This window comes from Pelodiscus sinensis, chromosome 2, assembly GCF_049634645.1.
Source record: "Pelodiscus sinensis isolate JC-2024 chromosome 2, ASM4963464v1, whole genome shotgun sequence".
In the NCBI taxonomy this organism is placed as follows: Eukaryota; Metazoa; Chordata; order Testudines; family Trionychidae; genus Pelodiscus; species Pelodiscus sinensis.
This window is the reverse complement of record NC_134712.1, coordinates 198,267,391-198,555,748: the sequence shown is the minus strand read 5'-3', so window position 1 is coordinate 198,555,748 and position 288,358 is coordinate 198,267,391. Positions and strand designations below refer to the sequence as shown.

General features: G+C 43.5%; 2 protein-coding genes and 1 long non-coding RNA gene across 12 annotated transcripts; 2 read left to right on the top strand and 1 right to left on the bottom strand.

The window, feature by feature from the left end:
* Nucleotides 1–83,552: 83,552 nt before the first annotated feature.
* On the top strand, nt 83,553–127,474 carry LOC142827318 (uncharacterized). Of its 2 annotated transcripts, XR_012901994.1 has the most exons (3): nt 83,553–83,601; nt 121,328–121,386; nt 127,088–127,474. It is a non-coding gene; the product is annotated as an uncharacterized LOC142827318 (long non-coding RNA). The 2 variants fall into 2 exon arrangements; XR_012901993.1 differs by lacking the exons at nt 83,553–83,601; nt 121,328–121,386 and adding an exon at nt 125,643–126,270.
* Nucleotides 127,475–138,785: 11,311 nt separating this feature from the next.
* PALS2 (protein associated with LIN7 2, MAGUK p55 family member) lies at nt 138,786–243,372 on the top strand. Of its 5 annotated transcripts, XM_075922191.1 has the most exons (13): nt 138,788–138,989; nt 145,625–145,784; nt 182,555–182,673; nt 187,403–187,555; nt 193,120–193,272; nt 193,878–194,105; nt 210,408–210,539; nt 224,214–224,313; nt 224,884–224,952; nt 225,553–225,714; nt 228,079–228,281; nt 228,719–228,847; nt 231,030–243,372. In XM_075922191.1, exons 3-13 carry the CDS (start codon nt 182,557–182,559, stop codon nt 231,204–231,206), a joined length of 1,623 nt encoding a protein of 540 aa, XP_075778306.1. In that variant the 5' UTR covers nt 138,788–138,989; nt 145,625–145,784; nt 182,555–182,556; the 3' UTR covers nt 231,207–243,372. The 5 variants fall into 5 exon arrangements, with proteins under 5 accessions (XP_075778308.1, XP_075778306.1, XP_075778305.1 ...); XM_075922190.1 differs by lacking the exon at nt 145,625–145,784 and having other exon boundaries at nt 182,552–182,673; XM_075922189.1 differs by lacking the exon at nt 145,625–145,784 and having other exon boundaries at nt 138,789–138,989.
* A 5,380-nt stretch (nt 243,373–248,752) lies between these two features.
* GSDME (gasdermin E) lies at nt 248,753–287,421 on the bottom strand. Of its 5 annotated transcripts, XM_075922184.1 has the most exons (12): nt 287,241–287,373; nt 284,191–284,329; nt 282,763–282,905; nt 281,197–281,427; nt 279,093–279,285; nt 261,031–261,202; nt 259,503–259,623; nt 255,145–255,333; nt 253,232–253,359; nt 252,841–253,036; nt 250,827–250,900; nt 248,753–249,538 (listed from the first exon to the last, which is right to left on the bottom strand). In XM_075922184.1, exons 3-12 carry the CDS (start codon nt 282,842–282,844, stop codon nt 249,308–249,310), a joined length of 1,617 nt encoding a protein of 538 aa, XP_075778299.1. In that variant the 5' UTR covers nt 282,845–282,905; nt 284,191–284,329; nt 287,241–287,373; the 3' UTR covers nt 248,753–249,307. The 5 variants fall into 5 exon arrangements, with proteins under 5 accessions (XP_075778299.1, XP_075778300.1, XP_075778303.1 ...); XM_075922185.1 differs by lacking the exon at nt 284,191–284,329 and having other exon boundaries at nt 287,241–287,372; XM_075922188.1 differs by lacking the exons at nt 282,763–282,905; nt 284,191–284,329; nt 287,241–287,373 and adding an exon at nt 287,013–287,174.
* Nucleotides 287,422–288,358: the final 937 nt, after the last annotated feature.

Genomic DNA, 288,358 nt, shown 5'->3' with positions numbered 1-288,358 from the left:
TAGTTTGAGCTCATTCTGTGCCTTTGCCTTTCTAATCTTGCCCCTGCATTCCTGTGCTGTTTGCCTATATTCATCCTTTGTAATTTGTCCTACTTTCCATTTCTTATATGACTCCTTTTTTATTTTTAGATCATGCAAGATCTCGTGGTTAAGCCAATGTGGTCTTTTGCAGTATTTTCTATCTTTCCGACACATCGGAATAGCTTGCTTTTGGGCCCTTTACAATGTCCCTTTGAAAAACTGCCAACTCTCTTCAGTTGTTTTTCCCCTCAGTCTCGATTCCCATGGGACCTTACCTATCAGCTCTATGAGCTTACCAAAATCCACCTTCCTGAAATCCATTGTCTCTGTTTTGCTGTTCTCCCTTTTACTCTTCCCTAGAATAGTGAACTCTATGATTTCATGATCACTTTCACCCAAGCTGCCTTCCACTTTCAAATTCTCAACCAATTCCTCCCTATTTGTTAGGATCAAATCTAGAACAGCTTCCCCCCAGTAGCTTTTTCAACCTTCTGAAATAAAAAGTTGTCTCCAATGCAGTCCAAGAACTTATGGGATAGTCTGTGCCCTGCAGTGTTATTTTCCCAAAATATATGTGGATAGTTGAAGTCCCCCATCACCACCAAATCTTGGGCTTTGGATGATTTTGTTAGTTGTTTAAAAAAAGCCTCATCCACTTCTACTACCTGGGTAGGTGGCCTGTAGTAGACTCCTAGCATGACATCACCTTTGTTTTTAATCCCTTTTAGCCTAACCCAGAGACTCTCAGCACTTCTGTCTCCTATGTCCATCTCCACCTCACTCCAAGTGTGTTCATTTTTAATGTCCATCTCCACCTCACTCCAAGTGTGTTCATTTTTAATGTAACAACATCTCCTCCCTTTTCCCCCTGTCTATTGTTCCTGAGCAAGCTGTACCCTTCTATACAAACATTCCAATCATGTGTATTATCCCACCAAGTTTCTGTGATGCCAACAATGTCATAATTATACTAATTTATTAGCACTTACAGTTCTTCCTGCTTATTTCCCATACTCCTCGCATTTGTATACAGGCATCTAAGATCCTGATTTGACCTTGCCTCCCAGTTTTGCCCTGACCCTCCTTTCTCTCTGCCATTGTAGCCCATGCTCCCTCCCATTTCTGACCCATCTCCCAGGTCTCCATGTTCTCCTCTTACTTGTGGGTTTTGCTCACCTGTCTCCGTCGAACCTAGTTTAAAGCCCTCCTCACTAGGTTAGCCATTCTGTGTCCAAATAGGGTCTTCCCCCACCTTGAAAGGTAAACACCATCCCTGCTTAGCAGTCCTTCCTGGAATAGCATCCCATGGTCGAGGAAGTGGCATAAAGGGTTGCTAACAGCGCCCTCTATCCAGCAGGAAAATAATTTCCCTGGTGCCTGCACTGTCAAAGATAGGCATAAGGTTGCTGTTCCAAGATCCTCATAACCCCTGTTGTAAGGGACATGATGGTGGCAGAAGAATTGTGTTATGGTCAGGGTTGCAGCACACATTCTACAGAGACTCTGGGCCTGGCGTTGGCCCATAAGACATCTCTGGGAGACAGCTGTAACTCAGACAGGTTGCCAGGGTTCTCAGAATTATGCTGGGGGCCTCTCCAGTCCCTGAAACAGCCAGAATCAGCAGGGCACAAAGGTATCTTAAAAGTTACACCATTGCTCAGGGCTGCAAGATCTGTGCCTTGCCTGCACTTTGAGCTGTGTTTGTGATTCCCAGCTTCTGTGATTCCCAGAAATATCCAACTCTGACAGAATCAGTATGCTGAAAATAGTGGGTAGGCAAGGTGGGGTAAGTGGCAGGAAAGGCAAACAGCCCGAGCATATGCCTAGTGTCTTGTACAGGTATGTATTCAAGGATGCTAGTGCTGGAAATATAGAGCTAAAATGAGCATGTCACCTTGGCTTGGGTTCACCCCCCCCCCCCACCTGAACTGTAGATATACCTTGAGAGGCACAGCTAGGAACCTGCCCATTGAGTTACTTGAGATGACAGGAAGAGTAGGTGGGGACTCTGACCCTTAGTCAGTGATTTATCTGTGGGTTTTCACCTGTTTAGAATTATTGCATTTGTCTGTTTCGGTGACTTGGCTCTTGTCACTTTCAATAGAGCTTCCATTTTAAAGATGCTTCCCAGCTGCAGAGCTAGCCTGATGATACAGAGCAGGCCTTTGGCATTTGTACGTATCAGAGTGTCAAATTTGTAAGATGAGTTTTTGAAAGAGGCTTCGAGGTAGCATCCTGAATGGTGCTGGCATAGTGTAAGGTGAAAAATGCTGCAGGAAGGGTTTGAGGTGCAGAAAGTAGTGACTTGTTTGTAAGGGACCAGTGCTGGGTATTGTGGTAAAGAGCCCTTTGGAAAGCAAATAGTTTGGTAATTCTAGTTCCCAGATTTAGCATAGGCTACAGCCCTCTTTTTGTCAGAATTTCAGAGCAGCATAAAACCACAGAGAGCCTTCCCTAGTGTCTGCAAGTTCAGCTCCATTAGGCTTAATCTCCTCTGTGAGAATTACAGATCTCCTACATTTGGAGTTCAAGAGTAAGTGAGCAGGCTGTTATCTGGGAGATGCAAGTAGCTAGCTACACTACAGCTCGGAGCAAACACTCTAGAGAGGGGACTGGAAAACCACTCAGCTTTAACATAACACAACAGGCTAATGCTGCAGGGGAAGCAGCATACTAAGGCAGAGGTAAGGAAAAACGACACTAACAAAAAGCCAGAGAGAGAGCATCACTATGTGTGCTTGTAAAATATTATCACAGGGAAATATGACATGTGACATCCTCTTATCTTCTGGGAACTCATGTGCTCTAACTTGTGTAAATAGAGGGGTATGGGAAATTCCATGGAAACAAAAGAGGTAAGCACTGGAGGTGTGAGAAGAAATGCAAGCTAGAGATTCATTTAGCATGCCAGTGAACTGTCTTTATCAGAAATAGAGCAATAAGCCACACCAGGGTGACAGGTGCACACCTCATAGGCCTCAAAGAAGTGCATCAGTAACCTGCCTACGCATGCCCTGCAGTGGCCTATTGTAATCAAGATCCTTAATATTGCACTTAATTTGAAAAAAGCTTTTTGAAAGTCCATTTGTGGGAGAGTCTACCCAGTAATAACTTTCACTATGCGGAATAGCTCTTAGCAGAAAGCTATGAGCAAAGGTCTCCCTCTTTCTCACACAGTAATCAGGAAGGCCAAAGCACAGTTGGAATTGTAGCTAGCAAGGGATATGAAGGGGAATAAGAAAGGTTTCTACAAGAATGTTAGCAATAAGAGGGTGGTCAGGGAAGGTTCCTTACTGGATGAGGGAGGTAACTTAGTGACAGATGCGGGAAAAGCAAAAGTACTCAATGCTTTTTTTGCCTCTGTCTTTACAGATAAGTTCAGCTCCCAGACTACTGCACTAAGCAACACAATATGGGAAAGAGGCAGGCAGCCCTGGGTGAAGAAAGAAGAGGGTAAGAAATATTTAGAAAAATTGGACATACACAAATCCATGGGGCCAGATCTAATGCATCTGAGGGTGCTGAGGGAGTTAACGGATGTGACTGCAGAACTATTGCATTATATTTGAAAACTCCTAGGCTACGTCTAGACTGGCCCCATAAGCCGGAATAGTCATGCAAAGCAGGCAAGTCAGAATAGGGAAATCCGCAGGGGATTTAAATATCCCCCGCGGGATTTAAATAAACATGTCCGCTGCTTTTTTTCCGGCTTGGGGAAAAGCCGGAAAAAAGCGTCTAGACTGGCGCGATCCTCCGGAATAAAGCCCTTTTCTGGAGGATCTCTTATTCCTACCTGAAGATTTCCTGAAGGTAGGAATAAGAGATCCTCCAGAAAAGGGCTTTATTCCGGAGGATCGCGCCAGTCTAGATGCTTTTTTCCGGCTTTTCCCCAAGCCGGAAAAAAAGCGGCGGACATAGTATCATAGAATCATAGAATAATAGGACTGGAAGGGACCTCGAGAGGTCATCGAGTCCAGCTCCCCGCCCTCAAGGCAGGATCAAGCTCCGTCTACACCATCCCTGACAGATGTCTATCTTACCTGTTCTTAAATATCTCCAGAGAGGGAGATTCCACCACCTCCCTTGGCAACTTATTCCAATATTTGACCACCCTGACAGTTAGGAATTTTTTCCTAATGTCCAATCTAAACCTCCCCTGCTGCACTTTAAGCCCATTACTCCTTGTCCTGTCCTCAGAAACCAAGAGGAACAAATTTTCGCCTTCCTCCTTGTGACACCCTTTTAGATATTTGAAAACCGCTATCATGTCCCCCCTTAATCTTCTTTTTTCCAAACTAAACAAGCCCAGTTCATGAAGCCTGGCTTCATAGGTCATGTTCTCTAAACGTTTAATCATTCTTGTCGCTCTTCTCTGTACCCTTTCCAATTTCTCCACATCTTTCTTGAAATGTGGCGCCCAGAACTGGACACAGTACTCCAGCTGAGGCCTAACTAGTGCAGAGTAGAGCGGCAGAATGACTTCACGAGTTTTGCTTACAACACACCTGTTGATACAACCTAGAATCATATTTGCTTTTTTTGCAACAGCATCACACTGTTGGCTCATATTCAACTTGTGGTCCACTATGACCCCTAGATCCCTTTCCGCCATGCTCCTTCCTAGACAGTCGCTTCCCATCTTGTATGTATGGAACTGATTGTTCCTTCCTAAGTGGAGCACTTTGCATTTCTCTTTATTAAACCTCATCCTGTTTACCTCTGACCATTTCTCTAACTTGCTAAGGTCATTTTGAATTATGTCCCTATCCTCCAAAGAAGTTGCAACCCCACCCAGTTTGGTATCATCTGCAAACTTAATAAGCGTACTCTCTATCCCAATATCTACATCATTGATGAAGATATTGAACAGTACGGGTCCCAAAACAGACCCTTGAGGAACTCCACTTGTTATCCCTTTCCAGCAGGATTTAGAACCATTAACAACAACTCTCTGACTACGGTTATCCAGCCAATTATGCACCCACCTTATCGTGGCCCTATCGAAGTTATATTTGCCTAGTTTATCAATAAGAATATCATGCGAGACCGTATCAAATGCCTTACTAAAGTCTAGGTATATGACATCCACCGCTTCTCCCTTATCCACAAGGCTCGTTATCTTATCAAAGAAAGCTATCAGATTAGTTTGGCATGACTTGTTCTTCACAAACCCATGCTGGCTATTCCCTATCACTTTATTACCTTCCAAGTGTTTGCATATGATTTCCTTAATTACCTGCTCCATTATCTTCCCTGGGACAGACGTTAAACTGACCGGTCTGTAGTTTCCTGGGTTGTTCTTATTCCCCTTTTTATAGCTGGGCACAATATTTGCCCTTTTCCAGTCTTCTGGAATCTCCCCTGTCTGCCATGATTTTTCAAAGATCATAGCTAAAGGCTCAGATACCTCCTCTATCAGCTCCTTGAGTATCCTGGGATGCATTTCATCAGGACCTGGTGACTTGCTGACATCTAACTTTCCTAAGTGATTTTTAACTTGTTCTTTGTGTATCCTATCTTCTAAACTTACCCTCTCTCTGCTTGTATTCACTACGTTAGGCACACCTCCAGACTTCTCGGTGAAGACCGAAACAAAGAAGTCAGTGAGCATCTCCGCCATTTCCAAGTTTCCTGTTACTGCTTCTCCCTCCTCACTAAGCAGTGGGCCTACCCTGTCCTTGGTCTTCCTCTTGCTTTTAATGTATTTATAAAAGGTCTTCTTGTTTCCCTTTATGCCTGTAGCTAGTTTGATCTCATTTTGTGCCTTTGCCTTTCTAATCTTGCCCCTGCATTCCCGTGTTGCTTGCCTATATTCATCCTTTGTTAGTTGTCCTAGTTTCCATTTTTTATATGACTCCTTTTTTATTTTTAGATCATGCAAGATCTCCTTGTTAAGCCAAGCTGGTCTTTTGCCATATTTTCTATCTTTCCTACACAGCAGAATTGTTTGCTTTTGGGCCCTTAACAACGTCCCTTTGAAATACTTCCAACTCTCCTCAGTTGTTTTTCCCTTCAGTCTTGCTTCCCATGGGACCTTACCTACAAGTTCTCTGAGCTTATCAAAATCTGCCTTCCTGAAATCCATTACCTCAATTGTGCTGGTCTCCCTTCTACCTTTCCTTAAGATCATGAACTCTATTATTTCGTGATCACTGTCCCCTATACTGTCTTCCACTTTCAAGTTCTCAACTAGTTCCTCCCTATTTGTTAAAACCAAATCCAGAACAGCTTCTCCTCTGGTAGCTTTTTCAACCTTCTGAAACAGAAAGTTGTCTCCAATGCAGTCCAGAAACTTATTGGATAGCCTGTGCCTCGCTGTGTTAGTTTCCCAACATATGTCTGGATAGTTGAAGTCCCCCATCACCACCAAATCTTGGGCTTTGGATAGTTTTGTTAATTGTTTAAAAAAGGCCTCATCCACCTCTTCCACCTGGCTAGGTGGCCTGTAGTAGACTCCTAGCATGATATCACCCTCGTTTTTTACCCCTTTTAGCTTAACCCAGAGACTCTCTACACAGCTATCTCCTACGTTCATCTCCATGTTTATTTAAATCCCGCGGGGGATATTTAAATCCCCCACGGATTTCCCTATTCTGACTTGCCTGCTTTGCATGACTATTCCAGCTTATGGGGACAGTCTAGACGTAGCCCTGGTGATTGGGGGAGGTCCTGGATGACTGGAAAAAGGCAAATGTAGTGCCCATCTTTAAAAAAGGGAAGAAGGATAATCCAGGGGACTACAGACTGCATAACTTCCCCTAAGTCCCTGGAAAAATCATGGAGGGGATCCTCAAGGAATCCATTTTGGAGCACTTGGAAGAGAGGAAAGTGATCAGAAACAGTCAACATGTATTCACCAAAGGCAAGTCATGCCTGACCAACCTGATTGCTGGCTATGACAAGGTAACTGGCTCTATGGATATGGGGAAGGCAGTGGATGTGATATATCTTGACATTTAGCAAAGCTTTTGATTGTCTCCCACAGTATTCTTGCCAGCAAGTTAAGGAAGTATGTATTGGATACATGGACTGTAAGGTGGATAGAAAGCTGGCTATATTGTCGGGCTCACTGAGTAGTGATCAATGGCTCGATGGCTGGTTGTGTCAAGCTGGTTGTGTCAAGTAAGTGTCAAGCCAAGTACCCCAGGGGTCAGTTCCGGGACCGGTATTGTTCAATATCTTTATTAATGATCTGGATGAGGAGATGGATTGCACCATCAGCAAGTTTTCAGATGATACTAAACTAGGGGGAGAAGTAGATATGTTGGAAGGTAGGAATAGGGTCCAGAGTGACTTAGACATATTAGAGGATTGGGCCAAAAGAAATCTGATAAGGTTCAACAAGAACGAGTGCAGGGGACTGGAGCACATGACTTATGAAGAGAGACTGAGGGATTTGATCTTATTTAGTCTACAGAAGAGAAGATTAAGGGGGGATTTGATAGCAGCCTTTAGCTACCTGAAGGGGGGTTTCAAAGAGGATGGAGAGAGGCTGTTCTCAGTAGTGACAGATGGCAGAATAAGAAGCAATGGTCTCAAGTTGCAGTAGGGGAGGTCTAGGTTAGATATTAGGAAAAAACTACTTTACTAAGAGGTGGTGAAGTACTGGAATGGGTTACCTAGGGAGGTGGTGGAATCTCCATCCCTAGAGGTTTTTAAGTCCCAGCTTGACAAAGCCCTGGCTGGGGTGATATAGTTGGGGTTGGTCCTACTTTGGGAAGGGGGTTGGATTCGATGACCTTCTGAGATCTCTTCCAACCCTATGATTCTATGAAAAGAATCCAAGTTGAGGAAAATCTCTCAATTAGAGCTATCTATAGGCCAAATTGAGAATTTTATGACAAGAGGCAAATCATATGTGCAGAAGGCTATCAATTTTTTTTAAGAGTTAGATTCCAACAACAAACAAAGGCCTCGATTGCAGCATAAGTATTAGTATTTCTGTCTTTTAACAAAGTTTATAAATCTACATTACTATCTGTATTTGTGGCCATTTCTAAAAGAAGAGGTGACATTAATGATCTCTGGCCAACTTTGTGAAAAGTGGCTTGTTGAGTGTATTCACTAATTTCATCACCATTTCATCACAAAATCCATTTTTTATACAAGTCCCCAGACAACTTATTGCACAGGACAGTCTGGTGAATAATGTAGGGAAGTGTATTTAATGAAGCATGAGTCACACTGCCAAATGTGAAGTAAAGCTCTTTTCTTTCCCTGCCTTGAAGGGACCTCCATCTGATTCTAACAAGCAAGTTTACTTTCTGCAGAACTGAACCAATTCTTTCAAACAAGTCTTTTACATTTTCAAAAAATGATCTCCCCTGTGGTGAAGATTTCTAATGATATTAAGCATAAACATTTTTCCTGGAAAAATGTCACCATCGTAAAATGCAACAAACAGCGAAAGCTGTGCAGTGTCACTTAGACTGCAAAAGGTGTGTAGTTGATGTGTTTTAAACCAGAAAGCAGTGCTGACAAACAATCCTTGTAAATTGCCTCCAATCTTCGCACTGTCATGGAATCAAACAGGCAAACTTGCTTCACGTGGTTCACAATTCCACCTTTGTTTTTATCTCTGGTAAAAGGCTCCACCAGCATGTCCGGCTTGGCATCCAGGAACAGCTTTTTCTTATTAGCTAGTACCAACATTACAGGAAGAGAAGCAACTGTGGGTTTTCTCCAGTACAGTCACTGATGTTGTGAGACTGACATCTGAAGTGTGACACAAAGACTTCAGATTTTCAATTTTGTCACATCTCGCAACACTTCCAGAAGGATAGCCAGCATTGAAATATCTCTGATTTGATTCAAAGTACCTCACACTGATGAGCTTATAGATGGATACATTGGTTTGGCTTATAAAACACAAAGGCTTTGCATTTAAATAAGATGTCATAATAAAAAGAAAATTCTTTGTTCAGTTTGGGTTAAAAACTTGGTTTTTGCTATCAATCTTCCAGTATTTACTTCTACCCTCTTCCTTTTGTGGCTCTATTTCCATCACTTTGAAAAAATGGGTAGCGTCCTAAGCTCAATCATAATTGATACTTTCATGAGAACTTGAGATCCGGTAAGCAGCACTTAATTTGTGCTAAGATCTGGCACTTTATGCTTAACCATTTCATAGACCTGACACCTCCTGGCCAGCAGCCACCATTCTCTGGCCACCCAACTCTGAAGGCATAACTGCCACTTGCAACAGCACAGAGGTAAGAGAGGCAATACACCATCCCATATCACACTTACTTCTGTGACAGGGCCTTACATTTGGCCCACAGGCTGCCTGCTGAGTACCACTGCCTTCAGGGGATTATACTGTCCTCTGAAGTCATCTAGTGCACTGTTAGGAATATCATAGTGAACAAGACGGACAATTTATCTGTCACATTTTTACCATTCCTACTTTCCTACGGCTCACCACGCAGCAGCATTAATATTAAGCACGATCTGTGTAAGAGAGACTGTTTTCGTTCTATCTTCGCCAATGAAATATTATAAAATGAAAAAGAACAGCCACTGTCGTGATCTGTCTTGAAGGGTATTGTAAACAATAACATAAAGAACAAGATCCAACAGAGACAAGATTTAAAATACAGCAGCAAAGCCATAAGCAAAATTAATTCTTTTTTACAGTATGTTTGTGGTCATTATTTAGCTGATCATTTTCTGTCTACAACATGGTGTAAATATAAAGTCAATTTGGATATTTTCTTACACACACACAGGCGCGCGCTGCCATATGTGGTGTTTTACAGTGCCAGATCTGGTAGGAAATCACAGTCTGTACAAGAGAATATGTTGCAGCATATGCCATCACTACAAAACTGAATATTTTAATAATATGCAGGGGTATATCAGTGGCATATTACCCCCCAGGACCCAACCACACTGTCCAGCAGGAGCACCAGACAGGCAGGATGGGGAAGAGGAAGTCCCCATCTCCCAACCCTGCTTTTTGGCAGGAAGCGTAGGAAACCCCAGTGTCCAGATCCCAGCTGTGTCCCCAGGACTGGAGGAGTCCTTGCTCCCTGCTGCAGCCTCAGGGCTGAAGGAAAAGTGAACGGGGGGGGGGGGGGGCCTGCAGAAACGAGCAGGTTGCAGAGCTGCAATGCACCCATTGTATGGGGTGGGACCAGGAGTTTTAGTGCCCTAGGTAGCCAAAGCACCTGAACCAGGTGGGTGGCAGTGGCTGGAGCCTCGGGCCCCTTTGAATTGCCACCAGAGTGCTGCTCTGTGCGGCTCTGAGGGCTGGGGACAGGGGCGCACTGTGCTCCAGATGGCACTACGGGCTGACTGCCTTGGCCCTACCCCTTCCGCGAGTACAGAGCTGCCCCTCTCCAAACCTTGCCCCGGGACCTGCAGTGGCTGTCAACTCCACTGATCTGAAACTTCCCCCACAGAGGCTGCAGGGGCAGCAGCTGGAGGGGCAGGCTCAGAGCTGAGGGGAGAGGGGGGGGGGAGCAGGGCAAGGAGGCAAGCTGCGGGGATCAGGCCTGCCCTCACATTCATTGGTGGTGGCAGGAAGCAGAGCATCTTGGCCCCAGCCCACTGTGCTGCCCTGGCTCCCAGCCATGTCGCTTAGGGGAGGGGGCTGAAAGGAAGGGCTGGAACTGCCCCTTGCACTCACCAGCGGCAGGAAACAGAGCAGAAGCTAGGAGCTGAGGGAAAGGAGCGGAGTGGGCTGGGCCAGGTCACTCAACTTCCCGCTGCTGATGGTGAGTGTGGGAGCAGGCCTGACCCTACTCTGGTGCCAGGCTCCCTGCTAATCCCCCAGGCCGTGTTGTTCCGGGGAAAGGAGTTGCGGGAAGGTGTGGAATGCAGGCAGCAAGGGGGAAGAACAGGGGCCAGGAGGGGGTGGGAAGAGGCGGGGCAGGGGCAAAGTGTGGGGGTGGGGGTTGTCCCAGGTCCTGTATCCTTCCAAGTGATGGTCCTATTGGGCACCTCTCATGGGGGGTGGACTGCCAGGGAATAGGGCTGGCTGCTGGAGCCAACACTGCCCCATACACAGCATGCTGCTTCCTAGGGCACCATAAAATTTGGAGCAATTTGGTGCCCCAAATTTCGTGGTACTCTATGCAACTGCGTAGGCTGTGTATCAGTAGGGAGAGCCCTCAGTGGGACTGTGGGTGGAATGGGGTGAGCCTGAGGAGGAAAACGGCAGAATGAGGTGGAGCTGTGGGCGGTACTGCAGGTGGAAGGGGTAGAACAGGGGTTGGACTTCAGACAGAAGGAGTAGGGAGGAGAATCTATTTACTCTGGCCCAGGATCCCACCAAGCCTTAATCTGCCACTGGATACAATAATACTAAAAAAAACTTTATTTTTTTTCTTTATTGCAGTCATGTTTTTGTGTGAAAGAATCCGGTAACACAGCTGACTTAAGGAATTGCAAGCCTGAATTTAATTTACATACAGGGTTTTGTGCTGACATTATGGCCTGTGATATTTTTAACAGCAAAGGTAACACCTGACTTGTGTTCATAGACACTGACACTATTAGGCCAAATGAATAAAGAGTCTGCATAGTTTCAGCCTGATGATGCTTCAAAACCCCAAGCTTAGGGGTACGTCTATACTACATGCCTCTGGCGATAGAGGCATGTAGAGTAGGCTACCCGGCATAGGAAAATGAAGCGGTGATTTAAATAATTTAAATTATTTAAATAATCGCCGCTTAATTTAAATTTAAATGGCTGCCGCGCTGAGTCGATCAGCTGTTTGTCGGCTCAGCGCGGTAGTCTGGGTGCTCCGCGGTCGACATCAAAGGCATTTGTCGACCTCCCAGGTATGTCTCCTGGGATGAGGTTTACCTGGGAGGTCGACAAATGCCTTTGATTTCGACTGCGGAGTGTCCAGACTACCGCGCTGAGCCGACAAACAGCTGATCGGCTCAGCGTGGCAGCCATTTAAATTTAAATGAAGCGGCGATTATTTAAATCGCTGCTTCATTTTCCTATGCCAGGTAGCCTAATCTACATGCCTCTGTTGTCAGAGGCATGTAGTCTAGACGTACCCTTAGAGTCCTCATCAAGGTTCAGCTTGTAGTGAGCAGAATGCACGGTACCCAAGCCATCACACACTGAAGGGAAGGAGTGGTGTTTTTAGAGTAACATGGCTAGACATAAGTGGTAGCGCTTGGGAGATGCACCATCCTCTGTGTTCCTGCTAAAGTTTTAATTGCTAAACGGAGTGCTCTCTCATGCTCCTTCCCTGTTTCTCTGGGTGGCCCTCCCTGCATTTCCTTCCCCCACAGACACCAGTAACCTATGTTTAAAGCCCAGGAGAAGGAAAATATTATAAGAGTGAGAGAGTCTGCAGGCTCATCAGCTGAGCACTGATTGCTGGATTGCCAGTGGAAGTGCTATAGGATAAAGGGGATATCAGAGGTGTCATGGGAGCTCATGGCTATGGGTATATCTCTAGGAAGAAAGTAGAGTGGGAAGTTTGAAGGGGACCTGGCAGGGAGAGAAAATCTCACCCAGTGATCTAGAGGGGCTCTACAGAGAGGAGTTGGCAAAGATGACAGCCTCTACCTAAACACTGAAATGCAGCCCCTGTGCACCGCAAAAGTAAACCTTATACTAGTTCGTGGGTGGAGACCGTGGGTGCGTGCAGTTGCTTGTGCAGTACAACCCATCAAAGCATCAATAGGTAAGCACTCAAATGTAAGCAATGCTTGTGTGCTCTTCAGGGTAGGAACTGTCTTTATTTTTGTGTATGTATGTGGCATCTATCTGCACTGAACAAGTAATCATTAATCGTTCACTATTATCTACCTAGAGCAGATTGCTTTCTTCACAAATCTCACTTACATGCTGAAAGTTTGGAAGAAAAAAAAACCCTCTAACCAATAAGAATACACATAAACTTGAACCAGAACCAAAAGTTTTATGTGGTAACTACATGTAATATTTAAATATTGTCCCTTAGGTCATAGGTGAACTATAGAATCATAGAATACTAGAACTGGAAGGGACCTCTAGAGGTCATCAAATCTAGTCCCCTGCCCTCATAGCAGGGCCAAAAACCATCTAGATCATCTCTGACAGGTGTCACCTACCCTGCTCTTAAATAATACCTATGATGGAGATTCCACAATCTCTCTAGGCAATTTATACCAGGGTTTAACCACCCTGACAGGAGGTTTTTCCTAATGTCCAACCTAAACCTCCCTTGTTGCAATGTAAGTCCACTGTTTCTGTCCTATTCTCAGAGGTCAAGGAAAATAATTTTGCTCTCTCCTCCTTGTAACAGCCTTTTAGGTACTTGAAAGCTGCTATCATGTCTTCTCTCAGTCTTCTCTTTTCTAAACTAAACAAACCCAGTTCTTTCAGTCTTCCCTCATACTCATGTTTTCTAGACCTTTAACCATTTTGTTGCTTTTTTCTGAACCTTCTCCAATTTCTCCACATCTTTCCTGAAATGTGGTGCCCAGAACAGTGCAGAGGGGAAGAATTATTTCTCGTGTCTTGCTTACAACACACCTATTAATGCATCCCAGACTCACGTTTTCTTTTTTTGCAACAACGTCACACTGTTGACTCATATTTAGCTTGTGGTCCACTAAGACCACTAGATCCATTTCTGCAGTATTTCTTCCTTCTCATTTTGTATGTGTGAAACGGATTGTTCCTCGCTAAGTGGAGTACCTTGCATTTGTCCTTATTGAATTACATCCTATTTGCCTCAGATTCATTTCTTCAGTTTGTCCAGATCATTTTGAACTATGACCCTATCCTCCAAAGCAGTTGCAACCCCTCCCAGCTTAGTATCATCTACAAACTTTATAAGCGTACTCTCTACGCCATTATCTAAATCATTGATGAAGATATTGAACAGAACTGTTCTCAGAACTGATCCCTGCAGAACTCTACTTGTTATGTCCTTCCAGCATCACAGTGAACTCTTGATAACTACTCTCTGGGAATGGTTATCCAATCAGTTATATACCCACCTTATCGTGGCCCCATCTGCATTGTATTTCCTTCGTTTATTGATAAGAAGGTCATATGAGACTGTGTCAAATGCTTTACTAAAGGTCTAGGTATAGCACACCAATTGCTTCCCCCCTTATCTACAAGGCTTGTTATCCTATCAAAGAAAGCCATCAGGTTGGTTTGACATGATTTGTTCTTGACAAATGCTGACTATTACTTATTACCTTATTATCTTCCAGATGTTTGCAGATGGACTCCTTAATTATTTGTACCATTAGCTTTCGTAGCAGAAAAGTTAAGCTGAACGGTCTGTAGTTTCCTGGGTTGTCCTTATTTCCTTTTTTATGGATGAGCGCTATATTTGTCCTTTTCCAGTCTTCTGGAATTTCTCCCATCTTCTATGACTTTTCAAAGATGATGGCTAATGGCTCAAATACCTCCTCTATCAGCTCATTGGATATTCTAGGGTGCATTTCATCAGGCCCTGGTGACGTGAAGACATCTAATTTTTCTAAGTAATTTTTAACTTGTTAATTTCCTATTTTAACTTCTGAACCTACCCAATTTTCAGTGGCATTCACTATGTTAGGCATGCAATCGCCACCAACCTTTTTGGTGAAAATCAACACAAAGAAGTCATTAAGCACCTCTGCCATTTCCACATTTTCTGTTATTATTTTCCCCTCTTCATTGAGCAATGGGCCTACTCTGTCCTTAGTTTTCCTCTTGCTTTTAATATATTTATAGGATGTTTTCTTGTTACTGTTTATATCTCTAGCTAGATGGAACTTGTTTTGTGTCTTGGCCTTTCTAATTTTGACCTTACATACTTGTATTATTTGTTTATATTCATCCTTTGTACTTTGACCTAGTTTCCGCTTTTTATAGGACTCTTTTTATTTATTTATTTATTTATTTATTTTATTTATTTATCCTGGTTAAGCCAAGATGATCTCTTGCCATACTTTCTATCTTTCCTATACAGTGGAATGGTGGTGTGCTCTTGCATCCTTAATAATGTTCCTTTGAAAAACTGCCAACTGTATTCAATTGTTTTTTCTCTTGGTCTTGCTTCCCATGGGAACCTATCTAAGGGTATGTTTACACTACAAAGTTAATTCGAACTAACGGACGTTAGTTCGAATTAACTTTCATAGGCGCTACACTAGCGCTCCGCTAGTTCGAACTTAATTCGAACTAGAGGAGCGCTTAGTTCGAACTAGGAAAACCTCATTTTACGAGGATTAAGCCTAGTTCGAACTAGTTAGTTCGAATTAAGGGGTGTGTAGCTCCTTAATTCGAACTAGTGGGAGGCTAACCCTCCCCAGGTTTCCCTGGTGGCCACTCTGGCCAACACCAGGGAAACTCGTCTGCCCCCTTCCCGGCACCGGACCCCTTAAAGGGGCATGGGCTGGCTATGGTGCCCGTGCCAGGTGCAAGCCTGCCAGCACCCAGCCAGCAGACCCTGCACCTGGCACGGCTCGAGCCACCCACCCGATGCCCCCCAGCTCTCCCTCTCTTCCCGGGATCAGGCTGGCGGCTCCCGGGAGCTTGCCTGGGACCGCAAGAGGCAGGCACCCGCCTGGGCTAGTGCAGACATCGTGGACCTCGTCCACGATCTCCGCACTAGGCACAGGAAAGTGGCCGGCTAGGGCAGGAGAGCTGCCAGCCTGGCCACCCAGGAGCAGGTGTGCAAGAGAATCAAAGGGGTCCACTGAGACCCCCAACCCTGAGCCCTGAGCTTACAATGGCCGTCCTGGGTCAGACCAAAGGTCCATCTAGCCCAGTAGCCTGTCTGCCGACAGCGGCCAACCCTAGGGACCCTGGAGGGGATGGACCGAAGACAGTGACCAAGCCATTTGTCTCGTGCCATCCCTCTCCAGCCTTCCACAAACCTTGGGCAGGGACACCACTTCTACCCCCTGGCTAATAGCACTCCATGGACCCAACCTCCATGACTTGATCTCACTTCCCTTTAAACTCTGTTCCAGTTCTAGCCTTCACAGCCTCCTGCAGCAAGGAGTTCCACAGGTTGACTCTTTGCTTTGTGAAGAACAACTTTCTGTTACTAGTTTGAAGCCTGCTACCCATTCCTTTCCTTTGGTGTCCTCTAGTCCTTCTTTATGGGAACTAATGAAGAACTTTTATGTGTGCACCCTCTTCACCCAACTCCTGCTTTTAGAGACCTCTATCCTGTCCCCCCTCCGTCTCCTCTTTTCTAAGCTGAAAAGTCCCAGTCTCTTTAGCCTCTCTTCATATGGGACCTGTTCCCAAGCCCTGATCATTTTAGTTGCCCTCCCCTCTCCCACCCTCTCTCTTCCCCTCTCCCACCTCCTTTTCCCAGTCTCCCCCAGTTTTGTTCAATAAAGACAGATTCCATTTTGGAAGACACATTATCTTTATTTTGTACATCAAGAAGAGGGGCTAGGGAAGGGTAAGTGGAAGGAGGTGAGGGAGGAATGGGGTACGAGCCCCTGATGGGGAGGACTGGGCTGGCTCTGCGGGCTTCTGGGTGTGGAAGCTCTCCTGCAGCCCCCCAATTGCCCCCTCTCCCCAGATGGCAGCCTGCGGCAAGTGCAGCCGGGCTGATGGCCGAGTGGTGTGATGTGCCCAGTGTGGGTATTCCGGGCACTCCAAGCCAGGACTGCTTTGCAAGCGGGGCACCCCTGAGAACAGTCTGTCCGGGGTGGGGTTCGGGACCCTTTAAGCACAGCCCTCGGCTAGCCTGAGACAGCATCTCCACGCTCTAAGTCCTCCTCTGATGCCCTGCCGGCACTGCTTCCAGCCATCCTTAACCCCAGTTCAGGGTCCACTTAATGTGGACATGCTAGTTCGAATTAGCAAAACGCTAATTCGAACTAGTTTTTTAGTCTGGATCCGTTAGTCTTAGTCTGGAACTAAGTTAGTTCGAATTAACGTAGTGTAGACATACCCTAACAGCTCTGTGAATTTACAAAAGTCTGCCTTCTTGAAATACATTGACTTTATTCTGCTGTTCTCCTCTCTACCATTCCTTAGAATCATGAACTCTGTCATTTCATGATCACTTTCCTCAACCAGCCTTCTACTTTGAAATTCTTAATCAGTTCCTCCCAGTTTATTAAAACAAATCTAAAACAGCTTCCCCCCTAGTAGCTTTCTCCATCTTCTGAAGAAAAAAATAGTCTCCAATACATTCCAAGAACTTGTTGAATAAGTTGTGCCCTGTGGTGTTTTTTTCCCCCATCAGATGTCTGGATAGTTGAAGTCCTCCACCAAGTCCTGTGCTTTGGATGATTTTGTTAGTTTGTTTTAAAAAAAGCCCCATGCGCCTCTTCCCCGTGGTTAGGTGGTCTGCAGTTGACCCCTATCATGACATCACTCTTGTTTTTTACAGTTTAGTTTTAGCCTTATCCAGAGACTTTCCACAAGTCTTTCTCCTATTTCCATCTCAACCTCAGTTCAAGTGTCTACATTTTTAATATATGAAGAAACACCTCCTCCCTTTTTTCCTGCCTATCCTTCCTGAGCAAGCTGTGCTCAGGATCACAAAGAAAAAACAGTTTCTTGCCATTTCAACCAGAAAGGACACTGTCTCAACAACTTAATTACCTGCATCCTGCTTCAGAAGCCTTTTAAATCTGCACTTGAAAGAGAATCCTCTGAACTGTCATTCATGCTAACATTCGACACTCTACGAGGGGGTCTCAACAAAGACTCTAGCTATCTTACCCAATCATGGGTGTTATCCCACCAAGTCTCTGTGATTATAGCTATTACATCGTTGTCTTTATTTACTAGCATTTCAAATTCTTCCTGCTTGTTTCCTATACTCCTTGAATTTGTATACAGACAACAAAGCTACTGATTTGATTTTGTCCTCCCTCCGGTTCTGCCTTGTCTCCCCTTTTGATCTGCTCATAGTCATACCTGGCACTCTGTTTCCTCCTCGCAGTGATAGCAGCAGATCTCCCAGCCTTGGGAGTACAGAACTTCTCCTCCTTAGGGGGTGATTCCTTATTTCTTATGTCCCACGCAGCCTAATGGTTCTTAGAACCATGATGAGTGGGTTGAGAGTAGGGGTGGAGCACTTCCTGCTGCCAGATGTAACCAGCTGCCAGTGTCCTTCTGAGATACTCGCCTCCCCCCCCCCCCCAGTGGTGTGCCAGCAGTCCTTTGTAGCTGGATAGTTTCCTCAGCCTTAGATGTCTCCACATGAATACTCTCAAGGAATGTCTCAGGGGTACAGATGCTCCTTAGTCTACCCATCTCCTCCTGTAGCTTTCCTACCTGCTTCCTGAAAAATTACACCAGCTGGCACTTTTCACATTGGGTGGACACCACCTCCCACTCCCCAGACTGGGATTTCTGTAAGTGGAAAATGCAAAACCACACCAGGATCTGGGTAGAGGCATCCATGGTCAGGTAGTCTGTCTGGCTACAGGTACAGATAGAGGAGACAGCAGCAATGTTGGTACAGGAGATGAAGCCCTTCCTAACCATACTGGCTGTACTAGGATTCCCTCTTACAAACTCCCTTTCAGACTCCCCTGTAAGCGGTCCCCTTTTCGTGAGCTCCCCATGTCCCTTAGCCTCTGGCTTTTAAGGCCTTCTCTTCTAGGTCAGCCCTACTACTCCTTCATTAAATACACAGTCCATTCCAGTTTGTTTATTCACTTTTTTCAATGTCCCTTATAAAAATAATCTGAGACACAAGATAGATGAGGTAATATCTTTTGGCCCACACCTACTGTGTCTCTTTCTCATCCAGCCACAACAATGCAAACTAATAACCCAGTCAGACATTTCTTGTATACCAGTCAGTAAAAACCTCAAAGGGAAATACTCGGCGAATATATTGATCCATTAAGTCACCTGATTTGTGGCCATAGCTGTTTTCTTTGTCTGAGAAAAGCTACAAGTGATAAATCAAATATAGGCAAAGATTTTTTTGCATTCTGTTTGCTTCTTGGGCTTCTCTTGGTAAGCCTTTTACAATACTGGGCTCATCAAATGGTTCTGGGGCACTCAACCAATGCAGCTCAATGACTGCTGTTATAAAAGGCATAATCACACTCCAACCTCAGAAGTGTTATTACAGGGCGCTAAGAAACTACTAAGTGCTGTGCAAACTGTTATGAGGAGCTTGGTTTCTACTAAGTCAAGCACCTGAGACATACATTTTTGAATAGTTTAAGTCAAGTATCTATGTTTTCTGACATACATCTAGAGATCTACTTCTGGAGAGACATGGGAACACTAGGTGCTGAGTTCTAAGTGCTGAAACATGTGTACAACTCCTACTGAAGTCCTGTATCTGAGTTCCTATATAATCTGGGTCTGTTGGTATGGAAATGGATGATGCAGCTTTTTGCCAACATCTGGAGACTGGTGAAATCCCCTGTATGTGCAGAGAAGCCAAGGTCATTGCACTCCTAAAGCCTGGAAAACCTGCAGAGGATCTTTCTAGTAATAGGCCAAGCTTCCTCTTGGGCACCACCTACAACGTGATGGAACTGATTCTGAACTGAGCGTGAGGCCCAGGCCCAGGCCCAGGCTCTCCTCTGCCTTTTCCTGCCCCTGCTCCTCTCCTGCTGCCCCATTCAGCATCTTCCCCTGAGTGTCACAGCCCGGAGGACTAATGCGGGGCTTGGCCCCAGCTAGGATAACCATTGAGGTGCCTCTAGAATAGAGGACAGTTTCATTTAGTGCATAGTGATTTTTTAAAATTAAATTTAGTGCTAATTCATAATAACCACATCTAAAGAGCACCAAAAAGTGAAATTTTTATTCACAATTTTAGGAGCGACTAGTGTTGATATTTCTGTCCTTTCCTGGAATCATTCAGAAGATTTTTGTTCCCCAGGCAATGTAAGTACACGTCTTTGCATTCTTCTGAAAAACGAATACAGAGCTAGAGCTCTGCTTTCACACTGTTCACCCCCAGTCTGTTCTTCTCAAGCGGTGGTGATCACTGGAAAAACCCATTTTGTGTGAGCATTGCTGCATGGTACTGTAGTGAGAATATGTAGGAGCTGATTATCTTCATGTTCCTGACGGGTGCCCAGAGGTGAAAGTAAGGCAGTGTGCCCTGGTGCAGCGCTCCAGCAAGAAACTGGCTGGCTGGGGCACTTAGCTGCAGTGGGAGGGGTGGGGCACTTGGCTCCCTGGGCTTTCTGTAGGGTGCCACGCTAGAAGCAGGCAACCTGGCAGATAAGAGGGACTGGCTGGAGGGGCATCTGGCACTGCCCCAGCCTAGAGCCCTCGCCCTTCTCTCAACACCATTTCAGGAGGTGGGGGCTGCAGCTACACTTATCCCATGGCTGAGTGTAGGGTTTGTTGTTGTTGTTGTTGTTGACTAGGGAGTGAAGGCAAAGTGCACAGCCTGCTGTGCTACTGGCTGCCCAGGGGAGGGCAGAGGAGGAAGACACACACAGGTTGTGAACTTTGCCTCGCTCCCTAGTCAGCAAAAAAACAAAAACAAACCCCCCCCCCCCCCCCGCAACTATTCAGCAACTGGGGTAAGAACAGTTGCAGCTCCCCCCATGTCACCCTTGTTCTGCCTGAACTAACCAGCCCTCTGCCCTGAGCCCCTTCCTCATACACCCCAACCTTCACTCCTGCATCCCTCAGCCCTAACTCCTGCGCCCCACAAAAACCAACCCCCTGCCTTGAGCCTCCTCCTCACATCCCTCTGCATTGAGCCCCCTCCTCATACACCCCAACCTTGACCTCTGCATCCCTGTCCCCAGCCCTAACTCCTGAATCCCCCACACACTGAAAACTTCCGCCCTGAGTCTCCCCCTCCCCTCCAATCCACCCCACACTTAAATTTGTTACAGGTTCTGTTGCATGGCCAAAACCCCCAACCCTACCCTTAACTCTCCACAAAGGGGGGGCAGGTTGTGATAAGATAGCACCTGTAAGAAATGTAAGTTACCCGCAGGGGTGAAAGTATCTGGGCTTTGCTGAAAAGTTTCAGATACCTCTCCTCACTCCTCTGACAGTTTTCCATTTTAAGAGAGATTATAACAATTTCCACAATACCAAAATCTTCTTATAGCATATCTCTGTCAATCTCTTTGAGATTGCAAGCCTGGACTGAATCATGAAATTCTTCAAAAGGCACAGCACTTGCGAGGGTTAATTTAGACACTCTGTTGTGAAAGTAGTTTTCAGAGAACTTCTAGCTGTCACGTAAGTATTTTTGGCTCTTTGATAAAAATTTAGAAGGTCCGTCTCACATTTCTTTGACACCAACTTGTTTTAATTGCTTCAGTCTGGTATTCGCAGAGAACCCAAAAAACTTGTTTCGAATCCTTCTTCCAAGGTTCTCATAGATTTCAGTCATTACACCGAGATGACGCTGAATGACTTGGCCTTTAAAGCTTCAATACAGTCCGTGAATAATTTCAGAGCTTGGCTTAGAAAGAGAAAGTAAAGCTCAGACAATTCATTGGTATTTCCCTCATTGTTGAAATATTTCCATAGTATTTTGGGGCACTCACCCTCACATAAACTCTGAAAGTAGTTTGTCAAAGGTTTCCAGCATTTCAACAACTGGTCAATAGATGGAAGCAGAGAAAGCCACCTGGTCACAACTTGCTGCAATAGATTGCAGTCCTCCATTTCAATGAAGTCACAAAACTCCTTCATCTAAGTGGTTCTTTTTGCAGAAATGCTGAAATGAGCATATACCTTGAGAATTACATTTTTTGCATCAATATCAAAGTTTACCACAGCATGCCTTGTTGCAGTGTGCAAAACATGAGCCAGATAATTGGCCACAGCAATGTCCTTTTGAGCATTTTTCAGTTTTTGGTAAACACTTTGTGCTTTCCATAATTAATCCTTCCATTATCAGCTAAATGTTTAGCCAGGCCAAGATCCAAAAAAATTCAACTTTGGAAAATAATTGTGTTGCGATTGCTTCTGAGGTTTCCTGATTATCAATGTAAAAATCCAGAAGTACATGCTGGACTCCCTTCTCAAAATTAAAATATCTCAAAACTAAGGGGAAACACTTTGTTGCACCCTTGTTTGAGGCGTCGGTTGCCAAAGAAAAATAAAGGTTGTTTGCTTTGAGGTAATTCAAATGCTTTGAACAGAATATGGCACTAGCTAGAGTGTTCTCACACACTGCTTTCCTTTGTTTTCCCCTTGTCAAATTTTTCGCAATGATGGAGTCATTGAGGGTTTCTTTATTAACTTTGCACTACGGTCCAAACTTGTATACAAATGGTGATGCTTCATGGCATGATAGCTTTGCAAAGTTCAGCTGCAGTAACTTCATCGTCTTGAGGTGACAGAAGATTTGAAAAAAGAGGTCAAAGAAGACAACGTACGTGCACTCTGAGTGTTCAGTTTGTGCTTTTCTGACAAAATGTGCTGATGTAGAGCTCCCTTTCCTTGGCTGCTGACATTGATATCATAGCAGCACAGGGTCCAGAATGCATGATGTTCACCCTTTCTGCTTTTTGCTATGAAATAGTGTTCTTTCCATCATTCTGAGTTGAAGGATGGGCATTTTAAATTAAGGGTGATATCAAACTGATTTTGAAGACAAAAGTTTAAGAGAAGAAAGCAACAGCCTAAAGACATGACAGTTAGGTAACAAAGATCCTAGCACTCCTGTTATAGTCCTGGATTTTCATTTACATTACACTACTTTTTAGTTTGGTGTTTGGTGCTCTGTAAAGTACACTCAACAAGTACATGGCTACCCCTCCCATTGTAAAGTAGTCTGTTGCTTTAAATTGTTCAGACTTTTACACAAGAAAGTTACAATGTTTTGCTAATGTTTGTCTTGCCCTTTTTAAAAAATGGATAAATAATATAGATCCTGAGCTGTAATCTAACCCCACTGTGTCTCTCTGGCACAGAGGAAAAAGCCAGAAAGCACAGACCTTCCTAGCTGAGGATCCTGTTACTTGTCATTTACAAGAATGCTTGTTTATACCACTCTGGAAGGTAAAGGAGACTTAATTGACTATGAATGGGAACATTAGCAGCCTGCCTTTTTAGTTGTCACATTTCTGCTCTGCCTCAGGGTCAGAGCCTTCTTCACAAAGCCATAAGCCTCCAAGCCCAGGATGTAGCAACAGCAAGGAAAGAGACAGAGGCTAAAGCCAGCCAGCTAAAATACATAGCTGGAATTGGCTTACCTAAAGCAGAGCTTGGCGCTGTCTTCCCAGAGGGAGGCCGATGGGAGCAAACACTCCCATCTGCTTTCCTTACTTCTTGCAACTGCCAGGAGTACTGATGCTGCCCGGAGCTGCCCTCAGCATTCAGTGTAGGGAGTCTTAACTAGACGCAATTGCCAGAAGACTGATCTTGTTGGAGTGAAGATGTGGCCTAAGTCTATTGGCACTTTACAGCATTGTAACTTTCTGGCTCAGCCCTCTCTTCAACCTCCCTCCCACGACTGCAGCAAATTAAGCTCTGTTAAGCACCAGTGCGAACCAGGCCACAGCATTGGGAGCCACGCTCCCAGCACTGTTAGCCACTCTGTTTGTGGAGGCAGTTTGCATGGAGCGCTGGGAGATCTCTCTCCCAGTGCTCCTGCCATGGTCATGCTTTCAGTTTAAAGTGCTGCCGCAGCTGCACTTTAAGCTGTTAAGTGAAGACAAAGCCTCTGGGAGTTTTTCTCACTTATTCGCATGCTGGCAGGTGCTCAGTCCCACCCCCTTTATGTCTCTCCATGGACTCATGTGTGTATGCCCAGCCTTCTTCCTCCCTCTCCCAGATCTGCTTTCTGCTGCCAGCTGCTCCTAGCAGACACGCCTGCACTGCTGTGGAAGAGGCATGTGTTCCCCACAGATTTTTTTTTGGCTCCCTCATTTTCCTGTGGGGGAGCCAAGACATCTGTAGAAGGGCTGAATTCCCCCAGAAGTAACTGTAGGGCACAATTCTGTGCTGGATAGGGAAAGACTAGGTAACCTAAAAGAACTTTTCTAGATCAAATGTCCTGATTCTGAGGGACACTCGTGATAGCATCTTGTTAACGCCTTTGAATCTTTGAGCCTGTTTATTTAACGGCCATTAATACAGGACCAGTATTTACAATGGCACAAGAGCATCTTTTGATCTTTTCTGGAACATAAATGAAAAACTGCTGAAGTACTGAATGCAAATTATAACACCCACCTCACCCTTTAATGCACCCTTATGCTGTGCTCTTCAACAGTCAGACGTGGGTGGAGATGACATAAACAGAAAATTAATGGTTCCCTTTACTTGTCAGCTAAGACAAAGATTGAATAATACGGTCATTTCATTGTCGTCTTCTACTACATTTTTAGTGGATATACATTTTGCCAAGAAGTGGCCTTTAGTCATTATCATGGAATTGTGCTACAAATGAATAATGGGAATCTCTGTCCTTGGATAAATAAATGATTAAGATTTATTAATAACAGACATGTGCATTGACAATAAAATAACATGTTTAGTGTCTGAAGAAGCACTTTTTGCTGAACCTGCAGGAGATCAGAGTTTCTGAACCGTGCAAAACGGCTAGAAAGCAACTGGCTTTTGGCCAGCTGAGAATTCGTCCAGGACAGGAGAGATCCCAGCTGGTGTAAAGCCAGCAGACCTAACTGCTATACTAACTGTACCCCTGCCTACCATGATGTCAAAGGAAGAAAGGTGAAGTAATATATTTTATTGGAACAACTTCTGGTGAAAGAGACACACTTTCAAGCTCAGACAGAGATCTTCTTTAGACCTGTGTAACTCAAAAGCTTCTCTCACCAAAAATAGTTGGTCCTCTAAAAGATATTACTTCACCTGCCTTCTGTCTCTAACATCATGAGACCAACATGGCTACGATGTGTCTGCAAAGGAAGTTGGTGTATGGCCCGATGGGGCTGGCACCAGTGTTTCCTATTACCAGGAGTGGGCAATAATTTTTGATAGGGGTCCACTCCAAGAATTTGGTAAGTGGTCAAGGGCGGCACTCTTCTGTGATATTAATGGAAGAGATACCAAGTTTAGGATGGAGTTAGGGTACAGAAGGGAGGTTGGGGTAAGGGATTAGGGTGCAGGATGTGGTGTGGGATCTGGGAGGAAGTTTGGGTGAAGGAGGGTGTTGTGACCTGGGGAAGGGGACTAGGGAACAGGAAGAGGTGCAGGGTTTGGGAGGGGTTATGGTTGCAGGAGCAGGGGTTTGGTTATATGGGGAGGGGATGTGGGTGCAGGAGAGGATTCTGATCTGTAGGAGGGGAGTCAGGGTCTGGGAGTGGGGTGTGAACTGGGGCAGGAGATTACGGTGTAAGGTCTGGGAGGGGGTATGGGTGCAGGAGTGGGAGTGCAAAGAATTTGGGTTAAATGGAGTAGGGCGCTGGAGGGGGACAGAGAGGGGCTGAGATGCCAGATGCAGAGACAGGCCAGGAGGTGTTTACCTAGGCAGCTCCCAGCCAGCAGCCCAGCAGGTTCCTCAGCCAGGTTCCCGGTCTGCACTGCAGAGTAGCCAGCTGTAGGGGCTGTGTGCTTCTCTGAATGCTGCGAGACTGGAAGAGGAGAGAAGGGTAATTTACTTACTGTCTGTTCTTCAAACAGGCAGCTCCCATTGGCTGGTTTCCATATTATTTATTTAATTTAATGGTTTGTTATTAATTTTCCATCTTTTCTTTAAAAAAAAAAACCCCAAAAGCAAAACCCCAAAATCCTCCATACAGTGGTAAATTATTTAAGTGTGCACTGTCTCCAATTCACTACTATTGTAGCTTATACAACTAATAATGAGTAATCTCATCAGCCAGCTATTTTTATATTTGAAGCAAAACAAACACTTTAGAATAGATCGCAGCTCCATGACTGTAGTCTGCAGTGTCAGCAATGACTTCATGGGTACTGACAAATAGAGTTGGAGATGTATTGTATTACACGAGGTGGGCTGGGAGATTTTTTTTTTCTATCTTACAGATATATTTGGATAATTGCGTTCACTGAAATAATTTCCATGTCCTTTCCTACTTCTTTCTGAAGAAGACAGCATTAACAAAGGATGTCTGATGCTTTTATTGACATTAAGTTAACCAGATTTTAGATGTTTCTATTCTATTAGGATTTTGGAAATGCAGTACATATGGGTTCAAATACATGTTCTTGCTTTAGGTGGCTACTGAATTATCTAAATGAAACAAGTTTTGATGAGTCATAAAATTCACCCTTGCTAGAACCCCCACATGGGGAGGAAAAGGGTATGTATGTGGAAGGGGGCCTATGATACAAAAATATTATGCTTGGGCCTTTCCCTCGCAAGTTGCACTAAGTGATAACCTTGTTGGCTAAGACCTTGATAGAAATAGAAACTCTTCAAACACATAAACCATATCATTAGATACATTTGACTTTTATAAAAGATTCTAGAAATTATTATTCAGTCTTAATATCGAGTGCATTTAAGCATGAGCATGATCTAAAGTCCCATGGATTCGGTGGCAAGACGTTCAATGGTTTCAATGGATTTTGGATCACATCTTTAGAGAGCAGTGTGGTTTTTTTTTGGCACTGCTTAATACCAATAAAAAATATTGATAGAGATGTAGCCGTGTTAGTCTGGTGTAGCTGAAACAAAATACAGGACTATGTAGCACTTTAAAGACTAACAAGATGGTTTATTAGATGATGAGCTTTCGTGGGCCAGACCCACTTCCTCAGATCAAATAATGGAAGAAAATAGTCACAACCATATATACCAAAGGATACAATTTAAAAAAAATGAACACACATGAAAAGGACAAATCACATTACAGAACAGAAGGGGGATGTGGGGGGGGGGGGGAAGGAAGGTGAATGCCAGTGAGTTAATGATATTAGAGGTGGGGAAGGGGAAATGTCTGTGAGTTAATAGTATTAGAGGTGATAATTGGGGAAGCTATCTTTGTAATGTGTAAGATAGCTGGGGTCTTTGTTAAGTCCCGTGCGGAGAGTGTTGAATTTTAACATGAATGCCAGTTCAGAGGATTCCCTTTCAAGTGCAGATTTGAATGTCTTCTGAAGTAGGATGCAGGTTAGCAGGTCATTGAGACTGTGTCCTTTCTGGTTGAAATGACAAGCAACTGTTTTTTCTTTGTGATCCTGTCTAATGTCTGTTTTGTGGGCATTGATTCTTTGGCGAAGTGTCTGAGACGTTTGTCCAATGTACATAGCAGACGGACACTTTCGGCACATGATAGCATAGATTATATTTCTGGAGGCGCAGGAATATGTATTCTTGATCTTGTAACTCACTTGGTTAGGTCCAATAATGGTGTCAGCAGAGTGAATATGTGGACAAAGCTGGCAGCGGGGTTTGTTGCAAGGGAAAGTACCAGGGTTGGTATTAGTGTGGTATGTCCTGTGGTTGTTGGTAAGGATCATCTTGAGGTTAGGTGGTTGTCTATAGGAGACTATGGGTCTGTCTCCCAGAGCTTCTTGGAGTTTAGTGTCCTGTTCCAGTATAGGCTGTAATCTATTGATAATGTGTTGGACAGGTATAAGTTGGGAGCTGTAGGTGATAAGTGGTGTTCTATTGTTGGTTTTCTTGGGTCTGTCTTGTAGTAGATGGTTTCTAGGTATTCGTTTGGCTCTTTCAATAAATAAAAAATATGTGTGCATTGCAGAAGTGATGCAGAACTTCTAATGGTTTCTCTTGAAAAGGGGGTAGGTACATCTGTGCAGAAACTTGCATTGTCACTGCCCGTGGGTCTTCACATTTGTAGAAAGATAGTGGACTTCACTGTCTGACAAAGCCTCTCTGGCATATTTTCCGATTTAAAATATAGTCTTGTAAAAGCAAAATTAAAATAAAACCCAAGCAATATCAAAAACTACACTAGCATATATGGTCAAGGCTATACATTGTCTTGTCTGAAATTAATTCTTTTGACATTAAAAATAATAGTGTGCCCCAGACTACATTTACCCCAGCTGTGCATTTTCTGGTTTTCTTCTAACATTTGTGTTTTGTGTGGCTGAGAGGTTTTTGGTTTTATCTGTTAACTGCACATTCTGGAAGGGTATGAGGCTCTGCTAAGCATCCCTAATTATCTTTTAACCAAGTGTTTTTGTTAGAGATTAAAACTGTGCCACAGCATGGAGGAATTCTTGGCTTCCAGTCATGCTACAGTTGCTTGCAGTGAGGAGAGGAGAGAAGGAGATGGAGAGGAACTAATCTTGCTACAGCTGCTCCCTGCTGGTAGTGAAGTCACAGCCCTGTTTGTTCAGAACTATTTGTACCAGCAGAAGGAACAGAGCAGCCTTGTCAGTTCCCTCCCTGAGAAGCTGTAATGCTGAAGCTTTCCTTAGCATGAAGACTTTTGTGAAGAAAAATCCTCTTATGATCCCCACCATTAAACAGCCCCCATCTGAAATCCTGAGGAAAGCTTGTACATGTGTTTAGGGTAATGAATAAGTGGTGAGTTGAGTTCAACAGTGTGGCTTGCAGCCACTCTCATTCATTCAATTCAGAGAATGATCATGACAAAATATATTTATTTTATTTGGACTGAAGTTCTGAAATAAGTGGAGGTGAAAATATGTACAGCAGCTCACCCATTATCAGCTCACTGAAGTATATCCAAGGGTCCATTTTAAAGCAGGAACAAACATTTAAGGTGCTATCTTTTTTATCTGACTTGACAAATAACATTGTTTTAAGGTCATGGCACTAAAAATAAAATAAGATTTTGTGCCTTGAGTATTTTCTTTGAGAAATACAGAGCAGATCTTCCATAAACAATGATTTGTAGGAAAGTACATGAAAAATAATAGACAGGAGAACTGAGCTGAGCAGAAAATGATTTTTTGGTTTGTTGGCAATTTCAAAAATTCAAGGGAAAAATTGTAGCTTTTCTGGCCAAAATGAAAAATTTCAGTATTTCCAGAAAAAAAGTTAAAAAGCATTCTGTTTTGGGTTAACAAAATATTTTATTAAACAATAAATGATCCATAGCATCTTAGAGACTAGTAGTATCACAAGTTTTTGTGGGCACAACCCACTTCAGATGAATGAGTTCAGTTTAATCTAAGAAGTGGGTTTTGCCCACAAAAGCTCATGATACTATCTATATATTTTTTGTTAGTCTCTAAGGTGCTGCAGGACCATTCGTCGTTTAAGTTTTTTTAGTTACAGACCAATACGGCTACCCCTCTGAAATATTTGGTTTTAATTTCAACCATTTGTACACATTTTTATTAAAATATTTGAAAGAACATTTTAAATGACATTCATTTAAACTAAAACAATTTAAAATGTTTATTTTTAAAAATGTTAAAATGGAACGCTGATTTTTTTTCATGTTTTTTAATGGACAACTTGTAGAAACAGACCCCAATTCATACATTATTTTGTTGCCACTAAATTTGCATTTTGTTGAAAAAAAAGTTTGACAGAAAATTTTCCTCTAACTCTACTCAGCTCTATTCTTCTATAATTGCACAAAGTAATTTCCACTGATATTAATAGACCAGTGCAGTATTAGTAATATAGAACTACATCCTGTCTGTGTCATTTATATCTAAGAAAACATTATAATAAAAGAAAGCATGAAAGAATGGGAAGGGTTGTTGTTGGGGTTTTTTTAAATGACAGAAATAACAATGAACAGGGAATTGGGCTCTGGACTCCTGGGGCCTGTTCATAAATGTAACTAATTCATATAGACTTAAAAAGTCATTTAATCTTGTGGGACTCCATTTCCCCTGTCTAAATTTGGGGTAATGGATGGCTCTACTTAATAGTGTCGTGAGACTTGATATTTGCAAAGTGTTTTTGAGATCTTATAGGTTAATGCTAGAGACTACATGCATTTGCCCTTCCCTCTCCCACCAGTAAATTTTTTAACAGGCTGGCCAGCAGCCCAGCTCAGTCCTGACTTGCATAGGGTCCTAGACTTACCCCTGCTGCAGCTCTGCATTTAAAGTATATTAGGAGACAGGCGGGCAGGCAGCCCAGCTCAGTTCTGGCTCGTGCCAGGTCTGGGAGCTCAGACTCCTCCTCCCCCTGGAAAGGGGCTGTCCAGGGATAAAAGAATAGTCAATTAACTGATAAGAATTCATGAGGTTAATTGACTATTCAATTAACCGATATTTAACATCCCTAGTGCAAATAAGAGCCAGAGGGGAGTGGCACTTCCCACGCTGCCTGTTTTTCAGACAGGCAGCTCCCATTGTCCAGAAACCAGCCAATGGGATTGTGCCATGAGACATCACTCCCACTTCTCCCTGTTCACAGTTTGTGGGGCACAAACAACCCTGCAGCTGCTTTACTGAGTGGCGTGTGAGGTGAGGCAAGCAGGAGAGTCTTCCTGAGGCTCCCTGCTGCCTCTGCAGGCCGGATCCAGTGGCTTGGTGGGCTAGATTTGGCCCACGGAGGGTGTTTTGCCCAGGCCTGATCTAGACACTCCTCCTGTCTTTCCCAGGTTTGCAGAGAAAAGTTTGAAAGTGTGAACCTGAAAGGGTTTGGAGAAACCATAAGACAAAAGAAGTCCGCAAACCCCATTTTCTGTTATCCATTTCCAGGGGAGCGGAGTATGAATCCTTCCTTGAGGTTTTGGAACACTTAGCCTTGGCAACACTGCAGTCTGACTCTGCAATTGGCATGTTCTCCATAGGACAGCTCTGTTGAGAAGCAGGATTGTGTCACTAGCATATCTGTGTGAAGTGGCAAAAATGTATTTCCAAACATGAGTACCAATTTTTAAATGCATTTTCTTTTAACATGTTTGTTCTCCTCCTCCTAAGTTTGTCAACTTTTAATGTTCTACAGGTTGGTCCTCTCTGTTCCGGCACCCTTGGGACCTGACTGATCCTGGATGAGGGATTTTCTGGACTAGAGGAGGTAATTTCTGCCTCCCTTGCTGCTGGCCCTACACTGCCTTGCTCCCCGCCCCTCCCTGCCCCGTTGGCCAGGCTTCCTGGCTCCCACTGAAGCTCAGCTGAGCCATGCCCCAGCGCCTGCCCCCTCCTCACCTTGCAGCCCAGCTGGGCCACATATCTTCTCCCCTGGCATAGTGCAGGACTCCCAGTCCTCTCACCTCCACAGCGTGCCAGGACTTTGATCCTGGAACATCCGTGGTCAGGACCATGGATATTGCCGGACTGGAGAGCTCTGGTTTATAGAGGTGCAGCCTGTCGTTAATTTCATTGACAAGAATGTTCATTCAAATGTCGAGTTTTAAACAAACAAATAGTGCAAAATATTTATAGAAAGTAAATCTGAATTTGTATTTATACAAGAATTGAGTTCTCATGCAGAGAACAGAAACATAACATGTGATCTATGTGTCCAAGCAAAACAGTTAAATTATGAATTGTGTCTGTTACACGTAATGCCAACAGCTAACAGTTTGAAAGCAATGTATAGGTTAAAAGGTGTCAGCATAAAATGTTAAACAGTTTCAACAGCGCAAAAACTGAAGAGACTGTTGATTGTTCAAGGACAGTTTCAAAAAATAATAAAAGGGCTAACACTGACTAAGAAAGTACTTACTATCTACAGTTTGTACAGATCTAATTACTGGTTATCTTTTATAAAATAGAAACAAATGTTTGTATTAATAAATAAGAACTCCTGTCAAGACACAGTAGTGTAGGGAAATAGTTTCACTTTTTAATGCTAAATTCTATAAATCTGACATCTTGAATACTGCCACAAGGAAGAACTTGGAGGAACTAAAGTGATTTAAAAATAACACCAATAGTTGTAGTTACAATGCTTCTGATATTTCCTCAGCCACTCGATAGATTTCAAAGTAAGCAATCTTGTTTAAATTCCCCATTGTTGTCATTGAAGCCTGTATTTCAAGAAGCTGTCTAAAACTAATTGCTTTTGGTGGTGTTACTTTATTTCTGGGTGACTAGAGATATTACTCCGTGAACTGTGTGGCCAGGATATTAATCTTGCCCAGTTATCCACCATCGCAAAATCAAGTACTATAGCTGTTGATTACTTTTCCCAAACTGGAATCGCTATAGTCTTGGGAACACATCAGGGTTTTTCTCTTTGGCAGAAATATGCCTTACACAGTATTGTAAGTTCTAATTGATGCTTTTTTTGTACCTAGGAGTCCAAATGAAATTATATTGTGAGATATTGCTGGAAAGGGTAAAGTCCTTTATGGAAAAAGACACAATTTCCATTTTTGTGTGTGGACAGCTGCAAAGTCCATTTGGCATTTTTATTATGGTACTTTTTTTTAATGATGTAAGCATTCTAAAAAATGTCACCGGATCCTGCAGGAACATGTTCTTATTATACAAATGATGAATTAACATCAGCAGTAGGGATGTTAGATATTGGGAAATTGAATAGCCAAGTAACCTCATGAATTTTTATCAGTTACTCAACTATTCTGTAGTCCCCAGGGATGGGGCCGGCAGCTGGTGCTCTCCGGTCCCACTCCCAGGGAGCCCCCTGCTGCTCCGCACTGCTGTATCAGAGGCTGTATCCAGTTTAAAAACCAGCTCCCTGTGCAGACCAGCTCCTGCCACCCCATGTTGTTGCCCCTGAGACAGAGGCAGCAGTGTGGGGTGGCAGCAGGCCCTGTCCACAGAGAGTCGGAGCTCCCCATGGATAGAGGCTCCTGCAGAGGATGGGGGAAGGGAGCAAAGGAGGCTGCCACGCAGTCCACGGCGGGGGGGGGGGGGGGAACTGAGCTCCACACAGGTTGCTCTGGCAGCAGCTCCTGCCCACGGGGACCTTGGACCCCCCCCCTCCCATGGAAAGGGCAGGGGCTGATGCTGGGGACCAGCTTCTGCCCATGGGGAGCTGAGGCCTGCCATTCATAGACAGGGGTAGCAGTGCGTGGGGGTGGGGGAGATGGATAGGTGGCACCGTGAAGCCGGACGGGGGGAGGGAAAGCTGACTCCCAGTGGCCCCGCTGCCCCCCAAGGAGCAGGAGTTAGAGCAGGGAGTGGGAGGGGCAGGAGTCAGGGCAGGGGGCTGGGAGGTTGGAGAGAGTTATCGGGGCCACCTGTGGCAGCGAGGGTGGTGCTGCTCCTGCAGCAGCTCCTCCTAGGGACTCTGGACAGCACAGGGAGCACTGCTGACTGGGGACAGCAACCCTGGCTCCTCTCCAGAAAGAGCCACCAGCCGAGGCTGCCCCCCACACCCTCCAGGAGAAGCCACTGGCTGTGGCTGAAGCCACCATAGCAGCACCACCCTTGCCACCACAGAAGGCCCAGGTAAGCCACCCAACTTTCCAACCCTATGCCCTGAGTCTCCCACACCTCCATACTCCCTGCCCTGAGCCACTCCTCCCCACTGTACCCTCATTCTAGCCACTCACACCAGCCTCCTTCCTGACCTCCTCCTCCTCCTCACCCTCAGACCCTCACTCCTGCACCTCCACACCCTCTGCCCCCATCCTAAGCCACTCCTCACCCCTCATTCCATTCACAAGCCACCCACCCCTTCCCTGAGCCCCTCCTCGCCTCTGATCCCTCACTCCTGAACCCCCACACCTCCACCCTGAGCCTCCCAACCCCTGCCATGACTCCTGCATCCATACACCCTGACTCCTGCACCCTCCACGCCGTGCCCTGACTCCTGCATCCCTTCTCCTTCCCCACCCCCCAAAAAAGAGTTAAGGACCTCAGCAATGCCAGGTACATCTGCTAGTTAATAATAAATAACAATATTACTGGTATTTTTATGTTGCCTCTGGTATTGGGAAGTGTACCTCTAAAAGGGTTGCCTTCCCAAATAGGACATTTGTGTGAGGTGCTGCTGAAGCCTAAATTCTGTTACATACAGAGGCAGCTGAAACTGTGACTTAGCTCTCTCAAACACCTTGGTCCCAGAATGATTACAGAAGACCACATGGTGGCAGAAATGTGACCAGAAGCTCCACCCAAGTAAAAACTCTGGGAACATGGAAGACAACTGGAAGATGCTGGCCCTTCACTCTCCAAACAATCCAAAGGTAGCCTTATTTCTGACAATAGCTGGTTCTGATGCCCTTGGTATTATGAGTTGAGTTGAAGCGCTATGAAACAGATGAGTTTCTAGGTGCCCTTCATTTAAAATAGCTATAAGTTGAGTCAAGGAACCTTATAAAAAAGCAGGCTTCATGGGATCTGAGCTGCTGGTAGAATGGTTTTGCAGAGTATTGTGTGCGTAAGAATGCGTGTTTGTGTGTCTGGGACAAGGAAGGACACAAAGAGAAAGCAGAGGGAAAGCCAGCCAGACACAGCCTGGAAGCACAGTATTGGGACTCTGGGAAAAAGCTTTTGGGGATATCGTGGGCTGGTAAGACATTGCTAGGAATAATCAGCAAATGATCTAACATGCTATTTGATTCTTACTCTGTTTGGAGAAAGAGGACGTTGCATATTCTCTCTCATACCGTTTGAACTTGCCAAGGGCTTAAAGCTTAGCTGTGCTAGTGCTACATGTGGAACCACAAGTCCACAGGGATCTGCAGGAAATACATTGTCTGCTACAATGAGAAGAATCAAGCTCCCAAGTTCCTTCCTCCTTATCCATATTCAGCTGTAGGAGTGGTGAGGAAGCAGCAGAGGAAGCAGGGAGCAGAGGATCAGCAGGAGTGCTGAAACGTTGGGTTACCACTGGAGAGTGGCAGTTGGCTCCTAGGAAGCCAGCTGCGTGAGCAATACTAGGCCATTGAAGAGGAGGGAGGAGGAAAGGGGACAGTTGACCCAGGGCCCAGCGATTTAAAGGGGCCCAGGATTCTGGCCACTGCCACAGTAGCAGCAGCGGTGGCTGGAGCTCTGGGCCCTTTGAATTGTTGTGGAAGCACTGGAGCACCACTCTCTGTGGCTCTGAGGACTTGGAGAGGGGCAGTGCCGTGGCCCCAGCTGAGGGTTAGCTGCCCTGCCCCTGCCCCCTTACAATGCTGTGCATCCACAATAGAGGTTTGGTGGGAACTAAGGAGGTTAAATATTGACTAGCTGACTAATTGAATAGTCGATGCATTCTGCATCGACTATTCAATTAGTCAATAGGCGATTCCGCCTTTGAAGGGCTGTTGCTACACTTCAAAGGCGAAACCACTGCATCCCCACTGACCCTAGGATCAGTGCAGTGCTGCCACTTGGAAATGCTGAGTGCAGCTTGACGCCGGGCTCCCGATGGCGTTTCAAAGTGGCAGTGCCACACAGAGCCCAGGGTCATTGGGGGAATCCCCCACTGATCCCAGGCTCCATGCAGCACTGCCACTTTGAAATGCTGGGAGGAGCCTGATGCTGGGCCCCCCATGGCATTTCAAAGCAGCAGTGCGGCATGCAGCCCAGGGTCAGCAGGGAACTTCCCAGCTGATCACAGGCTCCACACGGCGCTGCCTCTTTGAAATACCGAGTGTAGTCTGGGGACTTTGTGTAGCCTGCATGTAGCACTGCCACTTTAAAGTACACCCTCCTTTCCCCCATCCCTCTTGCTGCCTCTTTCTGGGGGTACATCTACACTACAGCGCTAATTCGAACTAAGTTAGTTCGAATTAGTTAATTCGAACTAAGCTAATTCGAACTAAAGCATCTAGAACTAAAAACTAGTTTGAATTAGCGTTTTGCTAATTCGAACTAGCGCGTCCACACTGATTGGACGCAGGGGGGCATTTAAGGGCGGCTGAAACCGGTTCTGGCAGGGCATCAGGTCAGTAGTTGCTTTGTGTGGCTGCTGTCTGAGGCTATCTGAGGCTCGTGCTTAAAGGGACCCCCCCGGACAGCCGGTTCTCAGCTTTTCCTGCTTGCTTGCCAACCTCGCCGAGGGACAGCAAAGCGTTGGTCTCTGTGCCCGTCTGTGTCGGTGCTTCCCTTCGGGGACGCCGCCGCAGGTGGCAACATGGAGCCACAGCTCGCCCTGCACCTTCTGGTGCACTTTCTGGACTTGCTGCTGCAAGCCTGCCAGCAATGGCTCAAGGCTGCCTGGCACCACCTGGTGCACGTCAGCCCCCTGCCTCTCCGCCTGGCTGCCCTGGGGGCCGTGGAGGAGACGCGGCGGCGCCCCGGCACCGGCGTGCCCCACCGCATCTGGCGTCTGGACACCAGCAGTGACTGGTGGGACCGCATCGTCCTGGAGCGCTGGGAAGACCGACAGTGGACCCAGAATTTCAGGATGAGGAGGGACACCTTCCTGGAGCTCTGCGAGTGGCTCGCCCCTGCTCTGCGCAGAAGGGACACTCGCATGAGGCCCGCCATCCCCCTCCAGAAGCGGGTGGCCATCGCCCTCTGGAAGCTCTCCACGCTGGACAGCTACCGATCCGTCGGGAACCAGTTCGGCGTGGGGAGATCCACCGTCGGGGCGGTGCTCATGCAGGTACGGCACTCGTCGGCCACTGCGCCAGGGGGGGAGGGAGGCTGCAAGGAGGGGATGGGCTGCCCCAGGGACAAAGGGGGGGTGGGAGGAGGCGAAAGCTCCCCGCACCGGAGGGGTCGGTCTTTCCCGGCCGTACTACACGCCGCCAGTGGGGTTGCTTCCGGGAGTGGAGCGCGGGGCACTGCCAGGACACGAACGCTCCCAACCACCCGGGCGCCCCACTGATTGGTGCTGTGCTGTGTCTCTCTGCAGGTGGTCAAGGCCATCAACCGGGTGCTGCTCCGCAGGGTGGTCCGCCTTGCCGACCCGGACGCCGTCATCCGGGGATTCGGCGCCCTCGGCTTCCCCAACTGCAGGGGGGCCATCGACGGGACGCACATCCCCATCCGTGCCCCGGAACACCAGGCGTCCCGTTACGTGAACCGCAAGGGGTACTTCTCCATCCTCCTGCAGGCCGTGTGTGACCACCGGGGACAGTTCACAGACATTAATGTGGGCTGGTCCGGCAAAGCACACGACGCCCGGGTGTACCGCAACTCCTCCGTGTGCCAGCGGCTGCAGGCCGGGACCTTCTTCCCCGACCGCCACATCAGGGTCGGGGACATGGACATGCCCGTCTGCCTGGTGGGGGATGCCGCCTACCCACTGCAGCCGTGGCTCATGAAGCCCTACACGGGGCACCTCAATCCCTCCCGCCAGGCCTTCAATGCCAGGCTGACCAGGGCCCGCATCATGGTGGAGGGGGCCTTCGGGCGACTGAAAGCCCGCTTTCGATGCCTCCTCACCCGTCTGGACCTGGCCGAGCACAACATCCCTACCGTGGTGGCAGCATGTTGTGTGCTCCACAATTTATGTGAGCGAAAGGGGGAGGCTTTCCTGCCAGCCTGGATGGCTGAGGCTGACCGCATGGCTGGACACTACGGTCAGCCCCGCACCGCCGCCGTCCGGGAAGCCCAGCGGGGGGCCATCCGGATCTGGGAAGCCCTGCGGGAGAGCTTCCTGGTGGAGGAGGAGGACTGACCTCTGCCTTGCATGCCCCACTGGGGCCTTCTTCCACCCTACTCCCTTCCCCTTTCCCCTCCCTACCTACTGTCAAATAAAGACACCTGTTTTTCAAACAAAAATGTCTTTTTATTTAACATAACTGGGGTGGGGGTGGGAGGAAGAAGGGTGGGAGAGGGGAGGGGGAAACCTGGGACGAGGGAGCAGGAAGGGGAGGGAAGGGAGGAAGGGAAAGGAAAGCTCAGGGGTGGGAGTCCGGCTGCCTCTCCCGTCTCGCCACACTGCGGGTCCGGGGGCGTTGGTGGGGAATGGTTGTGGAGGGTGGGGCAGGAGGGACGGGGTGTGGAGGAAACAGGAGCGGGAGCAGGAGGGGAAGCTGGGGGAGCAGGGGGAGCAGGAGGGGGAGCAGGGGGAGCAGGAGCAGGAGCAGGAGGAATTGGGAAGTGGTCCAGCAGGCTCCGGAGGTGGCCTCGCAGGGCACGGCCCTGCTCCTCCAGGGCCTCCAAACTCCTCCGGCACAGCCTCAGGTCCTCCTGGATCCAGTGGTCCTGGAGACGGAGCTGTTGCTCCAGGAACTGGAGGTGCCGCCTCTGGTACTCCTCTTGGTTCCTGGCTCTCCTGCTGGCCCGGGCGCGGGCGGCTGCTGCAGGCGGGGTGGTGCGCCCTGCAGTCCCAGGTGCTGCGGCTGTGGTGAAACAAGACCAGCGGTCAATTACCCCAGGGGCCCAGGTGTGTGAAACCCAGCTCCCCTCTGCAAGGCCAGGGCCCCTGCAGGATCCCCAGCTGCTGCTCCGTGGTGGGCAAGGTCCAGGCGCACGGTCCCAGGGCTACCTCTCGCCCCAGCCCTCCGTACACATAAGGGGAGCACGATGGTACTCACAGGTGGACGCCTCCCCGGCCTCGGACGACACAGGCGAGCGGCTCTGTGGGGTGCCTTGGGGGTCCCGGGTCTTGGGCAGGCTGCCGGCAGGCTCCTGGCTCTCGGAGCCCTCCTCCTCCTCCTCCACCTCTTCCTCCTCGGTCTCTTGCAGTGGTCCCTCTGCCCCGGGGTCTATCACGTCCCGGGGGGCAGGGACGGCATGAGCCCCCAGGAGGCAGTCCAGGGCGTGAAAGTGGGGGCAGGCCTCTGGGTCGGCCCCTGGCAGGCAGGCCCGGGAGTAGGACTGCCGCAGGTCCTTGATTTTGCAGTGCACCTGCTCCCGGCTGTGCTGGTGGCCCCTGGCGGCCAGGCTGGCAGCCATGCGGCCGTAGACTGCCGCGTTCCTGTGGCTAGTGAAGAGATCGTGGACATTGGAGGCTTCCCCCCAAACCTCGATGAGGTCCATGATCTCCGCACTAGACCACGCGGGCGCCCGCCTCTTGCGGCCCCGGGCAGGCTCCTGGGAGCTGCCAGGCTGGTCCCGGGAAGAGGGGGAGGGCTGGGTGTCTTCGGGTGTCTGGCTCATGGGTGTCAGGTGCAGGGTGTGCTGGCACGGGTGTTGGCAGCTTTGCAACTGGCACAAACTGTGTAGCCAGCCCGTGGCCCTTTAAAGGCTCCGGGGCCGGGAGCGGGGCAGACAAGTTTGCCTGGTGTTGGCCAGAGTGGCCATCAGGGCAAGCTGGGAAGGGCTAGCCTCCCACTAGTTCGAATTAAGGGTCTACACAGCCCTTAATTCAAACTAGCTAGTTCGAACTAGGCTTAATCCTCGTAAAATGAGGTTTTCCTAGTTCGAACTAAGCGCTCCGTTAGTTCGAATTAAGTTCGAACTAACAGCGCGCTAGTGTAGCGCCTATGAAAGTTAGTTCGAACTAACATCCGTTAGTTCGAACTAACTTTGTAGTGTAGACATACCCTGATAGAGGGAGCAAGGTGGGGGGAAGTGACTAGTCGACTAGCATAAGCATTTGCTTAGAAGATAGTCAACCAGTCCTTCACATCCCTAGTAGAGACCCTTTAAAAATGTACTAGACTGTACTAGAACTGAAAACAATGCTCAGAAAGCTGCCTACAAAGGCCCTCAAAAAGCAAAGTGCCAAAGTGTAGGCTTAATGTTAAACATGTGATTAAGGAGAATAATCCAAAGCCTGTTGAATTCAACAGGAGTCATTCCATTCACTTCAACAGACATTGGATCAGGCTGCAGGAGCCAGATTTGTAAAGGTACTTGCTTGTTTTGTTGCTCCACATTGCCAGGCCTGGGCGACATAAATGGCTGAAAGGTGACTAAGGCCCAGTCCACACCACAGAGTGAGGTTGACCCAGCTCTGTCGCTCAGGCATGTGAAAAGCCCACGCCCCAACCAATGTAATTAAATCAACCTATCCCTTTGTGTAGATAGTGCTAGGTTGATTGATTCTCTCTGGGAGGTGCATTTAGGGTTACCAGGTAGGTTTAGAAAAAATACCAGACACACTTGATGCGGGGGGGCTGGCCGGAGGATATGGAGGGGACCGGGGGTGGAGCTGGCGGGCGGTGGGTCGGAGCAACGTGGCTGGCCCGGGAAGATGAGGGAGGGGGAGGTGGCAGCGCGGCTGGCTGTAGGAGATGCGGGGGGGAGGGGGAAGGGGCAGCGGGGCTGGCCAGGGGAGATCGGGAGGAGAAGAACCAGCTGGCAGGAAGCAGGGGTGGTTGGGAGGGAGTCAGGGGCAACGGAGCTAGCTGGGAAGGGTCGGGGGTAGGGGGGGGTGGGGGTGGGACTGATCTGGGCATGTGAAGATCCCAGGGTGCTGTCAGTCCCACGCACAGTCCGGAGAAGTGTGAGTGAGTCCGGCTGCGGCTCCACCACGCACTCAGGAGCAGGGACAGGGCTTCTCCTCCTCCCCAAGGCATCAGACGCCCAGGGTTCCCAGCGTCAGGCTTCCGTCTCCCAGCCACTCCCCCAGCCCCCGCCAGGCTTCCGTCCGGTGTCCAGCCAGAAATCCAGAAATACCAGACATTGCACATGTCTGGTATTTTCTGGATTTTTTTTTACCTGAGAGAGGCCCCAAAAACCAGACTGTCCGGTAGAATACCGGACACCTGGCAACCCTAGTAACTACAGTAAGCGAACAACCTCTCTGGTCACTGCTGTGGGGATTTATACAGAAGCGTTGTAATGAGGATATAGCTTATGTCACTTGGGCCTTGCAGCACTGAATGGAGCAATGCCTCTATTTTAAAAAATGGGCCCCTGTGCTTTGTTGGTTTGGGGCCCAATCAGAAGGCCTGATCCTGCATCCCTTGCTCGGGCAAACCTTTAGCTGACATCAAAGGAAATTTTGCCCAAGTAAAAGAGTGCAAGGTCAGACCCAGGAGCCACATTTTAGTTTTTCAATGTGCTGTGTTTGTAATTGCTACGAGAATTGTGCAGCATCTGTATCAGTGGGATGCTGATGGCTGAGTGCTGGCCACAACAATAGCTGTAGCATGTGAAGACTGCCTAACACATCCTCACCAGCCATAATATTCCATTACAGAAAAAAGAGGGTGAATCTGGTGAGTACTAGAAAATATCTTAAGACTATCCCAATAGCAGAAGTGTCAGCACTTACATACATTCTTTACATAAGCAATTTAGATACAGCTACTCTCATAAAAGTCCATTTGGAGATAATAATGTTTCCCATCATTTGTATTGCAGTGTTGTTACATTAGATTGACCTGCAACTGCTTTTTAATCTCATACACCCGATTTGCACAGCTTGCATAGGGAGTTTAATTTTACAGCTTTTAGTTCCCTGGCAAAACCCTCACCCCACCAATTTATGGAACAAAATTAAGAGTGTATTAGAAATATCAGTCACTGTGAAAATCCTAAGGGGTAATTCACAACTCTGTTAAAGGTCATGTTATAAATAATTGCTTGGTGAGTATGGACTATGCCTGTTTGTCATTAAGCACCAGCAGAAAGCTAATATACTTTAATACATCTGCTAAATGTTGTCTGACTGATGTAGAATCACAATCAAGTAAGACAATTATGCTAAAGAATTGCTTCTTGGTGCCAAATATATTTTTTCTGAATGCAAAAAGTAAAATAAGACATACAGTGTATGTTTACACTATAGTAATTATCACAGCTTTCACTTGATTTATATACCTGAAGAAATGAGTGGGCTGTGCCCATGAAAACTCATGATATCATCTACATGTTTTGTTAGTCTTTAAAGTGCTACCAGACCATTTGTTGTTTTTTAAGTTTATCTATCTAATCTAATTACGCATAAACTTAAATGTTAAATTGTTATTTTGTAGTGTTATTCTGGCATTTATCAGAGAATATTTTGCATTAATTCCTGCCCTCAAAATGTTATGGTTGTAGGCAGCACCAAATAGCATATCTGTTTAATTGGGCTTTCTTCCCAGGAACTTTATCCAATGTCCCTCAGACAATTAATTTGACACATTGGGTGCATTATTGTCCCCATTCTACAAGTTTCTCTGCACAGGCAGATCCCTGTGTCCACATAGATTCTGCATGATTCTCTGTGGTATCAGGATCTACAGATTAAAAAGTATAATAGTAGCAATAAACATGGTGATTTCTATTGCTATTCCAGTGTGGTTTCCCTGACCAATATACACAGTATTTTGGTTGGGTTTGTTTGGCTTGGTTTGGTATTTTTTAAAAACATTTGCTGAATTCAGTTGTGGCTGTATTTAAAAATAATGTGTCTGGTCAGGTCTGTAAGAATGGAATGTTTGCTATTGCTAGAAAAGGATGAAGAGCTGATAAAGCATCTAGTGTTCCAAATGGATTACCTTGATAAAGGGGGTCTTTGAATCCACCTTGGATTCAGATTAGGGTTCGCCTTTGTGTCAGTTTTACAAAAACATGTGATGCCCTTTCATGTGAATTTTTCTCACACTGGGCCAATAGGTATAGGTGGATTGAATGGGAATCAAAGGCTAATAGGCGCATGGGAGCCAATGTGCAGAGGCAGGGAGGGAACAAGAGATGAGCTGGGATGGGGCAATAAGGAGACAAAGACAGGCTATTGCTGTCAGAAAAGTGACTAGCACTTCCAGCCGTCACCTTTCTTTATAGCGCAAACACTCTGGCTGTGTCTAGACTGGCATGATTTTCCGGAAATACTTTTAACGGAAACGTTTTTCCGTTAAAAGTATTTCTGCAAAAGCGCATCTAGATTGGTCCCGGAGTTATCGTTAGAACGATGTGCTTTTGCGGAAAAGCGCATCTAGATTGGCGGCACGCTTTTGCGCAAAAGCAGAAGCCTGGAACCATTTTGAAGAGGGAAAAAGGGCACCAGCCTTTTCCGGGGGCGGGGCTGGAGCACCTTTCAGACACGTGCTTAAAGGGGTCTCGACGGACAGCCGTTTGTCTCCTGCTCTGTGGTTTAGGACCTCTTGCAGGTGCTGACAGCCCCTAGCAGTTTTGCTGGTTGCCCTGTGCCTTTTGGACACCACCCTTTTGCCACCTAGTGCTTTTTCCTGGTTTTGGTTTCTTATGCCTTGCTTTGTCTGCCATGGAGCCATGGGTGGCCATGTGCCTGCTCTGGCCCGTTGGCCATTTTGGAGTGCCTGCAGCTGGTGCTCCAGGCTGGTGCCCTGGTGTTCCAGGACCAGCAGGTGCAGACCGCTTTTGGACACCCTCACCAGGGAGGCCATGGCATCCCCATCCCACCGTGGAGAGGCCACTATGGAGACTGGACACCAGTATGGACTGGTGGGACCGGCTGGTCCTTGGGCAATGGGGCGACCAGCAATGGCTCCAGAACTTCCGCACGCAAAAGCGGACGTTCCTGGAGCTGTGCGCCTGGCTCACCCCTGCACTCCAGAGAGTCATCACTCAGCTGTGTGCACCCATCCCCGTCAACAAGAGGGTCGCCATCACGCTATGGAAGCTGGCCACCCTGGACAGCTACCGATCAGTGGCACACCAGTTCGGGGTGGGAAGATCCACCGTCGGTGTGATCATCATGGAGGTAAGTCCCAGGGCAGTGGTAAGAAGGCGGGGAGAGTGCTGCACTCCATGCCCAGGGGTAGCAAAGACTCCAGGCTGGGTCACCCAGGGGTTTGGGCCGTCCCTCCCTTGCACAGGCCTGCTGGTGGGAGAGGAGGGGGCCCTGGTGTGTGTGCGTGCGTGTGTGTGTGTGTGAGGGCAGAGGGAATCACGGGGGGGCCCCCAAGGGAGCGAACACTCACCCTGCCGTATGTGATGTGTTCCCTTGTGTTTCTCTGCACACTTCTGCAGGTCGTCCACGCCATCAACAACGTCCTGCTCCCAAGAGTGATCCACCTGTGCGACATGGACGCTATGCTGGCCAGCTTCGCTGCCCTCGGGTTTCCCAACTGCGGGGGAGCTCTGGATGCAACCCACATCCTGGTCTGGGCCCCGGAGCATCGAGCAGCCCATTTCACGAACAGGAAGGGGTACTGCTCGATTGTTCTCCAGGTCCTCGTGGACCACCGGGGCCGCTTCCTGGACATCTACGCGGGCTGGTCCGGCAGGGCACACCACGCCCGCATCCTCCACAACTCCGGACTGTTTCGCAGGCTGGAGGCGGGCATCTGCTTCCCCCAGCGGGAGTTGACTGTTGGGGGATGTGCCTATGCCCATCTGCATCATCGGGGATGCGGCCTGCCCCCTGCTGCCCTGGCTAATGCGGCCCTACACGGGACGGCCAGACCAGAACCAGGCCCGGTTCAACAACCGCCTGAACCGGGCCCGAAATCAAGTGGAGTGCGCCTTCGGCCGCTTAAAAGCCCACTTCCGTTGTTTGCTCACCCGTCTCGAGATGGGTGAACAGAATGCAACGGAGGTAGTGGCCGCGTGCTGCGTTCTCCACAACATTGTGGAGCGGAGTGGGGAGGCCTTTCTCCCTGCATGGATGGCAGCCGAGGCACAGACGTTTGAACAGCCCCACACAACTGCCATCCGCCAGGCGCACCAGGATGGGGTGTGCATCCAAGAGGCCCTGACAGACATGTTCTCACAAGCCCCATAGTACGGTCACCTCGGTCTCCCCATACAACTCCCTCCCATCCCCTACCCTTCCCCCACCCCTCCCCATACCTCCCCCCAATTGTAAATGTACTGCATAGAAGAAACCTGACTCTTCATCAGGCAGCGTCGGTTCCAAGCATATCAGCCGTCATCGTGCATGTTCATCGGGTGCGTTGGATGTAGTTAGGGTTTTTCTTTTAGTTTAGGCCACCATCACCTGTCCGAGCTGTCCTGAAGAACAGGAAGAGGATTCGTGGTTCGTGCGGAAGGCTCGAGTCAGCGTACCCGATTCCAGTCGTCTTCGAGGGATCTCCTGGCTGTTCCTCTCCCGAGGCCCAGAAGGACCAAAGGATTGAGGATGCCAGCAACACTACAATCATCCCTGCGTCTATACTACGTACATATTCTTTTGTGTGCATCTTTTAACCTTTCTTGATTGTTATCTATGTTAATATAGTTGTGGTTTAAATTTTACTTAAGTGTCAGTATTTATTTATGCGCCACAAACCAATGACCAATTAAAGGAACGACCGGTGATAGATACAGAATTTGGTGTCCGCATTTTGTAATCCTCTTAAATTTAGTTGGCTAATTGGCATCTCAAATCATTTATCACAGTTACCTTGTGTAACACAATAACCAACACAGTTTTGTTTTCAACTGAAAAACTTGTATGTTTTTATTTACAAGAGGGAAAGGGGGAGGAGACCTTTAAATGGGAGGGGGAGGGGACCTTTAACTAGGAGGGGGAGAGGACCTTGAACCGGGAGGGGGAGGAGCTACTCCTGGGAGGGGTGGCCCCTGCGACCGCTCCTGTGGGGGCGGACCTGGACATGGGGGGCAGGCCGCATCGGGGCAGGCTGCACAGGAAGGTGGGCAGGAGGGGCTATTGCAGGAGCGACAGAAGGGGGCATTGCAGGAGGGGGCATGGGCAGTGCTAGGGAAGGGATGGTGGGGGCATGGGGTAAGGCCATGCCATAATGGATGGCATGGGCTATCTGGGCGGTGAGGGTGGCGATGAAGTCAGCCATCCTCGTGCACTGGGCCTGGAAGGTGGCCCAGGCCTCCTGGCACCACTGCAGGTCCCCCTCGACGCATTGCGTAATCGCAGCCTCGATGCGCTCGATGGCCTGCACGTGGCGCCAAAGGAGCTGGTCCTGGTGGCGGAGCCTGTGCCTGTGTGGTTGGGAAGCTGGGGGTGCCGCTGCTGCCGGACTGGAGGGTCCCCGGCTTGTGCTTGGTCCCGCTGTAGGGAAGAGAAGAAAGGATGGGTCAGTCAGGCAGCCCGGCCACTGTCCCCACACCTCATGCCCTCCACCCCTGAGCCCAGGTGACACCACAATAGTGTGGTTTAGGCCCACTCAGTTCCTTGTATGTTTGCAAGGAGGACTGCCCCTGGAGTAGAGTCCTCCTCCATGTATTGTAACCACCGGTCTGTGTCCTGGCCCCGTGGAGGGCGGGACGGCGCTTGTGTTGCATTATCCTGTGGAACTCCCTGCCGGTGGAGGCTGTGAGGCTTTGGGCTAATCACTGGTGTTTGACAGGGAATGAGATGAATCCCCACACAGTGCCTGGGAGCACATCTGGCAGAGGTGGTCTGGGCTCTCAGATCCCCATCGCGTGGGATTCTCCTGGACGGAACCAGGAGAGTGACTGGGGAGTGTCCCATCCTTGAAGCAAAACTCAGGTGGCCCTAGGGGCGGCCCAAGCGCTTCCCCCCCTTCTCCCTCCCACTATCCCTCACACACGTAGCCCAGGCACATGTGTGGCCACAGTGGGGACTTCCCTCGGGGAGCCAGCCAAGGCACCGGGAGCAGGTGAGGGGCTCAGTGGGGGCCACGCTGACAGGGCTGTGATGCTGCAGTTTTCCCAGGAGCAGCCGGCTGTGCCTCAGAGCCAGGCATGGGACAGTGAGCTGTTTTCTGTGCTGCACTCTTGTGGAGGTGCGGGCTCTGGTCTGAGTCCCTGGGGCCCTGCCTGGTTCCATCTGGAATCCACCCTTCCCCGTGGTCCCGCCGGATGTGTGTTAGCAGCACGGTCCCAGGCATGCCCTGGAGCTGCCTGCCACGGCCATATGCCGCTTGGTCACCAGGCTGCACGTGGTTGCACATGCTGCTTGCTGCCTAATGCTACACAGCATGCAGCTCACGTGGCTTGAGTGACATGCTCTCCCCCTCCCACCTCCGGGCGCCTGGCTCCCCCCCGCCCTTGTGAGTGCAAAGTGCAACACTCACCAGTGGATCCTTCCCCAGCCTCCGAGGATGCGCGGGAGATGTCGGGGCTGCTGGAGGGGGCCTGCTGGGTGGCAGTGCCAGCCTCATCCTCCGATGCACTGCTGTCATCTCCTTCCCTTGCCTCGGTGGTCCTGGTGACGGGGTGGGGGAAGGACAGGCGCACACTGCTGTCGACGGGCACGTCCAGGGCTTGTGGGGCTGGCTGGCCCAGGATGGCTTGGAGCCGGTCGTAGTGGGGGCAAGTGTCTGCTCCTGCCCCCGGGCCCTCGCTGGCCCGCACCTAGCCCAGGCGCAGCTCCTTGACTTTCGCCCGAACTTGTTGGAGGGTCCGGGCTGGATGGCCTTGCTGGGCGAGCGCCTGGGCCACGCGGGTGAAGATGTTCGCATGGCGGCGCTGGGACCGGGTCTCGTGGAGGGCCTCCTCCTCCTGCCACAGGTCAAGCAGGCTGTACAGCTCCCCTGATGATCAGGATGGGGCCCTTCGTTTGTGGCCCCTGGGGGCCTCCTGCGCTCGGGGTGCGGGTGGCTAGTGCCCCCCTGAAGCTGCCATCCTGATGCGGGGTGGCTGCTGAGGACGCAGGGGCCACGTGGCAGACCTCAGCCCTGAGGTCCGAATAAGGGTCCTGCCTGGTGCCCTCAGCAGCCTGCGTCTGCTTTAAGGAGGCTCACGTTACCAGGAAGTCCGAGAGCTGAGCCTGGCTATGGAGCCTCAGAGCGCCCATAGGGCTTTTTTCCGTTTAGCCTGCTTCTGTGCAAAACATCTTAGCTGCCTGTCTACACTGGCCCTTTTGTGCAAAAGCATTTCTGGAAAAGGGCTTTTGCCCGAACGGGAACGTCAAAGCATTTCCGCAAGAAGCACTGATTTCGGACAGTAGATCGTCGGTGCTTTTGCGGAAATTCAAAGTGGCCAGTGTAGACAGCTGGCAAGTTTTTCCGCAAAAGCAGCTGTTTTTGCGGAAAAACTTGCCAGTCTAGATGCAGCCTCAAGATTTATCACAGGCCAACAAGGAAAATGCATGTGGGGGCACTTGTTAAAATACTGGCCCCACCAGATCTGGCTTAAACTCAGATTAGTTAAGAAAACCACCTTTCCCCTTTCTTCCCATCACAGTTGTAATTCAGGGCTACATTCCTTTACCAACTCACTCTAAACACAAGTAACATCTCCGGGTTTTCTCAGTATAGCTAGAGTTAAAATCTCAGCCATTTTGACTGGAAAAATCAGAGCTCTCTGCTGACCTGACCCAAAGCCCATTGAAGTCAATGAGACTCTTTCCATTAGTTTCACTCAGCCTCCGATCAGGTGTGAAGAGAGCAAAAGGGGATTTCCCCTAACATCTTTCGTCAGGAGTCCCATTTAAAAAACAACAAAAAACATTTCCCTTAACAAGTTTCAAGCTCAATTCCTTCTCCTAGTTCATAATAATTGTTCACGTGGGAATGCCCATGCACAGCAAACTCCACTGCATCTCAGCTGGCGGCAGAGCTCCTAATCAAGGTAAAGTGTTCTGCTGTGCAGTTAAAATGGTGGTTGCTGAGAAAGGCAGGCTCTGGGTTTGGCCACAAACTTGCTGCCTCATTTTACTGATAGGGAGCTTGGCCTGCTTATGTACCCACCGCAGCCTCTCAAAATTAATGGTCGAATGTAACATCCACAAGTTCACCTCTCGCTTGGAGTCAAACACTGGAAGCTGTCTGCTTTGATTTCTGAATCGACCCCCATGATTGCTGTATCCCCAAAGTCTGCCACAGAGCAAAGGTACTGTAATGACTGTTCTCAAGCCAAAGACACTCCTGGCAGACTCAAAGACCTACTGACCAATTCCTCTGCTGCGTAGCACTGACCAGATGAAACCAATCCTGATGCCAATGAACAGGGCTGCTGCCAATGTGGGGCAAAAAGGGCAGCTGCTCCACGGCCTGGCAATTCAAAAGGGCCTAGGGTTTCTGGCTGCTGCTCCTGCCATTACCTCAGTCACAGCAGTGTCTGGAGCCTTTGGCCCTTTAAATCACCACCTGAGCCCCCAGAAGCGTATGCCCTGCAACCCTGGCAGCTCTGAAGAGCTGGCTGGGAGAGGCTACTCCCCAGCTTTGCCCCCTTTCACCCAAGGTCCTGCCCCTTCCAGGGAGCCAAGAGCCACTTCCCCCTAGGGCCCAGCAAAGTCTCTTGCCAGCCCTGCAAATGAATGAGGTAGTCAAACCTCAGCTGCCTTGTGTTCAGGAGGGGAAGAGGCCCCCAAGCCAGGTACTTAGTCTGACTCAGTTCTGACACAGAAAACACATTTGAGTCAGGAAAAAAGGGTGAGTGCTGTCCTTATGGATTATCTGGCAGCCTAGAGCCCTGTGTGGCACAGCACACTGACTGTCAAGCTGCTGCCAATTATGCCTTGAAGGCCAATGGTGCAGTACATCCAAGTAATTATTAGTAACTAAAGGTTCATCCTATAAATTGCAGAGAAGGAGCAGTTGTCTTAAATATCTTTGCAGTGGCCTTCCCCAAGGGTCAGTGTTGGCTCCGCTTTTGTTCAGCATATGGATACATCTGGTCTTTCTGACATGCAAACTAAAAGGCATGTGGATGCTGAGGAGATCTGTGTTACTGCCCCTGAAAAGGCTTGCCATAAAATTGAAGGGAATCTCCGTTAAGACATGGACATTTTTGACCACTGGCTTCCATAATGGGAGTATTTCTTAATGAAACCAGAAGAATAGCAACTCCTTTCCCTCTAAACGATCCTTTTGCTCATCAACCCATTTCAATCCATGTACAAGAATGGCTATTGCCATTTCCAACCAGTTGTCACATATCTGAGAGTAATACCAACTGCAGCCTGTCAACCGACCTCACCTGGTCTGCGTCTCCTGTCTGATAGCACGCAAGCTACTTTTACACACTAGTGTGACCAGGGACAGATGCTGGTGAGCCTGGTGTCTACTCCAGTGAGCAAGGCTGGGAGAGATACAGCCAAGCTGGATGACAGGCTCAGGCAGGATGTGACCCAACATGCTGTTGCTGTAGTTCCTGGTAGAGGACTGCAGTTCCACGGATATCTGCTTTATATCCATGGATATCTGCATCTGTGGAGATAAATTTTGTGGTTGTGTGTCTGCAGTAGAGCTTCTTAAACAAAACAAATAAATCCAACCAATTCATTAACATGAGCAAAACAACACATTTCCCCCTAGTCTTATTCTTCAAAACAGATGAACCTGCTAGCTAAAAAATTCCAACAAAATTCAGACTGAGACATGATACCAACCTGGGAAATGTAAAGTTTGGCTAAGTTGTAAGCAACTGAAAATAGAATGTTACAATGAGAAGTGTCTGGCTACCTTAACAACAGGTGCCACTACCTATACTATCTATTTGCGTGTATTTTTACCATCACTGTATTTAAAAATTGCTTTCAATAGATTCAGGTGGCTCTGTAGTGAAAATGCCAGCAGCTGCCCAGAGCTCTGCTTTCATCAAGTGCTTGCTATATCTCCTGCAGAGTTGCACCAGTATTAGCAGAAATAGAAAATCTTTCAAGAAAAAATAAACACAATTTAGACACAGCAGGAGAGAAAATATTTGTGTCTTTGAAATGAATTTAGAGCCCATTTATTCCTATAATATTTTATTAGATGTTTAAAATACATACACACACAATAAAGCATAATAAACTATACATAAACCTTCCATATCTATAGTTACTTCTCATTATGTGTTAACCATTTGCTGCCTAACCTCCACTATGTTTGAAAAAGTACATTATAATATGAATGCTTAAAATATAAATCAATTACTTGTATTACACAGTTTACAAGCAAACCAAATTGGTTTATAAAAATCCAATTAGTTCTAAATCTTATTCTGTTCAGAGCCCATTTGTGCTCTCCTAGATTTAACTAAACGTCTGAGTGAGTAGACCCTCCTAGGATTACCTAGAGTATAGATGAACCTGAGGACTGTAAGTCAGCCCCATGCACTAGGTATTAAGGGAATAAAGAAAAGGCGAGGTTAGTTTTGAGAAGCTTATTTTGTTTAACTATTTTGTAGATAAAAAGTACTTTTGGTTGGACTCTAGACTAAATTGCAACGAGGGAGATTTTATATTAGACATTGGCTGTGTCTAGACTGGCATGATTTTGCAGAAATACTTTTAACGGAAAAGTTTTTCCGTTAAAAGTATTTCCGCAAAAGCATGTCTAGATTGGCACGGATGCTTTTGCGCAAAAGCATCCGTGGCCACTCTAGACGCGATTTTGCACAAGAAAGTCCAGATCACCATTTTAGCCATCAGGGCTTTTTTGCGCAAAACAGTTCTTCCCTGTCTACACTGGCCCTCTTGTGCAAGTATTCTTGCGCAAGAGGGCTTTTTCCTGAGCAGGAGCGTGAAAGTATTTACGCAAGAAGCACTGATTTTGTACATTACAAAGTCAGTGCTCTTGCGCAAATTCAAGCGGCCAGTGTAGACAGCTGGCAAGTTTTTGCGCAAAAGTGACTGCTTTTGTGCAAAATCTTGGCAGTCTAGATGCACCCATTAAGTAAAACTTCCTAACTGTAAGGGAGTTAAGCACTGGAACAAATTATCTAGGAAGTAATGAAATCTGTTCCTGGAGGTTTTGAAGAACAGGTTAGACAAATACCTGACAGAGATGGGGTCAGATCAGCGGCCATGAAATGGAGTGTACCGGAATGTTCAGGAGGGTGCAGGGGGACCTGTGCTAGCCCCCATAGGATGCAGGGCAGAAGTGACAGATAGCCCCATTGCAGCTCTGGCTCTTTCTTGATCCCAGCTTTGGCCCCTGGTCCCACCTCCACTCATGGCCCCAGTCCCGATTCTAGCTTTGGCCCCTGGCCCCAGCTCCCTTTCTGGCCCAGGCCCTCACCCAGCTTTGGTCTCAGTCTCAGTCCCCACTCCAGAGCCATGCCCTCATTGCACATAAGGGTAAGAAGTGGCATAACCATGAAACATTTGGGGACCACAGAACTAGATGAATGTCCTTCCTCACAGCTGGAGCCTAGATTAGAAGAACCTATCGAGGTCCCTCCCTATCCTGTTTCTGATTTCAGTGTCTTCTACTGTCATCATGTGACAACACTGGCAGAACAGTGGGACTCTGTTATTGACGCTTTACTTATGCTACTAAATGACAGATTTGTAGCTTGCTGTAAAATTGCCTCCAGTTTTATTTCTTTGCTGCCTGTGTATTTCAGCAGCTACTATACACTAAATCTGAACAGTCACTACTTGCCATATTTATCAGATGATAAATGTCAAGTCTCTACTGAGTACCAGGAACGAAAGCGAGAGAGCCTCTTTTCCTTGTCATTATCTGACACCATGACTAAACCTGGCTCAGGTATATTCTTTCATCATATGAATGTATCACTGAGAAGATCTGCTATTTTGTCCGGGCTATGACTACAGCTGTAAGGGATTTTTGCCTCCCACTTTGGCTTACCCAGGATCATGTACCCCAAGTCGATAAGCCACATGCCCAAATCAAGAGATTTTTTTTTAAAGGAAGAAAGTTTCAGTTTTTATTTGGTTTCTGAATTTTAAGCATTCGGAGTAATATTTTCAAACTTTTCTCTGCAAATATGAGGGTGAAATCCTAACCCTTGGATGAGGATAGGAATTTTGTCATTGATTTCAGCTTATACTTTTTTCCAATGAACACTTGAAGCCTCAGGCAGTCACCTGACTTCAGAAGCTGGAGCTTTAAGAAAAACACCCAATATCTTGAAATTCAAATTAAAATGACTGGCAACACTGCAAAACTATTAACACAACAGTTAGTGAGATAGTTTGAACTGACTAACTCTGATGTTTATCCACTGAGAGATCACTGAAGATACTAGCAAACTGAGATAAAATATGATGTTGTTTTTGCAAGACAAGCAGGATCTTTGGGGTTAGTGCTTAAGTAAAGCATTAGATATTATGAAATTTCTGTCTTTCATAAAGCTGCCACTAACGTGCACATTAATAATTTGCATTACAGGCAGTCCCCGGGTTACATGGATCCGACTTACATCGAATCCCTACTTACAAACGTGGTGAGGCAATCCCGCACTAGCTGTTTCCCCCCCAGCAGACCAGGGAGACGCGAAGTTAGCGCTCCTCCCAGCAGACCAGGGAGATGCGGAATGGCTTTTCTCAGCAGACACCTCAGCTTGAGAATAAAGGACTGAAGGAAGTGAGGTGTGGGAGAATAAAACTGAGCTCTGGAGAAATGTTTGGCTAGAGTTTCCCCTACAATATTTACCAGTTCCGACTTACATACAAATTCAACTTAAGAACAAACCTACAGTCCCTATCTTGTATGTAACCCGGGGACTGCCTGTATATTTATTTTCGTGCTGATCTCTCTCACACACACATGAAATTCAAAATCTTAGTTCCACTCTTGTAATGTTTTTTCATGGCATCTTAAAAGAATTGTGCATTATTCAATGTGTTAATTTAATCTATATACTGATGACTCTATATGGAATGTAAAATCAAGTATTTAAGATATATTTTGCTAAAGCACCCTCTAGTGGGATGAGAACAGAAGAACTGTTTTTAACAGCTAGTGATATCTACTCTATGGCTATGTCTACACTGCAGGCTTCTTGTGCAAGAACTGTTTTGCTCAAGATTTCTTGTGCAAAAATTTTGTGCAAGAACTCGTCCACACTGCCATGTGCTTTTGTGCAAGAGATGTGATTTGCGCAAGAGCATCCATGGCAGTGTGGACACTCTTCTTGTGCAAAAAAGCTCTAATGGACATTTTAGTCATAGGGTTTTCTTGTGCAAGAAACCCCTGTTGCCCGTCCATACTGCCTTCTTGCGCAAAAGCTCTTGTGCAAGAAGGCTTATTCCTCGTGGGAGAGGAATAACTCTTTCGCAAGAAGCCCTCTGTTCTGATGCTTTACTGTAAATTTACTTGCGCAAGAATGCACATGCAGTGTAGACGTTCCGCAAGTTTTTGCACACGAAGGACTGTTATTGCGCAAGAAGCCTACAGTGTAGAAGTAGCCTAAGTGTTAGGCAAGAACTGAGTAGAGAAAATGAATACCAGTAAATATCAATAAAAACACCTGCAATAATCCTAGCACAGAAACACACTGTTGCTTTTACCATAGCTGTTCAGGTGCCTTGACAACAAATATGCCCTTAGCTTGAAGAATCCAAAAGGGTGATCACAATCACTGGCTAAAAAAACCTGTCCATAACATCCTTCTCAAGCAGCTGATGTCATTGTTGATGAGGCATGAGGATGTTTGATACAATACTTCTGCCACCATAACACATCTTTCCTGCTGTTTCCATTCCAAGGCCACAATTGTGCAAGCAGTTCACACTGCAAATACACCATTAACCACAGTGGGAATACTCATGGTGATAAAGTGAAGCACATGGAATAACAGATTTAAGCATGCAAAATTGTTTGCAAGAGCAGGCCCTAATAATCATCATCGCAATACTTGTAATATGATACTGAGTACCTGGCCCTCTCCAGCATAACCTAACATTTTCTTACAGGATAGGAGTTGTAGGAGTAGCTGCCAGGCAATGAGTACCAATGGCTGTCAGATGTGAGTGAAGAATTCTAATTTTAAAATAACATTCATAGCAGGCATCCAGTTGGAGCAGTCTAACTTTGAAAAGGGAAGAGTTCTTCTGTTTCCAGTACATAGCAAAGGAGTCCCCTTAGCAGGAGAAACATGTATTTTAAAATAAATGATGGAGGGAGTTAACATGATCAGGTTATAAAAAGTTTCACAAGCTCAAACAAGTTTTTTGAAGTCAAGAAATAGATCAAGAAGTTTTCACAGCCTCCAGAAAGTTTCTGTCCCTGTGGGTTATGTGTTATACACAATCTGATTACAGTGCCATTAAAAAAATGAGGGAAAAGGGTAATCTCACCGTAGAAATACTCTAGCAGGATTGACTTTAGCAATGTTTTGCCAGGACTACCTGCAAAACTTATCTTCACTAACAAGCACACCCTGTTTTGGTGCCGTAAAAATGTCTGACTCTTCTACTTTCCACTTTGAAAAAAAATTAATTGAATGCACACGACTTCGTACTATGTGAACAGCTCAGCTAGGTGTTTATAAAGAAATAAAGTGACTAAGGGTATGTCTACACATCAGAGTTATTTTGGGATACCAGAGGTATCCTGAAATAGCTACCCTGCATCTTCACAAGCCACACCTTATTTCAAAATATTTTTCAAGATAATGGATGCACTATTTCAGCATCCTGGTAGCCCTCGTTCCACGAGGCTTAAGGAATGTCTCAAAATAGTACCAAATTTCGAAATAGCCTATTTCAAAATAAACTTGAAATAAGCTCCACAATTTTTATAGTGCAAATTGCATAGCTTATTTCGAGTTTAGAGTGCAGTGTAGACATAGCCTAAGTATCCCTGAAAACCAAGAAAATTCCTGTTTTTAGGGCATGTTTCTGTCCATTTTAGAGACAGCAGAGTTTTGTTTGGAGGAGTAATGTTAGTTTGAACCTAGGGTTTGATTTGAACTAATGCATCCCGGAGCTCCCTTCCTGGTTCGAATCAGCTGGCGAACGGAATAGCGCACAGGTGAGATTATGCTAATGACGCGTGGGATATTTAAATCCCCGCTTCATTAGCAATTTCAGTCGGCTACATTTGCATCCCTAGTTCGAACTAGGGAGCAAGTGGAGATGTACCCTTAGGCTATGTCTACACTGACGTTACTCTGAAATAACATAGTCCATGTCTACACAGCAAGCAGGTATTTTGACATAATGTCGAAATAATGTCAAGCTGGAGGACTTCTTACTCCAACTCCTGTAACCCTCATTTTAGGAGGAGTAAGGGAAGTTGGAGGAAGAGTGCTCTAACTCAAACTTTCTGCTGTGTAGTCAATGCCAAAAGCCAAAATAAGCTATTTCAACTTCAGCTACGCAATTGATGGAGCCCAAGTGGCGTAGCTTAATTCGGCTTTAGCCCTGCTGTGTAGACGTACCCTTACTGTGCCTTGCCCCTTCCTACTGTGCAACTGGTGCTAGCTTTGAACCACTGCTCCTTTGTACACTCCTATAGCGGCTGTCATTCTTCCGTATGCTCCGTTACACATATAACACCCTCCCTGGGCTGCTTGAGAAGGCTAATTCCCTCTCTTCCTTCAACTCTTCCCACCCTGCTTCTAACACGGAGCCTACCAGCAGCTGTCTAACTCACAAGGCCTAGCTCAAAGGCCAGTGGGGGGTACCTGTGTCTTTTTCCTATACAAATCAGCAGATGTTAATTTGGGAGGGAGGGGGTTGGTCTCTTCCCTTCACCAGCTTTGTTGCCTGTCTTCTTAGATTATGAGCTCTTCATAATGGGGACTTGACTGTGCCTTTGTTTGTTAGGCCAGTGTCTGATTTACAATATAAATTGATGTAAGGGGAGTGTGTGTGAGCTTCTTTAGGCCCGACTCACCCCTAGCTTCACACCAGAGGATGACAGGAGTTGCCCTTCTTGACCCAGATCTGTGCATACTTGTTAACGTTTGGAAAAGTTTTGTAAAGGATAAAATTGTCTAAAAAGCTGGAGCTGAGTGATGCAGGCATGCCCTTAGCCTCTGATGGGTTTTGCATGAATGTGGCCAACATTGGGGGTTTTATTTAGCAGTTTGCACGCATTAACTATGTCATTGTCACAACCCAGTTTGTAACATAAGTGAATAGTTTTGCCCCATTAAAGATGTGGAAATTGAAGCAGAGAGAGGTTAATGCCAAATCTTTCAAGTAAGGCATCTTTAATCACCAGTTAGACTGCTTTTATTCAGGTGCCTGATTTTCCATAAGTGCTGAATAATTCCAGCTCTCACTGAACCCCATCAAAGGTGAGACTGCCTAGAACCTATGAATTCAGGTATCTCACTTCAGGTACCCACATTTGGAAATTTTGGCATATGTAACTTGACCAACACTCTATAGAGAATCATCATCAGAGCTGGAATTTGTCCCTTGCTTTCCACTAGCTCTTGCTCCTCCTCACACGAGAGGGCTACCTCTCCCTGTTGCTTAGCAGAGGAGCTAGCTCATTTACAGGTTGCTCATTGGCTGAAAACTTGGCCCTTGTGCCATGAGTAGTAACTTGGATGGTGTTTACATTGCACCATACACAGACCAGAGGCACTGTGGCTGCCATGGGAACAAAAGACTAGAGAGAACAACCAGCATCCCCAGTATCCTGTCCCTGAATACAGGTTTACTCCACACAGTAGAACCCACCTTCACAGGGAACCTTGTGGAAAATCCTAGCGTTAGTGTAGAGAAGTGATTCCCAACCTTTTTCCCATGGAGGAACCCCTAAAATAATTTTTCATATCTTCAGGAACCCCTACCTATGAAAATGTTTGCTTGGCCAGAAAAAGTTGACAGCGGGGAGCGCAATTCAATTACTGCTAAATTATTGTCAAGAAAATGTATTTGTAAAGAGCTGTTACATATATATATATATATATATATATATATGTCAGTTTATGTTGTAAGAATTTTTTAAATATCAATCACTTCTCTTCCTGTTTCACTCATACTTAGCTCTGTTAATTTTGATTTGTTTTCACTGTCCTCTCCTTCACTGACCCACCTTCTTTTCATACACTTCCACATTTTTTTTATTTTTTTGACGGCCGTATGAAAATACTGTTATGTAAGTGAGATTTTAGATACACGAAAACAACCAGGCTGTGTCTACACTGGGCCACTTATTCCGGAAAATCAGCCGCTTTTCCGGAATAAGCTGCGAGCTGTCTACACTGGCCCTTGAATTTCCGGAAAAGCAACGATGCTCTACTGTACGAAATCAGCCGCTATTCCGGAAAAACTATTCTGCTCCCGCTTGGGCATAAGTCCTTATTCCGGAACACTGTTCCAGAAAAGGGCCAGTGTAGACAGCACAGTAGTCTTTTTCGGAAAAAAGCCCCGATCGCGAAAATGACGCTCAGGGCTCTTTTCCGGAAAATCGCGTCTACATTGGCCACGGACACTTTTCCGGAAAAAGGGCTTTTCCGGAAAAGCAGCCTGCCAATGTAGACGCTCCTTTTCCGGAAAAAAATAGTATTCCGTTTTAAGCATTTCCGGAAATTCATGCCAGTGTAGACACAGCCCCACAGTTTTGGTAAAAACATTAATTAAAAACTACACAAAGACTACAAATCTACAAAATAGCGAATGACCATAATGTGCACTAGAAAAGACTAGACATGCAGAGAATTCTGGGAAGCAGAAGGACAGGCACAATACAACTAAATATAACCTTAGATATGAACTGACCAAATCAAAACAAAAAGGCCGTTGGTAGCATACAAAGATTACTCCAGTATTGCCAATTGCCGGACAAAAATTCCCATGATATTTCACAGGATATTTGGAATTGTTCGCAGTATTTCAAAATGTGTATTTATTTATTCCACGATTTCTCGTGGAACCCCTGACAATGGTCTGAGGAACCCTGGTTGGGAACCACTAGTGTGGAGGCATATCTTCCCTGCCCTGATAGCACTGTATTTCTATTAGCTCCTCTAAGTCATAAGATTGGTGGGGGAGGAAAGAATCCACAGGTTCTTGCAGGCTCTGCTTTTTCTCTGGGGTATGATTAAAAGAAATTAGTTTCTTCCACATGAGCTCTTTTGACAGATTTTATTGTGGGATGTGTCCCTGTATTTGTTTTCCTCTTGAGTAGTAGCTTAGAATAGGAATGATAAGTAATGGGGAATAGTTTTTATGCTAATCGGGTCATTGGCTTTATAAGTAAGAGAAGCTCTTATTTAATTGTACAGGTCAATACTAGATTTCTTTTCTACTGCTTCAGTACTGTGGATGTAAGGCAGTGCCATGCAGGTCTGATATTAATTTTATATATTACTGTAACTTATTAACCTTGAAATGTGGAATGATGAAACCAAACCTTAGTCTAGCATTCACAGCAATACTTGATCAGAACTTGGATTAAGCTCATATACTATTTCTGACACTAGAGGGAGTGCAAATGTATTTTATGAAGAGAGAAAATAAGCCCTATTTTAAATGGAAAATAAATCAAAGGGACAATATAAAATATTAGGCAAAGGATTTTATTCCCTGTCTTCAAAACAACAATAAAAAGCCAAGAATGTATTTTAGCCTTTATCTTTAATATAGTTAATAATGTGGTACTAGCAGACAGATATTTGAGCACGTACAGGGACACTGGGGGCCAGGTTTTCAATCAGCATGTATCGTTTATATGCACCGTTACCATGACTGAACACACAAATTGGACAATCAGCTACAAGTTACCAGACTTGGCTCTCTGTGCATGCAGTTACATATCTAGAGGCCTTATATGGCTGTAGTGTCTAAGCACCTCACAATCTTTTCAATGTATTTATCCTCAATAATCCTGTGAGGTGGGGAAGTGCTATTTTCCAGATGGGAGACCAGATACGAAGGTCTAGACCCACAAAGGGGACTAAGGCTTTGTTTTGCTATGCCTGACTTTTGGCACCCCGTTACCTAGTGAAATCCTCTGCCCTGAGGTAGTTGCCCAGATTACATATACTGTGTATGGGGAGAGGCAGGCACCTGAGAATAGAATGAACAGAGACCAGCCTGCTGAGCAGGGTGCCACATTACCAAGCCAGTCAGAAATGTCCAGCAGAGAGATACAGCCTAAGCTTTACCCACTTCTCATTTGGGGAATGCAGACGTTAACATAGGTTAGTTTACAGCTTATGCCTACCCCACTGCCTATGCCCCACCCTGCAAAGGGTGCAGAGGGGGCTCGTCCATATAGGTGAACTAGGCGGTCGCCTAGGGTGCCAAGTTAAATGGGGCACCAAACGGTGGAGCAATATCATTGAGGGGTTTGGAGGTGGGGGCACCGATTGCATGGTTCGCCTAGGGCGCTAGTTGCTGGCAGCTAGTCTAGGGCCGCCCCTGGGTGGAAGGTGCTTAGCTCTGGGCCAGAGTCCCACCACTCCGGATTCTCCTGGAGATGGATGACTAAATCAAGTCAGTGATTTAGCACAGAAAACTGCACCTTATGTCCTATTGCCCAGCGTTTAGGGCACTTACTCAGGTGGTGGGAAACCAGACTTCAAATCCCCATTCTGCCTAATGTGAAGCAGGGATTTGAATTCACTTGTCCCCTGTGAGTCTTTATTGGCCGAGCTATTCTGGAGTGAGATTCTTTCAGTCTTTCCTATTAATGCTATTCCACTTTGTATGACATTTGTAAATATTTACTGGAGGTGGGACTATGAACCTGACTCTCCTACACCCTTAGGAAATGTCCTAATCACTGGGCTCTAGAGTCGTTTTCATGCTTTCTTTGGCCCAATGAATATTAAGCATTTTATACTAAGTGGAACAGTTTCAGCAGGAGAGATTGAGAACAAAGAGCTTGGTGGCATTAGGATGTAGGCAGCAGTGTGCACACCCAGTGGCAGAAATTTAGGCCTATGTGACTTTATGGGTGACAACTTAGATGCTTACTTAGTTAGGCTGTTGCTAAGCAGGGATTTTGAGAATTTATATTTTGGACTTGGCCTAAAGTGGCAGGTAGATACCTAAATCCCTTTGTGGATCTATCCCTAACTGACTTGCCTAAAGGTCTCACAGGAAGACTGTGACAGATCAGTAAATTGAACCATGGCCTCTTGGATCCAAGGCTGGTGCTCTCACCATTGGACCATTCTTTCTCCCTGCATAGTAACAGTAATTATTCATACAATGTAGGCTCCCAGCTCACCTCACCCTGCACAAAAGGTTGCTTCTGTAGCCTGTGAGTAGGGAGAGTGGCCATAGTACTCCACACCCCAGGCACTGGGGTATTGGTTAACCAGATCTGTGTAATCATGAACTCATCACCCTTGCCCTGACCCACCTAAGGTTCCCAGGTGTCTTGTTTTCGACCAGAACCCCCAGTTGAAAAGGGGCCCTGGGGGCTCCAGTCAGCACCACTGACCAGGCCTTTAAAAGTCTGGTTGGTAGTGCAGCAGAGACCTAGGGCTAAGGCAGGTTCCTTACTTGTCTGGCTTTGTGAGGATCCCAGAAGTGGCAAGCAGGTCTCTCCAGCCCCTGGGAACAAACAGTCCCCATGCATTATCCCCACCCCAAGTCCCAGCATGGCAGCTCCCATTAGCTGGGAACTATGGGGGAAGCACTTGCAGACACGAGGGCAACATGCAGAGCTTTTCTGGCCACAGATGCACCTAAAGGCTAGAGGGACCTACAAGCTACTTCCCTGGAACAGTGGTAAGTGCTGCCAGGACCTTAACCACCACCCCTCCCCTGAAACCTCTGCCCCAGACTTGTACCCCAAACCCTTCAACTCCACTCCAGAGCCCTAATCACCCCACACCTCCTCCCCAGCCCAGAGCCCCCTTCTGTACCCCAAAGCCCTCATCCCTGGCCTCACCAGAGCCTGTCCCCGCACTGGGGCCCTCACTCCCCTCCTACACGCTACCACTTTGCCTGAGCTGAGTGAAAGTGAGCGAGGGTGGGGGAGAGCAAGCAATGGACGGAGAAGGAATGAAGCTAGCATAGGGCGAGGCTTCAGAGAAAGTATGAGGAAGGGGTGGGGCAGTGTGTTCAGTTTTGTGGGATTAGAAAGTTGGTAATCCTAGGCCCAGCTCAAGCTCCTTTGGTGTGAAGATCTCGCCTCCTTGGCTGACACCTTGCAAGATTTTTGTTCCACCAGACAAGAAATCTACTATACACACTTCTATTCCCTACAACAAAGAAAAGACAATAAATTTTCTAACCTGCTCCATACCACTGGCTACAACAGCAACTGCCTCAACCCACCGGATAATATTGTTAACCTCTCCAGCTACAAACTCAATCCAGCAGAAGAGTCTGTCTTGTCCCGGGGTCTCTCTTTCTGCCCCACGTCCCCCACAAACTGGATACAATTTTGTGGTGACCTTGAGGCTTTTTTTCGCCGCCTCCGTCTCCGAGAATATTTCCAAACCACCACTGAACATCAATCTGACCTACCAGATCCCCCCTACCAACACCAAAGGAAAAATAATTCTATATGGACTCCCCCTGACGGTCGGAATTACAATCTGGATTTCTATATACACCGCTTCCGCAACAACGCACAGACTGACATTATTCGCAAACGACAACAAGCGACACACAATCTTAGCCGCGCTGAACACCATGCCATCCAGAGTCTCAAAAACAACCTGGACATTGTAATCAAACCAGCTGACAAAGGGGGTGCTGTGGTCATTATGAATAAGGCCGACTATAACCAGGAGGCAACCAGACAACTCTCGAACACCACATTTTACAAACCTCTCCCCTCTGACCCCACCTTGGACTACCAAAAGAAACTACACTGTCTCCTTAAAAGCCTCCCCACAGCTACTCGGGAACAAATCCTCACAGAATCACCTTCTGACCCCCGACCAGGATTGTTCTATCTACTTCCCAAGATCCATAAACCTGGGCACCCCGGACGTCCCATCATCTCTGGTATTGGCACGCTCACTACTGGTCTATCCAGCTATGTAGACACTCTTCTCAAACCCTTCGTAACCAATACCCCCAGCTATCTCCGAGACACTACTGACTTCCTAAGGAAACTACAAAACATCGATAACCTCCCCAATAATACCATCCTTGCCACCATGGATGTAGAAGCTCTATATACCAACATCCCACATGAAGACGGATTACAAGCAATTAGAAACACTATCCCAGAGGACACTACTGCCAACCTGATAGCAGACCTATGTAACTTTGTTCTCACCCACAATTATTTCCAGTTTGAGAACAACTTATACCTCCAGATCAGCGGCACAGCCATGGGTACACGCATGGCCCCACAGTATGCTAACATCTTTATGGCTGACCTAGAACAACGTTTCCTCAACTCCCGTCCCCTTTCTCCCCTCCTCTACCTACGGTACATCGATGACATCTTTATGATCTGGACACATGGCCAAGAAACACTGGAGATATTCCACAGAGATTTCAACAACCTACACCCCACCATCAACCTCAGCCTGGACCATTCTACACGAGAGATCCACTTCCTGGACACCACCGTACAAATCAACAATGGAAAATTAGACACCACTCTCTACAGAAAACCCACCGACTCATACAGTTACCTACATGCATCCAGCTCCCATCCAGAACACACCACACGATCCATCGTCTATAGCCAAGCCCTTCGATACAACCGCATCTGCTCTAACCCCACTGACAGAGACCAGAAGCTTCAGGATCTCTACCAAGCATTTATAAATCTCAACTACCCACCCAGAGAAATAAAAAAGCAAATTGAAAGAGCCAGACGAATACCTAGAAACCATCTACTTCAAGACAGACCCAAGAAAACCAACAATAGAACACCACTTGTCATCACCTACAACCCCCAACTTAAACCTGTCCAACACATTATCAATAAACTACAGCCTATATTGGAACAGGATACCATACTCAAAGAGGCTCTGGGAGACAGACCCATAGTCTCCTATAGACAACCACCTAACCTCAAGATGATTCTTACCAACCACCACAGGACATACCACACTAATACCAACCCTGGTACCTTCCCTTGCAACAAACCCCGTTGCCAGCTTTGTCCACATATTCATTCTGCTGATACCATTATTGGACCTAACCAAGTGAGTTATAAGATCAAGAACACATATTCCTGCGCATCCAGAAATATAATCTATGCTATCATGTGCCGAAAGTGTCCGTCTGCTATGTACATTGGACAAACATCTCAGACACTTCGCCAAAGGATTAATGCCCACAAAACAGATATCAGACAAGATCACAAAGAGAAAACAGTTTCTTGCCACTTTAACCAGAAAGGACACTCTCTAAATGACTTAGCCACCTGCATTCTGCTACAAAGACCTTTTACATCTGCACTTGAAAGGGAATCCTCTGAACTGTCATTCATGTTAAAATTCGACACTTGTCAACAAGGACTTAACAAGACTTTGAACTTTCTCACCCATTACCAAGACAGTTTCCCCAATTATCACCTGTAATACCATTAACTCACAAACATCCCACTCTCCCTACCTTTAATATCAGCAATTCACAGACACTTACCTTCCTTCCTCCCCCTTCCCACCCCCCCGCATCCCCCTTCTGTTCTGCAATGTGATTTGTCCTTTTCATATTTGTTCATTTTTTTTAATTGTATCCTTTGGTATATATGGTTGTGACTACTTTCTTCCACTATTTGATCTGAGGAAGTGGGTCTGGCCCACGAAAGCTCATCATCTAATAAATCATCTTGTTAGTCTTTAAAGTGCTACATTGTCCTGCATTTTGCTTCAACTACCCCAGACTAACACGGCTACATTTCTATCACTTTCCTCCTTGGTGTGAGTGGTTGTAAATAATACCTGCATGGCTTCTTCTGCTTGTGCCATCCCAGGGACGAGAAGACAGCTATAGTGATGCAGCAAAGGCTTTCCGCTTCACCTGTGACTATCGTCCTTAACGAATTGGATGATTTTACTCTCATATGAAAATATCAATGAAGTTGCAATAAAAATCCAATTGTGGCCATTCAGAATGAACCCACCACTCTGTGATAAGTGTCAAAGTTTTCCATCCTCTTCTTTTTTTAACTTATTCTACCATGTCATTATCTAAATGTAATCTTAATTACCATGTAATTATCTGGTAGAAAGATTGCCTGTAAATCATTGTGTTACTGGTGGGACCTCTTTTTAAAAAATTTAAGAAGTGGAATTACTTCTGAAAATGTAATTTCATCACCATCACACATGCCTACAACACTGTCTCTGTAGTGCTCATGCACAAGAGCAGACTGTAGAGCTGTGTCCAAAGGCCAGCCTCTATTTAAGCCTTATTTTGCCCATCCATAGTACTCTAACTGCAACTCGAGGGCGACGTCTACACTGCACGCTTCAAGAGAGCGTCTATACTCGTCACAACACATCGTAAAAGCCATGCGCTTTTGAGCAAGAGAGCGTCCACACTGGTGGGACGCTCTTGCGCAAAAACCTCACCCTGGAACTACTTTGGAGAGGGCAAAAGGGCATCAGGACTTTCCGGGGGCGGGGGCTGGAGCTCCTTTGAGACGTGTGCTTAAAGGGATCTCCCTGGACAACCGTTTCTCTCCTGCTAAGTGCTTTGGGACCTCTTATAGGGACTGAAAGCTGTAGCAGTTCTAGTTGTGGTTGCCCTCTGCCTTATTGGACACCACAGCTTGTGCCTTTTGTGAATTTGTCCTTCTCACTCTTGTGCCATGGAGCCAGGGGGGCCCTGTGCCTGCTCTGGCCCCACACGGCCATCTTGGAGTGCCTGCAGCTGCTGCTCCATGCTGCTGCGCTACTCCTGCAGGAGCTCAATGCCAAGCTCGCTCTGGACTCCCTCTCCCCAGATGCAGTGGCGTCCCTGTGGTATCCCCACCCGACTGTGGCGAGGCGATATTGGAGACTGGACACCAGTACCAACTGGTGGGACCGGCTAGTCCTGGGGCAATGGGATGACCAGCAATGGCTCCAGAACTTCAGAATGGGAAAGCAGACATTCCTGAAGCTATGTGCCTGGCTCACCCCTGCACTCTGGAGACGTACCACCGAGCTGTGGTTCGCCATCCCAGTCAACAAGAGGGTCACCATCGCCCTCTGGAAGCTGGCCACCCTGGACAGCTACTGCTCGGTGTGATACCAGTTCGCCGTGGGCAGGTCCACAGCTGTTGTGATGCAGGTAAGTCCGGGGGGGTGCTTCACTCCCTGCCCGGGGGAAAGGAAGACTCCAGGCTGGCGGGTGGGGGGGTGGGGAGAGTGGAGGAAGCCCCATCACCCAGGGACTTGTGCCATCCCTCCCTCTCACAGGCCTGCTGGTATGGGGGGGAGCTGTGGGGTGTGGGGGCCCTGGTGTGTTTGGGAGCAGAGGGCATCACAGGGACGTGGGCACCCCCCAAGGGCTCATGCACTTACTCTGCCTCATTCGGTGCGTTCCCTGTGTTTCTGTGTCCGTGCAATCAACGACATCCTGCTCCAGAGAGTCATCCACCTGTGGGACATGGATGCAACAGTGGCGGGCTTCACTGCCCAAAGTAGGAATAAGAGATCCTCCGGAATAGGGCTTTATTCCGGAGGATCGGGCCAGTCTAGACGCTTTTTTCCGGCTTTTCCCCAAGCTGGAAAAAAGCAGCGGATATCTTTATTTAAATCCCGCGGGGGATATTTAAATTCCCTGCGGATTTCCCTATTCTGAAGTTGAAAATTAGCATGCCCCTTTCGGAAAAGGGGCCAGTGTAGACGTAGCCTATATGTATAGTTGGGGTTATTTTTTCCAACGTGCATTACTTTACACTTACCTACATTAAACTTCATTTGCCATTTTCTTGCCCAATCACTCGGTTTTATGAGATCTTTTTGAAATTCTTCACAGTCTGCTTCTGTCTTGACTATCTTAAACAGTTCAGTATCATCCGCAAACTTTGGTGAGGGCTTTCTGAAAATCTAAGGATCCCCCTTGTCCACATGTTTGTTAACTCCTTCAAAGAACTCTAAGGGTATGTCTACACTAGCCCCCTAGTTCGAGCTAGGGAGGCAAATGTAGGCATTCAAAGTTGCAAATGAAGCCCGGGATTTAAATATCCCGGGCTTTATTTGCATCTTCCCATCCGGGAGCCATTTTTAAATCCCCTTAGTCCAAACTAACTGCCCGCGGCTACATGCAGAAGTCAAACGTTAACTCGAACTAAGTCCTTAGTTCGAGTTAACTGTTACACCTCGTGGAATGAGGCGCCCGGATGGGAAGATGCAAATAAAGCCCGGGATATTTAAATCCTAGGCTTCATTTGCAACTTCGAATGCCTACATTAGCCTCCCTAGTTCGAACTAGAGGGCTAGTGTAGACATACCCTAATAGATTAGTAGGACATGATTTCCCTTTACAGAAACCATGTTGACTTTTGCCCAACAAATTATGTTCTTCTACGTGCCTAACAATTTTATTCTTAACTATTGTTTCGACTAATTTGCCTGGTACCGACATTAGACTTACCGATCTGTAATTGCTGGGAACACCTCTAGAGCCCTTTTTAAATATTGGTGTCACGTTAGCTATCTTCCAGTCAGTAGGTATGGAAGCCGATTTAAAAAATAGATTACAAACTACAGTTAACAGTTCTGCAATTTCCCATTTGAGTTCTTTTAGAACCCTTGGGTGAATGCCATCCGGTCCCGGTGATTTGTTAACGTTAAGTTTTTCTATTTGTTCCAAAACCTCCTCTAATGACACTTCAATCCAGGACAGTTCCTCAGATTCATCTCCCACAAAGGATGGTGCAGGTTTGGGAATCTCTCCAACATCCTCAGCCATGAAGACTGATGCAAAGAAATCATTTAGCTTTTCCGCAATGGCTTTATCATCCTTGATTGCTCCTTTTGTATCTCGATTGTCTAGGGGACCCACTGATTTTTTAGCAGGCTTCCTGCTTCTAATGTACTTAAAAAACATTTTGCTATTGTTTTTTGAGTTTTTGGCTAGCTGTTCCTCAAAATCTTTTTTTGCTTTTCTTATTACAGTTTTATACTTAATTTGACAGTGTTTATGTTCCTTTCTATTTATCTCACTGGGATTGGACTTCCATTTCTTGAAAGATGCCTTTTTGTCCCTCGCTGCTTCTTTTACATGGTGGTTAAGCCACAGTGACTCTTTTTTAGGTCTTTTACTATGTTTTTAAATTTTATGTAGATATGTTTCTATATAATTTAGTCCAGTTTGTGAATAAGTTTTTCCCATTTGCATGATTTCCATTTGTTTTTCCCAAATCTGCAATCAAAGGCTCTATTCCCCACATACAAAAGAAGACATAGATTTGATATGTTCTGATAGTCTCTCTCCTCACGTATGGTGATATGTTCCTGTTGTGTCCCAAAAGAATATGAAAGCAAAAAGGAACCCAAGTCACTTAAAAAAATCATTCTTCAGTATGTTAATCTAATTTTCTTTTTCATTCAGTTCAATTCTCTATAGGTTCTTATGTCACCCTTCTCAACATCGTGCCCTCCAATAGAGCATTCAGCCTTTGTCCCAGGAGGCTTGGTTTTTCTGTAGCCTGCTCCCCAGTGTGTGCTGTGTAGTGTCCTTTTTTGGTAGGGTTTTGTTTGGAGACCTTTCTCAAACATAATTCTGGCACAAAAGACTTATTACCCGCAGGGAGAAAAAGAGGCTGTTTTACCTTTCTCCCTTCTAATAGTACATGAACTAAAGATGATTTGAAAAGAGGAGAAAAAAATTATGCCCTGTTTTGTTTCTTTATAATTGACAGAGGCTGGAAATATTTTTTTCTTTTTTTAATAATAGGAGCATGGAGGGAAGTGGAGGGGGAGAGAAAATAGAGGAAACACAGGAGAGGCAAGATGGTTTAGTAGGTATGGTGCTAGCCTGTTACTTGGGAGACCTAGGTTTAGTTCCTTATTCAACTGCAGCTTTCCTGAGTAACTTAGTCCTTTGCATGCAAATTGGGGAAAATCACACTCCAGTATTGTAAGGGCCAGATACAAGAGACAAGTGAGAGATTGGATATTATCAGGGAAGGGGTCATAGGAATAATGATGGTATGTCTACACAGAAAAAAACAAAACAAAACAAAACACCAAGGCAGCAAGTCTCTGAGTCTGTCAGCTGACTCAGGGTACATCTATACTGTGGGGATTTTCTGGGATACCAGAGGTGTCCTGGAAAAACTCTGCCGCATCCAGGGAACGCGTTTGCACTTCCGCTATTTTTTGTGGAAGTGCAAAAGCGCTCTTTTGGAAGCCCTGTCTTCCTCATTCCATGAGGCAGAAGGGATCACCCGAAAGAGAGGGATTTTCCAAAATTTGGCCCAGTGTAAATTAGCCAAATTTTGGAATAGCCTCTTCCAAAAAAAAAAAAAAAATCAGAAAAAGCTGTAGTGTAGACCTAGCTTCAGACTTGTACTACAGCCTGTATAATAGCAGGGTAGATATTTAGTCTTGGTCTGGAGAGTTGGCTCTAAGACCTTCCCTTCTAGCTGGGTTTCAGAGTCCGAAGAGCCCAAAATCAGTTGACTCAGGCTTGGAGACTTATTGCCCAGACCTTTTTTGCAGTGTTGATGTAGCCTAAAAGATGGGATTGGGAGTTAATTAAAATTAGCACTGGCAATAAACATGTAGGCATGGAAAGAAATAGTGGCATGAATTAAGGAAAAGAGAATGTAAATATGTGTGTTGGATGGGAACATTTGCAAGTTTGACACCTGGAGGCTTTGGCCACTGTTTGCTATGTTTTTTTGTTTTTAATCAAGCCTAACTTACCACTGGAAAATCACAATAAAAAAACAGATCCTTTTACATTTTGTTTGTAATTCATAACATCTCTCTCCTGAAATGTCTTAAAATCATTTAAAATTCAACACACTGCACCAGGCACTACAGTTTTTCCAGAAGAGAATTTCTGGGCCCTTCCCTTTTATTCAATTACATCAGTACCATTTCTCCACCCTGGGAAAGTCTAAACAAGGGCATTTTAAAGATAGCGGTTGAGATCCTCAGGGATTTGCCTCTGCCCAGCTCACCCCACTTCACACAAGCATGTGCTTGGCTGGGTATGGGCCTGCTGAGGGAAATGATTTCTTTTTGGATACATTTCTGCTCTTGCTGCAACCTGTTGCCACAAGATAATGCTAAAGCAAGACATGTCACCTGTAATGACAGTCAACTCCCTCTCTGATTCTGATTTATCTTCATTAGCGAAATGCTAAAAGACTTACGTCATTCTTTCTGTATAAACATGGACTAAAACATGGTCCTTGATTTGTACTTTAGTTGATAATCTGTCACCTATTAGTTTCACCGAGTTTTATTTGTTTATGTCCTGTTCTGTTGAAACAGATAGCATGCATGAAATATACATCCAATAAAACTTATTCTTGAAAATAAGTAACAACTACTAAAAAAAAAATCCAACCAAACAAGGCAGGCAAGTGTGAGGGGATGTAAACAAGTTCTTGTGTTCAGCTGTAATAACAGCTGCCAGGTCTGATTGTTGGCCTATCTGCTCTGACTGGAACTTTTTATGTCTTGGCTGACATAACTTCTGTTGGGAAGGTGTTTTAAAGGGAAAAAGTACTATAATTGTGGAGGATTGTTCTGTCTACAACATGTGACTTTTCTGTTACTTGCGTATGGTGCGGACATGAATATTTATTTAGATGCGTGAGCAAATGTAGCCTTCATTAAAGGAAGGGATAGAAAGCACTGTATTGAGTTAAGCATAAGGTGAGAGAGCTGCCTCTTCCCCAGTGCACTACAAATGCATTTCAATGGAAAGTTGCAACACCCACGCTATTCCAGTCCTTGACAACTAGTCTTTAGGGCACTTAGCATGTAAAAGCAAGAAAACAATTTCACATTGCCATGCACACACTATACTACAATATCACATGATAGAATTACATTGACCTTGAGCCTGCATTCTTTGTGTGATCAAAATTATGTAATGTCCGTGGGAATTTTAGGCACACTATAAATGCGTAATCATACACAATACAGACAAAATGAAATTCTTGATGAAGAAAAAAGGGATTTATTCTGACTAAATTGAGTTTTTGCAAAGCAGATTTAACAGTCAAAACTGGCATCTTTCCTACCTGAATGTCAGGCAGGACAGTCTGAGATGAGGAAAATCATCATGCCAGTCAGAGGTTCCTTTTATTAGAATTCCCAGATCAGCATCCTTGGAATAAACAACATAAAACAGATTCACTCTATTGTATCTGATCCAAAACCAAAGGCAAAATAAGCAAACAAAATCAATACACATGGAGGTTTTTCAGTCTGATTCATGGGTCTGATTTATATCATCGACTACTAGCACTGGAAAGGATCTTGAGAAATCATCAAGTTAAGTCCCCTGCCCTCACGGCAAGACTAAGTACCATCATTCCTGGTAGATGTCTGTCCAACCTGCACTGATGGAGATTCCATAGCCTCCCTAGGCAATTTATTCCAGTGTTTAACCACCTTGACATTTAGGAAGTTTTTCCTAATGTCCAGCCTAAATCTCTCTTGCTGCAACTTAAGCTCATTGCTTCTTGTCCTATCATCAGAGGCCAAGGAGAACAATTTTCCCCTCCATTTTGTAACACCCTTTTGGACTCTCAAACTGCTATCGTGGCTTCTTATGCCAGAAATATGCAAATGAGGCTAAGCGTGGAATATTGCTGAGCCTCATTTGCATACCTAATGAGCTGCCATTTTTGTAGAAGAGGCTTTTGCACCAGAAGGAGCTATCTACACTGCCCCTTCTTGCACAAGAAAACCCCTCTTGCGCAATGCTGTTATTCCTGAAAATAATTGGCATAACGGCATTGCACAAGAGGGGTTTTCTTGTGCAAAAAGGGGCAGTGTAGACCGCTCCTTCTGGTGCAAGAGCCTCTTCTGCAAAAATGGCGGCTTGTTAGGCATGCAAATGAGGCTCGGCAATATTCCACGCTTAGCCTCGTTTGCATATTTCTGGCGTAAGAAGCCGTGAGTGTAGACATAGCCACTGCCTTCTCTTTTCTAAACTAAATAAGCCCAATTCTTTCAGTCTTTGCTCATAGTCACATTTTCTAGACCTTTAATAATTTTTGTTGCTCTTCCCTGGACTTTCTCCAATTTTTCCACATAGTTTCTTGAAATGTGGTGCCCAGAATAGGACACAATACTCCAATTGAGGCTTAATCAGTACAGAGTAGAGTGGAAGAGTTACTTTTTGTGTCACAACACTCCTGTTAATGCATCCCAGAATCATGTTTTCTTTTCTTCTCCCCCCCCCCCAACAGTGTCATGCTGTTTGACTCACCTTTATGCATTTGTCCTTATTAAACTTCATCCTTTTTACCTCAGGCCATTTCTCTAGTTTGTCCAGATTATTTTTAATTTTGACCCTATCCTCCAAAGCACTTACAACCCCTCTCAGGTTGGTATAATCTGAAAACTTAATAAACACACTCTATATGTCATCATTTTAGTTGTTGATGAAGATATTGAACAGAAACGGTCCCAAAACAGATCTGTGCAGAACTCCACTTGTTATGCCCTTCCAGTATGATTGAACCATTAATAACTGTTCTCAGAGAGCAGTTATTATCAGCTAGTTATGCACCCACCTTAGAGTAGTCCCATCTAGGTTGTATTTCCCTAATTTATTGATAAGAAGGTCATAGGAGACCGTATCAAATGCTTTACTAAACTCTAGGTATACCACATCCACCACTTCTCTCCACAAGAACTGTTATCCTGTCAAAGAAAGCTATCAGATTGGTTAAGCCAAGGTGGACTCTTGCCATACTTTCTATCTTTCCTACGCAGTGGAATAGTTTGCTTTTGGGCCATTAATAATGTCCCTTTGAAAAACTGCCAACGGTCTTGAGTTGTTTTTCTTCTTAGTCTTGCTTTCCATTACCTACCAGCTCTCCGAATTTACTAAAATCTGCCTTCCTAAAATCCATTGTCTCTATTTTGGTGTTCTCCCTTCTACCATTCCTTAGAATCATGAACTCTATGATTTCATGATCACTTTCACCCATGCTGCCTTCCACTTTCAAATTTTCAACCAGGTCTTCTCTATTTGTTAAAATTAAGCCTAGAATAGCTTCCCCAAGTATCTTTCTCAACCTTCTGAAATAAAAAATTGTTTCTAATGCAGTTCAAGAACTTATTGGATAATCTGTGCCCTATTGTGTTAGTTTCCCAACATATATCTGGATGGCTGAAGTCCCCCATCACCAAATCCTGCGCTTTTGATGGTTTTGTTGTTTAAAAAAAAGCCTCACCCACCTCTTCTGCCTGGGTAAGTGGTCTGTAGTAGACGCTTACTATGACATTACCGTTGTTTTTTTACCCCTTTTAGCCTAACACAGACTCCCAACAAGTCTGTCTCCAGGTATGTCTACACTGCAAAGTTTTTCCGGAAAAATGGACATTTTTCTGAAAAAACTTAAGTCCACACTAGAATTGCATTTTTTCGAAAAAAATGGAAAGAACAGAGGGGTTTTTCTGACATTGGTAAACCTCTTTCTACAAGGAAGAAGCCTTTTCCTGAAAGAGCTAGCTTTCTTTCTTTCTTTCTTTCTTTCTTTCTTTCTTTCTTTCTTTCTTTCTTTCTTTCTTTCTTTCTTTCTTTCTTTCTTTCTTTCTTTCTTTCTTTCTTAGAAAAATCAGACAGGCAGGGAACAGGGTGGGCTGGAGTTTCAGTGCAGGCTCCCCAATTCTGGGGGAGGACAGCACTTTGAGCCCCCGGGGACTACATCTGGCCCCTAGACCTTAGGTTCCCAACCCCGTCTTTAAAGCAAGTGCTTCATCTAGCCCTGGTGCGCCTTTCAAGATGTCCCATCGTCTAATAACTAGAGAAGCAGTGGGTAAGTGTCTAAATTGGCCAGAGCAGATTTTCAGCGGAAGGGTCTTTAAGTCAGAGAGATTAAAGGCAATCATACAAAACAGTGGATTTTGTATGTGATTAGATATGAGAGCTAGTCAGACAATGGGTTGATTGTTTTTTCTAGAGGAAATATTAGTGAAAATGAAAACTTTTTTTCCTTAATTTTTCACAGATAATTTTGACTTTTTGGCAACAAGTCAAGTCCTTCCTCAAATTCCTCTGAAAACTGATGCTTTGATCTAAAAATGTTGCCAGCATGCCTCATGGGCCTTGTAGGTCAGGGGCTTATTCCCCCCTTGCCCTCAATGGACTGGCGCTGTGGCTGGGCTAGGTCTCATATGATGCATCCTGATGTCTCGGGTGTTTAGAGTATCAAACCATCACTCTAACCACCTTTGTCCCCTGTCTTGTTCAGATAAAGTGTGACAATCTAATATCTATCATAGCATCTCCCTAACAGAAGGAAAACCAGGACAAAATCTGAAAGGTAAAAGCATGAATCACAAGATCATCCTAGGACAAAGAAGAAGATTACTTGAAAAGTGCAGCTCAGTTCCAAACACACTTGTGCTAGGAGAATGTTTCCGAGTGCGAGGAACAATTAAACCCCAAGACTTTAGGGAAGACAGCATAACTTTCAGAGGATGGTTTTAGGAATATAACATTTCTTCCATGCTTCCCCATCATTTCTCACACCATGATGGGAAATTCAAGGAGTATCTTATGGAGAAAACAGGGAAATATTATTTGGCAGTCAGACTATAAAACTGTAAAACTTGTGTGAGATAGAAAGCTTAGCTTTTCCCTGTTCTTCGAAAGAAACAGTAATTTGATACAGGAAGCGTGAGCAGGGAAAGAATTAGACAATTGATGTTTCTGGACTGTCGCTAGTCAGAAATTGACCTCTCCTCCCCAACTGGTGGATACTTTTTTAGCAAAAATATCAAGCCAAAATCTTTTGTGTTTGAGCATTCTGTTTTAGATTTTAAAAAAATAAAAAATTAATGAAGAAAATATGCACTTTTTGAAGAGAAATTCATTTAGTCAAAACCCAAGTTTTCTTTTGGAAAAAAATAAACCCTGTTTCAAAGGAAAACTTACAATAAACCCTAGATTTGTCAGGGGAATGAGCAAAAAACCTACTCTGAAGACTGTCTTCCAGTAACACAGAAATTATAAGGGGTGATGTTCTGCCAATTTTCCAAGAAAAAGCTGTTGAATTACCTGGTCTAAAACTTAGGTTGACCTAATTAAGTTGCTCTAGATATTAACCAAAAAGCTTAAATTACCAGTTTAGCAAAGAGAGGCAGTATTTATAATGTGGAATTTGTGAATTCCCCTGTTGTGTGACTAAATGGCTAGCATGTTGGATACCATGGACTTATACAGAAGCAATAAGACAGCAAATATTTTATTGCCGCTGTATAAATCCATGGTACACCCACATCTTTAATACTTTATACAGATGTATTCACCTCATCTTAAAAAAGATATCTTAGCATCGGAAAAAGTTCAGAAAAGGGTAACAAAAATTATTAGGAGTTTGCAATGGCTGCCATATGAAGAGAGATTAAAAAGACTGGGACTTTTCAGCTTAGAAAAGAGAAGATATGATAGAGGCCTGTAAATTAATGACTGGTGTGGAGAAAGTGAATAAAGAAAAGTTATTTACTTGATCCCACAACATAGGAATTGGGGTCACCAATGAAAATAAGAGATAGCAGGCTTTTTTTAAAAAAAGTACTTCTTCACACAGCACGCATTCTTGGAACTCCTTGACAGAGGATGTTGTGACGACCAGGACTTTTACAGGTTTCAAAAAAGAGCTAGATATATTCATGGAAGATAGGTCCATCAATGGCTGTTAGCCAGGATGAGTAGGGATGGCGTCCCTATCCTCTGTTTGTCAGAAGCTGGGAATGTGTGACCGGGATGGTATCATTTGATGATTACCTCTTCTGTTAATTCTCTCTGGAAGAACCTAGCATTGGCCACTGTGAGAAAACAGGATACTGGGCTAGATTGGCTTTTGGTCTGACCCAGTATGGCTGTTCCTATATTCTTACATGTGCCCTTTCCTCCACTCCCTCTTCTGACAAAATGTAGTTTACCCAACTATAGTGTCTGTTGTTGGGGAGAGGGGGAGTTGTCACTGTAAATCAGAAGCATTGTTTTAGAAAAGAAGGGGGGAAGTCAATCAACCCAGTGTGATGAAGCTGCTAAAAAGACCAAACAATTATTTCTGGAAAGTTCACTAGCTAAACTGTGCAGACAATCCTCTTTCTGTGTGATTTAGGAGCAACTGGAAACAAACCAGAGATTTAGTTTAGATTAAGTCTAATCCCTGCCAACAGTAGTTATGTTTCATTGGAAGAAAGTGTCAGGTTTTCAGTTTAATTATATTGGCAATCACAATGCTGTATTGCAGAATGGTATCTCACATGGAGACACACTGAAAGGTTCCCTGGCTTAGTTAAGTGAAATAATCACTCCACATTTGGATGCTTAGCTGAAGCACTGAGGCATTTTGCAACTACCTTGAGCCACTTGAGATGAAAATGAAGCTTGGAATTTCATGAGTACAGGTTTTCTTGTGAAAGCTCCAGTACTTTGTGCTTCCAGTCAGAATGGAAGTACCACACAAACAGATTTTCTTGCCACATTTCACTGCATCCACTTTACTTAGTGTAAAGCCTGGTCTGTACCTAAAACTTAGCTCAACTGAAGTATGTTGTGTAGGGGATGTGAAAAAAAAATCACCTCCCTGAGAGATGTAGTTAAACTGATCTGGGTATAAACACTTTGGCTACATCTACACTACAAGTTTTTTGCGCAAAAACCTGCAGAGCATCCACACCTCAAATGAGCTCTTGCGCAATTAAATGGGCAGTTAAACAGTAGAACAGAGGGCTTTTTCTGTGGTAGGTAAACCTCCTTTTCTGAGGCATAACTGCTTTTAGCATACAGCTATTGCACAAGAAGGCAAGTGTGGATGCTCCTATGGAAAAAAGCACAAGTGCTCTGATGGCCATTCTGTAATGTCCATCAGAGCTTTTTTGCGTGAGCGTGTCCAGCAGTGTGGACACTCTCTTGCGCAAAAGCACATTGCTTTTGCAATGTGCTTTGACATGGGCAGGTGCTCTTACGCAAGAAGTTGTTGCACAAAAACTCTAGCACAAAAGACTCCTTGCTCAAGAAGCCTGTAGTGCAGACGTAGCCTTCTAGGTCAAGAGAAGAATTCTTCATCAACCGAGCTATTGGCTCTCCAGTGACTGGATTAACTGCAGTGACAGAAAAGACTCTACCATTACTATAACAGCATCTACACTACCCTACTATAGAGGGCCACTTTCAATGCTATAGCTATACTGCTCTAGTATCTGCAGTGTAGACACTACAGAAAAAAATTGGAACCTTGAAGGAAAGTTTGGTTTGGGTTCCTTCTGAATTTTAAACAAACGTTTGTAAGAGTTGGGGGAAAGGTTTCTTGTTTTATCTGGACTTGCTCCCCAGTCCTAATTATATACAAGGCACTTACGAAAAAAATATCATTTCCATTATAATTCAGTTTCCATACTGTAGAAGGAAAAAAAAACAAGTAAAAGATCTGGTTGGAACATTTTCAGCAAACTGAAAGGTCAAAACATGCTGTTATATCTCCATGAAACACTTCAATTAATCTGTTTTGGCAGCATTTTTATAGTGACGGTCCCTGGGCTTTCTCATCTCTTCCAATGAGCGAGAGAGAGATCTGAGTTGAAAACCTGAGCTTTTTTATTCAAAAATGGACTTTTCAATACTATTCAGTTTCTTGAAAACATTCAGAATGGTTTTTTTTTCACTCTAGTGCAAAGTGAGACAAATTTCTAAACCTCAAAAGTTGCCATGGAACACAGTTGTCCTCCAGCCATCTCCTGTAAACATGCCAGACATTCTTTTCAGGGGGCACAGAAGAATTTTATGTAGCATTTAAAGGGGAAGAAAAGAGCTGCTGCACCAGAGAACAGCTTGTTCTACCTGTGGTGCAAGTGCAGATCTCATCTAAGTGGAATTTATTAGTCTGGGCTGACCCTGCAATTACTTACACATGTGCTTAATATTATGCCTGTGACTAGTGCTTTGAGAACCTGGTCATGGATATAAAGCTCAGCATGTGCAACTATTTGTAGTAGCAAGGCCATGAACTGTTACTTCTCTGGGGCAGGAATATCACTTACCTCTATTCTGTAGTACAGTGTTGGCTGCTCAAAAATTAATATATGTGGTGTATATAAAGTGCACAGTTGTGGAGCTCATAAAGGGTGTGTCTACTCTAGACTACTGAGTTTTTTCAAATAAAGTGGCATTTTTTTTAAATCTCACCTGCATCTGGACTGCCGTTGCATTTTCAAAATACATTCTTTCGATTTAGGCGGGTTTTTCAAAATCAGTAAACCTACTTGTACCAGAAAGAATGCCTTTTTTTGAAAGAGCTCTTTTGAAAAAAAGAGTTCTTGAACGCAATCAGGGCTTTTTGGAAAGAGAGCGTCCAGATTGCCTGGGTGCTCTTTCAAAAAAGTGATCCGCTTTTTCGAAACCCTTGTGGCTGTCTAGACAATCTTTTTTGAAAGAGGCTTTTTTGAAAGAGCTCTTTCAAAAAGCTTCTTTCGAAAGAGGCTTGTAGTCTAGACGTACCCAAAGTGTGATGCCTATAAATGCAAGTATGGAGCTTATGAAATCCATGTCTTTTGTGTTCCTCTCTTGGTCCCTACAACACTCCAGTCTCTTCTCTTAGGATATGGGTCCCTGGGCAGGACCAAGACCATGCAGGCAGTACCAAACACTCTCTTTTAGGTTAACTTTAACATGGAATGTAAACTATGGGGTAGGTGGTGGGGTGTTGATGTAGAAGTGGGTATATGTAGCAATAAGAACTGCTTACATAAATAACATCTCTAAAGTTATATATGTTTGAGTGCTATTTATTGTGGCTACTTTTAAAGTCAGTTTGAAAAGTGAGAGGGTACAAGGACAGTTGGTGATCCTGAAAACTGCTTTAATTTGTCTATTTAATTAGCTTAATGCTCATGTTTTTGCACTGTGTATGCTGCTGACCAAACTGCCTAATCTGTTTCTCTGCTGTGCTCGCTATACTAAGTCCTTTGATGAGATTCTGTAGATGCATTAACCTTCCTTTTCTGACCCTGCTCCTTTTATCTGCATTCCCCACAGGCATTCATTCATCTCCTCATTCTTTGAGGGGGGAGGCTTTTTCATTGGCTATTCTGTATACACTAAGCATATATTTGTGTGACATGAGGCATCCTGTGCAGAAATGCTTACGATGCAGAAATAGCTGAAAATACTAGGAGCTATATTTACAAGACAGTGCTCAAAGCCTTAGCAGCATGATTCTTATTGACATTAATAGGAGTTATGAACCTAAATCATAGTGCAGTGCTTTCAAAACTGACCCCAGAAGACATTTCCTGACAGAAGGAGAGACAAAACAAGAAATAAAAGTTTATGAAACCAGAGAGCTGTAATAATTGAATAAGAACTGGCGACATTTGTATGAGTTATGGATCTGATAAACGTGTATGTAATCTATAAACCTGCAAGACGAGTGAAGAGATAGTATCTAATCACAGTCTCAACATTTGTGTTCACTCTGTGGTAAACATTATGGGCTTGACCGTATTTCTACTTATTAGCTCTAGATGTCTTAAGGTAGTGACCATTGACTGACCACCTGCAAAAGCTGTCTGAGCTGCAAGACACTCATCCCCCCAGTCGGTGGCTTGGCATAGCAAAATTTGCCTGGTCTCCTGGGATCATGGGGCTTAATATAGTCAGGAGAACATACAAGGGAGTTCATTCATGGGCTATTGATGTATTAAACCTCAGCTGCATTTTTAAGGAATGAAGCTAACAGCTGAGTTTCTTCAGCAACCCTAAAACTGCACCAATGTTCCATAATGTATAGTCTGGAATATGGCAGCATTTGCATTTGTGTCTTTATTAGTTATATGATTATTTGGGGGCAGTGGCGCTCTGCCAGTGTATATCAGCTGAGAATCTGCCCAATAAAGTCCAGTACATGGTACAAGAATGATTTGGTCTCCATTTTGGTGCTGGCAAGCAGGACTGGATTAAGCATCCAATGGGGCTCGGGACTATTAGATTTGTATATACCACAGGCAGCTACCAGCCAGTGGCACACCAGAGCTCAGACATCTCTGCTCACCTCTGGGGATAAGGGGCAGCGTGTCTCCATGTATTGCCTGTGCCTGCAGCTCCCAATGGCCAGACTACGGTTGTGGGGATGCAGAGATATGCCAGCAGCCAGATGTTTCTAGGAGTGACATGGGGCCATGGAATGCAGGCAGCCTGCCAGAACCCTACTATACCCCTGGATTTTTGGTGGCCTGGAGATCAACAAATGGCAGAGGCTCCAGGATCGACCAGTCGATTGCGATTGATGAGTTGGTAAGCAGAATTTATTTTTATGGGGCCTCTTAGACCTGGGCACTGTGCTGCAATCCCTAACACTCCTGTATTAATCCAGCCTTGCTGGCAAGTGAGAAAATGGAAAATAAGTGGACCCAGTGTCAGAGTGCTGCAGCATGCGTGGAATGCAGGGTAACAAAATGGAAGGCGTAACACACACTTGCAGTGTGAAATAACACAAGCTAACACTTGCACGGTAGCTAGGAGCGTGTCTTCTGTGAAATCACAGGGAAAAAAATCCAAAATTGCCAAAGTGACAGGGGACTAGGAGTGGAATCCACAAAGCTATTTAGGCATCTAAACCGAGCTTTAGGTGCCTAAATCCCATTTCTAAGTGCCTAAATCCTCCTACTGATCCAACATTGCTCTCACCAAACCCTGTAGGTGCCTAAATCACTTAGCTCCTAAATATTCCAAAGTAAAAAAATTCCTTAGGCACCTAAGTTTCTGCCTCTGATCACATGCACTACTGCCCCAACTAGACATCTGGATACCTATTTCCTGCCTATGCATTTACCTGGGATGTTCAATTCCCTCCTCCTTGGTAGCAGTGAAGGGGGGAGGGATTGAAGCGGAGGTCTGTCACCTCTTAAGGGAGTGTTCTATGCACCCAGCTGTGGGATGGCCTGATGTGGGGCTCCATCAGTATCACCAGTCAAACCACTCCTACTATGGATAAAGAGTAGTTGGAATTGGGGGGCTGGACCTAGGGTCTCCTTTACCTTCCCTCAGGATGCCCTAAGCATTGGACTACAGAATCCTTTTTCTCTCCAGCTCCATGACTCTCTCTCACCCTGCCCCAGTGTAACAGCTTCAACGGGAGAGATACCTACAGGATCAGGCCCCACTGGTGAGACAGGCCTAGTTTGAGAATCCTGCTTCAAGGCCTTTGGGGGTAATGTCTACACAGCCGTGGCAGTGAGCTCCCCAGGCTTGCTGAACAGACTGAGGCTAGTGCTTTAAAAATAACTGCATCTGGCAAGGAGTTCCACAGGTTGACACTGGCTGGGTGGCTCACTACCATAGGCTATGCTTGAGCTAGAGCTGGGACTTGTTTGATAGCTGTTAGGCTGGGCTTCTGCAACTAAATGCTAACTGTTGAAAATGCAGGTGCCTGAAGGCTCGGTGACAGCTGACCAGGGCCGGATTAAGACCTTTAGAGGCCCTAAGCACTGAAAAGATGATGGTATCCCCCCCATATGTAATTCAAAATAAAAACAATATTATACCATAAAATCTCTTCTTTTTTTGGTGCCCCTGCTTTGCTGGTGCCCTAAGTACGTGCTTAGTCTGCCTATTGGGTAATTCAGCCCTGCAGCTGAGTAGCAGTTTGAAAATGTCACTGGGTGCCTAAATGGTGGATTTAGGTGCCTAAATAACTTTAAGGAAGTGGGCTTAAGTCCCCTTTGAAAATGGGTCAGCTTTGGCAGGGCCATCGTTAGGATTTATGGGGCGCTATGTAGTACTATCAAACCGGTGTCCCTATTCCTGATGGAAGCTGGGGAGCAGAAGGACAATTTTTTAGAGATGTGATTTTATAATTTATGATTTTATAATCTTCATCACGCTTATGAGATATTTTTAAAACAACTGTTATATTAAGGCCCTGTCTACTAACAGTAAATTCAGAAACTGACTGTATGTACCTGGGGTTGAAAAATGCCTGTTAAATGGCTTTGTTACTGTGCGAATGGCTCTTTCAGAGGTTCTGCTAATAGGCCTGCCAGGCTTTTTCACTTTTAAGTTAACTAGATCCTCTCTGGAGGAAGTGAAGCTGCAGAATAGAAATAGGAAGAGGTGGATGAATGGACACTAAGACCCAGCGGTGCACTATGCAACTGCATATTCTGCCAGTGGTAAGGATGGCTCTGAGGTTAGGTACTTTCAAAAATGTTACTCTACAGGTAAGGAGATGTAGAACTTGCTGGTATAGTAGCACAGACTAACATAGGCAGGTATTTGGGGGAGGGGTTGTTTGTTTAAAACAAACTCTAAATATCAGTTTGCTTTAATAACATATAACTTACCACAAACCACACAAAAAGATTGGCATAGCTCTGGAAGCAAAATTCTAGCATTCAGAACTGTATGAAGTTATCTATCTATAGAAAAAGATTTAAAGCAATGAAAATAGCAAAAAATAACAAAAAGCAAACATTTGTGATGTGGGCTTGCAAGGGAAGATCATGAGACAAACAGAATGCACGCTTTAAAATAAAAAAGAATTGAAAGCGTCCCAAATGTTTGTAGTCTGGCTTCCAGCCAGGAGAGCTTATGCAACAGTTCAGTTCTCTAGCAATCCCTGATACCAGCTTTGTGCTGTGGATGGAACCACGTGTTTCAAAGAAGTGAAAGTATGTTACAGCAGAAAACAGTGTGGGGCTTTCAATGGAACAAGCCAGGCAACTGAATAAGCTTGAGTGACATGCTTTTACTCCATGCCGCTGCCCCACACGGTGCCTTAGTTCTGCCACTTCCTGTGTGAACTAGTGGAGATAGTAAACTCATTTGATCAGGAGTCTAGCACAGGGATTACCCAAGCTTTAGCGTACATGCAATAAGTGGTATTTTTGGACAATATAATCCACTCTTTTAGAATAATCTTTCATACTAGCTGTGGGGGCTGTCAGTAAAAATCAAATGCACATTAGTCCAGATTTATGAACATGATCCTTATAATTATGGGTAACAAAATGACACTGGATCCTGCTCTGTGATTGGCAGCCAGAATCAGGGCATTGGTGTCCAAGACAAAGGCAGGATCTGGCTCCTTTTCCCACACAGTGACTTCCTGTTCCCTTCTCCTTTACTTGTATAGCCACAAATCTGAATCATTCCTTTCTCCAGAAGAGCGTCCCTGTTCTTGCTTTGTCATCTATGACAGGTGCTTCAGTCTCCTAGCAGCACCACTGAATTGCTTGTTGCGGCTCTGATGTTTCAGAGAGAAACTCTTCAGAGGCTGGTGCAAAAGGCCTTGGGGGTATATCTGAGACCCAAGGTCTTTACCTGACTAAGCAGAAGCAGAGAGACCTTCCTGAAGGGGGCTGCCTTAGAATTTCTACCCAAGCCAGAGAAGAACAATTCTGGGGGCCTTAGTTGTCTCAGCTTTCTTCTGATATTGTCCTCCTAGGTCATGCCCTGTGGTCACCTATTTATCTGTATATGTGTATGTTGAATGGTTTAAGTTTAAATCTTATAAAAGCAACACCACGTCTCCAATAGGTGACTCTGTGGGGAGGAGGCAATTCTTGTCTAGGAGGCCAAGGTACCAAAAATGATTCCAAATACACAGAGCACTGCTAGCCAGGGCCTAATTCTGTGAGATACTGAGCACTTCCTGTAGGGTACTGAATGTGATTATCAACATGGTCAGTAGGAGGGAAGAGTGATGCTCGGCATCCTTCAGCATCAAGCCCTTTATTGCTATTTACCAGTAAAAATACCCCACTCACTTCTCATGTGTGCGGATGATGAGGTATTTACACAATAACAGACATCTACAGAATGCAAGATCTTAAGTATTTCGGATTGCATATGTCACTCGGCTTTATTTTATATAGTGATATGATATCTGCACAGTGAGGCAGATTAGTTGAGAAGCTAAATGAAATGGAAAAAATCTGGATCTCTCTGCTTCTAGCACAAGCTGTGGTGTTTCACTTTTCCAGTTTATAAAGACACACAGGCTATGTCTACACTACAGGCTTCTTGCACAGAAGCTTTTTATGGAAGAGATCTTCTGCAAAAACTTGTTGTGCAAGAGCATGTCCACACCGCAAAAGCGTATCGAAAAAGCAATGCACTTTTGCGCAAGAGAGCATTCACACTGCATGGACACGCTCTCAAAAGAAAGCATGGATAGCTATCCACAGAATGGCCACCAGGGCACCTGTGCTTTTTCCTCTTTCCTGTTTTTGTGCAAAAAACCCCCAGATACTCGTCCCCACACACCTTTTTGCACAAGAACCCTTGAGCAAAAAGGAGGAATACCCACACTGGAAAAACCCCTCTGTTCTGTCGATTTGCTTGCACAAAAACATGCTTGAGGTGTGGTGTCTCCGAGTTTTTGCGCAAAAATGGCCATTTTTTGTGCAAAACCTCTGTAGTATATGTCATGATTATGAGGGTTAGCCAGCAGCCTGGGGATTAAGGGGTTAACTACACCTAGCCAGGTGGAGTGACCAGTAGGAATGTAGGTGTGACTTTCAAACTGGGACAAAGGAATTTGGTTTTTTTTTTTCTTTTCTCCTTGTGTCTCTGGTGGTGTGTTCTCTGCAGCTACAGAGAGGGACAAGCATGTCTCTCTCTCTCTCCAAGACACCATTCTTCATTTTCTGTAAGTAGGGTAAGGTTTAGGTAGTTTCGTTAGGCTTTATTGTTTTAAGGGTTGGGTATGGGATCTGATATCTGGCACTGCTTAAGAGATGTTTGGCCTTTCTTTGTAACTAAGTTTTAGCCCATGGTGTAATTCCTCCATGAGTATATTTTGTTACCTTTCCATCTGATCCTTATGCTTGCAACAGGAATATTGTTGTAATAATACAAGTTTTCTCTTTTCTTTTTATTAACCTGGCATTGGTTACTTGTGTGTCCTGATTTTTATTTTAGGGGTGAGATTTCCCAAATGATCTTTCCCCTGATTTCTTTATCAACATTTGGGTGGCAGCGGAAGTTTTATTCCCGAGATCTAGGTTTTTAAGATTTTGGGGGAAGTTTTATACCAAAGCCTGTAGATAAGGCTTTGGGGTACACTTGCTGGCCCAAGTGTACCCCATGCCAGAGTGGGGAAGGAGCCATGACAGTATAGACCTAGCCACACTGAAAAATTGCATGTGGTGATAATACATATGTCTATGGAGTGGTTATTTATTCTTCTGGGCAAGAGTTAGGGGTCTTAGGTCTGGTCTGCATTAAAAAAAAAAAAGCTGTATTAACTATGCCTCAGCAGTATGAAAAAATCCATACTCGTTGGCAGTGTATTTAAACCATTCTAACCTGCACTGAAGACTGCACTAAGGCTATGTCTACACTGCAGGCTTCTTGCGCAAGAAGCTTTTTGCGGAAGAGATCTTCTGCAAAAACTGCTTGCTCAAGAGTGCGTCCACACAGTAATAGCACATCAGAAAAGCGATGCGCTTTTGCGCAAGAGTGCATCCAGACTGTATGGACGCACTCTCGCAAGAAAGCTCTGATTAATTGCCATGAACAGAATGGCCACCAGGGCACCTGTACTTCTTTTGATAGGCTGTTTTTGCACAAAAAAACCCTGTTTCCTGTCCCGCACACCTTTTTGTGCAAGAGCTCTTGCACAAAACAGTTATTCCTCATAGAAAGAGGAATACCTATACCACAAAAACCCCTCTGTTCTGTTGATTCACTGTCAATTTTCTTGCGCAAAAAATGTGCTTGAGGTGTGGATGCTCTGCGGGTTTTTGTGCAAAAACTCTGCAGTGTAGATGTAGCTTAAGTCACGGGAAGAATTCTTCTATTGACCTAGCCACCACCTTTCAGGGAGCTGAATTATCTCTCCAAAGAAAGAACCACTCCCATCAAGTATAGGAATTGTCTGCACATGCTACAATGGTGTAGCTGTGCCACTGTAGCACTTCAAGTGTGGACAAGTCCTTAAAAGGTCATTTTTAAAACAAATGCTCTTTCATTAAGCACAAGCAGTAAGAACCTTTGTTTCCTAGTGATGAAGAATCCAATTTTGTCTGGGGTTAGGTGACCTCATCTCTCGCTTAACTTAATCTATGACAATTGAGGGATTTAATGCCTCACCAGAAGTGCATTTCACCTTCAAGGGATGAAATTCTCGCTCCACTGAAGTCCATGGGAGATTTGCCAAGAAAAGGGTCAAGATTTCCTCCTAGGTTTTTAAACTCATCCTGCAAATTCTCTGGCTTTGAGTTAGCATTAGCCTTTACTGCTTTGGTGCGATAACACTCAGGAACTCAGTGTATTATTTGGTATGTATATGGCACTTTTTGTCCAGTATTCCATAGAAGATATCTCTGAACAGTATGAATCCATCTTTTTTCACTATGTTCTCCAAGCACTCAGGATGGGGTTTGCTATAATTTAGACATCTGTCACACCGTTCCGCTGTGTGTTGCAGATAAATTTGTTAGTTTTAGAGCTGACCATGTTTATTTTAGTACATATCAACATAATCACTGCCAAAAATCTACCACGTAAACTCATCCACCCTGCCCTGTCCCCCAAAGTACTGATTATAATAGGACTGAATTAGTGGATTCCTAATAGCGTCTTTGTTTATTTAATATGACTAAATATCAATTAGTGATCACTAAAAATTAGACATACGGAGTTTATATAACAGATGGGCCTTATCCATGACTGATTACACACAAAAAACATGATGTGATTCTATTTTTAAAATAGTGTCATTCAAATACCCTTCCTCCATGCAAATAATGCTGAAGTCCATACTGTAGTGGTCACAGATTCTGCTTTCTGATCTCAGTTTGCACAAAATATGCTGCTTACATTGTATAAGCATTTCATTATTATGTCCTATTATCTCAGAAGTATTGCTAGCAATTATGGTTAATCTTGGCCTAAAAGGTGGTGTTGCTTACATCTGATTATGATAATTTGGTTAAAATGCGAAAATATCCAAGACAGACTTACAAATAAGCAATTTGCACATGAGATCATGGTACAGGAATTTGGTGTGTAAATTAAAGCAAGCGATTTTACACTAATTTTTAACATGACCTCACGCTTTTATTATTTTGAAGTTCTGTGTGTCAGCTATTTAAAATATACCTCTGGTAAAAAGGATAAGGGATTTATTTTCCCAAACATGAAATCACGATGCTGCATGTGTTGCAGCCTTTGATATGCTCACTGTTTGATTTTTAACTATGCTGAACGTGAAAGATACTTTTATCTTCTCCATCAAAAGAACTTTGATTTAGATGTCTGACATTGTACTTATTGTACTGGATATTTTACAACCATTCTGAAATTTCCACTTTGTCCAAAGGAATATGAACAAAATAGCAAGGAACAATTTTTTTTATCTATTTCTATTAGAGAGTTTATGCATCTGTCCATTAGTCGGTCCTTCCATCTATGAGTCCATTTGATTAAGAACTCCTAAATGATGAGAGCTAGGAGTTGGACCACCAAATTTGCAACATCCAGTTCTGGCCCTCTTCCCCCCCCCCTCCCCACTACAGAAAGAAGGATGTGGACACATTGGAGAGGGTCCAGCGAAGAGCAATGAAAATGATTAGGGGGCTGGAGCACATGACCTATGAGGAGAGGCAGAGGGATAGTCTTCAGAAGAGAAGAGTGAGGGGGGGTTGATAGCAGCCTTTAACTAACTGAAGGGAGGTTTCAAAGAGGATGGAGAGAGGCTGTTCTCAGATGGCAGAACAAGGAGCAATGGTCTCAAGTTGCAGTGCTGGAGGTCTAGGTTGGACATTAGGGAAAACTACTTCACTAGGAAGGTGGTGAAGCACTGGAATGGGTTACCTAGGGAGGTGGTAGACTCTCCATCCCTAGAGGTTTTTAAGTCCCGGCTTGACAAAGTCCTGACTAGGTTGATTTAATTGGAATCGGTCCTGCTTTGAGCAGGGGGCTGGACTTGATGACCTCCTGAGGTCTCTTCCCACTCTATGATTCTATGATTCCTCTTATCCTAACTTAAAGCAAGGTCAGGTTTGATTGTGCCAGGAAAATGGGACATGCCTGGAATGGGATTGTTTTCCAGAATATGGAAAGGGAGGGGATTGATAGCAAGGACATTCAGGCCTGGTGACTGGGGGAGAGGGGAGCATAGAGGGCAATTGTTCAGGAGCCAAAGATTCAAAGGGGCTCAGAGCTCCCAGGTGCTGCTGCTCATGCAGTAGTGGTGGTGTCTGGAGCCCTGGGCCCCTTTGAATTGCTGCAGGAGTGCTGGAGAGTTGCTCTGCACAGCTCTGAGGACTTGGGGGCAAGGGAGGGTGCTGAGGTCTAAGCAGCACTAAGGGCTGATTGCCCTTGGCCCCTCCCCTTCTGGGGGCATGGACGTCCCCCCCAGTCTTACCCTAAGGCCCGTGAATGAAGGCTGTCAACCCCACTGGGGACAGTTATGCTCTTCAATAGCCATTGGGGGCAGTGAGCGCAGGGGATAGTTATACTGCAGAGTGACCACAGTGAGGTGGCCACACCAGGAAGAGAGTGGCCAGCTGGGGCTGGAGCTCTCTATATTTCTGAACACTGGCCACAGGTAAGTGGCACCCAACCCCAAACTCCTCTCTCCCTTGGCCACACCTCTGCTGGTCAGTGGCCCCACCACCATGTCCCTCCCAGGAACATCCCCAGGGCTAAGCAGCTGAACCTCACCTCCCCACCCCCTGACGAGCCATAGCCCAGGGCCAGGCAGCACAACACCCGACTTGGCGAGGAGCCCCAGGCTGGGGTCAGACAGCAGAGTCCCACCCAGGAGGAGCCGTGGGTTGGGACTAGGCAGCACAGCTCCTAGTCCCCCCTCCTCAGGAGGAACCATGGTCTGGGACTGGGCAGAAGAGCTTCAGCCCCCCCAGGAAGAGCCACCAGCCTGGCAGCAGGGCCCAGGCCATCCCAGCGAGTCACTGTCGATGGAGCAGCACCGCCCTCGCTGCCACAGGTGAGCCATCCCTTCCTCCCCCAACCTCCCATTCCCCTCCGCTCTGAGCTCCCCCACATCTCTAAGTCCCTGCCCTGAAGGACCTGAGCAATACCATACGCACTCTCCCTCCATGCGGTCTTCTACATTTATCAGTACCTACAGAAAATGAGGGATAATGATATGAGCATGATGGCAGACTCCTCTTTCTATTTAAAGAAAATAGACACACCTCCTACAAGGGTTTCAGCTATCTCTCTTGAAACACTGAGCATTTTGGAAAGAGTGTTACTCTAAGAGCTCCTCAGTGCCAAGCTCACTGTGCTGTGACTGCTGTCAAGCCTGACACACTCACTCCACCTAACCCCTTCCTGTCATAGTGTTATCTGTAAAAAGTGTTGTATCTGATGACAGCTGGTGACGTGCTGGTCATTGCTATCATTGTGCATGTAGGAAAGGATGGGGTGTGTGCTGGAAATATGTTCCTAAAATTATGTTTTGGGGCAGGGTTGATTTAAAAAAATTCTTTGTAAAGAAAGGAATGTTGATTTGCTGTGTCCCCAATCACTGGGTTTTCCGGGGCTGGAGCACTGATGGTATTATTCCCTCTCCCCTTTCCTGGGGCATGATAGAAGCACCTCTGAGGTAATTTCACAGGCCTGGGCTCTCTGGGGGTGGAGATTGTGGTGGGAGGGAGCAGAGCAGGGGACTCACTTCTTTCCACAGCATCATCCTCAGATGACCCTAAGGATTTCCAGCTGAAAATCAGAGCTACAGTTAATACTGACAGAGAGTGAACTCTGGGGAATTTAAGGAGAAGCAAAAGGGCACTTTGTAGTGCATCACTGAGGGAAGAAAGAGGTCGGCACTTCTGCGTTCCAGACTAGTGGATCCCCAACCCAACCCAGGCCAGCGCCAGGCCTAAGCAGACTGAATAATCACTTAGGGCCCTGAGCAGTTCAAGGGGGCAACTTGTTATTTATCAGTATGTGTTGTGTGCCCAGTGGCTAGCGCTGACACTGCCCAAGCTCGTGGGGCTGGTGACTCAAAGAAGTGGCCTCAGACAAGGATTGAAACCCACTGAGCTGAGTGTTTATTTAGTTTTGTCACGAGGAAGCGTGATTCTATTTTTTGTTTTGTTTTATTTGTAATCTTTTTCTGTTTCCATTATCTCTGCTTGGTATCACTCAACACTCTGGTTTGTTATACACTCGCTTCAGTGTGGTTATATTAGAATAAGTTGGCCTTGATATCTCTGTGGGCGTCCGGGAAAGAGGCTGGATGCTGCAAGGAGATGCTTCTGGAGAATTTAGGAACTGAAGTGCAACAAGGATCACCCTGCAAGGCAAAGTTAGGACTGTCAACGTCCTGAGGAGTTTGTCTGGCTGGTTTACAGATCAGGGTGGGCAGGAAGCTGTCATGCAGGGCAGCACGAACAAATTCTTCATTTGCTAAGGCAGGAGGGTGATGGGTTGACTTACCGTTCTGGATGCCCTGAAAAAGCATCACAGGGAGCATGTCAGAGAATATAAAACAATCCTAAAGGAGCACTGACATTGAAGGATTTTAGCTAAAATTAGAAGTTAGGGTGGAAGGCCATTTAATTTAAGATGACAAAAGTAACTCATTTGAATTGCAATTGTGAACTCTGCTTCATATTTACGGTATAAATCATTGCCCATTTCATATATTTGGATCACTGGCACACAATCTTTAATATCTGAAGAGCCTCTTTGCCATCTAATATAGTCTCAGACAGTTCTGAAAGAATTAAATGTACGTGAAATACAAGTATTGGACCAGATCCTTAGCTTTGCTATTCACAGACCCTTTGCAAATCTCTGGCAGTACAAAGGGCCATAAAAGCAGTTTAATTGTCCTTCTGAGGAGTGCTCTTATGTAGGGAGATTTCTGGTGGCAAAGAGCCAGTGTAACTGTTTTTGGCATAGAAGGCTCATCTGGGGGAAATGGATGTATCCTGAACATTACTGCACTCCAGTGATCCCTAGAAGAGCCCACTGGGGTGGATACAACTTAGGACAGCCCTGAGGCTGCACTATGTTGCACTGAGAGCCGAACTGACCTAGACAGCTCCAGGATTGAGGAAAGCCACAGTACCAAAGTCACCTTTGCTTCTTCTCTCTGGTTCTTTGCTGTGCGTAACCTCACCAGGTGGGGATGTGCCTTGAACCACCACAGTGGCCTCAGAGATCGACTCAGGGAAGAGCAAAGCCCCCACCAGCCAGTCTCAGGGGCATCACCCACCCCCCTCCCAGGCAGGAGCATATTGGCAATCAAAATAGGCCTGGGAAATGGGTTGAGAATGGCCCTCCCCATGACATCACCCCTGCGTGCCCCTCAAGCCCCGCCCCCTGCATCATGTCCAGCACGCAGCGCAGGCGGCAGGTCGGGCTCTGTGTGCTGCATACAGTGCGGATGCGGAGCCTCTCGGAGTGACGAGCAATGGCGTGTGGACATGACGGCCCATTGGGAAATTCCCAGTGTCCTACCGGGCCAGTCCGCCCCTGCATCCAGGCCCTGCCTGCCACACGCTGCAGGTCCCAGGCTCCAGCTGCCCCTTGGAACGCCCATGGCCAGGCGCTTCAACCTGGCTCCCCTGGGAAGGGACAGCCCAGCTCCTAGTGTGATGGGGGGTGGCTAGTTGTGGGCTCGCCAGGAAGCAGGCCATTTCCACAGCCATTATCTGGGGGAAGGCACATTACCCCCTGCCCGTCCCAGGGTTCTCGCTCCCTTGGAGCCCCCAGTGAGCCCCTTGGGCCGGGATTAGAGTGAGGGGGCAATTTCCTTTTGCGCCACATTGCTGGTTAAAGGCACTTTGGGGGCTGAGGGCCAGAGCAGCAAAAGCAACAGTTTGGGCACGAAGTGTCCCAGCAAAGGCAGGCGCCTGGTGAGGGAATGCAGGTTTTTCCTAGGGTGGGAGCGAGCTTGGGTTCGCTGCTCTCTGGACTGTGGCTGCTTCCCTAGGACAGGCGGCTAAATAGCTCCCTAGGCTCACTGGGAGGCAGCAAACCTGTGCAGCTGCTGGGCTTTTGCTTGGCTTTGCCCGTCACCTTAAACCTTATATGCATGTCCCTCAGTGAGCTACAGACCGTGTGTGTGTGTGTGTGACCACCGTGGCCTGCAGTGTGTATGTGAATAACAAAATAATCCTAACAACATCATTTTACCAAGCACTGTTTGCACTCAAATTTTTCATTAACCTCTCTTATGCACACTCATTGCATGACTATTTTGAACTCCTTTCTATTTAAAAAAATTGCAGTCCACATTTACCCCCAAAACACCCCACCCAGAATGCCTGCATACGGGCCTATAGTTCCTTCTAGTTGCTTAGCCTCTGGCTTTTAAGGCCTTATCTCCTACATCATTTCCACCCCTTCCTTAACCACACAGAGGGAGGGTTAATAATTAATGAATATTACCATCTAATAAAGCAAACCTCAAAATATCCAGGTGGGATCCATGGTAAAGAGCTGCTGAGTTGTTTGGGAAGGATAGACAGTAACCTCCACTCAAGCTTTGGTGTATGGAACAGAGAGTCCAACCACACAGAATCTGTCAGTCATTTGGACTGGCTAGGAGGGTCTGATTATGAATGGGGCAGTTTTTGGACTTAAGACCAAGTCTTCATTCCCTGCCCAGCAGCGTTGTTTCAGGAAGTGAAGACAAGGAAACTATTAGTCATGGATACAGTTTGTTTGATGCCCACCTGTTTCTCAGTTGTGGAGAAGTCTACGCTACTCATGACAACAGGGAGGCATTGCTTGATCTGATTTAATCAACAGTGGATTGATTGCCATATAGGGAAGTTGGGCTGCAGACATGAACAGTCACTTTGCCGAGGTGGAGAAGGACTGGGTGGGTTTGGAGGTGCTGTTTGGAGCTGCCACATAGAGGTGCTGTTTGGAGCTGCTTTGGGCTCTGTGTTATGAACAGTGCTAGAAACAGGAATAGGCTTCATGCTGTGTGTTCTTTTGTATGATTTAATGTGCCAAAGGTTTAGCCACCAAGCTCTGGTCTTTTACAAGGACAGAAGAGATGTACTGGAATTACATTAATGGGCAAAGGTATGGAATTGCTACCTACAGGAGATAAAATGTGGGATTAAATATAATTCTGATTAGCTGATATATGTTGCCATTTGGGGTATGATGGCAAAGTGAATGGGTCCTATTTTTCCAGTGGGATTATATGGAGTGAAAATGTTGGCACTATAAATCTATTAGGTGGCTGAAAGTGTGACTAAACATTCAGTAGAAGGGTTAGGAAGTTTCCAGTGTGTTCTCTAGTTGATATCAAGATAGATCAGTATGCTAAATATTATGCAAACTTGATGTTACCATGGCCCATATTGCCTTCTCCCCTCGTTATGCTTGTGGGAGAGTTATTGGATATCTAGGAAATGTAGGGTGGTTCAAATCATGGAGTCCGCCTTCACTCATTCTCTGGGAGGATGGAAGCTAGGTATGCCAATTCTGATTCACCACATTCCTGGAGATTTCATCTCATGACATAATCTTAATTATAGAGTAATCTCTAATTCCTGGAGACTCCAGCCCTACAGGGATGGCATCCCTAATGAGAGCCGCCAGACTCACAGAGGGGGATGTCCTCCGTGCTACTGCTCTAGCCTCACAAGTCCTCCTAGCAATATAGCCTTCTCAGGAGGGGTGCTGTCATTGACAGTGTTCCGCTATGGCTGTGTAGTAGTAGCTCCAGGGGAAACTCTGAGAATTAATTCTGTGTCAAGCAGTATTAACTGTAGCTCTGATTTCCAGCTGGAAATCCTTAGGGTCATCTGAGGATGATGCTGTGGAGAACAGTGAGTCCCCTGCTCTGCTCCCTCCCACCACAATCTCTACCCCCAGAGAGCCCAGGCCTGTGAAATTACCTCAGAGGTGCTTCTATCATGTCCCAGGAAAGGCGAGAGGGAATAATACCATGGGAGCAGCAGTTACCTCATTCTTTTCCCCAAACTAGGGAACTGTCAGGTTTTCAGTCCCTCCATCCAGAGAGACAGAGGGAACAGTCTGGCACTGAAGTTTTTATTACTTCTATCAAAAAATGGGAATCTTTTTTCCTGCATTAAAGTCTGAAAGATTTTTTCAATATTGCACAGACTTGTCGCCCATGATCCTAGCATCAGCCAAACTCTGCAATGACTCAAAAGTGCAAAGTTAGAGGTGTGATATTTTTAAACTAATAATATCACAGGTTCCCCATATAGTTTGGCCTGGATTAGTGAATAAATGTTCCAATATTCTTCTACTAGTTCACCTTACATTCCCTACCAGGACTGTAAGGGTATGTCTACACCGCAAAGTTATTTTGGAATAACAGCCATTGTTCCGAAATAACTATGCAAGTGTCTACACAGCAATTCTGTTATTTTGAAAGACTTTTGAAATAATGGACGACTTATTCCGACATCTATAAACCTCATTCTACAAAGAATAACGCCTATTCTGAAATAGCTATTTTGAAATAAGGTGTGTGTAGACACTCCACATCTGCTATTTCGAAATAGAATGGGCCTGGTGAAAGGCTAAGTTATTCCTCCTGGAACGCTAAATTGAGATAGAACATCTACCCTGCAGGGAAGCCTCAAAATTAGTCTGAGGCAGGCTTCCCTAATGTAGACGTGCTATTTCGAAAAAATAGCTTATTCTGAAATAACTGTGCAATGTAGATGTAGTCTGAGGGTATGTCTAAACTTGCTCCCTATCTCAAGATAGGGATGCAAATGTATTGTACTGAAATTGCTAATGAAGCTTGGGATTTAAATATCCCACGCTTAATTAGCATAATCATGTCCGGCCACCATTTTGAAATCTCATTATTGCGAAATGAAACGCCCCGTATAGCAGCGTTATGTAGAGAGAAAACCCTTCTCTCGAAATAACTGTTAAACCTCATTGTATGAGGAGTAACTGTTATTTTGAGAGAAGAGTTTTCTCTCAAAATAACGCGGCTACATGGGGCATTTTATTTCACAATAATGCAATTTCAAAATGGCGGCCAGACACGATTATGCTAATTAAGCATGAGATATTTAAATCCCGAGCTTCATTAGCAATTTCGGTACACTATTTTTTGCATCCCTATCTTGAGATAGGGAGCAAGTGTAGACATACCCTAAGAGACTGGATGCTGCTGGTAATAAAAGCTCTTGTTTGGAACTGATTTAGCTAGTGCTATAGACAAGGAATTTGCCTGTAGAATTTGGGTTCCTAGTACTGCAGAATTTTGAGAGCCTTCTTATTGACTCTCATGCCAAGACTCTTTTTCAGCATCAAAAGCAAAAGAGGTTTTTCTGTAGTTGATGACATAAGATATTTCATGGCCACCTGATGACCTTGTTTACAAGTATGTTACTCTCAGAAGTGATTGGCAGCTTATGCCCAATCTGGTGTTTCCAGCAGCTGCCCCTAATGATTAATCTAAATAGACAGCTAAATCTCAGGCTATTCCTAAAGTCTGGGAAATAACAACAATCTAAATACATCAGAATTAACCCTGTGTCACTTGGGCTTGGAATTTTCCAGTAGTGAGTGCTGTTTTCATCAAAACATCACTAAATCGATTATATAAAACTAAAACTTGATATAAAATATTTTCTGATTTTTGTTACTAAAGTTGCTTTCCCACTTATTGGAAATGGAACTGAAATAATTGATGATGGACATTTTTTCAATGTCAGGAAAATAGTCAAGAAATTATAAATTTAACACGGGGAACTCCCTCTTTTACCAAAAGATTTCTGGGGCCATGTTGGGATGGTGGACACTCTCCAAAATGAATTAATCTATCGTTTTTGTGAGGTAATGAGCAAAACTCTAGCCTGGCAAAACTCCACTGACTTCAATAGACTTGCATGAGCAAGGAATTTTATTTGATAATTACAAGAATGTTTCCCTTTACAAGACCATGTTTTCCTTTCTCACACATGGTGAATTTCAGTAAGCTGTTCCTTTTGTTAGGATAAGACGGGGAAATTGTTTAAAGCCAACTGTGCCTGGGGGGGAGGGGAGGGAGGAGGGTGAAATTCACAAGGACCTCAAAATAGGGCTAAAGTGAGACTTAAGTGTCGCATAGACTTTGTGCAGACCCTCTGAGTAAAGGTCAATTTCATTTTTTAGGAGAGGGATCAGAAAAGTATTAAACTAATCATCATAATTCTGGTTTGAAAGCAAACCAATTGTAAAACTCTCTTTTTGATTACCTCTGAGACATCTTGTTATGTATGCCCTGACATTTGAAAAATCATGTGTAGAAGAGGTTTTGACATTTTCCCCTAGAGCAAATATATCTTGCATACCAATCCAAACTATTCTAACTAGTGCCTACATTCATATTAGTGCACTATTTTTATTGATGCTACAAAAATATAGCTCTTATTCATTAATTTTTTGTTACTGGCTGGAAATGGATATGTAAACTAGCCTGCCAGAGTCCATTTATTCTTTTTTCAGGAGCAGAGAGTTTTAGTTTGCCCAAGCATTATTCACTTCACTTTTCGTGGGAGGAAAAGGTTTTTTTTAGCTTTCATTCCTTATCTTAAATTCATGGAGAAATCACACTGTAAATGTCAGATTGTTAATCACAAGACTACATATTTATTATATGATCATGATCAGCTGATCTCACAACATGGGAACTGGAGAGCTGAGAAAACTGTGATTCCTCCAAGTGAAGACTGGCCTTTTCCCATTTATATATCATAATATTTCATATTAATTGATTTTAACATGGATTCAATGTTATCTTACTGGCAAGTATAGATATAATATTTCCTTATAAATGGTTTAATGATGTTCAATGGGACTGTATTAAACATTTTAGCCGATTTCTCTCTTCAGCAGCTTAGAGGTTTTTATGATTGGTACATAGAGGAACCTCTTTGAACTAGACACTTATCTGGTGTATATGAGCATATCCTTATTGACTTAACTTTACCCCAGGTAGAGATATGGCCCTTTGTCTCTCAGGGTATGCCTACATTGCAATCGTGAGGTATGACTGCATCATACATACTACTAGATTTGATTGAGCCAGCTTGCTAAATATGATAGTGTAGCTGCAGCAGGTACTTCTGTATGTGCTGTAATCATCCTGTCTGATTGCAGTATAAATGCACCATTGGACAGAGCTGAAATCTCCATGCTAATGCATTGCCGTGACATATTGGTCGATTGCTGGATGACTGAGCCACCATATGAGGCAACCATGGAAAAGACTAATGCAGTCCTAGGATGTATCAGGAGAGGTATTTCCAATAGAGACAGGGAAGCATTATACAAGGCACTGGTGAGACTTTGTCTGGAATAATGTGTGTAGTTCTGGACTCCCATGATAAAGAAATATGGATTCAAACTGGAACAGGTGCAGAGAAGGGCTACAAAGATGATCTGAAGAATGGAAAACCTACTTTAGGAGAGGAGATTCAAGGAACTTGGCTTCTTTAGTCTACACAAAAGAAAGCTATAGGAAGATAAAATTGCTCTGTCTACAGAGGGATACATATCAGAGAGGGAGAGGAGTTATTTAGGGTAAGCACTAATGTTGAAACAGGAACAAATGGAAGTAAACTGTCCATAAATAGGCTTAAGTTGAAATTAGATGACCTTCCAAAGGAGTGAAGTTCTGGAAAAGCCTTCCAAGGGGAGCAGTGGGGGCAAAAAAACCAGCAACAACAAAAACCCACAATTTAAAAAAAAAAAAAAAAAAAAAAAACCAATTGGCCTAAGACTGACCTTGACAGTTTATGGAGGGGATGGTATGATGAGACTGCCTACAATGGCCCATCTGTGGCAGCTACTTGAAAATATCTCCAGTAGCTAAAGATAGAGCACTAGGTGGGGAGGGCTCTGTGTTGGTACAGAGAATTCTTTCCAAGATGTTTGGCTGTTGGGTCTTGCCGATGTGATGAGTTAGATCCTGAGCACCATATTTGGGTCAGGAAGGAATTTTCTCTCTGGTCATATTGGCAGAGACCCTGGGAGTTGTTTGGCTTTCCCTGCAGCATGGGACAAGTGTCACTTGCAGGTATAAATTAGAGTAAATGAGGAATTCTCTATAACTTGAAGTCTTTAAATCAATGGTCATAACCAGTCGATCGGGATCTATTGGTAGATGTTAGAGTCTCTCACAGGTGACCCTGACTGGTTTGGCTGGGAAGCTATGAAGATCTGGCACTTCAGTTGCTCCTCCCCCACTGCCCTGCTGCTCCTCTCCTTTGCCTTGGAGCTGCCCTCCTGGGAGCCTCCTGCTTGCTGTGCAGGGTGGGGGAGGGAGAAGAGAGGGGTGCTGATATCAGGGTGTTCCTCCTCCCCCCACTCCTGTACTCTATCTCCATACAGAGAGAAGGGGATGGAGGGAGCTTAGCAATGCAAATCTCTGTCACACTCTCACACACTGTGCCTGTCATTCTCACAAACACGTACTGTCCTTCTCTCCTCTCCTGACCCATCACATACATATGGAGGGGGTTGTTGGTACTGCTTTTACTGCTTGTAAAGTGGGTTACTTTGGGGTTTGGACTAGTCCGTGCATTTCATAATTTTCGTTTCTCTCATTCTCTTATATTTAATTCTTTGAGCAGTGAGTTCTAAAATGTCGAACCTGTCGTGGCTGGAGTAATTATCCCCGCGGTAACTGCTGCTCCTGGAAGTGGCTGGCATGTCCCTGCAGCCCCTGAGAAAGGCAGAGCAGGGGGTCTCTACATGCTGTCCTTGCCTGTACACACCACTCCTGCAGTTCCCATTGATCAATAACGGGGAACCGTGGCCAGTAGAAGCTGTGGGTCAGTGTCTGTAGATAAGGGGCAGCATGTGGCAACATGGAGCCATTGCTGTACATGCCAGCTGCTTTCAGGAGTGGTGCAGGGACAGGGCAGGAGTAAGCCTGCCTTAACCCCACTGCTCCGCTATCCGGAAACAATCTCAGTTAAATGGTGTCCAGCCAGAGCCTGGACCTCCTCCTGCACCCAACTTCCTGCCCCAGACATGAGTCCCCCCCTACACCCAAATTCTTTCCCAGAGCTTGTGCTCTGAAACTCCTCTTGGACCCCAACCCCCCCCACACACACCCTAGGCTAAGCCCAGAGTCCCTTCCACACTCCATACCCCTTGGCCCAAGACCAGAGCCTGCACCTCGTACCTCAGCCTGGTGAAAGTGAGTGAGGATGGGGGACGAAGGTGGATGGTGTTAGGCCTTGGAGAAGGGGTGGAGCAGGGTCGGGGCCTCAAAGTAGGGGCAGGAAGGAAGTGGGACAACGGTATTTAGGTTTGAGGTAGATCTTACATTGCACTTAAATTGAAAAGTGATCCTGTGGTTAAAAAGGTTGGAGACTCCTGTTTTAAATCAATGGTCACCAACCAGTCTATCGTGATCATCTGGTTGATCCTGGAGAGTCTCCCAGATGATCGTAATCAGCAGACGGCAAGCTGCCCGAGCCCATGCTATCAGCCCATTCCCAGGAGCAGTCAACGTGGCCTTGTGTGTGTGGCAGGGAGAGGAACATGAGTCTCAATGCACTGCTCCTGCCTATACGCACCGTCCCTGCAGGTCCCATTGGCCAGAAATGGAGCCACACCCTGTATCCTCAGGGCCACAGGGGCACGATGGCCCCTTCCAGGAGCAGTGTGTGCCATAGAACACCACACAGATACAGAAGTCTGCTCATGGATAGACATTGCTATCCGCTGATCCACAGGGCTCTGCTCTTAGGAGACGTTACAGCCAAAGGTGAAGAGTGCAGTGTCACTGCTCCCAGGAGCCAGCACCCCGCACCAGCAGCTACACTCGGCTGTGCAGCTGCACAGCCCCCAGCTGCATCTTCTGGCATCAGGGTAGCCAGTACAGTCGCACAGCCAGGAGGAGCTGTCATTCCTCTTCTTTGGTCGCTGCTGCATCTCCAGGGAGTGGCTCAGGTGGATACTTGTGTCTGTGAGCAGACATTAGTATTCATGCAGGGCTCTATGGCATGCCTGAGCCCCCTCCCAGTCCTTATCCCAGCCCAGTAAAAGTGAGTAACTGTGGGGAAGAGTGAGCAATGGGGGGAAGGATATAGAAGAGGTGGGGCAGGGCTTTGGAGAAGGTTCCAGGTAGATTCTAGGTTGCCCTTGAATTCCGAAAGTTCTCTTGGGCATAAAAAGATTGGGGGGCACTGCTATAAATCATGATGTGAGGACATCAGTAACTCAGAGCCAGAAGGTTATGGGTCAATTGGAGAAGTAGGTGGGAAAGGTTCTGTGGCCTACAATGTGCAGGAGATCATCCTAGATGATCATGATGTCCCTTGTGGCCTTGAAGTCTGAGTTTCTGCTGTAGCTGCTGTGGGTACAGCAATGTTACCTAATCAGCCTTGCCGGGTACTGTGACATTGTATAAACAAATATTGCCAAGGGGCCTAAAGTAGAACCTCATATCCAAACTGTGGCAAAATCAAGACTTGATCCAAATATGCGTCTAATAAATACACATATAGTTGCAACTCAGGTTCCACTGCTAAAGTAACATTTCTGTTATGAGAGTACCATAAACAAATTAAGCTAAAACGTCCTACATGACATACTTGCATAGTATATACATTTCATTTCCCTATTAAAATAATTTTCTGGATAAAGATATAAAGAACCAAGACACTTCAGAGAGATTTACAGGGCCCTTTTTTAAAAAAAAAATCATATCCAGAATGCCAACTAGTAAACTGATATATAAGTCTGGGCTTCGAATTGGGTAATTTACAATTGCTTGAATAAGTACTAATAAATAGCTCATACGTGTATTGCCACTAGAATGCATTAAATGAGCACGTCTAATGTCTACTGAAAAAAAAATTTTTTTTTAACATTGTCTATTCAGAACCCGATAGCTCACAAGAGTCAGGGGACAATTCTTCACTGAGCTGAATGCCCTCATTCTCATGGAAGTCCACGGGATTTCCAGGTACTCAGCACATCACAGAATTGGGCCATTAGCAAGAAGGCGCTTGTAAATTAAATGAAGAGCTGTCCCCAGTGTTCTGTGTGGAATTTGACTTAGTGCCATTAATAAGATTACACATAGATGCAAATGTAGCTAAATGTCTCTCTTAATATATTTAATTATGCTTTATGTGTAAGAATCATAAATATAAATTATTTATATCTTCATGCATCAGCCAATATGAAATTAGCTTTTTAAACTCTCCTATCACACCAGGGAATTAAACCAGCCATGTCCTCTACAAAGGAGGCAACATTATTTTGATTACATTCAAAGCAAATGCCAGAATACTGTTTAGCAGCTATTTCTTTTTTGTAGTAAGCAGATTATTGGACTATTTCCAAGCATTAATTGCAGGGGACAGTCCAGTACTGTCATTCCTTGCATTCATCATAATTTGATAAAGACTGCTGTGAGAGCTACACAACATTTAAAAGTCTTATTTTTGTGACTTTTAAAAGTCTTATTTTTGTGACTTTTAAAGTATTTTCTAATGAAATCCTGAGGCAGATCATGTGTCTCCTCTTTGATCAGCAAGCTTTAAACATAACACAAACTAAACTCTTCTTCTGTAAGGTACTTCATTTGAAATGACTCTTGCATTTGCATTGGGCTGTATTGACTTCAGTAGGATGCCAGCTGTGATAGAGCATAACAGAGCAGTTTGAAGGAGTGGAGCTTAAGAATTGAACCATAATATAAACTTTAATCAATCATAATATGGTCACCAATGCATTTTTTTAAATGTAGGACCCACCCCCTCGAAATCCTGACCCTGTTGAATTCAATGGCAAAACTCCCATTGACTAAGATTTCACTGACCATTTTTAGTCCGTTGCTGCTTTACAGTCATTCATCTAGCAGAGGCAGCACATGTTAAATAACAAACTGTGGGCCATATACTGAGGCCTTCTCTATACTGAGAGATAAGGTTGAATTTATTGAGGTCAGTTTTTTAGCTCCTGATTTTGTAAAGTCAAAGGTGAATGTCCCTACTGTGCACAAGAATTTGATGTAGTTCTGAGTGGTGTGTCCACAGTAAGGTGGCTATCATTGACTTTGAGAGCTATGTACCAATCCCATCGTTCCTACACTGCCTTGCACTCTGGATTCTGCTTCCAATGCACACTGGGACCAAAACTGTGTAACGGGTGGTTCTCGGTACATGTCAGCAGCCCATAATGCATTTGTCTCTTCCCTTCCCCCCTGCTTGAAAAGAACAGCAAACAGTCTTTTTGTGCCCTTTTTTTTCCCCTAGGTAGCTGTGCAGATGTCATAGCAGTGTAAGCATGGAACCCATTGTGGATTCTATTGAGCACCAAAGCATGACGGCAATCATATTAACCATGGCGAGCCTTATGCTGAAGTATATCCAGAACATATCTGGGATCCACCAGAATGAGAGAGAATCTTGGGAGGCCATGAACATACTCTTTTGCAAAGCACTTGAGCTGAGCCGCAGGCATTCGATCCTCTGTTAGTTCTCGAGTGCTTTGGCCTGGGGCCCATCCTGTTCAAGGCAAACTTTTCCACGGACCACCAGCCAACCACTTGTGATGACAAAAGAGGTACAGGAAGGGGCAGGGTGTGAGGTTTGGGCAGGAAGTAGAGTGCAGGCAGGCCTGCTAATGGGTGGGGGGGCGGAGAGGGGCAAAGTTACAGCAATTGCCCTGGGGTCTGGAATTCTTTTGAACTGTCACAGGAGTGCCGCAGTGCCACTCCGCACAACTCTGAGGGCTGGGGAGCCCAGCACCACAGTCTGGGCAATGCTAAGGACTGACTGCCCTCAGCTCTGCTTCTTCCAGGGGTGCGAAGCCAGCCCCCCATTGTCCCAAGACCCATGGTGTCTATTGGCCCTGCTGGGTGCAGGAGTGGGCTGAGGGTGGGGGGTCTGGGTGGAAGGTAGGGTGGCAGGAGCATGCCAAGTGTAGGGAATCTGGGTGGGAGGGTGGGTGCAGGAGCGGACTAGGGTTGAGGACTAGGAGGATGCATGTGTGGGCTGGAGTGTCTGGCTGGCAGGGAGGATGCAGAAGCATGGGAGGATGCAGGAGTGAGCTGGAGATTGGGTGTCTGGCCAGGAGAGAGGGTGCAGGAGCAAAGGAGGGTGCAGGGGGAAGATGGAGGGTGCGGAGTCTCACCACGGGGTGTGTGAGTGGGATGGGGGTGCAAAGTTTGGGCATGAAGTGGATGGGGTGGTGCCTACCTGCCTTCCTGTCTCCCACCGCTCTCAGGCACCACATCCCAGGCACTGCCTCCCGCTGCTCCCATTGGCTGTGATTCTGGCCTATGGAAGCAGCAGGGAAACCTCCAGGCAGCACTTCTTGTGCTGCCTTTCCCTTAGCTGGGGGGAGGGGGAACAACAGCACGCAGAACCACTTGCTCCCCCTGCAAAATGGATCTGCCCAGAGAAGCTTGGGGCTTCCCTCCCCCACAGTGGGAAGCTGGTGCTGGTGCTCGAACCTCTTGGGGAGGGCTGCAGGGCTAACGTGCCAGCATAGGCTCCCTGTTTCAGGGGAGGGGGCCTAAGCCTCAAGTTGCCGCCCACCTGTAAGGACCACACTTTGAGACCCACTGCTCTATGAGATGGAGATGTGCCGGGAGGATTCAGTAGCACAGTATCTGCCACAGTAGCACACCCAATTGTCTTTACCCAGTTGTAGCATTTGTGATCTCCCCAGAAGTGCTCTCCCCAGGATCAGTGGCTGGCTGTGACACATCCTGGGAGGAGGGGATTGTGTCCACAGTTATAAAAAGTTCCTGGCTGTTGGTGACATCGGTTACCCTCCTTGCCTGCTGAACATTTTCCTCTTCATCATCTCCAGGCTTCTGCCAGCGGTGTTTTTTGAGGAATCCATGGCCTGGCTAGGAAAGCTGACTGGGTCCCTATCATGCAGCTGCTCATAGAAATGGCATGTTTGTGGTGATGATCCAGACTGTCCATTTGCCTCTTTTGTCTTCTGGCATGCCTGCCTCAGCTCCTTTATTTTCATGCAATACTGCTGGGCGTTCCTAGCGTATCCTTTCTCCACCATGCCCTTTGCAACCTTGGCATAGATATCTGCATCCCTTTTGCTGGTTCATAGTTCTACAAAAACAGATTCCTCGCAGCACACAGCAATGAGGTCCAGGATCTCCTGCATGCTGGTGCTCGTCTGCAACCCTGCAAATTCATAGTCAGGTGTGCTCCTCAGATATGCTGCCTGCTCTGATATCTGCTCGCCATGCTGGCCATACAGGAAATGAAATTCAAATTTTCTCGGGGCTTTTTCTATTCACCTGGAGAGAAGTAGAGTTAAGAGTCCTGGCCACAGCCATCACTGAGAGGTGCTATGGGACACCTCCCAGAGGCCAAGAACTTTGACTTTCACAGTTCTGGGTCTACACTACCCTAAAGTTGACTGTGCAAGGTTGAATTTAGCATTACTCCTCATGAAAATCTGGAGTTCTGAAATCTACTTTAAGAACCCTAAGTCGATGGAACAAACTTGATTGTGTGGTCTTATTGCTTAGAGATTTGACCTAATGTGGCTAAGTTCAATCTCAACTCCCTGTATGGATCAGGCCTCAGAGATGCTAGTTAAAATCAGTGGGATGGTAGGCTCTCTGACTCTGAATTAGCAAAGCACTTAAGCACATGCTTAACTTTCAGTCAATGTGATTTGAGGATGTACTTAAGTACTCTACAGATTCAGGTCCTCTATTTTTAGAGTTGTAAAAGTAGTACTAATTCTTTAAAAAGAATAAGTGAAACAGCCCCGTTTCACTTCTGCTTCACTAAATCTGGTGGTTGGAAGGAGGAGCCAAAGTTGATCTAACAAAAAGAGATTAAGAAAAAACATGTTAATTGTCCAGCTTCCAAGAGGGTATTGATAACAAACAAATGAAAATCTTCTTCACTGTCCCTTTACCAGTTTCACTAAAATAATGTAAGCTAGGTAGCTTTGGATGTTTTGGAAACATATTTTATGTTTGTTTTACTATAAGAAGCTAAGCCCACGCAAGTTAGTAAACCCAGGCAACATAAAATAGTAATTTATAAATACAACAATCTGCAGTAACTGCTCACCCTCATTAGGTCTAGCAAATGAAATAAATAAGGCAACTTGATGAATAAAACATGCTATGAAACAGCTGTTGTCCTCATACAGGGCAGATGTACAATAATAATTGTACATGAGGTAAAAAGAAAATAGATCAAGTGTTCAAATTAAAAAGAAAATCAGAGCATTTTATAAAAACCTTTTATGCCTCCCATGCTATATATCCAGACTAAAAATCTTCAGCTAACAAATAGTCAGAGCTTTAGAGGGACTTGAATGGCTTAGAGGATTTATATTGGGATATAGAAGCTTTCATCTTTACGTCACTACTTTGGATCACATCCAAGATGGGTGGTGATCAGAATTTGTCAGTTAGTGGTGATTTGTTTGGTTTATATGAAATGAGTTGGTGGTCTCATTTCTGTCCACCTGCACTCACATCATGCCATCATCTGTTTCAGCTGAGAAACTAAGAACAACACCCCTCACCCCCCATGGGGCCCCTACAGATGACACATGAGGCAGAACAGTGCCTCCAGCAATGTTCTTATGTTCACAACAGATCCGGCAAGCCTAAAGGGGCTGGTACTATGAACTACCAAGCCTAAGGTGCAGGGCCGACTCTAGGTTTTTTGCTGCTCCAAGCAAAACATTTTTGCCCCCCCCCCCTTTTTTGTTGGCTTTTACACATTTGCACTTTGTAATGTTTTATTTGTTTTTGTTTTCATTTTTGTCCCGGCATTTTAGCCTTATAAATAGCAAATATAATTTTAATTATTTTTTTTCCATAAAGCCAAAGGCGCTTCACGTAAACTCCCCCTCCCCTTTCACTCACAGCTGGGTCACAACATCCTTTTCCCTGCCCTATCCAGTGCCTCCCTCTGGACAAGCACCCCTCACTCCTGACCCACAGGGGGAGCAGGATGCAGGGACAGCACAGAGCCAGAGGGGCATGGGGAACAGGGGGAGCAGGGTTCACCATGGGGAATGGGAGGCACAGAGCCAGAGAGGTGTGGGGACAGGGAGAAGCAAGGGGACAGGGGTGCGGGGGTGCTCAGAGCCAGAGGGGTGTGGGGAACAGTGTGGGGGGTACAGGGATGGCGCAGGGAATGGGAGGCACAGAGCCACAGGGACGCAAGGAACAGGGAGAGGAGGGGGGCAGGGGTGGCGCAGGGAATGGGAGGCACAGAGCCATAGGGACGCAAGGAACAGGGAGAGGAGGGGGGCAGGGGAACAGTGTGGGGGGTACAGGGATGGTGCGGGGAAGGGGAGAGGCAGAGGGATCGGGGTCTAGGGGCAGTGCGGGAAATGGGGGGCACAGACCCAGGGGGTGCAGGGAAAAGGGGCTGCAGGGTGCAGAGGGGGTGCAGAGACAGAAGGGTGCGGGGTGCAAGGGCAGCACAGAGCCAGAGAGTCGCAGGGAACAGGGAGAGCAGGGGGGCAGGGGGCAGGACGCAGGGGCAGCATGGGGAACGGGCAGCGCAGAGCCAGAGGGGCACGGGGCGGGGTGGGAGCAGCGAGCTGGGCGGCTGCCAGGGATCTGCCTCTAGCTGGCGAAGGGGGCTGGGGCCGTGGCAGGACTGGAGCTGGTGGGGCGGGGCGGGGAGGAGGCTGGCTGCGCCGCACTCCACAGGGAGCTCCCATAGCCCATTCAAATTGGTGGGGCAGGGCCGAGCTTTGCTGGGGGCAGCTGCTTACCTGGAAATGTGCGGCCCCAAGCATGTGCTTGATTTGGTGGTGCCTAGAGCCAGCCCTGCTAAGGTGCCATGGATTGCAAGGCCCAGCACAAATTAAGCACTGCCTCTGTGCCCATAACAGGAGTACCTGCAGGGGTGAAAGTAACTTAAATTTTACAGGTGTTGTCCTATCACAGCCCACCGGGGAGAGGGGAAATGTGAAGGGATTGCAATAAAACAGTGTCTGTAAGAAATGTAAGTGTGGGTTGGAGTGTGGGGGGCGGGGGGTGTCAGGGCAGAGGGTTGGGGGGGGTTAAGGAATCAGGACAAGGGGTTGGGACATGGAGGGAGGTGCAGTAGTCAAGGCTGGAGTGTATGAGGGGTGCAGAAGGTAGGGCAGGGGGCTGGGGTGGAGAGAAGAGTGGGGGGAGAAGCCAGGGCTTGGTTAACTTAGGCTAGGTCTACACTACAGCTTTTTTCAGAAAAGGCTACGCAAAATGCACTCTGTATTTTGCAGCTTTTTCTGATTTTTTTTTTTTTTTTTTTTTTGGAAGAGGCTTTTCCAAAATTTGGCCTGTCTACACTGGGCCAAATTTTGGAAGATCCCCCTCTTTTGGAAGATCCCTTCTGCCTCATGGAATGAGGAAGACAGGGCTTCCGAAAGAGCACATTTGCACTTCTGCAAAAATAAGTGGAAGAGCAAACGTGTTCCCTGGAAGCAGCGGAGTTTTTCTGGGATACCTCTGATTTCTGGTATCCCGGAGAAACCCTGCAGTGTAGATGTATCCTTACCTGGCTGGTACTGTACCACTCTAGCTGGGCAGCCATGGCCAGACGGGGGCTGAGCCAGGATCACCACAGTTGATTCCGTCTCCCCTTCTGCTCCTGCTACAGCAGGATTGGGACCAGGGCTAGGGAGCCGGATCAGCTCCTCTCACAGCTGGAAGGGGACCACTGCCAGCCCCTCCCACAACAGATGGGGGCCAAACCACAGGATTGAGGTCGGAGCTGGGCAGCCACAACTGGACAAGGGCTAATATTGCCCCCTCCACCATCTCTTTAAAGTGCCCATCCTGAGCTGAGATTTAAAGAGTGTGCCCTGGGCTGGTTCCTGCTGGAGTGCAACTGGCTCTCGCCAGAGCAGTGCACTTGGGTGCACCCCCTTACTTCCACCTCTGAGTAGAAGTAAACCAAGAATCCTCAGAAGTGGAACAGTCTATTCTTTATATGGTTAAAAAGCTGCTCTCAAAAGAACAAATGGTAGAAGAGATAGGATCCCATGACAGAACAGGAATGTGTGGCTATCGAATTCATTATTAAGGAGTGAGAATATAGCTTAATAAATATGTTTCGTTTTCTACTAGGGTGAGAATTTGTTAGCGATGGACATCATCCACTAACCGGTATGAACAGCACCTGTAAGATAAAAACACCAGAATTATTCCAACCATGTAGGTATAAAATCATGCACTGGCCAAGACAGCAGCATACAAAATGTAATTTTCATTTCCCGTATGGAACTGTGATGTCAGATAAAACTAAAGAAGAAACGAGTTCATCCTTACCAGAGGGATATGTGAGGCCATGCCATCTCTCAGGATTAAGAGAGAGAGAGAAATATAACAGGAGCTAAATATACCCGGGGAGGGGATTAGCCAGCAGCAGTCATGTGCAAAATAGCCACTTTAAGATGGCAGGTGCTTTTCTTGCCAAAATTTAAAGGCCCTGTTACCAGCAGAGCCTTCTGGGAAAGGTTCCTATAAAATGCAGAACCAAAATTGGAGAGCTCAGTGGTGACCAGGTAGTCACAGAGACCCAGTTTTGTCATTTATATACTTGCATGTACTGGAAGTAATTACTAGCTTCTTTGGTGTGCTGCCTGGAGATATCTGGTGTGCAAGGGGAATCTATCCACTGCACCATCTCCTTTAAAGGGGACAGCATTTTCCCCCTTCACAGCAACTTATCTCTGCAGCCAAGGCCAAGGTCCAGCCTTCTCCCCATCCCCTTTGAAATGTCTCCAATGGGGGCACTCCCTGCACTCAGGAGCACATGAGGACTGCCCTTTTCACTAGACCTTGTACACACAACCAAGAGAGAAGGGCGGTCCACTCCTAGACATCCACAGGGAGCAGTCACACTGCAGAGGGTGGCATATAGCCCTTCCCCTAGTCCGTCATCTGTTGGGCAAGCCCCCTCCCATGAAGGCCAGATTCAGTGGCAGAGGGGCAAGGTGCAGTGACAAACTGGCTCCTGTGTACCTTTGTTAGTCTGTGATATGCTATTTAGAATGTTACCCCTTTTTGACACAAGAGGCTAGTCAAAATTGAGGGACCTGGGGATATTCCAGTACTGAGAAGAAATTGATATTAGAGTCTGATATTTAATTCGCTGCAGTCTTGCTTGTTTAGAGGACTGAATAAATAATTGCTTCTCCAAATGCAGAAGGAACCAAAGGCAAAAGAAGGCATTTCTTGGCTTACAGGCCCAAACCAGCCCCACCAAACCCAGAACCCCTCTCTAGGTTTTTCTCAGGGTCACACAATGGAATTCATACAGGCTTCTGCTTAGATTTCTTCAGGCTCTGTCTCCGTGGCTTTGTCTACACTAGCAGATAGAAAGCACTGGCAGTTACTGCACTCAAATAGCGCTACAGGGAAACCACTATTGTGTGTCCGCACTGTCAGCAGCCAGCGCTTGCAATGGTATCCCATAGAGCACCTCTTCTACTGCAGAGGCTTGTGGGAAGTTGGGGGAACGGGGTTAGGGGGAATCCTTGGTCCTGTCCCAATGCCCCTTGGTGCATCACTTCAAATCCCAGCAACCCCTGAGCTTCTGTCCGCATTTGGTGCCATCTTTCAACAGCTTTTATGCAATGCACTCTGCCATCTTGGTCTGCAGGAATAGATCCACAGCTGATGATGAAAACGCTGATAGGTCTCACTAACCCATCACAAATAGCAGTCGAGTTATTCCTTAAGTGACAATGAGGAATCTGACACTGATCTTGCCATGCAAAATAGCTACGATACAAGATGTCTTGTGGCATTCGTGGAGGTTCTGACCACAGTGGAATGCCACCTTTGGGCTTGGGAAACAAGCACTGAGTGATGGGATCACATCGTCATGCAAGACTGGGATGATGAGCAGTGGCTGCAGAACTTTTGGATGAAGAAAGACACTTTCATGGGTCTCTTGTGATGACCCCATCCCCCTCTTCCTCATGGCACAAGGACATGAAAATGAGAGCTATCCTGCCAGTAGAGAAGCACATGGCAATTGCATTGTGGAAGCTGGCTACTCCTGCACCTTGTGGTAGCATTCCACAGTTCCCTCACTTTGACCCCTGCACTACATCCCAGTCATGGCCGCTTTAGATCATGCATCTTGTTATGGCTGGAGCACAGTTGGGACAGGACAGCTTCCTCTTCCCAAATGCTGATGAGTCCAGCACCTCAGATGTTCTGAAAACTCTCCATGCATTTTTGAGTAAACAGCAAGAGGACTTACAAAATTCCCAAGGAATGTAAAGGGTGGATCTGAGGGTTAGTCACGTGAGGGCAGGGCAGTAGAGCTCAAACTGGCAAACAGAGAGTCAACAGGCATTGTAGGACAGGTGCCGGAGGCCAGTCACAGTGCTGTAATACACCAGCATGTCCACGCTAGCTTCCCAGTGCTGGAGCCACTGTACTAAAAGCTCTACACCTCTAGTCAAAGTGACTTACGCAGAGCCCTGCAACTGTGGAGTTAGTGCACACTCACTGCCTTACCAGTGTGGACACCTCAGGGCTGTGTCTAGACTGGCAAGTTTTGAATTTCCTCAAAAGCACTGACGATCTCATGTAAGATCGTCAGTGATTTTCCGGAAATACTATGCTGCTCCCATTTGGGCAAAAGTCTTTTTCCGAAAGACTTTTGCGCAAAAGGGCCAGTGTAAACAGCACAGTAGTGTTTTCCGCAAAAAAGCCCCGATGGCGAAAATGGCGATCGGGGCTTTTTTGCGGAAAACCGCGTCTAGATTGGCCACGGATGCTTTTCCGCAAAAAGTGCTTTTGCGGAAAAGCATCCTGACAATCTAGACGTGCTTTTCCGAAAATGCTTTTAATGGAAAACTTTTCCGTTAAAAGCATTTTCGGAAAATCATGCCAGTGTAGACGTAGCCCAGGAGTTACAGTGTTGGGAGCTGATTTTGCTGTACTGTAACTTGCCAGTGCAGAGAAGGATTCTGGTTCTGGGTTCTGCTGGATGGGTTCACATAACCATTTTGTATATTTGTCAGATTGTGATTAATTTATTTTTACAGTTAGGTTATGGGGTGAGTGTGTTCATACCCATCAATCAAAATGGGATTTTAATTCACTATAACCAGTCATCACCCAGATAATAACAATAAAAGGAACAACACTCTGCTCTTCACACACTAGTTGCTTCCTGTGCTCAAGGTTTACCAGTGCCTTCTCCCAAGAATACCATGGAAGTACTTGACATGTGGATAGATGGCAAACAGTATGGTTATAGGTAGAACCCCTAGATGGGGGGAGGGTCACTTTGATACTGTGTCCACAGCAGTTTATTGTCTTCCCTAGCTAACTGTGATAAGGACTCATGATGAAATACAAGCCATGAATCAATAAACTCTGATGTGACAGGACCACAATGTCTGTTGAATTATGAATACACTTGGAGTATCTTTTCCAGACCTGAAGAAGAACTCATGGTGGCTCTCAGAAGCTAGTCTCACTCACCAACAGTAGTTGGTCCAGTAAAAGATATTGCTTCACTCACTTTGTCTCTGTCAAAGATGCTAAACATTTACGATGTCATTCCAGAATTGCTTAATCTGGCCACTGAGTAAAGGAGGTAAAGGAAGACTTTGCAAGGTGCAAGATAAAATAGTCTAGAGAGTAATAAAACAGTATGTCAGTGACCTCATTTGGAGTGAGAACCTCTTTATAACAGCATGCTGAGGCTGTAGTATTTTGTAAAGCTATAATAAACTCCAATAGCTTCTTTGCAAATCTCTAAAGGGAGAAATAAGCTAAGGGTGGCTGCTGTTGCTCCACAGCTCTCACTGAATGAGCTCAAAATGGACTCTCTAGTGACAGCTCTGTCAAAGAATAACAATCAGCAGGGGTGGATATAGGACAGGGCGAGCAGGGTGGTCGCCCCAAGCCCTGTGCTTCAAGAAGCCCTGCGCATGCGCCGTGTCGGGGGGGGGGGGGCGCAAAATTGTGCTGCCCTGGGCCCCGCAAAATCGTCATCTGCCCCTGACAATCAGAAATGCTCAGAGACAACCATTTCTCTCTCTGTGTGTGAGTGTGTGTATGTGTGTGTAATGCTCAAAAACAACCCTCTCTCTCTCTCTCTCTCTCTCTCTGTACATGGGGCAGGCACAATGTTGATCTCAAAGAAAACAGCAATCTCAGAGCTCTTAAGATGTATGAATGGATTCTAAACAAATTAAAGCTAACACAGATTGTACCGGATATTTTTCATCTAGTTTGCAAAGCACGCTTTCCACTTGAACTGAGATGAGAACAGAATACAAATATAGTCCGGGGAAATGACTGGAACTCTGACATCACCTTCCAAAGGGAAATGTGACGGGTAGTTATTGTCACTACTTTATGCTTAAAAAAAAAAGTCTTCATTTCAGAGTGGATGGGCTGAATGATCTATAGATCAGCATAAAAACCACTTTCTGGGTAAGATATTTCAGATTGCAAAAAATCAATTGGTTAAAGAGAGACTTAATCAGAACCAAAACATTACCTCATGATGTTACTGGTTTCTTGACAAACAGCTGACTTAACATCCCTCCTACATTTTATATCTGGAGATTGCGGTGTGCTTCTTCTATTGAATAGTACAGTACAGCAGTATGAGTTTCAGAGAAGCACCTGGAGCTTCTCTGCAGTGATGGGTCATGTGAGTAAATGAATCTATGTGATTATATGTATCATAGAGGAAATGAAGACTGTCCTTTGACTTGTAGTCTGCTGTAGCTGTAAGGAGAATACCATGCTGTCTTGTACATTATGCTACTCACCTATATTGGATGTTTCTTCACAGCTATGCTAAGGGTATGTCTACACTGTACTGCTATTTCAGGATTCCGTAGGTATCCTGAAATAGCTACTCTGCGTCTACACAACCCACCTGTTATTTCGAAATATTTTTCGAAATAACAGGTGTGCTATTTCACCATCCTGGTAAACTTTGTTGCACGAGGGTTAAGGGATGGCTTGAAATAGTACGTTATTTCGAAATTTGGTGCTGTGTAAATGTGCCAAATTTCAAAATAAGCCATTTCGAAATAGATTTGAAATAAGATACGCAATTTGTGTAGCACAAATTGAGTATCTTATTTTGAGTTTAGGGTGCTGTGTAGATACACCTTAAGAGTTAAAAACTCTGAAATTAAAAGAAAGGCATCCTCTTCTCGATTCTGTTCAGGTGTGGCTTGTTGAGCAGCCTGATACAACTACTGCTACTGCTAATGGAAAATTAAAACAAATCTGGTTTGGCTAATAAAGGGCTCTAAGTATTAATGTCTTTTCACAAATTGTCAGGAGGTTTCAATCCCCCATGTGATTAAGACAAAGCACCTGCTGCTATTTTAAGTGGAAATGTCATAGTGTTCTTATAAAATTTTTGTTAGGTAAAAGATTTTCAGTTTTTATCTCTGACCTTTGACAAAGAAATCTGTAGGGAACATGAGAGCGCGCAGTAAGGATGGGATAATTATTTTGTGGGGAAAGAAGCATTAATCCCTCAGTATTAAACCCAGCAGTGCAGTTTAAAAAAAAATAGCAGCACTTTATGGGCCTGATTCTCAGAAGTACTGAGCAGTCACAGCTCCCAGTAAAGTCAGTGGTCCTGATTCATCATTGTGCTATTTCCCCTTTGCGCCCTGCAATGAATTGCACTGGTGCAGAAGGTGTGCATTCGAGGCACAAAAAAATGACTGTCACTTCTGTGCTGTTCCTGCAGCAGTCCCCCAGTACAGGGGGCATTCCAGGGGCAGAGGGGAGGCCAGTGTGGGAGCAGACCAGGAAAGGGAAGGAACGTGGCTGGGGTAAACCAGAGCCTTGGTGATTTTTCACCCTTCTTTTGCTCCACAGTAGTCACTGAAATCAGCGGTACTAATAAGGGAAGCCTAAGCAGATAACAGGGCTGAGCCAGCCTCTAAAGCCCTTATCCAAAAGGCACCACCTCCAGCAGCAGTGTCCCCTACATGTGGCTTGGTATCGCTTCATTTGTGACTCAGGGTATATCTGTGCTGCCATTGAGGAGTGTGAATGCAGCTTGTCTAACTGGCTTTGGGCCTGTTGAAGTGAAGCCATGGCTGAATGGGCTTCTCTGTGGACTAGCTGAGTAATTAACCTGGCTTCCTAGATGGGCTTGTAGAGCCTACGCTGCCATGACTTCATTGTTCGGTACAACTTAGATTAAAGCTAGCTTGCGTATGTCAACAATAGACTGCACTATAAACATTTCCTCAGGGAAGAGAGGAACCTCCTCCCTCAACTTCCTGGAGCCACGTCATTGCACTTTGGAGATTTCCCACTGAGTGTTGACCTGTCCCTGTTCTATGTGTTTGTGAGCTGATATGATGGCAGCAATTTCTACAGTTGTCTATTGATCATTGATTGGATTAAGCAAACTAACTCATAATTCTCTGCACATATTAATGTTAAATCCACCCTGTCAGTCTCATTTAATATTTCATCCTGGCTCTTCCTCATTGACACGCTTGGAAACTGCATCTCCTCCCAGTCACCTAAAAGGAAGCACTACCTGTACAAATGAAGATTCAGTGTGATGGGAGTGCAAGCGCTATCTTTAGTAAAAGATGTACTGTATAAGAGATGACTCAAGGTTCTCTTACTGTAATGATTATAATAATACATCTTCTTTATATAGAACCTATCTGCATGACAATCTAAGTGCTTCACCGAAATAAGAGATGACAGCAAACAGATTAAAACATTAAAAATCATCTTAAAATGAGAGAAAACAATCAAATGAATCATTGAGCCATGGAAAGACAAATCATTATCTCAAAAATGTCATAAAACCAAAACAAATGAAAAATATGCTCCATCTGAAATGCTAATATCTGAAAGAAGATATTAAGTGATATTTCCATTCCTGTGAAGGGACCAATCACAAGCCCTATGCACTATCTAAATCCCATTTAAATTTTGCTTTGAGGGCTTGAATGACACTTAAGTGGTGCAATGACTTTATCCTGGCCCTCTAGCACAGAAGTGACATTTATTCCTTGAGTGCTTGTATAATACATGTCTTCTAGCTATTACATTATTCCTGAAGGATTCACTAGCACAAAGATGGGACAACATAATCTACCAAATTTTAACCCTCCTCCAACATAATGGATTTAAAATGTGACAATAATGGGGCAGAAATTGTTAATAGACAAGTGCCATTTTTGCCTTATGAAATTCACTCACTTCCTCAGCTATAATAAGGTTTTGTGGTGCTGTTGGTCACAGCAAGTCTTATTGCCCCATTTGTCAGTGCCATTATCCATTATTGTTGTTATCATTATTCTATTATGATAGAATCATAGAATACTAGAACTGGAAGGAACCTTGAGAGGTCATTGAGTCCAGTCCTCAGCCCTCATGGCAGGACCAAGCACAATCTATATCATCCCTGATAGATGTCTGTTTAACCTACTCTTAAATATCTCCACTGATGGAGATTCCACAACCTCCCTAGGCAATTTATTCCAGTGCTTAACCACCCTGAAAGTTAGGAAGTTTTTCCTGATGTCCAACCTAAACCTCTCTTGCTGCAATTTAAGCCCATTGCTTCTTGTCCTATCCTCAGAGACCAAGGAGAACAATTTTTCTCCCTCTTCCTTGTAACACCTTTTTAGATACTTGAAAACTGCTGTCGTGTCCCCTCTATATTTATACCCACACCCTCATCCCAAATTCCCTAGCCTACATCCTCTCCACATTCAAGTCCCTCCAATTAACTCATTTTTCTGTAAAGACCTAAAGTAAAACAAAATTATATACACAAGTAGAGTCAGCGGCAGATTTAGGGCAGGGCGAGCGGGGCGGCTGCTCCGGGCCCCACGCTTCCCGAGGCCCCGGGCATGCACTGTGGCATCACTGTGCATGAGCCATGTCAAAGGAGGGGCCCCACGAAATTTCGCTGCCCGGGGCCCCACGGCGCTGCCCTGGGCCCCGCGGCACTTTCATCTACCCCTGACTAGAGTCTCTGCTTCAAAGCAGGAACTGTCCTCATTTCAAACAGGGCCAAGCACAAAGTTGGTGATTCATAAATAAATAAATAATGGGCCTGATTCTGCACTTTTGAAGGCACAACACAGGATGTGCATAGATTGCTTTATTTGATCCAAATCTGCATTTTATAGCAGAGGAAAACTTTGGCTGAAAAATGCTGCCCAGCTCTACTTACATGGGGGACAGAATAATTCTGTGAATGGTGTTTGTTGTGCCTGTGCTGGGGGACTTTTCCTCAAACTACTGTGGCAGATTAAGGGTTTGAATATGCTGCCAGAGCAGTGTGTGGGAGTCATGGGGAGTGATAGGACCTGCCCCAATAACAAAAAACACTAGTACCGGCACCTCTGTTAAGTTAATAACCCTAATTATGGTGTTTTGCCATTGTTAACTGGGGACCCCTTCTTTGCATTCATAGATCTAGACATCTGGGTATAATAAAAATACATTAACATATGGACACATGAATGATTTTTTTTTGTTAGCAGCTGGGCAATTACAGCTTAATTTTGTTCAATTGAAATTGATTGCAAAACTCCCTTTGACTTCAGTGTATGTTTAAAAAAGGCTCCTACAATACTCTTGGGGTTTTAATCCTGGTTTAAATATAAATGGCCAAGCTTGTGGAGAAGAAAAATGAGTGTATCACTGATTTAACAGAGAAAAATATGAATATCTGTAATTATTAGGTGTCAGATCCTTTCTGTAATTCTGCTAGATGTTGGCATACAGCTAATGGCAGGGGTCTTTGATTCTAAGAAGTGTACGTGTTAATAATATGAAGCATTTCCCTGCCATTGAGGGGGCTGCAGTCACTGCTGCACCTCAGTCACTCCTATTTTCTGCATATAACAATTGGGCTGTAACATTTGGTCTACTTTCAGTTGTTGCCTTAGTATGAGGGTGCTGAAGGGTGTTGGTGGCATGTGGTAGACAGGATGTCAGACCAGCTGATCTGGTAGTCCATGTGGCCTTCCAGTCAATGACTCCTTAAGTGAAAGACCATGTGCAAATGCCATCATATTCTGTTATAAATGAATGGGTGTGAAAGTTCACTAACAAATTACATTCAGGTTTCAGGTGGATTATTGTGGACATTTTGTGACTCTGTAGGACAGCAGCCCTTTGGCAATTTGCTCTGCTGGCAAGTTAATTTCCATCACACCAAAGTATTATAGCTATTCTTGAGACAAGGTTAGCTAGGAAATATATTTTATTGGACCAACTTCTGTAGGTGAAAAGTACTAGGTTTTGAGCTACACAGATCTCTTCTTCAGGTTCAGGGAAAGAAGCAGATTGTTAAACAGAACAGGTAATGCATTTAAAATGAAATGGACAACTGGGACTAAATTGATATGCATAAAGTGTTTGAAGTGGACGATTAATGGTAGCAGGTAGTGTGTGATATGTTACAAATTGTTGTAACGAACCATTAAACCACTATCCCTATTAAGTCCATGGTTTCTGGAGTCTAGTGGAGTTATGAATTTAAATTTTCATTCTCACCTTTCAAAGTTGTTGTACAGTTGTTTTACAGTGGTCATTGCGTGAAAAATCTTCACCCCCCAGATGGTATTGTGGTTTTGTCTTTTATGTTTCAATATGTTTTGAGAGTGCAATGATTGTCTGATTTCACCAACATTTGATGCACTGAATGTACATGCTGTGATGGGCATGTGTAGGTCCAATGGGTCTTAAAAGCTGTATTATGAGGATTATTGCTCATCATTGGAGTGGAGATATGTCTGTAAGTTTGTGTGTCTTTTGTTCTGGCAGGATTTGGTGTAGGGATGTAAAATCCCATTTAAAAAGTTGACCAGTTAAATGTTAAGCTTAACCAGCTAACTGGGATCCCCTGGGTGGGGTGAGGTGGAGTGGGCCTGGCTGGGCTGGAGCAGGCTCCAGCCCACAGTGCAGTGCAGGGAGCCCAGCTGGACTTGAGCATCTGGCTAGGGATGTAAAGAGTTAATTGATTACATGCTTCCCTGGAAGCATCATTCATTGTAGCTGTGGTATAGTGCAGTGGGCCCAGCCAGGCTAGAGTGGCCCCTCATCTGTGGCGTAGTGCGGTGGGCCCGGATGGCCTCGGGCAGGGGGCTGCTCCAGCCTGTCGGGACCACTAGTTAACTACTTACCTGATAAGGATGATGATACTTACCAGGTAAACAATTAACCCTTTGCATCCCTAGTCAGATGTCACTTTGAGTTGGTGTGTTCTGGTCCATTGGGAGTGTGCCTCTGATGGTGAGCTTGGTGAGGCTGGAATTTGTGGGTTTTGTTTGTTTTTTGGTCAAAGGATTCAGGAAAAATTTCTATCAGGATGAGGTCCCCATCAAATATGAGTTGTAATTGTTTGATGAAATCCTGTGGTGAGTCCAGTGTGGGCTGTTAGGTGACAACTAGGGATGTTCAGTCAGTGAGTTTCCTTTTCCTGTATTGAATCACTTGACCATTCCATTATATGAGCTACATCTGTCGGGGAGAGTCCTTGTTTAGTGAAGGTGGTTTGATGTGTGTTTAAGTGTGCATCCTAGACTTTCTCTTCAGAGCAAATTGATGGTATCTGAATGCCCCTGGCTCTAGATAACAGATTTCTGAGGTTGTCTGGTGATTGCTGGATCTGTGGATTTCTTGTATGCAGTTGTTTGTCGCGTGTGGTGTTTAGGAAGATGGTGCTGGTATGGGAATGCTCCAGAGAGAGTTTAGTGGACAGGTAGTGGTCGTTGAAATTGTGGTGGCAGTCCATAAGCAAATTTAGATCATCTGCTTAACAATCTGTCTTAATTTGTATTTAGCTCAGGCACTCTGCTTCCTTCTCCTTGACCTAAAGAACAGTTCTGCGTAGCTCAAAAGCTTCCATCAACAGAATTTGGTACAATAAAAGATATTCCCAAGTGTCCAGGAACTAACCTGGCTACAGTGACTTTCAAATAATAGATATCTTCATGAGCCATACAAATCTTTCAATATATTAAAGCCCAGCAACACACAGAAATGCTAACTTGGGCAGGATGACCTGATTAGTTTAATTGTGGCTTATTTAACCTGACCATTTAAAAGTTAATCCCTTTTTAACATCGTTGTTTCTATAAATATTAAATATCATGTGCTTGATTCTCTGCCACACTGCACTGTATGTAGTACTTTATTTGTGGAAAGTGGGTATAAAATTCTACCAGATTTGAAGGGTAGTATTTTACACCCAGTGGGCAAAGAAGTCCATTACTATACAAAGTGCAAGATAGTCAAGAACCAGGACATGTATCTGTGTGGAGGAACAGTGATTTTTCTTAGCCCTGGTTCACACCATCTACACTACAGAGTTAGGATGGCACAAGGCAGTTTATATCTACCTAACTATGTATGCGTGTACACTAAAATTTTGCTTTTGTTGATGTAACTCGCCCACTACATCAACATAATAACTCCACTTCCACAAGAGGGACAGAATCAATGTCAATATAGTTCAAGTAGTCAATGCTGTGTCAATGCAGACACTGCATTGCTTACATCAGCTATTGCTGGCTTTCAGAAGCCTCCCATAATGCTCCATGCTGACAGTTTGACTGGTACAAATGCCCCGGTGGAGGATGTACAGTGCTGACACAAGGAGCAAACAAACAACAACACCCACAAAGCAATGTAATTATTATGACTGATGTGTGCGGACGTAAGTTAGGTCAACTTAATTTTGTAGTGCTGATATGTCCTAAGTTGGTTATTTTTGGTTTTGGTTCAGATCATTACATTTGGCTTTATAGAGGTGGTAAGGATCAGTCTAAAATAAACCTAAGGAGAAAACATATAAGAAGTCTTAGTAAAAGTACAATTTTAACAAAATTTCAATTTAGTATCTTCAAAATATATAGATTCTTTTTGTGTTAGGATATGCTATTTGAGCATACCATCCAGGGGAAATAAAATGTATTGTTCTGACCACCAGAGGGCTTGCATATTTTCCAATGAGTACAACAGAAATTTATTGAGAATGACTAACAGATGAATTTAAAAATTGAATATAAAGACTGTGAGGTACAGAGTGCATTCTATAGTACATATAAAAATCAACACGTGAAGTCATTTCATTAAAATTTGAGTTAATATCCTGTGTTTTAGTTCTTCAATAAAAATAGTAATTCACGTATGCTTGTTAAAAGTATTTTGGAAGGAATGAAATAATTAAAGGCTGAATCCTGCTCTGTGTCACAGGTGTAATTCCTATCATTCCTGTCGTGTAGCCACGGGCAGGATTCGGCCTGAATAGCAATGCATTTGACACAGAGAAAATAGATATGAACTTTCCAAAAAACAAAAATACAGTGGGTTTGATTCTCCTTTCACGTACAGCTCTTTTACACTGGTGTTTACTCCGTCACTGTTACTTCTGATTTCCATTGCTGCAAGCTAGATCAGTTCCAATATTTGAATTAAGTACTTTTGGAAATAGAAAACATCCTCTTTTTCTACAAGCCTTCATACATTTGAATGAGCCATTTTCACTGGAAATTAAGAGCCTGATGGTGAAATGTGTTAAACACCTCTTTAGAGGGGCTGAGAATTCTTGAGTCCTACTGAAGTCAAGTCAATGAAAGTAAAGGGGGTGCTAATAGTGTAGGCAATCCAGTCCTGCAAGAAGCCCTCAACCTATTGACCTCATTGGGAACTGAGTGCACTCAGTGCCTGGCAAGAGGTACTCAGCACAGGAAGGATTAGATTTTTCTTTTGGTCAGCACAAGTTTTCATATTATTTAATGAAGGCAATGGAAATATATTGAAAATCTTTTAAAATATTAATAGAAAATAAATATCTGAGATCTAGGGTGCAGTCCTGAGAGGTACTGAGCACTTCCTGGAAAGATGCTGAGGACCCTTGTCTACTCTTCAGAAAGCACTTAGCTCCTCATCTGATCTGACAGAATCATAGTATCATAGAATACTGGAACCCGAAGTCTCCAAGAAGAAGTCACCAAGTGCCGTCTCCTTCACTCAGGCCTGCTGACAAGGAGGGGGGCAAACAGGGGCGATTACTTGGGGGCCCAGAGATTCAAAAGGGCCTGCTGCCCAGAACTCCCGGCTGCCGCCGCCACTACTACAGTAGCAGCAGCCAGAGCTCTGGACCCCTTTGATTTGCCACCAGAATATCGATGTGCCAGTTCCACATGGCTCTGAGGGCTTCTTGTGGAGGGAGTGTGCTGCAGTCTGGCAATGCTGAGGGCTGATTGCCCTCAGCACTGCCCCTTCTGCCTGAGGCCCTGCCCCTTCTGGGGTGCAGATCCACCCCCACACGCCTTGTGCTAGGGCCCATGTAAGCTGTCGATCTCACTGCTTGACTCACAGCAGGAACAAGCACCATCTAGAGCTCTGGAGCTTAAATGAAACCTTTCTATATTAATAATAATGCATTGTGTTTCCAGATAATAACATCTGTATGTATCCTAATTTAATGAAGAATGTAATTAATTTTCAGATTAAAATAAAATGTTGGAATCAATAACACAAACATGAAGAAGATGAAGAAACAAATTTCCTTCTCCTTTGTTCATATAGTTTTCTGATAAATAGGGCATGCAGCACAATAGTTTTATCTCTGTAATGTTAAAGTATGTAGGTACAAAATCATCAAAATAATACAGCATTAAGGTTTTATACTGTCAGATCAATATATCAGATTCCCCACTTAGTTCAATTCTGAATTCTTCTTACTTGCTTTTGAGTCACTTCCATATCTTCATATCTTTGTACCATATCTGTACAATATCTCTCTATATTGTCATAGCTTACCTACTTTACTGTATTTTGCAGCACTAATGTATTTTTTTCTAAATGAACTCGAATGCATATATACTTTGGCCTATTTGCAAATTATTACTGTAGACTAGTTTTGAGGCTGCTATTATTAGTTTGTTTTTGTTTTGTTTTTTGCTAAGAACTGAAAAAGTATGACACAAACATAAAGCCAACCCTTGCCTTAAAGAGCTTTTAGTCTAAGATGCCCCAAAAAATTCTTAGAATCTCTAGAGTAAGGAGTAAATTTAGATTGTTTTAATTACTCTGCTCTTGTTTAAGAGATCCTTTCTGTAATTTGACATGCTCTGCAGTCTTAGAAGTAACTAATTTTCAATCCTGATTTGATAGAGGGAGAGGGACATATCATTATGACTTTAAAGCTAAATAGCCAAAGATATCCTGCAAAGATACTCATGGAAGGGATAAGGGACACAGTAGATCAAAGAAACTTCAGAAGATTATTTTTGATAGAAATTTTCCTCTGATCATCCTCTTTAGGGGGAGAGGCTAGGGAGTCAATGAGAGATGACCTAGCAGGAATTAATCCCTGAAGCACATTAACTCTCAGTACAAAATCTGTGGGGTTAGCAGAGAACAATTACACTAAAAGCAGCTGTCCCCTTTATCCATTCTCTCTCACATTCAGGTAGTTCGAAGTCCAACCTACAAGACTCCAGGGAAGTGGGGAGAAAGGTGCTGTGGAGGGTATGTTTCCTATTCTGTCTGTCTGTCTGTCTCTCTGTCTGTCTAGTCAGCCAGCCTTGGTTTTTCTATAGCAGGGATGTGAAGCCGGTAAGCGTCATCCTTACTGGTTACTGTTAACTGGAGGCCTGGCTGGGCTGGAGCAGCCCTCCGCCCATTCATGGTGTGGAGCGGAGGAGCTGGCCCAGTTGGAGGAGCCCCCAGCCCATGGCGTGGTGGGCCCAGCTTGGCCAGACCAGCACCCTGCGGTGTGGGGCTGGGCTGGAATGGCCCCCTTCCAGCTCCTATTTAAGAAGTTAACCAGTTAAACATAACATTTAACCAGTTAACTAATTAAATGGGATTTTACATACCTATTCTATAGTGTTCAGAGCTGAAGTGTCCATTCGTTGATCTATCAGCGAATCGTTCTCTTACCCCACTGAGAAGGAGGGGACAGTCTGACTCAAAACCTTTCCAAAAAGTTCTAGTCCTTTTTAGAAATACTAGATTTTTCTGGTTCTTCCAACTGTAAATGGAGAACAGCATATTTGGAGAACTGTGCTCTCATTCATTTCCTAGGCAAAAAGTATTCAGTATGGTGTCATCTGAATTCCCCTTGTTTCATTCCAAAAGAGCTTCCAGCAGTTCTTGTTAATTCAGATAATAGATTACTTCAGCAATAAGACACAACAGGCCATGTTTTAATGGTCTATTAAAATGTGCCTTATGTGCATTGTGAAGCAAAAGGCCGAGTAACTTCAACCACCCAAGAAGTGTATTAATGGCCAATTAACGCATGCCTTGTTGTGTCTTGTTGCTGTAATAATACAGATCTTTTGTATGTACCAAGAAATGTCATTAATGAAGTTTTAAAAATTATTTTCTGTGTATTTCATTAAATGCATATTTTATAAAAAACCTAGATTATAGTAAAATGAAAGGAGAATTTAGATTACTCTTTGTAATGACTTTTACAAAATGTTATTGTAAACTTGATAAAAACAGAATAGACACCATCAATTTGTACCTGGAGTTAGTCATCTCCAAATACAATTGAAATAGATAAGATTTTTGACAATTCTCTTAAACAAGTCATTGGGGAAAAAAGAGCAAGATGTAAAATGTGGATACACTGAGCCATATGTTTCCTCTCTACTTCTGCAAGAGAGTGAACAGCTGCAGATTCTGACAAGAAGATGGATGCAGAGAGCAGGGAATGACAGCTCTATGGCCTTCTTTCTGTGGAAACCCAAAAGCACTTCCTTACTCCTATCAGCATTAATTTATGCCAGTTTCACCACAGTCATATAATAGCCCCTGCCTCCTAAAAGGAATTTCCAGGACATCAAAAATGAGAGGCACTACAAAAGCTGTGCTGCTGCAGAGAATAAGGGGGTCTCCATGCATGTGACTGGCTCTGCCACTGGTAGATACTGGAGATTGGCAAATACTGGAGGTCAACATTAATTCTGATAGAAAAATGTGAATCTACATTTTTTAGCTTTTATTTTAAGCCATTTAAACTAGGTGTTCTCTGTAACTTCCTGGAATTTTAAAGCTTGATTTATACATTGGCTATTTTAGGCTGTGTTCAAGCTACAATTCTACTTACATCTTGGGTGATGAATGTAGAGCTGGTGGAATGGCTCCTGCAGAATTCCTTGTCTGCTGTAGACAGTGGGACCTTAAAACAGGAAACCTGGTAATCCGACATTGTATTCAACTTCTAACTTACGCCAGCACATAGCAGGACGATGATTAGGGGACTGCAAAAGCACCCGTCATCCCTCTGCACGCACACAAGTTGTGCTGTGCATTCTTTGTTGACAGATGAGGATCTGGGCTTCTGTCCTCTGTCTAAGATGTAAAATAAGGAATCTGACCACTTGCTGTGGTTGGAAAATAGATAGCTGTATTTGTATGAGTAGAAATGTTAACCCCTAAGGATACATCTACACTGCAACACTATTTTGAAATAACTAGAGCTATTCCAAAATAACTTAATCCTCATCTACACAGCAAACAGTTATTTTGAAATAAGTGTCAAAATAGTCAAGCTGGAGGACTTCTTTCTCTTACTCCTGTAACCCTCATTGTATGAGGAATAAGGGAAGATGGGGGAAGAGTGCTCTATTTCAAAATCAGTGCTGTGCAGATACTCTCTATTTTGAAATAAGCTATTTCAAAATAAGATACGCATTTGACGTAGCTCAATTTGCGCAGCTTATTTTGAGTTAAACCCTGCAGGGTAGATGCACTCCAAGTGACCCAGGCAAATTACCGAACTCCTTCCTAAACTCAACCTATATTTTCATTTGGATTATCAATCTTCTTCACACCTGTCTTAAAGTATCATGTAGAACAGCTTCTTACTGCTGCTGCTTCTCCCCTGCAGGTTATGATGTTCCTATGGGAGATGAAATGATACTTTCATACAACACACATATCAGCTTATAAAATGCTTTGGGATCCTTTAGGCTGAATGCTGATGCACAACTCCGTGGCAAATCATTATCCAGCACAGCATTGTACCCAGGATACTGCTGCTTTTAACTTTCACATTTTACTGAAAAGTGTTTGAATCTCCAGATTTTTTTTCTCTCTAATTTTCTCAAAATGAAAATCAACCTTGACATAGTAATATATTAAGCAGCATTAGAAGTCACTGGGAGTCTCTGTTGGAAAAAGAAGGTCTTTGTTTTCCTTTGACGGTGCTAGCATAACCGTGACTTTTAGAAACTACCCCCCTAACTTCACAGCTTTTAACTTTTTATTAACCCCCCCCCCAAGCTTTTTAAGACCCTTCACAATGTGATTATTATTAATTTTAAAAAATCCACGAATGTTGAAAAGAAACACTGTGGTGTGTGAAGTGCCCCCAGCACAGTTAGCCACTCCCCTCATGGAGGTGGTTTACCTAGAGCGCTGGGAGACCTCTCTCCCAGTGCTCTTGCTGTGGCTACACTGCTGTGTTTAAAGCACTGCTGCAGCAATGCTGCCACAGCTGCGCTTTAAAGTTACGAGCATATACAAAGCCTCAGTTCAGTTTTGATTTTAAACTCAGATTAGTCACTGAATTGGGAAACGTAATAGATTTCATAACTGTGGGATATAAGCATTAACAGGGGAATTCAACTCTGTGTTAGCACTTGCAAAGGACTAGGGGGCCTTCACCTTCCCTATATAGAGGGCTGCCAGTGGTCAATTAGGTTCTCAGTGCAGACTATAGCTGTCTGTAACTTTTGCTCCTTCTGCAATGGCACACCTGGGCCACTGCAGCAGTGGAGAATAACTATGGCATAAGAATGCGCTGTAAAGCTCTTTGTGCCATAGCTTCCTCTTAGAGAAAATGTATGTAGAGCTGGTTCTGTGGACTCCCACAGAAGGTTTCTGGCAGTGCAGGTATTCCCAAGGTCATGTATGATCTGCAGTCCACTTACATGAGAATGGCTGGAACAAAGGGACGAGAGAACCCAATTCCATCTTGACTTTTGGGGATACACTTCATAATGTGAGTGATGCTGTAATGGGAGATATATCCATATATATATGGGCAAAATGATGGGGAATAAATTAGCTATTATGACTCAACAGAGAGATCTTGGAGTCATTGTGGATAGTTCTCTGAAAACATCCACTTAATGTGCAGCAGCAGTCAAAAAAGCAAACAGAATGTTAGGAATCATTAAAAAGTGATAGAGAATAAGACAGAGAATGTCTTATTGCCTCTGTATAAACCCATGACATACCCACATCCTGAATACTGCATACAGATGTGGTCGCCTCACCTCAAAAAAGATACCTTAGCATTGGAAAATGTTCAGAAAAGGACAACAAAAATTATTAGGGTTTTGGAACAGGTGCTATATGAAGATAAATTAAAAAGACTGGGACTTTTCAGTTTAGAAAAGAAGAGACTAAGGGGGGATATGATAGAGGTCTATAAAATCATGATTGGTGTTGAGAAAGTAAATAAGGAAAAGTTAATTACTTGTTCCCATAATATAAGAGCTAGGAGGTCACCAAATGAAATTAACAGGTTGCAGGTTTAAAACAAACAAAAGGAAGTACTTCTTCGCAGAACGCAGAATAAACTTGTGGAACTCCTTGCCAGAGGATGCTGTGAAAGCCAGGACTTTAACATGATTAAAAAGAACTAGATAAATGCATAGAGGTTAGATCCATCAATGGCTATTAGCCAGTATGGCTAGGAATGGTGTCACTAGCCTCTGTTTCTCAGAAGCTGGGGGTGGGCAACAGGGGTGGGATTACTTGATTTCCTCTGTTTTGTTCATTTCCTCTGGGGGCACCTAGCATTAGCCACTGTTGGAAGACAAGATACTGGGCTATATGGACCTTTGCTCTTTGTCGTTATGTACTTATAAAATTTGCCAGGTCTTCCAGTTTCAAGCCTGAAATTAACTGAAAAACAAACACTAGGCTGTCTACACCAAACAAACTACACTAGGTAATCAACACAGTTAGATTTCTATATTTCACAACTTGCATCTACAACTGTAATTGCAAAATTAGAGTATGGTTGAAGCCTCTCTGAAAATATGCTTGAAAAACCTCAAACCTCTGTTCTAAAGTGCATTTAGGACAAACTATCCTGCATCCTAAATCCACAGGTTCTGACCCTTAAAAACATATATGGAAATTTAAGAGAAAAGTAAATAGGAAGGTATGCAGATGTCACGATCAGGAGTGCTGACCAGCACCTGGTGACTAAGGGGTAAACACTGTACGTAGTCGGGTGGTCAACCAATAACAATACAGGTAGGAATTTCAAACTGGAAAAGAGGGGTTTTTCTTTCTCTTCTGTGGTTGAGAGGCAGAGCAGTTTCTTCCAAGACTGCAGGAGATGGGAGACACCTCTCTTCAAGAATGGACTTCTTACAAAGTGTAAGTAGGGGAAAGGTTAGCTAGTCTGTCAGGATTTATTGTTTTCCTTGTTTGGGGATGTGGAAATAATGTCTGAGCTTAAGTGCTTTTTTTTCTTTGTAACTAAGTTTTAGCCTGGGGATTTCCCTGAGAATCTATATCAATTGGTGGCTCTTTCCCATCTGGCCACTTTACTATGCTTGCAACTGTAGTTTTGTTTTCATAATAAAGGATTGTTTTCTTTTCTAATTAACCGGTTGATTGGTTGATTGTTGTGTCCTTAGGACTCAGAGCCTAGTTACAAGGGCAGAGTCAACTGTTGTCTGTGAATTCCCTGGTTTTTCCCAACTCCAAGCAAAAAGGAGGTTGGGGCAGGAGGAGAGTTTTACCTTAGGAAGGAGATTTCCCAAGTGATCTCTTCCCTGGTTTTTCTTGGAATTTCATGGGTGGTGGCAGCGGATTCTCCAAAATCTGGATATTAGGATTTTGGGGGGCAGCTTTTGTACTGGAGCCTGTAGAGGCAAGATTTTGGAGTGCTCTTATGGGCCCCCAACTTCTGCATTCATAGTGCCATAGTGGGAAACAGCCTTGACAGCAGGGTTGAGCTAGATTATTTTATTAGATAAACTCTTACAGCTCCCAATGATGTCATGCCTATCTGAGGTGAGAATCTGGTCCTTAAAAGTGGTTGTAACTAAAATGAATACTTATTTAATATGCGAAAGTCAGATACAATAAAATGCCTAGTCTAATCCTTTCTCTCCAAAGTGTCTAACTTTGAAAATTGCCTCATATTTTATCTCCTCTGATTTTCTTCTTTCTTTCTTCATTCAAGCAGAAAATCTCCTCTGACACTGCTGTAATTCTTGCCAGAACGGCTTGTGGTTCCCTTTAAATGAATTTGCCATGGCAGACAGCAGGGAACAGGTGGCAATGCTTGCTACTGAAGATCATCATCTTCTCTAAGATTTTCATTAGACACTTAATTCTTTCCCTGGCATGCCACGGAGCTATAGGGATGCAGAGCAATATACTGTGATTTGAGAAGATTTGCAGCTGGTGAAGGAGATCTGGAAAGGAGCTGCCTTTTGCAGCCATAGATATTTTCAGCAGACTGATGGGGTTTTTGTAATGTGGACACCAATCTATTTGGAAGTGAACTAAGTCTATTCCAAACTGTACCAAACTATAGCTAATGATCCATTAAAATGAGATCTACAAATTATTTGACTTCCCCAATTTTATTTGAGTTTTTAAAAATAAAAGTCTTTGCCTTCGTGCTCTGATTCTACTGAATACGGGGGGAAAAAGGCTTCTTGGGAACTTGATTATTATTTACATGAAGGGTCCTTTCCAACATTCTGGCAGTATAAAGAGAGTCTTTAGCATAAATGAAAATCAGAGTCTTTTGTATTAATTTTTTATTGAACTTTTACTTGTTGGAACTGAGGAAGTGCTGCTGAAGGAAAGGAGTTGCTGCACTTCTTGGAAGTGAATATATTCGGATATGAATACTACAGTGAACTCCACCTCACTGAGGCCCAAACAGATTTCAAAACTTGCCACAAGAGCCCAAATAAGGAACACAACAAAAAATAGAGAACAAAGGGTCTATGATGACCTGAATAGTCCTTGATAGTTCTTCCCCTCTGGAACAATGGAACTATCAACCTTCAGGGTGAAATTTGTAAAGGCTGGAAGCAGGGCTTTCTGAGGGCCTCCCTGGGTCTGTGGAATTCACTACTGCTGGACCAGAGAGTCTGATTCACTAATGCCCTGCATTATTGTAACTATTTACACCAGTGCAAATTTGGGTTTGAAACACTACCATTCTGCTCTGGTGGCATTCTTGCTTTGTACTCACTGCAGTGCTATAAACTACTGTGTTTGGTGTAGGATGATGGTAAATTAGACCCTAAAGTTAAACACAAACCTAATTTCTTTCTGGTCCAAATGCAAACCCTTCCTTCCTTTCTTTCTGACATTCCTCACCATAGCTTCCAAGCATCTCTCTATCTGTGATGTGTTTATACTCACAATGCTGCTGTGAGGTAGGAAAGCCCATTATGCAGAAGGGAAACTGAGGCAAAGAGGTTAAGTGACTCATGCAAGATCATGCAGAAAGGCTGTGGCAGAAAAGGGACTTAAACTAGGGAAGTGAACGGGTAACCAATTAACTGGTTACCTGGTAAGCATCACCCTTTCTGTGTGATTCTTACCAAGTACTGATTAACCATTACTCTGGAGAAGCCCCCGAAGGCTGCCAGATCCTTCTGTTGGCTCCCCCTGTACAGGAGGAAGCGGGAGCGGAATCCCAACTAACCGGTTAACTGATTAACTGGGATTTTAAATTCCTAACTTAAACCTAGATTTCCTGGTAAGAACCTGAATAAAATCAAGCAAGATTGATTTCTTTAATATAAATGATACTATTACATTCATCCGAAGTTCTCAGAACCCTTTATAAACTATAATTAAGCCACATAACAATCTTAAGAAATAGATGCAAGCTAGTGTAATTTTAGAGTATTTTGCAATGGATCAACTGAGGCAGTTAACTGGGGAGCCAAAGTGACTTGTTTACTCACACAGAATCAGTGGAAGAACAGGATCCAAGAACCCTGACTTCCTGTTCCTTCCTCATTTCCTCAGTTTCATGATCCAACAAATTTCATGTTAATAAAGTACATTAAGTGACACTGGGATAACATCAGATTCATATGGTACAGGACAATTTTAATCTAAATTAAATGAATTAATCATATGCATTAAATAACATATTCAAATACTTCTAGGAAAATACACACAATATTTTCAGTTCAAAAATCTTCTGGAGCTCATCTTGCCACACCTGAGCAAGGATATTATTGAAATTACACTTTCCATAGGCTAGTTTGCAATGAACTTGATAATAAAAGCAATTGTATAGCTGCTGAGGAGATACCACAGTTTTTAGAATTCCTTTAATTTTTATCTTGAACCTAAAAAGTTGATTATGGGGAGACAGATGTTGAAAGACACCACAATTTTATAGTATTTCATGATTTGCCTAGAGGCATTCGTAAATGGAAAGTGACAGGAATGTATAGAAACAGGCTTTGGGATGATAGGTCAGCAATTGGTGGACAGCAGAGGATTAGTGAAAACAATCTATTGTCTTGATATATAATGCCTTAAACACTTTTAATATAGTTCGTTGTGTATTACCTCCTAAAAATGTCATGTAGGAACCCATTGGATCCTAAAACGCAATGTGATATTCCTACGAGTCATGCCAAATCACCACATGAAGGTTTTTGGCTTTAATTGACAGCCGAATGTGAAGTAAATGGCCCTCATTCCTCATTGTTAGAGAACAGATGGCAGTTTTGTAAGAATTCAGGAGTGAATGTTGGGGTCCTGTCCAAATTCCAATTTGGATGATTCCAATCTAGCTTACCTAAATTCTCTCTGCAGGTTCAACTAGAGATTACATTCTTCTTCATATCCTTTCTTAAATTGTTCTGAACTGTTACTCTGTGCAGTTACACAACTGCCAAGTTTTCCTCACAGGATTGTTATACTTCAGTATCTATTTTTAGATTAAAGTGCTATACAATTTATAATAATTATTTTTCAAGTTTAATTTACTGTTTCCCTTCTCTCTGTTTTACAGTCATTTTCATATTTCACCTTTTTCTTTTGGGATGGGGGATAGGATTCTTTTTCTGAATGGTTTTCATAATTCTTTTTAAGTTTCTGTTTTCCATTAAACACATTTACTACAAGCTAGCCATTTTTAAAGTGTTCACACTTTTTCTTTCAGAACACCCATTATTTATTTCTGTGTTTTTTTTCCCCCATCTATTTTTTACAAGATAGGGGCAGCAGTTACTCAGCTTCAAGTTACAAGTAATAAGTTAGCTTATCATCAACTATACAATTGTCAGAGAAGGACAGAGAGGTGATTCCCTCTGACAGGATCCAAGACAGAATGGAACAGAACATATAGAATTTTAACAGTTATGCTAGCCTATGAATATTCTTTGTTTGGTACTAAAATATGTATTTATACTGGGGAAAGGTGAAAGATGGGACAGAAGAATATTCATCATAGTATATGGCAATTTTTAACTACATGCTTTCTTTTTAAACACTGTTTCAGTGTCTTTTATCTAACTAGACAGAATGTGTGTGTAACAGGCTGGCAACATTTATCTGAAATACCACATTCTCATATTAGGTATTTATCCTGGAGAGGCTTAAGGGGATTTGGAGGCAGGTAGCTCAATATTCTACATGAGCATATGAGGATAGGATGGGGGTGGGGGGTGAGAATGGCTGTCTATAAATAGAGAATATAGGGTGTTGACTGTGTAATCCTCAGGTAAGAACCCTTCGAGCATCCACATCTGGGGATAAGGCTTGAGACTAATTTTATGTCATGTCCTCTCATGCTAATCCCTTTATCAATAAGGTCAACTCCAGGAAGGGGGTGAGGTTTTGATTCAAAGCAGTGCTTGGCCTGAGAGTTGAGAATGTACATGGATTGTGCACGGAAGAGCAGAGTTATACATTAGAGAATAATTAACAAGATTAAAATTAATATATTTGAGGTAGAGATCAAGGATGGACACTTCACAGTTGTACTATGTGAAATATAGCTTGTGGAAATGAAATTACTTCTGGAATGTGGACTTCCAAGGTCCTCTGTCCTTTAATTGTAATCCTTGCGGCTCTTAGACAAAATAGTAACATGGAGACTATGATTCTTGCACAAATAGCAAAATATTTTCACTTATAACTAACATCGTCTCCCCACTACACACATTGAAGGAAAATAAAATTCAAGTATACAGACAGAACACCTACAACAATATGTTCATGCAATTAAAGAAAATGAACAGTATTTCTGCAATTAAATATTCCAAACACATGTCGCTTTAGCTTCTAGCTAAAACAGCCAATCATCAATTAGGACTAGGAGTTTCTGCTTGAGTCACCACAGAGAAGCAGTATTTTGGCAAATTCTATAGCAATACTGACCTAGACAGATTATGATATACTGCAGAAGTTGAGGAAAAGCCACCTGCAAACTCTTCATCATTGCCATTCTTGAGTCCAATCAATACCTGCTATTTTTGAGTTGGCTGGCCACGCTAGCTCTATTACCGAAGGTTTCTGACAGATAATTGGCTATGGCATAGTAATGACCAGAGAAGAAAGTAATTTAAAAAAACTCTTGGGGTATGTCTACACTACCACCCTAGTTCGAACTAGGGTGGTTAATGTAGGCAACTGGAGTTGCAAATGGAGCCCGGGATTTGAATTTCCCGGGCTTCATTTGCATATTGCCGGGCGCCGCCATTTTTAAATGTCCGCTAGTTCGGACTCCGTGCCCGCGGCTACACGCGGCACGAACTAGGTAGTTCGGATTAGGCTTCCTCGAAGGTGTACCAGTAGTTCGGAATAGGAAGCCTAATCTGAACTACCTAGTTCGTGCCGCGTGTAGCCGCGGGCACGGAGTCCGAACTAGCGGACATTTAAAAATGGCGGCGCCCGGCAGTTTGCAAATGAAGCCCGGGAAATTCAAATCCCGGGCTTCATTTGCAACTCGGGTTGCCTACATTAACCACCCTAGTTCGAACTAGGGTGGTAGTGTAGACATACCCGAAGTTATTATATTCCAAACATACTGGACCTAACAAACAATAGAAAAAGTAACAGAACACATAAAAGACCATTGATTGTTTGTCTGCCTGGCAAGATGGTCCATCTAGTCCAGGGATGGGCAAGAGGGCCTCCACAGGCTGGATCCAGCTCTGCTGCTCTCCCCGCCCCCAAGTCCTGATTGGCTTGGTGGTGGGGAGGCGAGCACACAAAGTCTCCTCCCACCCTGCAAGGGGTGTGGTACTTCTAAGCATTGCACGCTCCTTGCAGGATGGGGGCAGGATGGGAAGAGGCTTTGAACGCTCCCCACTGCTCCAAGGTCTATCAGGGCTTGGCGGATGGAGGAGCACGTGAAGTCTCCTGCCCTACAAGAGGCTCAGCACTTGAAGTAAATCATCAGCTGCTGCTCAGATGATGGTTTACTCTAAGTGCAGTGCTCCCTTGCATGGCAGGAAGCAAGAGACTTCATGTGCTCTCCTTCCTCAGGCCCTGATTTACCTGGGGGCAGCAGGCGGGAGCACGCAGAGTCTCCCCCTGCTGCCAGGGTACAGGTACTTAGAGGGAACCACCAGCTGTTCAGAACAGCTGGTGGTTCTCTCTGGGGGGGCAAAGACTTTGCACACTCCTCCACCCTCAGACCAATCAGGGTCTGTGGGTGGGGAAGCATGGAAATGTCCTGGCTCCGCCTGTTCTGCCTGAGACCCTGCCCCTTCTTGGGCAGGCTAGGGTCATTTAAAAAATTTCAGAAGTGGGCCCCCCCCCCGTCAAAAATTATTGGCTACCTTGATCTAGTCCAACATGTATAACATCCTGATGCCAACAGTAGTCAATATTGTTGCTCTAGAGGAAAGTATTTTTCCCTTCTGCCCCATGCTAATAATAAAGCTAGCTAATTGTGCAATGTTGTATAGAGGTGAAAGAACCTTTCTTGATCCCACAGGGAACTAGTGTTCTGAAGCATGAGATTTGATTAGCTTGCCTAGTTACTAATATTGTAAGCAGTCATTAAATTACTCACCCTTTAAAAATCTAGCCACAATATTTGTCTTGATTACCTCCTCCTGTGGAGCTGAATTCCACATGTGAAAATATCACGCTCATGGAATATGTGAAAGAGCCTAAATAAATAGACTTGATATTTTATAAAGAAACATTCCCTTTTATTTGTTCAAAATGTACTGCCTTTTAATAAAACTGAATGTTCCCTTAATTGTCTCATTTTGGGACAGAAAAAAGGAGGTGGTGGTCAATTTTCATTTTATCCTTAATGTTAATGACCCTTTTGAATTCTTTTTCTTTTTCAGCTAAAAACTCCTAAAATTGAACAATTTCTCATTAAACGCAGATTCCACTCATATTGCTTAATACCTTCAAAGCCTTTCATTGGCCTATTTTTATTCTCAATTTGGAAAATATTTCTTGAGACATCACTTCATATTATGTGCCTCAAACCCCTAGCTAGATCCTTTGGCATAAAGAACCACATAAAAAGAGGTCACTAATGTTTATTATGATTGCCTTGTACAATATGTCAGTAGAATAAAGAAACTAGAGAGCCAATATCCCAGATATTAGCAAATATGGCAAAGTAATTGTGGGTATATTGACTAATATATTATCATGTGACAAGTGGAACATATTCCATGGGTTACCCAACATGATTGTAGACTGGAACTCATCTATCTAAGAAGCAATCATACCAACCACATTTCATAAAAAAAACTCAATGTACTTCAATAATTTCAATAGTTTGGTTGTGCCTGGAAAATAGGACTATTTTCTATTTAAAAAATGAAAAGGGAGGGGGGCAGAGAGAGAAGGATGTGATACTGAGTGTGCCCATAGGGGGCAGCTGCAGCACCAAGGGTGTGTCTAGACTACATGCCTCCTTCGACGGAGGCATGTAGATTAGCGAGATCGGAAGAGGGAAATGAAGCCGCGATTAAAATAATCGCGGCTTCATTTAAATTTAAATGGCTGCCCCGATCTGCCGATCAGCTGTTTGTCGGCAGATCGGGGGAGTCTGGACGCGATGCCCCGACAAAGAAGCCTTTCTTCATCGACACAGGTAAGCCTCGTGAAACCAGGTTTACCTGTGTCGATGAAGAAAGGCTTCTTTGTCGGGGCATCGCGTCCAGACTCCCCCGATCTGCCGACAAACAGCTGATCGGCAGATCGGGGCAGCCATTTAAATTTAAATGAAGCCGCGATTATTTTAATCGCGGCTTCATTTCCCTCTTCCGATGTGGCTAATCTACATGCCTCCGTCGAAGGAGGCATGTAGTCTAGACACACCCCAAGAGAGCAGCCATCAGGACTGAGGCTCCACCATCTGGCCTGCCAGTGCACCAGTAAGGAGCCTCCCTGCCCCAGACAAAGCCTGCAACAGTCTGCAGGACATGGGGAGGAGTGCTGCAGCAGGGGGCAGCCCCCAGAGCCTGGTTTTCCCCAGACAGCCTGCAGGAGAAGGGAACTGCAGAGGGGGAGGGGGGACCGCTGGCAGGGAGCACTGCCCCTGCCCCCTAGGAGAAGTTGCTGCTGCAGAAGTGCCACCCTTGCCGCCAAGCGGCCCTAGTAAGCCCCTCCTTCTCAGTCCCCTGTCCTGAGCTCCTTGCCGAGTCCTGCACCTCCCACCTGCCTTGACTTTTGCACCCTTCCCCGAGCCCTCCACTTCCCAACCCTCTGTCCTAAGCCATCCACCCCCTACCCCCCTAACCCTCAAACTCTCACTCTAACCTTCATTTCTGAAAAATATAAACTTTGAAATAAAGCATGTATATTTTTCATTTATTTTTCAAAAAAAAAAAAAATTTCCCTTCAGTTAAAGACCCAAACAATGCCGGGTACATTTGCTAATTATATCCATACTACAGAAATGTAAACAGAAGCACAAAAATTACAGTATTTACACTGGTTGCACAGTGAGTCAGTGAACAGATTGGGAACATATCCAAAGAGTATTCTGATGCTTAGTCCCTAACTTTAACAATTCAACCTCACGACTGGATTATACATAGGGAACATTTTATTGGAGGGCAAGCTGTTTTAAAACAAGATCTCTCCGCTAAATTGGTAGTTATAATAAGTATTGACTGTGATGGAATTACATGGACCAGAACAGAATTTGGCCCAAAGATAGAAGCAAGAGGTGCATTCCTCCTATAAGTGCATATGCCTTTTCTTTTGCCCAAATTCCCAGGGTATTAGGTAAATTATATTATTATAGAAACACCAACAGAAAGTTACCACAGCACTAGCAACCTTATTCTCTTTCATTTTGTTTAAAGGGTACTGAGCATCTGAGCACTGGACACAATAAAGAGATGATTTATTATCCTCAGCCTGGAGGCTTTCCTTGCTGCTCCCAATGGCCAATTGCAGTTAACGGGAGCATCTGGAAGCCACTTTCATGCCCGGATCCCATACTCCCAGCCACACACTGAAGACCCCAACCACCTCCCTTCCTTCCTGGCCAGCTTCACCCTCCAGTCTGCCTCCACACCCAGCAGGGCCACCAGATACTATGGACCCCATGGCAAGGTGGAGTTGGGAAGATGGCTCCATACCCTCAGAAGAGGCAGGGATGAGGTCAGTCAGTCCTTAGCACAGAGGACTGAGTCCACAACTTTTTACAGCTGTAATTTCCAATCTAGCCCAATATTACTTATGCAAGATGGAAGGGTGAGGGGCAAAAGTTTCTTTAAGCCCTGTTTATGCTCCCAATCTTTTTTGCTGAGAAGTGGTGAGAGGACTGTAAGGTCTTTGTGGCACGGATCACATCATTCCATGTGTTTGTACAGCTCCCAGGACAATGATTCACCTCTAATTGGAGGCATTGGTTGCAACTGTAATTCAAATAGTAAATAATTATAGAAAGAATTTTACAGCCTGGCCTCCTAAACTAATACCACATTTACAATGGCAAAATCATTTACTTGTTAATTTGAAAAAGATTTTTAAGGTGCTGGCTTCTACTTCAGTTGCTTTTGCTGGGCTCACTGTTTGGATTGCTTCCTTTGACTCTTCTGGCTGTATAAAAGCCAGATTGTTTGTTATCTACTGATAAAGCACAATGCCAATCTGTTAAATGAAAATCAATATCTAGCCAATTTTTTTCCAAATGAACTCTACCCCATATTGCTCTGACTGTGCAAGCTCATATTCCTCCTTCCACTTATTGCTTCCACTGCAAGAGCCAGCATGTGTGTCCCCCATTGAACCATTATTCAAAGTGATCATGTGTTCATCACTCTATCTGGTTTTCTTAAAGTGGCATAATCAGATTAAGTCCAAAATGTATGTTCAATTTTAAAAATGGTTTTACAGAGTATCAGATTTAAAAAATTGAATAAAACTAGTTTGGGATTTTTTATTTTAGATTTAAATATTTTCTTGCATTGGGACTAATTCTTCCCTTTTATACACCTAACACTCCCACTGGCTGCAATTGGAGTTTTGCTGGCATATGTAACCTAATGATATAAATAGGTTCAGTGTTTGCAGTGGGGCAGCAATGGGTTAGACCATGAGAGCCTAAATGTGAACATTTCTGTGGTACTGACTATAAACAAATGTGCCATTAGTCTATGTCACTGTTCAAACCAACTAAAATGCAAAAAAGTAAACAATGACTAAATGCTGAGGGGAAATGCTGAGGGGAAAATTAGATTTTCAAATGTCGCTTTGCCAGTGCCTCTCACTGGGTAGCTAAACCTAGTGACTGGAATCCACAAAGGACCTGAGGCACTGCAGTGCTGCACACCACAGTGCCTAACTTTTAAGCATTAGAAAAATTGGAGGAATACAGTTTTTCACAAAGTCTGCATTTGGCACCTACACTCTCCTAGGCCAGTGTTTCTCAACCTTTTTTTTTTTAAACACACACACACACACACACACACACACACACACACACACACACACACACAAAGTACCCCCTTTTTAAAAAAAAAAATTAAGTACCCCCACTACCTACAGTTTTCAGACATTTTTTTTCTACCATTGCAACACATTTGTTTAAACAACTTAATTGTAGCCAGACAGGCAATTATATTTTTGGTTGTAAAAGTACAAAAATAATAAAGCACTGTAAAACTTAAAATAAAAATTCAATTCCAAATTTCAGTTGTGTTGACCTATGCCCCAGACTTCTCTCAAGTACCTAAGGTACTCCTAACACTGGTTGAGAAATACTGCCCTATGCAACAATGGGCAAAGATCCAGACCTTAGAAGGGGAGCCAGAAAACCAAACATACTAGACAAAGAGCTGCTCAAACAAGCCAGTGGGAGACAACAACCAGAAAAGAGCAATTTTCTCTGGGTTTATACACTTTCTCATCAACTGTTGGGAGTGGGCCACCACACCCACCTTGACTAATTGGCCCAATTAGCACCTGTGAAGTTAATGGTGAACTCTGACTTCAGAAGAGCCAGGACTTCCACCAAAGTATTTCCCATCCAAGTTGAAACCTCTGGTGACAAAGTTACATCAATAAAATATACTATAATCTAATGAGCTGGACTGGGAGCCAAGTATAGCCATTTGGGTAACTGAAAAGCATCAGCTTATTGGTTACTCATTTAAATGGTTACACTCTTAGGCTATGTCTAGACTGGCATGATCTTCCGCAATGCTTTTAACTGAAAAGTTTTGCCCGAACGGAAGCAGCATAGTATTTCCGCAAGAAGTACTGATTTCTTACATGAAATCATCAGTGTTCTTGCGGAAATTCAAGTGGCCAATGTAGACAGACAGCAAATCATGCCAATGTAGACACAGCCTTACATCCCTAGGTAGTACTAGCCCCCACCTTTCTTTTCATCTGCTAGTATATTTAGGCCTAGCCCCGTCATTTCCACTCCAATGTATCTGACAACGTGGGTCTTTGCCAAGGAAGACTGATGCCCAAATAAATCTGGTGGCTGTGTCTAGACTGGCAAGTTTTTCCGCAAAAGCAGCTGCTTTTGCGGAAAAACTTGCTAGCTGTCTATACTGGCCGCTTGAATTTCCGCAAGAACACTGACAATCTCATGTAAGAAATCAGTGCTTCTTGCGGAAATACTATGATGCTCCTGTTCGGGCAAAAGTCCTTATGTGCAAAAGGGCCAGTGTAGACAGCTCAGATTTGTTTTGCGCAAAAAAGCCCCGATCGCAAAAATGGCAATCAGGACTTTCTTGCGCAAAAGCACGTCTAGATTGGCACAGACACTTTTCCACAAAAAGTGCTTTTGCGGAAAAGCATCTGTGCCAATTTAGATACTCTTTTCTGCAAATGCTTTTAATGGAAAAGTTTTCCGTTAAAAGCATTTGCAGAAAATCATGCCAGTCTAGACGTAGCCATTAGGTTTTAAGGTGCCACCGGGCTCCCGTTTGTTTGAACCTTTGAAGAGCGTCTGTTAAACCCTAAGTCAAGGGACTAGGCGACTAACCACATCTGAGCCCACTCATGGGGCCGAACCAGTCCCTGGTGTAACCCTCATTGATCCCAACGGCTTTACAGGACGTCCCCACCCGCCCAGGGAGGCAGGCAGAACCGAGGACGAATGAGCCACGCCGAGCGGGCTTCACAGCAGGTTTTTGTACGACCTAATGAGGGGCGTGGCTCTGCCGCCACCCCCCGAGCCAAGCCGCCCCCAGCCGGGCCAGACGCCAGCGGCCACTGGGCAGCATCCACCCTCTCCCCTTAAAGGGGCCAGGCCTGCGCACAGGACGCTCGCTTAACCAGCTGCCGGCACCGCAGTGCGAAGCGAGCCGGCTCGCCAAGCGGAGCACGCAGAGGGGGCGGGCGGCCCAGGCACGCGGGCTCCGAAGAGTTAAAGGGGCGGGGCCTGCCTGGCGGGAGGGGGCGCGCTCGCGCTCTCTGGCTAGAGCAGCTCGTTGGGCGCTCGGCAGAAGCGCAACCGCTGCTCCGGGTAGCGCTCGCGCGCCATAGTGGCTGCGGCCGCGCGCGCCGCGAGGGAGGAACGGGGGAGCACGAGAGGCGGCAGGCGCTGCCTCGGCTTTCCGAGGACCCCGGGCAGTCGCGTGTGTCGATGGGGCTGCGCTGCGCTCGCTGAGGAGGAGCCGGAGCGAGGGCGCCGGGGCCAGCCGGTGAGTGCCCCCCCCGTCACGCGGCGGGGTTGGTGCGGGACGCTGGACTGGGCTTCTCCCAGGCGCGGGGGGCAGGGAGGAACTGTTGCTGTTCTGGCTTCTCTGCGGAGACCCTGCGGCCCGCTGCTCGGGAGGCTGTGACGAGTGGGGGCCAGCTGGCCTCGGCGCTGCGAGGAGGCTCCTTTGCCTCCTGGGGGCGGGGGTCGAGCCGCCCCGTGTGTGAGCCGCCCGCACGCAGGCCCGCCCTGAGCCACATACCTGCGGGGGAACATGGTGGCGCTGGAGCCGGGGTTTGCCCCCTCGGTGCGGACTGACCGCTCGCCGCTACCGTGACCCCAGCGATTTCCTGGCCGCTCTGGGTTATCTGCAGCCTCTCGTCTCCTGAAGACTATCCCTTCCCGCTCCGTTCTCCCCGAGCGGGGTTAGTCCCCTCCCGCCCCCCATTGCTGCCTCCTTTCGCCCCCATCTCATCCCCGCGCGGCTCCTCCCAGGGATTATCATCCCACCCTGCGGGATTATTCCCGAGCTGCCCCTGCTCGGCTTCTTCCTTCCTCGAGGAATTATCTCCCCTCCCTGCTGCAATCCGCATTGAGATGGAGGGGGGGGGGGGAGAAGGTGGTTTGATGTTGCAGGAGGGTGGGTTGTAATAGCCACAGGGCTGTCATGCCACTACGTTTTGTATTCTTACTACAGGCTGAGGGAAATCTGGGCGGCGGGGGGGGGAGAGTAGGGGGATACATGGTAAAGGTAGGGCTGCAGCATGTGCGCCAGGAGGAAGATCTAGCTTCACCAAAACCTTAATGCGCTTGGTGCTGCTGGTGTGAGAGAAGCCAGCTGTCTGGCATTATGCTCCATGTATGCGCACACACCTTCTTATTGGGTTATGGAGTCTCCTATTCAGTCCTTTATTGTTGGTTCGCGTCTCTAGAGAAAATACGTAGTCTTCAGTTCATAAAAATACCTATCAAACAGTAACATGAACAAGAAGCAACATCAATGACATTGCTCTTGTGCAGGGTCACATCTGAGCAGAATACTTATTTAAGGCAGTTGATGACTGGTGAAGGGGCTAAACATCTTGCACTGTCCCCAGTGTATGTGTATGGACTGATGCTGCATTAACACCATTGAAACAAGTTTGCTTAATAATGTAGGGATAAGGGTAATCCTTTGTGTGGCTTCCACTTGAGTCTGACTACACATCTCTATGCCCAGTTGCTGCTGTACATGGTAATCTTTGGGTGAGAATTCCAGTTTCCCCTCAGTTGTGCAGTTTAGGGCCCAGGATTACATCTGTTAAACTTCCCTTGACTTTCCTGGGGGGGTGGAATTCGAGAGGGACTGACTGGCTATAAATAGATGTCTGGAGTAGGCTTTGAACAAATTTTGTGTGTGTTAGTTATGAACACAGTGTCAAACTGCTTGGTTGTCAGTGGTGTAATAATGTTTCCTTTTAGTTCCACTGTAGTGGTTGCCTTTTAACACTGTCACCAAGCTCTGTTTAGGAATGCCATAGAGGAACTTGATATTTTTTGGTACCTGGTTTGACTACTCTTTCATATACTTTGAAAATCTTAAAATGCTCTTGAGAAAAGATCAGACTGACAAACACAAATGTTGAAGGCAGAGAGCCATCCTCAGTCTTCATTTCATGCTTGAGGCTGGGTATTGCACCACATAAGCATAGATTTCCTGAGATCATGCATTGCTTAGAGATGTCTGCAGTGTCAAGGCACAATGTCATGAATAAGACTAGAACGTTAGTCTTGGCTTTGGATTTCCATGGCTCTATTTTAACAGGGACTGGCTCCACTCTATTTGAAAATCAAATATTATTCCTTCTCCCAATAGCTTATTGACTGTATTGATCTTTTAACTCCTTTGAATTCAGTGTGCTTTCATAGGTTGCAGATCCTACAGATCACTGCAGTTTCAGTTTCTTAAGAACAATATAACAAAGGTTATTGTTAGACCATAGCAGCTTCTTCAGAACTGTATTTGTTCTGTTGCTATACTTGTGGACTGTGCGTACCAAAAAACTCTGAAATGATTGAAAAGCTGTTGCAGCATATGTGCAGTAGATCTTCTTTAGATGAAAATTACTTTTTTAAATTATTATTTTTTTTGCAAACAGCAGAAGCAATTAATCTTAAATGATGGACTAATCACCTGAAGCTTTTGTTCTGTTGGTGGCATGGGACAATCAATATTCAACTGAGATTACATCCTCATAGTGCGAGGCACTGAACAAACTCAGAGTAAGATTGTTCCTGGCCCAAAGGTCTGGCAACATAAATAGACAAGATAGATGAGGCGCATGAGGATACACAGGGATGCAGAGACATGTCTTAACCAAGGTTACACAACAAAGTGTTAGAGCTGGGTATAGCTTGAGCCCTGCATGGATACAAATTTTGTATGGACATCCATTCTGCAAAAATGAGCTGCGGATATAAAGCAGATCTGTGGATTTACATGGTTATTCGTATAGAACCAGTATGACCAGTTCATTTTGCTCCATCCCATTGCCTCTCTACATAGGCTTGTTCATTTAAAATAATATATGTATTTATCTAATCCTACAAGCAGAGAAGCAAGTTTCTTTGATATTTGAGTGACAATGTTAACTATGTAGCCTTAACATTTTTAATTATTGCAACAGCAGTTGGAGTGTACATGGAGCATGGATTTTTTTCCTTCTATACACACGTACAACATCAAAAGGCTTGTGTCCTATAGATTGAATGAGAGAAATGCAAACAAATGGTTGTGAGTGGCACTAGTGTGTTGTCTGCCACAATACAGAACAAATCAGTTTCCTTTTTTTTAACATAAAATACATAGTTTAAGGAAGGGATTTGAATGAGGAAAAGGCAGTGGGCAGGTAATGGGTTCAGGAGAGTCACTCCATGAATATGAGAGGCAATAGAAGAGATTGTCAAATGAGATCCAAAGATTGACACTACTGGAAGAGTTGGAGTGTTTGGTATATTAATAAAGTTGACTGAATAGGTAGTGGCAGAGTTACATAAACTTGAAGGTAAAGAGTTTAAATGTATGATGGGAAGGAAAGCCGGGAAAAGTAAGTGTGTGTGTGGGGGGGGGGGGGGGGGGTATTCAAAGGATACATATACACAGCTGCTGAGGTATAATTTCCAGCAGGGACAGACACGTGTGTACTAGCTGCGCTGGACCTAGCACACTAAGAGTAGCATAGCCATTGTGGGATGGATGGCAGCTTAGACTAATTGCCCTGATTCCTTGGGTACATATCTGGGCAGCATCTGGAAGATGGGCTGACATTCAAGTGTCAGTGTCTGAGACAAAACAACAACGTGCCTTGTCTTCATTGACACAGTTGTGTTGTTTTTTCTGCAGGATAACTAATTTACACTGGTTATTTTGCATTAAAATTCTAAATGGAGATAAGGTGTTTGTAGCATTTTCCCAGTATAGTTAAGTGAGGTCTGCATTACATCCATGCCCATGGTTGACCTCACAGTAAATTTCAAACTACAATTTTTCCACCCACTATGGTTCTGGAAAGATAGTTGATACCTCTTTTTGTTACATGAGGATAGTTTGTGTTTGTTAATAAAGACCTAGTTATTATTGTTAGTATAGATAGAGATAGTGGATGAAGTTGACAGCTGAAGGAATAGGAGAGGGTAGGTGGAGGAGGCGAGAAACAAGGGGGCCAAGAATAAGTCTAACAACTCCTCAGAAATACTGCTTTTATAGCGTAAGTACTTTAATAGGCCATATAACATAATCCAAAATGGTACTGGTAAAAATAGACTTTCCTATGATTTAAACTGGAAGGAATTGAGAGAACCCTCCCTTGTAATTAAACATGGACTACATATTTTCAAGGTTTTATTTAAAAAACATGATTAATACATGAGGGGTGTTGCTAATATGAAATATCACTCAATTTCAGGAGACTTAGACATTAAAATCAGCAGTCATTCTAGAAGTGTTTATCAAAAGGAAAAAAATATTCATTTGAATTAAGTCAGTTGATGTCTAACAACACACATGATGCATAAAACTACCAAGGTATGTCTTAAGGCAGTGGTCTCCAACCTTTTAAAGTATGGGATCACTTTTTGAATTTAAGTGCAATCCAGGATCTACCTCAAACCCAAATACCCTTGCCCCACCTCCTTTGTGACCCTTCTCCAAGGCCCCGCCCCTGCTCACTGTATCCCTTCACCCTCTCCCATCCTTCCTCCCTTTCATCAGGCAGGGGCAGAGGGTTGGGGTGCAGTTAGTGGTTCAGGGTACAGACCCTGTAAGGGAGTTTGGGTTCAGGGGGCTCAGGGCTAGAGAAGGGGTTTGGGGTGCAAGAGGGGTACATGACTGGGACAGATTCAGGATACAGGCTCCAACTGGACACTGCTTACCACAGGTGGCTCCTGTATGGTGGTGCAGTGGGGATAAGGAAGGCTCACCCCTGCACCTCTCTCAAAAGGAGCCTGCAAACTCCATCTATCCCAGGCCCTGATGTATTCCATCCCCTCTGTTCTGTGGAGATAGAATACAGGGTGGGAGAGGGGAAACAGCTCCCAGGCAAAGGGCAGGAGATGTGCAGCAGTGGGGAGAGGAGGCAGCTGAAGTGCTGCACTTGGTAGCCTCTTGGCCAAACCAGTCAAGATCACCTGTCAGAGGCTCCAAGATCTACCAGTAGATCCCGATCTACTGGTTGGTGGCCACTGTCTTAAGGTATAAGCTGTAGGCATTTTAATTTTACTTGTTTGACCGCCTTCTTCAACAACCAGAACAGCATGAGTCCTATATCCTTCCTGGCTGATGGTTGTCTCTTATGTTTCTGGAGCTTAGTTTAGCCTTGACTTTTCAGTCTTTTTTGCATCTTGCAGTAACTTGTCAGATTCTTCTTTTTCTTAGCTACAAAATCTCAAAGGATCAAGCTTTTCTGCTAACTTCACTTATCCAGTAGCTGGGGACAAGAAGTTGATTTCTAACTGTTCAAACCTTTGCTTTTTGACTCTCAGCATTTTGCCAAAGTATTGGTTGAATGGTGCTGATCATGAAGTAGATGAAGGCATGCTTTTATAAGAGTTCTTGATTGAGAAAAAACACTGATTAAAAACACACTTCCATTCATTCTACCTCTTCATCAAGATAGTACAGCAGCACGCTCACACTGCCCAAGGAGAGTGATTGCATTCTTTTCCTCACTATATATATTCTAGAGTCCATCTGTGTATATTTGTGAGTCTGTTTGTTCAAGAATTCCTGACTGGTAAGAGCTAGGGCCACTAAATTTGGTATGCAGCTTCTTATCCTAACTTAAAGCAAGGTTGGGTTTTGGTTGTGCCAGGAAAGAGTCCCTAGAATGGGACTGTTTTCCATAACACAAAAAGGGAGGAGGCAGAGGACACATTCTTTTCTCTCTTCTCTTCCCCCCCCCCCCCCCGCCAGTGGCTACTGGGGGTAGTGAACACAGGGGCAAGCTATACTGCAGAGTGACCACTGTGGGGAGGGGGGGGCAACCACGCAACCAAGAGGGACTCGCTGAACTGAGGATCACCATCTTACCTGCCACCAGACTGGATAAGTAGCCCCCCCAACCCTTGGCCACAGCCGTAGGGGGAAGGGAGAAGAGCCCTGCTGCTCGGGGCATCTGGGGAGCAGGGATGTGATAGTGTACATGGTTAACTGATGAGCCAAGGCTCATCAGTTAACCGTTAACCGTTAACCTTCATGATTAGATGTAGCTCCTCCTCCCCCCAGCTGCTGCCTCTCTGTCAGAGGCAGGTGTGTGTGTGGGGAGGGGGCGGGGGGCGCAGTGGCAGGCTGTATCTGGTATGTGTAGAGAGCAAGTTTTAAGCTAAAAAGGCAGCTTCCCACAAGCATCGGCTCCAAGGGAGCACCCTCTGTGTGTAAATGCTGCCATTTTCAGTGGCTGCAACTTTACATAAATATATGCATTTTAACATTCCTACTGGGGGGAGAGAAAAGGACCCCCTCTCCCCCCCCTTGACTCATCCACACACACACCCTACCAGAGCCCCTTCCCTGAAGGATCTGGGCAGTGCTGAGTAAGTCTTCTATTTGGTTTATAATTTTTCCTTTTATGACTTTATTGCCACCTCGTGGTCTAATGTGCTTAACAGAAAAGCTGAAGTTGTGACCTGAGAATGTAAGTGCAAGGTGTACAAAAATGTATTGAGCAGAATGAGTGTGTTTTTAATGACAAAGCTATCCAATAAGAGAGAGGAGTTAGCTGCATGGAATTTAGTCTTTTACGAGAGCTCAATCTCGCTGATAGCTTCTACTGTCCAATAGGAAAATAAAAATAGAGGTGGGGCATGAAAAACTAGTTGTTCTAACTGCCTTATTACTGATGTGCAATTGTTAGATCTCTAGAAAAAACTGAATGCAACCATGACAGTATTTCAGTATAAACAAAGCATTGTAGTATTAGTTCTCTATCACACCAGCAAGATTCCATGGATTTGAAGAGCCTCCTGGACAAATTTAACTTGTCTTAAAGACCTATAGTTTCAAACAATTGAAATCAAACTTTTAGAAAAATCCAGGTACTAATAACCCTTTAAATGGTGGTTTTCCTTCAGATAACTTTCCTGGTCTCCTGTTAATGTTTACAGATATCTTTTCAAGAAAAAACGAAGTGTTTATACAGCAGAAACAGTGAAGCTGACCATACACAGCTGAAGTCAAATACACAAAAAGGATCAACTAGAATACCTAGAGAAATACTTGCTAACAAGCCTAAGTTACAGTAATCTGGATGCTACTTGTAACTAGGTACAGTATTATGTAGAAATGACTTAAATCTCTTGTGTCCACTACACATTTCACACAAGCAGTCTGTACTTTTTGTCATGCTGGTTGAAATGCAGGCGGAACTATTATTAAATAGGATTAAGAGTCTTGCTCAGTCTCATTAGTGAGACTGAGTTGGGGGAGGCTACTACTTTATTCAGAATTTGTTTTCATGTAAGTTTCTTGTCTGTCTGCAAAAATAAACTTAATGGATTCTAAGCATGTAGACTTTGTATTTAAAATATTTTTCCCACCCCCTCTTTAAAATATTTGAGGCAGCTTACAGATTTTTTTTTCCTGCAGCTTCTTGCTGATTATAGCTTTACTAAGCTGCAGTAGAATAAAATGAACACTACTCACTCAGGTCAAGTCATTTTTGACAAGGTTTTTTTAAACTGCCTTCTTCACTGTAGTGTTTGAGCACTTCCAGCAAAAGTCTTCAGGTGCTGAAGTGACACTGCTATGGCTGTCTCTGCTGCTGTAACATGATAGTGTGTATACTTCTTACAAAGATGGGAGACTTTTAATCTTTTAATGGCAGTAGCTAGATCAACAGAAGAAATTTGTCAACTTAGCTGGATATATCTGGGGCTTAGGTTGGCATTATCAGATGTGTTGTAATTGGGGGGGTGTCCTGGCCGAAAAGGGAGTTCTTGGGGGAAGGAGAGTCTCACAGTATTGCCTTCTGTAATTCTGTGCTGCTGGTGGTGGGTGGGTGACCATCTCTAAAGGCACTGCCACCATTGGACGCTGTGAAGGTGACGTGCTATGGTATTGCCACCCTTATTTGTATACTGCCTCAAAGTTAGGTCTGACCTGGCCACGGAAGCAATTGCAGGGAAGAGGAGGTCCCTGTGCCACCACAGCCCTGCAAGGACTTGCAGCTGGAGCCTGGCACACAGATAGACCCCCTGCAGCTTTGCTTATCCCCAATATTCAGGGGCTTTGGGCTGGCTATGCACACTTAGCAGTCACCACCTATAAAGCCAGCCCTGCTCCCCTACCCAAAAATGACCACCCCTCTTCCCATACCATGCCACCCTCACTTCTGTGTTGCTTTCAGAGCTGGGGGTACCTGGCCATTAGCCATTGCTTTCAGGCCACCCAGCTCTGAAGGCAGCACCCCTACAATAGCCAGATAAAATTGTCTGAGACCATATTTTCACAGCTGTGACTTTGGTAGGAACATACTTACATTTCTGCTTCTTGGGTTGGGAGGAAATGTGTGAGCTGCGGCAAGGAAAGGCAGTGGAGGTCCCAGAAAAGAGTTTGTCAATCTTCCACAGTTCTATTTTATTCTAACCACCTTTAGGAGCTCTTTGTCTAATTCCATACAGCAAAACTATTATCTTCCTCTTCTCCCCTCCATTTCTACAAATTCAAGAGGCAGAACCCAGGTACAATACTGTTGTGGAAATCCCAGCTATTAGAATGAAAAAGAGGCTGGTATTGCCTTAGATTTTTGTGGAGGGTGCTCTGGTGTGGGAGCACATCTGGCTAACAGGGCTATTTCATTTTTTTCAGGCACTATATCAATATAGAAAAGGATTCTCTTTAGAATTAGAACACTTCCTACAGAACAGACTTAGCTAGATTACTCCCTCTAGTGGTTGAGCTGTAGTATGTGAATCTGAAAAGTAGTTCTGGGAGTGTTGATACTGTATCTATGTAGATGCCTGAACTTCTTTGCGTACAGTTCCTTGGCTTAGCTATTAAAAATTAATCTAATATAGTATTTTAGGTAGCTTAATACATTTTTACAAAAATGACAGAGGTTAAGAAAACGCCACGTAGTAAGGATGTTAAATTGCTGTTATCTGGCTAATTGTGTAGCTGATACAAATTGTATTGGCTATGTGATTAGTCAATAAGGACTGCTCCGCAGAGCCACAGCCAGGGAGTAGCTCCGGGAGCTGGCATGAGCAGGGATTGAGCAGTCCCGGCTCGTGCTTTCTCCTGGAGCCATCCTGTGCTGCGGTTCTGTATATTAAATGTAGTGAAAGCTGTTGGGCTCTTACTCCATTTAAAACGCAGAGGTGCAGCATCCCAGACCAGCATGAGCTGGGACTGCTTGGTCCCCTGTTTGTGGCAGATAGCCCTGTCTGCTGCATGCAGGGGCTGGTGCCAGAGCAGCCCCTGAGTGTGGCAGCTAGCCTTGGCCACCATGACTAGGGGCTGCTTTGCAGCAGCCTCTCCTGTCCCGGGGAGAGGCAGGGTGGCACTGCAGAGATGGTGTTGGGGGGGAACTGGCTTTTAAGCCAGCTCCCCCCCAGCCCAGTTCCTGTTTTCTTCTCTCCCCCCCCCCCCCACTCCTCTTGCTGCCTCTTAAGTGGGGGGGGGGGAAGAGGGAGAGAGTGAGTAGTCGATAAGCTTAAGCTTATCAGGTAGTCGACTAATTGCTAACATCCCTAGTAATAAGCGGGCTTGGAAATTTAACTTGCATATTTATATGGCAGTTCTTTCCCTGACAAGCAAGGAAGCTAATGCTACCAAATCATGCAGAATCTGTATCTTTCACTTTCTCAAAACATGCATTTTTTTAAGCTCTGATCCTGAAGAGAACTTTCTGAAGCTGAAGTAAAATAAATGTACATAAAAATGTTTGCCAGTTCACAGCCTATCACAAGGTTTTGAGAAACAAGCTGGTTTTCACTCTTCTGCCTCTTAGGAAAGCTATGAACAGCTGCAGAGCAATTAAGTTGCCTGTCTGGAGACTTAAAGGAGTAAATGCCTTGAGACTAATCAGTGTATGGTTGGTGGGTTATATGCTCAAATCAGAAGCTGGGTGAGGTGGTGTAAAATAGCAGAGAAACCCTCGGCAGTCGTGAAGCTGGAGTTTAACAGTAGAACAGAGAAGGTCTTTCCAGGAGTTGGTGTGATGGAGGGCTTCAAACTAATCACACACCTACCTAAGCAGTGGTTGATAGAAAAAATAACATCCCTACTGCTGAAGGCTTTCAACAGGTAATCACTTATCTGTAAGCATTTACCCGTTGGTGTCTACCATTAACCAGCACCTGGGAGCAGTTCCCCATCAACATGTCCCAGACTGCTGTGGCACAGGCAGAGGCTGGTAGCTGGCAGTCCCAAAGTGCTGGCATGGCTGGGAGCTGCTCTGGCTGGGCTCCTTCCCTTTGGGAACCCACTAAATTGGTTAAGTTAAACTAGGGATGTGAAGATTTAACCAGTAGGAGCTGGAGCAGCCACTGCCTCCTACGGTGCTTTGTCCCACTACAGGCAGGAGCTGCTACAGTGGCCACAGTTATCCCACAAGCAGGAGCTGCTCCAACCAGGATGCAGAAATCTTAGAGCAGGAATGTTCATGTGCAGCATTGACTCATTATAGTTTAGCACACTAAGCCCTTTCTCCTTCATTGTCTCTTGGCAAGGAAACATCACAGGCATGGCTAGTTTAGCTGGGAGGTGGTGGTCTACCTGGCTTCAATGGCAGTGGTGCTTTTGTAAGGGGTGTGGTGTAGGTGACTCAGGACATATTGTAAATTCTCCAGCCCCTTTTCACAGGCAGGGGTCGTTGGAGCAGACCTACCCTGCTTGAGAGTAACCAGGGAAGCAAACGATGCATCTGATGCACGCTTGAAGATTCCAACTCAGTCTCTATGCTGCTTGCCTGTGTGCTACTTTGGTCCTTCCACAAGTGGTTGTAGAATGGCACAGGACCGTTTCCTAGTGAACAAAAGGTACAAAGCAGCTCTGCCAAGTAACCTTCAGCAAAGGATTGCAAAATGCCTCAAGGAATTTTTCTCAAAAATCTGTCTGGAGGATTCTCATAAAATCACAGCATCAACACACCTGTTCCTGTGTGCTGGACACTTCCATGTGCAGCTAAGCAGTACAGTGGAACACATCTAGCTTTGTCTATTTCTATCCATTCACCCATCATGTAATCAAGCACACCACACTTGCTTTAAAAAAAAAAAAAACTTTCCAGGCTCTCCTCTTCTGCTTCTTACTCATGGGAGTGCTGGGACTGGCTAGACCCCTCCAAAGTGGAGAAAAGTTCTCGACTGGCCTGACCACCTGGCAGCTCCACAGTCTAACTCCAGAACCTCATCTTTTTGTGCTAGGGCCACTTTAGCAGTGCTTGGGGCAGCTGAAAGACTCCACAGGACTCTTGGTGATGGAGGGTGGGTTCACTGTTGCTGATAGCATTCAACTCCTTATAGAATAGCAGGCCTTTGGTGCCGCATGAGTGATACATTTGCCTCCCTTGCTTTCTGGCACACCTGGCCTTAGCTCCTTGATCTTAGCTCTGCACTGTACTGTGCCCTGATCATATCTAGGGATGTGAATGACCAATCTCCTATCCAGTAAGCAAATGCTTATCTCATTGTCGATTAGGCTAGTTGACTAGTTGTTTCCTCCCCTTGCTGCCGTTATCAGAGGCAGCAAGGAGGTGGGCAAAGGAGCGGTTACTTCAAAGCAGCAGTGGTGTGTGGAGCCTGGGGCCTGATGCTGGGCTCCACCTGGTGTTTCAAAGTAGCTGTGCCACATGGAGCCCAAGGTCATCTGGGGAGTGCCCAGCTGACCCCAGGCAACACTTTCACTTTTGAAATGCAGCAACAGCCCTAAGGCTGTTGCTACACTTCAAAGGCAGAGGTGCCTATTGAGTAATTGAATAGTCAGTAAAAAATCATAGACTACTTAATTATCAATTACTCGATATTTAACAACCCTAATCATATCCCTTTTCATACAAGCCACAAAAATCTGCTCCCAGATATGAAATTCCTATAGCTGGAGTGCAGCTGGGACTAGTCTCCTCTCTCCAAATATTGACAGATCTAACAGCTCTACATTGGTTCAAGTGGCAGATCGTTTGCCATGTGGAGTCACCATGATCTCTGAGAATAAGGAATGTGAGCTCTCTACACAGTAAACAGGAAGAAGCATTTTAGAAATTCATAGGGCTTCAAAGGGGGCGGGGCAGAAGTTAGTTTACCTAGATACAGGGCAGTGGAGTTTGAACTGTGACCAGATCAGGTTGGATGGGCATTGTGGATGCCTCCTGGAGGCCATTTATGGTGGCAAAACCAAGTATGGTTGTCTACTTTGGCACTTTGTTGCTAAAACTTTACCTCAAAAAGTAGTTGATAGGGCTTGTAAGGATCTGACTCAGCACGTCCTCTCCCTCCAGCTGACAGACCCAAATGTGCTGAGCTGCTTCCTATTATAGTAGTGCTGCCTGAGCATGCCCAGTAAGATACAGGGGGTGTGGCTGATTCTGTTCAGGGCTGAGTTAACCTCCTCCTGTTCAGTGTGGGGTGAGTACGCCCTGTCAGAGGTGGTTTTATTTTATTGCTGAAACAGGCTAATTTTGTCACCAAAAGTGGCATTGCAATATGTATGCCTCTACTGCCGTGGTCACCAACAGGTCGAACGCGAGGCCTCAACCAGTCCATCACGAGGTGTCCTGTCCACCCCACCCCCATTTCCCTCCCACCCTCAAAGCCCCACTACTTACCTCAAGTGAAAATAGAGGTAGTGTCGGCTTCCTGGGGATAAACAGAAGTCCGGCGATTCCAGAAGTGCGCTAGCTGCTCTGCTGGGTGTACTGCGGGAGGGAGCATCGGCTCCCTGCACCGCACAGGAGGGGTGAGTCAGCCCCGGGGGAGGCATGTGTGGGGTTTCCTGGCGGGGAGATCGGCCCCGGGGCAGGCGCGCATGGGGTTTCCCTGCGCTGGGGCGAGGGGGTTGGCACCAGGGCAAGTGCGGGCGGAGGTTCCCTGTGCTGGGTCGGCCCCAGGGCAGGCACGTGCGCGTGGGGCTTCTCTGCGCGGGTGGTTGGTCCCGGGGCAGGCACGCGCTGGTTTCCCTCGGGGGTTGGGAGTATCCTGGGAGGAGGCAGATGCAGGGGACTTTGCCTCCACTGGCACCTCACTTCCCAGCTACAGAACCCTGTCCCTGCTCCCCTGTTCCAAGCTACAGAACCCTGTCCCTATTCCCGTCCCCACTCCCCGAACTCTGTCCCCACTGGCATTCTATCCCCTGCTGCAGAACCCTGTCCTCTGATCTCCCAGCACCCTGTTCCCTCTCCCCTGCCCCCAGCCGAGGAACTCTATCCCCACAAAATGTATAATTATAAATGCTTCATTTTAGATTTGAATAGCATGAATAAAAAACAGACCATTTATTTCATAACTATAAACACATGATTTTAATTTTATATATCATATAATTTAAAAATAAACAGTTTATCAGAATGTGTAAGTAAGGGCTGGGGATAGTAAGTGGACAGGAGGAGAAGAGAGGGCGGGGCTTCAAGGAAGGGCGGGGTGGTAGATCTTCACCTGTTCTGAGATTTAAAAGATCTTCGGTGTAAAAAGGTTGGAGACCACTGCTCTACTGTTTTGCCACCAAAAGCTGCCTTTACTGACACAACTTCAATGTAGGCAAGGCCTAAGCTTTTAGCTCAAGTATAAAAATTATCTGAGCATTAGAGGACCATGCTCAAAAGTAAATCTTATTAGCCAAAAGACAGCCCTGTAGCACCCACCTGAGAAACAAGCTTCTTCCCAAAACAATCACTGTTTTTCTAGAAGGCAAACTCTCCAGGACTACCTCTGACCAATTTGGATTAAATTTCTCTGGTTGTCTTTTTCTCCACAACAAGATGGATAAATGGGTTGATTTTGTTTTGGTTTTTAGTTTTTGTTTTTCCTTCCCATAAAAGTAAACTGGCCATTGAAGATAAGATGCTTCTTCCATTATTTCAGTCTGGAGCTTGGGTATCCATATGGCTCAAAAGTACCATTAGCTTCTTTTCCTGTAATTCTTCTTTCTTCGAGTGGGTAGCTGCTGTTTTTGTCAGAATCCACCCTGTGCTTATTTAAGTCTAGTACCTGGTAACCACTTGGAAGATTTTATTGCCAGGAAACTTCCACCTCTTGAGGGACCTGGAATGAATAGGTGGCTCTTATACCTATAGGCTGTGTCTACATTGGCATGATTTTATGCAAAAGCAGCAGCTTTTGTACAAAAACATGCTGCCTGTCTACACTGGTGGGGAGTTCTTGTGCAAGAACACTGACGTTCTAATGTGTGAAATCAGTGCTTCTTGCGCAAGAACTATGATGCTCCCGCTCAGGAATAAGCCCTCTTGCGCAAGAGGCCAGTGTAGACAGGCAACATGAATTTCTTGTGCAAGAAAGCCCTATGGCTAAAATGGCCATCAGAGCTTTCTTGCACAAGAGACCGTCTACACTGGTATGGATGCTTTTGCGCAAAAGAATATGCCAGTGTAGATGCTCTCTTGCACAAATATTTTAATGCAAAAACTCTTGTGTTAAAAGTATTTGCGCAAAATCTCACCAATGTAGACATAGTCTATTAGTGTTTTGAAAGTCACCAGACCATAACCCTAAGATGGGAGGCTAATTTAAAAGCCAGGAATGCTCTTTCATTAGGCAGGCCCTAATAATAGGTTGTGTTTTCTGGACCTCTAATAATTTTTGCTCTCTCTCCATTGAGTCCTATTTATTTCAGACCACTTCTCCATTTTGAATTGTAATTTTGTCCTTCAAAGTGCTTGCAACCCATTATATATTGGTATAATCTTCAAACTTAAAATGTAAACGTCATGCCAGCATTCTTTATGAATATACTCAGTTGAACAAGGCCTAGGATAGATCCCTTGGGGAATCCCACTTGATGTGCCCTTCCAGCCCGATTGTGAACCTTTGATAATGATAAAAACGGCTAGCAATCCTATGGCAATTTAGAGATTAATAAATAGATTAGATTATGAGTTTTCATATGTCAAAATGCATTTCATCAGATGAGTTAGAGTGGAAATTACAGAATCCAGGATATATATTATATATAAACCAGCAAAAGCAATTGTGTCAATTGTAGGACCAGCATTACTGAAGCTAATTAAGTTAGGCTGGATGTGTCCCATTCATAGCTTTAGATGTGGAAATGTGAATATCAGAGGCGGAGGAAATTGCCTTGTAGTGCATTAACCAGTTAATAGCTCTAATCAAGTCCAAGTTGATAGTGTCAGACTTGAAAATGGACTCTGGTTTAGTTATCTTCCTCTGTAATTGGGTGATAAAATTCCTTTGTAGAAGAGTGGCTACTTTTAAATACATTAGTGAATGTCCAAGGAGGTTAAAATGTTCCCCCTACAGGTTGATGTGTGTTACCATTCTTGATGTCTAATTTGTGTCCGTTTATCCTTTGTCACAGAGATGGTCCAGTTTGGCCAATATGCATGGCAGAGGGCATTGCTGGCACTTGATGGCACATATAACATTAGAGGATTCACAACTGTATAAGTCCTTGATGTTTTGGCTTATGTGGTTAGGCCCTGTGATGGTGTTGCTATGTGGACAGAGTTGGCAATGAGGTTTGTTGCACTGGTAGGTTTCTGGGTGAGTGTGTCTGTGATATGTTATGTGGCTGCTGGTAAGAATGTGCTTCAGGGTGTGGGGCAGTCTGTAGGTGAAGATTGGCCTGTCTCCCAGGGTCTGAGAGTGAGGGATCATTTTCCAGGGTAGATTGTCAGTGATGTGCTGCAGGGATTTAAGCTAGGGTCTGTAGGTGATGACCAGTATACTGTTTTCTTTGTTGGGCCTGTCTTGAAGTAGGTGACTCATCTGATGACCCACAAAAGCTCATGATCATTAGATCATATATTTGTTAGTTTCTATGGTGCTACAGGACTGCTTGTTGTTTTAAGACTAACATGGCTATCCCTCTAAAACATTGATAGCTATTTTTGGCATTGTTTCCCACCAGTAATGCACCCATCTTATGTTTGTCCAAGCTATATATTTTTTTAAAATTTGCTTATTAAAAGGTCATGTAAGATGATGGACTTTTGATACTAGTGTGTTTTTTAAAACAAGTACCTTTTTAACCTACTGTGAACAGGTCATAGGCAAACTAAAGGGTAGAGACCATTTGTATGTCCTTATGTAAATCTTGATTACTGTGTTTGGTAATCTATTGTAACCCCCTCTTTTCTCCCTGGGTTACTCAGGAGCAGGCAGTGCTCACCTGGTGTGCCTGATGGTTTTAACATTAAAGGAGATTCTGAGTATACCAGAGGTAATGCTGGATAGTTGGGGATCCTCTATCCACCCCCTTGCTGCAGTCCCTTGCTTCTAAAGGAATATACAATGGTGCCTCCACCTGGCTGGCCCCTGTATACACTTAAATGATGTGCCTTAGGAGCCTCCAGAAATAAACTTTATTCCAGTAATAATCTGGATCTAACTCTAAAACAAAAATAATATATATCTAATTGATTAAATTAGAATTAACACACCTTTACTTAACACCTTAAAGAAGCAGGGTTTAACAGACTAAAATTGAATAAAATCAATGAACAAAATACACAGAAATAAATGAAACTTACCTAACTGGCATTTACACTGCCACCATTTATCCCACCCCGGAGTGTGCACCCCTCTGGATCTGAGTCTTAAAACGCTTGCGTTGACATGCTTGAAGAGCTGTAGCTGAAGGGAGAGAGCACTGTGCAGGTTGTGTGTGTCAGTCCAGGCTGGCAACAAGCTGGAAAATCCCTCTGACACTGGAGCTGGCCCCACCAAATGCCAGCAGCTCTGATTCACTGGGCAGATCACTGCCTCTCTTTGGACCCAAAGTCAGTCTGTTTGGGAAAGTGCTGCTTGAAACTGAGCACAGAAGGCAGTCACAGTTACTACTATGTAGGTTCTTCTCCTTTGTGTGGTGTCCCTGTTGGTCTCCACTCAGGTGTTGGTGCATCCTCATGCTGGCAATAGGAGATTTTTACCTTAGCAGTGCTTTCATGAGCTGTGCATGCAGTCGCTGTCTTGTGCTGTTTTGTCCATTAGCTGGGTGCGGAGTCTCTTAGCAGTGCGACTTTTTCTGAAACAAAACAGAATTTTCTGAATTATTTCAGTTTTTAACCACTTCATCACCTTTAGTTTTTTTTCTTAGACCAACTCATTCCAAAAAAACCTTCCAAATTCACTTTTCTGTCACCCCAACCTCTTCAAAATGCTGGGCTCACCCAGATTAAAAAAAGTGACTCTTGCAGGGACTCCATGCCCGTTCTGGATGGGCACGCCTACTGCATAAGGTGTCTGGGCAAAGGCCTTGGGGTGCAGAAATGCCAACACTGCCAAAGGATGACAGCAAGAGTCAGAAGAGAAAGGGAGAGGAAGCTTAAGAATTTACTAAGGGAGAAGTCTCCCCAGCTGCCAGATCAAAGAAATTGGTATCAGCAGAACCCTTGATTCTGTGGAAGAGAGCCCATTCACCTCTGCCCCAGGACTCTCCTAAGTTTGGCACAGGTGCGGCTGGTGATGCTGATAACATCCTGCACTGCCCATTCGCAGGTTCCATATACCTTTGGCACTGCAGAGAAGTGCAAAGCAGCACTGATGAAGAGGGCGGAGAGCAGAAGTCAGAGCCGAAGCATAAATGGAGCTCCTCCACACTGATTAGCATGGATTCCCACCTGGCACCGATGACCAAGTCGGATATTCCTCTTCCTCTGGCATTAATGGAAATGATAGCACCAACTCAAGCTGCTCCTTCACAGTGTACTCCAGCACCTAACAAACGCCGGCACCAGAGACCACAATGAGCAAGACCCACAAGAGGTCTGAATCCTGACCTTGGGCAGCAAGGTGCTGACAATGCCGCCACCACCACCAGAACAGACTGCCAGGTCACCACCACATTTCCCTATGCTTGGTGCTGATGTAGGCTATTCTCACCAATCTGAAGATATCTCCTTTTCACCCATGCCGTCCTCCCTGGTACTGGCCCGGCACCGAGCATGGGAGCAGGTTCTTATCCCAACTCTCCTCTCCATCTATGCAGTGGCATCATAGCATTCAATCAAGCAAAGGTCCTCCCAACACCAACCTCACTACCCTTGGTTTTAACCACTCATGGCCATATCCACCTCAGTCCTACCATACACAGTGACCCCCATGGGACCCATGGACTCAGTGCTGCTCACAGCCACTATTGACAGGATACAGCACCCTTGACTCCCTCGTACAACAACTCATTCACCACTAACTCCGTCACTACAGTCACCTTCTGTGGTGACACAGACAGACCCTATGGAAAGGATGATGACCTACCTCAGTCTGACATGGATGACTCATCCCTGGCTGCCCCGTCGTCATCATCCCCTGATGGGGTGCCCGATCATGCTTGTTATGTGAGGAGGTGATCAGGTTTTGGAAGGTGTTGCATAGCAAATGACGTAATGCCAGTGGCGATGTAAATACTAGAACATTATGGCAGACATTTTTCAGAGCAACATGAATAGGCGCTCAGTCCCATGATCCTCTACTGGATATTCCATGAGTAGGGGTTCCCAGTAATAGATCTCTTTGCCACCAGAGCTAACGGCAAATGCCCATACTTCTGCGTAAGGGCAGGAATTCACTGGGAGATGTTTCTCATACCATGGACATCTCCACTTCTAGATGCCTTCATACCAATTCCCCTGGTTCTCACAAGATGCACACAAATTATGCAACATTAATCCTGATCGACTCACCCTAGCCCAGGGAACAATGGTTTCCTTACCTGTAGTACCTCTCGAGCCACGAATCAATACCTCTCCCAATCATTTCCAGTGTTCTGTCCTGACATCAGGGATGACTCTGACACCCTAATCCCAAGCACTCAGGCTCACTGCATGGTTACTTCATGGTTCCAATATGAAGAAACTTACCTGTTCTGAAAGGGTAAAGCAGGTCCAGTTGAATAGCCATTTCCTTTCTGCATAATACTTATCTGAATAAATGGCGACAATTGTAGGAATGGTGCCAACATCGTCATTACAGCCTACTACTACCACTATACCTATCATCCCCTAATATCTCATGGACCTTAGTGAGGCAGGACTGTCCATCAGCTCCATAAAAGTTCAATTAGCGGCCATCACAGTCTTTCATGACCTCGTGGATGGCACTTTTGTGTTTGCTTACCCAATTACGAAATGCTTTCTTTCTGGCCTACATAAGATGTGCCCTGATTTACGTCTGCTAGTACCACCATGGGACCTACCGCTTGTCCTGAATACCCTGACAAAGTCTCCCTTTGAACCTCTAGCAACCTCCTCTTTCCGCCATTTGGCTATGAAAGTAGCATTTTTAGACACAATTATGTTGGCCAGACGAGTAGGAGAGATTTCAGCCCTGATGACCGATCCACTTTACATGGTCTTCTCCAAGGACAAGATTACTTTACGTCCACTTCCAAAATTCCTACCAAAGGTAGTCTCCTCCTTTCATATTAATGAACCCATACAGTTACTCCACATTCTATGCACAGACTTATAACTCCATTAGGGACTCAATCCTGCACATCCTGGATGTACGTCAAGCTGTGGTATTCTACTGGGACAGAACAAAGCAATTTCAAATGTCTAATAGACTTTTTATGTCTACCTCTGGTCTCTCCAAGGAATATCAAAATGGATATCAGCTTGTATACAAGCTCTGCAATAAGTGCCCCCCACCCTCGGGATGACTGCTCATTCAACATGAGCAATGGCAACATCTGCCGCCTATCTTCACAATGTGCCCTTCACTGACATCTTTAGGGTGGCTACCTAGTCCTTCCACCATACTTTTGCGCATCACTACACATTGCAACAGGGACCAATTCCCTCTACCTTCATGGGCATCAATGTCCTTGGACACAACTCCAAAGCCCACCTCTGCCTAACATGGGTACTACTCTATAGTCACTCTAGTGGAGCACCCACTCAAAGGTGAAGTAGTTACTTGCCTTGTGCAATAATGATGGTTCTTTGAGATGTGTCCCCCTCTGGGTGCTCCACTACCCTCCTTTCCTCTCCTCTACTTTGAAGTCTAAGGGATTTCTCAGTAGAAAAGGAACAGAGGGAAAACTGCATGCGATGGTGACTGTGCATGTGCAGCATGGGAAGGCACTACTAGGGTAAAAATCTCCAATTGCTAGCGTGAGGACGCACCGACACCTGAGTAAAGCATCCACTGGGACACACATCTCGAACTATAGTTACTGCACAAGGTGAGTAACTTCTCAGTCACAGGCGCACCTAGGGTCTCTCCCCTCCAGGGACAATTATAAACAGCCTCTGAAGCAGCCTGTTAGACCAAAGCCCCAGGACACACTCAGCAGTAGGCTCTAGCTTCTGGCAGCAGCTCCTATACTGGAAACTCCCCATCAGCAATCTGGCTCCTCTCTCCAAATTGGATCCCACCACCTCGCTCTCTTATAGGCAATGAAGAGAGAGAACAGTTTTCCTCCCTTATTCCAAGGTTTTATGGGAGTTGTAGTCTCCAGGGCTAGATTGTAGCACAGAGGAGCCTCTCAGTAAAAGTCAGAGGCTCCTATAGTAAAGGGGGCCTACACAATTAATTTCTAAGAGAAGAGAGGCATGTAAAGAGAAGAACTTCACCACCACTAACTCTCCTCACCTGCCCCCCACTCTTCCCCCAGATGCTGAAGGATTAAGACCAGCTACTTCATTCTCTCTCAAGCACATGCGCAAACATACACAATTCTAGGATAAACATTTTAAAGCACTTGAGGTCTTTAAAGCTCTTTTGGATATTTTATGGGGGAAAATATAGATTATAAAGATGATGGGGAAACAAATGCAGCTTTGTAATTTAAGCAACAACACAAACTGCATTTTACGATGAGTAGACAAGACCTCTTTTCTTTTCTTTATTTTTATTGTATTTTAGACATAACACATTCAGTTGCTTTTTACACAAAGAAGCATAAAAGTGCAGGGCCAATATATTTTTTTTCTATTGCAAATCACCTTGACTATGAAATTCCCTAGTGGCACAGTCTTACAATTTACATTTTTAAAATTGTTTGTTTATAGCTAATTCTAAAGTTTGTCTGGAAATAAGCAGTAAATAAAGCTGTTCTCAAAGACATTCTTGTTCCATTTTCAACTTGATAGTTGTCTAAGGGGGGAAAAAAAGTTAAGTGATTATAGAGATGCACTGAATTTCTATTCTGAAAAATATTATGCTTCCCTGTTGCTGTGTGAAATACTTACACAAACAAAAGGGAAATATACAAGTGAAACTTATTAGATTGATAATTGTCAAATGCACAAAACTGAACTGAAAGGTAGATTTTTCTCCAATTGTGGCTTTTTTTTAAACCATATATTGTAACAAATAAAATAGTAAATATTTGGGTGTCATTTAGATCATGTTTAACCAAGTTCTTCTGCTTTGGCGAAGTGGATTTTGCCCATGAAAACTCATGATACTATACATGTATTTTTGTTAGTCTCTAAGGTGTCCCGGGACTACTCATGGTGGTGGTTTTTTTTTTATTTTTTTATATAAATTAACATACTAACACAGCTACCCCTCTGAGACTGTGTGACTGATTTCATTTGTACAATTAACATCAAATCTCTTAAAATAGTCATGAATAACTTTGGATATTTAAATACCTATTTTGTGTAGTGTATTAAATTTTAAGAGGTGATGAATTCCTTTGACTGAATGTCATTTCTAAGGAACATACATTGGCAGGCAATGTTAATTTGTGGTAACTAAGTCTAAAAGGACTCTGCACAGGTGTGGACATCCAACTTCATGTAGCAGCTGCAGGATCAGGGCCCTTAGCTGGGAGAGGTGCAGTACATAAGATACAAACATTTAGTGAAGTAAATATCCAGCTCTTGCTATGAAATCTAAAAATTTCAAGTATCCTGTAATCTGATTTTAATTTACTATCACCATATTTTACTAGTTACACTTATTTCAGGAATTTGTATCTTAAAAATGTCTAGACACTGTGTGTATTTGTGGCAAAACACAATCCACTGTATAGGAAGCTAATGCCTTATGGCTTCTTTTAACCCTGTGATTTTAGTATTTTATATAGGGAGAGCACTTAGCGTATGTTTACTAATTTAAACTTCTTGGTTGTATGAGAACAGATCACTCCTGAATAAAATAGAACAGATCAGTCCTGCAGTAGCCTCTGTCCATTGGGGGTTCCAGCTTCCTGTTGGGACCCCCCCCACACACACAGCCTGGTGCTGCTGCAAGAGCAGCTGGGGAGGCGGAGATAGTGCTGGGGGGGAACTGGCTATGTAGCTCTCAGATGCTTTAGTAAATGACCTTTAGTGTAGATTGCTTTAGTGTAGATTTGTGACTTTTTACCATTTCGAAAGAAAATCAGTCTGATTTCTGGATTTTATTGTATATAACAAATGTAAAATTGATTTAAATATTTCCCTAACAACAAAGTATTAAACAGCATAATTAGCTAATCAAAATGACAGTTGGAACAGTTAATACATCCACAAATTGATTTAATTCCCTGTTAATAACTGTCTGAATCCCTGGATGAACAGAATAAGACTTAAATCATGAGGGTAATAACACATGATCTGCTCTTATATAAGGAGGCATAATTTACTCCTCAGTCCTTTGAAGCTGTGTCTAGAAATGGCTCTTTCAGTGTTGCCATTTACTGAGGCCTGATCTACACTGCAGATTTAGGGTGATGTAATGTAGTTTTCATAAGTGACTACACTAAAATGCAACTTCTGCCACTGTAACTTACCTGCAAAACCAACTTACTAACTCTGAGAAGTATAGCAGTTAGGTTGATGCAGCATCAGCTTAGACCCTGTTTTCCTTTTATTGACAGAAGCTGAGCCATAATGTCCCATACTGAGGCTGTCTACAGAAAGCCGGAAAAAGATACATAAATTGTGAACTGCAGTTTGCTTAGCTTTTCTGCTTTTCTTCCAAAGGGAAGCTTTTCCGACATTTGGCCTGTTTACACTGGGCCAAATGTCGGGGGGGAAAAGCCCTCTTTTATAACGTCCTTTCTTCCTTGTAGAACGTGATTTACAGGGATGCCGAAAAAACACTTCTGCTTTTCTGAATATTTTTTTGGAAAAGCAGATGCATTTCCGGGATATCTTTAGTGTCCCCAAAAAGCTCTGTAGTCTAGATGTACCCTGACAGTTAAATCCATGCAAGTGTTCCTAGTGAGAGTGTGCACTGCTGACACATGGTGTCTGGTGAGGACATGTTAAAGTAATTTAATTACTGGGGTGGCTGTAAGTTGACATAACTTAGGTCAGTATAATCTTGTAGTGAACACTTGCCTTGAGTCACTTAACCAAGGGGTTGATTTCTACTGTCTTTTTGAGCAAAGTATTTTTTGCAGACACTATTTCTTAACACTCGGTGTGATAAGACTGACTTTGAATTTGGATGCTATTTTGGCTTTCTCTTATGTATACCTAAAGAACTGTTCAGAGGAAAAAAATGAGTATAGGTGGCAAGTGTCCCTAATGGAAAATGCTCTTTAAAAGAAAAAAAAATTCTTTAGCTTGCTCAGTCATCTGTTAGGACATAAGAATCAGGCTTTCCAATGGGTGGGTGAGGAGGTGAGCAAAGGGGAAGATTGCCCCACGGCTTGGCAATTTAAGAGGGCCTGTGCCCTTTAAATCACCACCAGCACCCCAGGCAGCATGTGCTAGGTCAGTGTTTCTCAAACTGCTCTGCGGAGCCCCGGGACTCTGAGAGACATCTTCAGGGGCTCCATGAGGTTGACAAACTGGAGACATCGATAGGTACAACACATACAATCAGTGGACCACTGGGGCACCGCATACATTTTTATGCATGTAAAGGCTCCGGAGCCCAAAAAGTTTGAGAACTGCTGTGCTAGGTAATGTTAAAGGACTGCCAGGTGGAAGCTAGCCCCTGCCTCTTCCCCCCCATGTTCCGCCCCTTCCAGGAGCAAGGAGCTCCTCTCCCTCGGCCCAGAATCCTGGCAATTCTGTTGGCTCCCCTAGTAAGAATGGCCATACCAGGTGTCTCAGCTCAATCCCCCAGCCTGACACTGCATGCAGAGATGGGGGGCCTGGCTACCTGACTAAACTCTGCAAAACCTGTGTCTGCTTCCAAGAGACAAACTTACTCAATCTCAGTCCCTCAGATTCTTTTTTTTTCTTTGCTGCCACCACCCATGTGATTCCAAGAAAATAGAAAAATAAACCCTTTTCCAGGGAAGAGACCACTTGGGAAATCCCCTCCCTAAGGTAAAGCTCTTCCCCCTTGCCCCAACCTTTGCATTGCGTGGAGTTGGGAAAAACTGGAGGGAATCCACAGACAGCAATGGGACTCTGCCTTTATAACTAGGCACTTAGTCCTAAGGACACAGCAATCAACCCATACAGGTTAATTAGAATAAAAAGAGAACTTGTTTATTATCAAAACAAAACTACTGTTGTAAGCATGGTAAATTGGCTGGATGGTAAATAGCCACAATTTGAAATATACTCAGGGAAAGCATCTCCCTCAATACCTGGGGAAACTGCTCTGAACTCAAACGAAGAGAGAGAGAAAACCCTCTTTTCCAGTTTGAAATTCCTACCTGCATTGTTATTGGCTGATTGACTGAACACCTCCTCCCCCCACCTCATCCAATGCCTTTGCTAGGTACCTGAGTTAACCCTTTAGTCACTGGGTGCTGGTAAGCATTCCTTCTGATCGTGATACTAGGTCACACCAATGATCTTCAGGGTCTATCTTGGATTTCTCCAGCCAACAAAACTGATGCCAATCTGAGAAGCAGGGGATCTCACTTATGTCACACATGTTAACAACTCCTTGATCTTGGTATCAGTGGAAAAACATTTTATGTATGAATATTCTAGAGTGGAGAGCAGAAAGATAAGCTCTCTACATTGATATAGTGAAGATATGGTGGGTTTTTTTGGTTTTTAAAGCAGCTTGCTCCTGGTGGACTCTCTAGTAGGGAAGGACAAGACTGGAACATTTGTGGGGTAAAGTTCTGTAGTTCCTGTTCTCTCTTGGATTTGGATATGTTAGTGGGGAATGTTGGAAGATCTATTTTTTTTCTTTTCACAAAGAAATAGTCTAACAAATGTATGTATATTATGAATATTCATTTTGTGTGGGTAGTAATGTGGTATGGAGTGTGGGTAATGGTACTTGCAGCAATGAGTGATGCTTTTTAGTGTGACTTAAAGCAATACTATTCTGCTTTACAGCAAAAAATTGATTAAATGATTCAGCAGCATCACAGCTGTAACTGCATCAATTTTATGACTCTTAAAATGTACAAATTACAGATGAGAAATTAAATTGAAAGAGGGAAAAGTACACTTTAAAGAATTGCTGAGTCTATTTTGTTACCCGTTTTGCTACAATTTGTACTCTACAAAAATTGCTAAGATTTTAAATCAATATTTATAAAAATATGGCAAGCACACACACTTTGAACTTGAGAGAGAAAACCCATGTATAAATCAGATTAAAGAATGATGAAATATTTATACACCAGTGTTTTTTTTAATATTACTTCAAAGGCTTTTGGCCATGATTTGCTATTTACAGAATTAGTCATGATTTAGTCCCTCTGCATGGCTTTTAAAAAAATTAAGTATTTGGCTTAAGTAATTTAGCTGTGCTTCCAGTGAAGGGATGGGTGGGAGAAAAATCTACAGTTGACTTAAACTTTTTTCTTTTGTTGAAGCTTTTAAAGTAATCTTAAAGATAGATGATCAAGGAAATGGACATCTATGTAGACAATTACAGTTTTCAACAGTGCTTATGTGACTAGGTTAATCTTACTAAAAATCAACGGGACTTAGGCTACTATGTCACTAAGTGCTTTGCACATTTTATCCCATGTTCCAAATGCCTAGGTTTGCTCTTTGTACATTTCTGACCGATAGAGTGAGAGGTAAATCTAATTGTACTGTTTTTACTTGACAGCCTTTTCTCTAGTTTAAATTCAGAGAAATGCAGTGCTGAAAGGGAACGGGGATGTACAATTCCAACTAATTAGTTAACCAGTTAAATTTTAGGTTAACCAACTAAGTGGGATCTCAGGGCTGGGGCTCCTGCCACCACCAGCAGGATCCCAGCCCCAGGGCTGCAATAGTGGGATCCTGGCCCCAGAGCTGCTGCCGCTGGCAGCAGAGGAATCTTGGGCTGCTGCTGGCAGTGGGACCCAGGGCTGCTGCTACTGCCACCAGACTGTAGGCAGGTGGTTGCTCCTGGGCACTAGTTAATTGGTACCCAGTAAGCATCACCTGGTAAGAATGATGCTTGCAAGGTAAGATATTTTCAGTATCCCAAAATAGCTATTCTGCATCTTGACAGCACGCTTGTTATTTTGAAATATCTTTTGAAATGACTGGCGCACTATTCTGATGTCCCTGTAAACCTCGTTCCACCAGGATTAAGGGACATTTTGGAATAGTGGTTTATTTCAAAATAAGATACGCTATTTGCATAGCACAAATCACGCAACTTATTTTGAACTAAGGTTGCAGTGTAGACGCACCCTGGGAAATCTTAGTCCTATGGAAATTCTTTAATACTACTTTTCTAATTTGACCTAATACATTCCTTAATGCACTACTAGGTGGAAAATATTTACTTTTTCTACTAAAAGTCTGAACACTTGTTAAAAAATTTCCACCCAAATCATTCTCTGTTAGAAGTAGGGATATAAGGGTGTAAACTAACCATTTAACCGATAACTGGATTCTGATCCGTTAAAGGTATCTGTTACACTCAGCCTTTTGGGGAGGTGGCCCTGCTGTGGCAGGGCAGTGAAGCCTCCTCCCCGGGAGCCACGCGGGCAAGGGCTGCCAGCTTCGCTCCCAGGGAGACGGCTTTGCTGCAGGCTGTTCAATATAAAGCTAAAGTTATTACATAGTTTTTAACCTCTCTAGATTGAAGTAATTGTACATGCTTCAGAGTCAGTAAAGCAAATATAGGTTCTTCTAGTAATGCATCCAAAAATGTCTTGGTTGCAGTGGCAAAGAAAGTGGGGAAGAAATACTCCCTCCACTTACCTACTTAAGGGTAAACTTTTTGGATCATAGTTTAACCTCTAGACTTTCTGATGCTTTGGTTGCTGATAATCATACTATAGAGAAGACATGGTAAAATACCTAGATATCACCAAACGAATTGATTAGGCAGCTTGAATTATAGAGAAACTAATAAAATATGAAGTTCTGCTTTGCTAGCTGTTTACTGTAGAGCAGGCATGTCAAACTCAAAGCCTACCGAGGCCGCACAAATGAAAACTGATTGCTTTCAGAGTCCACTTAGGGTTCCTAGATGCTTTGTCGAGCGCAAAAAAAAAAGGCAAAAGGCACCAATACCGGTTACAAGGCAACCTTATGTCCTTTGTCAGAAAGTCGTAGTTATTTTTTATTAGATTGTTTTAGGTATATTTTATAATACAATAATTTGATGTATAAAATTGTTGTTTGCTCATATTAAATTTTAAAATTTTACACAAATTTTAATTTAAATATAAATGTAAGGTACTTTTAAATTTTGTATGATACATAATTTTTGTTGAAATAAACACAAGTATAGACCGTGGCTAATCAAATAGAACAGGCTTCTGTGAAAATTTTGGATACTTTGTAAGTTTGAGATTTTGCATAGAGGTATAATTATTCATGTAATTGCAAAAAATTGACATGTATATTAATTTTATATCCATAAATATTTTGTGATTGTATTTGGGAATAAATAAAAAAAAACCCAAAATATTAACAAAATAACCCCTTCTTCTCCCCCAGAGCCAGGCACTCCCATACCTCTGTTCTAACCCAATCCCCCTCCACTCCCTCAGAGCCAGGCCTCCCCCCCAACCTAATGCCTCTCCCCTGCCCCAGAGCCAGGCTCTCCCAGCTCCCCCTCCCAACCTAATACCTGGGTCCTGGAGTCGATGTTGCTGCCTGAGGTGCTAGGGTAGTGTGAACACAGCGGCCAGCTGTGAGCACCTGCTGAAGTGCCCAGCGCAGCGCACCCAGCCAGCCATGAACATGGGCACAGACTTACTCGGCTGGCCATGAGCAGGCACTTGGACATGTGCTCCAAGTAGCCAGCAGACTGCACTTCATTCTTTTATAAAAATGTTCTGGGGGCTGCAAAAAAAATTTTCGTCAGGCCACATGCGGCCCTCCAAATGCCAGTTTGACATGCCTGCTGTAGAGAATAACTTCCAGTTGTGGATGCAAACCTGGACCAGTTCATACCATGAGGTATAACTTTGGAAATGGAAAGCAGAACACATTGAGGAATTCGTTACCCGTTCTACCTCTCCAGTTGACTTGTGTTTGACAGGTGGGGTTGCATCAGTGTATCCTGAACAGGTAGATTGTGTGCTTTAAATTTTTTTTTTAAAGAAAGGGCCTAGGCACATTGTTAAAATACGTTTTCAGTTTTAGTGAATTTTTTTATTCTTTACAACTGAGAATTTACTAAAGTAGCTTCTTCAATATTTGGCTCTTGATTTCTTTCCGTTGGCAAACAGAAAAGGAACATCTTGTCAAAGAATGCCTCCAGCCAATACAATTCTAAATTAACTTTTATTTCATCATCTTTGTGGAGTGGTGGTTTAGGTGACCACTTTTTTTTTTCCAGGAAATAAAGCATCACTAATCTTTTCACAAAATGCAGCACAATAGGCCAGCTCTTCATCAAACAATTGAAGATTTGACTTTTTTGAATGGTCTCCACAGACTGGAAGAAGTAAGGCTGTCAATTTCCCCCTCATTTGCATATGTAAGAGTTTCATACTTCTCCAACCCTTATTTTCATAGTACTGGTTTGCATCCGGTATAATGTACGTAGGCAAGTGGACATGATGCAAGCATCTATCCATATCTCTAAAACTGCATTTCAGTGACCATCTGCCAAGCCCCAGCTATTCTCTCTGTCTTTGTGTGTCTTTGTATCTGTCTCAAATAACCTAGCACCCACAGGCCAGGATCTGATTGTGTTAGGCAGGCAGCCCCTGATCATATTGAGTTGGGAAATATTTTTTGCAGTGTAGACAACTGAAAACTAAGAAAGCTAAACTATTCACTTGACATCTAAATTTATAATTTAGATCTGTGTGTCAGAAGGGAAAGAATCACAGTGCATCCTAGATCCTAAAAATAGTAATGTTTTGTGTGTTCATGCTCAGATTCAAAAAGTTCTAGATCAAGTAACTTGTGAAGTTGTCCCAAGTAATGCTGGTTCCATTTTTCCTCTTAAAATGCTGTTTTTAGTTTTGAGGTTATAGCCCTTCCTAAAACAGGCATTAGTGTATTTAAAACTGCTTGAAGTATCTGTAAACTCCTTGGCATCAGAAACTGGAGTTTTAGGAATTGCTGCTATGAAGTGATTATAAAAAGACTTACTTTTAAGAAGTTAATTATAATATTGCCAAAAAATTGCACCAGGCAGTTCAGCCAAACATGATGCGCATTTTAAGGGTTTTATGATGGCAGTTTTAAGTGATAACCACTTTTTTCTTTGTGTGTTAAATGCTTATGTACCACATTTGGTCAAGTTTCTCACCTTTCTTGCATCTGGTATGCAGACCTTTTTATATTTTCTCTGTCATCCTGGTTTTTATCCTCCTTATTGGATATGTACTACTCAGAATTTCTGTTTGTCTAATATAGTTTTCATGGCTTTGTTTTTTCAAACAACTGTGGGATGGAATGTGTCAGTTCAGAACAAATATGGCTAAATCTACACTGGCATGTCTACAGAGCTGCAACTTCTTTGAGAGGTGTCCCTATCGGTGTGCTGTCACATGTCTGTGTGTGTCTGTGCTGTGGATCAGTCTTCAGAGCAGTGACCCTGAGGCCATGCATGTGCAGAGCCTGAGCTGCACACTCCACGTGTGCTGGCATCATGCATGCACAAACTCTTCTTCAGTTCCTTCTCTGCCATCTCTGGCCTGAGATGGAGCTCTGCAGTGTTCCTGACCTTGTTCTGTATAGCTAGATAAGTAAACGTGTTACATCTTTCATAGTTTGGTCAGCTAGTTAACCATTCTTTCTTCCCTATTTTAAAAAAAAATCTTTCCCATTGTTTTCTGCCCCCCCCCCCCCCCCCCCCCAGTTAGGTAGTTATTTTTAGCATTACATTTGGTTCACCAGGGTTTAAATGCTGCTTATTATGCAATGACCCCATTCCAATGTCAGACAGGCACTCACAATGTGTCCTTTGTCTCGGAGAAGAACACGTCTCAAAGTGCCTCCATTGCACAAAATTAAAATCAAAAGCTCACTGGGACAGAGAGCTATGGCTCAGACTTATACTTCTAGAAAAATCATTACACGCTGCCTCTAACCCAGGACAAGATTCTGAGATCTCTCAGGCATGTAGAGATAAAAAGCCAGTGAAAAACCGAGCTTCCACAGAACCCTACAGCACCAAAAAAAATGCTCTCCAATCTCAGTGCCAAGAACAGCCATGGCTCCATGCCTTGGCACTTATGACTCACCAGGTGCCTGACACTGCCAGCACCACTACAAGACCAGATGTACAGAAAATCTGTACCAAGGCTACAGGCTTTAAGTTGCCTGCCTCATGTACAATGGCACTGCCAGGCACTACTGATGCCACAATGGCACCACATGCACCTCCAGTGCCGACTACTACTACAGGGACAGCTGCCAGTACTGCAACAGCATCATCACCAGCTCGCTCATGCTGAGATTACATCCGGCACCGCAAGTGGCTTCAGTGTAGCCAACCAGTGGCACCATCAACACCTGTACCACAGTTCAGGCAGCACAGAGACTTACTCATTTTCTCCACGTTCAATTCGCCTTTCCTAGGTACTGACCATTCTTTGGGCACCCTGGCCCTGCACCAAACACTTCTGCCAGAACAGTTCTTAAGTGAGGAGGAAGAGAGGATGTGGAGGTAGTTTTCTCACCGCAGAACTCCCCCTATGGATCACTCCATCTATTGTACCAGAACTCCTCCAATGGGCACCAGATATAGAAACATGCCACCCTGGTATGGAACCCCATGGATGCCACCTCCAATGCCCTATCCATCACAGTGGCACTACTGGAATCGATGGCAGCTGCGTCATAGCAGCATACCACAGTATACACACTAGACCACAATACCCTCCTCCTCCACCATAATCACAGTCTCCTCAGTGCCAACAGGACACCCACAACACTGACCCTTCTCCGGATACTTCTGACACAGATTCATCTTCCTCGCCTGATGAAGCCATCATGCCTCCTTCACCTACCACTGCGGACGACTCTTCACACTTTCGGGACCTCTTTAAGCGGAGTCTCTGTGGAGCTCAACATCCCATTACAAGAGGCTATGGGGAACCAACGCAAACTTACAGAACTCCTACAAACAGTTACATCCACGAAAATAGCCTTATATATTAACTCTGCAATTATGGAACCAGCTGAAACCATTTGGTAAACACCTCCCACAGCTACACCCATGTGTAAAAGAGCAGACAAGAAATACTGTCCCATCCAAAGAATCTAAGTTCCACTTTCCTTTCCAACTCATTGGTGGTGGAGGCTGCCCACCAGAAAAATAAACATTACTACTTTAGGTCCACACTGTCCAACTGTGACAGTAAAAGGCTTGACTTATTCAGATACAAGGTCTACATGTCATCCACATTGCCGTTCGATGTGACTAATTATGCAGCCCTACTAAGCAAATACAATCACAGGAATTATTTCAAACTCAATGACATTATTGCAGACATACCAGAGGCTAAGAAACGACAATACAAGGTCGTAATCTCGGAGGGGGACACAATTTCTAGATCAGCTTTGCAGACTGCTCTTGATTCAGCAGACGGAGCTGGGAGATCCACAGCTACTGCAGTCGTCATGAGGCGAGCCTCTTGGTTCAACTCCACCTCCTTCCCTAGAGAGATCCAATCCATGGATGAAGTTCTCCCATTTGATGGTGAGAAATGGTTCATAGCTAACACTGCGGTGCCGAATACAATGAAAGATTCCAGGTGGACACTGATTCCTTGGCATCTACAGTCCAGCACCTACGAGGCAAGAGTTTGGATATCAGCCATACCCTAGTCTGAGACCCCCAACACTACCCCAGGCAGAAGCAGCAGCAACAGCAAAACAGAAATAGATCACCGTAACATCACCCACTTTCCAATACCGCACAACAATCCCAGCAGCCCCGTAAGCAGATTTGAGATGTGTTGAGGGCCTAGAAAAACTCTCACCTTCTCCAACGCCACCATCCTCTCTCAAGCTCTTCTAGCACTGCCCCCTCCACAGCTCAGATAGATGGGTGCTTCAAATAATAAAACATGGCTACACTATTCCTTTTATGACCATACGTCTTTTCTCCCCCTCTATCCCATCCTTCAGGGACTAACTATCATGAGTCTTTTCCAACAAGGTATGACACCTCCAGCAGGGAGCAATAGAAACAGTTCCCTCACAAATTGTAGGGAAGGGTTTTTATTCACTACTTCCTCATGGAGGAAAAATCAGGGGGCTGGAGGCCAATCTTAGACCTAAAATCATTAAAAAATACCTGCACAAACAAAGATTTAAAATGGTGACACTTGCTACCATTATACCAGCATTAGAACAGAGCAACTTGTTTTTATCCTTTGACTTTCAAGATGCTTATTTTCATATCTCTATTCATCCATCCACTGCTCAGAGTATTCTCCCAAGTATTATCTGTCATCACGTCCTACCTAAGAAAGCAAAATGTTATGTTCCCTTACCTGGTTGGTTGCCTCCTCTAAACATGCTACAAACTTGACTCTCAACACAGTACGTCCATCATGATGTATGTCTTCAAAAATCTCAGCCTGCACACTAAAACAAAGTCTACTCTATTTCCGACACAGAAAATACAATTCATACAGGCTCACCTGGGTTCCATGATGGCTATTGCCTCTCTTCCCACAGACAGATTCTACAAAATAGGGAAACTAATATACAGACTTCTGTCCAGCCCCAAAGTTACAGCTCACGATTGCCTGCAGTTACTGGGGCACATGGCTGCATGCAATTTTGTAGTAAAGAATGCAAGACGATATAAGTGATGCCTTCAGGATTGGCTCCAAGGGTGTACAAACCCAATATACACCCACTATCTAAATCTCTATCTGTCCTCACAATGGTGAGGCAATTCCACCAAAGGTAGACAGTATCCAAGAACCTCTGTTTGGGGGTTCCATTTGTCACATGGCAGTCCTATGTAACCATAACCATAGATGCCTCCCTCACTTATAGCACCAGAGATCCGGCAATGTTATTTAATGCAGAGAGGAACCTCCATAGAAAAGTCTTAGAACTTCGAGCTCTATGGCGTGCAAGTGAACAATTCCTTCCCTTTGTTACCAATAATCATATCAGAATATATATATAGACAACGTAGTGGCTATGTTTTATATAAATCAAAAGGGCGGAGCCCGATCACATGCACTATGCATGGAATCCATGACCCTCTGGAACTGGTACACGAAAGGCAGTGATTTTTGACCCAGTGATTTATCTCCCAGACAATCTCAACGCTATGGCTGAGGCTCTCAGCAGACTGCTGCCTCCTGAATGTGAGTGGCAAATCAACCAGGACATCTTATTGTGGATCTTCCACCAGTGGGGCCACCTCACCATAGACTTCTTCTCCACCCAAACCAACAAGAAGTGTTCTCTTCTGCTCCAGAGCAGGAATGGAAGATATTCCTAGGCAATACCTTTCTAACCAGTTGGTCCTCTTACCTCCTGTACACATTCCCTCCCATATTTCTCCTAAATGAAGTTGTACACAAAGTAAGGACAGGGTCAAAGTGATACTCATAGCTCCATCACGGCCACCTTGTTTTCCCTTCCTAACCAGTATGTCACAGATTCTACCAATCTCTCTACTAGAGATCCCAGATCTCCTTTTCCAACTGGGAGTCCACACAAACTACCCTAACCTTCACATGTTGCACCTCAAAGCATGATATCTGTGTGGTTTTCTGCACAAAAATTAGAATGTTCAGAATCTGTATGATGGGTATTACTCCATAGCAAGGCCCAGAACACCCGCAAGACACACATTCAGAAATGGAAGAAATTTTCCATATGGTGCTTGGCTTGTCAAGTCTTTCCATTGATGGCCTCCATATACCCCCTTATCCTTGAGTACTTATTGCACCTTAAACAATCGGGTCTTGCCATTAGTTCCATTAAGGTACATTTGGCTGCTATAACTTTTTGCCTCCAGTTCGATGACTATCTTCACACATACGATCATGAAAAGATTCCTACAAGGCCTGCATGCACATTATCCAGAAGTTTCCCCACCACCCAAACCCTGGGACCTACACCTATACTCAGTGTGCTCACACGGTGCACCCCTCCCTTTTTGAACCGATGGTTACATACTCCCTATTGCACTTATCTATGAAACCAGTGTTTCCCCTATAGCCTTTACATAGGCCAGATGAGTAGGAGGATAAAGGACAAAGTGACCACCTTCTTCGAGTAATGTTCCTGTGGGTGCTCCATTCTAGCTGAATCCTCATGCTAATGACCGGAGACTTCTTCTGGCAGTGCCCTGCCACTACACATGTTCAGTGGTTTCTCCTTATGCTGATAGAAATGTAGCCGTGTTAGTCTGGTGTAGCTGAAACAAAAAACAGGACTATGCAAGAGGCTTTTCTGACATTTGGCCCATCTACACTGGGCCGGATGTTGGGGGGGGGGCGGGCGAAACCATTTTTCTGAACATCCCTTCTTCCTGCCAAAACAAGGTTTACAGGGATGCTGAAAACACGTTTTCTCTTCCAAAACTTTTTTTTTAAGAGCAGACATGTTCCCTGGATGCAGCAGAGTTTTTCTGGGAAATCTCCAGTATTAGAGAAACTCTGTAGTATGGACATGCCTGGTCTAAAGGGAGGGACTAAGGCTATGTCTAAAGTCCAGCCCGTGGGCCAGTTGCGGCCTGTGTTCCGGTTTAATACGGCCCCACAGGTAATTTGGCAATATCTATCTTTTATGGCCCCCAACGAATCCCTGAGTGCCGCTCAGGACTAAGGATGAGCTCGGGCGTGTTCGCAGCTCCACGTACCCGAACCCGCCGGGAAGCTGACAGCGCGCAGCGCTAATCACAGGTACTGAGACATTTTCCCGGTCCGCAGCTGCAGAGATTGGGAAATGTCTCAGTACCTGTGATTGGTGCTGCGCGCTGTCAGCTTCCTGGCAGGCTCGGGCACGTGGAGCTGCGAACACTCCCGAGCTCATCCTTAAACTCTTCACCCCACACAGCCACAAAGGCAAGAGAATTCTTGTTGGGCAGTATATTAGTGCTCGGACGAACACACTTAGACCAAAACCTCTGGCACTGCACTCACATGATCCCTTCCCCTTCTGGTCAATTTCAAAAATGGCGACTGTAAATAAGAGAAGGAAAGTTGACAGTGAGGGCTGCTGCTTCCGGGACAGGTGGAAAGTGGAATATTTCTTCACTGAAATACAGAATCACTGTGTTTGTCTGATATGCCAAGAGACTGTGGCTGTTTATAAGGAATTTAATGTCGAGACACTACCAGTCGAGACATAGCACATACGACAAGCTAACAGGGCGCGACCGCAGTGAAAAGTTGAAGCAACTTGAAGCTGTTTTAATGTCACAACGGCGATTTTTCACAAGAGCCCGTGAGTCAAATGAAAATGCCACAAGGGCGAGCTATGAGGTGGCAACGTTAATTGCTAAAAATTGCAAGTCTTTTGCTGAGGGTGACTTTATCAAATAATTCGTTACGAAAATGGTTGAGAATATCTATCCTGAGAAGAAGCAAGAGTTTGCCAACATTTGCCTGGCTTGTAACACTGTAGCACGGAGAATTGAAGAGATTTCATCAGATATTAAGAGACAGTTGACGTCCAAAGGAGTGGATATTGACTTCTTTTCAGTAGCCTGTGATGAAAGCACGGACCTATCTGACACAGCTCAGTTGCTGATTTTTATGAGAGGGGTGGACGATGAAATGAATGTGACTGAAGAGCTACTTGACCTCCAGAGCCTTACGGACCAAACGAGGAAAAGATTTATTTGTTTCTGTTAGTTCCGCCATAGATGACATGAAATTGCCTTGGAACAAAGTTACTGGGATTATTACTGATGGGGCACCTGCCATATCTGGTGAACAAAGTGGATTATCAACCCTAATCTGTAACAAGGTAATCGAAGAAGGAGGCAAAGCTATTAAACTCCATTGTATCCTTCATCAACAAGTTCTCTGTGCTAAACATCTCAAATATGATCATGTTATGAAACTGGTGCTAAAGACTATTAATTTTATTCGCTCTAAAGCCCTGTGCCACCACCAGTTTAAACAGTTTCTACTGGACATCCAGGCTGAATACGAAGATGTTTTATATCACAATGATGTAAGATGGCTCAGTCGGGGGTCTGCACCGCAGCGTTTCTACTCTCTCAAAGGAAATCGGAGAATCCTTGGAAACAAAGGGACAACCAATGCGAGAACTATCTGATCCTATTTGGCTGGCTGATTTGGGGTTTCTAGTTGACATAACAAAGCATCTGAATGTACTGAACACGAGTCTTCAGGGGAAAGATGCAGCGGTGAACCAGCTTTATTCACACCTCAAAGTCTTTGGAACAAAGCTGCAACTTTTCATAAGGCAGTTGTCATAAACACAGCCCGATACCATACATTTTCAGCGTTGCAGGCAATAATGAACAGTTTTCCACGGGACAATATCAGTGCGCAAACGAGCAGGTATGCAGCAGACATCGCATCTCTGGCTGGGAAGTTTAAATGGCGCTTTCAGGATTTTGCAGCTATTGAAAAGGAGATCAGCCTTTTCTCCTCTTCATTCTCTGTTAACCCCAATGATGCTCCAGATCAGCTGCAACTCGAGCTCATTGAGCTGCATTGTGACAGCGAGTTATGCAGTCGTCACCAACAGCTCTTGTGAACTTTTACCGCCAACTTGATAAGAGCCGGTTTCAAGAGATTCGAACATTGGCTAAGAAAATGCTGAGCTTGTTTGGCTCAACATATATGTGTGTGAAGACATTCTCTGCTCTGAACTTTAACAAGAACCATGTGAGGACAAGACTAAGTGACTCTCACCTGCGTGACATTTTGCGCATCAAAACCACTGCCTTTGAACTTGACCTAGCCTATGTGCTGCAGTCCAGATCTCAGTTTCACCCTTCACATTAGTGCAGGCAAGTTATTTTTTTTTTCAATTGAGATGAATACATTGTAAAATCTCAGTTCATGTCAGTTGGTCTAAATCAGTTATAAATATATTTGGACACAACATGTATACTGGGTGTTATGTTCCTGTTCATATTTTTTGAACTTAAAAGTTGACAGACAACCTTTATTACCAATAATATGTAATGTACTTTATAATGTTCCTGACATATATTTCAGCTTCCTGGATTTTTTTTCATCTGGCCTTCAGATATGAAAGGCAGAGTGATTTAACACCTGTTTAGATTTGTCATCCATGTGACTAAATGAAAAGTATGCCGTTTGCAATAAACTTTGCATAAAATAGTTAATTTGCATTTAATTTTAATGGTTCAAAGAATGTCAGGCAAAATGGTCGGCCCTCACGCATGTTCACTTCATCAAATCTGCCCTCTTTGAAAAAAGTTTGGACACCCCTGCTTTAGACCTTTCAACAGCACCAAGAGTTTTAAAAAAACAAACAAACCCCACACCTCTGGCTGTAGTAGCCATACGCTTTTGGCACATAGGGGGTGGTATTTCCTTATTGGGACAATTGCCTTATCAAAGGCACATCATATCAGGACACTCAGGATATGGACACCAAACTGATACTCAGTCTCAGATTCATATCAATTACCAGAAATCCACATGACAGCCCACACACTCTCGAGTTTATAGGTTACGACTAGATTCAGTAATAGCAAGAACAATGCTACCTAAACACAGACAGACTCCCTCACTGCACTTATACACTCAGCACAGACTATGCCAGTCATGACTGTATGCAGCTGCCTCTGAATCCTTGGCTATATGGCCGTCCCCTTCATATGTAGTGAGACTAGCCAGACTCCATAGGAGATGCCTCCAAACATGGCTGGCCACTGTTTATATCCTTTCCAGGGACACTCTACACAAGATGATCAGTATAGCACACCACGTTCTGACCTCACTGCAATTGTGGACACAACCGCACAGTAGGTTAGAGAACATTCCCTTTCAACAGCCTTCCCCTATGGTCACTGTAACAACAGAGGCCTCCCTTATGGGGTGGGGAGTGCATCTGGACTCCCATACAGTACAGAGCAAGTGGTCCTGTCATGAGCAATCACTTCACATCAATCTTTTGGAGCTAAGAGCAGTGCAGTACACATGCCTTAATTTCCTTCTGTGTATCAAACGCAAGACCATCAGTATCCGAACAGACAATACAGCATGCATGTATTACATCCGTCACCAGGGAGGAGCTCAATCCAACTCCCTGTGTACAGAGGCCATGAAGTTCTTGAATTGGTATATCCATCACCCACGGTAACATACCTACCAGGAACGCTCAATGTTATGGTGGGCAATCTCAGATGCCTGTTTTCAGACCAGCATGAGTGGGAAATGGACACAACAGCCCTTCACAAAGTATTTTCCAAGTGGGGACAACCCGATGTAGACCTTTTTGTGACCCGATCCAACTGCAGATGTCACCAGTTTTGTTCCAGGGTGGTCCTGGGCAAAGGATCTCTTGATGACACATTTCTTCTGAAATGGGAAGCTCCACTCCTATATGCATTTCTTCCATTACCCTTGATCCATCGAGTAATCCTAAAAATCAGACCAAACTGAACATGCGTCATATTAGTAGCACCACTATGATCCAGACACATGATTTCCTTACGTGCAGTGGTTGGTGATCTCCACTTCTCATGTATTTCCTCCCCGTTGCATTCTTCTTTCTCAGCATCATGGCAGGACTCTCCACCCAGATCCGGTCAACCTACGTCTCAAGGACTGGCTCCTTCATGGCTCCATGATGCTGAAATAGCCTACTCCGACAGAGTAAAGCAAATACTAATTAATAGTCAACAGGAGTCTCCCAGAAAAACCTACACCTATAAATGGAAAAGATTCTGAGTGGGTATAGGGAAGACACATCATTTCCCCCTTGCCCCCACCACACCTTTACCAATTGTACTGGACTCCTCCTTCAGCTACAGGAGTCAGGACTCTCCTTCAGTTCCATAAAATCTACGCTGCCATGATTGCCACGTTTCACAAATTTACGGACAGGTGCTCGTTTTTATCACATCCCATGACTAAATTATTCTTAATGAGACTCCAAAACATGTTCCCTGCAGTGAGACCACCTACTCCTTTGTGGGACTTCAACCATGTCCTTAAGAGTCCCACAACTGCTTTTTGAACCACTTTCTACTCACTCGTAGCTATGCCTCTCCATGAAGGTGGCCTTCCCCTGATGGACCTCTTTGCCATAGTGCAGAATGCAGTGCCACAGTTTCTGTTCCAGACACCTAGCAGACAGAGTCGCTGGCAGATACCTTCCTCATGCCATGGTTAGGGCGGCCAGTTCTACAAATTTCCGCAGATTCCCTTCATCACCCAAATCCTGACAAAAGTCAGAGAGGATAGGTCCAAGATCTTTCTTGTCACCAGCGTGGTACTGTCAGCATTGGTTTGCCAGTCCGAGCCTCACAGGGTGCTCCTTGTGGCCTTTCAGGTCGGCTGGGACCTGCACTCTCAGGAGCACCTTTTCCACCCGGACTTGTCATCATTCCACTTTAGAGCATGGCTGTTCTGTGGCTGAATATGGAGAACAGTCCTGTTTGAATGCAGTTCAGCAGGTCCTGTTGGGAAGCTGTAAGCTGTCAGCCAGGCAGACATGTATATCCAAATGTGCTTGTCAGCCGAAATGGTCAGGGCAGTGTGTGCGTGTGTGTGTTACACCCAAGTCTTCAACTGCTGAGATGCAAAGTTCTTGTTGCAGTGGGCAGCCTAGGAGGCTGGAGGGCGCCCCGGAAAATAGTTTAACGTCTATGACTTTACTGCTAGGACCGGGGTCCTGTCGCAGAGGCAGCCAACAGGCTCTCAGACGCCCCGGTGTGTGTGCGCGCTATACACCCGAGACTTCAACTGCTGAGACCGGGGTCCCTTGCAGCAGGCAACCTGGAGGAGGTTGACGGGCGCCCCAATGAGTTTATAGGGAGAGCTTATAACACCTCAGATTTTAGCTGCTAGGATACAGAAATTCCTTCTCAGCGGGCAGCCTGGGGAGGCTGAGAGGTGCCCCAATGGATCTGTCCCCTGGAAGCGACACGATCCAAAACGCCCAAGCTCTTCCTATACCTGTCCCTTTTGACCGGCTGAAGTTCTTTTGTGTTCGGTTCGGGTACAGCAGCACGGGTTCAGGTCAGAAGCTTGACACGCACTGGCTTATTTATAGGAGAAAGAAAGAGAAAAGAAATAAAGAAACTTGGTTCAATGGTTCAATGTATATATATTTATAAGTGAATGAGGGCATCCCACTTATTTCCAAAGTTTATAGCTAAATCACCTTACCAAAGGCAGTTTACAATAGAAATGAAGCAGTTTGCCTTAAACTATAATACAGTAACTAAACTTATAACAGAGACAATTAGAGTGTACACATAAAGAAAACACATTGTAGGTACAATTGTCACCCCTGCATTCCAGACTTGGCGTGGCCAGCGTCTCTCTCAATCCCTCGGGAAGAAGTAGGGCGAGGTTGGTCGTCCCACGGACCTCGGGAGACAATCAATACCTGCCAGCAGGTGTAGGTGATTGGAGCTCAAATGGGGTGGGCAACTAAACCCTCTTTATACCCCTTGGGTCACATGGGCTTCTTCCTGGTCTCAAGTGGCCAATTAGGAAAAATGGCTTTGAATGCCAAGTTTCCCACGAAGGGTGCAAAGCATAATTCACACCTGGGAAGATGCAGACAATGGGCACCTCTGGTATGTGATGGGCGAAGATTCCTCTCCTGAGACAGTGCAGGCGTGTCAATTACTGATACTAGCCATCACGGCGACGGGAGGCCTCCCAGTCGTCAGCTAGCCCATTTACTGTCTGGTTTCTGTTTATGGTAGAGTCAGGGACAGGCACCACACCTGCGTTCCCAGGGCATCAAAGGCTGACTGCCTTTCTCTTGCTCTCAGGAGGGGGGGGAAACAAGATGGGGTTCGTGGAAAAACAAGATGGGGTTTGTCTGGCTACATTGCTTGTGTTTTGGTGTGGGCTGAGCAAAGAGGTCTTGTACCTAAAGAGGCTCCTATCCAGAGCAGCCTATATTATCTTCTCCACTTGAAAGAGGAAGGCTTGGCACCTAGCAGCAATCTTGGCTTTTCACTCATCAGCGTAAGGCAAGTTGGTATTTTCACATGATGGCCAGATTCCCAAGGGATCTTGTCTTTTTCCCTCAGTGGGACCTTAATCTGGTCCTCAAGGCTTACAGACCACTCTTCAAGCCCATGGCTTACATGCTCCATTCTTCCGCTATCCTTGAAAGTGGTGATTACTTTGGTTATGAGAGTCTCCAAATTGCGTGCCTTGACTTAGGAGCCCCCATACTTGATCTTCTTAAGGATGTGTAAATGGTTAATCAGTTACCTAGTAAGCATCACCCTTACCCAGGTGATGCTTACTGGGTAACTGGCTGCTCCAGTGTGGCTGCGTCTTCCTCTACTCGCTAAACCCACAGAAGTCTGCTCAACAGTACCCTTCCAGCTAAATACAACCATCAATGGCTGGCCCCTGTGATTGCGCTGTTGTCAGTAGGGATGTTAAATATTGAGTAATTGACTAATCAAATAGTGGATGCATTTTGCATCGACTATTCGACTAGTCGATAGGGCGTCTCTGCCTTTGAAGTGTAGCAACAGCCCTAGGACTATTGCTACACTTCAAAGGCAAAAGTGCCGCATGGAGCCTTGGGTCAGTGGGGGACTCCCTCGCTGACCCCAGGCTCTGTGTGGTGCTCCCACTTTGAAATGCCGTGGGGAGCCCCACCAGTGGCATTTCAAAGTAGCAGTGCCGCACAGAACCTGGAGTCAGCAGGGGAGTCCCTAGCTGATCCTGGGCTCCACACCACACTGCTGCTTTGAAATGCTGCGAGGAGTCTGCTAGGCTCTCCATGACATTTCAAAGCGGCAACACAGCATGGAGCCTAGTGTCAGCAGGGAGTTCTTGGCTGATCCCAAGCTCCATGCGGCCCTGGGCTGCACATGGTGTTCTGAAGTGGCAGCACCGTGTGGAGCATAGAGCCTAGGGCTAGACCCTATGCGGCACTGCCGCTTTAAAGTACCCCCTCTTCGTCCTGCTCCCTTGCTGCCTCTTTCTGATAAAGGCAGCAAGGGCAGGGGAAGTGACTAGTTGACTAGCCTGTCGATTAGTCATTCACGTCCCTAGTTGTGGGAGGGTGGGGTCCTACTGCTCACCACAGGTGGTGTTCGCTGTGAGTCCCTCACCACAGCTGGGCTGCAAAAAGGGTGGAAAAGGGCTGCCTGCTATGGCTGGACAATATCAGGGAGCTTAGTCATCCAAGTTCTGGGAATCCATTGCTGCCCAGCCACTAAGAGCTACTTGGGGGCTTTATTTAGCTGTGGCTGAGAGCTGTGGGACTGCCTGCTGGCAGCAGTCCAGACCTGGGGCTGAAAATGTCATAGAGGTCTCTGGAAGCCACAGATTCTGTGACCTCTATGACAGAACGATAGCTGTGTACAGTTTGATTTGGTCACTTTTACTCAGTTTTGTTTCACTGGCTTAAACAGTATACATCATGAACCTTACAATGTGATTGCCGCCAGCTTTTGTCTTATCAGCTAAAGATTGGAAATAATATATTGCTGTCAGAATCTATGAAAGCATAATGCAACTGTCATTTCCCTCCTACTCATGCTTTTAAGGAGAATTCACTTTCTTAAAGTAAAAGGGGGGGGGGTGTTTATTGAAAAATATGATTAGAGTAGACGTTTTAAATATTAAAAATGGTTCACAAAGCTGTAGATTGACACTAACTACTGTACTTCAGGATAGAATTTAATTGTGTTTAAAAGTTCTATTTAATGAAGTGGCCAGTAAATATTTTCATGAAATGGTTTTTTCTAGGAAGGGGAGATATCAGAATGTAGTTGTTTTACATATCATCCATTCTGTAAAGTTGTTGTTACATAATGAAAGCTATTGTGGAAAGCCATGAAGAAGAAATGCAGATTTTGAATATATTCCTGTGTGGGAAGAAAGGGTATGTGTGTAGCTTTCTGACTTTTTTTTTTTTTAAACAGCCTGTAGACCATTGCAGTACAATAGATTAACAATTATTTTAATTTGTTTGTGCGCATGCAAACCCATTTGCAAACCCAAATGTTAAAATTGTTCAACTGGTACACAGGTTACAGGTTTACCGTATGTGTTTGGACCTGCAGTATTTATGGACATGTCCATGTGAGGGCTGAAAACACTTCTTGAATGTGCAAAGAAAAGAGAAACAGAAGTAAAGCAGTCATTAATACAAATTTAATATGTGCCGACTTGTGTCCAAGGATATAATGCATAGCATATGCTCATTTATTTATTTTCTGATACATTTTAAACCCTAGCGAATAGTGGGGAAAAATGCACTACATCTGGCTTCAAAGTAATTGCATTAGTAAAATTAGTTGGATCGCAAAAACATGCAAATTTTGTCCAAACAGCTTTTTTGTAAATGGAAAGTTGGCTGCTCACACCACTTCAGTGTGCAATATTAAGTATCTAATCTCACTGGAGCAATCCCTACATCAGTAGTTTCTAAACATCTGGGATGTCTTATAAATATTGGGTTTTAATTGAATTTAAGTTTTTAAAGGCTTGTCCATAGTGGTGTTGTCATTACTTTATCTTTTTATCAGCAGCTATGCAGCAAGTTTTGGATAACCTTACTGATCTGCCCACATCAACAGGAGCTGAAGAAATAGACCTTATTTTCCTCAAAGGAATTATGGAGAATCCTATTGTAAGATCACTTGCTAAGGTATTCAGATTTACTGATAGTTTTAATTAAATTTGACACTTTGGATATTTTCATTTGGAATTGTCAATCCAAAAACTGATAGCAGAAAATTGTTAGCTTTTATTCAGTGCATCTCTAACAGTGGTGAGGAAATTATGAAAACAGATTTAGTCCTGGACCCCAATGCTGTGATCCTTTCTTCATCATTTATCAAACTCCGTTTCATTTCTAGCACTGAGAAAGAGGTTGGAAGATGAAAATAAGTTCATTATTTGTATTATCAAAGAGTCTAGGAGCTCCTGTTACAAACCAGGATCTACTCTGCTGGGCATTGAACACACTAGGGCTGTCACTAGACTGGCCAATTTTTCCGGAAAATCAGACGCTTTTCCAGAAAAACTTGCCACCTGTCTACACTGGCCGCTTGAATTTCTGCAAAAGCACTGACTTCCTACTGTAAGAAATCAGTGCTTCTTGCGGAAATACTATTATGCTCCCGTTCAGTCAGAAGTCTCTTTTGCGCAAAGCTTTTGCACAAAAGGGCCAGTGTAGACAGCTCAGATTTGTTTTGCGCAAAAAAGCCCTGATAGCGAAAATGGCGATCGGGGCTTTTTTGTGGAAAAGTGCTTTTGCAGAAAAGCATCCATGCCAATCTAGACGCTCTGTTCCGAAAATGCTTTTAACAGAAAACTTTTCCGTTAAAAGCATTTCCGGAAAATCATGCCAATCTAGACGCAGCCTAGGGATGTGAACAACAAATACTTATCGGATACTAAGCATGCTAGTTGACTAGTTACTCCCCTCACACTTGCTGCCTCTATCACAGGCAGAAAGAGTGGGGGGAGGAGATGCTTCAAAGTGGCAGTGCCGCATGGAGCCCAGGGCCAGACTCTGCTTCCCACAGTGCTTTTGCCTTTTAAGTGTATCCTAAGTCATCAAGATGTCGAAGGTAGTGTGCTAGCCAGGTAACACCTTTTATTCATATCTTTGTGATGGCCCCACCCCTGCAATCAGCCTTGATGCCAACTTTGTCCACACATCAACACAAGCAATTTCAGCACTGGACCCAACCACATCAGCCACTACATAAGGGGGCTCATGCAACTGCACATCCACTAATGTGATCTATGCCAGCAATGCTTCTCTGCCATGTATATTGGCCAGATTGGACAGTCTCTACAGGAAAGAATTAATGGACACAAATCTGATATCTGAAAAGGCAACATACAAAAACCTGTTGGCGAACACTTTAACCTGCCTGGGCACTCATTAATGGATCTCTAAGTCACCATGTTGTTTCAGACCAATTCCACAAGCCAAATATACAGGGAAGCATTGGAACTTAACTTCATTTACAAGTTAGGGAGCCATCACAAAGGTATGAATAAAGACATCACCTGGCTAGCACACTACCTACCACATCCTAATGACTTAAGTACCCATTGTTTGGTTGATAGAGAAGGTGCAAATTGTTCTTAATCAGCTTCTTGTAATATGAACAGTCTATTTCACTTTTCTCCTCTTTCCCCCCCCCCCCCCCCTTCCAATCTCCTATTTATTTTGGAACTGGACTTTTAATACTTCATTCATCTGAAGAAGTGGGTTGTACCCACGAAAGCTCATACCACCATCTACATGTTTTGTAATCTTTTAAGGTGCTGCTAGACTGTTCATTGTTTTTTTAAGTTTTTTCCAAATATTTAATCAGCTAGCAAAGAAAGATGTTACACAATCCAGTGGCTGGAATTTGAAGCTAAACTGATTCAGACTGAAAAGAAGGCATACATTTTTAATGGACAATAAAAATTTGAACAACTTACCAAGGGTGGTTGATAGATCTCCATCACTGGCCAGCTTTAAATCAAGATTGGATGTTTTTCTAAAAGATTATCTAGGAATTATTTTGAGGAAATGTTATGACCTCTGTTATACAGTGAACCAGACTAAATGATCACAATGGTTCTGTCTAGCTTTGGAACTCATGAAAATTTAATAAGTGGACGATGGAGGCTGCAGTCATGGGTTGATTGAGGGTAGGAGTTGATTAGGCAAATGTCTGTGTTTTAGGAACTTTAGGTATTGAAAATATGGTAAAATTAGTTATGGAAACCATTTCAAAATACTTAAAATTCAAGATTTTTAGGTTTTTTTGGTTGTTGTTTTTTAATATAGCACTACTCTACTCTCATCCTGTTTGTTTAGCCAAATGTACAGTGTGTAGTCCACACGTCTGAAGTCAGTGTAGCTCCATGCGGATCAAAGACTCCATGCTTTGATTGTAAGCTTCTCTGGGCTATCCTTATTTGTATCATATATACCATAGAGTACGTTTTATAATGAATATTAATGCTACTTTACAATGTAAAATGGACAATTGAAGAATTCTCTCACTCATGATTTAAACTACATTGTGGCAGAGGTGGCCTCATGAACCACCATCTTTTCCTAATTGTCATTGCATGGAGAACATCCCCACCCATTCACACTTCCCACCTCCATACCTGTGGCAGCTCTAGCAGTTGCTTAGGTGGAAAGGTAGTTCATGTATCTTTAGCTATCTCTTAATGCAAATAAGCAGATGAAAACAAGGAATTGAGCACTATGTGACAGACCAACTCAACATGAATCACTACGAGTAGTCCTGTAGCACTGTAGAGACTGACTAATATACAGTAAACTTCCGATAATCCGGCACCTTTAGGACCCAGGGGGTGCCGGATTATCAGATATGCTGGACTATCAGAAGGGGGGGGCTATGAAGGGTCTGGAGTGGGGTGGGAGGGGATGCCACCCCAGACCCCTCATAGCCCCCCCTTACGATAGTCCGGCTCTCCCCCAGGCGTCCCTGATTCAGCTGCTGCTGGTCAGTTCCAGCAGCAGCTGAATCGGGGATGCCTGCAATAGAGCAGCAGGGGTGCTGCCGGGTTGGTCCCACAGCGCCGAAGGGCGGCACCAACCCAGCAGCACCCCAGCTGCTCTTGGGGACGCCTGGGACAGAGCAGCTGGGGTACTGCCCAGTTGGTCCCATAGCGCTGCCCCTCGGGGCTGCGGGACCAACCTGGCAGCACCCCAGCTGCTCTTGGGGACGCCTGGGGCAGAGCAGCTGGAGTGCTGCCGGGTTGGTCTTGCAATGCCAAAGGATAGCGCTGCGGGACCAACCCGGCAGGACCCCAGCTGCTCTGCCCCAGGGGTCCCCAATTCAGCCGCTGCTGAAACAGATCAGCGGCTGATTCCAGGAAGCCTGGGGCAGAGCTGCTCTGCCTGGGGCTTCCTGGGATCAGCACAGGCACGGTGGTTGACTTTCAAATGTGAATTGTATGCCTCATTTTTTGTTAAGTTTATCACCCTGGAAGTGATGTTTTAGAAACAAGCATCTTTTCCTTCTTTGGAAAGAGCTTGTGTTGTATGGCAAATCACAGTGTAAGAGCTTGTCTAGAAGAAGAGACAAATCTACAGTGCTAGTATGCCACACAGTAACTCTGAGAAGATCCTGTTACTGTGTACTAAAAGTGCACTTTGATGTACTCTACTTTGAAGTGGGAATAAATCAAAGCACACTGGAGGATTTTTAGGGCACAGTATTAAGGTCCTTATGGACAGTTACTGTGCAGCATGCTAGTGTTCTGTGGAGGTACACCAGAGCACACTATGCAGCGTTTATCTTTGATTGCCTAAGGGCAATTTTTTCATGACCAAGTTGCAAATGCAAAAGAGCCCATCATGGAAACTTTTACACTCTTGACTATGGGCATGTCTTCACTGGAAAGCTGTTTTCTCTCTCTCTCTTCCTGGCAGATGACATCATCAATGTCAACAGGCTCACTCAGCAAAATTAAAGCAGCAAGAGGGAAGGGGGTAGGCAAGCATAGCAAGCAAAGGGTACAGCCCCCAGTAACCATAAAATCCCCAATTGCATAGCTAGTGTTGCAGCTTTCCAGTGAAGGCATGATTGGATGCAATTATATTTGTATACATGTACTTTATTTCAATGAAGCCATTCTCTTATGGAGAATAGAATAGTTGGACCAGTATAACTACATATGCATTTTTACAAAAGGAGGAAATGAGTACATTTTTGCGTGGGGTTTTTTTAAGTGCAAATTGTGGTTGCAAAATGTTGCTAATGATAAGATCAGTGCACTTGAACCTCCATATTCTGGATGTCCCTAATCAGGGAAGAGGAATGTGCTATGGCTCTGAATGCTGCCGCTGCCCCTCCCCCCAGCTGAGAGAACAGCAGCGCAGCAACTCGCTTAACCCTGTGGCTCTTCCACACTGCTCCCAAAGCAGCCGAGAATTATGGGGAGCTCACAAACACATATGCCCCCTGGAGCGGAACCCCTCAGCATTCTCCTTGGCCTGGCAAAATCTTTAATATGGCATACCTCCCTCTTCTTCTCTATCTCTAGAAGCGTGACTAATGCTGGGCTCTGGAACAGAGAAGAACTGAGGCTGTTCAGAGATGGTGAGCTATTAGACGTTCTGTAATATGGAGCTTGAGGGACACACATTTACACATACATGCATAAGTCCAGTGCTGCTTTAAAATGGTTCTATAGCCAAATGATTAAGCATGCTAATTCTAAGATGAGTCTGTGAAGGCAAAACAGTAGATTCACTTTTGATACTCTTTTTAACTTGCTTGATGGAAAGATAAATCAGGAATCACATGGCTAAATGAATTAAAAGTACTGTTCTGTTGTAACTCATTGGCTATCAGCAATATAATCTTGTTTTTAATCTCTCACAGGCTCATGAGAGACTGGAAGATTCTAAACTTGAAGCTGTCAGTGATAACAACCTGGAACTAGTGAATGAAATTCTTGAAGATATCAGTCCTTTAATAAACAAAGATGAAAATATTGCAGAATTAGTTGGCATACTCAAGGAACCTCATTTTCAGGTACTATTTTTTTCATCTTGCCTATTTAAATTTGTTACCACTTGATATACAACATATGCATGTTGATCTAGCTAGAATGAGCAGAAAAATGTTTAAGCCCTCCCTCTCTCCCCCCCCCCCCCCCCCCCCCCAGCCATATGAGGAAGAATTTGAAAGAAATACCACTACCATGGCCCATTTTCACCAAGAGTAAAGTTTAAAGAAATATAGGATAAGATTAAAACAAAAAGACAACCGGGGGGGGAGGGACGACAGGTTAGCTATATATGCTGACTAATTCATTTTGATCAAAATATATATACATTCTCAAATCTTTCTCTAGCCAAGGACTTGCCTTTTTTATTCCCCTGGTCCAAATAGGCTGCTATACTCGGGGATGATGTATATCACATACAGATTTGACATTTTCACCTCGAAACTTAGTTCTGTATGGTCAGCTAAACACTCTTTCTGTGGTATGTGTTAAAATATCTGGCCACGGTGTTGGTCTTGCAGTACAGGATTTTTTTTAGGCATGCACTAAAGGAAACTTTGAACAACTGTACATGCAGCATATGCACACTTAAGTGGACTGGACATGAGCAACGTATCTTGGAGAACAACAGTTAAAAATGTTTGGGTTTTTTTTGTTGTTTTTTGTTTTTTTTTTTCTTAAGGATCTGGGGAAATAAAAAATTTTCTTACAGTGGTTGCTCATGGCCATTCTACATTATGTCCATGTGCTCATCACATGCACCAATGTTGGAAATTTTTCCCTCCATTGGTATCCATAGGGTAGCAGTGCTGGTGACCCCCTGGAGAGGTGCCTCCAGTGCATAATATAATGGATACTACATGCTGTGTCCCCACTGCCAGTCATGGTGCTAGAACATCCTGCTGCCATGTGCTTGTGGTGTTAGTATAATTCAGCCTAACAGCCTTTTTTCCTGTAAAAAGTTGTAGTTTGTAGTTATCCCTTAGAAGTTTTCGTATAGTTAACAATTAATAGTGGTCTGTGACATGGGTGGGGGTGGGGAGACCCCATTTTGGGCAGGGTGTGAGTGTCCCACATTTGTTCCCCAGACCATGTCTCACTTGACTCAAAGGTCTCTCTAGCCCACCCCCTTAGTCTCTGGGGCAGGGTGACCCAGTGTTCAGAGTCTCTAACTTGCCCCTATTTGCAGGGCAGTATAGTTCAATAGTCCCAGTCTATAACTTACCCCTTCTTGTGGGACAATGTGACCCAATGGTCAGAGTCTATATCAGGGGTGGGCATAGGGACCTCTGTGGGCTGGATCTGGCCTGCCAAGCAGATAGATCTGGTCCACGGATGCCCTGCCACTCTCCCGCCCTCCAGGCCAGTAGAGCCTGGGGGGCAGGAGGAATGCACAAAGTCTCTCACTCCCTTCACCAGCCCTGCAAGCACTGCATGCCTCTTGCAGGGTGGGGGAAGGGAGTGAAAAACTTTGAGCTCCTCCTTCCTCCAGGCCTTGATTGACCTGGGGTTGGGAGCAGCTTGTAAAGTTTCCGCCTGCCCTGCAAAGGGGCAGGTGTCTAGAGGAACTGCCAGTTGTTCAGAAGAACTGTCAGTTCTCTCCAGGCAGGGAAGAGGGCAAAGACTTCATGTGTTTCCCCTGTCTCTAGTCCAATTAGGGTCTGTGGGAGGGGGAGCATAGAAATGTCCTGGCTCCGCCCCTCCTGAGGTGGACTGGGGCCATTTAAAAAAAAATTAGTGAAGTGGCCTTCCCATTTAAATTATTGTCCATTCCTGGTCTATACCTTGCCCCTGTTTGCAGAGCAACACAATTCAGCAGTCACAATCAACAACTTGCCCCTCTTCATTGAGGTAATGTGATTCAGTGTCTATAGTCTATAACTTGTCCAGTACCATTTCCCATAAATATGGACACTTCTGGGGCAGGGGACCCACTGGACACAGTCTGTAACTTGTTTCAGGTTGCAGGGCAGTCCAGTTCAGTAGTCTGAGTTGTTAACTCACTCCCACTCATGAGGTGATGATGCCATCTCACTTCAAGGGACAGGAGATAGGGGATGTAAACCCACCCCTGGCAGAGGGGTCCAGGCCCCCCCATTCCATTGGATCCCAGCCCAGGGCCCTGTAAGTGGCTTTCTTTAGCCTAGGGGTGGACAATAATATGAGATGGGGGGGGCTACTTTACTAATTATAGAGGCTGCAAGGGGGCTGTGTAGAGCATGGGGTGAGTGGGGACTAATTGAGTCCCTGCTCGCCCTGTGGCACTTCTGCTTTGGAAATGTACAAGAGTCCCACAGGGCTCTTGTACATTTCAAAAGCAGAAGCGCTGGCAGTGGGAACCAACACAAACAGGAATTGAAGCAATCCCCACTTGTGCCATTTCCTGCTGTGCCTCTCCCTCCCCTCTTCCCTGCAGAGATGGTGCCGGGCGAAATTGGTAAACCACCAGCTCCTGTGCTCGCGCTCGCTCGCTCACTCGCTCTCTCTCCCTCCCCTTCCCCCTGCTGCCTCTGTCTGATAGAGGCAGCAAGGGAGGAGAAGTGACTAGTTGAGCTGACTAGTCACTTACATCCCTACTCTAGATAGGCCTCGCCTCGAGCCTGCATGGTAGTGCCTCGGTATCTGGGCAGTCTCTGTGGTTTGTCTGGATCTGGCAAGGCATGTCCTCTTCCTCCAGCCCCAACTGAGCTAAACTGCTCTTTTATAGCAGAGCAGCTCAGGCATGCCCACTAAGGCTCAGGAGGTGGAGCCTTCTAAGCCCTCAGGGCTAGTTTAACCCCCTCCTGGTCATTGTGGGAAGGGAACACCCCATCACAAGGTCCCAAACAGGGCTTTGCTTTGGGGCAAGGCATACCCTGGTGTCCAGGCTATGCAACTGCTCTAAGTGTCCTATGCCCATCAACACTCTTCATACTGGCTGTCTACACTGAGAGAAGGACAAATTATAGATGTTGTATTTGTAATCTGTAGAAATTCCTCTCCGGGCACTTCTAATGGAGTCTGCGCTAACTCCAGCACTGGAGGAAAGATCAGACTTGGACCCAAGCACTGCAGCATCAATGCAGAGCACCCTAACTCCCTCTCCCTCCCTAACTCCCTCTTCCTCCCTAACTCCATCCAAGGAGGCTAAGAAACTTGGAAGTGGAAGATCTCCCATCTCCTGTAAAGGGAAGAGACTGGATTTATTTGTGTAGAAAGTTTATTCATCCTCCAAACTGTAAATCAGGGTGACCAGCCATCAAGCTCTCTTTCGCCAATATGACTACAATATGTGGCAGGCTATGGGTAAATCTGAGGGATTGCTCCCCTAGAGCTCAAGTAAGGAGTAGTGGGGTATCCTGAAGGAAGGCTCATTGGCAGCGAAGGCACCCTTCCAGGTGGCTTTGGATGTAGCTGATTCAGTGACGTGCACAATGACTTTGACCATTTCTATGCCCAGGGCATCCTCGCTGCAACTCCCTGTACTGTGCTTGGAAGCTCACCAGTTGATGCAAGAGTTTCCTTTTAGTCCATTTTGAGAATGGGGGGAGTTGTGTAGGAATGTTTTATCAGTTATGTCAGATCAATCTTTATGGAGTTACTTGCTTTTGGGCTTATCACCAAATGAGAAATACTGAAGATATCCTGAGAGTGGTCTATGTTTGCTGTGTCAAGATTCATAATCATCTAGAGACCAAGAAACCAACAAATTTGTTTCATTACTAAGATTCAAAAATTACCCTTTTACAAAACAAAAACAAAGTGGGGAAAAACCTACACAACATCACCACTCTTCAGTACGGAAGTTAACTAACGAGTAATCGATGGAATTTCATTTGTCTGAGCAGGGCTCGACAAACCACTGGAATCTACTCACTGGGGCGAGTAGATTTCAGCCGGTCGCTCCGTGCGCCCCATTCACCGGCACTTTGCTCATGTGTGGTGCCTGTCTGGCGCATGCGCAGTGCGGGGCTGGCGAGTAGCTCTCGCCGGGGTTTGTCAAGTCCTGTGTATGTGTGTGTATAGACCTTAGCACAATAAGGTTCTAGCCCGTGACTAGGGTTCCTAGGAATAGTGGTCTTGTAAAAATAACCTTAACTCTGCTCTGTATATTAAAATACTTCCTACACACAAAGCCCACTTAAATTTTGAGCAGAAGACTAGGGTCTGTCCCTCAGAAGACTGCCTCTACAAAAGAACAGTTCTTAGTTCTGTAACTACCAGGTTCAGTCACAAGAAAAGTGATGGCAGGAATTAAAGCAAATTTTTGCTGGACCTGAGGTTCCTTTTTCTCTGTTATGTCTGTTTCTGGCATGCAAGCTCTTGAAGCTTCACATATGAGGTTGCTTGAAGGTCTCTGCTTTTTGTCCATGATGTTGTAAACTCTCTGGACACCGAAGCATTTGAGTAGTGCAGCCATCGGTCCTATCCTATGTCTACTTGCTGTGTGCATGGCTGTACCAGAGCCACCATCCTAGTATCTTGTACTCAGCTTTTTTCTATTCAGCTTCTGAATTTGTTGCCTGTGATGTGCTCCAATATCCTTTTATTAAATTAACTGCCGTGACCCCCTTTAAAATGAGGTTGGATTAAGGGACATCTCACTTCATTAGCTTGCAGAGAGCCCTTATTTCCTCTACCAATGAGACTCCTCTTAGCTCCCTTAATGAAAGGGCCTGGTATTTCCATCTCATGAGGGAGGATTATTGCCAAGTTGTATGGAATTTGGGTTGGAGTACCCTTCTTGATTCCACATTTTCCACTTAGGCCTGAGGTCACCATAATCTGTCCCATAGAGTCTGGGCTTTTGCTTTATCCAGCAAACCTAAATTTATGTTGGTTTTTCATAAACGTTGGATTTACCTATTTAATTAAAAGATATCTTAAAACTGCAAATTATCTTCCTAAGGTATTCACCAGAAGATTTCCATTTTTTTGTGTTCGTGTATGTAGACTGGGAACACCTTTAGTTCAAAGTTTTGATCACTTGTTTTCAAGAAGTGGAGTCAACTCAGTTTACATATATCCCAAATTGCTGATGGAACTATAATTCTTTCTTGAGGTTCTTGTAAGCAGGAACCACACACCACCTGAAAAATCACTAGAAAGTCTTATTCAGAATTTTAAGTTTTAAATTTATATTTATCATGTATTTAATGTAAGAAATTCCCTCCCTCCCCCATAACAAGTAGTTTTAGCTCTTTTAGTGGGGGATGGCGTGTTTTACTTCCTCCATCTGATGTTCATGATCCTCTGGAATATAATGGGACTGCTCAGATACTTCCTTATTAGTCAAAGAAGAATATTATAGAAGAGTGAGAGTACACCTGGTCCTATTCAACCCATGTTTACTCTGTCTCCAACAACTTTTTAGAGTAAATAGTACTTATGTGAGTAGTCCCACGTTTGTTCAAATAGTATAATGATGAGGCGATATAAATACATACATAGAATTCTTTGGGACACATGAGTATTAGTGTTCAAAATGAAATAAGGGCTGCAAAATCTGGATTTAAATGAGTTTAAAACCTTAAGGTGCTGAATTATTTAGTAACCAATGCCTTTCATGGATAATAATAGTAAACATGCTTCATTAACTCTTCATTTACAGTCACTTTTGGAAGCCCATGATATTGTGGCATCAAAGTGTTACGATTCCCCTCCTTCTAGCCCAGAATTGAATAATTCTTCAGGAAACAACCAGATAGTACCAGTAGATGCCATTCGTATTCTTGGTATTCACAAAAGAGCAGGGGAGCCACTGGTAAGTACATGTGAATAGCTGTGTCTCTCTTTGACCTAAACAATAAGAGATATTTGAGATGTTTAGAATTCTGCACTTCTCTGTACTCATTCTGGTGTTTATTTTTTATATTGAGTAATTGTAATGTGCACTAAAACTTTTCAATATCCGTTTGACAAGAGATGCAATAATGAAAACTAAAATATGAAGATACGTGATTCTCCTACACTCTTCTCTTCAAGGATAAATGATGACCTTGTTATTAGGTAGGATGATATGCTAGCCTAAGTAATATGAAGAAACTTTTTTGTATTTGATCCTAATAAAGAATGACAGAACTTAGTTAAGTCAGAGCAAATATCTGACTGGTGTATGCTTGCGTACCAATTTCCTGCCTGAAGTACATATACATCCATATTTATTGTATAATACAGTGCAATAATGTCAGTATGTTAACAGTTTGTGCAGTGGTCACTATTAAAAAGTCAGCATTTTGGATAAGAAATAACTAGGATAGCTCAATAAGGTCCTGTAATAATTGTTTGGTAAATGTTAAAATAAAATTTAAGGTCAAACTCAAACAATGATATTAAACTACGTAATTGTTATTCAATGTTTCCTTTTAGGGTGTTACATTTAGGGTTGAGAATAATGACCTGGTAATAGCACGAATCTTGCATGGTGGAATGATAGATCGACAGGGTCTGCTGCATGTGGGTGACATCATTAAAGAAGTGAATGGCCATGAAGTTGGAAACAATCCAAAAGAACTGCAAGAACTACTGAAAAACATTAGTGGCAGTGTTACTCTGAAAATTCTTCCTAGCTATAGAGACACTATTATTCCCCAACAGGTCAGTAGTATGATATTTTCATTGCTTTTGCCAAAACAGTATTTTATTTAGTGATGTTGTTTATAACACATGAAATTATTATAACGAAAGGAATGGAGACAAGACTTCTCTATTGTGTTTTTGTATGCAGTTGACAGCACTCTTGTGTAAGGTCACTTTAACTCTTCACCTGCATAGCTAGACAGTTTCCCTTTTGATTCTTTCCCATACAGTAGACAAGAGGGAGAAAAATAATCTTTTAAAAGAGGAAAGAATATGTAACTAAAACCATAAAAATTAGTGGGGGGACTGAAGAGAAAATATACAGTAAACGTCCGATAATCCAGCACCTTTAAGGACCCAGGGGGTGCCGAATTATCAAATATGCCGGACTATTGGAAGGGGGGGCTATGAGGGGTCTGGAGTGGAGTAGGGGGATACGCCCCTCGGCGCTGCGGGACCAACCCGGCAGCACCCCAGCTGCTCTGCCCCAGGAATTCCCAAGTCAGCTGCTGCTGAAACTGACCAGCGGCTGACTCCAGGAAACCTGGGGCAGAGCAGCTGGGGTGCTCTGCCCTGGGCTTCCCAGAGTCAGATGCTGGTCAGTTTCAGCAGCGGCTGAATCGGGGAAGCTGGGGGCAGAGCAGCTCCAATTGTCCGGCTGCCCAGAGCAGTTCTGGCTTCCAGATGGTGTCGGACCATCAGGAGTGCTGGACCATTGTATGCCGGAGTTTTACTGTAGTATCTTTAATTCTCTCTTTAAAACAGATTTCAAGTTGTCCCTTTATTGTTAGGCACAGGATATATCATGTAATGTAATATTGCTATATAGCTAGTTGGAATTTTGAAAAAATGAATATTTTGAAGACTGATAATTTTTGGACTATATTTGTAATTTTTTGCTGTGGGTTTTTTTTGTTTTTGGATTGTTACTATTGTCTCGTAAGAATGAGGTATGGTTGTGTTTTTCTCTTAACTTGGAACAGTTGGTAGTAAACACAGATACTGCAAATAAACTGGAGAATGAAATACCCGGCCCATAGGATATCATGGTAATTGATGTCTTAAAATGCCTCTTACTGCTTCTTAATGTAGGTAGCTTGCTTTCTATATTAAAAAGATAGACAAATAAAGGAAGGTTCATATAATTGGATTTTAACCAGACAAAGCATAAGTGTACAACTGAGATATAGATTAATTTTGATTGAGCAACATAACATACAAAGAATATGCTTGCTTTTATATGTTGTTCCTTTACTAAAGACCAAAATGTTTATATTAAGGAATGATTAAGGAAACCAGTTCTGACTGGCTATAAAAGAAGCTTTGAATGCAGTTAGGGTGCGTACGTGTAGCTGAGAGGACGGAAGAAAGTGCTGCTGAGAGCAGGAGGAAAGGAGGCAACAATTTGAACACTAGGACAATGAACTGGAGAGGAGGAGGGTGTGGGGAAGTAGCTCCGGTTTTGGAGGTGTCTTATAGCAGGTGTCAGGGACTCTCACAGGCAACTACTGTTACAGGACCCTGGCGTGAAACCCGGAGTAGATTGTGGGCCTGGGTTCCCCCGAACACCCACCTACCAATTTCCACTCAGGGAAAAGACTATGGAGTTTATTCTCTGTTCTTACCATATGCTGGCTGATAAGAACTCAACACATAGCAAACTAAAGCCCTAGGCATGGTGTCTAAAATTGTGGGCTGCTGTGAGCCTTTGAGGCAAGCAGATCCACTAGGAAGCACAGGACCCACCAAGTTTTCATAGGAGCTTTGTCACACTAGGTACATCGGTACTATGGGTGGCAAGATAAGTGTCTTGCTACAAGTGTGGTCATGCTACCGTGCTGGCAGCTGACAATGCAGACATGCAACAGAGATTTTATTGGTGCACTCTGCGAGCAGTGCTGTAGTTTCAGCCCTATACATCTACTGGTGTAGACAAAGCCTAAGTCTTCACCTGATGATGAATGACCTGATCCTCAGTTAAATGTTGCCTTTATCACCTGTTTAGATGATCCAATGGCTGGAATCTGAAGCTAGACAAATTCAGCCTGGGAATAAGGTGTACATTTTAACCAAGGTGGGTGGGGAACTCTGTCAGTGACGATTTATAAATTAAAGTTGGATTTTCTTTTTTCTGAACGAGCTGTGCTAGGAATGATTTTGGGTAAATTCTATGTCATACAAGAAGCTAGAGTAAATGATCACAATGGATCCCTTCTGTCATTTAACTCTGTTAGCTTCATCTCCAGGCATATTTTGTTGCTGCAAACAGTTGTTAGGAAATATTAACTACTACAAGATGTGACCGTGTCTCTCCTCAGCCACACAAGTTACAATGAGCAATTCAGACCTGTGATCAACCCTCTACAGTGTCTTCTCATATAGAGCGAGTCAAATTCAAAGTCTTAATCCTTACCTTTGAGGCACTTAATGGCTTGGATTCAGGATTTCTAGAAGATCACTTGTAGCTCTGAGATAAGGATCATTGTTGACAACTCTGATCTTCTAGCACAACAGAGCTGTCTGCTGCAAACTGTAAAGCTCAATTGTGCATGAGAGCTGCTGTGGGAACAGAGCCAACTCCCACAGGAACTGACAACACATAACATACATTAAAAGAAAACAAAAATTGAATACTCCATATTGTCAAACTATTTTTCCTCTGGGGCGTGATGATGAAAGGATGAAGCACATATTGAAGATGTTAGTCATATCACATAATGTGTTTCTGAAGGACAATTAACTTTTATGATGAATAAAATAAAGTCGAAATGCTGAGATTTTGACACTTTTGTCAAGCTGGGGGGAGGAGGAGTGGCAGTGCACAGAGCTGCTTTCACCTCCACCTGCTAGGGTCTGTACCATGGGTGTTACCAAATTAGGAACACCTGGAATACGGATGTTCCAGTGTACTTTGGACTCTTGTTGCTTTGGTGCATTTTTTCTCTGCCAATCTTCAGTGCTTTGCCAGGCTAGGATTGGCACACTCTTCCAGTTAAGTCTCTTCAAATAATTTTTTCCCCCCTCACTGTCTGTCTTAACCCTCCTCATGAGACTTGTCTTTTCCTTAATTTTTGTGTCTAAGTCCTTCCAAGTCTAGTACTCCTTCCTGTTCTCTTTTCTGCATAATGCTAACTGATCCCATGGAGGTCTTGAAAATCTTAAATTTCTGAAGGGGAAGTTTAAAATACAACTTCCATGTGTGAAGAGCTTCCTGAACTTGCCTCAAAAGGACAATAGCTTTCAGATATCCATGGTTCTTCTTTTCTACCATACTGCACGAAGAAGAAAATTAAACACCTCAATTGCCAGATTTTGAATCAAGGCAGCTTATAATTCCAAAGATTCTATTCTTGCTAAATTAATCAAACCAGGTTCATCTCTTGATGGGCAGGGAAGTCCTACTTATTCTACAAAAAGATCAGGAAGGTAGTGACTTGGTCTTCAGTTCATGTGTTCTCTAAGCACAAGCCTGCCAGTGGGGTGCAAAAGACACAGTTGCTCTGTGGCCTGGCAGTTCAAATGGGCCTGGGGCTCCCGCCACCAGTGCTGCTGAAGTAGCAGCAGCAGAGTGCTGTGCCCTTTTAAATTGCCACCTCCCACCTTGCCCAGGGCCCACGGAGGCTGTTGGATCTGCTAGCTGAGTGTTTCAAATTGGACAGTGTCTTCCACAGATGTCACTTTTTGACAGCAAGCTCGATATTCGTGTCATATACATAATAGTACAACTTAATTTGTACAATTCATCTGATAATTTTTACAGTTAACTTTCTTAATTCTTTCTTTATGGTTTCAGTGCTGTTAAAATACAATGTTCAGAATAAAGAAGCTAGTTATGAGAGACAAGCAAATCTTATCTCTGAATTTTACATTAGGGCTGTCAGTTGACCTGCGTTAACACTTGCGATTAATGCAGGACAGGATTAACACGTTAAAAAATAATGTTAATCGCAGGTGTTAATGCTGCACTGCCTCTTTGAAGTGCCACTCCGGCAGTGCAAGCGGAGCCGGGGATCATTTCAAAGGGGCTTTGCTACACAGAGCTGGGGATCAGCTGGGGACTTCAGCTGATCCCTGGCTCTACTTGTGCTATCCCTTTGAAGCTCCAATCCAGTGTATTAAACGGGCAGCGCTGCATGGAGCCTGGGGTCAGCTGGGGACTCCAGCTGATCCCAGGCTTCAGCTTGCGCTGCCCTTTTGAAACACCGCAGCAGCTCTTCCAAGGGGCAGTACTGCATGTATCCCTGGGTCAACTGGGAACTCCATCTGATCCCAGGCTGCATGCAGTGCTGCCCCATTGAAATGCTTCCAAAGCATTTCAGAGGGGAGTTGCATGTGATGAATTGATATTAAAATTTTTAATCACTTGACAGCCCTATTTTTACAATTACTACTTTCTCCCTACTTGGATTTTTTTCCTTCTTGTTTTGGTCACATTAACATTATTCTTTGTTTAAAAATTGTTCTACATGGGATAGGATTTTTAGTATTGGTCTAGAAATGTAATGAATTTTTTAGTAAATTACAGCTTTGGAAGCAAACAGGCTGGACTATTTCAGTGACTATAGGTTTGACCATTTAAAAGTAGATTTCTTTTAAAGCACACAGTTTTTTCAGGAATATGATTTATTTTAATGATGTTACTGAAGCATATGTTGGCTTACAGTAAATCACATAAGCTTATCTTAAATTATCTTTATGTCCTTAGGTGCCTCAGTGGCCCGAGAGAGAGAATTGTGTAGTTAGGGCACTTGCCTTGGGTACGGGAGACCTAGATTCAGTTCCCTTGCTCTACAAAGGGCTTCCTGTGTGATCTTACGCAAGTCACTCACCTTCTCTGTTTCTCAAATCCCCATCTGTATAAACAGGGAAGTGCTACTGTTCTTATCTCATAGTGATATTTGTAAGAACAAATATATTAAAGATTGTGAAGTGTGTTGAGATCTGCTAATGAAAAGTGCTGTATTAAAACTGGATATTATATAATATGCAGAGAAGATCCTGAAACCCCCTTTAAACTTTTTTTATCCAAGGTTTTGGCTAATACAAAAAACTGCACATGGCTGGAAAACATTGGAGGGAACATTGCTTGAGAGTACTAAGAATTGGCCTGATTTTTCAGAGGATACTCAACATTTTATGAAAACGTGGCCCCTTTAAGGTCTCTCAACTTAGGCATTCACAAATTGACGCTCAGCCTGTCAGAGCCTTCAGTTCAGATAATCAATAGCCCAGAAAACAAGAAGCTTCTTTTTCTCACCAAAATCTAACTTCTGCCATGACTAGCAAGGATTACTCTGTAACACCACAGCTGTTCTTTTATCTGTTAAGGATCCTTTTTTTAAACCATGATGAAAAGAGAAAAGACGATATAGAAATCATGCTTCAAAGTGTAGCCTTTTGAAGAGCAGTTTCTCAGTCTTCTTTCTTGCGTTTAAAGCTTAACTCTCTAATCCTGCTAGCAGAGGCAGAAATCATTGAAAAGGTTCAAAACTTACAAACACTACTCAGTACAGTACAAGTGAATAAAGGCTAGGGATCTTTATATAAAAATATTTGAAATTCATGGGCAGAAAGAACTAAGGTAAAAAGCTTTCAAGTATCCGCCTAAAATTTCAAAGCTCCAAGCATAAGACTGGACTGCAGTTGTCTGTTCAGTACCTTATTACTGCATGTTTCTCACCTCTGACTTGTATATTTTGATCTCAACCCTTTCCTCGTTCCATTGCTAAAATAACCAATTTAATAGTTGATGCTTTAAAATGTAATCATTATCAGGTTATTGGTAGACAAGGCAAGATATTTACAGAATCAAGCAGATAGCACTGCATTTTTACATTCAGTTCATGTTTGGAAGGTTATATATGTAGCCAGTCTGTGTAGATGTATTTTGTGAGCTCGATCAGGCTCACATTTGACACCCCCTATAGACCTATGCAGAAAAAGGTAACATTTTTTCTTACCCTCTTTATTCACATTTCCTATAATAGAATAAGAGGCTCTTTCATCTTGAGAAACCCTTCTGAGGTTCATTCTATCTACCATACTGATTCATTGAGTGATTGAAAGTGGAGGAGGCTTCTTCACTTTCAGAGAAAAACACTTACAAGATTGGGCACCAGAAGTAATAACCAGAAGGTACTATATAAAATTACAAGTGATGCCTCTCTTCTCCCTCTGTTCGTCCTGCTCTCAGTTTCTTTTTAGAAATAAAAATAATACGGGTTTTATTAACTGTGCAGTTTATGATAGGGATGTGACTATACAGCACTTTAAAGACTAACAAGATGGTTTATTAGGTGATGAGCTTTCATGGACCAGACCCACTTCCTCAGATCAGTTTGTGGAAGAAAATTGGCATGACCATATATACCAAAAGGATGCAATCAAAAAAAAAAAAGTGAACACCTATAAAATTGACAAATCAGGTTTTAGAACAGAGGAGAGTGAGGGGGGAAGGTTAGTGTCTATGAGGTAATGATATTAGGGGTGATAATTGCGGAAGCGATCTCTGTAACGGGTGAGATAATTAGCCCATACGTAAAGTGTCAAATTTAAGCATGAATGACTGTTCTGAGGCTTCTCTTTGAAGTCTGGAGTTAAAATCTCTTTGAAGCAATATGCATGTTTTAAGGTCATTGAGAAAATGGTCAGTCTGGTTAAAATGGCGAGCAACAGTTTTCTCTCTGTGAAAGACCCTGATGTCTGTCTTATGTGCATAGATTCTTTGGCGAAGTGTCTGAGACGTTTGTACAATATACATAGCAGACGGACACTTTAGGCACATGATGGCATAAATTATATTTCTGGATGAACAGGAATATATGTTCTTGATCTTGTAACTGGCATGGTTAGGTCCAGTAATGGTGTCAGCAGAGTAAATATGTGGACAAAGCTGACACCAGGGTTTGTTGCAAGGGAAAATTCCAGAGTTGGTATTGGTATTAGTGTGGTATGTCCTGTGATTGTTGGTGAGAATCATTCTGAGGTTAGGTGGTTGTCTATAGGAGACTATGGGTCTGTCTCCCAGAATCTCTCGGAGGGTAGTATCCTGTTCCAGTATAGGTTGTAGTTTATTGATAATGCATTGGACGGGTTTAAGTTGGGGGCTATAGGTGTTCTGTTGCTGTTTTTCTTGGGTATGTCTTGAAGTAGATGGTTTCTGGGTCTTTCAATTTGTTTTTTTTATTTCTCTGGGTGGGTAATTGAGGTTTATAAATGCTTGGTAGAGATCCTGAAGTTTCTGGTCTCTGTCAGTGGGATTAGAGCAGATGCAATTGTATCTAAGGGCTTGGCTATAGACGATAGATCGTATGGTGGGTCCTGGATGGGAGCTGGAGGCATGTAGGTAACTGTAGGAGTCAGTGGGTTTTCTGTAGAGTGGTGTTTAATTTACCATTGGTGATTTGTACTGTGGTGTCCAGGAAATGGATCTCTCATGTAGAATGGTCCAGGCTGAGATTGATGGTGGGTTGTGGTGTAGGTTGTTAAAGTCTGTGGAATGCATCCAGTGTTTCTTGGCCATGGGTCCAGATCATAAAGATGCCATCGATGTAGCGTAAGTAGAAGGGATAAAAGGGGACGAGATCTGAGGAAATGTTGTTCTAAGTCAGCCATAAAGATGTTAGCATACTGTGGGGCCATGAGGAGGCAGCAAAAGAAAGCCTCAAGGTCACCACAAAATTGAATCCAGTTCAAGGGGGAGGTAGGGCAGAACCCCTCTAGCTACAAACTCAACCCAGCCTTAACAAAGATGCTAATTATCTCACTCATTACAAAGATAGCTTCCCCAATTATCACTTCTATTATCATTACCTCACAGACACTAACCTTCCCCCCTCACCTTCCTCTGTTCTAAAATCTGATTTGTCAATTTTGTGTTCACTTTTTTTGATTGCATCCCTTTAGTATATATGGTCATGCCAATTTTCTTCCACAAACTGATCTGAGGAAGTGGGTCTGGCCTACGAAAGCTCATAACCTAATAAACCATCTTGTTAGTCTTTAAAGTGCTGCATAGTCCTGTCTCTTGTTTCAGCTAGACCAGGCTAACACGGCTGCATCTCTATCATGTTAGGGATGTGATAGTGTAAATGGTAACCAGTGAGCGTGGGGCCATTGGTTTACCTTCAGGATTACACTCAGCCTCCAACCCTGTGCACTGCTGCCTCTGTATCAAAAGCAGCAAGGAGTGGGGTGGGGAAGTGGGAGCCAACTGCCTCCTACCCCACGCAGCTGCCTCTTCCTCTTCCCCTGCATGTGTAAACATGGTTACAAATTTACCTGAATATACGCATTTTAACATCCCTAGTTTGTTGCCTATTCAAGTATAGGTGCAGAATCTGGGAGTCCTTTCCCTAGGTTTTATAGTACCAGAAGAGATGGACCAATTTTGATTTTTGAAATGGCTGAATTTGTTCATATTCAAGGGGGAAAAAAACTAGACAATCGACTAATGCGGAGATTGGGGATGGGGTGGGGGGAGTTAAAAGGGGAGGGTGGAAAAGAGACATTTAGTTCATGCAGGGAATTTTGTACTATGCCTGGATGATTTTATATGCCTATAGATCCCTGTTGGCTGATACTAGGCCTGAGGAGATCATTCATTTTCAGTGCCAGTCCTGCAGACTGTTTTGCTTCTCATATTTTCCCTAATTGCCAAAGTATTTCGGCTAGGAGTGGTAGCCTTAAAGTTAGTTTGTTCTTCAATGATGGTTCCTTTGTATATATTTCACACATGGGATAGGAATGTACTCCATGGTTTTAAGTTTGATTTAAAAAAAAAAAATTTTTTTTTTAAATAGTGCCTATAGATCATCTTGAGCAGAGTGTGCATGGTGGTAAAGGCCAATATCCCTCCAGTTCCTTCCTACTGCTGTATAGTCTGAGTTGGAATCTTAAGTGCCATCCGCTCCTATTTTTTTTCCCTGTCATTGTGTATGATATATTTGATTTTTATTAGCTTCAGTATTTTATTGCAAGGTCTATATAGTATAGTTAGATGTTTACCCCTTATTTTTTCCCACTTGTGGACATGTTTTCCTGGAGAAGTCTGGGATTTTGTGTAGGGTGCTAGGTGTCAAGAACTGTTTGTTTTTCTTGCTCCTTTTTAAAGAGCAATGAACATTAACCGTGCTTCTACTGTCTGATTAAAGCTCATATTCAAGTGCAGTATCTGCCACTCTTTCTCCCCCTTCCCCCCAAACTTGTGAACTGAGACTGAGAAAACGTTTTGTGGAGAAGGTAATAAAGCTCCAATGAGATTGATGAACAGAAGTGTTCCCTGACAATCTCAACAAGAGGGAAGTGCCCCTCAAACCACAAGCTCTGGTACGGAGACTACAATTGTTAAGCCTAAAAAAAGGCTTCACATGAGAACAAGGAGCATTCTTAGGCTATGTCCGCATGTCAGCCGACGGTCAGGGCAGTGTGTGCGTGTATGTTACACCCAAGTCTTCAACTGCTGAGACAGTCTCGTTGCAGTGGGCAGCATAGGAGGCTGGAGGGCGCCCCGAAAAATAGTTTAACATCTGTGACTTTACTGCTAGGACCGGAGTCCCATCGCAGAGGGTAGCCAACAGGCTCTCAGACGCCCCGAGTTTATAGGAAGAGCTTATTACACCTTAGATTTTAGCTGCTAGAATTCGTAATTCCTTCGCAGCGGGCAGCCTTGGGGAAAGACTGAAAGGTGCCCCAGTGGATTTTGCCACCTGGGTGTGACACAAATCCAAACGCCCAAGCTCTCTCTATCTGTCCCTAATGACCGGCTGAAGTTCTTTTAAATTGTGCTTGGTTCTGTTACAGCAACTGAAGGAGTCAGGTTAAAGCTTAAACAGTTACTATTTTATTGTTACAGGGTAAACTTAGTTGTTAAATGCTACTGCTGTGTTACAGATAACACAGACACTACAAAGGACAGGACAGAAATTACACTAATAAGTTACTTACAGGTACCATGAAACCCTTTTGGTTCTCTGAGCTCTTATTAAATGCATGCAAAATAGACATATAGCAGGTATATATTCTCACCCCTGCGTTCCAGACTTGGCATGGCCAGCGTCTTTCTCTCAATACCTCGGGAAGAAGTAGGGCGAGGTTGGGCGTCCCACAGACCTCGGGAGACAATCAATACCTGCCAGCAGGTATAGATGATTGGAGCTCAAATGGGGTGGGCTGCTGAACCTCTTTTTATATCCCTTGGGTCATGTAGGCTTCTTCCTGGTCTCAAGTGGCCAATTAGGAAAAATGGCTTTGAACACTAAGTTTCCCACGAAGGGTGCAAAGCATAATTTACACCTGGGAAAATGCAGACAATGGGCACCTCTGGTATGTGATGGGCGAAGATTCCTCTCCTGGGACAGTGCAGGCGTGTCAATTACTGGTACTAGCCATCAGGGCGACGGGAGGCCCCGGGTCGTCAGCTAGCCCATTTACTGTCTGGTTTCTGTTTATGGTAGAGTCAGGGACAGGCAGCACACCTGCGTTCCCAGGGCATCAAAGGCTGACTGCCTTTCTCTTGCTCTCTGGGGGGAGGGGGGGGGGAACAAGATGGGGTTCGTGGAAAAACAAGATGGGGTTTGTGTCTGGCTACACTGCACTACAGGGTTTTTGCGCAAAAACCCATGGAGCGTCCACACCAAGTGCGTTTTTGCACAAGAAAATCTACAGTCAGTCGACAGAACGGGGGCTTTTTGCAGTGTAGGTATACCTCCTTGTATGAGGTATAACTCTTTTTTGCGCAAGAGTTCTTGTGCAAAAAGCTGTGTGTGGACACTCAACAGGGGTTTCTTGCACAAAAAGAGCCTATCACAAAAAGCACAGGTGCTCTGATGGCCATTCACAGAATGGCCATCAAACTTTCTTGCGTAAGAGCATCTGTGCAGTGTGGATGCTCTCTAGTGCAAAAAAGCATTGTTTTTGCAATGTGCTTTTGAGGTGTGGACACGCTTTTGCACAAGAAGTTTTTGCAGATCTCTTCCGCAAAAAGCTTCTTGCACAAAAACCCTGCAGTGTAGACAAAGCCATGTAGACATGAGGGTCAATCCTCTTGACCTGAAACTTTCCTGAAGAAATAGGTTCCCTCCCTGACTCTGTCAAAGTGAAGAGAGCCAGGACATATGGGTACTAATAACTTAGGTATGAACAGATCTTCTTTACAGAAGAAGGGGGCACACAAGTTTATAGATACTGTTATACAGCTTTGCCAATAGTTCCTTAGACTACAGGGTAATGTGAGACCTGTGTCTCCATAGATGGCATCTTTGCTCTTCCTTACCTGCATTCACCTCTCTTGTCAGAATCATCTGTATTCTGGGATGTGGATACAGCAGAGAAGAGGCTATCCAGCAAGGCAACTGTTCTGCCATAGATAAGGAATCCAGATTCCTCTTCAGAAGAATCTTAGCCCCTGCAGGATCCTCTCCAATTTCAGGTGGAGGGAGCATGAGACCAGAGCCGCAGATCAGGATTCCAGCCCCAGACCAAATATAATTGGCTGATGGACAAGTGATACTTGAGGCCATGGATTCCTCCTCCACCAGTTGATCTGTTCTGCTGGCAATCTTGGGGACCATGAGAACCCTACCAGAGACACTCAAGATCATTTCACTAGTCCTGTTTGTCATCGTTCAGTTACCCATAGTTGGTACCATCAGAATATTTGGAAGGGGAAAGTGAGACCGTCAGCAGTTCTGGGAATGATCTTGTCACCATCACCATCCCCTCTGTTTCCCTCAGATGACTTCAAGCAATATCAGGAGCTCATGCACAAGGTGACTGGAGAGCTGGAGACAGTTTCAGAACAATTTGCGGGGCATTCTGCAGCCTTCTAGTTCCTGATGAGCAGCCCTCCCCATCAATAAGGTCATCAGGGACCTGGCAAATATGGTTAGGCACACCCCCGCTTCTTGTATGCTCACCCCCAAAGAGGGTGAAGAGCACTACTTTGTTCCTTCTGGGGGGGAAGGATAATTTGGTTTTCTCATCCACTGCTTAACTCCTTTGTAGTGTGGGTGACTAAAGAGCAGTCCAAGCAATAGCACTCACAGCCCAATCTCTTTGGTTAAGGGCATAAGTGACTCAACCTGCTAAGGAGACAGGTCTTCTCACTCAGTCCTGAAGCTTAAATTACCAAACATTTTTGTTCAAATGTGATGTTAGCAACTATAAAAAAAATTTTAAATTCAAGAACAAGCTCCTTTAGGATAAGTCCCAGGCCTTATTGGATGAGGGCAGGATAGTAGTGAAAGCTTCCCTTTAACCAACACATTTAGAAAGTGGCTACAGCAGTTATGAGGAGGAACTAATGGTTGCAATCCTCAGGTTTCCCTGTAGAGGTATGGACTACTATCTGAGATCTGCCCTTTGTTAGTATCTACTTATTTCATGAGTCTCTCCACTCCTTAAGCCTTTTAAGGTAATGCTTTGCTCTCTGGGCTTTATACTCCTATCCGTGAGGAAAACACACCATAGACAAGGAGATCTCAGCCTTTTAACCACCAACATCCTCAAGAATTACTATACAAGAGACAGAGTTTACAAACTTTGGAATTCAGCCACTGTAATTTCCACAGCCACATCCTATTCCAACCTCCAAATGAAGAGTTGTTTTTTATGGGTCCGTTGAAACCTGCGTACCCTTATTCAAGGGTCTCTACAAAGTATTTTTTTTCCAGTAGTGGCAGCTTGGATGAGAAGGGATTATTAGGCTTCCCTTGTCTTAATGACTGTCTTCCGATGGGCAATTCTCAAAAGGAAGTCCAGTGAGCAACCATTGTTCTGCTCAGCCTTGTACCTTCCTGGGATGTCTGCATTAATCACAAAAAGTCCTCACAAAATGTATAAGCTTTACAGAAGTGATGTGATTTCAGCCACAGCAATGTTGAGTTTTTTCCATGGAAAATTAAAAACCAGAATACATTGTCCATAATCCAAATTACTTCTGTTCTGAAATGGTTCTGAAATGCATCATCCTCCTATTCTCTTCTGCAGGCTGGGCTTCCTGAGAGCTACATTCATGCATATGGGCCTCTTCTCTTGACGAGCAGAGACCTATATCTAGCAGTTGCATAGCTATGATGCATTCTGAAATTGTACAGGCAGTCCCCGACTTACATGGATCCGACTTACGTCGGATCCCTAGATACGAACGGGGTGAGGCAACTCCCGCACATGCGCAGCAGCATTCCCGGGCTCGCTCACCTGGGTCCTAGGATCCTCCTCCTCCTCGGGCCGGCTCCGACTGGGGTCCCGCAGAGCTGCCGGGCAGAGGAAAAGTGCCTCCCCCTGCCAGCAACAGGCTGCCCCCTCCCCTGAGCAACAGGCTGCTGAACAGACAAAAGCAGCCTCTCTGCCCCTCCTCCCCTCTATACATGCCGGGCTAGCGCAGCAGCGTCCCCGGGGCTCGCTCACCTGGGTCCTAGAATCCTCCTCCTCTTCGGCCGGCTCCAACTGGCCTCTGCCTGCAGCAGCTGGCCACAGGGACAGGGATCCCGCAGAGCTGCTGGGCAGAGGAAAAGTGCCTCCCCACGCCCGCTGCCCCCCCCCCCCCCCCCCCCGCGGCCTCGCATCCTGCAAGCCTCCCCCCTTCCCCCCTGCCAGCAACAGGCTGCCGAACAGCAGACAAAAGCAGCCTCTCCGCCCCTCCTCCCCCTATACATGCTGGGCTCCCTGGGCAAACAAAGACTCCACCAAAACAAACAAAGTGCTGGCCTCATTGTGTTAGCAAAAAAAGGACCCTCCTCCTAGAACCCTGGGTGGTGTGTGGAAATAAAGCTATTAGCTCAAAGCATGGTGCAGAGCTGTTTGGTATTTGATGAGTTACTCCTTTAGTCCTGAGTTTGTCACAGGGACAGAAATAGATGTGAAATCTTCTGAACAGGGGAACAGACAGCAAAACAAACATTAGAGGGGAGTTAACCTTTCCCTATGCTATCCAAAACTAAAAAAAATTTTTGGCTAGAGTTTCCCCTACAATATGTACCAGTTCCGACTTACATACAAATTCAACTTAAGAACAAACCTACAGTCCCTATCTTGTACGTAACCCGGGGACTGCCTGTAGTCCAAATGAGAGAGGGTTTTCATTTCTGTGTTCAATTTTTGACACTTTTTCATAAAGTAGATACTTCCACAAAAACAGTTTGTCAAAAACTCAATTTCCTGTCAAAACAATTTTATAGAAAACTTTCAACCACTTTTACTATATTTGGTAATTACTTATAGCCCCTCTCTTACGTTAAAAGAAAGTTAAGGTTGCAATGTCAAGCACCCAACATGCTAGAATTAAGATTGTTTTAGTACATGCTCTGGAAAAGCAGGTAATCAAATGTGTTTTTTTTTTTCGGGTGCTTTAGACCAGGGGTGTCCAAACTTTTTTCAAAGAGGGCCAGATTTGATGAAGTGAACATGCGTGAGGGCCGACCATTTTGCCTGACATTCTTTGAACCATTAAAATTAAATGCAAATTAATTATTTTATGCAAAGTTTATTGCAAACAGCATACTTTTCATTTCGTCACATGGATGACAAATCTAAACAGGTGTTAAATCACTCTGCCTTTCATATCTGAAGGCCAGATGAAAAAAAAATCCAGGAAGCTGAAATATATGTCAGGAACATTGTAAAGTACATTACATATTATTGGTAATAAAGGTTGTCTGTCAACTTTTAAGTTAAAAAAATATGAACAGGAACATAACACCCAGTCTACATGTTGTGTCCAAATATATTTATAACTGATTTAGACCAACTGACATTAACTGAGATTTTACAATGTATTCATCTCAATACATATGGATTTGTTGGGGGCCATAAAAGATAGATATTGCCAAATTACCTGTGGGGCCGTATTAAACCGGAACACGGGCCGCAATTGGCCCGCGGACCGGACTTTGGACATGCCTGCTTTAGACTCTTCTGTCCCCACCCTTCTTCTCTAGGTGGCCAGTACTCCTCTGCTCTTCTTTATTACCCCTTCCTGAAGCTCCTTTTCTTATCCCTCCTCTGCTTCTCCTTCCTTCCCACCAGCTCTTCCCAGTTCACACCTCTGCATTTAGGTCACAGCTTCCTCCTCCTCCTTTCTGCTGCATTGTTGGTAGCAATGGGAGCATTGAAAACATGGAAGGAACATTATTTCTGGTCTCAATTCTAGTGCTTGGCAGCACTTGTTCACTTGTTCACCTGTTGAGAGAAGTAAATGCAGGAGAAGTCTGCCCCAATGCCATGTCCCTGGAATGGCACGTGACTGCTCTGGCTGCTTCACAAGAGTTATGTGGGGATGAAGAATCCTCTGTGTAGGCAGACTCTTCAGAGGGGGATGCTGCTACTAACCACTGACAAATCTCTGCACATGTGCAAACTGCAATTTTCAGAGACTTGACTGAATTTGGGTATAGTTGCAATTTGAGAGAGGCTTCCTCAGAAGTTGATTTTGCTTGAGAGAATGTGAGGTGCCAAAAAGCTCTGTGTTCTAACTGGTTGTTCCTGCAATCTTTTAGTTTGCACACTGAAAGTATGGAAAGAGTAAATGCCTTGTCCTAAACTGATGGATTTGAAGATTCAAAAAAGCTCCTTGCAAGTGGTAAATTTCTCTTCCTGAATATGGTTATCCAAAATAAATTCTCCAGGACCAGTCTTGAGTTACAAGCTAAACAAAAGACTGTTTAGGCTGAGCAGGTGCTATAGGAATATAGGACTGCATTGAGCTTTAGGTACACATTCTTCTGTACAGCAGACAGTGCACACAAATACATATTCCTTGAAGCATTGGCATTATAGAGAAGGGGGGGCAATTGATTGTCAATTCTCTTTCCAATAGCAACTTTGGAAGGAAGGCCTTTAATACAAGCAAGCTAAGGGACTGCTTGAAATCTCAGCAATTTGTGGCCTAAATATATACCTACACTCAAGACAAGTGCTTGCATTCTCAAAAATGCATATTTTAGATTAATTTTGGGTTAATCTATGTCAGAATCTTACATTTTGGTTTATACGGAAGTATAAAAATGAGTTTCAGTTCCAGGTAGACAATGCAATTTTTTTTAAGCCAAATTTTGTATTTTCCTGTGTTGAGAAGCTTTTTACTGTTTGTTTGCTTTAAGTTTAATGGTATTCTCTGCTGTTATAATGTCAGGCAAAATCTTTACATTTTCTCCAGTAGCTTGTATTGCATTTGGCCATGGCAAATTAACAACCATTAATGAAATTGTATGTCCTTATCAAAGTTACTAAGCATTTTTGGCTTTACTAATTAGTAATGATGATTTTTTTTATATCAGTAACAATCTTTGATATTCATCTTTTAAAGTTTACAATGTGTTTCAGGTATTTGTGAAGTGTCATTTTGATTATAATCCATACAATGACAACCTGATCCCTTGCAAAGAAGCAGGCTTGAAATTTTCTAAAGGAGAAATTCTTCAGATTGTAAATCGGGAAGACTCAAATTGGTGGCAGGTTGGTAAAATGTGGAGCCCTTTATTACTTTATTATTTATAATAGTAATTGTTTTGTATTAATCTAATTCTATTGTAAAGCATTTTAGGAAGAAATATTGATTCTGCTTTTCACACTCCAGCTGAACCTCAGTCTTAAAGCAATTTTACATCAGTCTTTCCCTTCAGTATTTTTATTTATTTTTATTTTTACACACACACTCACTCACTCACTCTATCCTTTTTATACTGCTACTTATTTGGCCTCATTTTGGAGTCTGAAGTGGCTAACTGCTGGAAATTATGTACAATGAATTTTGGAAAAGTATTCAGTAGAGTTGCCAAATTTCTACTTTCACAAAATTGAATACCCTTGCCTACCCTTTCTGAACTCCCCCACTCCCTTTGTTCCCCACCCCTTATCTTTTGCTCTTCCCCACTTTTGCTCATTTTTACTGGGCTGGCTCAGGTCACTGAGTTGTGGGAAGGGCTGGAGCCAAGGATGAAGTGCTTGGAAGCTAGCATGAAGCCTGCCAGCTCCACTGTGTGGCACCAACAACTGGACAGTCAGTGGCCTCATCAGTGCTAACTGGTATTGCCAGGATTCCTTTTAGACCAGTTGTTCTGGTTGAAAACTGGACACCTGGTCACCCTAGTATTAGTCTTAGGCTGTTTATTAATTATAGAAAGCCTTCCTTTGAGAGTGATTGTGGAAGAGCAGATTCTTTGAGTGGTTGCTCACACATTGCACTCAGGTATGTGCATACCCAGGCAACTAGAGCTGGAGAATTTTACCTAGCAGTACTCTTAGAGTCCGCACTGGCTTCTCTCTCCTCATAGCCCTTCCCATGCCTATGAAGGCAATGCCTTGCGAACATCCCTTAGTTCCTTCTCATTCCTCACAACTAGAGTTGGAGCACTTAGTGCTCTCACTTCTCTTCACAGCTTTTTGTGTCATTTTTGTATATAGTTTCTCTTAGAACCTTTAGTTATTAATAGGTAGTAACCAGGTAGCTTCTCCTGGTGAGATACTCTCTCCAGCATTAAAGCATAGCCCTTTTTGTGTGGAAGCTATTCCCAATAATGATCCCCACCCCGGGCGTGTGTTGTCTTAGGAAAGAGCATGCTAAAGAAAGGTGCTCTCTTCTGTAAATCCTTTTAAAATAAGAACCTGGGTAGCTAGAAGTTTAAGAATAAAATAGCACCTTCTCAAGCAGTCATTGTTGCCTCCCTCAAAGTTAGGGAACAGTATGGAGAGTCGAGCCCCTGAAAGGGTATTGATACTTCTAAACTAAGCTTGGATTATTTACCCAGGAGGAAGAAGAGCTGAACCCCTTCATTGGACCCAACAAAAAAACCCTTATCTGTTTTATTTGGGTTGTTCTAGTGCAGTGGTCCCCAACCTTTTTAGGTTGCTGGGCGCCAGGGGGCGGGGCCGTTTGCCCGCTGGGCGCCAGGGGGCAGGGCCGTTTGCCCGCTGGGCGCCAGGGGGCGCGCCCCCCCCCCCCGCTGCGTGCCGCGCGCCCGGCGCTCTCCCCGCCAAGCGCGCTCCCCCCGCAAGCGCCCGTGCGCCATGTGCCCGGGGCCAGGCCAGCCCCGAGCACCTGGCGGGCGCATTGAAATGCCCCCGCGGGCGCCATGGCGCCCGCGGGCACCGTGTTGGGGATCACGGTTCTAGTGGGTGAAGAGGTTCATATCCTCAGTATACAAGAATTAATGATTGGTACTGGGAGTCTCCTGTTATGAGAGAGTGGAACCATTAACCTGATCTCTGGTATCATGGAAAGATCAGGGTGGTGAATCTGTACTGGCAACTTGGGTATTGCCTTGGGTTCACCTGTTGAAGCTGGTTAGTGCAGTCATCTATGTTGAAGTATCTTTTTTCCACTCGGGGTATCAGGCAGCAGCAGATATGCTGTGCCTCCCTGTTCCTGACTTATTGCCTAATTAGGATCTTCATCCTATTGCAGTTGCATCTTCTATAGTGAGCTCTGCTATCCTGGAATTGCTGGTTAACTCTTTATCATTTCTGCACCCATTCATATTACAATTTAACCTCGCTGCATGAGTGTGGTTGACTTTCTTGCTCGGTAGTGAGAGTGTTTTTTGGCTTGGATAGAATCCTTTATCAATCTAGATTACCATGCAGTTGGGATCTGCTGGCCTGGCACCAGCTTTGTTTTCATTATTGATACCTTATTCAACACCCTGAATGAGTTCAGTGTTGGTGCCAGCATTCAGGTACCTGTTGATTGCTCTTTTACTATTCATGGCATCATTGTGTTGGATCATGGATGGCACTTGCCTTTTGGAAGTCCTGACAGGAGTGCCTCCGCTGCCACCGTCAAGCTGTTTGGGGGGGAGGGGGGGATCTTTACAGTTGAGCTCAGCGATATCTCCCTCCTCCTCTCACACTTGAAGGCTGTCAGGACACAGCAGGAGTTATAGTTGGCACCAGGTATCATTCCCACAGCAGAAACAAAATATCTGGCCTAGTTCTTACTGGCCTGGGATGCTGTATTGTTATGTGTAGCAGCTTCCCTGAAATTACTGAGCAAAGTCCTGTTTGTAAACTGGTTATAAGAAATCCCCTATATCTCCTGTAGTCTCCCCATCAGTCCTGCAAGACACCAGCAGAAGGCGCATTACCTGTGTATTAGGACATTCTGAAATTTGGAATGGCTGGATATCATTGGTCAAGAGAGTCTAGTGACCCAAATTATATTGTTACCCATGTCACCAGATGACTTGTACCCAAGTCCTTGTCTCCAGAGGATTTCAGATTGTATCAAGATGTGCTCAATACATGGCGTCGGCTTTAGGTATTCGGTTTAGTCTGTGCTAAAAACACTCATAAATTTGGTAGGTATCTTCTGACTATCAGCTCCTGGGAGAATTGCTTTCCCTATAAACAAAGCATTACTAGAGTCTCTCATCCTCATGAAATACCCTGGTTTTGTTGTGATAGAAATGTAGCAGTGTTAGTCTGGTGTAGCTGAAACAAAATTCAGGACTAACAAGATGGTTTATTAGGTGAGCTTTTGTGGGCAAGACCCACTTCCTCAGATCAAATAGTGGAAGAAAATAGTCACAACCATATATACCAAAGGATACAATTAAAAAAAATGAACACATGAAAAGGATAAATCACATTTCAGAACAGAAGGGGGAGGAGGGGGGAAGGTAAATGTCTGTGAGCTAATGGTATTAGAGGTGATAATTGGGGAAGCTATCTTTGTAATGGGTAAGATAGCTAGAGTCTTTGTTGAGACCCCCTCATAGAGTGTCGAATGTTAGCATGAATGACAGTTCAGAGGATTCTCTTTCAAGTGCAGATTTAAGAGGCTTCTGAAGCAGGATGCAGGTAATTAAGTTGTTGAGACTGTGTCCTTTCTGGTTGAAATGGCAAGAAACTGTTTTTTCTTTGTGATCCTGTCTAATATTTGTTTTGTGGGCATTGATCCTTTGGCGAAGTGTCTGAGACGTTTGTCCAATGTACAAAGCAGACGGACACTTTCGGCACATGATAGCATAAATTATATTTCCGGATGCGCAGGAATATGTGTTCTTGATCTTATAACTCACTTGGTTAGGTCCAATAATGGTATCAGCAGAGTGAATATGTGGACAAAGCTGGCAACGGGGTTTGTTGCAAGGGAAGGTACCAGGGTTGGTATTAGTGTGGTATGTCCTGTGGTGGTTGGTAAGAATCATCTTGAGGTTAGGTGGTTGTCTATAGGAGACTATGGGTCTGTCTCCCAGAGCCTCTTGGAGTTTAAACTCCATAGTCTCCTATAGACAACCACCTAACCTCAAGATGAGGCAGTTTGGTCCTTGGGGATATTTCTGTCAGTGTTCCTACACTGTAAGGCGGCAAGACTTCCCTAGAAAGTGGCATAAAACATGAAAGAAACCATCTGGGTCTACTTTTAATCAATGTACCATCCTCTTTCTCCTTGTTCTAAACAGTCTGGTATTTCAAGAGCAACACCTCATTTTCAATATCTTTTCTAGGCCCCAGTTACTAGGGGACAAGCTGCCTTATTTCTATAGTGCTTAGGACCCATCTGACCAAGCACTGGGGGATTAGGTTATGCTGTTGTGTTTCTATCCATTTCACACTGCTATCCCTGTACCCCACACCTTTTCAGGGGCCTATCTCACTTGTTCTTTCACCAGTCAGAAACCCTGTGTACTTTGGGGACTCTAAGGGAGGTTCCTAATCTTTGTGGAAAGGTTTTACTCACGATACTTCCTCACATCTAAGGTAATAATGAGACCTATCTTTGATCTGTGATCTCAACAAACTCATCAGATTCAAGTTTTCTGTCATGAGGTCTGGGTCTCATTAGACTTTTATGATCAGTTAGGTCTGATTTGAGACCGAGACAAATCAAACTTAAGGCCAGCTCAAAGCTGGGATGAGCAATCTGGTCAAGATGTTTCAGGGAGTGCATTGGTGCTCTGATAAACTCCATGAATTGGAAGTTTATATTCAGGAATTCATATTCAAACTAAACTGTCCTAGGCAATTGATTACCTTTGTTGGGATCTCTAGTTGCACCCTTTGATCACAATCTAAGTATACCTGAGTGTATTGAACTCTCTGGTGGCATGCATGTATGTAGTGAAACATGCAAGGTTGCACTTTCACTTTCTTCAGTTGTGGTTGAAGTTGGACTTTTGTCTGATTTGTCAGTTGCAGGACACATTTGCCTGGGTGCCCTAGAAATTCTGCATTCTTGACAGTGAATATAAGAATGGCCATACTGGGTCAGACCAAAGGTCCATCTAGCCCAGTATCCTGTCTGCCAACAGTGGCCAATACCAGAAGGAGGGAACACAACAGGTAATCCTCAGGTGATCCCTCTCCTGTCACCCATTTCCAGACAAACAGAGGCTAGGGACACCATTCCTACCCATCATGGCCAATAGCCATTGATGGACCTTAGCTCCATGATTCTGTCTAGCTCTTTTTTGAACCCTGTTAAAGTCCTACTCTTCACTTCATCCTCTGGCAAGAAGTTCCAGAAGTTGTCTGTGTGCTAACTGAGGAAAATCTTCCTTTTTGTTTGTTTTAAACCTGTTGCCTATTAATTTCATTTGGTGACCTCCCTAGTTTTTACTTTGTGGGAATAAGTAAATAACTTTTCCTTATTCACTTTTTCCATACCAGTCCTGATTTTATAGACCTCTATCGTGTCTCTTCTTTTCTAAGCTGAAAAGTCCAAGTCTTTTTAATCTCTCTTGATATGGGACCCATTCCAAACCCCTAATCATTATTGTTGCCCTTTTCTGAACTATTCAGCAAACACGCAGTAAGGTGGATTGGAATACTGCCTTGTGTGTGAGGGGGGGCTCCCCTTTGCCCACCTTCTACCACCCAAGACAATAGTTATGGATGCCTCCCCAATAGGTTTGGGAGTAGGGATGTAAATGGTTAACTAATACACCTCACACTTAACAGCAGTGTGGTGCTGCTCCAATCACCTTTATCAGAAAGTAATACAATTTCTGGAATGTCTGCATCAGGGAAGGTGGTATATACCCATGGTGTACTTGTCTTACTCTCAGAACCAAATGGCCAGTCATCTCAGCAGATTTTTTTTCAATCAGCCATAAGTGGTCCCTAAAGAAGTATGTGTTGAGCTCTATTTTCCAGGAATGTAGTATCTTGACCATAAACTTTTTTGCAAGAAAGGATAAAAGAAAATGTCATCAATTCTGTTCTTGAGTATGGATTAGCTTAGGGTCTCTTATGAAGGCCTTCCATCTAAATTGAGGAGGAAAACTGATGTATGCCTTTCCCTCCATTCCTCTGATGCTATCTTCAAGCTCAAATTGGATCATGTCAAACTGATTCTATTGCCTTGCCCATCCATGCTGGTGCAGTGTTCATTTTTAACCTCCTTTCTCTGTCACTTGACCTCTTCTTCTCCCTCCGCCCCCCAACTTATTGACTTAACATCTCAGTTAGGTTATTCATCTGGCTTTGAACAGTCTGCCCCTTATTGTGTGTATGCTGTATGGCTAGTTCTCAGAGGCAATCAGAAATATTCTGCTTAGTAGTAGAAAAATAGCCATGAGGGTCATTACTTGTCTAAGTGGAAACAATTTTCAGTTAGGGAGGTGTCCATGCAAATTCATCAACCTAATGTCTATGCAAATTCAGCCCAAATTTTGAAGTATTTCATGCATTTGAATCTTCAGGTTTCACTCTGAGCACCCTGACGGTTCTGTTCGAGATATTCTCAGCTTTCCATTCTTGTGTTCAAGGGAAATAGATATTCTCAAACTCAGTGATGGTGAGACTTTTTTTGAAAGGGTGGTATTCATCTTTTTCCATAGGTGAAAGAGATTGTGTCATTATGGTAACTTAATATGGTCCTGTCAGTATTGACGAGTCCAACGTTTGATCTGATAGTAATATATAACATTCATGGGCCCTTCTCTCTGAGTGCCTTCCTAGTAGCTATAACATCCACAAGAAGAATGAGAGTTATGGGCCTCAATGACAGATCCCTCCATATGCTCAATTCTTCAAGAACAAGGTGGCTTTAAAACCACACCCAAAATATTTGTCCAAAGTAGTATCTGTTTCACCTTAATCAGATTATTTACTTACCTATATTTTTCCCCCATACTACAAGTAAGTGTGGAGGAACAGTGCCTGCATAGGTTAGATTTCATGCAGTGCTTGGCATTTTATTTAGAAAGGACTAAACTGTTTCTTTCATTGCCTCAATGCTTTATTTCCTATGTTGAGTAGATGAAAGAACAACAATTATCTGCTTCTATTACAGATTGAACTTCTCTAATGCAGAACTCGTCCAGAAATATCCATCATCCAGAATGATTTTAGTTAACTGGATGTTCACTTTTCATGGGTGTGGCCAATTTTCCCATGATCTTATAAAGTTTGTTTATAGCCACCAGTCATAGCTCTCAGTGTTCTGTGCTGTTGTTTAGCTCTAATTTTCCCCCCATAAATGTCCTCTTAACACAGTAAGCAGTGGAAGTGTTGGTAATGCTGCTAGGCAATATTGACCTCCCGTGATCCAGAAAATTCTCTTGTTCAGAACTGGTCAGGTCTTGAGAATCATAGAACTGGAAGAGACCTCAGAAGGTCATCAAGTCCAGCCCCCAGCTCTAGGCAGGACCAATCCCAACTAGATCAACCCGGCCAGGGCTCTGTCAAGCCGAGTCTTAAACACCTCTAGGGATGGAGAATCCACTACTTCCCTAGGTAATCCACCCTCCTAGTGAAGTAGTTTTTCCTAATATCCAACCTGGACCTCTCCCACCACAACTTGAGACCATTGCTCCTTGTTCTGCCATCTGTCACTACTGAGAACAGCCTCTCTCCATCCTCTTTGGAACCTCCTTTCAGGAAGTTGAAGGCTGCTATCAAATCCCCGCTCACTCTTCGCTTCTGCAGACTAAACATACCCAAGTCTCTCAGCCTCTCCTCATAAGTCATATGCTCCAGCCCCCTAATCGTTTTGGTTGCCCACCGCTGGACCCTCTCCAATGTGTCCACATCCTTTTTGTAGTGGGGGGCCCAGAACTGGACACAATACTCCAGATGTGGCCTCACCAAAGCCGAATAAAGGGGAATAATGACATCTCTGGATCTGCTGGCAATGCTCCTCTTAATGCAACCTAATATGCCATTAGCCTTCTTGGTTACAAGGGCACACTGTTGGCTCATATCCAGCTTCTCAGCCACTGTAACCCCCAGGTCCTTTTCTGCAGGACTACTACTTAACTGGTTGGTCCCCAGCTTGTAACTATGCTTGGGATTCTTCCGTCCCAAGTACAGGACTCTACACTTGTCCTTGTTGAACCTCATCAGATTTCTTGTGGCCCAATCCTCCAATTTGTCTAAGTCACTCTGGACCCTATCTCTGCCCTCAAGCGTATCTACCTCTCCCCCTAGCTTAGTGTCATCCGCAAACTTGCTGAGGGTGCAATCCATCCCTTCATCCAGGTCATTAATAAAGATATTGAACAAAACCGGTCCTAGAACCGAACCTTGGGGCATTCGACTAGAAACCGACCACCATCCTGACATCAAACCATTGATCACTACCCGCTGGACCCGGCCTTCTAGCCATCTTTCTATCCATCTTACCGTCCATTTATCCAATCCACATTCCCTTAACTTGCTGGCAAGAATATTGTGGGAGACCGTATCAAAAGCCTTGCTAAAGTCAAGGTATATCACATCCACTGACTTTCCCATGTCCACCAAGCCAGTTACCTCATCGTAGAAGCTAATCAGATTGGTCAGGCACGACTTGCCCTTTGTGAATCCATGCTGACTATTCCTGATCACTTTCCTCTCATCCAAGTGTCTCAAAATGGATTCCTTTAGGATCCCTTCCATGATTTTTCTGGGAACCGAGGTAAGACTGACCGGCCTATAGTTCCCTGGATCATCCTTCTTCTCTTTTTTGAAGATGGGCACTACATTTGCCTTTTTCCAATCATCCGGGATTTCTCCCGATCTCCACGACTTTTCAAAGATAATGGCCAAAGGCTCCTCAATGACATTTGCCAACTCCCTCAGTACCCTCGGATGCATTAAGTCCGGACCCATGGATTTGTGTACGTTTAGCTTTTCTAAATAGTTCCTAACCTGTTCTTTACCCACCAAGGGCTGTACATCTTCATCCCATCTTGTGTCATTTAGCGCAGAAGTCCAGGAGCTGACTTTGTGCGTGAATACAGAGGCAAAGAAAGCATTGAGTTCTTCAGCTTTCCCCACATCATCTGTCACTAGGTTACCCCCTTCATCCATTAGGGGCCGCACACCCTCTGATCACCTTCTTCTTGTTAACATGCCTGTAGAAACCTTTCTTGTTATCCTTCACATCCTTGGCCAGTCGCAATTCCATTTGCGCTTTTGCCTTCCTGATAACCCCCCAGCATTCTCGAGCTATACATTTAAACTTCTCCCTGGTCATTTGTCCAAGTTTCCACTTCTTGTAAGCTTCCTTTTTGTGCTTAGTTCACTAAGGATTTCCGCTGTAAGCCAATCCCGTCTCCTACCATGTTTGCCTCTCTTGCTACGCATCGGGATGGTTTCTTTCTGTGCCTTCAATAAGGCTTCTTTAAAATACTGTCAGCTGTCCTGGACTCCTTTCCCCTTCATGTTAGCATCCCAGGGGATTCTTTCCATCAGATCTCTGAGGGAGTCAAAATCTGCTTTTTTGAAGTCCAAGGTGTGTATTTTACTACTCTCTTTTCTTCCTTTGGTCAGGATCCTGAAATCACTGCTTCCCAGGTTGTCACCCACCTCCACTTCCCCTGTTAGTTCCTCCCTGTTTGTGAGCAGAAGGTCAAGCTGTGCACGGCCCCTGGTCGGATCCTTCAGCACTTGTGTCAAGAAGTTATCCCCAACATTCTCCAAAAACTTCCTGGATTGCCTGTGTACTGCCGTATTGGTTTCCCAACAGATGTCAGGGTGATTAAAGTCCCCCACGAGAACCAGGGCCTGCGCTCTGGAAGCTTCGCTCAGTTGTCCGAAGAAAGCCTCATCTACCTCATCCACCTGATTTGGTGGCCTGTAGCATACACCAATCACAACATCACTGCTGTTGTTTGCGCCTTTAAACTTAACCCATAGACTCTCAACAGGTTTTTATACCTCTTTAAACTGGAGTTCAGAGCAATTGTAGTGCTCTTACATATAGTGCAACTCCTCCTCCTTTTCTCCCCTGCCTGTTCTTCCTGAACAGTCTATACCCTTCCATGACCATGCTCCAGTCACACGAGTCATCCCACCAAGTCTCTCTTATCCCAATTAAATCATATTTCTTGTACTGGGCTAGGGCCTCCAGTTCTTCCTGTTTGTTGCCTAGGCTTCTCGCATTAGTGTACAAACACTTCAGGTAACCAGTTGATTGCCCTATCTTCTCCATTCGAAACAGGGGTCCTCCTTTCTTGCTCGTTCCTCTCTGCATTTCTTCCCGGTATCCGACTTTCCCACTTCCCTCGGGGTTTTGGTCACCGTCCCCCGACGAACCTAGTTTAAAGCCCTCCTCACTAGGTTTGCAAACCTGCCCACGAAGATGCTCCTTCCTCTCCGTTAGGTGGATCCCATCTCGTCCTATCAATCCTTGCGCCCGGAACACAGTCCCATGGTCGAAGAAACCAAAACCACCTCTGCGACACCACCTGCGCAACCACACATTTACGTCCTCAATTTGCCGATCCCTGCCCAGTCCTTTCCCTTCAACAGGGAGGATGGACAAGAACGCCACTTGCGCTCCGAATTCTTGGATCCTTCTTCCCAGCGCTACGTAATCCGCAGTAACCCGCTCAAGGTAATTCTTGGCCGTATCATTAGTTCCCACATGGAGAAGCAGGAAGGGATAGCGATCCGAAGGTTTAATCAGCTTGGTAAGCATCTCAGTGACATCCTGAATGTGAGCTCCCGGTAAGCAGCATACCTCTCGAGATTCCAGGTCCGGACGGCAGAGGGATGGCTCAGTCCCTCTTAGGAGGGAGTCCCCGACCACCACCACCTGTCACTTTCTTTTGGGGGTGATGGCCATGGAACCCCCATCCCTAGGACTATGCATCCCATGCCTTCCAGTAGATGGTGTTCCCTTCTGGTTTCTTCCTTGTGAGGTCCCTTCCAAAGCTTTCAGCACTGCAGAGCCTGTGGAGAGAGCTTGAAAGCGATTACTTACCTCTATAGCATTGGGGGATTCCCGTGTTGGCCTTTTTCCCCTTCTAGAAGTTACATGCTGCCAGTTCTCTTCTTGGTCATGTACTTCCCTCTCTGGCTCCTCTGCCTGCTGTGCTTGAAGGACTAAACGCTGCCTTCTATTGAGGAAGTCTTCATCCTCTCTGATCGAGCGTAGGGTTGACACTTGGGCCTCCAGTCCTCTAATTTTTTCTTCCAAAATGTCGACCAGCTTGCACTTCATGCAGATGAAATCTGTTCTTTCTTCTGGGAGGAAGACAAACATGGCACACGCTGTGCTGGTAACAGCAGCAGACCCATCACCATCCATCGCTGCTGTCCTGGAGAAGGGATTTAAAAAGAAAGGCAAGAGAACTTCCCGCCCTTCCCAGCTCCCTCTCTCTAAACTCCCTGTTAGCACTCACCTGTTCACAAGCTCCTGGGTCGCTTGCCCACTGCCTTATAAAGACTTGGAGTGCCTGAAAGTCCCTCCCCCTACCAAGGCTCAGCTAATCAGCAGAGACTTCTAGAATTCAAACTTTAATTAGAAGCCAACAGTTTCCACCTGTCAATCACAGCCAATCACAGCACCTACCAATCACAGCACAAACTCCATCAAGGGGAGGGCAAAGGGGAAGTGTGTGTGTGGGGGGGGGGAAGCCTCACTCAAACGGGGGAAAAAAACAAAGAACACACACCAACCCTCACTCACAAACACAAGCTCAGCACACAGCAAGAAAGCCCCAAACACAACACACACTTCCCTCAAGAGTCCTGTATCTGCTTCTCCTTTACCTGGAGAACTCCCTCTCTAAACTCCGTTAGCACTCAACTGTTCGCAGGCTCCTTGGTCACTTGCCCACTGCCTTATAAAGACCTGGAGTGCCTGAAAGTCCCCCCCCCTCCTACCAAGGCTCAGCCAATCAGCAGAGACTTCTAGAATTCAAACTTTAATTAGAAGCCAACAGTTTCCACCTGCCAATCACAGCACAAACTGTGCCACACTAGAGAGGTTCAGCCTGTATTTCCAAGAGGATAACTGCCTGCATTACTATGGTTTATGAAGCGACTCATATGACACATCCAACATCATTATGGGCTCATTCAATGAGGACTCCAGTGACATTAGCTGCATTTCTTAGTGGTGTCTCAGTAGTGGATATCTGCAGGGCTGTGATGTGGTCTTCTCTAAAAGCACAATTTTCTTGCAAAAGTTATCATTTCAGCATCAAGATTGCCTGCAAATGTTGAGCATTTCTGCCCTCTATTTAAATAAATCAAAGACCACTTCCCTCTGGAGTTGCTTGAGTCCACTTGCTTGGAATACATGTCTGCCACCACTTGAAGAATAAAAGATGGCTACTTGTATCGTAACTGTTCTTTGAGATGTGGATTCAGTCATGTATTCTATAACCCATTTTCTTCCCCTAGTGCATTTGATTCTTTAGCCGAACATTTTAGCATGAAGGAACTGAGAGCAGGGAATAGGGGAAGGAGTGAGCATGACAAATAGTGTTAAGCAGACTAATCCCAGCTTTGGTACTCTGGACATATGCACACCTACATGGAATACGTTTGCATCCATATTTTCTAGAGCAACAGTATGATACAGGTAAGTAACCATCTTTTATCTGCTAAGAGTTGGATTTCCCCCTCACTTCTTGTTTGTGTTTGAAAAAAGATGGTGAATTCCAGTCTCTTAACTAGCCAGCTATAGTAATTACAGAAGGGAAGATAAAGAGAGAAAAAAGTCTGCATAAATACTTACTGCCAGATAAACACGTTTCAGAAGTTAGGCACTCCAGAGCTCTTCACAAGAGTTTATTAGAGACATCCAGCTTGCATGTGGTCACCTGTCTGTCTCTTTTCAAACTCCTCCAGCTGGCAACTTGCAAGAGTCTAAACAAAATAAACTATAAAAGCTCGCTGTAATGGGTTGTTGCATTTCATTGTCTGCTGACGTGAACAATGATGTGTTGTGTTGCAAGTAGTAACTTGCATGTGTACCAATACAGAGGCCATTGAATTCCTATAGCTCCAGACTTTTCAACATCCAGCCAGTGTTTCTTGAGTGGGCAAGAAATGAGGCATTAACTTCATTCCATCTGGCTGCTACTAAGGTGAATGTGTGACTTGGCCTGCTATTTATATTGTTCCTTTTCAAGAGAAATGTATGCATGTAGCTACTATTGAGAGGACCAATACTGTAAAATTTCATATTTTTGTGTATTAAAGTTAGACTATGGGACTCGCGCTATAAAATTTCTGACTTCTATGTTTTGATAACAGTGTAATTTTTAGTTTATACAACCTAGATCTGTGAATTCTCCCAAATGAGAAACTGTACAATAACAGTGGAATTTTAAGATATGGTCTGTTATTAGGGAAGGATAATATTCCATGTTCCTGACCTGACAGAAAAAACAGGTGCCTCAGCTGCCTGTGTTTAGAAACATGCTTAGCTTGGGGCCTCCGAATTTCAACAAGAATGCAGGATAAAAGTGTAAGTGTTCAGAGCCCCATAGATGTTGTGCCATTCAGAATCCTTTCAAACTAAATATATCTGGATTGATTAAGTATTTTGAGCCATTTTGGTCATTTTAGTAATTGTACATTTTATCAGTTTTTTGTGTGTGGCTGAAATCTAAACCCCCAGAATTATTTAATAATGAAAGTAATAAACAAAATAATAACTTAATTACCAAGTAGTAGTTTTGTTTCTCTACTCTAGCTGTCTGTCTTGAATTTTGATGCTGAAGTGGACTAGAGAACCGTCAAACCCTAATATGTTTGTGGGAAGCATGATGTGCTAAATTGGAATTTTCTGGTGTCTGTCTCTAATGCATCAGTGCTCAGCTTCCAGAAATCCTTAGTGTGACATCCTTAAAGAAGTCAATTTTCAGGCATAAATGATTGAAAGATTGCTGCTGGCTTGCATCACTGAACTAAAGCTTAAAGTATTTGTCACGGGGGATTTATATCTTATTAACTTGATTTCAGGCTAGCCATGTGAAAGAAGGAGGAAGTGCTGGACTTATTCCTAGCCAGTTCCTGGAAGAGAAGAGGAAGGCATTTGTTAGGAGGGACTGGGATAATTCGGGTAAGGTTTAAGGCATGTTTGGAGATGGGTTCTTTTATGATTAGCTCGTTTTGTTTCCTTTTTCCAGTTTACACAAAAGCAGACCTTATAAAAGAGGATTCACAGATAATTGCAATACATTTGTAATAACTAAAATTTATTATGTATCTTATGTTGACGTTGACTGAAAGTGAAAGGCAGGGGTCCCCAACCATTTGAGGCTGCCTGGCGCCAATGGCTGTGGCCTTTTGCCTGCTGGGCGCCAGAGGGCGGGAATACCTACGCGCCCGGGGGCGGGGCCCCCCTATAGCCGCGCGCTCGGAGCGCTGGCGGCCAATTCGTGGCGCTCCCGGGGCCAGCGCTTACCGTGCACCATGTGCCCAGGGCCGGCACCGTGCATGCGCCACGTGCCCGGGGCCAGGCCAGCCCCGAGCACTTGGCGGGCGCACACAAATGCCCCTGCGGGCGCCATGGCGTCCACGGGCACCGTGTTGAGGACCACTAATCTATATAAATTAAGCCACCCTAAAAACATATTAATCAAAAAGTGAGTTTGAGAGTTTTCAGTATTCTTGTTTGTTTTGCTTGCAGGGCCCTTTTGTGGAACTATAGGTAGCAAAAAAAAGAAAAAGATGATGTATCTCACAACCAGAAATGCAGGTACTTTTTTAGTTTTTTATGTTTAAAATCCAGTAAAATAGCGTACCAGTCCAATATGTTGTAGTGTTTCTGAATCTGCATTTTAAACTTGGGTTATCACCCTGATAACCTAGATTAAACTATCATAACGAATGGCTGTTACAGCAGAAAGTTTTAAAATTAAATTATAACACCTTGATTTGCAAATTAATCAGCTAGCTGCAAAATTATAAATGGTAATTTTTGTGATTAAGTTATGAGCTCCCTCTCCACCCACCCCCCAAAAAAAGGTTGCTCCTCTTCAGCATATGCATCAGAGGACAAAATCAAATTTAAGTACTTAAAACACAATTGACACAGTGTTAAATACTGGCATGATGTAACTATTGCCCACATTTCCCTAACCGTCGTCCTACAAATTAACTCTGTTTAGAGTAGATGGTCATTGAAAGAATCCACATATTATTTCTATTTATATATAAGAGAACAGTTATGAAAATATCAGATGAAAATACTTATTTACAGTAAAAGGTAACACGTGAATAGAAAACAGAGTTGCTAAAGTTTTGTACAAATGGTAATGACTTGTTATATATTTAATATTGTTACTTTTTTATGTAGAATTTGATCGTCATGAAATCCAGATATATGAGGAAGTAGCCAAAATGCCTCCTTTTCAGAGGAAGACATTAGTCTTAATAGGAGCCCAGGGAGTAGGTCGAAGAAGCTTGAAAAATAGATTTATTGTATTGAATCCCACTAGGTTTGGAACTACAGTGCCATGTAAGTTATCAGTATTCCCACTGTCAAATATTATTTATAGAAGTTTGTAATTAATTTGAGGAAATGTACTCTAACTTGCAACTTGTTTGTAGTGATTAAATCTGGAGTAATAATTGTGGGTTTAAAAACTTCAGCTAGAGAATGAAACATATTTTCAATCTCCTCAATAAGTAGGAAAACCCTATTTCTGCATTAATGACATCTAACTACCAGAAAAACTTTTGTCTGCTCATGCTGAAGACAGGAGTTCCAATGCATGCATCTGGCAATATTATTCAATTATATCTGTTTTGCGCACTCTCTCTATTTTCCTGATGCACAACAATGTCATCAGGCTCCTTAGCTGCAAGAGCAGTCAGAGCCAGTGGGTTTGGCGAGTGTAGCAAGCAGGGGGGTTTCATGGCCAGAGGCAGGGGGCTGATGAGCATAGGGAGCAGCCCCCTAGTGCTTCTAAATATTCCTAATAAATTTTAATAATGAACAGTTACTAGAATTTTACTTAAACTCATTTTATTGTTTAAATGGAGTTTTTCATCGTTGTATGTGAAACTAAAACTTCGTATGACATTTTAATGGATTTAAGACATAGTATCCTAGGGATTAGTAAACTATGGATTTTATTTTGTTAGTTGTTAATGTTATAGACTGAGGGAGGAGAGGCCAATTAATGTTTTTTTTTCTTCCTACTTCTCTGCACCAGCCCTGCCCCTCTCTGCTCTGCTCTTTTCTCCTACTTGTCACTTTCTCAAATAACCCATTGCTTCTTGTGGGCCAGATAACCCCTTTTGGTTCACCTATGAGCATGGAACTGCTTCCTTGCTCCTTACCCATTATGCACAGCCACTTATACTTCTAGGAGTTACCTGTTTTCTTCTGCATCATATTGTGTGGCAAGGACTGGGTTGGACTAGCAGTAGTGGGGAGATGGGCAGGTCTGAAAGACAAGCCAGGAGTGTGTTAGGATTCAAGCAGGGAAAGTGGGCAATCCTAGAAGTCCTAATCTCTTTTCTCATCAGTAATTCTCCTCCAACACCAAAATTAGTCCATGCCATTAGAATTAATGTACATGTGGTAGCCTAACCTGTCCAAAGAAACCTATGATGGGAATCAGATTAATAATCCATGTATGCAAAATGTAATGTGAAACATAATACATACTTTTCAGACAATTTAATGTAACAAATTATAGGGTTCTATAAGATGTCAGAACTGCAGATAAGTAATAAATGAGAGCTCACAATTTGTGTATGTGCCATTATTATTATTATTTATTATTTAGAGCACTTTTGGCCAATTGAATAGAAACATCACAGGATTTAGAAATGATCCACATATCTGACAACACAAATAGATAATACAAATTATCAGGCAGTAAACCAGCAACATACAAACAAAACATGTAAAAAATAAATACTGTTTAATCAAGCTGCGATAAGAACATATTTGAAGATTCATGTAAGTACATATACAGTAATATTTGTGAATATCTGTACACATACACGCATATGTGTGTGAGTATGTATGTGCATATATACATGATGTATAGTTAAAACTGCTTTCTTACGTAGAACTACACCTAAATAAATAATTACATATTCCCACTTGGAGGCAGAATGGTCTCAGAAAGGTTTCAGTTTATATAACTGAATGATAAAATGTTTTCAGACTTTTCATAAAAGATTTTTTCTCTTTTTATATCAAGGCTGTGTTATCCCTCAAATATTGTCAGTATTGATTCCCACTTTCTAGATGTGTAAAAAAAACCAAAAAACCCCCCAATGTTAGACGCTTCTATTGGCCAACTGACTAATTACTATCACTTGAGAAATTAAACACAGGCTTTGCAATGGAAGTGGATCTTGAAGCAGGATGGGGTGATTAGTGTTTTCCTACACTTTTTCCACTTCAACAGTATGTGTCCGCTAGAGAGCGAGAGAGAAATAAATGACTGTTATGAGATTGCCTGGAAAAAGCCTGAATTTCACTGAATGTCAATAGGACTTAGGCTCTGAAATAGCTCGGTCTCATTTTCAAAAATGACTTGTGGTGTTGAAAATTGTACACTACACCAGTAGTGACTGGTGAAGAGGGGGCGTAATGAATTGGGTATGGAATCAACAAGGAATGATGATGTTGAGGGAAGAAATGAATGGAAAAAGTAGATGGAATGGGGGGGAGGAGAGTAAGGGCATAGGGAAAATGTGAGGAATTTTGCTCTTCAGTTTTGAACATGAGCTTGGGCAATGGTTTGTTCCACACACAGAAAAGAAACATATACGTACATGGCTTTACAGACTATCCAATCTTTCAGATATCTTTGAGAGAGCTTTTCTGTCCAGTGATTTGTCAAAAATTTGTATTTAGTTACTTCGCGAAAGCCAAGGGATGATGAAAAAGATGGACAAGCCTACAGATTTGTGTCGCGAGCTGAAATGGAGGCAGATATTAAAGCTGGCAGATATTTAGAACATGGAGAGTATGAAGGAAACCTTTATGGAACCAAAATTGATTCCATCCTTGAGGTGGTTCAGACTGGAAGGACGTGCATCTTGGATGTGAACCCACAGGTATGTAGTGTGTCATGTACCCTAAGATGAGAATCAGTGTTGAAAGAAGTATTTTTTAAATTTCAATGTGGTCTTGCATCCCACAGTACAATGGGAGACTCACAAGTTAGTGTTGATTTTTGGAATTCAGAGGGGGAAATGTCAGGAATGTATAAAGGTAGTTCAAGCCTGGAACCGAGAGTGTTTTGTATTGCTGATCAATGATCCGTTTGGCCAATGTAAGAACGGTGTTCATCATTCTGAAAGGGAGTCTCCTACCATCCAGCACATTGAGGGTTGGGATAGATGTGAAAAAATTGTCTGTCTGTTAATGGTACTAGATTAAAATTGCAGTACTTCACTGATCGGAGACTGAAGTATAGTGACGTATTCTCATTTTTAACTAATTACATTTAATGTTTTTGGGGTGTCTGTTTTTTGTGTGTTCTTGTTTCTAGGCCTTGAAAGTATTGAGGACTTCAGAGTTTATGCCCTATGTGGTGTTTATTGCTGCTCCAGAGTTAGAGACTTTGCGTGCTATGCACAAGGCTGTGGTGGATGCTGGCATTACAACCAAACTTCTAACGGTAAGCAACTTCCTCCATATTTAATTCCCCTTTCAGAGAATTTTCTTGAACTTTTTTCCTTGATATCAAGTTCTTTGTAACATATGTGAGTGTCATGTCTTGCGGAAGGTTAAGCAAGATTTGTTTAGATTACATAAACTAGAATAATGTAAACTGATGAAATACTACTACTGCTAGTTGTTACACTGTAACAAGGATTGCTAGTTTTTTCAATAAAGGTAATTTACTTTATAAAGGGATTTGATGGAACCCCCTATAAAGGATTCTTACAGCTTTTTATTGAGATGTTCTTACACCTGTTTCAAATATCAACAGTTTGCTGCAGAGGGGGAATCTTTTTTGCTGCAAAAGCACCTTTTCTTTGCCCCGGCAAATTCTAGTGAGATTTGCTTAATTATAAGTGGTTTAAAAATCAAAATTGTCTTTCTCTCACTTGTGTTCTTGGGGAAGATTTTGAGAGCCTAGCCATTACTGAACAAGCTTGAGCTGCTGCCACCTCAGCAACAGCACATACTGCATTGGGAACATCTGGGAGCTGCTCAGTGGGAGTGGAGATACTAAAGAGCCAACCTGCACACCTATTCTTGTAAAGCCCTGCTCTTGCTACATTTCAAAGGCGGAAGCACTGCCAGTTCCCCATTATGCCCCCGCCCCTTCTCCCCATGGAGACAATGCTGGTGGGAACCAGCTTTTAAGCTGACTCCCCCCAGCACTGTATCCTGCTCCCACCTTTGCTTCCTTTCTCTGATAGAGGCAGCAAAGGCTGCGGGGTGGGGGACACGACTAGTCGCTTATATCCCTATTCCAAGTATGTATGTTATGTGTGTATCATTCATGTCCATATTTGTTGACCACCCTCAAAGAATTCCAACAGATTGGTGGGGCATAATTTCCCTTACTCTTCCCTAATATATTTTATTCATCTGTGCATCTGACAATTCTGTTCTCTAATACAATTTCAACCAGTTTGCCTGGTACTGAAGTTAGGATTACCACCCTGTAACTGCAAGGATTACTTCTGAAGCCTTTTTAAAAAATTGGTGTTGCATTAGTTATCTTCTAGTCATCTGATACAGAAGCTGATTTAAGTGATAAGTTACATACCCAAGTTACGAGGAGTCCTGTGGCACCTTATAGACGAACAGATGTATTGGAGTGTAAACCTTTCATGGGCAAAGACCCGCTTCGTCAGATGCATCTGATGAAGTGGGTCTTTGCCCACAAAAGCTTACGCTCCAATACATCTGTTAGTCTATAAGGTGCCACGGGACTCCTCATCGCTTTTGCAGATCCAGACTAACACGGATACCCCTTTGATACTTGATACCCAAGTTAGTAGTTTTGCATTTTTATACCATCTGCTCCTGATTATTTATTCCTGTTTAATTTATCATTTTGTTCCAAAATCTCCTATTGATAACTCAATTTAAAACAGTTCCTTAGATTTGTCACCTATAAAGAATGGCTCAGGTGTGAGAATCTCAGCCTCTTCAGTGAAGAGTGATGCCAATAATTTATTTAGCTTCTCTACAGTTGCGTTATTGTCCTTGAATGCTTCTTTAGCACATCAATCATACAGTGGCCCCACTGATTTTTGGCAGGCTTTCTGTTTCTAGATACTTAAAAATTGTTTTGCTGTTAGTTTTTTGAGTTAATTGCTCTTCAGATTCTTTGTTGGCCTGTCTAATTATATTTTTATCCTTGATTTGCAAATATCTGTGCTCCTTTCTATTTTCATCACTAGAATATGACTTCCAGCTTTGAAAGGATGCCTTTTTTTATTCTTAACAGTTTATTTTTCTTTCTTTAGAGATAGTAGCTCTTTTGTATTTCTCTTGCTGTGTTTTTAATTTGGGCTATACATTTAATTTTACCTTTTACTGTGATTTTAAAAAGTTTACATGTAGCTTGCAGGCATTTCATTTTTTTTCACTTAGCAGTTTTTGAAAGTTTTGCTTTTAATGTTAATCAAATTGTTAAGCATACCTTCTTTACTTCTAAGTATTTGTAGTAAATTAAAGCTTTTGTTCAGTATTGCAACTAAGTCTATTTAAAATCAATTGCACTATCTGACAAACTGATGCTAGTAGTATTTATATTCCTTCATTGATTGTTGTTTGAACTTGTAATGACCTGCTAATGTTATACATTTTAATTAGAGGTCTCCAAATCTTTTCAACAGGACACCGATTTGAAAAAAACAGTTGATGAAAGTGCCCGGATTCAGAGAGCATACAACCACTATTTTGATCTCATCATTGTAAATGACAATCTAGATAAAGCCTTTGAGAAGCTACAGACTGCTATAGAGAAACTGAGGTTGGAGCCACAGTGGGTCCCAATTAGTTGGGTATACTGACAGATTTCTGAAGACGGGCTTAACTAATAAATGAAATTAGGTGAAACTAAAATTCTCAGAAGACATTCTGTAGAGATGGAAGATACCTGCAGCACCCTGGCATTTTTACTCTGTGTATAGTTAGATGATAGTACACTCTTCTGGGTTTTTATATAACATATTGAAGGAAAAGTGTACTTAAATATGTAATTTATTTTAATTTTTCTAACTTTTTACAGATAACCTTTCTATTCATATCACACAAAGGAAATGCGTTGAAGCATTTTTATATGTTTTAATTTAGTACCTTTGCCTTTTTCGTGTAAAACTTTCAAGTCATTCGCTTTAACATTTACATTTTGGTCTTACATTTTCACTGTGATAAGGAAAGATACTTGAAACAATTTTTGTAGAACTCTTATTCAAGTTAGTGTTCATCTGCTCAAATATCAATTGTTCTTATTAGGAGAAAACACTAATTCTTTTCTTAATAGCCATCTTTAAATGATTTTTTTATGGAAGCAGAATTTTAAATATTAAAGCAGCAATCAGCACTGTTTTGCTACGTTGATCTCATCTTTCTGCTCAGTGTTTATACACTTTTGCAGTTTCATGATTTCTTGTCTGTTTTGATTGACAGATGTACTGTAGACTTCCCCTATGTGTACCTTTAAAAAAAAAACAATAATGTAAACAAATCTTGCACTCTACTTATTCTTGGGAGCCATTACAGTTGAGGTACTGATGTCAGAAAGGTTGTATGTAATGTAATCCATTGTAGTTAGGATCATGGTGAAGTAGCCTAAGAGCCTTATATTGCAGAGCCTTACAGTGAGGCTTAGTGTATAAGACTATTTATTCCTGTTTCTGAAAACACATTGCTAAAGTAGCCTGCTTTTTTTATTGAAACATTGTTTGGTATTTGTGTATTAATCTGTGAATTCAGTTCCTGTGATATTTAGCTGGCTCTTATTTTAAATTTTGGAATATTGTGATTAGCTGTTGTGTTTTTTGAAATGTGATGTAATGAGATTTTTGTGCTATTTGTTATGTTGTGTTTAAACTGCACTCTTCATTGAATAGCTTGTGAAATTGGAAAGTTATTGTCAGATGCTAAAAATCAGTGTTATTTATATTTTGTTTTATAACATGATTTTTGTGTTTAGTGAAACTTATTCTCCATTCAGTAGATTTACTGGCATAATTCCTATTATTATTGCCGAGCTCATATTAATTCATATGTTCAAGACACTTACTAGTATAAATTCTCCTTAATGAATATAAAATGCAAATGCAAATTGTCACTAGGACAACTATCCTTGTGACCATATTTTATAGTATGCTAATTATTGTATATAGTAACATTTCTTCATCAATTACCAGATTTATGAAACTAAATTACAGTAATCTATCCACTTACTATATTTTCTATCTGGTGACAGGCACCTGTCTTCTGAATGTTTCTCCATGCCAAAGCATATGATGCAGAGTGCCAGCAAAAGCAAGAGTTCTGCTGAATTATTTCTGATGGAAAAACCCTAAAGAGTAGATACACTATAAAAATAATAATGTGCCCTTGGGCTTTGAATAGGTTATTGATTATGTATGCAAGAAAACAGGGTTCAGATGGTTTCTTTGTTTAAAGTAATTACATAAAACTATGAGTCTCAAAGGATATATTATAGAAGATTTTAAAAAACTCTGATATTTTTAGATTCCAATATATTTTGTAAATATTATTCAAAATCTTGCATAGCCTTGGTCGTCTTCTGTGACTCTTGGTATTGAGATTTCAGTCTTTTAAAAGTGAGTCTGAAACTTTTAAGGAGAACTTGTATCACAACTTTGGTTTTATTCCATTAAATTTTACAAACTATATTTGGGTTTTAGGGCTGTCAGTTAATTGCAGCTAACATGTGATTAATGTAAAAAAAAAATTAAAATGATCACAATTGCATTTTTAATTGCACTGTTAAGCAATAGAATATCAATTTGAGTTTATTTATTTTGGATTGTTTTTTACAAAATAGAATACAAAGTACATACTGCTTACTTTGTATTTTTATTACAAATATTTGCACAATAAATATAAATAAGTCTTTTTCAATTCACTTTATACAAGTACTTCACTGAGATCTCTTTTGTTACTACATAACTGCACTCAAAAATAAATCATAAGATTTTAGCGCCTACAGGTTCGCTCAGTCTGTCGTCTTATTCAGCCAATCATTAAGACACATATGTTTGTTTACATTTACAGGAGATAATGTTTCCTGCTTCGTATTTACAATGTCACTGAAAATCAGAACAGGTGCTCACATGACACTGTTGTAGTCGGCATTGCTAGTTATTTCTGTATGAGATGCTACATATTCATGTCCCTTCATGCTTCAGCCACTGTTCCAGAAAACATACTTCCATGCCAAAGATGCTCATTAAAAAAGAATGCATTAATTAAATTTGTTACTGAACTACTTGAGGGAGGATTATGTCTTCTGTTCTGTTTTACCTGCTTTCAGCCATATATATCATATTATGGCAATCTTGGATGATGACCCAGTACATGTTGTTCGATTTTAAGAACACTTTCAATTCAGATTTGAGAAAATGCAAATGTGAGGTTTCTAAAGATAGCTACAGCACTCAACCAAAGGTTTAAGAATCTGAAGTGTCTTCCAAAATCTAAGGGAAGCATATTTTCAGAAATCTTAAGAGCAACACTCAGATGCAGGAACTACAGAACCCAAACCACCAAAAAAGAAAATCAACCTTTTGTTCGTGGCAGCTGACTCAGATGAAATGAACATGCATCAGTCCACATTGCTTTGGATCATTTTTTAGCAGAACCTGTCATTATGAAAACACATCCTCTGAAATGATAGTGGTTGAAACATGAAGGGACATACAAATTTTTAGCACATCTGGCACATAAATATGTTCTGATGCTGGCTACAACAGTGCCATGCAAATGCTTATTCTCGCTTTCAGGTGACATTGCAAGTAATGAGAGGGCGACATTATCGAATGCAAATGCAAACAAATGTTTGTCCAAGCAATTGACTGAACAAGAAATTGGACTAAGTGGACTTTTGGGCTCCAAGGATTTCCATTGTTTTATTTTTGAGTGTATTTATTTTTTGTACGTAATTCTACATTTGTAAATTCAGCCTTCACTTTAAGGAGATTAACTGAAAACAAGTACTGTAGTGCAATCTAAAACTATATTATTTTGTTTCTTTTTACAATGCAAATATTTGTAATTAATGTTACTACAAAGTAAGCACTGTATATTTTGTATTTTATGTGGTAATTGAAATCAATACCAATGATTTAAAATGCAGAAAATTTAAAAATTCAGAAAATCCAAAATATGCAAATAAATTGTATTCTGTTGTTTAACAGGGCAATTAATCATGATTCATTTTTTAAATTTCTTGACAGCCCTAATAGTTTTTTCTTTTTTAAAGTTTAGTATGTCTCATAAGATGTGGCACCAGCACGATATTTTTCTGTTTGGTACTCTTAGAAGACAGGGCTTCTACTGCTCTGATGGGACTTTGAGGAATAGGTTTATTATTATTCTTAGTGCCAACAAATATCAGAGCCTTTGCTTGAATATTTTAAAGATTCAATCTTGGTAATATAGCTATGATTCATCTATCAGTGTCTTTGTTGTACACTATGTAATAAGAGATAAACAGGTGCTATATGTAGGAAATATTATCTAGACAGAGACTATGCCTTTTGTTATGAGTTAGAAATGACTAACTCCTGAACTGTGATGCCAAAAGTGGGTAGAGCTAGCTAGCTCCTCCTTGATGAGTGACATTAGAAGATTTTACCTTCCACACTGTAGTGCCGTGTATTGCAAATTTAACTTTCTCTGTAGTTTTGTCAGAGCTTATTTCATCAAATGGAAATGTAAGCATCAAGGTCAAGTCTGAAAACTATGTACTACTTCCAGTATCTTCATGGAAGTATGTCTGTGGTGTCTAGCCAGTCCGGGGTAGTGTGTTTTGTGCTAGAGCCTTGGCCCTCCTGTGTTCAATAGAGTGCAAAATGTGAAACTGATCATGCTAGAGCTTATCATATGTGCCATCAGGCCTGCTGTATTGTTTTGAAAGTAGAAGCAGCTGGGGAGTATGACTCTGGGACAGACTCACAGGAAGGATTGTCTGCCAGTATGTATGTAAGAAACTGGTGTATCAAACCTATATAGGGATTATCTGGATCTCTGTAATTAAGGTGGTAAACAAAATAAATACCTTTTTGAAAATTATACTAAAATAAATTTAGCAAAATATGCTTTCCTTGTTGAAAAGGATCAAGTTGGCTATATAACCACACCTGCTCTGAGTTTAACACAATTGTTCAGAAACATTGGAACTTTAAACTATAAAGTACAGGTTTTCTGTTCTGACAGCAATGAGAATTTTGAGTTCAAAGAACCTTTTTAGAGTGGTTAAGCCATTCACCATCAGATTTCAGAATGAAGATGCTATTTCCACCATAACTAGGGTCAGGGCTTGACAAACCCCAGCAAGAGCTACTCGCCAGGCCCGCACCACGCATGCGCCAGACTGGGACTGCACATGCACACAGCGCCCGCCGGTGAATGGGGCGCACGGAGCGACCAGCTGAAATCTATTTGCCAGGGGGCAAGTAGATTCAGTGGTTTGTCGAGCCTTGACTATGGTGATAGCTTTGTCATAATACATATTGGTAGGAAGAGTAGTAAACCAGAATAGCGATTCTCAAACTTTCTCATCTATTATGCCCTTTTTTGGGGGTCTGATTTGTCTTGGCTATCCCAAGTTTCACCTCACTTTAAAACTACTTCTTTACAAAATCAGACCTAAAAATACAAAAGTCTCATAGCACACTAATACTGAAAAATTGCTTATTCTCATTTTTACCATAAATTTATCAAATAAATAATTTGATTGTACTTACCCTTTTGTATGATACTTGAGCCGTGTCATTCTGGGAGGCAGTAAAACGACAGCAACAATTACATTTTTCTCCACATTTAGTGTATTTCTACTCTGTTTTGATGGCAGTCAGAGCGGAAAATGAGACTTCACAAAAATGTTGACCAAAAAAGTAATAGAACATTCAAAGCATGGTTCCCAAGGTCACTGATGCTTTCTGTACTCATAACAAAGTGGGGTTAGTATGGAGTCTTAAACTTCATTTGCAGACCATAGTTTTAGGATGACTCAAAGATATTTTTGTTGACTGGCAGAGAAGTTACTGCTGCTAACATCTGACCAAGTGAATATGTTTCTTATCTGGTCAAATTGAGCTAAATTGTTTTGAATGTTGGGGCAATATGATTAACTCAGATATCAAGTGGGCCAAATGACCAACTATTATCTTTAATTTTGCTCTGCTCCGTTTTCCCTGTGCAGACATCTGACATGCATGAAGCACTGTAAAACAGGTATAAAGTCTTCTGACTTCACATCTGTACTTCCACAATTCCAGTTTTCTCAATGAAACAATTTGATTTGCCATAGGAGACTTTGAATGTTTGTGCCATGGCCTTGCATTGACAAAATTTAGGTCATTCAGCTTGCTAAGTATATCTGAAAGGTAGGCTAGTGGAGCTTAACCGCACAGTATTGTCAAAGTTTCAACTATTTCAACTATGCAATGCTTCATATGCTGTCACTCATGGCAAAATCAAGGAAACTACACTATTGCAGAATATCTGAGGTATGGCTAGACTCTGGGTGTTTTTGGGGGATACCACAGGTATCCCAAAACTCCGCTGCGTCCAGGGAATGTGTTTGCTCGTCCGCTTTTTTTTTTGCGGAAGAGCAAATATGCTCTTCTAGAAGCCTCTGTATTCCTCGTTCTACAAGGAAGAAGGGGGCTTTCGAAAGAGGGTTTTTCCAGCATTTGGCCCAGCCTAGATGGGCCAAATGTCAGAAAAGCCTCTTCCGACAAAAGAATCGGAAAAAGGTTCGCAAAATGCAGAGTGCATTTTGCGTACCTTTTTTCCGACAAAAACTTGTAGTCTAACCGTACCCGGATTCTGCCTGCCACTGTGAAGTTTGCAGAAAACATATTTGGCTTTTTAAAAAAGCAACTTAAACATTCAGGAAAGTACCCTTATCAAATGACACTGTCATAAAATTGATGGGATGATCATAAGAAATGTGAATTTGTATGTATTCAGACAGTCTGTCAAGTACTTTCCCTCATGAAAACCAGTGAATCTCTGTGAAGCAACAGTTTCTAATGTTCTGACCCCCATCTCTTTGCATACAATGGGAAACAGACCAGCTTTGAGGGGAGTGGACTTGATAAAGTTGACAAATTTGGTACTCATTTAAAACATCAAGTAGCTAAGAACTCATCTTTTTTTGAAGCAAGTACCTCTCTGTATGATAGTGTATCCACTGCGAGGAAGGATTTTCTTTTCTGATTCTAGCTACAAGTCTTCACTCTTTCTCTCATTGCAAAGGCCCCAGCAGTGCAAACTGTGTGAAGGAATTCTAACTCAGAAATCAGCTGAGCTTCTTAACTTGAATCCATGGACTCATTAAGCTGAGGGGCAAATGTCAAGAAACTTAAAATGGCAATAACAAGTTCAGAGACAATTTCCTCAGTCATTTCTTCAACTGTGTCACAGCGTCATTTTATAAGGGTACTTTCTGCTTTTTTTATGAAGAATGTTTTCTGCAAGTACCACTGGGACAGGCAAAATCAGAGCTTTTGTAACAGAGTACAGCTTCTTTGATCTTGCTACAAGAAGAGAAACTGCATGCTTCACATGCTTTTGTAGAAATAATTGCAGTTTTTTTCATTTTAAGTTGGCAAGTCTTGTACTCTGAAACCTTTCTTTAAAAGAAATCTACCAGTTTATTCACATGTAGAGTATCTTGGCTTCAAGCGATGTTGCAAATATGTACCTTTGCTCTACAAAGGAAACACAAAGCTTGAGATGGATCAATATTTGTAGATGTGAATCCAAAAGCACTGTATTCCTTGCATAACTGACTTTTTTGTCACTTTCAAATTCTTACAATTTTCAGTCACCACTACCACCACTTGTAGCAGCTTCTTTTAAAAATCTGTCAATTTTTACATCAGAATAACATGCACATGATTTTAATGTCATAAATGTGGTTGCATCAGTAAATGACACAAAAGTATGTTTAATACAGTGTGTATATGCACATTATTTTTATGTAGTATAAACAAGTAATTGTATGAAATTTTAGTTTATTTTGACTTTGCTAGTGTGTTTTAAGTAGCCTATTGTAAAACTAGCAAATGTCTAGATGAGTTGATGAACCCACTGAAAAAACTGTTCATACCCTGAAGACTACATGTACTCCTGGTTGAGAACCTATGGGCCAGTCTAAGCTAGATAATATACAAGTAATGAAAAGATGTTGTAAATGCATTAAGCTTGAACAAATGACAATATTTCTCATAACATATTTTATGTTGTTGTTGATGGTATTTTGGGAGTTCAACATTACAACACATCCAGAAATCAATTTTGTGTTTGGTTCACTATCTGAATATTAAACACTTGCTCACTTTTTCCTGGATACTGAAAAGTAAAATAGCTAAAATTTGTTTATCTGACCTTGACACAAAATGGGTATGCATGAGTGAGGTACGACTATTGTTAAATTTGTAAGGTAAGTGAATCTATATGTTTACTTTTATCTTCAGTGATATCAAATAAGTGAGAACATTCGTGTGTGCATGCGTGGATAGTAAAACAGCAAATGTTTGTGTAACTTCCATTTATAATATGTAGCTTATAAGGCACCATAATTTTGTATGTTTATGCATAGACTTAAAGAGAAAATATTGGGTCATCCATTTTGCTAGAATGCAATCAGAATGCCATGAATCAAATAATTTATGGCTGGATGGGGGGAAAAAATGCTTTATTTTAAAAGATCAAAAAGAAAAAATTGGATTTTTAATTTAAACTAAATATAGGTTTATTTTTAAAATATCAATTTTAAATGTGAAATAGACCTTAGCATAAGTTTTCAGGCTTATTATCTATTAATTTAAATTACTTACAAAAAATATAAGCAGTCTGTTTGCTGCCAGCTTTTTAAAAAAAATCAAACCACTGAACAGGTTGTAATCTCACTGGCTAAGCACCTGGAAACCAAGTCTAAGGGCTAATACAGCACTTTAGATAGCAATAACCTCTTCTGTGGGTGCAGAGAATGTTTTTTCTTAATTTCAAATTTATTCAACACGTTCAGTTCAGTTACTAGTTCATTCTTAATTAAGAAACCAGTTGGGAGCTGAAAAAGCAGGAAAGCTTTTTTGCTCTTCCAGCCTATGAATTAATACTAGATGTCAGGATGAGATCTACTAGTTCTAAAATCTTGAAGAACAAAGTGACAAACTATCAGTTCAATTCCAATTTTAAATACAAACATATATTTATAATGGATGAGTGAGAGAGAGCACATTTAAAGTAGTTTTAGTTAGTTTAAAAAAACCTCTGGTTTGTGCATCTTTATTTTACTTCTGACTTATTTTAAGATGTATTTGGATGAATATTCTAATTCAATTAATCTAGTAAATAAAAAATTGCCACTTTCTAAGATTCTGAATAAATGTATTTTAAGCTATATAATTGCTTAAATATGTATAGATATACTATATCCTCTTAGTTAGTAAACCAAACATAAATAGTGTAAAAGATATCTTTAGTTGCAAATCAGCATGTTTTAATGGTTACCATACATTAAAAATCAACCTTTCTTTCTGGGAAAATAAGAAATATTTAAATAAAGGTTTCTTCGTGGCTGATTTAAATTACTTTGAAATAAATCAATCTACCCTGTTTGATAGATGGACTAATTTAAGAATACACCAAACTAATATTTAATGAAAATACTTAGGCTGCATAACTGATTAAATCATAATACCTCTGTTCTATAAAAGTTGTTGTTGATACATTTGGAAATTTAAAATGAGACACACCAGAGTCTGTTTAAGTTTCAGTGTGTTTATCAAGTTATATTATGAAGGGCTTTTAAAATGTTCACTAAACATAAAATAAAAGAATGTGAAATTAGAGCAGTATTATAAATTGATGCAGGCAAGGAAACTTGGCCTTATGGGCACCACAGTATGATTATTTTTTCCTTTGTGCAGCATTCTTAATCAGAATTACTTTATTTGCATTGAGTTGCAAGAATTGTGTGGCACAGAACGTCAAGTCAACCTTAATTTTGAATTTCTGTGCTTATAGATACTGTCAAGACTTGTGTAGGTTCAAAGTTTGACCTACTTCTTTTTCCTGCTCCCTGCACGTTATCCTAATTGTCTTTTAAAATCAAACTTCAATGCTTTTATTTTACAAATTGCCTGCTGCTCAGCACTTGAGAACTGGCTGTCCTCAGGCCCACCGAAAGGGAGAGGATGGAAAAAGGGGCAATTGCCCCAGACCCTGGCAATTTTGCAAGAGCCCAGGACTCCTGCTGCTGCTACTGTGGCAGTGACCAGAGCCCTGGGCCCTTTAAATCACTGCCAGAGCCCCTGGGTGCAGACTTCAGGCAAAACTAAGGCTACCTGCAGGGGAAGGGGGAATGCAGTATGGTTTAGGTGGCTCTGAGGGCTGACTGCCCTGAGCCCTGCCCTTTATGCCTCAGGTCCTGACCCTTCTAGGAGAGCAGAGCCGGGTGCCCCTCACCTTATCCAGGGGCTTGCCAATTCTGTTGTCTCCTGGTTGTCCTAAGTTTCCAAGATGGTGATGCAAATTCCATAATTTTTATGTTCTTTCTTTAGCTAGAGCAAACACAAAGTGGTCTGCTGGCTAGGGCACTAGAGTAGAAATCATGAGACCTTTGTTGTTTTCCCAGCTCTGCCCTTGATCTGCTTTATTATCTTGTTCTCTTTGTCTGTTTCCTCTCCACACTTCGTCTTGTTTATTTAGGTTTTAGAAACAAGAGTGTTTCTCCTGTGTCTACATAATGCCTACTGCAGTACCACCACCTGCCCAGGTTGTGCCTGTAGGCACTATTGTAATATAGACATGAGGCTAGATTCTAAAATTAGTATGGTGCACAGGGAGTTTTGCCTGAAAAATGCACCAGTTTGAGAAACCCAGTGGGGAGCATATATGTTCAAAGGCAGGCTTATGCATTTGTATTTAGAAAAGTGCGTCATTCATTAAATTGTGGAGAGTTTATTTAAGCATAATATATATTGCCAAATTCAGTGTAAAAAATGTCCGGTCCTACTTGTTTTGAAAAGGACTGGTGTGTTGAGAGATCAGGTGTGTGTGTATATATAGCAAAGAGAACAAATTTCTTCAGTATATTGGGCCTTCACTGTAATCCTTGTCCCAGTTCCTGTCAGTCCCTGTGCTAAAAATTTGAGTGCATCCTCACACCTTGCAAGATTCTAGTGCCCAGGCTCCAGCTAAAGCCAGACATCTACATGCATATAAGCAGCACTGCACCTCAAGTCTTGAAAGCTCAAGTTAGCTAGAATGGACCAGCCATGGGTGTGTAATTGCAGTGTAGACATAAAAGCACACTGTTTTCTGCCCCAACAACATGCTGCAAATAACATTTTATAGACCATCACTCTAAATGCTACTTTTATTTTTTTTAAAGCATTTTACTTTTTGGTATACTAGTTCAATGGGTGGTAATTAACATGTCCGTTGCTATGAGGAATCGTATTCCACCATTTTTCAGTTTAATGAATCCCAAGTAAGTCAGTGGGGGTTGCCTGTAAGAGATCGTTTGCAATATGTTTTCTCATTTGTAGTATATGGTACTTCTATTCAATTTCTACTTTAACTGTACAAAATATGAAAAGCATCTTATCTAACAGCATTCCATTTTAAGTAAACCCACTTACAATGTTAATTACTTTTATAGTAAGCAGTATTTATAGTCTATGGGTCAAGTTTTACTTACAAGTAAATGTGAAATCATACATGTACATTAGAAGACTCTGATATATTTTAATGGTCATGTTAGTGGGCATGGATTCCCCTTCCTTTGCTGATAATGTAAGATTGGGTACAATAGAGAGCCGTAACTTGTTCTCAAGTGTGAAAGTTAAATTGGCTATGGGTACGCTCTCTCCATTACTTCCTTTTTTCTTTTTAATAGACTCTGTTATCCAGCCTCAAGGACACAATCTATGGGCACCTCCAAAAATAACCTAAATATTGTTCCATAAGATACCCAACAGGCACTTCTCTAGAATATGAAGAATAGTAAAACTTTCTCCAGAACCAAGTGACTTTTCTGTGCTATCTGACCTCTCAAGGCATAGACAAGATTCCTTTTAACACAGGGTTGTTGGATGGCAGTATATTGGCCAGTAGAATGCAGGTTTGAGCAGCTGTCTGTTCTGTTTCAAAAGACAGTCCAGTACATCAGACTGTCTTCATGATGTGCAAACTATTAATTCCAAAGACTTGTTCTTGACTTTTAAAAATGCATGTTTAGTATACCCTTCTCCCACAAATTCTACATTTCCAGATATAATGTTTCTATATATTTGTGGTACAGTAAGGGGACCCACCATTATTGAAGGAGTCTAAAATCTGGCATTTCTTTGTCAAAGATTGTGCAAAGAAATTCAAGATTTTTGGTCAAGTTAAACTTTTGATTTCTATTACATGTCTGTCATCTTGAAATAAGATTTGACTTACCTTGTGTATTTTCACAAGTAGTGTTTTATTTTGGATGTTAACGTGCATGCTTTTTATGTAACTTATTAAATTTTAAAACTGGACTTGGTACTTAAGAGTTTTAAAAATTGTTCTCTTCTGATGTATTATACAGGTCTCAGCAGTGCAAAAAACACAACTAAGAAAACCTTGTTGCCACATTAACCTACTGTTGAGTTATATTTTTGAAAGTAAGACTGTGAAAATCACTTAGCAACTAAACTGTTGTCTAAGAAACATGATATTATGGAACAGGTCCAACAAATGGGATCTGTTAGTATTATATCTTTACATGGATAACATCAGTTAACATGTCGGACTATGTTTTTTTACTCATTTTGTATTCAAAGTTCCCCCTTAATATGTTGTCTTTTACAGTTAACTTTTTCATGTCATGCATAGTCCAGCAGAAAATGTTAATGTACAAATGTGTGAAGTTCTGTTAATTCACAACAAAATATTTTTGTATATAATAAAGATTTAATATTGGGGAAATATGTTCTCTTTTTTCCATGATGTTAGTTATACTATGACTCAACCAACTAGTAAAGTTGACTAGATTAGAACTTACCTCAGTAAATCCCTAACTAGAGCCATCTTTTATTCTCTTAAGTTCAAAAATTTCTCTGGTGTTTCAAGTCGGCTGTCAACATACACTTAATCTAGGAATTCTGCTACAGCATTCTGATAGGTGTCTTATAAATCAAAGTCCTGGACTTGTGATCTGATCAGCACTGGTTAATCTTTTTGCCTGGGTAGAGTCCCACTGAAGTCAAAGGGATTATATGTGGACTCAGGTCTTTCCACATGAATCAGATTATCAGTTTGAATCCTAAGCACATAGATTCCGTAGTTTGCCTTAGTTACTAGTTTTAACATTCACTCCATTCTCAGAAGTGGGAAAAGAAAAAGGCCAGATATAAAAATGAAATGAAAGTCTACAGAAAGGCCCTGTACCTATTTCAAACAGATATTCAGTTTTATCCTTTTTGTCTGAAACGGTAGCAGTGGTCAGAAACCAGCAGAACCTTCATCTCTCAGAACATCTATATTATCTAGTTTTGAATAGGGATCGGGAATGGCTGGCAATTTTCCCTCTTTTGGTATTCTGGCTTCCTCATCTTCAGTTGGGAGTGGGCCACATCAACCCTGACTGCATTGGTTTCCTTAGCATTGGTCTTCCACTTGATAAGGTAACCTCCTCCCCCCCCTTTTTTTTGTCATTTATGTCTCCCTCTAATTTCCATTTCATGCATCTGATGAAATGGGTTTATGCCCAAATACATCTGTTAGACTTTAATGTGCCACAGTTTTAGTGGTCCTAATGTTTGCTTCTTATACTTCCCCTGAAACTTGAAACTAAGGGTATGTCTAGACTACAGGGTTTTGTCGACAGATACTGTCGACAAAGCTTCTGTCGACAAAGAGCGTCTACACTACATTCAGTTCTGTCGACAAAGCAAGCTGCTTTGTTGACATGGCAGTGTAGACGCAAGGACAGTTTACATGCAATAACACCTTCTGTTGACAGTTCTGTCGACAGAAGGCGTTATGCCTCGTAAAATGAGGTTTACCAGCGTCGACAAAACTGCTGAGTTCTGTCGACATTATGTGGACAGAACTCAGCGGTAGTGTAGACGCAGGTATAGTTTTGTCAATGAAAGTCCACTTTTGTTGACAAAACTCTGTAGTCTAGACCCACCCTTAGTCAAACATGGCTGATCTAAAACTCACTCTGGGAGGTCACAGGTAATTTTCTAATAAGGTAATTTAATCATAATATAGAGAATATATTGGTGGGATATATAAATTTAAAAATACCAAGTCCTTGGCTATCCAGAATCACGTAGGGGGAAGAGGGTGCTGTGGTGGCGGTGGCAGTGCCCCACCCCCCACCCTGAGTGCTGTGGGTGAAGGGTTTAGGGCAGGGGGACACTTCTGTGGCCAAAGGCTGGCAATGTGGAGAGCTGACTACTTTGTTCTGGGTATGCCTCCCCTCCGTGTCCGGTGGTTACTCTGCAGTATAACTGTCCCTCATACTCACTGACACTAGAGGTCATTACGAAGCAAAACTATCCTTCTACTCAGCCCCCTGTCTTTGTGTTATGGAAAATAATCCCCATTTCAGGCACTTCCTGCTTTCCTGGCACAACCAAACCCTGACTTTGCTTTGTTAGGATAGCAGCTTCATGCTAAATTTGGTGGTCATGGCTCTTACCATTTAGGAGTTCTTGAACAAATAGACTTATGGACAGACAAATGCACTAACTCTTAACAAAATATACAGGTTGAACCTCTAAAATCCAGGACTCTCTGGCTTGGCAACATCCATGGTCTTCTAGACCACGGATCTAGATGGACCAGAGAGCCCCGGCTGGCCAGGTTCAGAAGCAGCGTGGGCTCGGCTGGCGTTGGAGAGTGCAGCCCTGGCTGGGACTGATGGTAAAGAGCACTGCCCCAGTCAACCGGCGTTGGTGCAGTTAGGTGTGTGTGGGGTAGTGTGTGGAGGGGGCACAGCCGCAGTTAAGGCTGGAGGCAGCAGGGCTGGAGGCAACTGGACTGGTGCAATGGGGATGCAGCCCTGGCCAGGGTTTGCACAGTGCGGGGCTGGAGGTAGTGGGGCTGGCAGCACTGAGTGCAGCCCTAGTCGGGATCAGAGCCTACAGCTGGGAAAGGAGCCTTGATCTCCTCTTGTCCAGCAAGCTCTCTGGTTCAGAACCATTCAGGTTCCACAGGGTGCTGGACAAGGGAGGTTCCATCTGTACATAATATTTATATATATAAATATTTTATCCTCTAGAGATTGGGTTTTTACGTGGGTTTTGGTCCTCTTTATAGCACAAACAGCTTGTTACCGGTGGGTGACCACTTTTCACAAAATGATCACTGTATCTGACCTCTCTGTCCTTATGCTGAAAGGAAATCTACACACTTAAATTCTTATACTCTTTACAGCGCAAGAAAGGCAGAAACCTGCAATTGGCCCTCATTCTTTTACTGTCATTAATAGTTGTGTTCACCACTCGGGACTCTAACCAATGTTCTCAGGCAATAAAACTACTGGATGTTTCTTCTTTAGTGAAAGAACTTCTCAGTCTTCCACAATAAGCTCAAGATTTTTTTAGGCATTTTTCCCTGAGTTTGCCTGGGCCTTACCTTGCCAGTGCCTATATTTGCAGTATTTTGTTGCGCCATCTCGTATCAGGGTTGGTGATTTATTACCTTGTCTTGGTGCTTCACTGTGTTTTGGGGACATTGGTGCCTTAGTATCTGTACTGGGGCTCCTCCAGGAAATGTTTAATAAAGCCCCACTTGATGTGTGGAAATTGGGCCCAAGCAATTGCTCTTCTTACTCCCCTCCTCCTTAGCAGGCTACAGCTTGCTAAGGAAGGACATGCAGAGAAAAAGGGAGGAGGTTTTGTCTATATATTAAAAATGTATACACTTGAACTGAGGTTGAGATGGCAATAGGAGAGAGAGACTTGTGTCTCTGGGTAAGGATAAAAGGGAAAAAAACCCACTTAATCAGGAAGAAGAGGTGAATGAGGCTTTCTTAAAACTAACACTCATTCAAAGCTCAGGACTTGGTGGCAAGGGGGGATTTCAACTACCCAGATGTCTGTTGGGAAAATAAACATAGCAGAGAACAGATTATCAAACAAGTCCTTGGAATGTATTGAAGATTACTTTTCATTTTAAGGTGGGCAAAGCTACTGGAGGGAAGACAGTTCTAGCTTTGATTATAACCAATGGGGAAAACTGATTGCAAATTTGAAAGTGGAAGGCAGGCTTGGGTGAAAGTGATCATAAAATGATACTTCAATTCTAAGCCACTTTGAGTGCTGTTTTGGTTTTTACCAACAAAGTTGGTAGGGATTGGATATCTAATGGAATGCCAGTGAAAATGAGGTAGGATAAGAGGCTAAAATTGCAAAAATGTAAAAATTGTTACCAGGGCCTGATGAAATGCATCTTTGCATACACAGAACTGTCTGAGGAGCTATGAACCATTAATTATCTTTAAAACATTATGGACTATTGGAGAGATTCCAGAAGACTGGAAAAGACAAATTTTGTGCCAGTCTATAACATGGAAATAAAGAAACTTAACTTCTGTACCAGAAAAAATAGAGGAAATAATTAAGCAATCAATTTGCAAATATCTAGAAGATAACAGCTTGGCTATATCCAACCTGACCACTTTCTAACAAGCCTTAAGAATAGAGGTGGAAGCAAGATCTGAATGAATGCTTTAATTGCAGCCAGCTTGAAGGAGGGAAGAATGCCTGGATGTGTCTGTGTAACTACAGTTTGCTCCGGCATTGCTTAAAGGTACTTTACTCCTTGTAATCATCGACTTAAATGCCAGGCCAGCTAACATATGGTTTCCAAGGTTTGTAACTTTGCACTGTGAGCTCTTTCTTTTGGAACAATTTAGCACAGTCCTACTTTAGACAAAATACCTCATATAACCTATCAATTTTATTTAGCATTTTCTCCATCTCTATATCCTGTTTTGGTGCAAAATACATCAGTCTAATGCTGTCACTGAAGTACCTGAGCAAAGTAGTATAGGCAGGCTTATTTCAAAAGCTAGGTTTGCAATTAAATGGGAACTAGTACCAAACTCTGAAATGGCACTGTAGCTGCTTGTGTGTGTGTGTGTTGGGGGGTGGGAGGAGGAAGAGGGAGGAGCGATATGCCTAAAGGACTTTCTAAATCTATAACGTATAAGCACAGTGTCAACAATGAGAGATTATAATTTACACGTTAGTTTTCACATCAACTGTTTAATTCAAACATACAATGAAAACACATTCAAAGGGATAGTGGCTAGCAGTAGCAGCAAAGTAGGTTAAATATTATTAGACAAAGGGACTTTGACTGCTCCACTTTTACTGTAGCATTGTGTTTATTTGAAGTGAAAGCTAGTGTGTCTGCCATAAGGTAATTGTGACCTTTGCCACCAGAGTGGCTGAGCATCTTGTAATCTGTAATACATAGAGGCTCAGAGCATCCTGTGAGGTTGGGCTGTACTATTCTCTCTGGTTTCGAGAGGGCAAATGGAGGTACTGAGACAGAGGGGACCAGATTTTTAAATGTGTTTAAGTGCCTATCTGTACCTAATGGGATGTACAAAAGCCCCTAAGTAACTTAGGCACCTAATGGCTACTGAACTCTTATCCTGTAAACCCCTGCCCTGGCATCAATCTGCAATTTTAGTCACCCAACTATCCTCCAAAAAACAAGGAGTCCTGTGCTACACAACAAGCCCTTATTTTGAAATAATGGTGAGCTAGAAGACTTCTTACTCTGACCCCTGTAACTCTCATTTCACAAGGAGTAAGGGAAGTCAAAGGAAGAGTGTTCTTTCAACTTCCTGCTGTGTAGACAGCGCTAAAAGCTGAATTACACTATTTTGATTTCAGCTACACAATTCACATCGTGTAGGTTGCATAGCTTAATTCAACTTTAGCCCTGGCTGTGTAGATGTGCCCTTACAGACCAACAGATTTATTTGGGCAGAAGTTTCATGGGTAAAAAGCACTACATCTGCACACATTTGACAGTTTTTTTTTTTACCCACAAAAGTTAATGCCAATTCTGTTAGTCTTTAAGGTGCCACAGGACTCCTTGTTTTTGCAGATACAGACTACATAGCTTTGACAATTTGGCCCTAAATGATGTGCTTAAATGACATAGTATGGGAGCAGAGAACTAAACCCCATTTCTTTAATCCCAGGCTAGCACTTAACCACTAACCAACTCTTCCTGTCTAGTCATACTTGTTCACATTACAAGCTACTACACATTACGATGAACACTATCCTCAGTCTTTTCACTAAAGTCTTCCTAAACCAACATTTACAATTACTTGCCTTGTATTGTTAGGGTGCAGTGACATTTGCTCCCTTCACATGAGGAGGAATCCTCCCCCCATTAGAATCAAGGATGACACAAAGTAACACACTGAAAATAAACAGTTTACTTTTATTTGAAAACCACCACATGGGGAAGGTCAGAAGAGTAATAAGTGTCTGTCTGGCCTGCATACATATCAAATGAAAGCATTGCTTTAAGAGCCAGCCTAGGGTGCAATTTAAACATGGCATGCTGCTAAGTTGTTGTAGGGAGGTCTAATCACTAGACTTAGCACTGTAAATGAGAGGAGGTGGAGTAGTTGCTAGTCGTGCCATAAATCAATGTAAAGTATTAGTGACAAAATAAAAGCCTGAGCCCAGGCCCTACATGAACAAAGAACATACTGGGATGCAGTCCCCTTGTATTTTTTATGTTCACTTATGCCAGTTCAATGACATCGATAAGCAAGTAGGTGAATGAGTTCAAATTAACAGGATCCTATAGCACTGCAAATCTGGCATTGTTAGTGCAGTATGTTCAGCTATTAGTCTAGGCTTCCCTGTTCTCCTCAGACAGCCCCACCTAAGGCATAAAAGCCATACAATGCAATATAAAGAATGAATGGGGAGAAGCTAGGTGCTTTCATGGTTACGGCTTTCACAGAAGACTCCGTCATTTCGAGGTTAATGTTTGCTAAGGCAAACAGCCTTTGCACTATGTGAAATCTTCCTGTGTCAGCAAGAGGGGTCAGGGCAGGGTCTCTCAAGGTCAAAGTGCCATCAGCTGAAGCGACATTAGGCTGTATGGACAGAAAGAGATGTTAAAGCTATTTTCACAGAGCACAGTTTCTGACATCATATGAATTTGCTTTCTGCAATAAAACTTGGGTAGGGACTTAGATTGTGGAAACACAAGAATATAAGCTGTCTCACTGCCAAAGGTACCTTTATGTAGAGTAAATAAAGATTAACAAGTGTGATACTAAAGATCACATAGGTGAGTAATTGGCTAATCATGTCATCAATACAATTTGGGAAGGCACTCTGTCTCAACTCCCTGGGTTCAGGAGCTACCCCCGCTACAGCTCTACATTTTAGTAGTAATAAGAGGTGGGCTGGCTATTACTGCATTTAAAATGAAGGGCCACAGTGGTCTCAGCCCTGGCACGAAACGGGAATGCTCAGTCCTGGCTCCCACTGGGTCCAGGAGCTACCCCTGCTGCGGCTCCGCATTTTAAATGTAGTAAGAAGCAGGCCGGCTATTACTACATTTAAAATGCAGCGACGCAGAGGTCCTGGACCCAGTGAAAGCCAGAACTGAGCTAGGCTTGCTCAGTCCTGGCTTATGCCGGGTCCAGCAGCCCCTGTCTGGGACCCCCCTGCAGACAGGAACTGCTTCATGACAGCCTCCCTTGTGCCCTCAACACCTCCCCCCCCCCGCTGCCTCTGATGGGGGGGGGAGGGGCAGGAGGCACCCCAGAGATGGTGCTGGAGGAAACTGACTTTTAAATTGGTTCCACCCAACACCAGCTCCTGCTTTCCCCCCACCTTGCTGCCACTCACTTACATCCCTACTCTGAACCCAACTGAACCAGGAGCAATTGAGATTCCTCCCTCCCCCTCATTTAAAGTTCTAGGAAGGCTCAGAGCTTCTGCACTCCAAACTTACCACCACTGACGTATTACTGTCTGCACAAGCAATTCCTACCACACCTGCCTCTGATGCCCACTGCAGGCTTTTGGTTTTTGAAGGTGGCCTAATTAGAGGCTTAGTAAAATAAAATCATAACCTTTGACACTCGATCCAAAGTTGCTGTCTTCTCTTGCATCACATTTTCTGTAGTGTTTTCTACACGTCACAAGGTGTTGCAAGGAAGAAATCCAGTTTTGGTTTAAAGTAGCTGCACTGTTTGTCATTTTAACACACTAGACCAGATGGTGACTAGGTTTAATCAATGCCTCCTGATATCTGTAGCATATTCTGTCCCCTCCCTTATTTAAATGACAGATACAATCAGCCAGATCATACAGACTCCTCAGTCACTAAGACCCATAAAAGGCAGCCCCACTCCCTTTTGAATTACTTACCAAACAACACAAGGCAGAGACCATGTGTGTGTCGCAGCACGCATGCAGCAGAGCCAGTGTGCAGTCAGACAATTCTGTAGGAGGAGATGTTAAAAGGAGCAGTTATTTACCAAGGATCTCTGAAGCTGGGTGGTTGCTAAAAAGGAGACTGTAGCAAGGTATATGAACAAGCTAAGCCTGCACACACGGTTACAAAATTCCATTGCTGAGCTGTGACAGACCCACTGCTTCCACTGAGTGAGGTCCTGCCAAATGTATTAGTACAAAATACTCTGTAGACCAACACAAGCCACCCGCTACAGGCAATTATGCTCTTTATTGAGATCTGACAGCATGCTCTGTGCCGCACATACAGCCCCATCATTGGGGGAGCAGGGGAGGCAAAAAAGGGAACGGACTTCAAGACTGAGATGGAGGGGATGGTACGATGTGACTGCCTACAATGGCATGTGGCCAATCTGCAAATGCTAGCAGCAAATACCTCCAGTAGCCAGAGATGGGACGCCAGGTACATAGGGCTCTGAATTACTACAGAGAATTCTTTCCCAGGTGTCTGGCTGGTGGGTCTTGTCCACATGAACAGGGTCTGGGGCCAGGAAGGAATCTTCCCCCAGGTTAGATTGGCAAGGGTCTTCTGTCTTCCTCTGAAGCCTGGGGATCTTGCAGGTCTAAAGTAGTGTAAATGGTGGTTTCTCTGTAACTTGAAGTCTTTAAATCATGAGGATGTCAGTAACTTGGGCAGGAAAAAGGGGTCTATTGCAGGAGTGGCAGGGTGAGATTCCGTGGCTTGCAAAGTGCAGGAGGTTGGCCTAGAAGATGATTACTTTGGTCACTTCTGGCCTATAAGTCTACGTGGGGAGAAATGGATGAGTATGCACACGCACTGTGTTTTGCAGAGGCCTGTTCTGTGTAAACTCTGAGCAGCACAGGGCACGAGCAGGATGGCAGAGGGGTGGATGGAGCCTGGAGGGCCATGTAAGCCTTTGGGATGGTGCAGGTAGCTTTCCAGTCTGGGTGGGAGAATCTCTCTCCCCTTGTCTCCCAGTGATATTAGGTCTGGGTGCTGGACAGAGGATTTGGGTCTAGAGAAAGACAAGGTTCCTGCCCCAACATTAACATGAGACACAGACTGTACAATCCATACCGTTATAATTCACGAAGGAAAAACAACAAAGCAGCTTTATGGTACAGCTCTGGGCATATGTGATTGTCACATCTCGATATTATGGCCAGAGCTAGGTTACAATATAGTTAGACCAGCATCAGTACTTCAGTGGGTCTCTGTTCAATTTCTTTTGAATCTCTGCAACTGGGTCATGCTTTCAAAATGTCTCCTATTTTTTCATATATTGGTCTCATGCATAGTGACATATAAACTGACCATCCACTGTATATTGTTATTTATTTACCCAATACCACACTTCATTTCCTCATCACCTATGTTCACAGAATGAAGATTTTTATGAGAAAGTTGGATTTGCAGCTGGTTTTTAATTAATATTGTAGTGCCAATTTCACTGAGAGAGTTATGTTTAATTTATGTTTAATTTCCTTTTTCTGTGGCAGCATAATAACCCTCTAATTACAGATCTACATGTTAAAGTATTTTTTGCTAAATATGGCTTGTACTTCATCAACATAAGCCACGCACTTAGCGCCTTCAAGGCAGCCCTAAGACAGAAGATATGAAGGAGTATGATGAACAATGAGAACAATAATTAATTAACAAAAGTGAATGAAAAGGTTTGGCTTCAATGGAAACTCAAGTCAAATTATTTCCAGGGACTGTTAAATTTTACTTATAAAATATGCAGCAAAGGGGTTTTGAATCTAATTCTTAACCAAATCACAAAATGTTTTCTTCTCTATCCAGCCCTGCCCCATAGAAGTGAAACAGAAATCAACCAATATACTGAAGCAACCCACATGTTACAATTTACTACAAAATAAAAATTCATGGTGCACCCCAAACAGGCATTGGTAAGTGGAAAAACTCCGTCTGTTTCCATTGTACCTGCCACTGCGCTGATCAGCATGTGAGCGGCTGAGATGAGTTCCTTAGAAAGAAGTTGGTCTTTTTGAGACAACAGCTCATTCTGCAAGCTGTACCCAACCAGCTGCAAGAAGTCAGTTACATGTTGCTGCTCTGCAGGTTTCAGCTCCTTCAGTTCTGTAAAATCTGGCTTATCTCCTGTGCAAATACTATCTAACTGGAAAGAAGGAAAAGATACATTACTAGGTTCTCACATTTTAAATTAGACATATAGAAACAAGCCCTGATCTTTCTCCCACGGAAGTCAACAAAACTTGTTAAAAATGTGTATAAAACGAAGAGTTTGAATAGAAGGATGTGTTAGCTCTCTTTATTTTTTGTTCTTTCCAAAAATAATTTTCTGTCATCTTACCACCTCCTTCAGTGCTGTCACCATTTCTTCACGATGCAAGAGTTCACAGAATATTTTGTATAAAGTTCCTTGCTTGTCTTCTGGAAGCATCACAAAGGGTTGGAATTGTACCTTTAACAGCAACAGATCTTTCCAAGAAAGAAACTCAGTGTCAAACTCATGTTTCTTACAAACGCCTGTAAATGCAACTAAATTATTAATCTCTAGAATTTGTAATGAAATGTTAAGACCCATTTGGTTAAAGGCGCGTTTTACTAATGGCTTTTGCAAATTAACGAAGAGTCAGTGCAAATAAATAGGGTTAATAGGAAGCAACATTCAGTTAAGATTTCAATATTTTATACTATACTTCACATGAAAGCTGTTCATGATTTCCAAAAGAATGTTTATTTTTAAGAGTATAACACTCTTCCAGGTAATCTTCTCAACAGAATATTTTACTCCTGAACTGCATTATGGAAAAATGACTTTAATAACTAAGGTTGATTGTATTATTCATACTTGCAATTAAAACTCACTAACACTATTTCTTATTGTCCTCAAATATTTCATTACAGACTTTACAAGATTTATACCTTCTCCTTTGACCTAAAAATTGTTTTAATTAGCTACAAGAGGAGTTTTAAATATTTAAACAGTACTAGAGTTTAGAAACTCCACTAGAGTTCATTAGATGCTTTTTCCTTATTCAAAGTAGGAATAAGACCCTCCGGAAAAGGGCACTTTTTCCGGAGGATCGGGGCCAGTGTAGACACTCTTTTCCGGCTTTTTTAAAAGCCGGAAAAAAGCGGCGGACATTTTTATTTAAATGCCGCGGGGGATATTTAAATCCCCCGCGGATTTCCCTACGACGACTGGTGAAATTTACATGCCCCTTCCGGAAAAGGGGCCAGTGTAGACAAGCCCTATAAGTTTTTAAAACCATTTCAATATATTGGGGTAGGCTAATCAAATAAAGAAACAGAATGATAATTCTTGAATTGAGATAAACACATAGGATATTAACAACAGTACAATACAGAGTCCTTCACAAAACATTTTTTTCCTAGAGAAAGAGAAACAAATGTAATCTTAAGGAAGTCTACAATAGAGAAGTATAGGATTTATTCCAGGACAACAATATGGCTATTTTGTCATAATTAATTTATTAACTAATCTGTGAACTCAGGGCCAGATTCAGAGGTGACATAACTGGGAAATTCAGAGGTGACATGTGGAAGTGGGTGTTAAGGCCGGTCTCCAGGAGGAGCTGATAGAAGGTAATATAAAAAGGATGAGACACCTTTATTTTATACCTTCTTACTCCTTCCTATTTGCTGTTTTTCTCGGTACCGCCCTACCTTTCCAGTCCCCTAGCCATTACATCACCTTACCAATGTGTAATTCACACTGTCATTTCACTCACATCTGTGATTAGTTCTAGTGTTCAACTCTGATTTCTTCCAGGTTTCTCAGAACTCAAAGAGTTTCAGGAAGAAAAACAGCATTGTATTCCTGGAGATGTCAAGCAACTTTCCCTGAGAAGCTTTACTAAGAAAATGTTTTCATATCATGTGTCAAATATTCTCAATGGACATTTTTCAATGCCAATGTAAATCATTACTACTCTTATGAAGTTTAGCAGGGATATAACAAAACCGATGCAAAACCAAAATTGCATACGTTTATATTTATGACAAATGACAATAATATGTTCCTAGGAGATATACAATTTACTCCTACTCCCCTCATACATTCATTCCAGGAGTACTATATCATCCTATTTTTTCCTAACTTTTCACCATGGTATTATTTCTAGAGGCTATTAAAAACAGGACAGCATAATTTCTATGTACTCTTTTTCAAGAACACTTCTATTTGCTCTCTTGCTCAAGTATCTGTAGTGTAACCAAATAAAACGTTTCTAGTAATACCTTGTTTCAATACACTTAGGGAAGCATTGCTGGGAATGATACTTCTGTCTCCAGAGCGCCTCTCATTATCGACAGCATCTGGCTGATAGAGAAAGGAAGAGTCTCTAAACGGTAAAGAATATGGGTAAGATGAGCCTTCTGTATTTTCTCTTTCAAAACCTCCTTCTTGCTCATGTAGCAGACAAAATTCTGTAATTAGAAACACAAGTGAACAAATAAATAAAACCACAAGAGTGTACAGAAGCAAATAATGATACTACGGTCAATGTAGACATTAGCCTTCTTGAGTGCACGTGTTTCTATGCATCTGATTTCTTGTTGATGGAAAAAAACCCAGTTATTGTCTATATGAATTACTGGACATTCTATGTTGTTGCTTGTTCTGAACAGTGCGGTGCACAAATCTGCCATGTGATTGGAACCAGGCACTAGCTACAGCACCTGAGACAAGATTTTGTGGATTCATTTAGTAATCTGTTTAGCAATCCGCTAAATTAGAACCTTGGAGCTTTATCCTGGTCCTGTACCAGTGGGCTGCCCTGCAGGCCCATCCCTAAGCTCCATTGATCAGTGGGAGGTCAAGTCCATGCCAATTCGGTAGAGGCATGCTTCCCAGTGTCTCACAACACTAGGGTCTTCCTCTGGCCATAGACCCTTCTTCAAGGGAGACATCCCTGTGGAGGAGACTCCCTGGGAAAGGATACACAGCTGCATTATGTTTTCTCTTTAGTCTCTCTGATCTCGCGATGGGATAATGTGCATTCCTCTATCCTACTCAATGTGGGACTGTGATTCTCTGCTGCTGCAGATTTCTATGTGGGGTACTGGAAAGGAGGGAACAGTGCCATAGAAGGCACTGATCCACCCTGTTGTGAAGGAGAAGGTACATTTGTATGCCAAAGATCTCTTCTCTACTCAATTCATAGGGAATAATCTGCTTCATCATATATAAGACTATTGCTAGTAACAGAATACTAACTAAACAACAATGCCCAGGTTTACCCATCTTCAGGTAAACAGTGACTACCCTGTGAATGAGACTAGTTTCATTTTACAGATGGAGAAACCAAGGCAGTGTAGTCCCCATACACTATCCATGGCAGTTTCAAAGTAGCATGTGACAAAGAAGGAGTAGAATGCCCAAAAGTCAAGAGGCATTTCAAAGGGCAAGGAGGAAAAAAGCAAACTTTCAGAAAGCTGCTGTAATCAGTAAAACAACTTAGAGGAAAGTAAGTTATGGAGGAACAGAAAGAGATTAATAGAAATAAAAGCTTTTCCCTGCAAGGGCAACAGTCAATGGATTACCATCGAAGGAGTACAAACCTGTCTCAGGCCACGTCTAGATTTGCTTTCACTTTCGAAAGAAGATATGCAAATTCGGTGCGAATTTGCGTAACTTCTTCCAATCGCTTTTTCAAAAGAGGTTCTTTTGAAAAAGAAAGTAGTCTAGATGCAGTTCTTTTGAGAAAAAAGCACGTCTAGACTACTTTCTTTTTCAAAAGAACCTCTTTCGAAAAAGTGATCGGAAGAAGATATGCAAATTCACACCGAATTTGCATATCTTCTTCCAAAAGTGAAAGCAAATCTGGATGTGCCCTCAGTGTGCTTGTGTTACTGCCATTACTGTTAATGAGATTCACACACACACACACACACACACACGAGATGTTATCACTGAAAAATTAACTACCCTTTCCAGGAGAATAAGACCAGTGACTGAAATAAACACAGCAGCATGTGAAAGTAAGTGAAGCAGTCACAACTGTTGAATCTTATCACTGATTTTGTCTCAAAAGCAAACACAAGTGTGTAGGAAAGTGTGTATTGTTACAATTGTTCATTATTTTTATAGAACATTAAGTTTGCATGACCCTTTATAGAGGTGGAATGGAGATAGGGAGGATTGGAAAGTCAAAGTATCATCATGCCATTATGTAACATGAATGGTGCACTCTCTCCTAGAACATAGTGCTCAGTTCTTGTCACTTAATCTCAAACACTGGTAGAAATAGAAGAGATCCAGAGATGGGCACTCAAAATTAGGAGATGCAGAGAGAGACTAAGATGAAGGGGAGACATGTCAAAGAGATACAGAACAAATGGTACAAAGCATATCAGCCACATGCTTCTATTTATTCTCTCTCATAACACAAGAACAAGGAGACATAATGAAATTAAAAGGCAAATAAAAAAAATTAAGCCTTTTAAAAGGGAGTGTTATTATATCCAGTGCATAATTAACCTGTGGAACACACAAACTCAAAAAAAAAAAAAAAAAAAATTACTGCCATGAAGGGTTCAGAAGGATTCAGAAAAGGATTAGACATTTTTAGGGCTAAGACCCTCTGCAGTCATGTAGATATTATATCTATCTATCTATCAAGGATTTTAAATTCTCGTGCCTTAGGGCAGGGGTTCCCAACCTTTTTCAGGCCCCGTACATCCTTGGCTTTTAGTAAACCTTCCCGTAACCCCTATTCCATATGAAAGAAAATAAATTCTAGTCTCCAGAATGCACAACTTTTTTCGCTAACACTACTACTTTTGATAATCTAGTTATTTACCAAATATTCCCCGTACCTCTTTGACAAGCTTCTTGTACCCCCCTGGGGGTACGCGTACCCCAGGTTGGGAACCCCTGCCTTAGGGCATAAGCCAGCCACTGATTGACAGATCCTTCCATCTTCTGCAGAATCAGCTGGTACTGGCCATTGTCAAAGACAGGACACTGGGCTAGAGGGACCCCTGATCTTACCCAGGATGGCAATTCTCATATTCCTAACCAGATGTTAATTCTTGCCCAAAGACCTTACAACCTAAGGGCCACTGTTACTGACAAGTATCTTATTCTGCAATTAATCCCATTAGTTTCCTTGACCACAAAAAGAAAGGGAAGGGATGGATGATGGAACAGATTAAAAAAAGGCACTAGACATATGTTGTTTATGAAGCAACAAATAAAGGCAACATGAAACATATGGTGTTTGTGAAGACTGAAAGACTAGATAATTAAAATGAAAATAGGGTCAGGCCGCAGTGAGGAAAGAGTCAACATGAGAATGTGGATCAATAAATGCATGTACACACTAACCAGCTGACATAGAACACAAGATATTCCCCAAGAAAGATTCTCAGCTACAAACTTTTACTAAGTAATATTTTAATACAACTCTCTAGCCTGATGTCTTATTAACACTGACTCAGCAGGCAGTGTAGTTAACTTGGAAATACAGTTCCATTCTGAAAAGTGATTGTAAAATGCACATCCTCAGGGAATTTCCCTATTCATCCAGTCTCAAAGATTTTAGGTCAAATACCCTTTGTTTACATACATACATATTATAAATTACTGCCGGCCCTACAAAATCAGGTGATTCAAAAGTCAATTTAGATTCCAGCTAGCTATCACTTGTAACCAACCCAAATGAAAAGCATTTTAGGTTTACAACTCAATTGCACCTTAATGACATCTATAGTTCAGCTCAGTTGTACTTTCTTAGTTCTAACTGCCTGCCCTTCACATTCAACCTGAATTCTTTCCATCTTGCACATTACCCTCAGTCATCTCCTGTGAGCCTGGGATTTCTAGCAATGATACACCCATGGAGGAAGAGCCCAGATGGAATGTCCAAAGCAGGGAGTTACTAAAAAACAAACAAACAGCAAGCCAAAGCAAAATCCCCAGTCGCAGCATATTTTTGCTTGTAATCTGAGCCAGTTTGATCTGGAATAACCAAGAGACAAATATTGACCATGGCAAGGACATTTTTACACTAATTTTTCCAAGTCGATCTATCTTCAGATGAATTTAAGTTGGGAAAGTTCATGAACTACCAGCCCCATTGTATTTCTTTGTCATGTTTTCTAATCAAATGTTATACCAACAAATGTTATACTTTGAAAGACTAACACATTCTGGGTATGATTGACAGTTGCTTTGCATCTCATGTAGTTATTTATACTAGTGAAAAGTGAGGTGTGAAGAATGTATAAAATGCTACTAACTCAGAATGGCAGCAGTGTTTTAATTCACTTTGCACCAATGAAAACGACTAGAAAATGCAGGGCAATGAAGATCCAGGTGCTGCAAGTGTAACCGCCACACAGCAGCTTTGAACCTGAGACCTCTGGAGCTTAGTGTAGGAGCCTCTTCAGCCTGAGCTATAAAGCTTAGGCTGTAGAGCTCCCATTGTTCTTATCTCTGGCTGTAAGTGGTCTAAGTGCCACTCCATGGGACAATGATCCATGTTAGGTGTATGGGTTACACAAGCCTGCATGTGAAAGAAAGGCTTTACTTCAGAAGGCAGCTCTTTGCCCTGTCAGAGCTACATGCAAAAGAAAATGGGCATTCTACTTACCGAACTGACCATCTCGCCTTATATGCAGTTCAATTACCCCATAGGCAATAGTGGTGGGAGCAGGAATCTCTAAGACCACATTGGAATCTTTTCTCACGTTCCCATTTTCGCTCACGGAAACCTGAGGGACACATTCATCCACTGTTAATTTGATTCAACTACAGACCAGCTTGCACACAAAATAAACCTCAGGCTAACACCACAAATAAGTTTCAGATGGGCAGGGATGGTGTTTCTACACTGTGTGTTGAGGGTGGGAATGGATCATGTGATGATTACCTGTTCTATCCATTCCCTCTAGAGCACCTGGCACTAGCCACTGTCAGAAGACAGGGTCCTGTACCAGATGGACCTTTGGTCTGACCCAGAATGGTCATTTTTATGTTCTAGGAAAAGTTGTCACTCAATTCTCCACTGTACCTGAGTCAAGATCACACGTGAGTTTAGATGTCTGTGAACATTTAGCCAGCAAAGCATTCTGTGTCTGAGCTCTGCCCTGTGGTGGGAGACAAGAACAGCTCCTCCACCCTCAGCGAACCAGCCCTAGGGTGTACAGGAAGCAGCCTTCATTTATGCTTTCTGGTGTAAAATCCCTTGACTCTAGTGGAAAACTGGTCCTCGCTTTGCCAGACTGCTGCTCTGCCCTGTCCCCTCTGCTCCCCCTCCTCACATCCTCTTTACAACCAGGCAACACAAGAGCAGGTAGAACAGGTTAACAGAGCAACCTCTGATAGCTTTATGGCAGTGGAGGGTGCCTGTACAGTGGGGATTTGTCAGCTGTTCTGATGGCTTTGCCTGTCTGTCCTGACAGTTATTTCAGAAGCCCTTGTAACAAACCTGAAGCAAACTATCAATTAGGAACTTAGTACTCCATGGAGCTGGGTCACAGGACGAGTGTGTTTTCTAAATAGTCACTCGAATTTTTAAGTGAACTGGCTTCAGCTGTGCTTTTACCCCTTTAATGTGCAGTTTCTTTTAACATTTGTGTCATCTTATGTTATGGGCATGAATAGGGTCACAAAAACTTGAATCACATGTCAAGATCATTCATGGCAACGAGGTTCTAGATTCACACCAGAAGAGCTTGGACTCTCATCCAGCTAGGGATCTCTACTGCTCAATGAGAATTAAAGCAATATATTGAGTACCCGTGGAGAAGTATTTGCTACTGATACAGTTTAAAATATTGACAACAATTGCCACATATTTACAAATGAAGAATCCACGAGGAGACTGATCTGTTCTTAGAAAATTCTTATGGAGAAGAACAGGCCAAATTAATTAGATAATATGCTCACTGTCAGTTATATGCTTAGCTCTAACAGTTAAGGAAGGAACAAATCTATTAGACCAATTATTAAGTTAAGGGCAGGATATTGGTCAGTTATAACATTGTCCAAAAATCAGAAGAAAAAAAGTGCATTTTTTTCAATTACTGGTTTTTAATATTGAAACTAAGGTTTTGAGGGAATTTAATAATGCTGCAGAAATGGCTGTAGGTGCTGCACAGGGGGTGGGTTATTTTTACCTTTATAATTTTTGTACTGAATCCCACCACGCTACCAAATTTTTCTTCTGTCTGAATATGTTCAGACACCAAACACTTTTGCGTTGTTACTATCTTTTCTGTCAAGATACATAGTACCTCATGTTTTCTTTCTAGAATCTGTTGCAGTAAATTACTGTTTAGATTTATTGTTCTGAAATTAAAGAGAGAGAGAGAATTAACAGTATAAACACTGCAGCTGAGAAAACAATACTCAATTGTATGCCCAGTAATCTTTGTAAGAAGCGTTTATTATAAAATACAAATGGTTTCAATATGAGTATTCTCCTCAAATTATTATGTTCTCTTTTGTTATCTGGTAGCAGCAAGACTATAATTATCTGTATAAAACAATTTACATCTCACAATATTTAGTGAATTCTTGGTTCATCAATTGCAACAAAAAAAATGTTGATTGAGGAAATCATTTAGTTATTTTTGTTTAAATAAAAACCAAATAACTTCATACAAATTGAAGACTCTTATGTGATTTGAAAACAAAACCTGATCTTGCAAATATAAGGGCAGATCCTCTGCTGATGGGTCAATTGTTATCGACTTCAGCAGAGCTATGACAAGTTAAGCAGATTCTCAGCTGGTGTAACTAGCTTCTAAGTCTATTGCTGATTAAAATGCACAGCGATAGGGAAGTCACTGTGTCACATACTGCAGTCCTTATTTGGGAATTGACTACTGAGCATCACAAAAAAGATTTATTTTTAGTGCATACAGTGGCATACTTAAGCGGATGAGACAGACATCTTTGCCTACTAGCCAATAATTTCAAATTACACCCAAAAAATGACATTAAAAGAAAATTATGAAGGTTGCAAAGTCAAGCACTCAGACGTTAGGTAATATCAGATTTAATTTTCCTCCCCAGCCTCCTAGTCCTAACTCCCCGCATCCCTCCAGTTCCCTGTTCTGACAATCTCTTCTCCCTCCCCTCAGCCTCACTGTTCTGTCATTTGACTCAGAAAGCTTCCTCCTCCATGCTGTCTGGGTGAGAGGATATTGAAAGAACAGGAGAGACAGTCTCCACCTTGTGTCCAGCTCCAACCTGGTCTGGAGCAGCCATTACAGGGGAAGTCCAGTTTTGGGCTAGGCCATGCTCCATCTCTCTGGGGGGGGATGGTACATACAGATTTCGGTCAACACTAGTAGCTGGCAGAGGCTCAAGCATACTCAATCTTCCAAGATTTTAGATGTAATGCTCTAGAAAGTCTCGACTGAGCATGTGTGATATGCAGTTTTTCAAAAGCTTATAACTTGGACAGATTTGGACAGTTTTATAAGAGAATAACAAAAAAGATCCTCCTTCAAATTTCAAAACCTTGCTCCAAAGCGTGGGTGCAGCTAGAGCTTTTCAAAGCAAAGGACACCAGCATTTTTTTTAAAATGGGCAAAACAAGGCATTTTCCTTAGCTTTGTTCTCAGAAATACCACAATTATTTTGGCTAAAAATGTTCAAAAAAATTCCATTTTAGACGAACCTCCAACATGGAAACTTTCAGACCAAACAGTTACTGCAGGGCTACTCAACTCTGGAAGCTCCCGGGACCACAGCACATGCCAAGGGCAGCAACTTCAGTGTGGTTGCATATACATGCAAATATATATGCAAATAGCTAATTTCACACAATGCCCTAGTGCTCCCTGCATTTCTTCCCTTGGGGGTAGAAATGCTGACAACCCCGTACCCGTCTGTTCCAGCCAGCCTGTCCACTTGTATCTTTCAATGCTCACCTCGCCTGGGAGACGCCTCACCATTGTGGAGCGTGTTCCGAGTGGAGGCCATGTTCAAAGGATCCCACCCGCGGGCAGTGCGTTGAGCCACACGTAAACCCAAACTGCACCACAGGTCGCAAACAAATGAGCCGCATGCGGCTAATGGGCCGTGTGTTGAGTAGCCCTGAGTTACAGTCTGGCAAAATTCTAACACAAATGAAAACAGGACTTATAAGAGAAAGTATCAGGCAACCTTAATAATAGGTCATGCTTCCAACTAATTACATCCACTTTCTAATCTTCCAATCTAGCTATTAACAAATTATAAATTTTAGTATTCAGAGGCATGCTAGGCATCTTAAAGATATACAGCAAGAGAGATCCATGCTCCAAAGACCTTTCAATAGACAACAAAGATAAACAGGGTTGGGAAAAACTGGCATGCAACACAAGAACCCCACCCCGTGCTATCTTGTTTTCATTCCACCTGTTCTGTGCCTATTTTAGGTGCTTACAAATTGTAGCCAGACAGCCCACCCCCATCACATCCATCTTATTTGCCTCTCTGAGGTTCCTGAAGCATACAGGACAGAGAAGGAGCAATAAAATCAGCATAGTCTATGCTGGCTCATCTGATCCTGAGAAGCTGAAAAAAAACACAGATATGTGGAGAGAGAGCGATTAAATCAATAAGCTGGCCTCGAGGCTGCGAGAACGGCCCCGGCTGGCACCCATGTTGATTCGAACACACACACAGTCCCTGGAAGAGGAATTTCCCACTGAGAAAAGAATCCCCAGTAATTCCAATTTAGTTATCTCTCTTACAAGTGTAAATTAAGTTCACAACTCCCTTGTAAGAACTGGTCTCACAAAAGACAGACCAGCCCCATTTGGCATGACAGACTAGAAAGAGAAATACGTGACCCCATGAGTATAAAAGATAGGTCCAGCACACACTCACTTTGAGTGTCATTCTACTCTCTACCTGCTGGTCGGGTTAGGTGTTTGACCTCCCGAGGTTCTATGGGGACGCCCACCTCGTATTTTCGTCTTTCCTAGGAATTGAGGGACCGGCCCTGGCCTGACATGCTGGAGTCGAGAGGCACAGAAGGGGGTAAAAATTGTACCTGGATGTGGTCCTCTGTCTTAAGTGTACACATAGAAAGAGTAAGCTGTTACTTGGTACTATTATTTCTATTTTTCTATCTTTATCTTTTTTGTAACCATTTTTAAGATCTATATTTTGCTAGTAGTTAAGAAATAGAGCAATAGCCATTGTAACCATATGATTTATAAGCTTCCTCAATAAACCTGTAACTGTTTAAGTTTTAACCTGACTCCTTCAGTTGCTGTAACAGAACCAGGCACAATTTAAAAGAACTTCAGCCGGTCTTAAGGGACAGATATAGGGAGCCCTGACCGTCAGCTGACACAAATTTACAGGACATCCTCCATTCTATCCAGTTATAGGAAAAGAAAAGGGAATGTAGAACACACAACCAGATTAACTTGGTCCCTGAAAAAGTGCTAATTTAAGAAGTACATCAACACTTGTGTAAGTTTTGTTTAAAATAATGGCCCTGCAGAGTTCAGTTTCATCTATTGCAATGGGATTAATCTGGCCCCAACACTTTTACACCCTTTGACTCTGAAATACAGCTAACCAACTACAACTCCTGTGTCAAAGCTGAAGCATCCTATTCTCAGGTCCCCATTCCAGTGGCTTCAGCATGTACTGAATGCTTTCCTGAAGACATTCCCCATTCACTGAAGGCATCCCTCCTGACTTTGATGTGAACAGGATTGGGAGTGTATACACATTACATATGGCAATGATTAATCATGAAATACGTATCTTAAGGACAGCATAGTTAAACAGTTTCCCACGTCACCCAGTTTATTTTCAAACAGCTATAATATAAACATCCTAGTCCGATCCTGCATTGTGATCTGCGTGGGCAGACTGCTGAAGTCACTGGAGGGCTGCCAACTGCTCATATGGATCACAATGCAGGAGAGGAGCCCGAGAGAACGTGGTGCTATTTTGGATGAAAGAAACAGAAAGTGAAGTAAACATTTAATAAACATTATCACTTGAAGTGAATGAATACTCTTATCTTAATTGTCCTCAGAAATAGTCTTCAAGGACACAACATAAGGCAGCAAAGATTCAGCAATTGAAGCTGAGTTTAATGTATCAGGGAGCAGTGTCCACCACGCATCAGAGAATTCCAATGACTAAGGGCGTGTCTACATTGTAATCTAAGTCAACCTATATAGGTCGACTTACAGCCACTACAGTAATTACTGCAGAGGCCAATATCCATATACCTTCCTTCCATAGGTTGCATGCATCCTCACCAGAGGCACTTCCATTAACTGAACAGGGGCAGAGGGGGAGGGGTAGAGGGCTCAGAGCTCCACACAACTCCCCACTGGGAGCTTCTTGCCTTTCACAGGGAAATCTGCACCTGGAGTCCCAAGAGCCTAGCGGGTAACAGGAATCTCAACAGGAAGCCTGAGCAGTAGCCCAAGTCAGAATCCGGGGTGGTGCAGCTCATCTTAGAGAGGAGACCTGCCAGCAGTCTGCCTGGGGAGAATCAGCTTTCTTGTCATTTCATAGCTCCTCCAGCCCTGAAATTGACAAGACACCAACAGCTGATGTAAGAAACTCAGTGTCTAAACAGTGTGTCACTTTAATTACATTGACTTAAGCCCTACACCTCTTGCGATGTAGGGCTTATGTACTGACATAAGCCCTACACCTCTAGCCCTACACCTATTGGCATAGTAAGGCACTTACATCAGTGGGAACAAGGCTGTAGTGAAGACACTGATATAGGTTGACAAAAGGCAGCTTAACTCCAGTGTAAATCAAGCCCAAGACACCTAAGTCACTCAGTACTAGGCTAAGGTAAAACTATGAGCATAGCTAACAGAGGATGCAGGAAGGGCTAAATTAAATGACAGGGGATGCATACAAATGGAGTTGAAGTTTTTATTTCACAAGTCAGATTTCAATGCTCTTATGGCATACAACATCTCAATCTTCTAATCTCTTTCGCATTTATTTTACACATATGGTCTGGGTTAACTTCCTATCAAAACTCCAATGCATTCCTTTCAAACTCTTTAAAGGTGAATTGAAATGCTTTACAAAAGAAACATCATAAAACACATTTAAAATGTTGGGGGTCTCAAACTAAAGAGACAGAAACACATAGGGTACGTCTACACTACAGCGCTAATTCGAACTAACTTAGTTCGAATTAGTTAATTCGAACTAAGCTAATTCAAACTAACGCATCTAGAACTAAAAACTAGTTCGAATTAGCGTTTTGCTAATTCGAACTAGCATGTCCACATTAAGTGGAACCTGAACCGAATTTAAGGATGGCCGGAAGCAGTGCTGACAGGGCATCAGAGGAGGACTTAGAGCGTGGAGATGCTGTCTCGGGCTAGCCGAGGGCTGCGCTTAAAGGGACCCGACCCCCACCCCGGACAGACAGTTCTCAGGGGTGCCCCGCTTGCAAAGCAGTCCTGGCTTGGAGTGCCCTGAGTACCCACACTGGGCACATCACACCACTCGGCCATCAGCCCGGCTGCACTTGCCGCAGGCTGCAATCTGGGGAGAGGGGGCAATCGGGGGGCTGCAGGAGAGCTTCCACACCCAGAAGCCCGCAGAGCCAGCCCAGTCCTCCCCATCGGGGGCCCGTACCCCATTCCTCCCTCACCTCCTTCCACTTACCCTTCCCTAGCCCCTTTTCTTGATGTACAAAATAAAGGACAATTGTGTTCAAAAATGGAATCTGTCTTTATTGAACAAAACTGGGGGAGACTGGGAAAAGGAGGTGGGAGAGGGGAGGGCAACTACAATGATCAGGGGTTGGGAACAGGTCCCATATGAAGAGAGGCTAAAGAGACTGGGACTTTTCAGCTTAGAAAAGAGGAGACGGAGGGGGGATAGGATAGAGGTCTTTAAAAGCAGGAGTTGGGTGGAGAGCGTGCATACAGAAAAGTTCTTCATTAGTTCCCATAAAGAAAGACTAGAGGACACCAAAGGAAAGGAATGGGTAGCAGGCTTCAAACTAGTAACAGAAAGTTGTTCTACACAAAGCAAAGAGTCAACCTGTGGAACTCCTTGCTGCAGGAGGCTGTGAAGGCTACAACTAGAACAGAGTTTAAAGGGACGTGAGATCAAGTCATGGAGGTTGGGTCTATGGAGTGCTATTAGCCAGGGGGTAGGAGTGGTGTCCCTGCCCACGGTTTGTGGAAGGCTGGAGAGGGATGGCACGAGACAAATGGCTTGGTCACTGTCTTCGGTCCATCCCCTCCAGGGTCCCTAGGGTTGGCCGCTGTCGGCAGACAGGCTACTGGGCTAGATGGACCTTTGGTCTGACCCAGGACGGCCATTGTAAGCTCAGGGCTCAGGGTCGGGGGGGTCTCAGTGGACCCCCTTGATTTTCATGCACACCTGCTCCTGGGTGGCCAGGCTGGCAGCTCTCCTGCCCTAGCTGGCCACTTTCCTGTGCCTAGTGCGGAGATCGTGGACGAGGTCCACGATGTCTGCACTAGCCCAGGCGGGTGCCTGCCTCTTGCGGTCCCAGGCAAGCTCCCGGGAGCCACCAGCCTGGTCCCGGGAAGAGGGGGAGGGCTGGGGGGCATCGGGTGGGTGGCTCGATCCGTGCCAGGTGCAGGGTCTGCTGGCTGGGTGCTGGCAGGCTTGCACCTGGCACGGGCACCGTAGCCAGCCCATGCCCCTTTAAGGGGTCCGGGGCCGGGAGGGGGGAAGACGAGTTTCCCTGGTGTTGGCCAGAGTGGCCACCAGGGAAACCTGGGGAGGGCTAGCCTCCCACTAGTTCGAATTAAGGGTCTACACAGCCCTAAATTCGAACTAGTAAGTTCGAACTAGGCTTAATCCTCGTGGAATGAAGATTACCTAGTTCGAACTAAGCGCTCCGTTAGTTCGAATTAAGTTCGAACTAATGGAGCGCTAGTGTAGCGCCTATGAAAGTTAGTTCGAACTAACATCCGTTAGTTCGAACTAACTTTGTAGTGTAGACATACCCATACAGAATTTAATTTATATTTACTTTGAAAGATGAAGAGAAAGTTTATATAACTCAGTAACGTTCAATGGCAACAAGTTCTACGGTTTAATTATGCATTGTGCAATAAAAACTTCCTTTAACCTATTTTAAACTCAGTTAGGCTAATCCTGTGAAGTCAACATCAAAACTCCCACTGACTTACAACTGGAGCAGATCATGCCCATTATGTTTCAATGTTATTGGATGTTTTTCTTGTACAGTATTGTAGTATAAGAAAGTATAAGTAGGAGCAGTGAGTTCTCTCTCTCTCTCTCTCTCTCTCAGTCTCTGCAGCAGAACAGAGGCAGCAAAGAGAAAAATAGAGGACCCAATAGAAGGAAGGAGCGCAACACAGATATAAGCTGCCCAGCACCAGGCACTGCAACACTCCCTAAGAGTTAAACGATCACAACTCTAAAGAAACAAACCTAGAACCACCAGCTGCATTGCTTGAGTCCTGATATCAGTGTTTCCCCAGGAAGGCTAAGTCTACTCTGCCATCCAACCTCACCTAGGCTTTTGTAGCCAGACAGACTAACCCCTATATCATCCATCTTATTTGCCTTCCTGAAGCATACAGGACAGAGAAGGAGCAATAAAATCAGCATAGTCTATGCTGGCTCATCTGATCCTGAGAAGCTGAGGAGAGATCAGGATATGCGAGACTTCCAACGGCTGGCACCTATGTTGATTCGAACACACACAGTCCCTGGAGGAGGAATTTCCCACTGAGAAAAGAATCCCCAGTAATTCCAATTTAATCACCTCAATTCTCTCTTACAAGTGTAAATTAAGTTCACAACTCCCTTGTAAGAACTGGTCTCACAGCAGACAGACCAGCATCAATTGGCATTACAGATAAGAAAGAGAAATACGTGACCCCATGAGTATAAAAGATGGGCCCAGCACACACTCACTTTGAGTGTCATTCTACCCTCTACCTGCTGGTCGGGTTAGGTGTTTGACCTCCCGAGGTTCTATGGGGACGCCCACCTCGTATTTTCGTCTTTCCTAGGAATTGAGGGACCGGCCCTGGCCTGACATGCTGGAGTCGAGAGGCACAGAAAGGGGTAAAAATTGTACCTGGATGTGGTCCTCTGTCTTAAGTGTACACATAGAAAGAGTAAGCTGTTACTTGGTACCATTATTTCTATTTTTCTATCTTTATCTTCTTTGTAACCATTTTTAAGATCTATATTTTGCTAATAGTTAAGAAATAGAACAATAGCCATTGCAACCATATGATTTATAAGCTTCCTCAAATAAACCTGTAACTGTTTAAGCTTTAACCTGACTCCTTCAGTTGCTGTAACAGAACCAAGCACAATTTAAAAGAACTTCAGCCGGTCATAAAGGGACAGATATAGGGAGAGCCTGGGCGTTTGGATTTGTGTCACACCCAGGTGGCAAAATTCAGTTGGGGCGCTTCTCAGTCTCCCCGAGGCTGCCTGCTGCGAAGGAATTATGAAATTCTAGCAGCTGAAATCTGAAGCGTAATAAGCTCTCCCTGTACACTTATTGGGGCGCCTTTCAACCTCTTCCAGGCTGCCCACTGCAAGGGACCCCGGTCTCAGCAGTTAAAGTCTTAGGCGTATAGTACACACATAGTATAGGAAGAGCTTGGGCGTTTGGATTTATGTCACACCTAGGTGGCAAAATTCAGTTGGGGCGCTTCTCAGTCTCCCCGAGGCTGCCCGCTGCGAAGGAATTATGAAATTCTAGCAGCTAAAATCTGAAGCGTAATAAGCTCTTCCTGTACACTTATTGGGGCACCCTCCAGCCTCTTCCAGGTTGCCCACTGCAAGGGACCCCGGTCTCAGCAGTTGAAGTCTTGGGTGTATAGTACACACACACACACACACCACTCACTGCCCTGACCGTCGGCTGACAGCTTTGCAGAGGAACAGGATGAAAGGCCCAATCCTGCAAACTCTTTATGCGAAGTACTCAACTATTTGCAGAACATTCCCAACAGAGAGGCTGTGTCTACATTGGTGCGATCTTGCGCCAAAGCGGCTGCTTTTGCACGAAAACATGCTGCCTGTCTACACTGGCGGGGAGTTCTTGCGCAAGAACACTGATGTTCTAATGTGTGAAATCAGTGCTTCTTGCGCAAGAACTATGATGCTCCTGCTCAGGAATAAGCCCTCTTGCACAATTGTTCTTGCGCAAGAGGCCAGTGTAGACGGGCAACATGAATTTCTTATGCAAGAAAGCCCGATGGCTAAAATGGCCATCGGAGCTGTCTTGCGCAAAAGAGCGTCTACACGGGCACGGATGCTCTTGAGCAAAAACACATCTCTTGCGCAAAGGCACATGCCAGTGTAGATGCTCTCTTGCACAAATACTTTAACGCAAGAACTCTTGCATTAAAGAGTATTTGCGCAAGATCATGCCAATGTAGACATAGCCAGGTTTGCAACGTTGGACCCTTGGGGCTTGTCTCCATTGGCAACTTGTGTCACCAAAAACCCACTTTATCCGATGAGTTGGAGTGGAAACTACAGAATTTGGGGTACGGTAATTAACATCCCTACCAGGCACTGTGGCATGCACACCCTCATTGTTAGCTGCCCCGGCCACAGAAAGAGCAAAGCAATGTCGCTATGAACTGCAGACACTGTATGGCAATGTAAACATGATTTGGCCACTTTCTTCTTGGCAATTTATGAATGTTGACGATACTTTTGTTGCCAAATCTTTCTAGCATTAGGCACACTTGCTGGTGATGTAAAATCCCTTAAACATTAAGTGCAACCAATTAACTGATGGAACAGGGGCAGGTGGGGATGGGCCACCTGCCACTGTCAGGCTAGAGCAGCCCGCCTGTCATGGGCAAGGGCTGCTCCTAGCCCCTCATGGGGCCAGTAATGGCAGCCCTGTGCATGGGATGGGCTGTTGCTTCCGGCTCATGCAGGATGGAAGAAGGCAGACCAGCACAGGGGCCCGGTGGGGCTAGAGCAGCTCTCCAACCACGGTAGGCCCTGGGCTGCTCCCGGATACCACTTAACTGTTACCCAGTAAACAATGCCCATAAAGAGCGATGCTTAGTGGGTAACCAGTTAAATGGTTACCCGTTAACATCTCTATAGCCTACCATCTAGCACCACCCATTTCCAATCACCAATCACCCACACTACTGATGACCTGTTCCCTATGAACCACTTCCTAGCCATACAACTCACAAATGAATGCTACTCCGCTAAAGAAATGTATCTACTTAACATCTCTCTCTGACAGGCTCAGCAGAAATGTGTTAGTCGGTTCAATCTTCTCCACCACACTTCTAAAACACAATGGCCTATTTCTTCCATCCAAATACTGCCCCCTACTTTACAGTGTCAACTTTTGCAAAGCTTTATTCCTTCTCAGAACAAAAGTCTGTAGCCTAGTCTCAGACAGCAGAGAATTCCATTCTAATCCATTGTCACATTCCACCAAGCAGTCCCATGTTATTTCCTTTATTCTTCCATTTTCTGGCTGATTTCTTATCATCACACCATAACACAATACTTACTATATAATCTTAAAATCAGTATTTCATAGTTCCCCTACTGAAACACCAAGCAATTACTCTATGTAATTTTCTCTGAGTGTACCAAAGACTTATGACTGAGTTCAAAGGTGACACATTGCTCCTATGTTTTCTATATAATTCTCTGTAGCCCATTTTTCCCCCCTCTCTCATTTTCCCCAACCCATTGTATGCAATTCTGAGTGGCGACATTTTATGTCATGTAATACTACTGATTGAAATCTACATTGAAAAGATAATGGGTTATCTTACCAGACTCAAAGTATTTCAGTAGTGCTCAAAACTGTGTTAGGTTCTTTACAGAATAAGCCCCTCCTTGATGAGATTACGACCTAACTTCATGCATTATTTGACAAGTGAGGGGAAACAAACAATAACTGGGAGACAGAACTAGAACTCTCACCATTTCTCAGGTTAGGCATATGAACATCTTCTTGATTCAATATATATTATCTGGCTAATAACTAACTGCATAAGCAATAATAAAGAGAATTTTAAGGTGATATATACCAGAACGCACAAATTTTGGTCTAGTTTTGCTCAATATCTTCATAAATAATTGAGATAATTACATATTTGTGGACAATACCAAGCTGGGAGGGGTTGCGAGTGCTTTGGAGGATAGGATTAAAATTCAAGACGATCTGAACAAACTGGAGAAATGGTCTAAAGTAAACGGGATAAAATTAGGGTTCTCTGTTAATCACAATTAACCTCAGGCAAGTAACTCAAAACATTAATCACCATTAATCACATTGTTAAACAATTGAATACCAATTGAAATTGATTAAATATTTGATTTTTTTCTACATTTTCAACTGTACTGATTTATTTTACAACACAGAATACAAAGTGTACAGTGCTCACTTTATATTATTTTTATTCAATATTTGGACTGTAAAAAAGAAATAGTATTTTTCAATTCAGTTAATACAAGTACTCTAGTGCAATCTCTTTAGCATGAAAATTGGACTTACAAATGTTGACTAATGTACAAAAAATAACTGCATTCAAAAATAAAGCAATGTAAAACTTTAGCACCTACAAGTCTACTCAGTCCTACCTCTTGTTCAGCCAAATCGCTCAGACAAGTTTGTTTACAGTTATAGGAGATAATGCTGCCTGCTTATTATTTACAATGTCAACTGAAAGTGAGAACACATGTTTGCATGGCACTTTTATAGCTGTTGTTGCAATGTATTCATGTGTTAGATATGCTAAACATTTGTATGCCCCTTCATGCGTCAGCCACTATTCCAAAGAATATGATGATGATGCTCGTTAAAAAGATAATGCATTAATTAAACTTGTCACTGAACTCCGAGGGAGAACTGTACGTCTCCTGGTCTATTTTCCCCGCATTCTGCCACGTATTTCATGTCATATCAGTCTTGGATGATGACTTAGCCTGTTTAAGAACATTTTCACATCAGATATGACAAAATACAAAGAAGGAAACTAAAAATAGCTACTGCACATCACCCAAAGTTTAAGAATCTGAAGTGCCTCCCAAAATCTGAGAGGGACAAAGTGGGGAACATGTCAGAAGTCTTAGAACAGCAACACTCCAATGCGGAAATTACAGAACCTGAAATACCAAAAAAAAAATCAACCTTCTGCTAGTGGCATCTGACTAATAATGAAAATTAGCATGTGTTGGTCTGCTCTGCTTTGGTTCATTATGAAGCAGAACATGTCATCAGCATGGATGGATGTCCTCTGGAATGGCAGTTGAAGCATGAATGGACACATGAATCTTTAGCCATCTGCCACATAAATATTTTGCTATACCAACTACAATAATGCCAGGCAAATGCCTGTTCTCATTTTCAGGCGACGCTGTAAACAAAAAGTAGGCAGCAGTATCTCCTGCAAATTGTAACTAAACTTATTTGAGTGAATTGCTGAACAACAAGTAAGACGGAGTGGACTTTAGGTGCTACAGTTTTATACTGCATTCAAAAATAAAAATGTTTTTTACATAATTCTACATTTGTAAGTTAAATTTTCATGCTAAACAGACTGCACTACAATTGTATTAGGTGAACTGAAAAAATCCTACTGTTTGTTGGATAAGCAGGGTCTAAACCACTGTTCCCAATGCAGTCAGCTGAAAGGGGAGAGGAGTCCTGAGTGTGATTATACTTGTTCAGTTGTTTAGCCCTATAAGGTATTCAACTGTTGATATGTAAACACAGCTCATGCTGGGCTGAGAAAGGAATCCGGGGTGTGCTTACGTAAATCCAGTTCAGTCAGTGCTATAGGCCTGATGGATGGTCAATTGTTAGAATGGAATTTTGTATATTGTAGCTAATTTGGCTGTTGTGGGGTCACAGGCCATGTTGACCCTAGGGCTACGTCTACACTGGCCCCTAAAAACGGAAAAGCCATGCATATCAGGTAAGTCAGGATAGGGAAATCCGCGGCGGATTTAAATAAACATGTCCGCCGCTTTTTTTCCAGCTTGGGGAAAAGCTGGAAAAAAAGCGTCTAGACTGGCGCGATCCTCCAGAATAAAGCCCTTTTCCGGAGGATCTCTTATTCCTACCTGAGGTTGAAAATAAGAGATCCTCCGGAAAAGGGCTTTATTCCGGAGGATCGCGCCAGTCTAGATGCATTTTTTCCGGCTTTTCCCCAAGCCGGAAAAAAAGCGGCGGACATGTTTATTTAAATCCGCGGGGGATATTTAAATCCCCCGTGGATTTCCCTATCCTGACTTACCTGATTTGCATGGCTTTTCCGTTTTTAGGGGCCAGTGTAGATGTAGCCTAGATGTAGGAGTTGTGAATTGAGACCACAAGTGCTTGCAGGAGGGACACTGTCATTACGAAGAGTCTCAGATGGACAAGCCTTCCCCTTCCAGACTCAAGTGGATTGAATGGAGGGGGTGGGGAAGAGGAGCTTGAACCAGCAGGCTACATGCTCTCCAGGTGTGCGCTGTAAGACTGGTTCAACCTGTCTCTTCCTCCTCTCTCCGACTCCCGTTCTAAGGATAGACCTAAAACAGACTCCATAAGGAGTCTCTTTGTTACTTTGAAAATTCCAGAGGGAGCTGGAATCTTTCGGCCAGCCTACATGGTGGGCCAAGAGCTGAAATCACTGAGAAACTGACAAAGAACTGAAATCACTATGTTTGGCCCAAAGCCAGACCCATCGTGGAAGCAGCAGCTGGTAGGAGTTCGGCAGCCAGCAGGGCAGCTAGCGGGAATGGTCGGTGAGTGGCCATTAGGAATAGCAGCAGGTGGCCAGCAGGGTGGCTGCCGGAAGTGGCTGGCGAGTGGCCAGTAAGAGAAGCAGAAAGCAGCCAGTGGGGCAGCTGGCAGGAGCAGGCGGCGCGTGGCCAACGGAGTGCGTAAGATGCCTCCTATCCCCACCTCCCCAAGGGCGAGAGGTTAGCTGTGAAAATCACCCCTGAGCTTTGATCTGCCCTGACCAATGGCAGCAACTGCAACTGCGGTACGGAGAAAGTTTGGGCATGTGAATGAGACACTTACATTTCTGGACTTGTGTACCTGAGAGGAAAAGGACATTGCTCAACCCACTTGAGCTGAGACGTTTTCTTGTGGGCTGGTTATGAACTCTGTTTGTGGTATTTTCCCAAACTAATGCTACATTACTTCTCTCTCTCTTTCATTAAAAGTTTATTTTCTACACTCAGACTCTGTGCCTGCGAGTGGGGAAGCATTGCCTTCCAGAAGCGCCCGGGGAGCGTGAATTTCTCAGGCTACTGCGTGGGGCTTGAGCCAGTTCTGTATGGGATGGATGAAAAGGAACCCCTAGATATTGAATATGGCCCTGGCTGATGCCGGTGCTGCCTGGCAGAAGGGTTACATTTGTTTACAGTGAAAATATTTATAATAAAAATTATAAAGCAAGTTCAGTACACTTTGTATTGTACTGTAATCAAAATCAATATATTTGAAAATGTAAGAAAAAATATTTAAATAAATGGCATTCTGTTATTGTTAATGGAGCAATTAATCATACAATTAAATGTTTTAATTGTTTAGTAGCCCTAGATAAAATACAAAGTACTCTGGAAGGAATAATCTATTGCAAAAAATCTATGGATTAAATTAGGTTTGTTTAGTTTTGAGAAGAGAAGACAGATGGGACATGATAACTGTTTTCAAGTACATAAAAGGTTGTTACAAGGAGGAGGGTAGAAAATTAACCTCTGAGAATAGGACAAGAAGAAGTGGGCTTGAACTGCAGCAAGGGAGGTTTAGATTGAAGATTAGGAAAAACTTCCCAACTGTCAGGGAAATTAATCACCAAAACAGATTGCAGAGGGAGGCTGTGGAATCTCTTTATTGTCTAACCTGTTTTTAAAAACCTCCAAACACCCGTCAGGAATGGTCTACTATTATTTAGTCATGCCTTCAATGCAATGGATTGGACTGGATGACCTGCTGAGGTCCCTTCCAGTCCTATACTTCTAATTATGACAGTATAAAACAAACACACACTAATGATGTAGGATCTTATTTTCTAACAGACTGATTAGTACTAGAGCCTTATTTATTCACTGTAAGCAGTTGCAAGACAGTGAATTACTGCATTTTGTGAATTAGCAACTTAGTTCAGCCAACACAGCAAAAAAGAACAAGGATAATATATGAACAAAGCACACTTTGAGACACATTTGACAAGTGTATTTTAATTTTAATTATTTCTGTAACTTCATATTATGCTAACAGATATCTTTTGGTATATTTTGTAAAAGTAATCACATTTTAGTTAGATAGAACATGATATCACACTATACAGTTGTTAAATCTTTGCTAAAAAGAGTTCTCCTTTACAAGATACCTATAAGTGAGGGAGGCTGATTTTACACCACACAGCACAGTATCAGATTATGTACACTGAGGACAAAATACTATTAGAATTATCTTATTAGCTTTTGATTTTTTTAACGTTAAATTTTTGAATTATATTGCAATTCAAGTAATCCCAAACAAGCACTGCTTTTATGCAAAGAAACATAATTAAGATATACATTAAAAATGAACAAAGTAACTGCAGATTCAGCAAACCTGGATAAGTCATTTCATTAGGTGAAATCAAGTAAACATAACCTAGATAACACATTGCTTAAAATCAAATCCTCAATTTCAAAGGCCAACAATATTTCTTAAAGTTATCATATAACATTCTATGAGCAAGGCGATCAATAGATTGGAGGAAAATATGTGGCACAACATGAGACGTTACAAAAACAGGACATTTCAATTTAAAAAAAATCTGCAATCATCTCAGTATGATAAATTCTAAGGGCTATACTACTTATCACTGGGAACACAGAAAAATTGTAAATTAATCTTGTTCTATAATTTCCTAATTCCTAGTGCAACTAGGACTGGGTGGAATACTGACGATATATTTTGTATCATAAATATTAATAAGATATGAAGTGTCATTTCTAGAGAAAATGAACCAGATGTTTGGGTGCAATGCAGGCATATTCTAGTGGCATAGTTCCAGTACAAAATCTGTCTAAACAATCCAGGGAGACTCATATAGAGTACACGTTACCCTACGAAAATTAAGGGCCTCAATGACTGGTTTCTGAATCTAACAAACCAAGGATTCTGCAATTTCATGTGTGCGCCCCACACTTTATAAGCCAAATTTTATATATTTAATACACTACATTTACAAGTATCATGTGTATCGTTGTGATCTTAATTTTCATTTTAGATATTCACAGATTGGTGTATACTTTATGAGCATCCCGAGTGTAATACAACTAATGCTTGTAAATGTGGTTTAATTACTGTGAAGACTGAGCCCACAGACAGAGAATTAATTTCAGTACATTTCCATTTGCTATGGGAGAGTTGCCTGTTCCAATGAAGCAGCTAACAAGCTTTTTCAAAACTCATCTTTTTCCAGTGGATACATTTTTTCCCCTTACTGTAGCGTGTAGCCATCATGCTAATTACTCTAAGCCTTGCCTGACATTTTTCTTTTTACCATATATAAATTCATTTTTTAATCGAGGCACATACACATTTGCTGTGATATTTATGCATTTAAATCTGGAAATGTATTGAGAAAGTAACAAGGTGCCTTTCAATAGAGCAAGTTTTATGGCTGTTTATAAAGGCTCATGACAAGTAGAACAGCAGGCAATTGTTACTGTGAGAAACTGATTACTTTTAGAGCATCTGTTAAAAGAAATTTACACTGCTTCAAACAACTATCATGCAGCTTAGTGAAAAAACTAATTCTCCCATCTCATTTCTACACCTGACACCCCACATCATCATCATCATCATCATCAGAGCATCAACAAAGGTTAAGTATGCTGCACTGAATCTAACAGATTAAGGGCTTGATCCTATCACATGCCCAGTACTCTCAACTCCTATACGATTTATGCCTCAATCCTGCAAAGCAAAGTGCACAGGACTCCCACTGAAATTAGTTGGATTCCATGAAGAAGTCATTGTAGGATTAGGCCCTTATATGGGAATTTGTGGCAGAAATTGGTAGGCGGTGCTCTCTGTACCTTAATGTAGACCCAAGTCCCTGACTGCGGAAGTCTATTTTTCTCAGGTTATAACTGATAAGTGCTATAAAATGTTTTGATTATTCATTTACATTTTAAATTATTTTTATTAACATATTTGCTCCCCTTTTGTATTTCGCTCCTCTTAAATTTGTTCAATGAAGTTTTACTATCTTGAAGACTCAGAGAACAGATTTTAAAGCTTGCTTACTAGAATACTAGATATCTGAAGTATGCTTTCCATGAGCATTTGCACTAGACATGTTGTGAAGAAAAACCTCAAGGCTTTGTCTACACTGCAGGCTTCTTGCACAAGAACTGTTTTGCACAAGAGTTTTTGCTCAAGAGCGCATCCACATTGCCATGCGCTTTTGTGCAAGAGTGTCCATGGCAGTGTGGATGCTCTCTTGCGAAAGAAAGCCCTGAGGGTCATTTTAGCCCTAGGGGTTTCTTGCACAAGAAACCCCTATTGCCTGTCCATGCTTCCTTCTTGAGCAAGAGCTCTTGTGCAAGAGGGCTTATTCTTTGTGGGGAGAGGAATAACTCTTGCACAAGAAGCCTTCTGTTCTGATGCTTTACTGTAAATGTACTTGTGCAAGAACACGCACGCAGTGTAGACATAGCCCAAATGTTCTAGTTTGTAAATAATACAAACACAAGTACTGCATTCCTACTGGACCCATCAAGACTAGCATGTAACAAAACCGAGAAAATATCTGATTATATTCCGTATCTTTGGTGTTCCCTTTTCCTCTCCCATTGTTCGTTACTCCCACAGATTAACTGTCTAAAAACTCAAAAACAATGAGAAGTCCGGGGGCACCTTAAAGATTTATTTGGGCATCAACTTCTGAGGTGCATCTGGCAAAGTGGGACTTTCCCACAAAAGCTTATGCTCAAATAAATCAGTTAGTCTTTAAGGTGCTACAGGAACCCTTGTTGTTTTTGGGGATACAAACTAACAGGGCTACCCCTCCCTCAGACTTATCTAAAAACTCAGGCTCCAACCCTAAAATTAACACTAAACAAGCAGATCCCTGCATCCAGAGAGAGGATTTGGTCTCAAATTCAACATGCAAGTTCTATGTAAAAACAGGCCACTTGCAGATATTTTTTAAATGTTCATTATTCCTTTTTAAACTTAATATGGGTAACAACATTTTAAAACTCATACCTTCCTCTGGTATCTTTCATAAGCTGCTGCAAGTCAGCCTCCTGCTTTCTTAGGTTTCCAAATGAAGATTGACTTTCTACAAAGCCTTTTCCTCCAGCACCCAAGTTGATCTTTCCAAATGAAGTTTCAATACTTCCTCTGACAAAGTCTTCAAACTTTCCCTCGTATTTCACAAAGTCAGACTCAAAAACAACTTGAAAAACAAACAATAAAAAGTGACTAATGCAGACTTTAAAACAATAGATCCTGAAACAGTAGCAGAATTAGTTTGAAAAGCAGAAGCTTGTGGAAAATATGAACAGGTAAAATAAAGTCACGTAGCCTAACAACACTTATTTTCGTTTGTTCCGTCTTCTCCCCAATTTGCTGTTTTTCATTTTGGCATTTTAAGGAAATGTATAATTATTACAGTACTAAGTTCAAATCCTATGAGTTTACAGAGTACTACAGAAGTTTTTCCTGTCATAAATAGAACTGAGATATGACTCAACTACTGATGTTTTCAGGTATTTTCCATAATCTTGATTTGTCGCCTCATGGCCTGATCCAAAGGCCACTGACTTCCATTGATGTAAGTGGGCTTTGGGTCATGACCTCTATGCCAAAAACATAACACACTGTAAGGCACAGAACTCAAAAGCAGTAACAGTTATATGGAAGTTATAAACATAGATCACTCCATGTTACTTGTTTATGTTGAACAGTCGTCATGTCTGCCAAGAGATACTAACTTGATCCATGCTATTACCCTTTCCAGTGTTATTTTACCCTTGGTGCAACTCATGGCTTGTCTACACGATAGGGGATGAAGGGGAGGGGGCAGAGCTTGGAGGCCAGTAATGGACAGGCTCCACGGCCTGCCAGGAGTCCCAAGCCAGATTGCACAATCCGAGTTTGAGACCCCCTTCCCCCGAGCAATGTGAATAGTGTAGCTGAAGTCAATGTACTCAGAGCTACTTACCATGATGACTTTCACATATGTGAGAGACAATGGGAGAGCAATCAGCACTTGATTTATCACATCTACGCTAGAGCCCTCTCTTGCCCCTTTGCCCCGCTGAATCAACTGCTGCCCTTTCAATCCACCCTGTAGTGTAGACCTGCCCTCAATGGTGAGAATAACTATGGGAAACACAGGGAGACACACTCCATACAGGAGGAGATAACCTAGGGATAAAAAATACCTGAGCTCTACACAAGTGCTTCCACTGTTGCTACCACCACCAGATTTTCATTGGTACACATTAAAGCATAAACCAATGTACCAAGATCAGAATCAGGTCCAGACTCCTTCGCTTGTGGCCACTCAATCAAATCTAGAGTTAGTCAACTGTGAACAAATGTGTTCAGCTTTGGCCAAGGTGCCAACGAATAAACAGATAGGAAGACTGAGCTCTCCCCTGTACGCAGCTGGAGATGGACTTTCCAAATCAAGATTGAAAAATAGTGGTGGGAACCTGTGGGAAAGCTTGCATTCCTGCTACCTGCATTGTTGCTGTTTTGGGGGGCCATATAAAACCTTGTTCTAGATGGCAGCTAATTAAGCCTTTGAAACAATCAACATATTACCAAAAAAAAAAAAAAAAAAGAAAGAAAGAAAGATTAAAAAAGCAAGGACAGCCCTCAAGACTAAATTTGTCCCAAATTCATCATATGCTCTGGTGGGGCTTGAGAACTGTGAGATGCATCTAACCTTTGGAGGGATAAAGGGCAACTGCTGAGCGTATCACAGTGCTCTCTCACCAGGAGTGCGCTATGCCTACTCAATATTACTACAGAGTGGAGCCTGATGCTGAAAGATCTCTTCAGAATGGCAAGCCATAATATGGCATGATTTAATAACACTGTCTTCAGCATTTAATCACACTACTCCCACTGGACAAGACATTTCAATGTTTAACAAACATTTTATTAGCATTGTTATTAGCTAAATGACAAGTGCAGAAAAAATCATCAGAACATCTTATATTAAAAGTGATTAATGTATGAGAACCAAAAAATAAATCCTGCAGTAACATGCTGTAAGAACTTGCTTTAATAATGGTTACAACAGATGATACTTTTCATTCTTATCTACTGCAATGTCACATAAAGATAGTTTTACCTGGTTTTATAGGTTTGTCTTCAGTAAGCACATCATTCAGCGTGACTGTCAAAAAATGGTACTTTGGTTTCTGCCAGCACCAGAGTTTCTTCTTCTTTGTTACTAAGCTCAGAAGCTGTAATTTATCTGAGTCGTTCAAGCGAGATACAGGGATCAAATCACCGCCACAGTCAGTCTCTCTTACAAAATTTTTTGTTGCTTTTGCAAACATCTTATGGAATTGTTTAATATCTGAAAGAACAAATTCCCTTTTAATATATGACTGGAAAGTATCAGTGCTTAGTTGTCCCCTTTAAAGAAGCTCAAAGTTTTAGAGAATTTCAGCATTGGTATCACTTTTTTTTTTAAATGGCCTTCCTCAAGCCAAATTAGTCTATTTCAATAAGATGGTTTATTAGGTGATGAGCTTTCGTGGGCCAGACCCACTTCCTCAGATCAAATAGTGGAAGAAAATTGTCACAACCATATATTATACCAAAGGATACAGTTAAAAAAAATGAACACATATGAAAAGGACAAATCAATGCCCACAAAACAGATATTAGACAGGATCACAAAGAAAAAAGTTTCTTGCCATTTCAACCAGAAAGGACATTGTCTCAACATCTTAATTACCTGCATCCTGCTTCAAAAGCCTTTTAAGACTGCACTTGAAAGAGAATCCTCTGAACTGTTATTCATGCTAAAATTTGACACTTTACACCTGAGTCTGAATAAAGGATCTAATTATCTTACCCATTACAAAGATAGCTTCCCCAAAGATCACCTCTAATATCATTAACTCACAGACATTTACCTTCTCCCTCCTCCATCCCCCTTCTGTTCTGAAATTTGATTTGTCCTTTTCATATGTGTTCATTTTTTTAAATTGTATCCTTAGGTATATATGGTTGTGACAATTTTCTTCCACTATTTGATCTGAGGAAGTGGGTCTGGCCCACGAAAGCTCATCACCTAATAAACCCTCTTGTTAATCTTTAAAGTGCTTCATAGTCCTGCATTTGGTTTCAGCTACACCAGACTAACACGGCTACATTTCTATCACTATTTCAATAAGGATTTTCTAAAAGGGAAACTAACCAACCATACAGAGAAAAACAATGAAAATGACCACAGAGTCAAGTGCACAAAGATAATTGTGAGGAAAATGGTTTTTTTTGCAGCTCTGTTTTTTTACTCCTGTGTGTTACTGTATCAATAGTTAAGGAAATATTTTCAACTTGACAGTGTTCTTTATCTCTGAAAGCTAATGCTGAAGAGTTCATCTTGAAACGTAAAATCTTGCATCTGCCCATTTCTTTTCTTTGAAGTTGTATGTTCACACATTGTTCATTAAATTATCTGTTCTGTTCCACACAGATATTACATTTGTCAATTAGAGATGCAGACCAGGGTAGGCGACAATAGACTTCAAAGCAAGGACAGAAACTCAGTGAGCATTGATGAATACTGACAGAAAAGAGACAGAAGAAAAATGCTAGAGGGGAGAGGGGACTTGGGCATACAACTTGAGTTTCATTATTAATAGGGGGAAAAGAAGAAAATATCTTTACAATAGAAACTCACCTTTCTGCTCTCTCTCCCAAAACCCTGTTTCAAATAATACTTCACGCAGTGTTAACCAATTGATGTTCAGGTATTTTCTCATGAGACCTGTAGCCTATTCTTAGTTCTATATTTAAGCTAGGTTAGTAAAAGGTATTTCCTGACTATACAAAAAAAAAAAAAAAAAAAAAAGGAATTTTAACAACATTTTAAAATCAAATAACATTTTACCTAAAGGTCTCTCAACACTTTCATCTCAGTGGATAAAAATAAATTTAAAAAAAATAAGAGATTTGTTTTTTTTAATTGGATTTTTTATAAAATGCTTTTTGAGAAAAAAAAATCAAAAGATAGTTTTAATTAAAATACAGAGCTCAAATGTCTCTGGAATAGCAATTACAAATTCTAATTCTATAGCATGAGACAATATAATCATGTAATGTTTAAGAAAAGTTTTGTAAATGAGTTCCAATATTTCATGGATTACAGACCCAATCTTACAGGGTTTCAGAAGCTTCTGTATAGATTATTTAGGTTAATCTTTCTATCTACCCAATGACACTCAGTGCTCAGTCTAGATAGAAGATAACAGCAGATGCTTAATTTTGAAGTTCTCAAACTATAGATTTGTGTCTCCAGAGCTAACATTCTTGTTAACAGCAAAATATTATTTTAAATAAATAATATAGAGGTGAGAACAGACCTCAATTCTATTGTCTCTCTGCAAATTTATGTACACAGAGTCAATCCCTTACCTCTCTCTAAAAGTGCAAAGTTTCAAAAAGTTCAATAAATAGAATTCAATATTTTAAGTTCCTCATGTTGACCTGGCTGAAATAATCAATTTAATTTAAAAATATTTCATTTAGCTATTTTAGTTAAGACAATTTTAACAAAAACAAATTTGATTTTAAAAAAGCTTGAACATTTAACTACATTCCAAAATTCTTATGCTTGTTTTGTTAAAATATATTTGCTGTTGAAGGAAAGTCCAGAATACATGACATCACTGTTTTAGTTAAAGTAATTTAAATGTCTGTTTGGTGATGTTCTCCTCCTCTCTTAGCATGACAAGCAAAATCCTCTCAATATTAATGATTAACCTGTAGAACTGGAGATAGTTCACCTCCCAAAGACTTCATAAATATCTGCTTTAATTACCTTTGGTAAATGAAATAACCAAACAAACTTTCATTTTCTGATATAGCTGTAAAGCTAGTCCAAAAAGTTTTCAAAATTAATCATGGTTTAAAAATGTATAGTGTGTACCTTCTAAAATATGAAATCTACATCTATCTCTGAACTGTGAAGAATATATATTATGGTTATGACAACCAACAAGAATGTGCTTTTATATAGAAAGCCTGACTAAATCGAGTCTTCCTGACTAGACATTTAAATCATTCAAATCCACCCTGACTTTCATTATAAGCCGCTATTGCAACGTACCTGGGGCCCAATCCATTCCACAATGGTAATGTTGCCACTAACTTCAGTGGCTGGTGGATCGGCCTTTGCAAGAATCTGAACAAGTTTGGAGTTCTCTCAAACTTCTCGCATCCATGCATACATACAGGTGTGCAACATACTTTCACAACATATTAAAAGACAAAAATGTTCAGCTTTGTTTGCATTTGAAAGGAAGAATCTCAACAACAAAAGGCTGGGTTTTCTTCAGATTTCTATTACAGTGAAGCTGACTTCTGGAACTAACCTGGCAAATGGTTTGTAGTGGAGAAAGAATTCCAGAGAAATTCTCATTCCCTCATCCCCTGTTTCTACTTCTCATTCCCAAGAAATTTCTCCTCTCTCTTTCAGGACACACATACTCCTGTCATTTGCATATCTTTGTACTCACCATGCTGAAATGGGGTCAGTCAGGTTTCCAGGGGCAGGCCCCCCTACATATGAAGAGGGCAGTAACTGACTTCAAAGAAGTTAATACGGAAAGTAGGTCCACTACCCACACAGGTAGAAGTACAGAAATGGATCCTAAAAATGACACCATTTAGCTAAATCTACTCTACTTCAGCCTCATCTTCTATGAATTTCAGAAGTCCCTAGCTTAATCTGAATCTCAATGGAAAAATGTATAACATTTCTCTGTTAAGAATAGTTTCTGATGTATGAAGGCCTTAAGCTTGTTTTTTCACTTCAAATTTTAAACCTATTGTTCCTAGAGATGACACTGTCTTCTTTAACTTGATGCCTACTGATCCGATCTACCTTTTTCACAGACTTTCCCTCAAACAGAATTGTTTCAAAGAGACAACTCTGGGCCCAACGGTAAAACAATGTTGTACTTGGGTTTCCTCAAAACCCTCAGATGTGCCTGTGTGGGGCAGGAGAGAGGTTCTCTTTTAATTTTCCTTTCCATTTTCTTGCTTTGAAGGTTTAAATGAAACAAATTATTGTAGACTAGTGAAAGAAACAAGCAGAGAAGAGGAGGGATGTTTTGCATACTTAACTGGAACTTGAACTAGGCCTTTAAAATAAGTCTGCACATGGGATAGGGATGGGATAGTATTTAAGGGAAACATCACTAGAAGATGCAGAGGAAAACATGTCAGATAAACTCAGTTTTTGCCCATGATGGATAGCCCATATTCTTCGGACTGTTTTTTTCTTCTGTATTTGTGCAGTGACTATCACAAGTTCAGTTCTGGTCTATGACGTGGACTTATAGGTACCACAATAGTACAGATAAATCATAGAATACTAGGACTGGAAGGGACCTCGAGAGGTCATCGAGTTCAGACCCTTGCCCTCATGGAAGGATCAAGTATTGTCTAATAGACATTTATCTAACCTACTCTTAAATATCTCCAGAGATGGAGATTCCACAACCTCCCTAGGCAATTTATTCCAGTGTTTAACCACCCTGACAGTTAGAAACTTTTTCCTAATGTCCAACCTAAACCTCCCTTGCTGCCGTTTAAACCCATAGCTTCCTGTTCTATCCGCAGAGGCCAAGATGAACAAGTTTTCTCTCTCCTCATGACACCCTTTTAGATACCTGAAAAATGCTATCATATTCCCCCACAATCTTCTCTTTTCTAAACTAAACAAACCCAATTCTTTCAGCCTTTCTTCGTAGGTGATGTTCTCTAGACCTTTAATCATTCTTGTTGATCTTCTCTGGACCCTTTCCAATTTCTCCTCATCTTTCTTCAAATGTGGTGCCCAGAACTGGACACAATACTCCAACTGAGGCCTAACCAGTGCAGAGTGGAGCAGAAGAATGACTTCTCCTGACTTGCTCACAACACACCTGTTAATGCATCCCAGAATCATGTTTGCTTTTTTTTGCAACAGCATCACACTGTTGACTCATATTCAGCTCTCTAATTCTAAAATTTCTAATTGCCCAAAGCCTTCAGCAGTGCAAGAAGGAAGGCTGAAGTGGCAGATGACAACAAAACCACAGAACATGAGAACACTGATTACAAATTCAAGTTGCAAGTAAATACTTTAAAGGAGGGTCCCTGTGTACCAATCAAGTTTGAACAGTAGCTTGACAGTCCAAAAGAGCTGTCAGACTTTATATTTCGTTAGAAACAGCAGCAGAGAAAATATCATTTGAATTCTAACTGGGCCTGAGTCTATACTGAATTATACTAAGAAACAAGTAATCAGAAAGTGGTCACATGTAGCATGTACATTTTATTACCCTTAGAACTTATCTTAATTGCCTCCTTTTTCTGGATAACTTAAATTGAAAAAAAAACCCACCACCACCAACATTAAAGCAAATGCCCAAAAGTTAGTGGGGGAATTATTTTGAAGAAGTTCTATAGCCTGTTTCAATGGTCCCTTCCAGCCGTGGGAAGAATTCATGCAGTTAAAATCAGTCCTGAAAGGAGTTAATTTCAAGTCCAGCTCTGCCATCACTGAAAACACATGCACATTATTTAGCACTGAAAAGATTATTGTTTCCAGCCCTTATGAACTACATACAGCCTTTGTCTCTGGGCTTGTCTGCAACTGTGGTGAATTCACTACAGCAGTATAATTAAAGCTGTTGGACCCTAAAAAACACCCTAGCACGGCCGTTGTTCCTAGATTGTTTTGCTTATGCCAGTCCAGCCCTTTATGTGCAGGGGCATAAGTAGGCCAAGCGCTATGTATAAATAACAATAAATTAACAACAAATCCCCTCTGTAAACCCAAGCCGTACCGTGGGCGTATCTACACAGCAGCCTGCAGGGGTTTAACCCTGGGGCGGGGATACACACACACCCCAGTGGTTAGCTGGCTTCAGACAAGCCCACCTGGAACCACCCCCAGAATGTCCCCACGCGTGGCCTCCGCAATGGAGCTGCAGCCCGGCTGGCGCCGCAGACCGGAGCGGGTCGCGGGCAGGGAGCAGCAGCTCCTCGCCCCCGGCCTCGCTGCCGCACAAAGGCAGAGCGCGGGAGGGCGGCGGCTTGGGCGGAGCCTTTGCAGAGGACGCGGAGCCGCGGCTCCCCTCTCCGCGGGCCTGCGGGGCCGGTACTCACCGCCAGCAGCACAGCCTCCCCCGGGAGCTGCGTGCCGGGCCGAGGGAGCGGGGAGGGAAGCAGCCTGCCCGCACTCCTGGCACGGGGAGGCTCCCTGGCTGCAGCGGCCGAGGGGGCTGGGAGAGACACGCGTCGGCCGGCTCCCTGGGGAGAGAAGGGCGGGCCCGGACCGGGGAGTTTCTTGCCTGGGTGTGGCGCGCGATCAGCTGAAACGGGAGGGGACTGAGCAGCTGCTGAAGAGGAGGGAACTGCCCAGCCCGCGGAGATTTCTCTCTGCAGGCCAGGGGAAGCGGCTCCTGCAACAGGCCGGGGACCTGAAGCCCTTGGAGCACAGAGCCAGGGAGGATGGAGAGAGGCTGTTCAAGGAGCAATGGTTACAGTGGGGGCAGAACAAGGAGCAATGGTTACAGTGGGGGAGGTCTAGGTTGGATATTAGGAAAAACTATTTCACTAGGAGGGTGGTGAAGCACTGGAATGGGTTACCTAGGGAGGCGGTGGAGTCTCCATCCCTAGAGGTGTTTAAGTCTTGGCTTGACAAAGCCCTGGCTGGGATGATTTAGTTGGCATTGGTCCTGCCTTCGGCAGGAGGCTGGACTCACTGACCTCCTGAGTCTCTTCCAGCTCTGTGGTTCTACATGTGCTCTGAAAAAGCCATGCCTGCCCTTGCCGTGCTCCATGGAGCATTTCCGTAGGATGCATGGCTCAGCGTGGCACATTTTCCCCACCTGTGGGGACGGTCTGCAGGAGAGCTATGTGAAACCCTGAGAGAGGAGCCCCAGTGGCAGTTCCACCAACTCAGTAAGGCCCCCATCCTGCAGAGGCTTGCATGTGAAATTACTACTGGCCTACCCCGTAGACCACACAGAGAAGTTTGTTTACAGAATTGGGCCTAAAACCTGGTCCACAAATTACATCAACCTCCCTACAATTCACAAGGGTGTGAAAGTGGGACTAGTTAGACCAGTGGTTCCCAAACTTTTCAGCATCACGCCCCCTTTTTGATTATTGAGAAACACTCATGCCCCTCTTCCCCCCCGCCCCCCAGCAACAAAACTTGTGCAAAAAAAGGAACTGACGGGGGCTGAAAAACAAAAATAGTACAGGGATTGCTATTGCGC

What these genes read in the sequence shown, in the direction of transcription:
- PALS2 (XM_075922190.1), top strand. Translation starts at nt 182,557, where the DNA reads ATGCAGCAAGTTTTGGATAACCTTACTGATCTGCCCACATCAACAGGA. An exon ending in GTTTGGAACTACAGTGCCAT is followed by an intron (nt 225,715 to 228,078) that starts GTAAGTTATCAG and finishes ATTTGTATTTAG; the next exon opens with TTACTTCGCGAAAGCCAAGG. An exon ending in TTACAACCAAACTTCTAACG is followed by an intron (nt 228,848 to 231,029) that starts GTAAGCAACTTC and finishes TCTTTTCAACAG; the next exon opens with GACACCGATTTGAAAAAAAC.
- GSDME (XM_075922184.1), bottom strand. Translation starts at nt 282,844, where the DNA reads ATGAGAAAATACCTGAACATCAATTGGTTAACACTGCGTGAAGTATTA. An exon ending in AGACAAACCTATAAAACCAG is followed by an intron (nt 279,286 to 281,196) that starts GTAAAACTATCT and finishes TTGTTTTTCAAG; the next exon opens with TTGTTTTTGAGTCTGACTTT. An exon ending in AAGGCGAGATGGTCAGTTCG is followed by an intron (nt 255,334 to 259,502) that starts GTAAGTAGAATG and finishes TTCTAATTACAG; the next exon opens with AATTTTGTCTGCTACATGAG.